Source organism: Pezoporus occidentalis, unplaced genomic scaffold, assembly GCF_034315485.1.
Source record: "Pezoporus occidentalis ecotype Australia unplaced genomic scaffold, CSIRO_AGI_Poc_V1 ctg117, whole genome shotgun sequence".
NCBI lineage: Eukaryota > Metazoa > Chordata > Aves > Psittaciformes > Psittacidae > Pezoporus > Pezoporus occidentalis.
In genome coordinates, this window is record NW_026912961.1 from 5,683,160 (window position 1) to 5,966,972 (window position 283,813).

The 283,813-nt window shown below is 40.5% G+C and overlaps 5 protein-coding genes across 19 annotated transcripts; 2 read left to right on the forward strand and 3 right to left on the reverse strand.

The window, feature by feature from the left end:
* Nucleotides 1-609: 609 nt before the first annotated feature.
* CEMIP2 (cell migration inducing hyaluronidase 2) lies at nt 610-58,326 on the reverse strand. Of its 4 annotated transcripts, none has more exons than XM_062641344.1 (24): nt 58,205-58,326; nt 38,992-39,328; nt 34,176-34,316; nt 33,082-33,643; nt 30,328-30,497; nt 29,384-29,572; nt 26,091-26,260; nt 22,825-23,034; nt 22,258-22,463; nt 21,646-21,715; nt 18,393-18,521; nt 16,641-16,729; nt 14,597-14,728; nt 14,114-14,149; nt 13,258-13,413; nt 9,091-9,268; nt 8,395-8,610; nt 7,457-7,665; nt 6,722-6,907; nt 5,355-5,574; nt 4,663-4,761; nt 3,273-3,421; nt 1,911-2,017; nt 610-1,174 (listed from the first exon to the last, which is right to left on the reverse strand). In XM_062641344.1, the coding sequence occupies exons 2-24, from the start codon at nt 39,314-39,316 to the stop codon at nt 978-980; spliced, it is 4,146 nt and encodes a 1,381-aa protein (XP_062497328.1). In that variant the 5' UTR covers nt 39,317-39,328; nt 58,205-58,326; the 3' UTR covers nt 610-977. The 4 variants fall into 4 exon arrangements, with proteins under 4 accessions (XP_062497328.1, XP_062497302.1, XP_062497308.1 ...); XM_062641318.1 differs by lacking the exon at nt 58,205-58,326 and adding an exon at nt 52,864-53,046; XM_062641324.1 differs by lacking the exon at nt 58,205-58,326 and adding an exon at nt 51,923-52,100.
* Nucleotides 23,067-180,405, forward strand: GDA (guanine deaminase). 6 transcript variants are annotated; one of them, XM_062641425.1, is made up of 14 exons: nt 150,516-150,874; nt 156,464-156,552; nt 158,168-158,339; nt 160,373-160,460; nt 162,705-162,810; nt 165,025-165,052; nt 166,231-166,338; nt 167,231-167,338; nt 169,616-169,713; nt 170,506-170,573; nt 171,024-171,170; nt 173,558-173,676; nt 175,343-175,370; nt 176,397-180,405. In XM_062641425.1, exons 1-14 carry the CDS (start codon nt 150,752-150,754, stop codon nt 176,465-176,467), a joined length of 1,353 nt encoding a protein of 450 aa, XP_062497409.1. In that variant the 5' UTR covers nt 150,516-150,751; the 3' UTR covers nt 176,468-180,405. The 6 variants fall into 6 exon arrangements, with proteins under 6 accessions (XP_062497447.1, XP_062497409.1, XP_062497437.1 ...); XM_062641416.1 differs by lacking the exon at nt 150,516-150,874 and adding an exon at nt 150,976-151,229; XM_062641463.1 differs by lacking the exons at nt 150,516-150,874; nt 156,464-156,552 and adding an exon at nt 23,067-23,070.
* On the reverse strand, nt 76,090-96,254 carry ABHD17B (abhydrolase domain containing 17B, depalmitoylase). Of its 7 annotated transcripts, none has more exons than XM_062641528.1 (5): nt 96,109-96,223; nt 94,250-94,332; nt 89,072-89,546; nt 78,502-78,681; nt 76,090-77,611 (listed from the first exon to the last, which is right to left on the reverse strand). In XM_062641528.1, exons 3-5 carry the CDS (start codon nt 89,536-89,538, stop codon nt 77,392-77,394), a joined length of 867 nt encoding a protein of 288 aa, XP_062497512.1. In that variant the 5' UTR covers nt 89,539-89,546; nt 94,250-94,332; nt 96,109-96,223; the 3' UTR covers nt 76,090-77,391. The 7 variants fall into 7 exon arrangements, with proteins under 7 accessions (XP_062497512.1, XP_062497504.1, XP_062497515.1 ...); XM_062641520.1 differs by lacking the exon at nt 96,109-96,223 and adding an exon at nt 95,882-96,097; XM_062641531.1 differs by lacking the exon at nt 96,109-96,223 and adding an exon at nt 95,804-95,822.
* CUNH9orf85 (chromosome unknown C9orf85 homolog) lies at nt 96,340-119,273 on the forward strand. Its single transcript, XM_062641565.1, has 4 exons — nt 96,340-96,496; nt 112,062-112,168; nt 116,019-116,132; nt 116,892-119,273. Exons 1-4 carry the CDS (start codon nt 96,395-96,397, stop codon nt 117,067-117,069), a joined length of 501 nt encoding a protein of 166 aa, XP_062497549.1. The 5' UTR covers nt 96,340-96,394; the 3' UTR covers nt 117,070-119,273.
* A 20,452-nt stretch (nt 180,406-200,857) lies between the features above and the next one.
* Nucleotides 200,858-212,813, reverse strand: ZFAND5 (zinc finger AN1-type containing 5). Its single transcript, XM_062641078.1, has 6 exons — nt 212,647-212,813; nt 210,684-210,841; nt 210,093-210,213; nt 209,575-209,672; nt 202,726-202,851; nt 200,858-202,501 (listed from the first exon to the last, which is right to left on the reverse strand). Exons 2-6 carry the CDS (start codon nt 210,832-210,834, stop codon nt 202,353-202,355), a joined length of 645 nt encoding a protein of 214 aa, XP_062497062.1. The 5' UTR covers nt 210,835-210,841; nt 212,647-212,813; the 3' UTR covers nt 200,858-202,352.
* Between the last annotated feature and the right edge of the window lie 71,000 nt (nt 212,814-283,813).

Here is a 283,813-nt window from a genome sequence, read left to right on the forward strand (position 1 = left end):
ATGCCTGAATGAACTGAAAGCACTTCTCATTCACTTATAAGGTAAAGCTGTGATAGCCTTTGGGGGGGGGGGGGGGGGGGTGGAGGTGAGGGAGGAAATATGACTGCAACAGTAGAAACCTAGTTTCATAGCAAATTGCCAACAACAGCATCTCAGCTTTGTCCTCCTGGCTAGAAGCTTTAACAGTGTGAGCTGCAGTCAAGCCGCACCCAAGGCTGCAGCCTTAACACCCGTACTGTTTAGTGAAGTGACTCTCACAGGCACCTGTATATTTAGAGATGAACAGTAAAAAGGTGGTAATTAACAATGGTAGTAATTTTCTGCTCTGTGTGCCATGATGGTACACACAGCCATGTTAAACTTTGTTGCATGGTACATAATCCTCACTCAGCCCTGGGCAGGGTATTTGAATACCCACTCTTCATCTTTCATACAGCAAAGCAAAAATCTTACTGCAGTTAAACCCCTCCAGTTAGCTGCATGCAGGGGGGAAATTGTTTTTAACACCTTGGAAAGCAGACCAAGAATGTAACTGAGCTGACTGCTAAACAAACCCTCAGGAAACTACCTAGAGCAGCTAAGTGAAAATGTGTAAGTTACAACAACCAATTCAAGCTGTTTATGGAAACTTTACTCTTTCAAGTAATCCAAGATGCACTCCAACTCCTGTTACTAAAAATTTAAGGCTTTTATAAACACCTTCTTACATATAAAAGGAGTATTAAACAGAAGAAACTGACAGTAAATACAAACATCTGAAAAATCTCTGAAACCTGTTTATACAAATACTAATAAATTCTTTAATATTTTGTACAACTAGAAGGTGCGCAGATTGGCATTCAAGCAGTCAATGCTGGCAAACATCTGTCAGATAATAACATGAATTACTTGGATAACAACACAGTTTAAAATGCCATAAATTAAAAAAAATAAGTTAGTTCACATTTTTCCCCCAGCTTTTATGTACATCTTAGTCTTTAATGAGATCGTGTAGCCTTCTTTAGAAGCTCAATGTCTTTCCGCCGGCTTCTGATTGATCTGGCACAGCCATACTCTTCCAGTTGCAAAGGGATATACTTTTCTATCTGAATGAGCCCATGCCCAGCAGGACCAGTAAACAGCTTAATCCAGGATGGCTTAAAGTTTCCTCTGAAGCCCAGAAAGGCCACGCTTCCTGTGACAAAACCAGCTCAGTGTTATTGAACCAGCCAAGACCAAAGCATACCACATGCTCCTCTGAAATCCTCCCCCCCCATTCAGGACACTGATCCACTCTCAGTGTCAAGTACACCCCACAAGGCAAGATATTTTCCAATATTTAGTATCACATACTCTGAAATCTTAACCTGGAAACATAGCTATCAGTAGTTACAAAACCTGCTTTCTCAAGTCGGGACTTGTGCCAGGGCCCTGAATGGACAAGAGCTACCCCATGTGGCCTATAAAGTCATCATCCCTCAAAATACCAACAGCTTCTCATCTCAATCTTCAAATTTTGTTAGAACAGGAAATACTAGCCTGGCACAGGACGTTGTTTATAAATAGATTCACTGGGTGAGGCACAAATACAGGCTTTGGGAAAAAAGCCTGGAGCTGTTTTCCTGTAATCCACAGGCACAAAGAACTGCTACTCACTTCCCTGCTTGCAACAGGCTTCACAAAATGCCCTTTGTGGCAATGGAAAGGTCTTCTGCCCCACCTGCTGAAGGGCTGCCCATTCTCTCCCTCCCAACCCCCCCACAACCCTCCCGCCCCAAACAAGGCTCAAATGCAGCAGCCCACACCAGTACGAACTGGCAGACACCCTTCACCAGCTGCATCCTTTTCACACACCCTTGGAGAAACCCACCACACCAACACAAACACACAGACCAAGGCAGGTCAAAGAAATATATGGAATTTCCACCAACCATTGCTCTGAAGATAAGGTGGTTTGGCTGTCCCCAGGGACATTAAGGCTTCTGGTAAATTACGAGGAATTGTTACATCACCTCTTGTGCTCAGTAGAACAACAGACCTGCAACAGAGACAGCATAGAGACAGCACCTGTTATAAACACAAAGCTTTGTTAATATTCTGCTACATGCTTTTACAGCTCGCTCCACTTGCTTAAGAGTACTCCTGCAATGTTATTTCATGACATGGAAACAGTCAACCCTCTCTGAAAGCAGTACCTAGAATACTTTTTTTTTTAGATTGACTTTCAAATTTAACTTCAAAATCATTGGAAAGTGTTACTAAAATATAGTTCAATATTCTGTATCAAAAATTAAAGTTTAAATACTGATCCAAACTTAGAGTGCTGATTTTTCCAACATTAGCTTTTCACATTTCTTCAATGATAAGCAATGCCCCCCCCAGATAGGGAGAGAACAGCATGATCTTTAGTAATGTACTTCTTGTCAGTGTCCTTAAGTGACCTTATTAAGCAAAGTTATTTGTTTTCAGCATAGAAGTGTTATTAATGTTATTATATCATGTTTAGCTAAAAAAAAAAATCTTTTTGAGATGAAAAACAGGAAACACTGGAAAAATGTAAGTGTTCAAAATTTGAGTTGCTTTATTTTCTCAAATAAGACTAAATTGTCTGTTAAAACACTTGTGTGTTTCTTCTTTCCCCTCAACTTGGATATGTTTTTCTCACTTTCAGGACTTCTGCAGAGATGTTATTATTTAAATCATAGAATCATAGAATGGTTTGGGTTGAAACGGACCTTAAAGATCATCCAGTTCCAACCCTCCTACAATGGGCAGGTACACCTTCCACTAGACCAGGTTGTTCAAAGCCCTGTCCAACCTGGCCTTGAACAGTATCAGGGATGGGGCAGCCACAACCTCTGGGCAACCTGTGCCAGTGCCTCACCACCCTCATAGTGAAGAACTTCCTAATATCTGATCTGGATCTACCCTCTGTCAGTTTAAAGCCACTCCCTGTTGTCCTATCATTACACATCCTTGTAAGAAGTCCCACCCCAGATTTCTTGTAGGCACCCTTTAGGCACTGGAAGGCTGCTCTAAGGTCTCCCTGGAGCCTTCTCTTCTGCAGGCTGAACAAGCCCAGCTCTCTCAGCCTATCTCCATAGGAAAGGTGATCCAGCTTACTGACGATACTTGTGGCCTTCTCTAGACTAGCTCAAGCAGGTCCAGCACTGCAGGTGGCATCCTACCCGACTGAGAAGAGGAGAAATAACCTCCCTCAACCTCCCTAGGTCACTAAACAGCAGAGCTACAGCTTACTGGATGTACAGGAAATAAATGGTTACTACACATACCTTTGTGGAATTCCAGATTTTAAATAATCATCTACACGCTTAATGTCTACTCCAGAAAATAATTTGTTTCCCAACACTGTTCCAGTGCAGGCATCGACTATAACAATAATTATACCATTATCCTTGAAGGAAAACATAGTGTCATTGACCTGAATGGGAGGAGAAAAAGAAAAAACAAATTTTTCTTCCTTTCTTAAAGTTAATGAATCCAACAGCAATTCTAAGGCATTCAGTGTTAATCTTCATTTAGTTTAGAGATTGTGGTATACTAATTTCCTTACAAGTATTTGCTTCTCCCTGGCATGTCTTCATTTTCCCCCTTGAGGGAAAACTTTCAGTAGGAATTCTGAAATTACACTGGAGTCTTCAGTCCCTAGCTTATACAGGGAGATCATACATTTCAGGTGGCTTACTACCTCCCTCAGACATTGCTCCTGCTTTGGATATCTAAATTTCAGATACTGAACCACCTGGACTTCTTGCCAATGGCACACTTAATCTGTCTCTGCAGCAGCTTAGTTCCAACCCAGTTTCTTCCTATGCAGCATTCTTACTGCTCTGGATATGGTATACACACTCCTGTAGAAATTTGCAGCTGCTACAGTTATGCTGCCTACAGGCTATTTGTCTGTCTAAACTCAAGAGTTTTACTATTTCTACCAAGCTAAATCACTGACACTGCAAAATGAAAGCCACATACAGACTTTGAGCTTTGTGGTGCAAAGATGTCTGTAAATGTTATTTCGGCATCACATGCAAGCCTTCTGCATCTGAATAGAAGAGATGAAACTCTTCTTTTTATAAAACTACTTTCTATAGGCTTATCGGGACTGCATCACAACAAATACAGAAATACCCATGGATTCTTTAGTAACTGCCACTTTGAAGGAGTTTTAGCAAAGCTTAATTGCTTGAATGATTCATCCCATTAACTCACCAATCTGTTAGCACAAACTCAATTTCAGTAACATGGATTTAACTAACAGGTTGTTTAGATTTTTGCTTGTGTTTTGTGTTTTTAGGGGTTTGTTTGTTTGCCTTTTTTTTCTTTTTTTTTTGCGTGTGTGTGTTTTGTTTGGGGTTTTCCCCCAAAGCAGCCATCAATAGATGTATATGCATCCAGATTGCAACATGAATCTGAAGATTTTAAACTCTCCCTTACTGCTACTATTTTCTCTCTAGCAGTAAAAGATTCAAATACAAACAGGATTCAGAGCCTCATTTTCTGAGGTTAAAACACTGGCTTTTTGACTGTTTGGATTTTAAACTATGAACCAACACTTTTCATTGAAGTGAAGAAAAGTGACATCAGCATTATGCAGAGCTGTACAACTGTTGTAATAGAAACTGCTAAAAAGAAAGACAGATGAAAACCATAACGAATACTTACAGAAATAAATGCTTGCTGACCTCTGCTTAACTCTTTTTTACCAGATGAATTAATCTGCACAAGGAGGTAGTTTTTGTGAGGATCACTGGTGAACACCATCTGAATATCGAACGAAACATGTTAAGTACATATATCCATGTGCCTACAACACTTTATCATGCCAGACAATTCAAAACAGATTGCCCACTGCTCCAAAGCAAATGCATCAATTTGCCAGTGGTATTATTTATAGTAATAGCGATGCTAACAAGTATCATGACACATTGTGTAACCTATTTTATTCCTTACTTTCAAAATTTTTGTCAGCTAAAACAGAAAATACAATTTCAAGTTCATGCTAATAAGCAAAGATCTGAAAAAGAAGAGATCTGCCCAATTCCATATAGATCTCTGCAGCAAAGCTGTCCTACATGGCATATAGACAATGCTGTAGTACAAGACATCCACGTACACTCCTTCCCTGTAGCACTCAGAGTGAGAATTGAAGCAGCACTTTTCAAAGAACAAAAAATGAAATCTTTGTGCTACAAGAGACTCCCTGCCTTCCCAGCATACAGGAGATAAACAATATGAGCATCACAAACTGGTACGGGCAGTGTTCTGTGCCAAAACACTGAATTTCCATCTTAGAGCAATCAGACAGCAACACCAACTACAATAAAAACACAAAGTTTTTACTTATTTTATTTTACCTGAGTTGTGCCGCATTTCATACATGGTACAGTAGTTTTTACTGGCATCTGTGTTATGACAGTTGGTCGTTGGTAGTACTTTGGGTAAGCTTTTGCCATGCAGTTACTGATCCCTTTTGCTGAATCTTTGGTCACAATCTTGATCCTTTCACATCCCTGAGATGAGCAATAACTGTGACCATCCCTATTATATTTGGCTTGAAGAAATAAAAACAGTAATCTACAAAAGGGGGGGAAAAAGATTCTAAGTCAACTGCTAAAAGAACACATATTTATGTTAAAACTAACAGCTATATTTCATTATTTTCAGAAGAAGAGAAATGACAGTTTTCACTTCTGCACCTTTGTTGAAGACACTTAAAACTATTTACAGTTTATTAGAGTTAGGAAGTCTCTACTGGTATATCTGCAATTCCTAACAAAGGAGACATCATTATGAATGCATAAGCTCTGAAAACAACAGCCATTCCTCAAACCAGTGGCTAGCAGGAAACAAAAAACAAACTGCAGAGCATATATGTTTTCTTTGATCACAAATCTCTGCAGATAGCCAGCAGTAACTCTTTGGATATTCAGCTTCACCCACCAGCACTGAACAATGTAACTGTACTGCTGCAAATGCTTGGAAATGCAGCTGGGGGCAGTGGTCATTAATGTTCACAGTACACTGAGACTGGTAATTCTTCTCTTACATATTTGATTTATTACTGTAGCTCTTAGAGAAAAGGAAACAAATGTGTTTTCAAAAGCTACATTCACCTGCACATTTACTACAAAGTAGCAGATAAAGGATCAAAATAAATAAATTATGAATGAAAAAAGAACATTCGCTAAACACGCAAGTGACGTATGTAGGACTTATTTAAGATACGGTCAGCTTTGAGTAAAACATCTGAGAAAGATCTCAGTGGCCTCTTTCAGAAGTATTTTTCAGAAAGTAGGACTTCCTAGCACTTTTGAGAAGGCTGTAAATGGATTAGGATTTTCAGAGATACATTCTTAAAATGTTCTTGGAACAGGAAACTTCTTGGAAATGTCTAGAATTTTCAGGTTAATAAGAAGGCACAATTTTTCCTTAGAAACTTTTAAGTTACTTCCTGAAAGGCACTCCTCTGCAGCATGCCAGATACACATTTTTACCAGGCATGGGGTAGGAAATATCTGTGGCAACTATGGTACTCTTGGAAAAATGACAACCACTGTAATTTGGAGATTCAAAGTCACATATTCTTTCAAACAAGCTTTGGGTTCCTTCACAACAGCTTCACTCTTATAAGGTATCTCAATCAGTTGCTTTTAATACTATTAAACTGGTCATTTTAAGGTTAAAGAACATCTTCCAACACCATCAAGTTACAAGGAGTTACCCAGTACTGCTGTCAAAGTAAAACTTCTTGTCTGATCGATTCTTTTCGAGCTCCACCATTGAAGATACAGGCATGTAGCGCTCTACCTTGCTTGACAGAGCAGATGACCGCCTTTGGAAGGTTTCTAATACTATAACAAAATCTGTATTTGGTTGATAACAAAGACCAACACGAATCCAGTCATTCCTAAAACAACAAAAAAAAAAACCCCAATCAAAAAAAAAACCATGATTTAACCTTAGGAACAGTTCAGACGACATGACACAGCAAACAAATCACTCAAAAAACAAGTAACAGGAACACAAAAAACTCCTAAATGCTCAACCAGAAGATTTTTCTTTCCCTTTCTATACAGTCTGATTAAAGGTTACAGTAATTCTGATACTCTCAGAATATACTTAATTTTATACTTTAGACATTTAATAAGTTTTTCTGACAACAAAATCAAGTATGCTAAACTATTCAACTCCAATCCTGCTCAACTTCACTATTTGCACACTTTGTTCTCCAAAGGATTTTCCTAAAAGACACTGTACCGGACAAAAATTTAACTTTAGGTGCAGGTCTACTGTTTCATCCCTTGCTTTTCATACTCTAGCATTTGTAATCACAAAAAAAAAAACAACCCAAGATCCAATCTTACTGATGGTGGCAAACTCTCACAGATGTTAATTCTGCAGAACATTACTTCAGTACTGCCTTACGGACCAATGACATTAAAGAACATAAACATACTTGTTGAAGTTAATGAGATAAAGATAGGTGACATTTGGAGCTTTTCCATTCCAATGTATTGTGTAGCCCTTTTGGAGCATCACTACTGGCTGGTACTGTTGAAAGACAGCTCTCTGATTAATACCTCGGAGAACCATGGGGCTGGCTGGGTACTCATCTCGTACAATAGTCATGGACAGATTCTGTCCATTCCATGTTTGGACATAAACCTATATGGTATTAAGAAGGATAAAAGGAAAGAGGAAAGATTAGGACACTGTGCAAAAAGAAATAGTGAATAATAATCAGTAATTATCCAAAAAGCTGCAATTTGATGTTCTGAGTCACGCAATACAAAAACCTCCTGAAGAAAAGGACTATTAAAAAAAAACAAAGTATTGTAGATTTTGCCCATTTTGCAGACAAAAAACAGAGGGAGGGAGAGAGGGAGGGAAAAAAAAACAACCCAAAAAAGTAGAATCAGCTATGGTACTTGGCCAAAGTTGTATAGAACAGGAACCAGAACGTGAATCAGATCTGCGTGAGATTTGTATTTAGAGGTGGTACTTAACATCTCCAAAAAAAAAAAAAAACATAATAAAAAAGCACCCCTTAAAGCCCCATGCTGTGAAAATAAGACAGACAGCTCCAGTGGGAGAAAACACCTCCAATGCAAAAATGTTCTTGTGGATAGGGCTACAACATAGAACTGCTGGCATGCATATACATTTGGTTTTACCTTGCAGCATATAACACTGTAGTCCCAGTTTGCGTGCTGAAGGGAAGATGATATACACAACTGACTGAAAAGTGTAATGTTCATAAAAGTATTTTTAAAACTTTGAGGAATTTCTAAATTCAAAGACAGCTGATTTTGCAGTTGTTAAGACCTCCCCTGCCCCTCACAAGTTGTTTGTATTGTAGATTTGCCCCAAACAGAAAGGTTCAGGAGTACTAGCCTGTGCATAGGTCCCACTGCAAACCACTCCACTCCATTCTGTAATATTAATGCATTTGGGGTGTTGAATCAAGTAGTTATCCATTCTGCCCACATAGGTATTCTTGTAGTCAGTCACTGAACCATCTAGATCATGGAATATTGAGTTCTTGTCACCATCCAGATCTCCTTCTTCAAACCAGGGACCAGGTTTTCCAAAGAAGGCTTTCAAAGAAACCTGGCAACAACAATTATAATATTTATTTTTCTCCCCAGACAAAGCACAGACTAACACACTTGCACACCTGCAGAATCATAGGAATTTAACAAAGTTGATTAAAAACCTTATCAAAAGGACAGAAAAATAGATACTTTGATTTTTAGTAACAAGCCCTGGCCAGGTCTTACTTCTGAAATGCTAATATTTGCAACTGAAAATTCTATTATTAAGGATATACCATACCTTACAAAATCTCCTTTCATCTTTACCATTAGCCATGAAAGAGATCATTATTGCAACATAGCCTACATCTCCGTTGGCATTACTTTTTTGTTCCGGAGACAAAGGATACACCCTGGTGACTTCTAACCAAGAAAGAAACTCTCTAGCAGGGATGTATGGAAAAGATGACCTAGGGGTGGCCCTTGGATGTTTTTTTTAACTACAGCAAGAATAAAGCCATTTACAAGAATAAAATAAAACTTGCAATAAACTTACATTTGGACCAAACTTCACAAGAGAAATGTTGTTTTTTGGTGTCATCTGCCATGGATTTTTCATTAAGAATCCAACTGCACTGGTAAATCTGTCTGGAGTTGGTACAAAGTTTTTGAATGTGCACTTGGTAAGGTGAATAGGTCCATCATAAATTTGAAATCCTCTGATTGGAAATGTCCTGTTAATGCAAGTAAATATTTATACCATCTTGTAACAAAACCCATGATAAGCCGGAATCTGTGTTGTAAGTACATTTCCTCTCAGAGGAATCAAGAGAGCAACATTTAGAGAATGACCTGGAGGTTAGATCTTAGTAAAGGAAAACTTTTCCTGTGCTTATCTAATGCATCTACCCTCCCACATACTCTGGTATTTCCTGATAGAAGTGCTATCACTTCGCAAATGTGCCCCTTCCCCAATACTGAAAATACAGCAGAATAATACCACCTGGTCTTTGACTAATCATGGCAACTGGGAGAAGTGCCTGCAGACTGGAGGAAAGCAAACATGACTTTTAAGTTGAAGAAAGAACACCCAAGGAACTGAAGGCTGGTGAGCTTCAGCTTGATCCCCAGGATGGTGATGGAGCAGCCAATCCTGAAAACCATTTCAAGGAACAGAAGGACAAGAACTCAGCAGGAATGGTTGAGACCCAGTCCCTTGGGAAACAGTACTGAGGGACAAAGGAGTGCAGGAAGCCTGGACACTCCTTAAGGTGTCACCAAAAGTCAGGAGAATAAAACTCCTTAATAACAATGTAGCATTAAGAAGCAACCATTACTTATTATGGTGCTGGATGCACAGGGGATAGCTCCTCCTAACACACATGCCAGTTCTTATAGGTTTCTTCCTTATAAGCATCCATCTCATACATATAGTCCCAGAAATCTTATACATATTATAATTTATTTCCAGAATTAATTAACATGAGTTAACTACTCACTAGAATATGCACAGTTTATTTTAAGTAAGGGTCCCAAGGGTCTCTGGGACCCCCAGTGATCGTATCTTTGTTACCTCCGGTTGAACTTTTCTCATCTTCCTTTTATGGCCTTAGGCTGGCCTCTCTTCTGACTTTGTGAAGAATGGTTCCCAGTTCATTGAGCTGGAGAGGCACTTTGGGAACAACAGTTCCTAGTTCAGGGAGCTGGATAGGTAAAGAATGTTCTTTACCCATTGTCTTGTTCCTCCTTGACATATGTATGGTATTGTTTGGTTAAAGTTCAACTTGGTGGTTTGCTTCAGCTAACAATCAGTAAAACAAGTCCTCTCCTATCAAAGGCATGGGAGCAGGCAGTCCCCATGTGCTGAAAGCCTAACCAGCGGAGAAGACCAGCCTGGTTGAACAGATACAGCTAGAACTCAGGTAAAAAAAAAAAAGAGAATCTATCACCAGTGGAAAAAGGGACTGTTACCCTAAGAGGAGTACAAAGATAATGCTAGGTTATGCAAGGAGAAAATTAGAAAGGTGAAGGAACAGCTGGAACTTAATCTGCCTGCTACTATAAAAGATAATAAAACGTATTTTTACAAATAAATTAGCAATAAAAAGGTGGGCCAAGGAGAACCTCCATCCTCTACTGGATACTGGGGGAAACCTAGTGACTGCGGATGAGGAAAAGGCTGAGGTACTTAATGCCACCTTTGCCTCAGTTTTTAATAGCCAGACCAGCCACCCTCAGGGTATTCAGTTCCCTGAGCTAGATGACAGAGATGAGGAGCTGACGGAAGGCCCCATAAATCAGGAGGAAATGGTTAGAGACCTCCTGCTTTACTTAATCATATACAAATCTATGAGGCCAGATGGGTTACACCTAAGAGTGCTGAATAAGCTGACAGAGGAGATGTATCAGTGATCTGGATGAGGGGATTGAGTACACCCTCAGTAAATTTATGGACATCAAGTTGGGTGGGAGTGTGATCTGCTGGAGGGTAGGAAGGCTCTGCAGAGGGATCTGGACAGGCTGATTGATAGGCCGTAGCCAATCATATGATGTTCAACAATGCAAAGTATACTGCATTTGGGTCACAACACCACCAAGCAACACTACAGGCCTGGGGAAGAGTGGCTGGAAAGCTGCTTGGTGGAAAAGGACCTGGGAGTGCTGCCTGATGTCTGAACACAAGCCAGTCTGTGCCCAGGAGGCCAGAAAGCCACCAGCACCCTGGCCTGTATCAGAAATAGTGTGGCCTGTAGGTAATGGCCTCAAAGCTGCACCAGGGGAGGTTTAGATTGGATATTAGGGAAAATTTCTTCGTCAAAAAGGTGATCAGGTACTGGCACAAGCTACCCAGAGAAGTGGTGGAGTCACCATGCCTGGAAGTATTCAAAAAACCATGTGTATGAGGCCCTTAGTGACACAGTTTAGTGGTGGACTTTGCAGTCCTGGGGTAACAGTTGGACTTGATGCTCTTAAAGGTCTTTTCCAACTTAGTTGATTCTACTATTCTGTGGTAATGATTAGAATGGATTCATCAAGGAGCAGTCATGCTAGACCAACTTGATAAACTTCTGTAATGAAATGACTGGCCTGGTAGCTGAGCGGACAGCAGTGGACACAGTCTACCTAAACTTCAGCAAGGCTTCTGACACTGTCTCTCAAGATTCTCACGAAGTATGGAATGGATGACAGGACAGTAAGGTGGGCTGAAAACCAGCTGAACAGCTGGGTGCAGAGGGTGGTGGCATGAAGTCTACCTGGAAGTATCTAGTGGTGCATCCCTGGGGCCACTATTCAATCTTGTTCAACATCTTCATTAGTGATCCGGATGACGGTGCTGAGCACAGCAAGTCTGCAGAGGGCAAAAATCTGCAAGGAGCAGCTAATACACCAGAGGATTGTGCTGCCATCAAGGCAGACCTCAACAGGCTGCAGAAATGGGCAAATGAGAACCTCATGAACTTCAACATGGGTAAGTGTAAAGCCCTGAACTAGGGAGGAACAATCCTACACACCACTGAAAAGGACTTATAGGTCCTGGTGGAAATCAAGCTGAGCATAGGCCAAAGAAGTGCCCTTGCTTCAAAGAGGTAAATGGCATCCCGGGCTGCACTGGGAGATGTGTCATCAACAGATTGAGGAAGGTCATCCTTCCCATCTGCTCAGCATTGGTGAAGCCACACCTAAAGTGCTTTTTCCCAGTATGAGACAGGTATGGAGCTGCTGGAGAGAATCCAAAGGCTACAAAGATAATTAAGTGGCTGGAGCATCTCCCACAAGAAGAAACATTGTGAGACCTCAGACCGTTAAGCCTGGAGCAGAGAAGGCTCAGATGGAAATCTCATCAATGTATAAGAATCTCTGAAGGGAGGGTGCAAAGAAGTTGCAGCCAGACTCTTTCCAGTGGTACCCAGTGACAGGATCACAGGCAATGGGCACAAGCTGAGAAACAGGAGATTCCTCCTGAACATAAGGAAACACTTTTTCCACTGTAAGGATGGAAAGCACTGTAAGGATGACTGAGCACTGGCACAGGTTACACAGAGAGGTTGTGCAATCTTCATCCTTGCAGATGTTCTAAAGCTGCTTGAACACGGCCCTGGAAAACCAGCTCTAGGTGGTCCTTCTTGAGCAGGGCAGCTGGACAAGATGACTCCCAGAGGTCCCTTTCAATCTCCATTGTTCCATGATTCTGCTCAACTACATCTCATTTACCACCATCACATTAACAACTTCTTGCTAAATGGCTAAGCAGCAAAAAAACAGGGTGGACTCTACCTACCTTATCTTTCTTGCCTATTTCGTGTCAGGGGCAGGATCTGGCACTATGTTAAACGAGTACCACAGCAAGCCAGAAAGAAAAGGATCATGATCACAGATTGGGATTTGTCATAGAAAGAATATAGCCTCTAGTCCTAAACTGACCCTTTGAAACCCTGTTACCTGAAAGCTTTTTCCTTCTCTCTTCCAGGCCCAAATGTTGTTTAAAACTAAGGTTTCAAGAAAGTAGAACAACTTTATCTATGGAAAACTGACCTGTAGTAGAACCAGATGAAAACTGGCTCAGCAAAAAGGTGAGAGTGACACTGCTGCACACAAAGTGTTAAAAATGAGTGACGCCTTCAACAGAGCCTTAGCCTCTCACAGCTCAAGCGAAAAGGGTGTTTATATCTGATAACAGAGAAAGTTTCTTGTATCATTTCTACCTCACCCGTAACATACTTACCGATTTCTAGGCAGAGTGCGTGCCTTGTTGTCTATCCCGCCAGTTCCCGCATATTTATTTTGGCCGCCTAAAAACCCGTAATTCTTGCTCTCACCAATGAACAGAGACTCAGATACCTCCTGACTGGCACCTTCATCATTTGGGAAGCTCCCATCACTGTCAAAGCAACATCAGAGATTAGCTTTTAGCCTCCCCAGTAGATGAAAACACCAAGGCATAGTCCTACTTTTACTTCTGTAACAGTCCTGCTAAAGCAGAGCAGTCTAGACTTCATGTACAATACAGAGAAAAATAAATTTAATTATTAACAGTATCACAGGCTGTTTGAAATGCCAGCAGACAGCTGAGTGTTAAATTTTTTATCTCCCTCTGTAGTGCAGCATTCTTTAACAGCCTACTTTTGCAGTCCTAGAACCAGTCTGCCATAACCTAAATGGCATCAATTTTGGCTTATTCCTTAATTTACTTGGTTCTGTTTTGTTAGAAAGAGACTCTGCCCCCTTCAAAATGCTCATCTTCTTTCTTTTCCATTACTTGCTTTCAATTGTTCAGGAGGAAAAATCAAAATGCCTAAGGAATCATACAATACCAAAAATATGTGGATAAATGTATCCCTTCTGGCAAAAAGGAAGGAAATTGTGGTGTAAACCAAGCACAGGTTGAAGTGAAGTGCAAGCTTTGGCAGCTGTGTCAGCTTACAGCCTTTATAACATCAGTGCACTACTCGAAATAGAACTAGGCCCAAAAATAAAACTATGACTTTATGAAAGTAAACCTATTAATTTTAATAGATGGATGTATATTTTCTAAGATTCTAGGCAAGAAAAAACAGAAGTGATTAACATAAAGTACTTACCTAGCAAATGTCAAACCTATTCCATTGTCTGCAAACCTAAAAGAAAGTTCAAAGCTTCAGTTATATTTTCGGGATTATCCTACAACAAGCTACTATAAGAGCACATCCTGCCATGCACAGAAAAAAGCCTTAATTTTTCTATTAATGGAATTTAGAACCAGCACACACTTAACATATATAAAAACGCTGCTGTTAAAAAAAAACCTGTTTTACCTCAGTATAAACTTACTGTCTCAACCAACTTGTAGAATTCTTTTTACTACATAGTTTCTTTTTGCCTTTTAAGGAAGGTTCTCATCTAACCACATATAAACTTGTTTCATTTAAAGTAGTGGAATGGTGTGAAAGCTGTTCAAGATACTGAGAAGTTCCTCGAGGTAAGCATTAGTCTTTCCTTACAATCCTGTTGTAATGCATTTTCATTAACAAAGCTTCGGGGGAAACTTCTTAACAACATGCAGCTGTTTGCTTCTGGATACCCACCCAGAGTTTTGAATGAGGATATCCCCTCCCCTGACCCACGCCCCATGATCATTGTTTTTGAAAGAGATTAATCTGTCAATCAGGGCAGCAACTCGGGGCTTTTCAGGGTCTGCATCTTGATGAGGTCGAAACCTGGGACAGATAAAAAAAACAAAAACTCAACATAAGAATACTGTTTGCTTTACACATGTGATACATGCTGGCCTGAGAAAGCCTGAAAGATAAAGACTCATGCTCATCTGATGGGCAAAATCCACTCTGCTTCCTGTTTGCAATTACAGAAGCCAAAAACCAGGTGCATCTCAAGCTCTCTATTTCGGGGAATGGTTTTTGGGGGTAAAAAGAAGCAGGAACATAAAACTTCTCTTTTTCAGTAACTCTCACAGACTTTTGCTCAATCTCCCCGAGTTCCTTTAGCTGTATCTCACCTGCTTTTATCCCCTTGCTTTTCATTTTTGCTCTCTCCAAAGTACTCTCTCCCAGCTTGCAGCATTAATGTCAAAGTTTGATGGAGGGAATTAAAGCTCCTTGGAAGGATACATAGGCCTGACATGCACTATACAAAAAAAAGGCTGGCAGCTTGTCTAAATGCTCTTTCAAATCTTTCAAACTCTTCTGATGTTGAGGAGTGCTCCTTCTTTGAGTACACTCAAGATACCTTTCTGTTCCAACCCAGACACTCCACATTGCTATCAAGATGGTCTCATACAGAAAGTTATGGCTGGAATCTGTTTTAGACAACAGGAAGAAACAACCTGATAAAAGGCTGGTGGAAGCTTTCACTTAACTATTCCTAACAAAACTATTTCCAAGCAAAAAGTAATCAATTAAGAAAAAGATTACAAAAATCCATTTTGAGGCACATAAAGAAATGTATGTGTCCTTTATCCCAATCACTTTGTACTCCAATTTCGCTCTGCCCTGCCTCCCCCCAAGGGAGGAAGGGAAGAATGGGTAATTTTTATTTTTCTTTTTGTTGAGAGTGTTGGGCTCCTCAATTAATGTTTAAATGCCTCTAGTTTGGGTCCATGTACAATAATTAGTGGCCTCATGTATTTAGAGAGTGCCCTATTACTTCTTTCGCTGCTGCAAAACCTGAAACCCATCTCTCATGCACTGACTTTCTCGCATCCTCTTCTGATGCCCTGTCAACACATTACAGGTTCTCACAGCTCATTTTGCCCCTCATACGTTCCTCTAGTCCAACTGTTTCGAACAAAGTAATCCACAAGGATTATATAAGTTTTCCATTAAAACATCAAACTAGTGAGTTCTTGTCCAAATCATGAACCAAGTATTGCCAAAACTGGGAACTATTCTCTCTGCACCTGCAACTATCATTTAACTTCCTCATTCTAAAAACAGGTCAATCAGAACTAAAGATACTCATATGAGCTATATTGTCAGCCTTAATGCTTAGTTGTTATAATAAAATGTTCAGATACAGTTGTTGTCATTATACTATTATCCCAGGCTATTTTATTTGAAGTTCAAGGTAAGAGTAAGCAGGCACAGGATAACATGGAATTTTTCTAATCTCTCCATAAACTATCTCACTTTGTAAACTAAAGAAAATGTGGTTGATTGCTCCATCTCTGCAAAAAGCCTTCAGTAAAACTACCACTGACTTATAATCTCCAAGTCCAAAAGGTATGGCAGGAAGCATTCAGTGGTAGGAAAGCCAAGCAGAGGTATTACTTGGCTCTATTAAGCCTTTTTCTAGTAATTACTTAAAACTGAGACATAAATCAGAAGAGCAGATTTTAAAGACAGTAAGCAGCAATTCCATAAAATACTTTAAGCACGACAGTGGAACATATTTGAAATGTCTCCTAAGAGGCTAAAAACTACCCTGAGCAAGGATTCAGAAGTTAACAGCTCCATGCTCTGATGTTCCCAAAACAGATAAACAAATGGAGGAAAAATGTATTAATTTATTGTTATTATTTATAAATAGTTTTAAAAATAGTTTTCCTGATGTGAATGTAAGAGCAATCTCAGAACTTTGTGATTCTTCACTCACTTGAAAGAAAATATCCTTTACCTTGCATTGTTATCCAAACAAAGATATTCTCTGGGATCATCAGCGCTAGCATTAGTTGTTTTAACACCTTTATCAATGAACAAACCAGCCTGAAACAAGCAAGGAAAGAAAATTCATGCAACCCAAAACTAAAATCTAGAGCAACCAATACATTGTTAAACTTTAAATTTTACATTGCATTCGATTCACATATTAGAAACTTCCAGATCTATTTGTCCTTAACTGACATATTGTCTAAAGGAAGAAAAACATGTTTCCACTAATCTGGGATTTAAAAAAAAAAAAAAGAGCAATGGAAAATCATTACAGTTCATTTCAGACTTCTTTCACAATGTCTGACTATTTGAGGTTTTGCACTTATTTCCAGATGCTGTTCTGGAAAATCAAGAATCCAATTTTGAGGTGAATTCAAAATATTCTCACTAATGGGGGAAAAAAAACCCAACAAACCACCAAAACAAAAACCCAAATCCCACACTGTGAAAAATGCTTTGTATTTAAAATTATAAATTACCTTCACCACTGAAATGGATTTTTGCCCAAGCAATCACCAATTTGAAACTCAATAATCCGCTATGAAATAATTGGAGAAAACAGAAGCAGAAAGAAGCACAAATATGTATTCATCCTGACTAACATACACAAATACCTGCAGATACTTCCACATCTAATCCAAATTATGATTACAATTGAAAGTTCCTACATGACTGGATCCTTAGACCTACCAGTGGAGTTTGCCCTTTTAATATGGAATTTTAGCACACAAATCGCTACTCTTGTTTGAAAATAGTATGACCCATACAGCTGAAAAACTTTTTCTTTACAATGCAGTTTTGTATTCAGTATGTTCTAATTCCAATCTGAACAAATGCCCTGCAGTCCCAAACACACCATTAACACAACTTCTGTGAAGCAGTGCATCATTTTTGGTATCCCCAACACCCAACTGTCAAGTAGAATCAGTTTCACTTGGTAAAAAACAAAATCCACTACTGATCCTGAAGTTTACTATGTAAACTTCGAACACAAATTAATATTTCGATGGCTTTGTAAATGTCATTAGATTTATACATACACATATGCACACACACAGACACAGAGCGGCGAGATTCCAAATGAAATAATTAAAGGACTTAGTTGCATGTGAAAAAATTACAGTAAAGCCACATACATGAAAGTATGTGTGATAAAACTATGATTCCATTCTAAAACAATACTGGATGCCTGTAGCTAGGCTGAGAACCCTCAAAAAAAAAAAAATGTTGCCAATGGCAGGGCTCCTGAAGGTAACCTAGAAGCATAATCTCTATTCAGAGACTGCCACCATGTGTAAACACCTAGGTTACTGTACATTAGAGACTTAGGAAGAAAGTCACAGCTGTTCCAGGAAGCTATTAGATGAATGACAGCTACAATAAACTTTGATGCTTCAAGGGTCAGCTTTCTCTGGAGTAGAAAACAATGCCATCAGTAAGAGAGTAGCATCTGAAATGCTACTTCTGAGAGAATTTATTTCATTTGAAGCATTCATTGATTTTAGTTGGGTTCTGCCTTAAGAGGATATTAAACAGTTAATACCTGAAATGTGGCAGGAAACTATACACATGATTATACACCTTTCTACAACACCTAGATATGATAATGTAGTTCAAACACAGCATGAATCCATCATGTAACCAGCTTAAAATGTAAAAAGACAATTCCCAATTTAGAATATTTACGTATTTTTTTTTTAATGAGATAATAAACTACCTTAAAATTAGAGTGAACCCTGTTGTTATAGAAGATTCCTAGGGGTGTAAGCTCTGACTTGGTTTCAGTGGCCACACTATGAGAATCACCTGTAGCAATCCTGTGGAACAAATACCATATTCCAGCATCCTGCAAGCAAGGAAAGAGTGAAGTTACTTATAAGTGAATCTGATACTACTATCAGTGCCGATCTATCGAATCACAAAGTAGGTGTATGCTAAGTGGAACTTGGATATTTTAAGTAAGGAAGTGAATAAGAACATAGCTCAAACCAACTGTGCACTATGGAATATATTTTTCAAAACAAAGTCTTCAAACACCTCTCCAGTGAATATGTGGAAGTTTGCAAATAAGGCTATATTCTAGCGAATAATGTGCACTATAAAGCGTTTTGCTTTTCAGTGAAGCCATTTAACACAACACATTTAAGATCCTCTAATATTTCAAGCCAGAAAAGTATCAGAATTAATGTAACTTTTGCATTTTAGTTGCATTTCATTACATACACTTGATTTTCCTTTGTTTACTAGTAAATCATACTGTTTACAGTAAAACACTGGAAAACCCTCCTCTCCTCTTTACTGCTGCAGTCTAACTAAGGTTTGTTCATCTCTGCTCACATCATAATTTAATGACACAGCCAAAAAACCCAAAAGAGCTTTCAGAGGAAGGGAAAAAAAAAACACATCAAGAAGTCTGGCCAGTTCAGAGCACTGTGCCAATAAAATGCAGTAATAATTTCAGCATCTGTTCATTTTCTCCACTTCTTCAACATCCCCCTGCTTTTAAAGAAGCTGGATTTATCTGCTAAATGAGACCAGTAAAAGTCCGCTTTTCAACCACAGATGAGTTCACAAGAGATAGCATCAGGACATCATCTCCAGAACAGACACACCTACAAACATGAAAAAATTTTGCCTGACTACATGGTCTGTGCCCTTATAAAATTAAAAATATCATTGCATAAGGCACATTAAAGGGTTAAACAGTAGTTACAGAAACACTGTATACTGAGTGCTCATTTTCTGAAAAAAATAGTCATCATCCTCTTGTTCAAGAAAGATGGATAAAGCCAATTCATTCTGGCTTCAAAGATTCGATGCGTTTCATTCAGAGTATACTCATTTTCCAAGCAGTCCTGGAAACTCTGCTTCTCAGTAACATATTCCCACCCGTAATGATGACACACTTTGACATTTCTAGTGATTAACAATTCCAAAGCAAATGTGGATGTTCCATTAATAAAAATACCAAAATCTTACTTCACATATAATTAAATACAGCTCTGTGCTTGGCAGGCTCAAGTAATTCTCATCCAAAACATATTCCGATGCTTGGAAAAAAGTTTAATAAACTTAAAAGCTCCTTAAGCACTTGCAAGCATTCCAAAAAATTAAAATTCCACCACCACCACCCTCCAGCTCAAACAAAAGAAACATCTATTGCTGATACACCCTTACAATAGGCTTCATTGTGTAACAAAGGAGATGGGAAGGCAATGGAATTATTTCATTTGCTTGTGAATTGTTATAGTTTAAACCAGCAAAAGCTCTACAGTGCAGAGTTTGTATCAACACAGTTGGAGTATTCTGTTTCTGAAACATAATAAGCTGTAGCCCCTTTGCAACGGAGGTATATTAGAGTGGCCAGACACACAAACACTTGCTCTGACCACGCACATTCTGGTAACAGAAGAAGTGACATTTACTGGGATACACTACAGAAGCAGAAAAAGACCTTGCAGGTTTTGAACAGTACATCAAGGAAGCTTTAATTTAACCTGCAATGCTAATACAAGGTAAAGCAATATTATACAAAGCAGAAAAAATTGGAAAACATTGCATTGAATCACAGTCTAGTTTGGGATGGAAGCAACCTTAAAGATCATCTGGTTCCAAACCTCCTGCCACACGCAGGGACACCTTCCACTAGACCAGGGTGCTGAAAACCCTATTCAACCTGGCCTAGGTTTGCTGTGCTTTGTTCTCAAACTTAGGTTTGCTTTCCTCCACTGTATGCACCTCGTTTGAGCCATGAAGAGCGAAGAGAGAAAAATGCTTTTGTAAACTTCTGAAGGGGTTTACTTGAAAACCATTACCAGTATATCTTTGCATCACAGCACAACTTTTCTCTTGGATCTGCCTTCCTCAAGCCCACCTCCAAACTATCTGTGACTTTGGAACTAGAAGCACCAGCTTTACAGAACAGCCGTGTTTATGATGAGGCTTACATTTGTCGTGGCATGCCTACTCTGCCTGCCAGAGTCCTAGTGCTGATTGGTTTGATAAGGGTGTCCAGATCCTTCCTAGTGGTAGACAGTCAACTAGAAAAGTTTGTCCAAAAGCAAAATAAACAACCCCCCAAAAAACCCTCCAAAAACCAAACCAAAATAATAAAAAAAAAAAATACTCCAGACCATACAAAACACAGAACAAAACTTTCTAAGGCAATTTTAATACTCTAGATATTTTAACTCATTTAAATATTTTGAATCCTGTTCTTTTAATAACAGTATTCTGTGCCTAAGAACACAATGACACACATTCATATTCTACTTCCAGCACTGGAGCCTTTGCAACAACAGCCATCTTGCCTGTTTTCCATTCCCACTGATCTCTTCAAAACAATCCACTCAAAACCATGCATGTAACAGCCTTTCATCCAGTGTAGAACATACACCAGCCCCCTCCTCCACAATGTACTGAGTAGTTCAGCTTTACTTTGCAAGCAGCTATGACAAATGATTTGCAGTAATATAAGGCACACAACAAGCAAAACCGTATCAGCAGTCAGATTGGAAAACAAATGACTAACAACTGACAATAAAAGTGCTTTAGCTGTTTCTTACACAATAAACATTTTTTGTAGTCATTTTTCATATCAATAAATACAGCTACGGATAAATCTTCCAAAGCAGTCACACGGTAAACTCATAACAAGCTACAGAAAATACAAAGGCCTTAATATGAAATGCACTAGTTCTTTGGAAATAAAAGGATATTTGTACATATACTTACTGACAGTATTGGCAGGTCTACTGACTACAAAGAGGAAGAGATCTCCTCTGTTCCAGCAACAGCAAAGACTTAAATGCACACCTAGGCAAAACTGTAATGCCAGTATGCTGCCAAACTTAAAAAGAACACATTCATATACAAAAATGTATTTAGTTTTGGCAGTGTAAATGTTACAGGTTTTACAAGTACCAGTGGCATTGAGTAGTTTATGTTAAATTACCTTTCATATGCCTCACCTGTGATCCTGCTGCTGCATTATTTATAAGATGATTGTTGGGATGAGAAATCCAGAATGTCGAAACTGCCCTGAAATATTATTCCAAAAGAAGTTATTATGGAAAAAAGGTGTAACTCCTACAAAAATATCTCACTTTTGCAGCAAACACATCAGAAAAAAACTAAACTGATGGCTGAAGTCATTACTTCATATATAAAAAAAAAAAAAAAAATCACACCCCACACACACATTTAGAAATCAAAAATAATTCATTCAATGCACAGTGTTTTATTTAATGCTGTTCAGATACTCTGTGCAATGATAAACTGCTTAATAAACTTCTACAAGAGATGAGTCTTATGCAGAAAAACTATTCATGACTTGAGAAAGTGCATGCCTTTACAAAGAAGTAAAGATGCAGCTTTAAAAGTCTGCTAAGCAAGTACTGTAAAACACAAGTCTTCCTACAAAACAACTTATTTTTTCTCCTTAATAAAAGACTAAACACTAACTTCATTTAAGGTGTCTGTACTCTTCAAATTATACATGTTCCCATCTGTACACTGTCAAGAGATCAGCAGCAGTTCAGCTGCTGCAGCTGGTTTGATTTTTTTCACCCTGAAATACTCACATGCAGTCTGTGGCTGGCACTGGGATATAACTGCCATAAACTTTATCCCTAATAATAGTACACATGCTGCTGTTTCTATCTGTAGGAAGAAGAGTGCCTGGTTTTGTGACTAGCCCAAGGTTGTGGAATAAAGTATTCCTCTGCTCAATGCCATCTTCTGTGAAGAAACAGTGACCTAGTGTGTCATAGCCAATGGTGTCCTTTATCTGCAGAAATACAAGTTCATTATGTCAGTGGCAATAGCAATTACTGTGATTTATTTGACAAGTACCCTCTAATTTTACTATCTTGGCACAGCTGCAGAGTGAAGCTTCTGTATTAGCAGCTCAGATAATTCAAGCATATAGTTTATTTATCCCTTACAAACATACTACTGTGTCTGGAGAGCTTAGCTGCCTGGAACAATTGGTGAGATTTGTTAAAAATAAGTTAGTTTCATTTTTTCATTTATTCATTGCAATAAAAAAAACATTTCTGAACTTGAAGAAGGAAGAGGACTATTTCTGCTCTAAAAGGTCTCTGTAACATTTATTTCAACGGAGTACGTTTTACTCTCCTTGCACCTACCAGCAAGCCATTAGTCGCATGAATAGTCACACATCTGGAAAAACAGTGGTGAATGGAAAGACCTTCCAGGTAAGTCTTAAAACTATAGCCTCCTTTTTCATCCACATCCCCACAAAGGTGAAAGTGAACAGGGTAACTTCCAATCTGCTGCTGGCCCATTTGCTTCAATTCCACATAGGAGAGATGAACAGATGTAAAATTCTTCAAAATCTAAAAATATCACAAGAAGTCCAGGATGAATAACCAGTATTCGCTTTTTAACCAATGGAAATTTAAGTTAATACATCATTTATACTGGATGTACAGAAGTCAGGTGTACAGTTACCACAGGCCAACACAATGAAATACAGAACAATCACTACTGTCTTGCTCAATATCCTGCCTCACAAAACAGTGTCCTTCATAAATAAGCATAAAAGCTAAATCTGTGTGGCTAAATCAGAGCAATTTAAATCAGATATACTGTCACACTTTATTCTTTGGTCTGTATGAGCTAGCATGTTAAATATTCTTTACATACTGTCCAAATATACAAAAGCCACCCGTATCAGGGTCTGTCTATACTGAAGCTGCACCAATGTAGCCCACAGAATAGCCTGGGACAGGCTTAGCTGATGTCACAGAATAATAGAGATTCAAAAGAACCTGCTGAGATAACTAGAATCAGAGAGTCAACTAGGTTGGAAAAAACGTTAATATTGTCAAGTCCAACCTTGGACTGCCACGTACACCACTAAGCCATGGAAGATAAGGCCCTCAGTGACATATTTTTCTGAACACTCCCAGGGATGGCGATTCCACCACTTCCCTGAGCAGCCTGTTCCAAAGCCTGACCACCCTCTTGGGGATCTCCAGTTTTTACCTAGCAAAGAATACACCTATCCATGGCCATGAGCAGCCAGTTCTCCAGGAGAACATTGCAGGAGAATATATTAAAGCAATGGCAGACTACCCAATGCAGCTTCTCACCTTGATGTGTCTACAGTCTTGGAAGCTTAACTTCCCTATGTTCTCCTCCAACTGGACCTTGAGCTTGTTTGTAGGCTCTGGCAGGGGAGAACAGCTACCATATACTCTTGACCCACAAACAGTACATCTTTGTCAAGGAAATTTGTCCACTATGATGGAGTGTGCAACTCTGGGAGGGATGCACATGGAGTAGTCAGGGAGGAAGGGGACACCTGCCCAGCCAGCCAGACCAGCTAAGTCAACCTTGGCTATAAATGGAGTGACTGTTGCAGCCAGACTGCCCTCACATCCAGGTTCATATCTGGTCCAATTACCAGCTCAGCACAGGGTCAACTTTAAGCCTTCTGCTCAGCACACTGCCCAAGGAATAGCTTCTGAGAGATGCTCATATGATGTTCACTGTTCTCTCCCTTTCATTTTTCTAGTATCTAACCAGAATTTGTCTTGTTGAAGGTTGGTCCCATTGCTTCTTGTCCTATCTGTGCATCTCCAAGAATTGCTCTTGCCTGTCTGAACCCTCCTCTGCTCCTGAAGACAGCAGGAACATCCATCTTCCCCAGACCAAACAAGGCTTGCTCTCTCAGCTCCTCCTCACTCGTCATCACCTGCTCCCAATACACCACCTTTACTGGACCCACCCTAGTGCATCTACATCATCTTTGCGAAACTGGACACGGCACTCCTGAGGAACTTCTTTATTAAGGGAGATAAGAAACTGCCTTCAATTTCACAGTAACACTACCTAGTACAAAGTAAAAACGTAATGGAGCTGTAGCTGTAACACAGGAAAGCAGAAGTATTTTCTTCCACCTAACCTGCTATGAACACAGAAACCAAGTGCAACAGCTAAACTGCAAGTAGCTAAAACTAAGAAAGAAAGCCTTGTTATTTTATTAACTTACTTGTACTGAGTATTTACTAAAACTAACCATTTTCATATGTACTTTGTCCTTGAGGGAAACTAGTAGCATGGAGTTCACCTCTTCCCTTGCACTCCTAAGGTTTGTATGCCTAAATACCAGAGGGATTGTCAGAAGCAGGCATCCCAGAAATTTCCTACTCTTAACATTTTAACAGCACTAATGCCGTCGTAAAACTACAAGTAAGCATCTCTCCTCATTGCCAGTAAGCCTCCTTTATCCCACTATCCCAGTGACCATCAGAAAATCCAGAATGATCAAAACCCCTGAGGCCATTAACATTTGCTAGTGCCTGCCCTCCTTCTGCTTAAGCACTGCAAGATTAACATAAACTGAAAATGCTTTTAGCTGAGGTCTAGGTTTGGCAGCAGACACCCAGCTACTCAGAACAGTCTCCTGGGAACAGTATGACAACTCTGATGACCCAAAATGTTTGTTTTCTGTTCTATCTGCCAGACATCTGAAGGGTCTGCTGTATTTGCGCTATTGTGGCAATGAAGGTCATGCTTTGCAAGATTCACAGCTTGTTATTATCTTCTTTCATTACATTATCTTAAACACAAAAGAGTGCCTTGAGCCCACCTACTTCTCTTCCACAAAACAAAAGCTGCCACACAGTAGGGAAAGGGCATATTTTCTTTCCCACCATTATGTTCACTGCTGAAAATTAAAATCTGCATGCAAACATATTAGAAAGAGAGCTTTAAACTGTGACTAGCACATAATGAGCACAAATGCATTTGCATATAAAATACAAGGGCTCAAACTTTTCCAGCATCAGTGAAGAGCTGACTGCTGCTCAATCCTTTCATCTAAAAATGTAAGTGAATACTAGTTTAGTTTCTTTAATACTACTTTTCCTCAGCTTTCTTCATGTTTATGGTAGTACAAGAAATTAGAAGCAGTTTCCTTTACATAACCTTAGTAATTAGTACTTTCCATAAAAAATAATAATTAAATAAAAAAACACCATGGTCCAGTTTCTTTCCTCTCCATGTGTCTCTAGTGCCCAATTTCAGATAAAGCACATCTCTAGGATTCAGTGCAGAAAGGCAGGGAAAGGAAGGGAGAAAAGGGAGATCAAATTTTACTTTACAATGTCACAGGATGCACATGCATGGACATCACTTTTAAGGTTTAATCCCTGCCTTACAACATTATGGAATGTGCTGACCATTTCATGCACTGATATCTCTTCTTCCAGTTCTGCAGATGAAGTCTTCATAAGGTAAATCTCATTTGGGGAAAGCTGAGAATAAAGTCATTTCTACACAAAGCAATATGAATCAATAATCTTTAGTTTTTCTAAGTTTAGTGCCTTTTTGTTCTCACTATACCTTTACATGACAGCAAGCTACTTTAAAATGCTTTTCATACCTTTATATGTCCACCAAATGTATCATAATTGAAGAACTGGCACTCCTTTTCACGATAGCAGGCATCTGCTGTCTCTCCCTTGATTAAGATGTTTCTTGTAAGAACTCCGACTTCTGCCCTCATGTCCACTCCATCAATAACTTCTCCTACGTGAGGAAACTGAGGATTTTCTGTCCAAAACCAGTTTGAAGCAGGGAGGAAAAACAGACAAACAAAAAAATTGTCATTAATTAAAAAAAAAAACAACCAAGAAAAACCTTACATTATAAACAAGTTAACTGTAGCAACAAAACCTGTGCATTCCAATACCTTAACATGCTATTGTCTCTTAGCTTTCTTATGCTAAGGCAGAAAAACCCCACATAATTGTTAAATAATAAACATTAACCCAGCTAACACCAAGTCCCAGACTGTGTTTGACTCTGATAGTTAAGCATCTTGCAGGATGATGAATCAAGTACACTACTCCATGTTTCCAAAACAATGCACTGCCTGCATATTTTTCATTTTAGTAAAACAATTAATCCTAAACAAATCCAAACATTTTATTTGCAAATGCATCTTAATTTCAGTCCAATAATTTGTGAACATACAAGGATAAAGAAAAAAGATCAAAATGAATCCAATGTATCTAGAAAATTTTTGATGAAATGTGGCTGCCCTAACCCTGGCAGTGTTCAAGGCCAGGCTGGATGGGGCTTTGAGCAACCTGATCTAGTGGAAGGTGCCCCTGACCATGGCAACGGGGTTGGAACTGGACGATCTTTAGGTTCCTTCCAATCCAAAAAATTCTTTGAAACATAGATGCAGATTTGTCTTAAAAGAAAAAAGATGCTGGCTGCTTTATCTGATTTGAAGAAAAATTGAGAATTGAAAACACCTCTAGAAAATACTTAATTCAGCCCCCTCTGAAAGAAAAAAGGATTTGACCTCATAACTAATTTTGCTTTTTCCTGGATAGCTATTCTGAAGACACAAACTAAAATTAGGAAAACAACATACTCTGGTTTTACACTGTTTTTCCAAAGAAACAGTTATTTAATTTGTCTATGCAAACTGAGAAAATTACCTGGTCCAATAAACCTAAAAAAAAAAAAAAATACTTTTCCCTCTCTTTTTGTTTGTTTGCTTTTTTCTGGTTTGGGTTGGAGGTTTTTTGGTGGTTGTTGTTGTTTTATTGGAGTTTGTGGGGAGGGTTTTTGTTTGTTTAAGTTTGGTGGGGTTTTTTTTTCATTTACTGGTTCCCTGAATAATGATTGTCTCTGTTCCTTCAGAGCTTACAAAAGGATACAAGCCTAAACTGGTCATCACCATAATATGAAGCAGAACCATGAGTGGTATTAATGCTATACCTGATGTTGAAGGTTTCAAAAGACAACAGATGTCTGTAAATGGGTCTACAATCCTTTCCTTGAAGTCTTATTCTATTGTTTCTCCCTATACTTGACCAGCATACATAGACACATAAAAAGCAAACAAAGAGCAACTAGGCCTCCTATGAAACATTGCATTTTAGTTGTCCTACTACCAAGGGGCCAAAATAGCTAAAAAACCTAGCAAAAAAATATACAAGAAATAATTTCGTAAGGTGGTAAGTTCTCTAGCACATCAAGTTTGGCATTCCATGGAAAAATCATTCTTTGTGGAATGAATATATAAGGTGGCTTGAGGATTTTTTTTCAACAGTATACATTACTGTGACAGAAGACACTTGATAGTGGGGTGAAAAAAAAACCCCAAGACAGGACAGTTCATCTCCTTTAACATCTTTTAAAGATCTGTACATAGTTCACACAGCATTTATTAAAAAAATAAAAAGGCGAAAATCTTTTATTTCATGCCATATTGTAAATCTTATTTAAAAAAAAAATCTATTTTTAAAATCCTTTAATAGTTGCTTTTTCAAAGCACATGATTTCTGAGACAAAACAGTTTCCACATACACCATTCAGTGGTGACAAAAACCTTAAACTTCATACTCCAATCTTCAAGTTAAGCTTGCTGTTTTAAATACTATACTAAATAACAAACACCTTTCAAGACACTTCAGAACAAAGCCCTGCAAGTGTCATGCTTGATGGCACTAGATAAGCTCTGTGGCTTCATGCACCCAGGCATTCTCTGATGCATAAGGTAAACTCAGATACACTTTTTCCACATCTGGGGCTTCACAATGCAGCAGAACATACGTCACCCATGCTAGTGAATGCTGTGGGATGAAATCACACTGCAAAGTGCACCAACAAACTGGCAGTCCCTTAAGACATGGAAGAACATGAAAGTTTGAGGGCCTTTACAGAAAACTTCCAAGAACGGAGGAAGAGGAGAATAGTTTGAAGAAGAGGAACATGGACCCAACAGAGGTGAATGGGACAAAAACCTGATCCTGAAGAGCACTGGTTAGCTGCTGCAAACTAACTGCAAAATACCGCTAATTAGTTTCTGCTGCAAAGTGATTCTGCTGCCCATCAGAAGGGAACACCAGCTTAAAACTTGAGGCTGGTGGGACATCAGGGTGGAGGGCGCTGGCGTGGAGGGTGGGCATGGAATGGCAGAAGGAAAACACAGATGCTAGCAGAGCTGGGGAGCCAGTCCCATGGGAGGCTCTTGTGAAGTCAAGCAAAATGACTCAGATAATAAAAAAGGAAACAGTCAACAACATACATGACCATTTTGCACATATCACGCCCAAAGGAAAAACAGACTGCAACTGCTCAGGGATATCCTGTGTGAGCAGAAGCCTAGAAGTGCCACTTATTTCATAATCATTCTGCTGATGGGGTGTGGAGAGGGAACTGCGGGAAGGGGGAGGGTGAAAAGAGACAGGTTCAAAGATTGCCAATTTCATTTTTCTTCCTTTTTTTTTTTTATCTTCTTTCTCCAGAAAAAAATTATAATGGTAACACTTGAAAAGATGGGAAGGGCACTAAAGGCAAAGGAAGTGGTAATGACCACAACACCCATTCAAGCACGTATAAAGAAACCTAGCGAAAAGACAGAAAGTAGCCAAGAAAGGAAAACAAGCATAATCCTCTGGGAAGAAAACTAAAGCACTCAATGAGCCTGGGAAGAAATGAGAAAGAAAAGTTAGTATGGTAAGCTGTGAGGCGGACCTGACATGATACAGAGCAATTTGTCAGCAAGAAGCACCCATTCCTGTATACAGCAAAAAAGACACACAGAAGCAGGCGAAAAGGCTGCTCTTCACTGCTCCCACTGAAAGGAACTGGCTAGAGTGTGCTACTGTGACTACTTCATTCACACAAATCTTCAAGTGGTGACTGCTCGCGTACCTTTGACTTTGACCTGATATCTGGTACACTCGGGGCAGGGAAGAAGGGTGAATTCCTCTGTCTGATACATTGAATAGTCTGTGCTTGCAACCACAATCCGCTCTCCAGGCCCCCAACCACTAACATCATCCAGAAGATTCAGAATCACTCCACCTACAGCTTCCACCTGGAAGCCTGAAATTGGGACACCTAAGTAAAAAAAAACAAAAACAAAAACAAACAAAAAAAAAAAACGAATAAGGCAAACACAATATAAGATTATATTCACCTTTATATGAAACCATTGCCAAGAAGGTACTAACAGAATATGCATGAGATTTCACCAGCTCCAAAGCCCTCTAAAGTACAGTTCTGCTCTGAAACATGCCCATGTGAGATACCATTACAGACTGTTTATTTGGCTGACCTTAAATAAAACAAAAGGAAAAGACGAAACTAACTATGAATTTAAAAAGAAAATAAAATAATGAATATCATATGGCAACAATCTGCAGGTCCAGCTACCAATTTGGTATGCAAAAAGTTGCCTGAATCTCAGCATCAAACAGCAACAGAATAAAACACTTTACCTAGCTTCTACCAAGTTTTCTTTTAAGGATCATAATCAACATATCAGAACCTTAGAGTTGAAATACATGACTGACAAATTGCTAAAAGAAAAATACCAAACTCTTTCAGCATTCTGTAAGATTCTTTATCTAAATATATTTTAAATGAAGATTCAATGTTATGCTGTTCACATCCTGCATACAAATAGATTGAGAAATAGGTTGTACTGAAAAAGAACTGTGTTCTTACACTTCATTCATAGCAAGGAAAACCAAAAATACATCTTACAGCAGGACTCAGAATATTAAACTGTAAGCAAAAGCCCTAGCAATAAAGTATATACAGTACTTTTTACTTCTTCCCCAACTGCAGGATTTCACAAAACACTTTCCTACCATCGTTCCATTCACTGTAAGCTCTCACAACAAACTTCTGACCATCCACTGTGAAAAATTCTTTCTGAGCAAGAGCTTTCCCACCGGTGCTGTGATTTTCATAGTTTCTCACTGATTCATTACAGGAAGAATTTCCACCACCTATGACACCAACAAAAGCCCAGGCTTGCCTGTGAAAAACAAAAATAAATATTTAAATACAGTGGTCTTCACAAATTCTTCACAAACAGGTAAAGGACAAAAGAAGGAGCACAGAAGTCATAAATAATTCTTAGTCTGCTCTTCCAAATTAATTTTTAAATGTAACTTCAAAATGCAGAAGAAAAATGGGCAGGCCTCATTGAAAAGAAATGTAACTGGATATCCTACATACAGATTGTCAAATACAAGAGCTCTTGATGGAGAAGACTTTAAGGTAGGTTTTTAGCACAACATTCAACAAGATTCACTTTTTCCAAAAGCAAATTGCAAGAGATGAGGACAGAAGTGATACAGGATCCTACTCCCACACAGCTTTACTGGGGCACAGAAGGACTAGGAGCTAATGCCAACGTTCCTGCTACATCCTGCAGCCTTGACGGCATGGTGGCCAGGGTCCCAGGAGACATACCATGTGGGCATTGGGTCTGGAGAGATGAACACCACCATCAGCAGCTGCCAGCAATCACTGTACTGGACAGGCAACAGCTTTTCAACCTTTCAAGATGCTCAGACCCAGGAAAGGAACCGCATACTGTTAAACAACCTTTGCATGAGGGATCATCCTCGCGATGTTTCTGAAGGCTGAGACCAAGGGGTTTTAGTTCCCCCACCTTGCTGGCACCAGCAGGGATGCTCTGCTCAATGCATCCAAGTTTTTGTAAAAGAAAAAATCCAAAATAACCACATGCCACTAAGTTCAGAAAACAAGACTATTTTGCTTTCCTTTACTGCTCTGTAATGCCGTAATTGTGTAGAGGAAACAGTTGAGGTCATCTATTAAAAAGCTGAACAATTTTGCATCATTTAAGTTGAATCACCCCATCTGAAAACAGTGTCTGCTAGCTGGACTGTAGTTTGTTGCTAATGATTGATTCAGAGGCAGATACTAAAACCACCTTCAATTCAGCTGCCTTTATTTCAGTCCCCTCATGATGTTCTGACGATTGGGATTTAAAAGGCCAAATGAAACTGTTTAGAGTTAACCTGTTCATAGGAACAGTACATACTGGGACAGCTTTTCAGTAGCAGCAGCAAACAAGCTGAACATTTCACATACCAGCATTTAAAATAAGCATCAAGATACTTAAATGCATGCACGAAGAGGCAGAAGACGAGAAGGATGAGAGAGTATTCACCTCCATGCCAAAATCCTCCTTCACTAGCTTTACAGGTTTAACAAAATGACCCTGCTTTTCCTCAGTAAGCACTTAAGAGAGCTTCTCCCTCATCTTCTGTGGCAGAACAAGACAATTTTATGTGCTTAAAGAGCTTCTACCAACTAATGCAAAGATACAACAATCAGTTCAGCAGAGAAGGAAGAAAGGCTGCTTCTCCCCAGCTGCAGGCTGCAGAAGTTCCTCATATCAGACAAGCTGGCATGGAGGTCATGAGCAGAGATGAACACCTGAAATCCACACCTCCAGGTCACGTCATGGTGGCTGAACAACCACCACACAGGCTTCATTGCTTTCAGAAGCTGGTACTTACCACAGGTCTCAGCACCTCTGCCCAAACTGCTTCAGAGGCAGTGCTGCAAGCACTTTCCATCCCATGACCACATACCTACATCAACCACTGAAAGAAACATGCTCCTGATGAGAAGAGAGGTCAGAGCATGTCATCCTGACTGACGCCACAATCCGCCTCCGCCAAAGCAGAGGGAGGAAACTGACTGGAACCCAGATGCTGAAGGACAGTGAGGGATAAGAACAGAACAGAAAAACTAAACAACTGATTTCCTGGAAATAGTGGAAAATAGAAACAGGTTATCCAACACCATCTTAACGAAAGCTGAAGAATGAACCAACACCTAGTTTGGAGAGTTGATGTCCCTTTCATTTGTATTCCAACCCTGTGCAACACAAAGCCAAGCTCAGAACATGCACCTCAAAACGTCATTTCCAACAACTGGATGAATGGCATGGCAGTTAAGTTTCCCGATTTAATAATTCCTATTACACTTCTTCTACTGTCCCACCATCCAAAACCTAACCAACTGAAGAGAAGGGTCAAAAGATGCAGAAACACCTTACAAGTGTAATTCAGTAGCAAAGTATTTTTACAGATCAGTTCCCCTGCAGAATCAGTGGAGGGGTTACACACTTTCATTTCAACAGCACATAAGTATAAATAAGATGCCATTTGATACACAGGATTAGCATCTCTCCCCTGTATTCAGTTGGCCTTTCATTTGCTGCTCCTCCAAACATAGTCATATGCATTAAAAGCTTCACCTAGCATTTTTTTTCTGTGTGTTTGAATGAGAAAAAATTCCTTGTTGCACATTTGAATTTCTGCTAAGAACAGTGAACAAGAGCAACTACAAGCAACTAATAAAATCTATCAGACACACACCTAAAAATATCAGTCTCTCTGCTATCAAACTACCGCACACTGAATACTACTACTCTACTGCTGCAGTACTACGTACAACACTGAGAATCCTGCAGAGACTTTAAGAACAGACATCACTGAAGTTTAATGAATGCCTGAAAGGTGGCAGAATCAATATCAGATCTAATCTTCACTTAAAAACGGAAATAAACTACTTACCTGTAACTCAATCCTCTGACAAACTTACTTCCCAGAAGATTTTGAATAGTCACTCTGGTTTCCTCCAGTAGATTTTTAGCAGCTGAATCTCCTACAGCAATAGCAACAATGCGACCAGGACTTCCATTTTTCAGCAAGTTCTGGAGCTTCAAGCTGTCTTCTGAAAACTCATGAGTGTCAAACTTCAGCACTTCTAAAACCTCTGCTGTGTCCTGATCAATCACTCTCACATTTAGTCCTCGGGAAAAATTCTTTTTAAATGAATAATGACCATAGGCCAGCCCTGAGAAATACATAGTCTTTGATAGAAGAGTCCATGATAACTTCTGGTGCCCGTGTAACTCCAGTGTTCCTTCAGGGCCCACACCAATAAATTTTTGGCCAAATTCTGGCACATCAGCACCTTCGTTTGACTTCCCATACAAAATAATAGTTGCTTTGGATTTATAGCGGCATTTCTCTGCTCCAACATGAAGCATTCCACCATCCTTTATCAGGATAAATCGAGTTCTCAAGGTAATATTTTTAGAACCTTCTTTATCATCACCAAATACAAGTAACCCTAAAGGAGAAAAAAAAAAAAAAAATTCTGTAGGTCAAACCAAAATTGCAACAGACTTAGAGAACCAGGTTCTGCAATAAGGAGAACAGAAAAACTACAGGTTTTTTTCCCACATTCATGAATTAAGCTGTTATACTCTTATACATGTTTAAGAATATCTGGGGAAGTAACTCCTACCTATTGTGATTATCTAAGAATTTGGCTGGTTTATTCCTATTTTTTTCTGACATTTTCGTAGAATTACTAACATACAATGACCATCAGAAGACAATCAGATGTACAAGAAAGGCTACTACACAAGTCTTGTTTTACTATGTCCTACAGAAAAGCATGTCAATGCTCCACTGAAAACACTCTACAGTGCTCATTCATCTTTCTAATGGTATTCCTGCTCTGGTAGCAGGCTAGAAAGCAAAAGCAGGGAACTGCTCAGTAAGCTGCAACATAAAATTCCAACACATTTTTCATGTAATCACAGAAGTAAAAACTATGCAGTAAACTGAAGCATGATGTTGGTCTAGCCATTTCATACCTCCATCCTGTATAACTATGGAGTGTACTGTAGCGTCTGAGTTCAGACGAAACAAATCCCCTTTTTTGATAAAAACTCTCTTTTCAGGATCTTTTCCAGGGCTCCAGTTTTTAAGACGAGGATTTTGATCAGGACAGTTCTCTGCAATACAATGTGAAATTCAGCTTTTAAAAACCATGCATCACCATATCAATCAAGGCAGCATTAACGATAAACACAAGCAAGGCAGAGTCAGTCACCCACAAAGGATTACAGCTCCTCTTGTTACAATACTGCAGCCACTGCTACTGTTTGTATCTGAGCAGCCAAAAAGATACCTAAAAGGTGGCTACACTCTCAAGGGTGGAAGGTGTTCTTACATTGAATTAAACTACTGGTAACCACAGACTGAACTGTCAATGTATACTGTTGACAATAAATACTTTCAAACCCCATCTGATTATTTCAAGATTTTCTATATCACCTGTAATAAAGGATGATGAGAGGTAAGTGGGAAGAAGTCAGATCCACAGAAGTCACACTGACCACTAGGTCTTCTAGACCAGCTACCTAGGCCAACTAACATGGTTGTGAAACATCTAAATGTATCACCTACCTCAAGACCTCCGCCTATGTGAGAAAGGCTGATCCTTTCTTGCTTTTACATATCCAAATCACTTCTTTCAACATAGGTTTGCAGGTAAGGGATAAAGAGGGACAAGACATCCTTAGTAAATTTAGTATAACACCTTACTGGTTAGAGCAGTTTCCTGGGAGATCAGACATTTGGGTCTAAACTCATAGTTTGTACTCCTTAGGACGGCAGCTTAAGTACCAGGATACAAACCACACGAGAGCAGTGACACTTGCAGTCCTTGCTGGAACCCTGCTGAAGGTCTGGCACTACTCAGGCAATAACATCATACTACGAGGCCAGAAAAGGAGAAGCAGCAGCAAGAAGTGACAGTGTTGCGTGATTTCAGATGAAGTTACAGTAATATAATATTCAGAACAGGAACATCTTTAGCATATTAAGCAGCTGAGTAATGCAGCAGCATAGACATACTACAAAAGCAGAAACAGGAAGCATATTCCTTGGATTTTCTTAACTGAAAGTCAGACTGAAAATATTTTTCTTAAGAAAAAAAACAAACAAAAAGATGCCAAAACAAACAGGTTAGCAGCCAGACTGAGAGTAACAGTCAAAATAGCCTTTTCACATCTTATCTTTTGGACAAAGACACCCACTCATGTGCTATGCAACTTTGGGGGCAAAAACCTATTAGCAATAGCCCATTCTTGCACAATCCAAAGAAAGCGAAACCTATCCACAAGTTTAACACAAGCCAGCTTTAGTTTTGCTGACAGAAATGCTTTTCCTTTGGTGTTACTCTCCACATTTCAAACCTTTTCCAACTCAGGAAACCCACATAAACCAAGATTTGACTACCAGTGGGAAAAATTTAGCAGAACTGCATAAAGTCAAAAGACATCCAAGTAGCAATATAAAAATAAAACCAAAGGCAAATCTTTTGGGGGGATCCCAAGAAGACAGCATTTGGAAAATTAAATTCAACACACAAGGGAAAGCCAAGAAGCACTACGATCAGCAAGACTGCTGAGCACTCACTGGAAAAATTCAAGTCTCTTGCCTGACTCATGCAGCCCCTTCCCCCAGACACCACACACGCGCACTGTGAAGAAAGTCATATTTCCTGGCTGGCAGCAAAGGGCAATGTGAGGAAACCATGAGTCAGCAACCTGATGATTTCTGCTTAGTGTGATTCACGGGAAAGAAGATCTAGTAACTGTAGATTTTCCTGCTGAGTCAGAAAGAAGAGGTATAGCACAACAGCTAAGAAAACTGTACCTAGTGTACATAACAATCCAGCAGGGAAGCCATCAGCATCAGAAGTAGGCACTCCTGTAATGCAAGCATGCTTCTGAAGCACGGTGGATCAGCTTTTTAGCAAGCAGATCAGATGTGCTCAGCAAATGTATTCTGCAATTCTCCATTAGCAGTTGCCGTGTGGTGCAGGGAAACATCAAGGATCTAGTACTTCACTGTATGTTACCTCTGAAATTACTGATTAGATTTTACAGACCACAGTCATTGCCCCTACAATTACAGTTAAATGAAAACAGAAGCACAGAGGAAATGTTAGGTAGTTATGGCCTTGCCAACATAACCACTCCTCCTGAAAATTTCAGAAGTCAAGCCCTTGCTTCAGAGAATTTTTGTATAACTGGGTAAGCTCTCCTTAATAAGGGAGAGTTTCTAGTAAGACTTGTGGGGTGGGCAGAGAAGGCAGTGAGATTTTTACTAATGGTGGAAGGAAAAAAAGAAACAAAAAAAACCCAAACCAAACAAACAAAAAAACCCACACCCTGAAAAATAATTTTAAAGTAATTCTAGAACCTTCCACATGCTGCAGCAAGGATATAAAATCTGACAAAAGAAAAGGGAAGAAACAGTTCTCAAGATGTAGTTAAACAGTTGTTTTCTACCTGCTTAGCCACCAAGTCTGGAGATTTTAAGGCCTCTGGGAAAAAGTTATCAGTGTTCCATTATGCTCAGCAGAAGTTTATCACTGTTTGGCAGCTGAATCTTCTGAGGATCCTGTTTACCCTGGTCAAGATCCAGCTGAGAGCTGCAAAGGCCAGGCAGAACTCTTTCCCCAAAACTTCCTCAGCTTGTCATCCTGACCCTGAAGTACAAGCCCCTGGAAATGGGGAAGGAAATTGCATTTCCAGTGCTCTCCCTGGATCTCTAGCGTTCAGGACTCCTTATTAAAAAAGATGCTGACAGGAAGATAAAAGCAAGGAGGAAAAAGCCCGGCTGACAGGCAGGAACAGAAATGCCGACAAGTATCATTTTCCCTTTGGGGAAGGTATGCCGGAGGTTTAGGATTTACATGCAGTTACTACCAAGTCTCACATTCCCTCCACTGTCTTTTAAAACAGCTATTAAGAGTACTGACAATATACGGATTTCCAATTAGCCCTTAAGAACACACCTGGCTGGAACTGGTGGCATTGGATGCAGTACTGCATGTGCCAAGTTGGAGCTGAGCATACTGACATTTCAATCTGTTGGGAAACTCTTGGGGGAGTTGCTGCAACAATACTGCAAGATGAAAATTTCAGCCAGAGTTTCCTCAGTGCCTGTAAGAGTTTCTCTTGTGTCAGTGTTTCCAAAGGATTCTATAGGTGCATGTTGGGGATTTTTTAAAGGAGAACACCAGGAAATTTCAGAAAGACAATGGCAAAATTAATGCTGAAAACTGGCCTGAATTCTCATCAAGAAGCAGTGGGAGACAGAAGAAAAGCAGCTAGTTAAGTGCTAAATCCTTAGCCCTTATGCAAGTCCTTACCATAGACAAAAAAAAAAACCATCCATTGTATGACAGCAACTTTTCCTGCAACATCCTCAGTATTCCTGCCCTCACCCCCCTTTCTGCTGTGATCCATCAACCACGTGCTGCACTCAGTGCAAAAAAAGCCACACAATTCAATGCCTCTGGAATGAGCTACTGCAGATGAAGCAAAACCATTCCCAAATCCACTTACACTAAAAAGCAAAAAGGCAAGCCAGCTCCTTCACATCTTTTTCACATCTTCACAGCTTTTAAAGCATAAAGGGACCATTATTTTACGTATCCCACAGCACAGGATAACACTCTACTACTTCCAAAACCCATCATTAAAATCTACAAATTTAGTTAATTAAAAGTTAAAGTCTTGGTAGCAAAACAGAAAGGTTTCCCCCAAAAAAGTACTTCCCAGAGTCAACTGGCTAAGACACCCTTCAGTCTCCTCTGGAACTTGGCTGTTAACTGAAGTACTTACTGTAGTAAGTGTCCCTGTTACCATGATCTGAAACAGAACATAGCAGTAACTTTCCATTTACTTCCCCCCTCACATTTTTTTGTTTTCCTTCATAATTATTAGAACTCAGTAACTTCACCCAAGAACAGATCTCCACAACCCATCCCCAAGAGTGCTGTGGTGGGATGTGTGCATTCATTTTATACTGTCATCTGAGATCTTCAATTGATTACCTGATTTGTTCAGGCTGTGTTGCATTGACTTTGGAAACAGAATCTTTTGAGTTCCTATGCCAAAAGCCACTGAGGAGTCTTAAGTATATTCTGTTGCAATAGCCAACAGTTTCAATTCAAAGCTCTGTTTAGTTTTTAGAAACCCAACTTCTGCCTTAAAAAAAACCCCAAACCAATCAACACAAAACTGCAACATGGTCCAAACTATACCATTAGCTACTGCACCTCACAGCAACTCCTAGCACTATTTGTCCAGATAGATGTACACTTACTGATCAGTGGTTAATCGTATCACCTGCTCATGCTTTATAACCACTGAAACATTTGGTAGGTTTTCCAAATTCCATGAAAATTGTCCAGTTTTCTAAGATAAGCTGAAAAAAAAATCAGGGCTAGTAGATCAAAAATTTCTGTATAAACAAAGCAAATACATACTGTTTGTATAAGTGTCAGAGATTTTTAAATGTTTTTACTTGAACACTCTTTTACTGCCTTCCATAGTTACTCCTTCAACAGACAGGATTTCATTTTGCCTGCAATTTGTGAACAGATCAGACAAATTCTTCTGCAGACAAAAACAATTACACCGATACAACATTTATGCTTCTTTCCCCTCACCAGTAGTCTTTGTTTACTGCTATGCTCTTCTCAGCCCTAAAACACTGCTTCCCTTCCTGTTAAACTGCAGCAAGAATCCTATTTTTGCAGTTCTAACACTCATCTTGATGTTTTATTATTCTAACTTCTAGGGTGATTTTGTTCAGAAAAAAACTTACCGTCTGGAGCATATTTTGAAGCTATTCCCAAAAAAATCCCCAGTGCAACAAAAAGTGAAAGGCTAGAAACGGCAAAGCAAATGAGAGTATTTTTATGCCTGTTGGCTTCTGCCTGGCGGCGGTGCTGATTGACTGGTAAGGGTGGGAGTCTTGCCCGGGCTTCTTGTCTTGCAGAGGTAAATTCAGCTGCAGCATGGCTCTGTGAGGGCGGTGGAGGACGGAGAGGAGCAATTCTCCCTGGGACGTACCCTGAAGACCTGTGACTGCTCCCGTTCTGAGGCCGGAGGAAAGCAGGGGAGCTCCCCCTGATATCAGTGCCTTGCATGTTACAAAGTCACTGGAACACACACATACAGGGGAAAAAATAAGAGACAGGTTTTCAGAATACAGAGCACAATATATACAGGAAAAAGAAACAAAACAAAAAAGACACTTTAAGCCACATGCCATCCTAAGAAGAACAGCCACTGAAACTGTGGCTAGTTACACAGTATCACTCATTTGCTAATGATCATTTGCCATGGTGTAACAGCTTGAAACAACAGTCTATCTATTTTCAACAAAATTAAACATAAAATCACCTGGTATGGGAACACAGTACACAGCACAGACCAATTCTTCATAGTTCCACTATGTATTTTTCACAGTGTTTCCACAATTAACTTGTATTATGCGACTAATAAACAAAGCGAACAATGAGAAAGCTAGCAACCCCTTGCTCCCCAGAGTTATGCAAAGAATGCCTAGATGTATTTTTTCTGCATGCAGAAGCTGAACAAACTCCTCATTGTTTTACTTTGTGGAAAAAAAACTGAAAGAGACAAGTCCTCCTTCCACACTGGAAGCAGTAAAAAAGCATTTATATTTAATACATAAAATATCAAACACAATTTTATTTATACTCACACTGATGACCCTTTGTCAACACTTCTGAGTAGCTGAGACATACAGAGCCTGCAAACTCTTCATTAACTCACAGTGAGATCTGATTGCTAGTAAAGGTGCATCAGGAACGGTCCTGTAAAAGTCATCTGCATCTTGTTCAATAAACCTTGTGGTTTTTCTCGTTGCAGAGATGCCTGGATCTGGACACAAAGGCTGGAAGCAACATGACTGCTCTAGATCTCTGTACCTATCACCAAGAAGTGTGTGCAACTTTTATTTCAGTTACTGGTATTGTTATGCTTTCCTTACTGGTTGCTTCAGAAAAAGACAAGCAAAAACATCACTGCCCAGGCAGTCCTTGCCAGCACTTCCAACCCACCACTTTTCTGGTTTAAGAGATGCAAAATTGGATCTGTTTTTTGTCTTTCTGGTCAACTGTGTTGTATTGTATGGAGTATTCACAAAGCTGGCATGGGATTTTTAGCTTTGGGTGAGTTGTTTTTTTTTTTTTGTTTGGGGTTTGTTTGGGTTTTTTTTTTTAACATTTTTAAGACATGGAATTTTTTTGAGAAGTCTGCTCAAGTTTCACCTAACTGAAACTCAACTTTCTAAACTAAATCCTGAATGGGATTTAGGCATTGGTCATGTGTATTAAATAGCAAAATGAACTGGGAAAATAAAACCTACCAGTAACAGAAAAAAATAAAGATCCCCTTTCTCTTCCATTAACAAAGGGAAGTCTGAGCTATACATTGAAGTGCCAGGCACGATGGTGAAAGAGAAACGTGACAACTGTAATCTTATTCTGAGAAGTAGCAAAGAAGCCTTTTGTCTCACATGCTGCAAAATTTGATAGTTCACTGTTTCAAGGCAAGAGTGGTTATTATAGAACAAGCCTGGATTACCCTTTTATGGCAGACAATGCACCTCCAGATGTATGCACCATGACAATAAAGGCACAGAAACATTAACTGGAGTAAGCCACGCCAGTGTGCAAAATTCATGCCAAGTCTTCCAGCAACGTTTCTTGCACCTGTTGTAGCAAATTGATTTTCACCATTCTCCTTTCTGTTATTTGAGAAACTATTCCCCAAACCTAATCTTCTGCTCTCAAACTTAACTGCCCAATGCATTATGAGCACTGTGGAACAGCTTGCTTTCAACACATGTAAAAGCTTTTACACTCAACCAGTCATCTTCCAGCAGTGAAAATTCAATAATTTCTATGTTTTAAAAGTGGTGTTAAAAGCCGAAGAGAGAATGAGCTTTTCGACTACTCCAAAAGACAGTTATTTATGTCAAACTGAAACAAATAGTTAAATATCTTTCTGATTCAAAATTTAAAGAACTCTGATCCAGCACTGAGATTATTTTTTCATGGTTTGCATCCTCAACTCCTTAAACTTGTTTAGAAAGTTTTCAGTTATGGCCTTTATCACACTGACAAAATAACTACAGAGTGTTCCTCATAACGTGCTACAACGAGTTAATGTGTTTTTTAATTGCTTAGCTATATCAAATAAATCCAGAATGCAAAATTTGACTTTTATAAAATGGTTTTACAATTTTTCTTACTGAGGCCTCTTACAGTACTGCTAGTCCTTTAAAGAAAAAAAATGATTCATTACAAGACATCGAAAACACTTGTGTCATATTTCAATAAACTTATGTTTCGTACAAAGCATTCCGCCTTCTTTGCAAGCCTCGTTCTGCAAACTGCGAAAGTTTTCCAACAATCCCACTCAAGTGCAAACACAGGTCAACCCAAGGCCGGGTGGAGAAGAGTCTGCAAAACCAGTGTCTTACCCACCACAAAATAAAAACAGTGAAACAAAGCCAGAAGGAGATACTTAGCACAATTAAAAGATTTGCTACAAAATTTTCAATTACAACTGGAGTAACCATTTCAACACTTTCTTCCCTCTTCCTGTGTTATCTGAAATTCTCGAGCCAAAAGAAGGATCTTTCTAACCCGTAAAGCAGCTACTGGCTTTTCTTTAAAGTTAAGACTTGTTGATAATCTGATTCAAATTACTGACTTCTTTTACTTTTTTTATTTCCAACTCTGTGGAACTCTTCAGATACTACCCCACAAATGTAAGTGTAGCAATAGGCTATATGGCCAGTTATGTCCAGGAGAGTACAGTTATTTGGTTACACAAATATAGTTAGAGAAAAATGGAGGAGACAAACAAATCAAAACCATTTAAACCATACAAATACCACATTTCTTTGCAAGTTCCCATGCCCCTGAATTTGTCCGTATGTTCCCATGCCCCTGAATTTGTCCATATAACACTTTTTCTTGCTGCATCCAATGTAAACACAAGGAAATGGAAACGTTGACATCAAAGACCCCAGGAGACCACTTGCAATTCAAAACACCAGAGAGGACTGCTCTTGTCCCCAGGATCTCCTAAACCCACAGAAGAAGGAGGTCTCCTAAAGGAGCATATAATCTGAGCATCTCCTCCTGATGGTGCAGTCCTACACAAGAACACCACTACTTCTACAAACATACTGTAAGTATGCAGAGGAATTGCAGTATTTTACTTTGCAGCTTGCTTCTGAGTGATTTCAGTAAAAGTCAAGCTCTTGCACAATACACAACTCATGAGAAGCCCACAGGAGAAGGGAAAGGGACAAGAAGTCAGTATTAAAAAGCTCCTAAGTAGCCACAACTACTAAATAGAACATGGTATAAAGCAAATTTCTAAACTATGACATGTACACGTTTACAAGCCTCCAAGCTGGTGAACTACAATGGAGGCACTAATTTCAGGACAGTGTTTCAAGTGCTTCAGAAGCCCTCAGTTCAAAATAGTTATACAGACACTAATCCGTATAAACCTGCTACTTATCATGCCATTCAGACAGCCTTCTATCTCAGTATTCCCAAACATCTTGCCCTTCAGCCTCCAACAGGGTATTGTGCAGTAATTACAAATCCATTATTCACCACAGCTTTTAGTCAGGAGCACATGTAAGTATGTGCTCCTAGTTTACCACTACCAGGGAAGCTCAGAGCACACAGATTTGGCTAGAGCATTTCAGATGCTTCAGCCCAGTATGTACTTGTTACCACCTGCCTGCTGGACAGCTACACTATTTGCATGTCCCTCTTTTGCAAGACTAGCACTACTCCACACAATGCAGATGTCTGCTTATGCACCCCTTCCCACAATATAAGCAAGCATGCAGTTCTCATACTGATCACATGAACCAATACAGTTTAAACCACCTTAAAAAAAAAAAAAAAAAAGAAAAACATTATTTGCACATCATCTAAGTAAAAACAGAGATTACCGTCCAATCTGGCTCTGACAACAGAGCATCTGATCTGCGTGGACAGCAAACCCTAGCAGGCAGACAGCACCAAGCCACTGAACAGGCTGCAACATCTCCATTCTCCTCATGTATTCCTTCACCGCTTTTAACTTGTGCCACTACTACACACTCATACAAGCCTCAAACTTACTTTAAGGATGCATAGTTCACAAGTCTTAAAAATAAAAGGAAAAACAGACAAAAAAACAAAAACCAAAACCAAAAGACCAACACTTATGTTGCTTTGGGCTTTCAAACACTACCAGTTGTAGTGCTGACCTATTACCATACTGCTTAATCTCAGAGTATATAATCGCCATTAAGGAAAAGGCTGAGAAAGGGTGGGGGAAAACCACACACATCAAGAAAACTATTTCCCCATGCAATACAGTGCCATAATGGTTACTGCTGGTTTCCTGGCACAGCCACTTGTCTGGTATGAGATCAAAGAGTCGTGAAAAGCCCAAGAAAAGGGAAAGGGACAAGAAGTCAGGATCAAATAGCTCCTAAGTAGCTACAAGTACTGAACAGAAAGTGACGTAAAGCAAACTCTTGAAGTATGACACGTACACCTTTACAAGCCTCCAAGCTGGTCAACTACAACGAAGATGCTAATTTCAGGACAATGTTTCAAGTGCCTCAGAAGCTCTCAGTTCAAAAAATCTTCATCTCATCGTGAAGAAAATTCATGGCTCCCAGCAGACGCCTGGAGTGCCCAGATGCTTTGCTATCCGATTCCACATTTTCTTCCATTGCCTTATCTTGAAATTACACCTATTCACTATGATAACAGACAGCATGTTTTTAGCTATCTACTCTTCCATCTGTGTGAGCAAAAGCTGGAAAGAATCTGTGCACAGTAAAACACACTAACACAGTTAAGTAACTGTTGGAAATCACAACAATGCTTGTAACAGCCTGAAAAATCCCAGCTGACTAAAAAAATTTTAAAAACTCTAGATGTCTTCCACCATGTTAGTTGTTTGCTGCATGCCACCACTGAGTTTCCTCCCTTGCCCAACAGTTTCCGGAGAAAATCAGAGAACAAAGTGCAACAGCCAGTGAGAAATACACATACAAACATGGTAAGAATTACAGAACTTTGTTTAAAATAAGATTTTGTACCAGATTTTCTGAGTTTCCTGTGCAGCAACTATTAATTTTCACAGAATTTTTTGGCACAGAGAAAACACACAAAATTACATGATACACAACCACTGCAAACTACTTGAGTGAGGACCTCATTTCCCGAAACAAGTCCTTCCAAAGTACCACAGATCAAGAGACACATGTGTAAGCATGCATAATATTTACAGTATAAGACAGAAGAAATCTTCATCAGCTGGTCTAATGAAATGTTTTGAGCACACAAGTCTCTCTCTGGGTCAAAACCAGATTTCAAACCTATATACAAGTGGGAAAGTTTAATTACATATGTTTAGGTGATACACAAAACAGTTTAGTTATTACCTATGGATTGCACTGGGACAGGGGCTAGAGGATGGTAAGAAGATTGCTTCCCAAGAGAAGGAGACAGGTAATTAGTAGCCTGTGGAGTATGAGTTTATCTTTGGGAACAAGTATGAAATTACAGCACTTCCAAGTAAAAACACTCTCAGGTTCATGGTTTATAGCATACAGGAGAGCCATGAATTTAGTTCCTAGTCTCTTCTAAAGATGTTTAGTAGACCTCCATTAAGGATGAGGCTGAATGATCAGAGGCAAAGTGGGGATTTGTACAAGAGATATGGTTTCCCTCTCAAATGACAACCAGGTTTTTGTCCTTCACCTTTTGTTTGTGTGAATGAGCTCAGCAAAAGTCATTTGACTTCACTTACGTAACTGTCAGGAAAGCATTTGATGCAGCAGATGAAATGTCTAACTCCTCAGAAAGTTCATGTGAAGAAATCTAGTGATTTCCATGGCTCTTCTACAGAGATGTGTCTTAACTGCAGAAACTGCAGTGACATGTTGGTCTTTTCTAGTTTTTGTACACCAAACATTATCCTGCAAGCATTCAAGTGTTCTTAGCTGACCTCAAGACAGCTATTTTCAGCCTGCTCCAGTATGTTTGTAACATCTTCAGATCTCTCCCACCGAAACAAAGCAATGTAAGTTAAAAGCCACAGCCTCAAACTGTGGTCTATCTAAAATGATGCCTGACACTTCCAGTGACTTCAATTTTTCCCCTGTTTCTTTATAACACAGTTATTCTTAGTAAACTGCTTACAAATTGGGGAACTTTATCCTGTGTTTCACTAACTGTTAAAACAATAGCATGTTCCAATGAAGGAAATTATTTAGAAAACATTTGTTTCTTTGCATTACAAGTGATTGACCAACGACTTGAATGCAGAGGATCCAAGAGAGTACACCAGGAAATATGGCACATGTACTGATAGGCAACGTGAATGTAATAACTTTTACTGTTTCTCTCACTTTCAGAAATGAAAGATTTAATAATTTGCATAAAACATAAAGAGTGGAAATTTGCATTTTAACCATGCATCTGCCATTAGCCTGCTGCGTGACTCACGGCTTATTTGGGTCCCAAGCCCATAACATGAGAAAAATAGCAGTCACTAGCCTCACAGGGACATTGTGATGGTTAGTTTACAGAACACTTTGGTCTCTCTCAGCTCAGGGAGTGAGCAGAAGCCCACTTTTAAGCACTCTCTCATCTGAGCACAAGCCCACTTTTAAGCAAATAAATAGCTCTGCTTAAGTCGACAACTTCCACTGTTTAAAAGTAATGGATTTGCAGCATTCACCTCAGAGAACCTGAAGATTGGTAGGGAGAAAAAAAAAGCTAAAAACAGGGAAAAAAAAGTTTTAAAACTACTTTTCATGTTGATGATAAGAAGTGGTATCACAGATATTTGCGGTCTCTGGAAGAACACAAATCGAATATAAACCTGCTGCAGCTTAGAACTTCATTGCAGAAATATTTTTATGCAATGGTAATACACCTCATAGAAGTGAAGTCCAGTTCTGACACTACCTTGAATCACTGGAAACAAAGCCTGCAATCCATTCGAGGAAGGCGATATTAGATATTAGGTGATATTAGGTATCTATTTTCTCATTAAATTGGAAAAGCTCTCCTAAATAGATAATAAGCATTTAGGACAGTACAGAATATAACAGGCAGTGGGGAAAAGCGTCAGTTCCCATAGTTAGCTTTGGCCAACAGACATAAGCATGACTACTCCCGAGAAACTAACTGTATTGATAAAGCTACTTAATGATCAGTGTGTTGGCATGTTTAATTATATGTAAAACACAAATCATTAGCATAGCATGCTGTTTGCCATATCAGTATGTGAATTTCTACTTCTTACTGGTTCTTTGTACTTGTCCTTGTTTTCTTCTCAGGTAAAGCTCTCAAGTTCTTGCAATTTCTTTCAGTCCAACCCAAATTTCAATACATGATACGCCACATCTTACTCTACTTACTTGAAGGATCGCCTCTGCAGTTTTTAATTGTGCATCAGCCACAAAGAAAACAATGCTGCTTGAGAAGCTGAACTGCTGTAGCTGCACACCCACATTATTTTAATGTCATCTTGCATTTGTATGAGCCAAGTTAAATGAGTTTGCATTAAAAGATAATTAATCTAAGAGCTCCAAATCACATCCACTGAGAAAACAGCTGTGACATCAGCACCTCTTAGCTGTCTGAACCCCCAGGGGATTCTTCACCCTGGAGAAGGATGACAAAGACAGAGGACATAGGACACAGGTCCATAGAGTCAGAAGCAACACTGAGAATGCCAATGACTGTTCACGTATCTTCACTAAATTAATAAAAATTAAAAAAAGAAAAAAGAAAAATGCAGACATAAAGAGGTTTCTGAACCTGACTCAGCACTGGATGGTATAGACGTTAAGAATTTATACAATTTATACAAGAGCAGCAAGGTCACAGAATAGAATAACCCTGCCTCAACCTTAGGAATTCCTTGAACCATAAGCTGTCAGAGGCTGGCAGCAGTAGTATCATTACCCTTACCAGACGTATTATTCATCACAGTCAGACATTGAGTAATGGACTGGACAGACACTCTGCGGCCATTCTTCTACTGTGCTGTAAGATCTCATTTAACTGTCATCTTCTGCCTCCACCTCTCCAAAATCATCTCCTCCTGCAAAGGCCAAACCCCCACCTCAGCTCGCCCACTGCAATTGTATGTTGATGTATGTTGACGATCAGCACAAAATACAGCTTTACCTGATGGCATAAATTACTGACATATGTTAGCTGAAACATAGGAACAGTTTTCATTTTGCTGTAGGAATGGTGGGCTCCAGCAGAAGGGCAAGGCACATACCACCTAAATCTGTGAAAGCACAAAGCCTTAAGGTAACAGCTTATGAAAAGAGTTTCTACAGCTAAACTAACACAGGATAACATGACAGTATTCTTGAATGCCAACATCCTCTATGGCCCTAAGGTAGTACAGGAGTTGCAGAACTATCAGAATTGAGAGCATGGTGAATAACATACAGTGATTTAATGTACACTGATAACACACAGTGGAATCACAGTGTATTTGTGGTATCTCAAAATAGCAGCAAGTTTTCAAAAAGCAAAACAAAGACTTCTAATCCACCATTAAGTATGCATTCTGCTGAGCTGGTGGCTACATTCATACTTGGGATTACTGTGGTAAATTCCTTTCTAGGAAGCTCCAAAAACTTTGCACCTAACAGCCAAGCCCTGCAATATTCTGCCAGGTACAGCGAGACATTTTGTATGACTACACTACTCTTTACTCTTTTCCTTCTTAATCCCATTCACTAAATAGATAGAAGAACTAATAGTATAATCCCTTTTGTTAACCTACTTCACAACAAAGGAATAAAATCGGTTACAAGTTTTCAAGTATGCATTTTTTAATATCTTCAGTATTTCCCCTCCATATTGGCAAATTCATCGGTTTTCTCCCTCACATCTTTCTTCAAGGTATAATTTTCTACTCCCTCATGATTTCCTTTCTCAGTATTACTATTCCAATAAAATATTTCTGTGGATTTCTACACCCACATCCACAATTCATTCCCATTTGCCTTGCCAGATACATCTCCATTAAGTCAGTAATGAAATCCTTTAAAGTAAAAATAAGCTGAGCAAGGATCAAGTCTAATCATGATTGATTCTAAACAATAAACTGTAATGTATAATAAGAGATTTTAATCACATTTTGATGTATACTTTGGATGATTTTCTAAAGCTGCCTTGCTAATGCAAAAATTAACTACTGATATATTTCAGACTATGCTCCTATCATACAATTTTTTAATATACAGAAAGTGAGATTTATTAGGTTATAATTTTCCCAGTAATTTCCGTCTGAATTTTTAAATCACTCATGCAAGCACGCAGAAGGTGAAGAACAGAGTCACTGTGAGTACTGTGGGATGAAGTTCCTTGCAGAGATGCATGATCATAGAATCACAGAATGATTGGAAGGAGCCTCAAAGATCACCCAGTTCTAACCCCCTGCTACAGCAGGGATACTTCCCACTAGACCAGGTTGCTCAAAGCCCCATCCAACCTGACTGAACACTTCCAGGGATGGGACAGCCACAGCTTCTCTGGGCAACCTGTGACAGTGCCTCACCACTCTCACAGTAAAGAATCTCTTCCTAATGTCTAATCTAAACCTACCTTCTTTTAGTTTAAAGCCATTAGCCCTTGTCCTGTCCCCACATGAACACGGAAGTATGGAAGGCTGCTCTAAGTATTGGAGCCTTCTCTTCTCCAAGCTGAACAAATCCAGCTCTCTCATCCTGTCTCCATAGGAGAGGTGCTCCAGCCCTCTGAACATCTTCATGGCACTTCTCTGGCATTGCTTCAGCAGGTCCACATCTCTCCTGCATTGGGGCCCCCGAGCTGAATGTAGTACTCTGGTTGGGGTCTCACTAGGGCAGATCAGAAGGGCAGGATCACCTCCCTCAACCTGCTCTCCACATTCCTTTTGATGCAGGCCAGCATACAGTTGGCTTTCTGGGCTGCAAGCACATGCTGCCGGCTCATGCTGAGCTTAAATGATGCAGATCATCAGCTGAGGAGCTCCTTTAGCTGCGGGGCAGGGGTAGCAGAGATGCACCTCTACAGCGGTGAAGTCTGTAGTATCAGCCCCCAGCAAACATCAAGGAACAGGTTCTCTCCCCCAACCAGCTCTCCCAGTTGCTGTGTAAAGCAGCATGTAGAAGTGGAGCTCTGATCCTAGCACAGTGGTGGTAAGTGCCTTCCCACACGTAAAGAAGCAAGGAGCTACCGCATACTCAAAAGGTAAAATATACATAGCTGAGTCACTGAATATATAATACCCATGTTTCTTTCCTCTTGTGAAGGAAAAGCAACAACCTGCAGAACGCTGCTCATTTTCTGCAAACAAGACTTCCACACCAACAAGCTGAACTGACTTACTTCAAAATGCACAAAACAACATGCTAAAACTTTTTTTAAAACAGCTTTTTCTGCAATGTGCTGGACATGTGATAAAGGAAGTTAATGATTGTGCTTGGTATTAAAAGCATATTAGTAAGTTATCTGTAATTAAACAACATTTCTAATCCAGATTGTCCAAGATATGTAGGCATCTATTTGTGTCTTTGGTGACAAGGATGCTGTTTTGGAGTATTTAAAACAGACTGAGAAGCACCTGTCCCACTTTTCCTTATCATTACTCAAGAAAGTAAAACCGTGTAACCTCCTTTCAAGTACAAGCTACTGGAACATGTATCAACTCAGATTAAAAAAAAAAAAAACAAACAAAACTTAAAAAAAACCAAGCAAAATAAAACCAAGCTCTAAAAGAGAAGTCCCACAGTTTGTTCTTCAAGCATCTAGGATTAGTAGATCTCCTTGTGTGGTACCTATATTTTTATATACTAGGATTAGTAGATCTCCTTGTGTGGTACCTATATTTTTCACCTCAAAGGGAAAAAAAACCTTTCTGTTCCCTTGCCCCATCCCCTGGTTTGCCAGCTTGGAAGAAATGTGAAGTGTGGCAGCAAATAATAAGTCTTTCAGTCGCAGGACCAGCTCCAGCTGGGAAATCTTTAGTGGATTTTACAGCACCTTCTGAAGACAACAGTTTTTCCACACAGGGGTCACCATCCTCTATTGCTTAGTGTCTCCAGCAATTAGCAACAAGTCTGATGAACAGGTTAAAAGCTCCCAGTCAGATCTCACCACCACCTCTCCCCAGAACAATACTTTGGGGTTAAAATAATGCTCATAATTTTAAAACCCTATAGTTCACCACTAAAAAACCACCTATCCACATCTCAAAACAGCATGCACCACAGCTAGGACCCAGACCAGATGCTGAAATTCAGAAGACATCTCTGCAATATCATTTTAGCAAGGACCTCATGGCCCTCCCCTAGTCATCACCCCCATCCCTAACCCTTAACCCTAACCCCTCCTCCCCCCCAATCACCCATTTTATTCCTTTTCTTCCTGAATTCCTCTGTAGCTGGGGCATTACTTGTGCTTTAAAGAAAACTGTTATTCTTCAAGAATAGCTTTGCCTACCTTGATCCCCTGGCACACACTTTGAAGGATGTATTAGTAGGGAAAGAGCAGGAGGAGCAGGCAACAAACCTGATCTGACAAAAGATTTCACATTCATGCAGGCAGTGCGCAGGATCCATGTAGACAAAGCACCCCTGAGAGCTACAGACTCCTAAGAACAAAGATGAACCTCCCCTCCTCCCTACTGCTACCCGTAGGCCATTTCATACCAGTAATGTAGATAAACTGCTGATGAATCACAGAAAAGGATTTGCAAAATTTGACTGATGCCAGCCAAAACTACGAAGCACTTTTTTATTTCCCTTATTGCATTGTCTTTGTAAAGCCGCAGGCACTATTTCGTTTTTCTAACTACTCAGGAATATACAACCTCTTCCCTTTTAAAGAACCCGTGCCACTAATTCACATGTAAAATACAAACAATGATAGTATCTTCAGCACACACCCGTCATCTAAGATGCGATGTAGCACAAATGTAGGGCACTCATCACCGCACGCCCTCTATTACTAGACGAGCTGAGATACGTAACTCCTACGCTCTTTCTTCCATGCCTCTGTGCAAGTAAAGTAGGCTGACGGTTATCGGGCACAGGAAAGGCAGTCCATAATAACACAGGCACTCCGGAATGCCTGCCACGAAAGGTCCTAGCGGAGGTACAGAGCCTGAGCCTCGCTCGTCTTGCTTCCTAGCGTGCTCTCGGGAGCGTCTCACCAGCAGCGCTCCCAGGAGCGACGAAATCTGCCAACGCGACCCCACCGCGCCACCTGCCATGGGACGGCGCAGAGCCCTCACCTGCCGCCGGGACACACTCCGCCGACTCCACGCCCAGAGCCCCGGACGCGCCTGCACGGCCCCGGTAGGAGCAGGCTGCTCCTCCGCACGGCGGCGGCTGCGCCCGCCGGCGGCCCTCCCCGCCCAGCGCCGGCTGCCGCCGCCACCCCGCTCCCTCCTCACCCCTCCTTCCTCCTCTCCCCTCCCGCCGGCCCCGGGAACAAAAGAGGCCGGTGCGGCAGCGGGCGGACGGCGGGGCAGCCGCGGCAGGCCGGCCCGGGCCCTGGAGCCTCTCCCACGCCGGCAGCGCCGTCCCGTCCTGCCCCGCCGCAGCGCCCCGGCACTCCCCGGCCCCACCGCTCAGCCCCGTTCCCTTTCCCGGCCGGGCGAGCTCTCACCTGGGCCCGGCGCGGCGCGGCGACACGCTCAGGGCGGCGGCATGGCACTTCCCGCCCCGGACACGGCGGGAGGCCGCCCGGCTGCTCGCCACCTCCCGCCGCTCCCCGCCCCGGCTGCCGCCCTTACGCAATTGGCAGCGGCCGCAACACCCGCGGGGCGACGATCCCCGGCCCCGAAAGGAGGCGGCTGCTCCCCGCCGCCGGGGCTCCGCCTCAGAGCTGGGGGAGGAGCCGCGCCGCGCCGCACCGCCCGCCCAGAGCCGAACAGGGACCGCCCGCCCCAGTGCGACCGGGGCCGCTGCGCTTCTCCTGGGGTCGGACTGACCGGCTTGTCCTTGAAGGTGCCCGGTCACCCCCTGCCCGGCGGGACTTAGGCAACCCTGTGCTGCCAACCCCCGGGAAGGGGCCGGGTGCTGCCTCCGGGGCGGGGGACAGGGGAAGGGGGGTGGGCAGCAGGAAGGCCAAGGGGGCAGTTCGCGCCGCTGGCCTGACCCGGGGTCTTCCCGGGCGGCTTGGAAAACAGTTAAATGGCCGCTGAAATACTAAATACGGGCTTAGGTGCCCATGTAGATAAAAGTCCACATGTAAAGCGCACAGGTGCTGCTAGGGGAGGCGTAGAGGGCCCGCGCAGTGAGAGAGCAGGCAAAGAAGCAGGGGCACAGCTAAGAAACACGGCGTGCCATCCCCGTACCGACAGCAGGGAGTAAGTCAGAGGCAACCCCAGCAGAAAGCAGTAAGGCGCGAGACGGTTGTCATACCTACGCTTGCTGGGCTGAAAGGAAAGAGATTACTGTTACTTGTAAGAGTCGTAGTGATACGCGTAGCCAGGACAGCCTCTGACCTGGGAAAAACAGCTGGCTGGAAAATCTGTTTCCGCTGTGATTTTTTTTTTTTATTTTTTTTTCCTCCCGAAGTCTGATTTGGAGTAAAATCAAACTAACCTCAAAAATGTTCTGAATTTGAAGGGACCAGTGGCTGCAGCTGTTCCACAGAAAAGAACATCAGTCTGGCTTAGAAACTCGGAGGGACGGTGGAGCTCCAGGACTTTACCTTTGCTGTGGACCCGTAGCTCCGGGGCACTTCAGCCTCCGAGCCTGTCAGCTTTGATGCAGATCTGACAACGGGCTTCTCTTAAGTTTGGGACCTCCCACCTTTTCCAGTGCGTCGAGGTTGGGCCAAACTCATTATAAATAAAAAAAGAGGAAAAAAAGTCTTCCCGATCAGACTTTTCAATGAAGTGCTTCGGGAAATACAGTCAGAGTTTTCCAAAATAATTATTTCCATGGGGAAATTCCAGACAGCTGGAAACGAACTGATAACATTTCTATTTCTGTAAACGGCGCCCCACGTAACTGGTTCTAGCGATTTCTTCATTGTTTACCAGTAAGCACAGCCTGCGTTTGCTTACAGCATATGGAGACATCTAGTGACTAAGTAATAAACTGCAAATTAGTTTCAGTCCGTCTCGAGTCCTGGGAGTCCTGCTCGCATTTTTCTCTTGCAGAATGTCTTTGGGACTGCGGCGTTCAGGGTGGCACAACTCTTAACACTGCGCCGCAGCTGCAGCAGGGACCGTGATGGAAGGAGCAGCCCTGGCTCGAGCGGGAGCTGAGGTTCGAGAGGAGTCAGCCCCACAACACAGCTCCAGCTTCAGGACATAGCTTTGGGGGCTGAAACTGTGGAGTAATGCTTTATTGGAACAGACCTGTCTATATATGCACAAAAGGGGTTGAGACTGTTCCTAACTTACCCTTCTCCTCAAACCGCGGTGAAGGAAGTCCTTAGGTGCATAAATAAAGCACTTTCATCTTCACTTTGATCATGTCTCCGTGTTTCTGTTCTTTCTTCTTTTTTTTTTCTTTTTTTAGTGCACCTGAGGACAATCCTTCTAACATGTGTGATTGTAAATCTTTGCCTCATTTAGACAAATGCACATTCAAACTCTGTACATTTTATATTTGCCAGTGACTTTGGCTGAAATAAAATCAAAGGTAGCTCACCTTTGTTCAATGTGAACTTCAAACATTTCCACTGAAAAAAAATGCCCAATTAAAAAAACAAAACAAAACACCAAAAAAGCCCAGTTTTCTGTTCTCACTAATTATAGAATTGAACACTTCAAAAGTATTACTCTCCAGAAGCTTTTGTTTTTCATTAACATGAAGTGCTGCTTATCCACTTGAAAGTTAGGAGCCCAGGACAGAAAGTATACGCTTCATATATTTGTATACAGAATGAAGAAACACAGACTGATCAGCATTTCCAGTCGTAAGCCTGCTAAGAGCTCATTTCAGTGATACCTGAGTAGCTGTTTGCTAAGACTACTGTATGGGGGCATAAAGTAGAACCACTTCTACATACCTTAAGTATGAAGTTAAATATATTGCATTATATATGTATGCGTGTGTCTGGTTGTGTATCTTAGGAAACACACACAATACGTACTTGTCAGTCTTAGGCAAAACAGAAATACCTGCCAGCTATAAGAACACTTGACCTCTTATAGAATGAAATTACCACATTACAGATGCAATTTTTAAGAGTTGTACTTTTGAATAGAACAATGCCTAAACTCTCTAAGTATGTGAAAGATTGGACTTCAAGGTTACCTGAGTATTAGAAATCCCTATATCAAATCCAAATGGCACACTAAAGCATTACATCTCCATCTGATATGACTTCTGTCATTACAATGCTTTGGGTTTAAGGAGACAAAACCTTGGCCAAGTGTATAACCTGAAGCTTAAAAGTAGCAAAAGATAGGCTTAAAAGAAGTCATTGATGCAGTCACTACTTCATTGAAGTCTGATGATTTCAAAATAAGCACAAAGAAAACCAACTTTTGTCCTTCTGAACAAAAAGAGGTACTAGGAGGTGGGGGAGCAGTGGTAAGTATACCCAGTAACTAGTTAAAATCACGTCATATTTTCTGAATTTCAATTCAGAAAACCTCACTGATGGTCTACTGAGATAAGAGAGGAAACATGCATATTTCTTTTCCTCATTTAAGCCTTTCTGGCATATGTCCCAGGTACTCTGTGGTAATACCTTTTCCATATAGTAGCTGTGTTTTAAATTATCACACTAAACACATGGATTTTTAATTACCTCTTTGGGAGTCTAACACATCAGGTGGAAAACCCAAGTTAAATTCCTGACATAATATGAAGGCTGTCTAGGCTGAGGGTAGGTTTGCTCTTAGAATCATAGAATCATAGAATCAGAATAGTTAGGGTTGGAAAGGACCTTAAGATCATCTAGTTCCAACCCTCCTGCCATGGGCAGGGATACCTCACACCAAACCATATCACCCAAGGCCTCGTCCAGCCTGGTCTTGAACACTGCCAGGAATGGAGCATTCACAACCTCCCTGGGCAACCCATTCCAGTGCCTCACCACCCTAACAGGAAAGAATTTCCTCCTTATATCCAATCTAATCTTCCCCTGTTTAAGTTTGAACCTGTTACCCCTTGTCCTGTCACTACAGTCCCTAATGAAGAGTCCCTCCACAGCATCCCTATAGGCCCCCTTCAGATACTGAAAGGCTGCTATGAGGTCTCCACGCAGCCTTTTCCAGGCTGAACAGCCCCAACTTTCTCAGCCTGTCTTCATACGGGAGGTGTTCCAGTCCCCTGATCATCCTCGTGGCCCTTCTCTGGACTTGTTCCAACAGTTCCATGTCCTTTTTACGTTGAGGACACCAGAACTGCACACAATACTCCAAGTGAGGTCTCACAAGAGCTCACTTCTACCCCTTGGTAAAAGCATGTTCCTACTTTAACATACTGTGCTTCAACCAAAGCTAACAGCAGTTAACAAAATACAACAACAGCTCAAGCCTTCAGAATGCATACTGGGGGGAATGTAGAAACAATTAGTAACCAGGTTTTAGTAAGGAACAGTTTCAGTGCACCATCTTCCCTGGCCCAGTGAAGGATCATGCCTTTTTTCTTTATGCATGTCGGAAGAAACCCATGTACAATTCCTTTGCTTTTTGCAGGTCTACAAAAAAAGTGCGGGGAAAGTTAGTAGAAAATTCATTTATTATTACTAAAATTAATAAGATTAAAAGCCAACAATAAAACCCTGTGTTATGCAGCAAACACATTCACCCAGGAGTTTGGAAGTCTGGATTTAGTCTTTCTGTGAAAAGTCTTTTAAATTGGTGACAATGACTTTCCCTCTCAGTAGTGATGCTGACCAGAGACACGGCCTCAAGAATGCATTATCTGCTCTGGGTGCTTCAAGAATTTCAGCAACTTCCCTAAAGCTTTCCCTAATGACCCATTACTGAGTTCTGCCTGAATCATACCTTTCATAGTCACCCCCTTCACTTTGGCGGTAACCAAAAATTTTACAATGGGGAAACGTCAGAATTTCAATATTCTGGGTCTTATAAAGATGAGAAATCATTGAAACCTGACAAGAAAACCTGATAAATTTTTAATGCCTTCTTAATTTTCTCCTCTGTAATAAGATACTGACAGTGAATCGGCAAAAGTATTTCAAAATTCCTATTAATGCAAGGAGTATAGGCTGCACTGAAAGCCAAGAAGAGGATTCGTAAGTTGGCTTTTAAAAAAAGTAGTTGAAAATAAATATAAAAAGAAATTTGAATGGGGTAAGTGTGATGAGGAACCAGATACATGTAAATGGAATACATGAAGGAGAGCAGGTAATTGAGACAAAAGGAAAAATTAAAAAAAAAATTAAAACTCCCCCACAACTCAAATAAGGAAGCTGTATTTTGCCTTTTTTACTTCTCCTAAAATGCAGTTTGATGAAAGACAATATACAAGATATTAATATTTCATTAATTTTTACTATAATCTGAATAAAAGTCACAATTCCCTACCAAGTCAATCCATTCATTCACACTAAGAAACGCAGACACTATTTCTCATTGTGCTTACATTTTTTGTTTAGTGTTAATAAAAATGTGATTGTCTTCTGTACTTAAACACTTCTTCCTTGGGAAGGCTGCTTTGAAGGGTGTCCACCTTCCAAGTCAGTTTAATATTTATTTTAATATGACATTTATGCAAATTTTGCTAGCAAACTGTAATAATCAATTTGGTTTGTATGTAAGGGAAATACTGATGGAAACTGATTGCTAAATAGGTTGCCAGAAGCATAACCGTAAGGACTATTGGTCCTATTCGCTTGTTTGGTCAAGAAACATAACATATAACCACATAAACTGTTGGACTAGTCAGTCCCATGAGAGCCGAGTTTGGAGTGCTATGCTCATAAGTCAAGAGCTGCAGTCTGGGGACCTTTACACATGTCAGAAATATTTTATATGCAACAGATTATGAGACATTTCATAGTCCATGAAACAGACTTAAAATTGTTATACACATAATTTCCTACAAATTGTTTGCCAGACTTTAGTTAAGACGATTTGATCTCTGATCATCTGTATTTGATCTTACCTGCTTGATATAATTGCTTTTAAAGTATGCACATAATATTTCTATGTAATACATTTCTGACCTGAATTTTTTGCTCTTTATTTTTATCTTAACAGAGATTGAAATTGGTTAAGACTCTGTGAAATTTACAAGAAAAAGATCAGAGCTTAAACTACAGATTTCAAATCTGCAGTCACATTAGCAGGTATATACAAGTAAGCCAGATACATGACAAAATTGCTGGATTTTAATCTTTGAGAAAGATGGAGAAAGTGGAGTCTGACTTCCACTGTAGAGAAATACATTTTAAGCACTTTGCCTTTATGGGCATTTATTACCTACCTAATTGAAGAGACAATATAAATATTTGTGCGAGTAGAAATGCTCAGGAATATGACATAATTAAAAAGCATTAATAAATACCTCTGGAAAAAAAAAACCCACCCCAAACCCAAGCTATATTGCTTCTAGATTGTTGGCCAAAACAGATGTGAAAATTTCTGAAAACCTGTAGCTGCTGGTAATGCTTCCTCCTAGAACGAACATATGCCAATAGAAATACTTTTTGTGTCTTTGAAAATGCAACACATAAATTGCAATGCTGGACTCCATAGTAACATTCATTTCTATAGCATTAAATCCAAGTTTGGAACAGAACTTTCCATCAAAAACTGCAAGACAGATTTCTTGCACAAGGTGATTTGCTACTGCAAATCTTTGTACAAAGCTTTGGGCTTGCAACTGTAATACGCATCCAGACCACAGTCCTCAAAATTACACTCTGATAAAAACTTCTCTAAAATTCTGTGAAAACACATTTGACACACTTTAAAGTAATATTGTAAAATAAGTCAGTTTTGTTGCTTACCTTGTTTTGTACCAAATCAGTCATATGCACACATAAAACTGAAGGGGTTTGTTTCCAGTAAGTTCTCGTTTTTCTGTCAATACAGTATGTCAGCAAATAGTTGACTGAACCTTTTTCCTTTTGGGAAAGAACAATACAAAGGCTAATCATTGTTACAGGAAAAGTTATCTGTTGGGTTCCCTGTGTAGGATATCATCCTGACCTTTTGTTTTTTACAGAAAACCGGAATTGAAGTGTCTCATATGAATGACAGCCAAATGTAAAAACAAGAAGTATTTGTTTGCCCATCAGAAGTGAATCCTTTGATTCTCAGAGGTGTATTTGCAGTGTTGCAGAACATGTATCACTTTGAACAACTGGAAGTTCAGGTTGCGATATTCAATAATCCTAAAAATCATGCCACTTTTAAAGTCAATTCCTAAAATGAGAGCTTGAGGTGACAGCACAATGACCATTACTGGCTTTGCAGATCTCTTTCTTGAAACAAAAATAAAGTGATCTGAAAACAGAGCTCCCTACACCAGAGCAGAGGTTCATCTAGCAAAGTAGCCTGTTTCCAACATCAGCTGATGCCAAGAGATGACAACAGTATGAAAAAAGTTAAGTAACATCCATCAACACTTGGCAGACTACTTCCCCATCTTCCAATGATTTGCAGCTTTGGGTCACCACTGATATACTTCTTTTTTAACAATTCCTTTTAAAATAATCTGTTGCATTCTGAACTCACATAAGTTCCTAGCATCCATGACATCCTGTGACAAGGAGTTCTGCAGTGTAACTGCTTCTTGTAGGAAGAAATACCTCTTTCTGTTAGCCACGGAGATTTTACTTACTTGTTTGATATGATACCCCATGGTTCTTATGTTAAAAGGAACAGCCATTCATTATTTACCTTCTGATGATCTTAAAGGTCTTCTACAACCTTGTTGATTCTATGATTCTACATGTAATTCCGTCACATTCTCCCATATTTATCTCTTCTCCAATCTAAATATAGTAACAAAATATGCCTCTTTGTCCCTTACATGGAAGCTGTTTTATATCTCACCATCCTTATTGCTCTTTTGCCAGTTTTGCTGTACCTTTTTTACAAGACAACTGAACCAGAACTGCAGTGGGCTACAGAATGTAGGCACCTTGGATTAAAAAAATCTGCTTTCTTGTTACTCTTGTCTCTCCCAAAATCATCCCTAAAGTTTTCTTGCTTTCTTGACCACCTCTGAACAATTGAGCTGTTCATGTAGTAGTATTCATTTAATGCCAAGACCTTATTTCTGAAGAGTTAACGCTTTAGAACCTGTAAATGTTCTCTTCAATCTTAAATAAATCTTAAATAAATCTTGAATAAACCTTTATTTAAATAAACTTAAAAGCTTAAATAAACTTTAAAAAAAAATCTTAAATAAACTTTATTTAAGATTTCCCAACAGCTTTTAAATACCATATGCTACCACAATCAGATCAATATGCTTCTAAGAAGGAGCTACCCTTCAGACTAATTGCATGTTCTTTTTGTGTGTCTGTTACAAAATAGGAACAATGCAAAAATGATAACCTTTGCAACACACCAGCCCTTTTACGAAAGCAGAACTTCAATTCCCTGTTGTCCCCTCAAACACTGTCATTTAATTTTAGATAAACAATGAGGGGAAAAAAAACAACCAAAACAACAGGAAAAATATCTAATAAAGTATGTAACATGCTCAAGACAAGATCAGTGCAAGCTTGACATTCTTTATACGCTTAAGGCTAGATACCACTAGATCAGGAAGGTTTTTTCTGCTGACCCCTTAATTTTCCTTCAAGTTCTCTTGCTGCCAACCTGTTGTTTCTCTCTTACTTTTTGGTCCCACTCCCTTCCCCTATTGCCTGTTCTATGGCAGCAGAAGTACATTTACTAAGGAAGCCAGATGTACATGTTGGACTGACACCAAAATTTTATAGCTAAGTCCTACCTCCACAGAATTCAATGAAGCAAGCTACATGGAGCAAGAGGACAAAAAAAACCCAAAAAATAAAAACCCCCAAAACCAAAAACACAAACAAAAAAAAAACACCCCCCCAAAACAAAACAATAAAACCCCACAATCAACCAACCAAACAAAAAAACCACCACCACCCCCCCCCCCCCCCCCCCAAAAAAAAAAAGGGAAAAAAACCAAAATTAAAACCAAAAACCTACAGCTGGGAAGATACCTCATATTTGTACATAATACATCCAAAACTCAGACAGCAAAGATTTTTTAGACAATGAATTCTCAGCTGAAACTTCAAGCTAAGCATACAGGTAGAATAATACCTGTCAAAGCAATTTTCTCTATTTCTGAATTAGAGCACACACTTTATGGGGGTGAAAAACTTACTGTAATTTAAGCTAAACCATGAGAAAAACAATGCTACAGTTGAGGGTGCACAAAAAAGCCCCACACAACCAAGCCTTTAGAGAATCAGAGGTAATGACTGCACAGGAACAGATATTGAACAGAAAAGGTCCTGCTGGTTTTATGTATCACACAGCCTGCCTACAAGAATTGTTTGGACAGTGTTTTTCACTAAGCATGCTGTTTTGCTACCATATATTTACACTGTTTACAAGCATAAGGAATGACCAATGGTGCTGAGCTAATGCAATGATTAAACCTTTCCATGGGTTCAGACAAGGCCTAAGCAATGCAGCAGCTTCTCACTGGCTTTTGCTGCAGGGATGAGCTTCATGGAAGTTTTAGGCTAAACCTCTACCTGTACATGAACCAGATTCATGCTGTAATCCTAACGAAATAAGAACAAAGGCGCCGTTGAATTTGGTAAATAAAAACTTAATGTGTATGATGAGAACCACTTATACTTTCAGAAAAGGAAGTGGTTTTCAGCAGGACTAGTCAGAAGATTTGTGTCCTCTCCTTGAAGCACTCAGCAATTGCAATATAAACCCTTAAGACATTCACAGTCCTGCTAATAAAAAGGCAAAGTTGGGGATACTGTTGTTTCCCAAAGCTATGGATACTTTCAGGTCAACTCTTTTCTATGCACAAGCGGTTATTACACAGTTATAGATATTAGCAGGATGTTTGTTATTATACTTCATTTCAGTTATCTAAAGTCTAACACTTTTGACGTTACTGTTTCAACTCATACACGTTTCAGGATATAAAAACCGAAGCCTACATGTGAATTACTGTACTGGTTTTGCATGGGAAGATTTTAGTAGTGGCGGGGCTGCAGGGGTGGTTTCTGTGAGAAGATGCCAGAACCATGTCTGATAGAGCCAATGCCAGCTGGCTCCAAGAAAGACCCACCTCTGGCGAAGGCCAAGCCCATCAGTGATGGTTTGTAGTGCCTCTGTGATTATTAAAGAAGGGGAAAAAACTGCTGCACAACAGCAGTCAGAAGAGAGGAGTGAGAATACGTGAGAGAATCAGCTCTGCAGACACGAGGCTCAGTGCAGGAGCGGGGAGGAGGTGCTCCATGAACAGGAGCAGAGACTCCCCTACAGCCAGCAGTGCAGACCATGGTGAGGCTGTCCCCCTGCAGCCCATGGAGGTCCATGGTGGAGCAGATTCCACCTGCAGCCCATGGATGACCCCATGCTGGAGCAGGCAGATGCCCAAAGGAGGCTGTGATGCCATGGGAAGACTGTACTGGAGCAGGTTTCTGGCAGGACAGACAGGTCTGTTCCTTAAGGACAGCACCCCATGGAAAGAACCCATACTGGAGCAGTCTGTGAAGAACTGCGGACCATGGGAAGGACCCACACTGGAAAAGTTCATGGAGGACTGTCTTCCATGGGAGGGATCCCATTCTGGAGCAGGGGAAAAGTGTGAGGAGGAAGAAATGGCAGAAAAAAACATGTGATGAACTGGCCACAGCTCCCATTTCCTATACCCCTGAAAGCTCAGGGGGAGCAGGCAGAAAATCCAGGAGTGAAGCTGAGCCTGGGAAGAAGGGAGGGGTGAAGGGAAGATTGTTTAAGAATTATTTTTTTTTTATTTCTCATTATCCTACTCTGATTGGCAATAAATGAAACTAATTTCTCCAAGTTGAGTCAGTTTTGCCCACGAGGGTAACTGGTGAACGATCTCTCCCTGTCCTTATCTTGACCCATGAGCCTTTCATTGTATTTTTTCTCCCTTGTCCTGTTAAGGAGGGGGTGTGGGAGAGTAGGTGGGTGGGTACCTGGTGGCCAGGCAAGGTCAATCCACCACAATTAAGTAGTAGCTTCATCTTTGTGGCATGTCGTTTTAATTGAAAGAATTTCAATTTAATTGAAAGACCTCTGCACTTGTTTTTATTGAATTCCAAAAGGTTCCTCTCTGCCCAACTCTCTTGCCTATCCAGATCTCACTGAATGGCAGCACAGCATCCTGGTGTAACAGTCACTCCACCCAGTTTTGTATCCTTCCCAAATCCTTCCCAAATCCATCCGGATCATGGATGAATTAATTGAGCAAGACTGCACTCAGTACTGACCCCTGGGGTACAACACTGGCTAGAGGCCTCCAACTAGACTCTACACCACTGATCACAGCCCTCTGAGCTCTGCCATCCAGCCAGTTCTCAATCCGCTTCGCTGTCCACTTTTCTAACGCACACTTCTTGAGCTTACCTGTGAGGATGTTACGGGAGACAGTGTCAAAAGCCTTGCTGAAGTCAAGTTACGTAACATCCACTGCTCTCCCCTCATCTACCCAGCCAGTCGTTTTGTTGCAAAAGACTATTAGATTCATTAAGCATGACTTTCCCTTGGTGAATCCATGGTGACTACTCTTGCTAATCTTTTTTTCCTCCACATATTTAGGGGTGACATCCAGGATGAGGTGTTCCATCACCTTTCAGGGATGGAGGTGAGGCTGGCCAGCTGGCAGCGTTCTGGGTCCTCCTTCTCGCCCTTTTGAAGGCTGGAGTGACATTGGCTTTCCTTAAGTCCTCAGACACCTCTCCTGTTGTCTATTATATTGAAAAATTATGGTGAGTTGATTAGCAGTAGCATCTGCCAGTTCCCTCAGCATGCATGGATGTATCCCAATGGGACCCATGGATCTGTGGGTGTCGAGTTTGAGTAAAGGATCTCTAACGCGATCAGAGAAGGTCTTCCTTTGTCCAGATTTCCCCTCTTGCCTCCAGGGATTCTTGAGCGCTGACCTTAGCAGTAAAAACTGAAGCAAAGAAGGCATTCTGTAACTTGACCTTCTCTGTATCTTTCTTCACCAGGGCATCTGTCTCATTCAGCAGCGTGTCCACAGTTTCCCTAGTCTTCTTTTTGCTACTGATGGACTTGAAGAAACCCTTCTTGTTGTACTTGACATCCCTATTCCATATGGAACTTAGCCTTCCTTGTTGCATCCCTACATACTCTGACACTGTTCCTATAATCTTCCCAAATGGCCTGTCCCTTTTACCATGTTCCATAAATGTCCTTCTCCTGTTCGAGTTTTGCCAGAAGCTCCTTGCTTATCCATGCAGATTTTCTGCCCCTTTTGCTTGATTTCTCACTCATAGGGATGCACTGACCTTGAGCTTGGAGGAAGAGATGCTTGCATGTTAATTGATTCTCTTGGACACCCTTGGCTTCCAGAGCCCTAAACTATGAGGTCATTAAAGCCGAATTCCTCACAACAGCACTAGCCATGAGGCCAGAACTTTATCTGCAATATGCACCTGTATCTGGCTGAACCCTTTCCTCTAGCTGGAAGAAAAGGTAACCTGTGCATCAGTATTTTTCACTCGCACCCCCAGGGCTTTATAATCTTCCTCTATTCTGGCCAAGTTCTGGCTTGTGTCATTTGTGCCCGTACAAAAGCATAGCAGTGGGTAGCCTGTGCTCTTGACAAGTTGTGGCAGTCTTGGCAACATCTCAGACATTAGCTCTGGAAGGCAGCATACCTCTTGTGACTCCCTGTCAGGCTGGAGGATGGGTGCCTCAGTGCCCCTTAACAGAGACTTACCCACTATGAGCACTTTTTTCTGTAAAACACCAAAAAGATCCTATTTTTTTTTTGTTGTATTTACAATTCAGTTTCTTAGGTTTCTTGCAAAATACCACATGAATATATTCTGGAAATGTTAATATCTGCCTTGGAAAGCCTGCAGCTCTACAATTAATTTTCAAAATAGGGACTGCATATCAACTCAATGACAGAGTCCACTGACTGGTACAACAAAATACATGAGATGTAAAATAGCTCTCATGTGTCTCATGGGTGCTAATGCTGAAGCTGAGTAATCAGATTTTAAAGTGAAATATTAGTAATTACTGTATTTCTGACTGGAAAAAAAAAGAAGTTACTATGGCTGATGACTCCCCATCACTGTTGGCTTTTGCCATATTCCAATCCAGATTTGGGGTGGAACAGATACTTGCTATCTGGCACTGCCTGCCTGGAGAATGAGGTTTCTCCCTCCTTTTAAAGAATTTCTATCCTAGTATACATGATGTCCCTTTCACTAGCCAAATCTTCAAACACTTTCTCAATGAGGAAAGCAGAGGAGCTACAAGCTTTCTCTTTCTTACTTAAGTCAGTAAAATGCTGACTTTTTCATATGCAGTTGACATCTTCACAGAAGGCTTGTCCTGTCTTTGGAAGAAAGAAATCAAGTTAGAGAAGTATTTAAGATCTGAATGGAACTGTCAGGTGAAGGCCATTTTTGTTTCCCATTTTTATTTCCCATTTTTATTTCCCTTGTACGTGAATATGGCCTAGGAATAAGAAAGCCCTTGAAAAAAATGATGATTTGTAAGCCTTGCGCAGGAACTGGAGGGAACAGAAGCTTAGGATGAAATTCCTCATAGCTTAAGGCTCTTCTAAATATTCAGATAATGGCAACGGAAAAACTGCATCTTTCTACGGACCGGGCAAATCTAAAGCATGCGACTGCCCCACTTGATATGTGGCTGACACTTAGCAACATATCTGATTTTCCAGTTACAGTGCTGAAATCTGTGGATTACAAATGGCTTAAACTCAGAGAAGTCATGGAGTTACAAAGCTATGATCTTCCCTGTCATATACCCAAAGGTGCCTATCAGTTGCGGCCTTGGGCACCTGTTCTTGGCCATTTGAGCCCCAGCATGTGGAATATCAGAATTGGTCCTGCAAGTAGCAGCGCATAAGGAAAAGTGCAAACTCAAGCACATTTGATGCTGACAGCTCCCATGCTGCTTTCATTAGCTTGAAGTTTAATGAAATATTTGTCTTACAGTCTCTAGACATTCTATTCTCTGTAGAATGCTACAGCTACATCACAATCTAAGATTTCATTTAAAAATGACGTATTTTTAGCACCTGTTTTGAAGCTAATGCTTGGCAATGTGAATTTTGAGTACTCTGCAGGTTCAAAACACAGGAGTTAAAGAAAAAAAAAAACAACAACCCAGGCTTGGGTTAGTTTGTCTTGAGGGATAAACTCACGACTTTCTGTGGTCCAGCATATGTTTTTAAGATACCGGATTGGGCTGGGCTTGAGTTCACTAGTTCTTCCTTGTTGAAAAGACTCATAAACATCCTCAGGGAAATAGATCTCTTATAAAACTTTGCAGAATGCATTCTGTTTGTAACTAAATTCCAGACACACTATCTACACACAGCTCTATAGGAAACTTTATTATCTCATTGATAATATCATTTCTATTTCACAATGCAGTATTGTCTTCCTATCATTCTGCCAGTATTGTTTCACAAACAGTACAGTCATTAAATACTACTTAAAGGGTAGCAGACAGCTGACAGGATACAGAACCTTTTATCTTTTGAGTCAACTTCAACCACTACGCCAGCAGATGAAAACCATGATGGATTTGTGTTTATAAAGTGAGTTAAAAACAAAGCACAGAGGAACTGTCTGATGCCACCATGGGGAAGAATACTGAAGACAAGCAATCTTCTCAATCCAATCTATGCAAACCAATGGTGGTTTTGTAACAATTATTGTCTTATTTGATATTCTGAGCAGAAAGGTCATGATCAGGAAGATTAAACACATCATGGATCTTTTGGGGATCTACCCACTCTGCTTCAGTCATCAACAAGGACAGTCAATACCATTGATGAACTCTTTCAAAGAAAACATGTAAAATTATAAGGAAGTCAGAAGGAAACACTAACCTGCAAGTGTGTATTTGAAATATAAATTAATTTAAAGAGTATAATATTTGCCACTGTTCATGCTGGCATAAATTCCTACATTCCTACAGCACTCAAACCTAGAGCCTTTCCACTGAACTGAAGACTTTATCAGCTAAACTGCTTGTAACACATTCTTCAGCTCAGCATGTTACATGTCTTAATGTCTGGTGATTCAGATTTATGTCAGCGAAGGGAAAAAAGCAAGTTATAAAGTTTTCAATTGTAATCTAACCTAAAAATACCTTTAAATAATCCATTGTTTTAGCATACTTCTGTTTCACCATCAATATTTGCCTTTTGTTGGCTGCTTGAAATTGCTGCTACTAGGCATAAGAACATGAATTTTATAAATATTAAATATAAATTGTGTTAAACAGAGATAGAAAAATATTCTTTAAATAGACACCTATGCTCATCTTACACCTGTTACCTTTTCATAACTTTTGCTGTATGAATTTCCACAAGAAAGCACATGGGAAGATTACAAAATGAAGGCAGGTATCTGCAGACTTACCCTTCTCAAGCAAGCCTGGTCTGATTTATTACTGAAGTTTTGACTGTCACATAAATGTGTTAAAATAAATATATTCAAAATTAAGAATAAACACAGAAAACTGTAACATTATCCCTGAAGCAGTTAATCTATTCTTATCTGTGCAACTGAAAGCACGATTGCAGGTCTAATTCAAAGGACTTACACAACTCCAATTTGCTGCTGCTGCTTCAAGAAGACTCTTGGAAAAGTACAGAAGACTTTAAATAGAAGAAAATTCTCAATGTCTTTAGCAAACACTTTTAGGTCTAATTTGGTTGCAGCAGGACTAGAAACTTCTAAAGTCATGGCCGCTGCCTTTGGTAAGACATGCGTGTTTTATAAAAACTGTTATTTTCATCCTTGCAGCTGGTAAAAGTAACATGAAAAGACCCTAGAGAATGTCAAGTGTGGTCAGACTGAATGATAATGTATTCTATTTTGACTGTGCTAACTATCTGTATCACGATTTGTTCCTGCACAATACTGGAAACAGATTCCACTGCCACAAAGAGACGAGACAGCTCTGCAGCTTGTGGTATCACCAAGGTATCAGAAATGTCAGCAATAGATTCAGAGAGAGCTCATCATAAAGCTTTAGACATCGCATTAGGGCCTAGCCCAGTGACCTGCAAAGTATGCGTGGGGGAATGAGTACATCCCAGGTTGTATGCAAGACAGTCCACTGGGGTGCAGGAATATGTTACCCTTAATAACTTTTTTTTTTTAATAGTGTTCGTTTCATCTTTATAACTTTTTAATTTCTATTTTTGTATATATTTTATAATGTATATGTTAGTACAATAGTACACATATATAATTTATACATAAATAAATATACATTTATCAGGGGTGCATGCTCAAAGATGTTTTACTGATAGAGGAGTGTGACCAAAAATGTTTGGAGACCACTGGTCTAGACCTAGTACAGTAATGGTATCAATGAATAAAAGTAAAGGATGTGCCATCATTACAGTTAAATTGTTTTATCAGAATAAACTGACTCCTCAAAGACATATGACAAAACACAGGAATTGGAAAAAAAGAAGTAAATTTGTCAGGTTTCCCCCCTCCTCTCCTTTCCGCTTCCTTTTATTTTCCCATTTTCTTCCCCTCTGCTTTTCATTATATTTGGCACTTTTCCATCTATTAATTCCTCCAATCCCATTTGGATTAGTTACATTTTTCTTTCAGAAATGTTTTCTTTTATAAAGCCAAAGGCTCTCAGCTCCTTTTATCTTTTTCTTCTCATTTTTTTCTCTAATTTTGTCTAATTCTGTCACAATTTCTCAGTATTTCCAGCATCTCTCCTTTTTCTGTTTCACTCTACTTTTTTTTTTTTCCTGCCCTCTAACTAACCACAAGCCCCTTTTATCTGATTTGCAGACCCATCTTTGGGCCTTCCCATTGCCTATTTCCTCTCCCTCCCCTGCTTAACCTTTTTTCTTTTTCCCTGGTGGGGCTTTATATTTTCCACGTCCTCTCTTTCCTGTTATTTTCTTTTCCCATAACAAAATGGAAGAGAAATACTTGGGAGTAGAGACATGCCTTTGTAGTGTTCTGTTTCCTCTAGCCTTCCTGCTACCTTTTCCCTTGGCAACAAATCTCCCCTTACGAAAGCAGGAATAGCTGACCATTTGCTGCAACAAGTTCCTTCCTGTCCAAGGTCCTCTGTGCTGCTGACATGCAGAATATGGCATGCAGCCAGTGAAGCCTCATCCACTTCTGGCAGCAGGTTGGAAGATTTCTGGGAGGATGTGCTGCCTTATAGGACTCTGAGTCTGGCATAGGAACAGCTAAACATAGTGTAAGGGTGAAAAAAGGGAGCAGGTAAGAATCTGCAGTGAAAAACAGGGGTTGTGTTCATCTGGAAGCTGTAGCTAAAGAATAAGGCAGTCTAAACTCGAGTAGAGACTTCCTGTATCTGCAGGTGCCAGTTACATGCCAAAGCATATTAATTAGAGTATTGTTACAGCAGCAATCATTGCAATAAGCAGTCTGGCAGCATGCGACTTAGTGGTCTAAAGCCTTTGAAGTCTAAGATTATTTATTAGTTGTTTCACTGCTGCTGCAATTTTCAAGAAGTCAGTATTGTAGGTATTTCAACACACACAATGACATGAAGAATTATCAGCTACAGTGAAGTGTAAGCCCAAAAATATTAATGTAGCTACTAAGGCAGTTGTTTTTCTTTAACTTAGAAAAATTCCCTGAGTTAAAAGAAAGCTTCACTACAGAAATTATCAATGTATATGCACACACTTGGTCGAAAATATCACATCAAAGTATTATAGTACGTTAGCAGGTAACTTTACTAACACATTAAAGATGAGTATTTAAATTAGTCTTCAAAATGATACATCGTTTTACTGCTTTAATTGTGTTAAAGAAAAATGTAAGTGCTTTGGAGAATTTTTTTTCCTTTTTTATCATGCTTCCTTTCAACATTTTTTCTGAGTGGTTCTATTGCAGAAACAGCATCAGCCCCCATATTACATAAATGTCATTCCTTTTCTACACTAATGGTTTCAAAAGTTAATAAAAATATGTCTATCAAAGTATTGACCCATAATGTATAACAAGTGCTAAACTCTATATTTATACACTTGTGTCTATCATAGGTGCACATATTTTCAGTAATGCCATTTCTTTCTGCACTCCACTTACTGGTTCTCAGAAAGGACATAGCAGAAGACAACTAAAATGACTAAAGAGGAGGAGCACTTGCTTTACAAAGAAAAATGGAGTGAAATCTGCTAGGGGTAAATTGTGTAAGATGATGGCAGAACTGTTCACCAAATCCTGCAAAGGCAAAATGGAGAACACTCATTTAGGAGTTAAATTGTTAAGTGATGGATTTAAAACAGATAAAAGAAAACATTTCCTTCAGAATGAGTAATGAAATTCTTGGATTTCTAACCATGGAACAACAGTATCAAGAAGTTCAAGACAGGGATAAACAAATTCACATACAAAAACTGTTCAAGTGGTTAGGTTTGGACATACCTTTAACATTTCTAGTTCTGCAGTTTAGGATGCCAGTGGAGTATGAGAAGATCTGACAACAGAGGGTACTCAGGTCTGCAAACTATTCCGAAATAGCATCTCCGACTATCACAGTTGCAGACAGAATACTGGGACAGATGGACAACTTACCTGCATGCTAGGGCAGTTTTAAAGAGAATTTAATTAAGGAAAGCATTTACTGTGCATTAATAGCTAATCTGTTTGCATTTTCTGACCCCTGTGTAAGTGTAATACAATAAAAGAAATCTTGTGTTTATTGTGGGTAAGGTCACAGTTATTACAGAAAAACTGACACGTAAGAAATTCATATGTTTGCTTAAGTAAAAACTCTTGTGTCCTCATATCTGTTGCTGTGCATGCAGCCTACTTAGTGCAAAAAGCTACAATAATATGAAATGTAGATGTAGAAACAGATGTCTGCACGTTTCATGGAAGCCTAACAGAGCAGATCAGCTCCCATCATCAAAACACATTGCTTCTTTAATTAGACCTACATAACAGGAAAAATGAAATCCTATGAACCGTAAAGGGAAACACAGAAAAACACAGTACTCAGTTAAATCATTCACTGTGAAGAAGAATCAAATCCTTGGCTATCATAAGCGATCGCACTAATAACTCCAATGAAACTATACAACAACTATACATCTAAAAGTCTTCTGTGCATTGACTGATGAATGGAAATATGTGTATTTTAAATTATTAATAAAATACACAAACACGTATCTATACCTTAGTTATTACTGGTTACTTACAAAATCCAGGTGTTCACTGAAGTCACTGATTACAATTCAGAACAAGTAACAAAGTTAAATAAAAGAACAACAAAATTACTATTAAACACATACATTCTCATGGGTGGCCAAGTCCTTGCATACCAGACCCAGAAAAAGAGAGACAGCTTGGCCCAGAAAAGAAAGCTGTTGAGCACTGATGAAGCAATAATCAGACATAAGTCATAATACTTTGTTCACACATTAACACTTGTTTCGTATACGATAATTTTTTTAGAGTAGGTATTCCCCAAACATCCATGTAAACAAATCTATTTATGCAAATTTTTGTAGAAAGCAAGCGTAAATGTCACAGATCAGAGAGCCATGGACAAATACAATGTGATTTTGTTATCCATGAACAATGCGTTGCATAAGCTGCACCTCCTTAATATCACTAAGTGAAAATCTATCATGACAGCTTGGAGTTAACATCCGCATTTTTCTGGATGTGCCTCCAGGACTGCATATTCGCATTTGCCAGTCCTTATAATGGTTTTATCACACCTTCTATCTCGTACCTCTGAAAGACTAGCTACTGACAAGTAAATCTCAACTTTTCCTTAAAACAGAACCTTCTAGCCTTTGTAACTACAGAAAAACACATGAAATACAGTGTATGTATTATCCTTAACTGAATGCCTCCAACTATTTTTGTTCAGGAATCCTGAACAGAATGACAGGTTATCTATCACACACTTGCTATGATAGGCGAACTGAGAGAATGCTGGATTCTCTGACTTTTTCAAGCCTATTCTTTGCCTGTCCACCTGTTCTGGCTCCAAGTATAATTCCTGTGTTACACTACTTGAACTGCCCCAAAACTTCTGACAGGTTGTGACTTTTATTCACGCTTGTTGCTAACTATAAACGATACTCAACACAAACAATTCTGTTAAGTAAATCATGCAATACGTTGCTGTCTATGCAGCACACTACAAAAGAGTTGGCTAAATACCAAATAAATAATTAAACTATATATTTAGTACCATTACATACCATCTCTGGCGGCAGAAAGGTCTGAAAACCACAATGCCTTTTGCCAGCTCTTATGTCTCCCAAATCTTTTGTGAATGTGTTTTTAACGAATTAAACCACCATCATTAACTTAACAAAATAGCACCATCCTGCGGGGCCATTTCAAACCAGTGACTAGCACAGTTCTGCTACCTTTCTGAATAGCGTGCAGCATCTACCAAATGGACCTAACAAACTTATTTTAACCAAGATTTGAGGCAAGATCACTGCACATCAGATGCGCCTCAAAATGAGCAATGCTCTGACAAAGCTGCTGGTGATTTTGAGTCCATGCTTGCCTTCGGATGGATTACAGCCCTTTCACATTTAAAGTATATTTAGGCTACAAGATCTTTAAAAGCAGATGACTTGCCCCACCAAGGACCTTTGCAATGCTTAGGATGCTTGAGAAAGACCTGCACTGCTGTTATTTAAGGTACTAGGTGAGTTACTCATCAAATACTGTTCTAGCTTAAGACTTATTTGGGTCTTTTGTATAATTCTGTTCTGGAAAAAAATAGTAAATCCACTATCTACCTGACTCCAGAAATTTTGGGGCAAAATATCTGTGGCTTTGTGGAAAAAAAAAAAGTCTCAATATGACAATATGAAAGCCTTTTTTCATTTATATATGTCCATACAAATGGCTCCATTTGTATGGATATACCTTAGGTTCTAGGAGACAGGGCACAGCTACACACTTGAGATGTGCATAGCTTCTAGCATAACAGCAAGGCAAATTGATTTTCTCATCTTCAATAATCTCTTTCATGTCTTCTCTTCAGTGCTGAAGGTTACAGAACTGTTTGCCCACTGTAAGCAAAAGAAACTGAAAATAAAACATTAAATTTACAACCATGTGTATGATACCTCATTTACCAACCACAAAACCTCTTCTAGGCAACAAAAACTCTTTTGAGGTTTTCTAATTATTTTGAAAAAATTAAAAAATTAAGACATCTTACTAATACCTCTAGGGAAAAGCTGATGCTGAGATTCTTCTTTAAGGTTGCCCCCTTCCTTGCTAACAAGAGTAATCATATTCTAAGGACTCTTTTACACTATTCTTTTTCTTAAACCATTTTCCTTGCCATTGTACAAGAAATATGCTATATTTTTACTTCCTTTCACAGAAAGAAAGAGAAAGCAGTCTTGCCTGAGAAACAAAAAGATTTATAAAAAAGGGAGAAGGAGTAGGTAGAATTCATTGTCATGAGAAAATGGAATTTCTTCACTGGGAAACATTATTTCTATGGTGTTTTACAATTAATATTTTCCCAATGTAAATTGGTTAAGAAGTTTCATATGTTAAAAGTTTTAAGGCTACTTCATGCTGAAATTTCAATCTAGTGATACTTAAGCTTAACTTTCAATGACTGGAAAAAGTCAAGTGTTGTCAGAAGTGCATCAAGCCTGACACACAGCAGCACATGAAAACCCTTTTTTTTTTTTTTTCCTCCAATGAGAATATAAAGAACTTCTTTTGTCTTACAAAGACTATTCAAGTAGAACAGCTTTTTAACTAACTTTATTGAAACAGCCTCAAACAACCTTGTATCTGTTCAGTCCCCTCTGCTGTTTGCCAAGCAGCCAGCATAACAGTACCCAGGATAACAGTAGTTGTGAATTACACATTCCCACCTTTGAGAATGTTTTAAGACCTTTTGTGCACTTTTGATTTTTTCAGGATAGCATGCCTATGCTTTACATCTAGCTTTTCAATCTTCGCTTTGTGGTAGGCTAACAATGTGATCTTCGATAGCACTGTAGTATCAATTTTGGTATTAGAGTCAATCTCAGCCACAGCATACCTAACAGTGATGGTCTCAGGATTTAGACAGAATGGGCTTTTTCCACAGCAGTCTTTTTATTGTTTTCTGTTGCTGAAAAAATGTCAAAAGTAGGCAGCACGAAGTGAAGATAATTCTTGTAACTAAGCAGTCTTCACTTGTGGCACACAAATGGGTGTAGCACCAACCATCAAAAGGATTTGCAGGCCGTACTTCACAAAACCACGGAATGGCTAAAGTTGGAAGGGAGCACTTGATATCATGTAGTGCAACTCCTATGTGGAGAGCAGGGTCAGCCAGAACAGGTTTCCCAGGGCTGGGCTCAGGTAGGTTCTGAGCATCTGTAAAGATGAGATCTCCACCACTGGTTCCAGTGTCTTGACCACCCTCCCAGAAAAAAAGAATCTCGTTTTCTGGTACTAAGATTGGATTTCCTGTTTTTTTCAGTGTGTGGTCATTACCCCTTGTCCTCTCTGTGGGAATACTGGGGAAACCAGAGCTCTCTCCCCTCCCTCAGATACTCACACACAATTATAGCCCTCACAAACCTTTTCTTCTCCAGGCTGAGATGCTAAGAGAGCTCCAGCTCTCTCTATGTCTCTTCCTATGACAGGATCCACAGTCTTTCAGTCATAGCTGTGACCCTGCAGTGGGTATGCTCCGGTACATCATATCCTCTTCAAACTGGGGAGGCACAGAACTTAGCCCACCACTCCATGTCTTCACCCACAGTGAGGAGCAAAGGATCACCTCCCTTAAACTGCTGGCAAGTGTCTGGCTAATGCATCCCAGGATGTTGTCGTCTTTGGTGTAAGGGTGCACTGCCGGCTCATGGTTGGCTTGGTGTTGCTCACCAGTCCCCAGCTATGGTGGGAATCAGCTTTTCTGCAAAGCTGACTTCAAGCAATCAGCTCCTACTTACATAGGATGCTTTTTCCTCAGGTTGTCAAACACAACTTTCCTTATTTTCAGCTTTAAGATATTAACAATGCCTACAATATAACAAGCAAAATGTGTATCTGTACAACTTAGAATATTCCATAGTGAAAGGTACCAAGTAGCTAGCTGTGAACAATGTCATTCAATTAAAGAGCCCAAAAGTAAATATTTGATTTCTTTTTCCCCCTCTAATAAATAATTAGTGCAGATAATATTATGAGCAGCTAACTGAATATTCACTGGAATTCTTTGCTGCCAGAAGCAGACTGTAAACAGGGGAGGTTTTTTTATTTTTTTTTTTTTTTTTATGTGTAGTTGGGAATGTGAGACAGCAAAACATGCCCAAAAATACCCCACCTTTAGAAGCTAATCTCATATTTTACAATAAATGAAGCTGGTTTTGAAGTTGTTTTGCCAAGCTTTCTAGAACTAACAAAGACAAGTTTACTGTCAAATATTTGTCTCCAAGAAAAAAAAAAAAAAGAAAAAAAGACTGTGGTTCACAAAAATACTCTTTTCTTTTTCCCTAAAATACAGACATTGTCTTGATAATGAATGCTGAATCAACTATTATTTATCTATTTATCGTGAGACAATTGCATTTATAACTTAAAACAACAGCCCACTGTCAATTCCAGCAAAACTATGGTTTAACAAGACAATCATGATGCCAAGTGTTTTCCTCCTAGCTGCAACAGCTCAGAATCACTTTATGTTGCTAACAAGTTTATTGCCATAATATGATTCTCAATACGAACTAGGCTATGCCTAAAAAAACCCAACTTTAATTCCTTCAATAAACAACTCAGATGAAAAAAAACTAGGTATAAAATAAAAATCAGATCAAACTGGCAAGAATTAACCAAGCAGAAGTGGGCCCAAAGAGACCTGAAGCTCTACCCAGCACCATAATCCAGAACAGCTGCATCACTGAATTAAAAAAAGTGTGAGTCAGGCCTTTTGTTCTGCTTCAACAAAACACAGAAACAAAAGCAGTAAAACTGCTATGCCATCTTTTCTCTCTTTTCAACTGCAGAGTGCCATAATATTTGCTAGCACAATGGAATAGTTCTTGTGATGACACTAGATCATTTGCCTACAATTTGCAGTACTATCAGCCAATCTGGATCACTTACCGTTGCAGTTCTCTGTATAAAGTATGATGTAATAAAGCCAAGTTACATATCTATTTAAGCACTCTAACTGTAAAATCTTGGATTAGGATGAAAATGTTGAAGTCTAATAACAGCCTGAATACTACTCTGAACTTCAGAACACACTGAAGCATACATGATCAGAAAAGACTAGCAAGAACGCAGTTGCTTTAGAACAAATTAAAATTTCTTTCTATTCAATTAACAAACCAAAGGACACAGGACAAAGTCACTGGTGAATTCAAATAAAGCTAAATTTGAATTCATTACAGAGGAACATTTATGAGTAGTTCTGCAGCAGAAAAACTGTATGCTGAAGAGCAGAAAATAGCATGAAGAGGCATGGGGATGGGAGGGTGATCACAATAGCAGCTGCTGATAAAGAAATGTGCCAACAGTTTGTAACAATGGGTTTCTGCTTTACTGTTCAGATTTCCTAGACTAAATGGGGAAGTTGCTTATTATTTTTGATACTGCAAGCAACTGTTGCTATTTCTTACACTCAAAAAAAAATTAAAGAGGAAAACAGCAAGTGTGTAATATTGTTTACTGTTAACCAACACATCTTATCCAAAATTTTCACAATACTTGAAGTTACATTTAAGTATACAATAGTTGCAATCACAAAAACCAAGCAGAACAATTAAACTACATAAGGCCTTGAAATCAGAAGCACAGTGTATTGTTGGAATATTATTTTGTTTACAAATCAGCTACATATAACTAAGTTTCTTTTTCATACTTTTATTCACATAAAATGCATTCAAGGGAAAGGCAACTTACAAAGTTAGTTGTTTATTTTACTATTAGTTAATAGAAAAAAGTCAACATTCTCTTCTTGCCCTCCACCCAGCCAATTAGTAAAAGTTTCCATACAACACTCAGAAAACAATAAGCTTTTACACTGAATATCCAAAAGTAAGCCTGATCAGACAACTGCATATTAGCAAATTGTTTATTACAAAGTTGGATAAGCATCCAGGTTCTTTATAATGAAATATTGCACCTCTACACAAACAATGTTTAAAACTACAAGGTCCACAAAGACTTCCAGGTTCTAAAAGTCTTACTGGTTTCAAAGTACTCAGTGACCTCAGTAGCCGTCATGTGAATGATATTTGCATTACAACAATGATAACTTGCAGCATTATTTTGGCAAGATTAGGACTGCTGAGAAGATGAGTAGGTAAATCTGTTTAATGTGAAAGGTAAGGGACAATACAAGAACAAAACAACTAAAGTATAACTAAGCACAAAAGATAAAAATATGGAAAGAGAGAGCTATTTTGACCACCTCCCCTATAACAGGGCATTGGTTATCCCCAGTGACTCTCTATTCTTATTACATACATAAGTATTTGCTTAAATTCCATGGTTATTACATTTTTATAGAACAACTGCTTAGAAGTCTGGTTTTTAATTTACACCTGTGCAACAGAGTAAAGTCACAGTACATTTTGAGATGTTTAAAAAATATTTTTAAACTTGGTTTTGATATGCTAAAGCATTTGGCAACACCTTTACAGCATCTGATTTCTATAATTAAAATTTCATACAGTACTCCTTGTGATTTTTTTTTTTTTGTACATCTAAGAAGACAAAACCTCACACAGTAACATGAACTGCCAAGCTTGACTCCATGATCATGTAATTCCAGTTTATAGTACTGGCATTAAAACCTTCATTAATTATGTTGACAAATCATTACCTGTACATTTAATGAAGGCAACCAAGATGATTTGAAAACACAACCTTCAGGTTTTATGTTATATATTTATTAAGGCATGCAGTTCTGCAATGAAATGAAAAAGCATGTAAATCTACAAAGAAAATTATAAGTTCACCAGTTCATGTGACACAAACTGTTTTAATCTTTCAAGGTACTGTCCATAGAGTTCCACGTCATTATGGCCCGCTCCTTCTACCCACAGTGGTTCTACAGGTCTCTGGCAACGCTCAAACAATGCTAGGCCATGTGAAAAGTCAATTACTTCATCTTCAGTCCCATGGATTATTAGCACAGGAGATGTTATTTTAGAAATTTTATCAATGCTGTAAGAAAAAGATTACATCTATGAACACAGTGAGCTTTATTAGATCTTTCTGAAAGACCAGATGGTTGACTTAACTTTTCAATTACACACTGTAGTTTTAACAATTTAATTCTGAAGTTGTTTAAATCATTAGAAAATTAGATCTTAACAACACCCTGGAAGCCACTACAGAAGCACATGTAAAGCCACACAGAAAGGAAAAACACTACTGGAAACTATTAGGATCGAATAACAGAGCAATCCATCTAGAAGGGATATTTGTTACCATGTTACATTAAAAACAAAAAAAGCCACAGGACTGATGAAAACATTAGTTCAGAGTCTTCCAGTAAAAAAGCGCTTGTCAGAAGTGAAAAAATTTTAGCACTTAAAGTTTGACCATTTATGGGGAAAAATGTCTTTGAAGTTAGATGCTTAAAAATACAAGTAGTTGTTTGAGTCAAGCACACAACTTTGTAATGACCAGTAGCGGCATTAGTTCTGAAACACATAACAGGAATTTTCTTCAGTTAAGGTCTAGATAGCTTTTGAGTCTTTGCTGCTTATAGAAACATGCAAAAGACTGTTCATAGTTACCAAGATTAATAATACACTTGACTAAAACTGCTTTGTTACATTGAATGGTATTAGGGGTTATATAGGAAACTAAACACTTCTTTAACAGATACCCACTGAAATTATTAGAGATGTGAAAAACCTAGATTACAAAGTTCTGTAAACTCCTTTAAATCAAATGTTCTTCATTGATGTTATTCACTCTTTCCTTCAATGGTTTTTTAAACCTCCGAAAAAAGTTTCAGAGAATTTGCCATATTACTAATTTCTTAGTCTAAAACTTCTATAATAAGGATGCATACAGATTAAAAAAAAAAAAATCCTAAAACTTACTTTGGGAATGCATCAAAGCAATAGGTCTTCTTCGTATCAGGAAAAGCTACTCGCATTCCTGAGGTCAATGGAGAATGAAGAATTACAGCAGCACTTTCATACCTAGCAGCAAGATCCACAGATGGTACTGTTCCTATACTCTGGCCATATATAATCACATTTTCAGGGCGGATTCCGTACCTAGAAATTTAAAAATGTTAACCAAAGTGTCATATAAATTGAAACAGACAAAACTGCAACTACACAATTATGCAAAATAAGCATTTCTGAAGATTAATATTTCCTGAAGGTGACAAACTATGAAACAGGAGCTGGTAGAAGAACAAGCAGGCATATTCAAGCACATTCCTGACTTAAAGACACAATTATTTACTCTGTAGTTCCAGTAACATTTTTACCTTATGCCTCAATGATACTGAAATATGGTTTGTTTTGTTGTTTGTTTTTTTTAAATGCGGATTTGTGAATGCAGTTGTGGCTTCCTCTTGAAAGCCTTTACTGCTAACCCTGGTGGACCTACAACAGAAAACTGATTAGAGCTTTGTTAACTCTATGGTTATTACCAAGCAGAGCGTAATCAAGTATACAAAAATTTGGTTGGCTTTACTCTTCTAATACCCAATAAAACCTGCAAGCTGCTAATACTGGTCAGCAATTTAGTGGGACTTAAATCATGCCCAGATAGTGCCCAGAGTAGTACACATTCTATGTAGTAGCATAGATGCTTCTTTCTTATCATAGTTGATTTGACATGTAACCTAGCACCTAACCCACAATTAACACAGCCCTATAAGCAGTACAAAATTAAAGCCTCCTAGTAAGATGAAAACACTATTTTTTTCTGTAATTAACCAAGATAAACAAAAGAGTCATGAAATATTTAGTTAACATTTATACAAGTCGTATCTAATATATTGTCCTGGTTTCAGCTGTAACAGTTGGTTTGTTGTTTTTTTTTTTTTTTTTACTTCCTAGTAGCTGCTGCAGTGCTGTGTTTCAGCTTCAATCTGAGAACAATGCTGGTAACACACCAATGCTTTAGTTGTTGCTCAGTAGCCCTTACCCTGATCAAGGACTTTTTCAGTCTCTCATGCTCTGCCAGGGAGGAGGAGAAGCTGGAAGGAAGCAGACAGGACACCTGATCCAAACTAGCCAAAGGGGTATTCCACATCGCAGCACATCATGCCTACTATACAAGGCGGGTGGGAGTCACCCTGAAGGGACCGATCGCTGGTTAGGTTGGGCTGGGTATCGGTCAGCAAGTCATGAGCATTGCGCACCGCTTGTGGTTTGTTTTTTGTTTTGTTTTGTTTTTTTCCCCTTTTTAGTGTTATACTTTCTACCCCTGTTATTTCCCTTGTAGTAGTAGTTACCAGACTGTTCTTATCTCAGCCTGTGGAGTTTATGTTTTGATTCTCCTTCCCATCCTGCTGCGTGGGGCGGTGAAAAAAGGGGAGAGTGAGTGAGCGTCTGCATGGTTTTGAGTTACTGGATGGGCTTAAACCGGGACAGTCCTTTGTGTTGCCCAACATGAGGCACAAAAGGTTGAGATAACGACAGATCTGACCAGAGTGTCTCTAAACATATCTGTGATAAGCATTCATTGTTTCAGAGTAACAGTCACTCATCACAATGTTGATTCATTTGCTCTCAGAGTTGTTGTGCTTGGTCTCACAGTTTTGTTATGTCACACCTTACTTGAAGCCAGTATTTGCTTTTTTGGTGTTTTTTGCTTTGGGGCCTAGGCTAAAGTTCTTGTTTTGTTTACTTTACGATAATCACTTGTCATACAATAGAATTAGTGATCATGAAACTGATCTGGTATGTGTTCTCAGCACTGCCATCATCTCTATACTTTGAGAAGCACATAATGGGAATTATTAAGAATTACAGCTCTTTCTTCCCCACTCGGAGGGACATCCTATGGAGGAGACATCCTCCTGTGCCTTCCACTCCCCCACCAGGCTGATTACAATGGCATTTGAGAATTTTAAAGATTTTCAATATTCTTTGAATACCCTTGAAACCAGCCTGCTTCTTTTGCTGGGAGCCATCACTTTGTTGAATAAGGTTCAGGTCTTAAGATAGTTGTTTAATCTTAAATAAGAATACCACCTGGAGATCCTTCCCAAGGCTGGACAATCATGAGTGGCAGGGTGTGGGGGACAGTATAGGCAAGTACTTAGGCCAGTGTGGGCCTTTCCAGTGCTTTGGAACTTCACCACTGAACAAACGTGAAATCCAGAAAAGCTGGTGAAACACATAGGCAAGGTATGCTGTTGTCCTGGCAATACCAGACCGGGACAAATAACCACAACGTACTGGGGGGCTCGGCCTACACCTACAGAGCCCTGCTCAACTCTATCCAGTACCGTCAAAGGGAAAGCATCTCTGGACCTGATGGCAAAGCAACAGACAACAGGGCTATTTCATCCCCAGCAACAAGCTCAGCAGCCCCCCAACCCCAGTAGCAGGCACTGCAGCTGATCCTAAGTACCAATCTATGACAATATCAATTGCCACTATAAGCAAGAAGAGATGCAACTCATGTAGCGAAGGAAGATGAAGAAGGCTCAATGCCAGAACCAGAGGGGGCAACAACTGAACAAGAGGAATTAGTACAAGAAACAGAGGAAGATGAAGAGGTAAGTTCTCACTCCCTGTCCTTGACAGAGCTGTGGAATATAAAAGATTTCAGCTGTCCTATAGGTGAGCACACCATCACCTGGATATCCTGATGCTGGGACAATGGGGCCAACAGTCACTAAAGGGTAAGGAAGCCAAGCAGCTGGGATCACTCACTAGAGAAGGGGGAATTGACATAGCAATTGCAAAAGGGAAATGAATCCTCAAACACTGGAGGTGGCTCTTGTCAGCTGTGAAGGAAAGGTTTCCCTACAGGAAGTATACGTCACTGAGGCAAGTGGACCACTTTATTACATGTGCTTTTCATGATGGAGATCATGAAATATTGTTCAGTATCTTACAAATATAGCTAATTATATGCTGTGTAGGTCACCAAACACTAAAAGTCAGTGAAGTCTAAAAGTCTTGAAATCAGGAGCATTAGGAAAAAACCATGTTTCACATGTATCAAGACATTCAAATTACCAGCCAACAAAACCCAAAAATTCACAGGTATTTTCCAGTAAGCCAGAAAATATATCCGGCATGTTACATCAATATGTAACAAACATTAAACATCTAGGAAGGTTTCAAGAAGAACAATCACATTTAAGTATTACTAAAATATAAATATCACTAGCAGAACTCACTGAGCACCCCAATAAGCTTCCTAAATTTGCGCTAAAATCCACTGTTCACAGCTAACATTGTCTACTTAAATATTTATTTAAATTGTGCTCTGCTAGAGTGAAACATAGAAGCTGTAGAAGTATTAGCACAGATACAGATACATTCTATAAATGTATTAGGACTATATAATTACTATCAGTGCGTAATGTGTGGGGTTTGTCCATCAAGAAGTTTGGGGGGAGGGAGGCTCTCTGTGGCTGTCGTTATGTGAAACAATACTCCTTTTGACTCTGTAACTGCTGTACTCTGTAGGTAATGGGGGGAGGTCAGTTGTATTGTTGCGCGGGATTGTGAGAGAGAAAAGGAGGCTGGGTGGCTCGAAGTGGTGTCTTGTTGCAACGCTTGAGGGGAGGGGGCTGCGACGGTGAGGAGGCTGCCAGTGGACGCTGCTCGAAGCCTCTGGGAGCTTCTCCAAAGTTCCCGAAACTTCTCGGTAATGAGACCCCCTGCAACAAAGGGAACCAATGGGGAAGAGCCATGTCAACATCCGAGTGAGGAGGGGCGACAGGATTGGCCGGGGCCTTGAACCGGAGAAGATAAAGGACCGCCTCCCAGGGACCGCATGTGCGCGTCTTGGGCGGAGCAGAGGACTACCCGGCGCGCCCAGCGCTGTTTTATCTGCTATCGCTTACTCAGTTTAATAAAATTTATACTTTAAACCAAAATTGGCTAGAATATTGATAACAGGTGTTTTGTAGAAAGTTTCTAGGATCATAATCAAGAGATGTAAAACACTAAAACTCAGTCAGCAGCCTGGAACTACAGGCAAGCCCTCTACCTCACAACAGTTCTCAGAGAATAAAACATTCTGATTTACAAATATTTTCTTCACAACTCCAACACACAAAAATACAATAAATTAAAACTTTGATGTAAGGTCTTCGCTATTTCTGTAACTCTTCTGAAACACCCAAGAACAGCCTAGCATCTATCCTTTAATCTCCCAACTGAAAATAATTCAAATCACATTTATCCATTCTGAAAGTACAGTATGGCTTCCTATCCCTTTTATAGGATCTGAACAAAACTCATTAGTACCTGAGAATTTGCATCATTAGTATAACATGGAAATTGCTTAGCATGTTATAGTTTTCAAAAAACCTTGGAAATTATCACTCTGACATTTCCTTGTGTATTGAGTTTTACAAGATGCAGGCCATTGCACAGGAATTTAAACCAAAACTTAAAGTATATTTTGCAGCATGTATTCTCTTCTTTAAGAGCCATATGCTGTTAGTAGCTGCTCTGATACCAAAAGCTCAAAGATATGCTATAAAAACCGATGACATCTTTGATAGCTCATTATGTCGATCATAGAGGTAACATAAACACTACTGTCTACTCTAATCTTAGATAACTTGCGTCAGAAGAGACATAAGTTCAGTTTGTTGTTTGTAATAGTGGGGACTTGCATGCTGTGGCTTTTTTATGTTTTTTTTTTTTTTGGGGGGGGGGGGGGGGGTGGTTTTTTGTGGTTTTTTTTTTTTTTTTAAAGCCATAATCACCAGAAGGGACCTTGGTACAAAGATCTTAAAAGCACCTGTGCAAGTATGTACCTTCTCAGAGAAGGCGCTCTTCCTCGGGGACAAGCTATTCTGGACTGAATCTGGCATAAAATTCACGTAGGTATTTTCTGCAGCTTAAAGGCTGCCCACAACATTTTTCTCCACAGCAACTGAGGTTTCAATTCTTCTAAATTCTTTTCAGATCTTTTTTGACCAAGACCTCATTTATCCTTTATGTTCATGCACCTACAGGCTACCTGCCTGCAAAGCATATGGAATTTGAAAAGCAGATTTTTAATATAACTAGATGTACCTCCATTGACATAAACTTGCCAACCTCCACACAGAATGTTTGAACACTCAAACTTCTGCCCTGTCATCATGCTAAAGGAAAAGGTTAGTATTCCTAGGAAACTAAGCTATTGCCAGACAGAAGGGAAACACTTTCCTGTTTGCATCCTCAGTCACATGCTGCCATTGGGCTTCACCAGCTCTTTTAGGAAACCAAATTAATCTCTTTTGGGAGTATAGGAGCAACTATTTTTCTGCTCCTTTGTGCTGGCTGTGTTAAGGGCCAAGCAAGAAATGACATGCTATTGGTGGGTGAAAGGAATGAGCAAGCCAGTAGATAGTTGTAACTATAGCATCAGAGCACTCCGTATAGTCAAGGCCAAAGTGAACATAGGGTGAATAGTGAAGGCAGTATCCTCTTCTGCAAGCCTACATGTGCTGATCAGACCTAGATGGTCTCTTGTAAAATAGGAAATCCTAAACACACTAAACTGATCTTTTCTGCTTCTCCAGGAAAACACCAATGAAATAAATTTCTTTTTCTCCTTTGTGACAGACTTCACAACATTCTGCAGCAGAAACTCTTTCACCATTTCCTTTATATTTCTTTCTAACAAGACCTTTTCTGCACTTTAATTGCATTAGTGGCTGTCCCACCCTTCTCAACCCCTCCCTCCTCTTTTGTTTTCACAGAATCATAGAACAGTTTGGGTTGGAAGATGATCTAGTCCAATGAGGTTGCTCAAAGTGCCGTCCGACCTTACCTTGAACGCTTTAATTGGATATTCATCACACATCACTTACACTGGATATTCACCATATTATATACTTTCATTGGATATACATCACGTTATTAGTTTACAATATGCAAACTTCAAAAATGAATGTCTGGTTGTAACAAGTGGTTTTTTGTTTTGGTCTTTTTTAAACTTAAGTTACATTCAACAGCCAAATGCCAGCTGAAATTACCATACTACGCTTACAGGCTCTTAAAGAGTACCTGCTGTTTTGCCCTTGATATATTTAAGGGAGACAGAAAGCAATTAATCTTTTTACTTCTGAACTGCTGTTAATTTAGAAGACTTGCTCACTTTACAATAATAAAGCATCTGTAAAAATCAATGACAGAAGGGTACATTTTCAATAGTTCAGATTCACGCTAATGAAGAGCTATAGATGCCCCAGAGAGGCTACTGTTTGTGAAGCGAGTGCAACACACATTTAGCCAACTGACAGCAGTGCTTGAGGCTCTTGGAACAAGGGGGAACATCCTCAGGGAATTTTCAACTCGCATTTCAGGACCTTTTGTCATCATGCACATAACACACAAAATTGCATCTACAAATTGCAGAACACGAAGGGCATGAACAAGCTCCACACCTTTAACTGTCAACATTCCAGGCCATAATAAGATTTGGGAACATACAGCTCTTCCTCAACTCAGATGCAGATTCCTCTTTTATGTATGTAAGACAAAACAATGCTAGCAGAAACAGGAACTATGCCTTATGAGAGGCAAGCCCATTGATCACTTGGGTAGAATAAAGAAACTGCACTTCCTCTGCCTCTCTCATGATGGTTTGCCCTTTTCTGAACCTTACTATGCTGCTGGTACATTTGTCTTAATGGCAAGATTTCACTACAAATTGAGCTACTTTATCAATGTAAATAAAAGCTCAATTTAAACAAAAGCTTGATTTCTCTCCAATTATTCAAAATTAAGGTAACTTATTTTCTAGCAAAAACTCCCACCCTACTTTTGAATTTAAAAAAAAAAAAAACAAACCAAAACAAAAACCGAAAAAGACTCACAACAGAATTTGTGAATTCCCTTCAACAGCGCAATCTGTTGTTCCTGGACAGAACAGGTCATTTTTACCTCACTTCTGGAGGTATATATTTTTCACACTTCTAGCTAACATCCAGATTTAGTTTTTTATTCCAGTATTTAACTGTTCAAACTGCAGACATTCTGTCTACTTTGACACACCAGTCTGATGGTGAGATTTACCTTTCAATTTTTCAACTATTCTATTGTTCATGCTAAACAACCACAAAAAAAGGATTATTTAGATTCTTAAAGGTAAATCTGATCACGAAGTAACTCCAACAAGTCTTCAAGTTCCTGAAGGAGTGCCACCTGCCCTGCATTTGCCTGGGGCTGGTTAAACTTTTCCACCCTTCCCAGGGTGTCATCAAAGGCCTTCAGAGACTAGGACAGCAGGAAATAGGCGTACACCAAAATGACTCCTGGCATTTCAACACTTCGTACCTATGACAGTCAGAAAAAGAATGTCCTCACTTGCAGCTTCTATATAGTCCGATGCACATGAACATGCAATGATGCACAACTTTCCCAAACATGATGGCAGTGAATCACCTTGCCTTCTTGCAGTCAGCATCCTCAGGGATAGCTACTGCTTCCTATTAAAATACTCAAAACAAGTGAAGAATAGGGCTACAATTCAGAATCTGCATCTGCCGTTTACTTCTTACAATTCAGAATCTTCTCATCTGCTGCCAAGTTATCTTTCCATATTAATTTATATGAACTATAATATTCACATGCCCTTACAGCAAAGTGGCGTTGGACAAATTTCCCTAACACCCTCAATACTAGTATTCCAGACTATTTCACCCTAGGTGCCTAGTCTCCACTGGACAGCTGTACCCATTTACAGATGGCCATCTGGACTTTCCTTCAAGATACAAAATTTAACACACTAACGTATGTCCAACAAAAGCACATATGTTGACTATACAATGAAGTCCTCATCAGCATTTTAGTTACCCAGAAACGCCTTTTAAGACTGGGATCTATGATCCCATTTTGCAGAACAGGGAATGCAGGGAACTGTGGGTGGCTGTGATCAACCTTCGTTCCACAAAGGTAATTTCTCCATTCTGTTCTTCATCCCATCACAATCTGTGAGGTACACTTTAAAAGTCTATGATCCCTTTCTTCTTTCATCCCATCAACATGAATTTCAAAGGAGTTACAGGTATACCTATATATGTCCTGCAAACAATCCACTGAATAAATTTGTTTTTGCAGAACACTTGCATTATAAAACACTAAAGATGGTGCCAGGGTAACACTGACAGAACAGGCTATACTAGAAAGGTGAATCAATGCTGCATCAAATGCTCAAAAGATGCATTCTGGTCTAGATACTCAGCAAGTATTTAAACACAGCTGAACACTGTCTCAGGGCTTGAGAGAGTAGCATAGACTGGTAACCAAACTCTGTAAGCCAGCATATCCAGAGTCATGTAGCAGGGAGAACTTCAGTACCTTCAGCGTTCAGATGGAAGGACAAGACTAGGTCTGCCAATTCGGAAGTTGCTGAAAGCGCCATAGTAGAAACTAGTAACACCAACCACTTTTTAAGCATGGGAAAAAAAACATCAGTTAATCTTTGCAAAATCCAGAAGTTGGGTAGATCAATCCAAGCTCTATACACTCTATAGAATTATATATTTCTGAAGGAGGTTTTGACACATTTTTATGAAAGCAGCAAATAGAAGTGAGGTGAGGTCACTCCTGAATGAAGAGGAACAAGCGGACAGATGTAGAAGGTATTTAGTCATCCCCCCACAACAATGTCTGTTCAGCAAAGGGGGATGTTCAGACAGGGTATTATAATGAACAACCTTATTTAATTAGCAGAGGTACACTATGTACAGTTCAAGAATGGAGGCAAGAATTCAAGTTGCAATCACATTTTCTATTAAGTTTTCAATCAGAAATTTGTTAAGGAGAGGAAGAGACAATAATTACAAATTAGTTCATAAAAAGAGCCTGTAAACTGACAAACAAGTAATTAAGTCTCACCATCTAGTTCTCTTCAATTTTCTGGTACATTTAAGCAATTCAGAACATCATCCACATTGCTCAAAATGGTATTATGGTTTTGGTCAGTGTTACTGGGTATTTCAAGAAGTGGCTATCTTTCAGATCACCTATCAACTACAAACCATGGTCACTCATGCACCTGCTGCAGCTCTTGGTTTACAGACTGGATCTAGTTATATCTCAGCTTTCCACCGCATTCAAACAAATGCCTAAACCTAATCTAACAATACAGTACATGTTTTTGAATATGAGGCTGAACACCAGTCCCCTGTGGTTGTATGAAGTTTATGATAATAAGTATTCTTCCTAGTTTAATATGTGAATAAAAGATACTTCAAAGAGGTATCACACATTTGTCATAATGCAAAAAAAAAAAAAAATTGCAAGACAACATGTGTGTTTAAAACACTGAAAAGTGATAATCCACTCCAAAGCAATAGGAAAATAGCTAATATTACATTGATCAAGCTCTAAATTCACTGCAACAACTACCAAGCTGCAGAATTTAAAGTCTTTATGCATGCCCTTACACTACATCACATCGCTGGTATTATATTATTAAACAAAATGCTGATGTTATAATGATCAAACCATAACATCCTGCTCTACACTAAATTCAGATTTTCACAGCTTTTTGGTGCTAAATACACACTATGATGGGACTTTTTTGATGAACATCTATTCTTATTATTGCATAGTATTTTAAATAAATCTTTGTAATTTGTAACACAAGAAGAATATTGCTCTAAATGGAAAAAAACATACTGAAAAATGCTCTCAAACTTCAGAACTGGGTACTTCATAGTGTATTTATGTGGTGCCTATGATTCTTACCCATATGAGAGAATGCCTCCAGAGTGTTACATATTACTATTTTATCTCCCTAAAACCATAGGTTTAGAATCCAGAAATTGATGAAATAATATCCTTCCAATTTACGCCTTCTTCTTTGTCCAGTTTTAACCTATTTCAGCTTACACCACCAATTAAAATACCTGGATTTTATTCCCACTATAATGTATTTACATGGATCAATTATGACCTCTCCCATGCAGTATTTTGCCAAGATAAAAAACTTTTTTTTTTTAAATATAGAAACCTATCTTTAGAAATGCTGTGTGAATTCTGGAACAAAGGTGGTATGAACACTATACAGTAATCCAGAGCTTCACCAAGTTCTCTCATAACAGCTTTTCCACAGTCCTTCTCTACAAAAAACAGTAGGTGATGGAATTGTCTGAAAAAACAACACGCATTCTCCCTCTCCCACATCACACCAGTGGTTTAGTTAGTGTGGAACTGATTATTATAGTTATTTTTCATCTTTTGATATTTACAGCTGCGAAGATGCCAAATTGTGACACATAATCTTCTAGTCAATCAAGACTGAAACATACCTTAATAAATTTCATTCAGTTTTAATTTTTCTAGTATTCCAATACTATATACTAATCCTTCACAGTACTAACAACAACTTCAGCATAAGGCACTCCAATCAGCTTTAATCCTAAAATACAGCATTTCTGTTTAAACTACAAATGCAGATTAAGTACAACCATTTGAAGAGCATGCTGTAAAAGAAAAATAGCAACTAATGTCTTACCTTGTCCTGAGGGCCACCCAAGCAGCATCAATGTCAGCATACAGATTCTTCTCTGTTGGCTTCCCAGAACTTGCACCATATCCAGAATAATCGTATGAGAATATGTTGCAATTAATTCGTGAACCCAGTCCTATGTAAAAGCTGCTCATCTGACCCAGGTCAACAGCATTCCCATGTGAGAAGAGCAAGGTATACTTGGCGTTAGGTGAGCAACGCACAAACATACAGGCAATCCTGTTACCTTTACTTGTTCTAGTCATGAAGCACTCAATGGCATCTTTTTCTCTAGAAGAATATTGCCAGTCTGCTCGCTCTGAGAGATGTAAAGTCCAGCGACTACCACTCTCATCACACATCAGTGTGTACGTAGGATCAGGAGGTAAGAATGCCAGTTTGGAGGCAATTTTCCCGGGGCATGGTGGACAACAGAACAGGCAACACAGTTCACTAAACGAAAGATTATTCATCTTCTTGGCTGAAACAGGAAGAGAGAATGGTATCAGTTTCTAGTTACAATTCTATATATAAAAAAAAAAGAAAACTCATGCAGAATGTGAACATAACCCCTCCAGAATACATAATTTTAGTGGAAATATTTAACAAAACACAGATTTAAATATATACATATAAATTTCTACACAATAGCTTATTTTTATATCATCAGCTACTTTAGAATGAGCATATTATTAAAGAAGGGTGATAACTCTAAAAGCTGTCAGATATTAAAACTAAAATATGATTATCCAGGAGAGAACAAGCTTAAATTTCAGAGTTTCTTTGGAGGAAATGAAGTTCCTGATCTTAAAGCCGTAAAGAGAAATGTGCGTCCCTTGACAAATATGTATCTTATAAAGAACAATAAAAATATTTTGGAGTGTTTGCAGCATACTACGGCTATACAGGTTTCTGCAGCCAAAAATCACTACAGCATTTCCTAAATACAGAGAATGTAGTGCAATCATGACTTATGAGCTCCTGTAAGCAGTATCATAAATATGAAAGTCAAAACTCAGAAGACAAGTTGCTTCTACTGGCTTAGCAAACACTATAGACCCTCACTACACTAAAATCCACCCACAACCTCCTCCTTGCTGCACATACTGGCTGACATAAATGTTTCCAAACCCTTCAAAGAAATTATTAGCTAAGGTTTCCCATATTGCACTTAGGAATTCAGATTATATTAATAACATGACTATTTTTATTCCATGCTTTAACAATACCATCCCAAACCAAATGCTCTATTACAGGTATTTGTCAAAGCATTACAACCTATACTGCCAGTTCAAAGCATTGGCTAACAGAGGGAGAGGAGAAAAAAAAACATAAACACACATATACCTAAAACAAGCTAGATATACAAGATACACTTGCCCCAAAAAGCAGACATTGTGTCCTCTTAATTTACAGCAGGAAGAAGAGGGGAGGGAAGGAGGAAGGAAATTCTTTGTTGAGACAGTACTTTTTCTCAGGGGTAGGAAGAGTGATAAAATCTGCCAAGAGCCATGCTGGAAACCAGCACACCTAAGACAGGTATTTACACTACTTTTCTAGTGTTAAGGCATCTGGCACTTCATCTCAATTTTAACTTTTCCATTCCAGGTCTATCCACAGGTCTCAAGCTCAGTTTTTGCCAGGTCACTGCAAACAGAAACAGTTTCATGTATACGCTTTGAATGCTAGATACAAGTTTACAAATGGGAACTACATAAGCTGATTTCTTATGTCCACAGTCCCATGTTTTTTTCAGGTATACTTTGGTAATCCAATAACAAAATCTTACTGCTAAGTATAATGCTTGATGGTATTATATCATATTTCAGTTTGTCCTCCAACTTGCACATTTTTCATGCCTGTACAAATTTCTTCATAGAAAAGCCTCAAGAACACTGCTGTAAGAATTGCTGAATATAGATTACAGATCAACTCTGTATTTTGGACATGTGAATGATCTCTTCCTTTTGGTAGAGTCTGAATGCATACTGCATACAGAGCTACACAGAGTATACTTGTAAAGTAGTAAACAAGACAATCTGATAAACAGCATAAGCATTCTTGGAATACTACTCCTTTTTGTAGGGCACAAACCCCTGTTTTTTTTGCAAAGGCTACTATAGCCAAGTGCTTTCACCCAAAGTCTCCAGTTTTCTTCAAAACAGAGGGAAAAATCACAGACCCTTAGATACGGGTCACCAACACTACCAATTTAGAGATGGCAGGAAGGGTGTACTGATCACCACCTCCCATAAAAAGATGATCTCTTAAATTAAGACCTAAATGACCATATTTCTGCCAGCTAAAGAAACAAAAACCTCATCTATTTATGTAATCATCACAAGTAGTTATTCAAATTTGAAATAGCTCATCTGATCCCTTTCAGGCGAGATTCAAGTTTAATTTTAATGTACAAGTCAGGACAAGTGGAAGAGGTCTAAGGATTGACAAAAAGCTTGGTCTACCTTATGCACAGGAAACACTCAATCTATTTTTCCTTCTTTATTTCTCTTACAGCTGTGGGCACCAAAGGAGACACTTCTTTCACCTCTACTAAGAAAGTTCACATTCACATAAAAACTGCTTTGATGCCTCAACAGGCTTTTTCTGCAAGACCTACTATTCAACCACACTTCTATTTCTATCAGAAACGATTAAACCCATCTGTTCCAAGTAAATTTCCCACCTTTCAGAAAAGCTGAAGGCTAAAGCTAGATACTACAATTTATTCTAGGGGAACAGGGGTAATATTATTTTATGCAAACAATTTAGAAAAATATGTACCTTCAGAAGTGAGGTATAAATAGCCTGTTCTGCCCAGGAACAACAGATTGCGTTCTATTCCAGCATATAACAATAGCTGCAGGATTTCTTACTTGCTTCCCGATCCACTTGTCAGAAAAAACTAAAACAGGAGTTTGCATTATTTATAACTAGAAACAACCCAGCAACACTACAAACATTATCTCACTGAGAAATTGTTTGCTATTTGTCAAAGTAATTTCAGAAGATTGGAAACTGGCCTGTGGAATTCACACACAGGGCAGTACTGCAGTAACCACAGTTAATCAGCTGAGGTGGTACTGTGCCCCCAGGATAGCTTAAATGTGCTAAAAATGGGCTGTTGCCACATGTGGCAAATGACTTATGCTGAAGACCATGACTGAAGTATTATTTCTTCCCTATGCTACACAGTAATGCAGACTTCACATAATGTCCATTTAATTCAGTGGAAACTGTCTACTGAAACTACAGATCCTGATTCCAGAGTCATTCTCCATCTAAATCACAGCTAGCAACATCCCGTTTCTTTAAAACAAATACTTGCTACTTTCTTCTCTCAGAAGACCCAAGAAAAACAGCAGATCTCTAGTATCGTTAATTGAACAAGTCTGACACAGAACACCTATTGAACTTCCTCAGGAGAATATCTTCAACTAAACGCAAACAACGTTTCCATTATGCTGGAGCTGGTTTGTCATTCACTGAATTCACACGAGTGCGTTCTTAACCTCCAGATCGGTAATGGAACCAGGATGCGAGTCCCCAAAGTGTGTACAGTAATTCAGGTATCACTGTTTAAAAGCTCAACTGAATCAGCATTTCAGTGTAGTAGTTATCCACCAGATGTCATAATTTCACTTCAACTAAACAGGCATAATCTTTCCTCAAAAAGTATACTGTTCAATGAGGGATTAAAATGAATGTTACCCCCAAAAGTGTCGGTTTTTTTTTAATGTTCTTAATGTTAGAAAAAAACATACCATGATTTGCTAACGATTCATCCTGCCAAAAATTATTCCAGTAAAAAGTCACAAAACCCTCTTCATTTAGCATCACCTAATCTTGGTAAAAGTTCTGGCGATCAACAGTCTTAAGAGATTGATTATTTTATTTAGTCTAAAATAACTTATGGAAAGTGAGCAAGGTATCATAAAGTGAATTGCATTAAAAAGCACTCTAATAACAAATGGGCTTAATTTAGCAGGACTCCGACTGAAGCCTGGCAAAAACAATACTGACCACAAATTACCTTAATGATACAGTTCCACAAGTACCGATGAGTAACTTTAAATTTGCCTAAGATATCTTGTGAATACTTAAGTTATAGTCTTAACACCTTCTGAGCATGTATGATGTAAATCTCTGTGCTCATTACAGTAGCATCACAGAGATCAACACATCCCAACAACATAACTATTTCACCTTCTATTTATCATTTCAGTACTAATAAAGAAGCCAGCGCTGTTTTGCATTGCAAACACAGTTCCTAATGCTGGCAAAATTGCTAACAAAAAAACAAATAAACAAACAAAACAACCCCAAAAATGAAAAACACCAAAACACACATACACACACAAAAATAATATATAATATATATATATCTATCCTTTAATTTCTATGGAAAATGTACTTAAATTTTAAATGGGAAAATTCTCTGGAAGAAACTGTGGAAAAGTGGAACTTCTACTATTACACCAAGAAAAGCTAAAAAATAAAACAGAACGCAAGCGTTATCACCCACCCACTCTGGGATAGCTTTTAAAAGGAAGGCCAGATTACTTTATCAAATTTATCTCTAACTCTCTTGTGAATAAAAAAGTAACATAGAAAATGATAAATGCATCCACAGGCAGTAATTTCAATTCATTCTTCAGCAATTAACCTTTTCATTAAGGCTGACAGAAGAGGGGGGAAGTCTATATAACCTGAATGAACGCCTCAAATATTTATTTTGTGATTCCTAGGATAACACAAATGTAGCTCTTTCATGTAAGCAATTATTCCTGTCTTCCTCCTTCTGCAAATCATAACAAGAAAGTGGCTCCCATTATTCACATCTTCAAGTACTTCACTATGTATTAGCCTCAAAAGCCAGCCCTTGAAAACATTTATCTAGAAATCTTGTATTTACATTAAATATAAATGATTCTAATTGTAAATCGAAATTAAATTACTTATTTCATAGGAACTATTCAAAAGAGCAAAGTCAGACTTGTAAATATAGCTCCTGGTTTGTAAATTTTAGTGGTGCTCTAACTGTAACAAAAGCACAGTATTCAAATTGTTGGGGTTTTTCGTTTGGTTTTGTTCTTTTTTTGTTGGTTTTGTTTTGGGTTTTAATCATAATGTTTCATTATATACTGCTGAATTAAGAAACGCTAAAGAATAAAAGACACTCACCCTTTCGCTGAACACAAAGCAATGAAAACTTGAGTTCAAGCCGTTACTGAAGTACCCATATTTATTTCAACACCTGCATTACACTAAAAATGGAACAGAAGGGTATGAATATCCTCCAACTACTTCAACAGCAAAAGTAACAGAATATTTAGTGGGGGGAAACAAAGATAAAAATCGGTGTCTGATTAAGTATTACATAAAAGGATTAAAGTAATTATTAAGAACGAATACACAGGACGTCTGGAAAAGAACACAAAGGACATCTATTCAATAACGAAAAAGCCATACCAAGAAATATGGTGAAGCAACTTTTTGAGGCAGTTTTCAAAGAGCAAAGTGACCTACATAAAACCAGAGAAGCCTGATAGGTTCAAACCTTCATTTTGGCTAGTCTGCTTTTAAACAAATAAACTGCTTTACTATGCTTATAAATTCTAGCAATATTATAAAGTTTAACTTGCATATAGAGAGACCTCCTGCTTACTTTGTATACCCAAAACCTAATGGCAAAGTTGAGAAGTGAAAGGGAATACAGCAAACACATGAAAAATCTAGCCATTCCTTCTCACTTAAAGAACAAGCCAACCCTCTAAAGAGCCCAGCCAGACAGCTGTGTGATTAAGTCAGATTACATAATGTTCTGCATCCTCCAAGCAAGACTCTGCACCATGGAACTTCTCTGCTAAAGCCATCTGTAGCCTGACAGGCGTTGAAGCCCCCTCTTGTATTTCAAACACATCAATCTGGTGCTTCACTGCACCAGCCGGTCAATCACTAAGAAGCAGCTATGCTTTTAAAGCCTCTGTTCATATGCTACTATTTTGGTTTCTCCAGTCGTGTATTCTTCTAGTTACCTTCTGGCCAAATACTTTAAACTTTTAAAATAGTAATACCACAGAGCAATTTTAAGGCCAGCGCCACTCCCACCTCAAACAGCAGAAGCTGAAGAAATACATTAAACCGGGCTCGTAAAAACTAAATGAACTCTTCAGGTGTCTGTGTCTAAGAACTCTGCAGAAGTCAACATCGCTTACGAGGAGGCACTATTTAAACCCGCTAAACGCCAGTATTTAACAAGCGTTTAAGAAGTCAGCGCGCCTGTTTCCCCAACAAAGGCGGCCACGGCAATACCACGGAGCCGGGAGCCCCGGGTCAGGCCGCTCACCCCGGGCCCTCTGAGCAGGCGACACCCCCTCGCTGGGAGCACCGAGGCCGGCAGGGCAGAGGCCCCCGAGCCTGCCCCGAAGCCCAACCCCCACGTCCGGTTCGGGCCCGAGACCCGTACCGCCGCCTGCCTCCCTCCCTGAGGAGAAGCCGTTGACTACCGCGGCCCTTCCTCCTGCCCCATGCCACAGCTCCTCAGGGGAGCCGCCGCACGCCTGCCTCAGACAGCGGCGAAGTACTGCGATCAGGAGAGGAGAGGAGAGCAGAGAAGCGGCCGGACCTGCCGAGGGGCCGGCTCGCCGCCACACCTCGGGAGCGGATCCTCGAACCGCAACACCACCACCAGCGCCGAGCTGGGCCCCCGCTGGTTGTTCCCCACCACCCCTTTACGGCAAGGTGCCAATCCCCGCAGACCCCGGTCCTGGTGCCGCTGCTGCCGGAGGTGGGAGGAGGGGGCACAGCCCGTACCTGCACCTGGCGCTCCTGTGGGAGGCGGCGGCCCCACGCTTCCCCAACCGCCGCCGCTCAAGCCCCGGCCAGCGGGGGGATGGGTGCCGGTTGTGCTGAGTAACGGCAGGCAGCTATCAGCTCCCCGACCGGCTCCCGCAGCTCTGCAGCCGCGCTCCGCGGTAGTGAACACGCGTCCCCCGGGAAGCTCCTCTCCACGCGGCCTACAAGCCCTGCGCCCGCCTCACCTCTCCGAGAGACTGCATCGGACCGAGCGGCTACCTAAGCGGCCAAGGGGGCGACGGGCGGGAGCCGGTCGCAGTGCACCAATGGGAGCGCAGCCCGCAGCGCCGTGCCTGCCGCTGAGGCTCCGCCTAGGGGCGGGTGGGAGGGAAGCAGCCGGGAGGCAGCGAACAGTGGTGGGTGGAGGGGTTAGAGAGACGAGGCTGCGCGCCAATGGGGAGGCGGAAGGGCCGGGGGAGGTGCGGAGCGGTTCCGGGGCAGGAGGTGCGGGCAGTGGCGGTTGCTAGGAGAATGAGCTCGGAAAGGGGGAACGTGTCGCGCACGCGGCCCCAGCGGTACCAGAACACGCACGCCTTCAGGAACGACAAGTACGACACCAGCGCCCGGCGCAAGGTAGGCGCGGGCGGACCGTCACGGGGCGGTCCGCGCTCCGCTCTGAACCCCTCGCTGCAGGGCGCCGGCCGGGTCGCGTAGCTCGCTGCCCGCAGGCACGGGAGCGGCGCGAGCAGCGTGACTCCGCCGAGCGACAGCAGGGCGGAGCGACCCCGCGGAGCAGCTGCGGGGCGGAGCGGCGGAAGGGGTTTGATGTCGAAAGCGTAGGTAGGAGCCTGTGCGGCCTGCTGGGTGCAGGGTGCCCTTGAGTCGATGGCGTGCTCCGGTGCGGCCTTCGGCCAGAAGATGTTGAGGAGCCTCAGGACCACAAACAAAGCTATGCAGCAGTGCAAGGCGAGGAGCATCTTCATTTTGACAGTGGAGAAACCTCTCATCACGGTCTGCCCAAAAGGTTCACTGCAGCGTCAAGGGCGTAATACGTAACAAGCCATTTAAGCTAGCTGTCACCTGACCCCGGTCTGAGGCAGCTGTGTAAACAAATGCATTTTGTGTGATACTTGACCCATATTCATGACATGACAGGCCCTTGTTAAGCCAAAGAATTATTAAGAGAAGGACTGAAATGAAGTATTTACTTTAGTGCAGTAAGTAAATGTTCCCTGCAGTGTTGTCATCCATGCGACTTCTTGGAAGGTATTTGGTGGTCTCAGAGCTTGCGACTATGTGGTTTTATTTCAAACACCTGGTTTTGAGAATTTATTTTGAACAGTTCCGCCGTGTCATAGTTTGAGCAGGACATCCCATCATCCACATAAATACCAGGTTGCACTTCTCATTCTTTTGAGACAACTTCAAAAAAAGGTTCATGTTGGCTTTAAGGCTTTAAAAAGTCTTACTGGGCTTTTCCGAGTAGTTACATAGAAAAGCGTCTTTAGATGTTTTATCAGTGCTTTTGCTACATACAGCATCATGGTTTGATATGGTCACACTTGTTTAAAAAGACCATTGCTGTTGTTTCTAAGCATGGAAAAGGAAATGTTTTACAATATATTCTTGGGACATTTTCTGTGCTTGTAGTTGTGGTAACAAAATAGCAGTGCTGGAGAGGATGAAGGCCAAGTGGCGTGCCTGACCAGTAACAACAGGAAAGTGGGATGTTTTATCTTACAGGCTTAAATGGAAAGGGATGAGTAAAACAAAACACAAGATGAGCATCCTAGAAGAAACTTATCTCTTGCTATTGCTGTTATGTCAGTATCCCTTTAACTGAACCTGACTGGGTTGTCAGAAATAACTGAGACGAGAGGACTGGTAGAAAATAGGACTGGTTCTGCAAGTTGAACAGGCTGCTTAAATGGGACTCTAAGCAGCACCAGTGCTATTTGTTGAGTGAGTCACTGCATGATCCCCAATAGAATAGTATTTTCCTGTCTGGCCTAAACACAGACAAAAATATCCTAGAGAGTTGATCTGTCAGAAAAGTCTTCAAAGAGAAACTGAATTCTGACATCATTTCTGTAACTAAATCAGTCACTTTAATACCCAGATGGCTGTTTTCATTCTCTTTTTAAATATTTTGCATCATGTAGAACCAACTACACAGTACCATGCACAAAAATAATTTTTTTTTAAACCTGTTGAATGTAGCCAAGGTTCACTGCAGGCATTGCCTGTGATATGGGACTGTGTCTATTTCCTTTCTGATTTCTTTTCTGTCTGTACCTGCCAGTTCATATGGAGATTGCTGAACACAGGGAAGAAGCTTGTTGAAGAAGGTGCTTCCTGTTATGGAGGTTAGATAGTGTGTGATAAAGTAATTTTTCTTTTGGCATATTGTCATGTACAGATTCTAGTGCTAAGGGGAACAGAGGAGTCTTTATATTGATGACTAGACCTGATTCTGCTATTTGAGAAATTTAGTTAGGCTAACAAAGATTAGGTGATTAATATAGTTTAGTTACAGACTATGCTGAATTATCACAGTTTTGCATCGCTGCCTTGTCTACCCCGGAATGATCAGATGCACCAGTTCAAGGTGTGATGAGGGAAAGGATGTAATAGTAGCAGTTTGATCACAGGGAGTGGTAGAGTAATGGGTCATTCTTTCTTTCCCCTCTTCACTAGCTCAGTAGGTCAGAACACTCAGAGCTGCTGAGCTGCTGAAAGAAGGTCGGTTTCCTGTAAATCACGGCTAAACTTTTTTTCTTTTTTAATTTTAGGGATTTGGCTTATCTTTGACTACTGTTCTATGCTGTCCTATGTAATACTACCTTGAAAGGCTGCAGAATGCTTTATAGCTCAAAAATTTTATCCTGCTGCATTTGTGCGCTGCGCTAGCAATGTTGAATATTGACTACAGTAGCTTCAGGTTGCACTGCAGGTGGAGTTCAGTTGTTGTTTGCAGTGTTATTGCTGCTTCTCTCAGTGAAGCAGTATCTGCAAAGGAAATGGATGTAGTGGTCTACTGGCAGTTGTTATCCAGTTCTTCCAGGGTTTTTCTTTTTGAAGAGTTTTGAGTCTGACGCTGAACTTGGCGTCCATTTTCTAATCTTAAAGACTATATATTTGATTGCTTGCAAAACGTGATGAAAGTTCCATCTATCTTTCCTCTAACGATCAGTCTTTACTACAGCATTACTCTAGGGTAGGCTAGTTGAGGTGGAACACTCTTGCAACAAAGTACACTGCCTCTCTACTTGTTTTGGACAACTGCCTACAACAGTGCTGGGAGAGCCTCCATTTAGGATGAACTGAAGAAGGAAAAAGCCAGGACAGGGTAAACCGTGATACATTGTGTTGTTAGTTACTGAATCTTGGAATTTGTTTATGAGTGTTTGGTTTACATAGTATATTCCAGGAGAGCTGTTTGTGGTACTCAGCTGAGGAATATACAGTATATTTTATGAATATACATTTTATGTAAAGTATATTACATAAGTCAGCATGAAAGCTGGAGAAGTTCTAGAGATGAAAGCAGATAGCATTCAATGAGAACATTTAGAACTCTATTGTAATCAGATGGTAAACCACAAAGTGATTCATATTTACACCCAAATGACTGATCTGTTTCTCCATTTCTTTCCTCTCATTAAGTACGCCCTAGATGATAATCCACATTTCCCTAAATTTCAGAGGTTATTAACTCTGAACCTTAGCTTTATCATAGTGTTTATGTCAGCTACTTGTTCAGCTGGCTGTATGGATAATTTGTTTTGTTGGTCAAGACTGCAAGATGGCACTAGGAACAGAACAAGTGAATATAGATTACAGAATTACAGAATCATAGAATGGTTTGGGTTGGAAGGGATCTTAAAGATCATCTAGTTCCAAAGCCCCTCCATTGGCAGGGACACCTTCCTCTAGACCAGGTTGCTCAGGGACTCAGATCTTAAATGCTCAGTCATAGTAAGTTGAAGCTCAGAGAGGAGCTATAGATAAACCAGTGTGGTGGGTTGACCTTTGTTGGTTGCCAGATGCCTACAAAAGCTGCTCTATCACTCCCACTCCCTAACTAGACAGGGGAGACAAAATATAACAAAAGCCTTGTGGATCGAGATAAAGACGGTTATTCACCAATAACCTTCACTGGCAAAACAGACTTAACTTGGTGTCGTGGTTTAAATAAGTTTATTACCAGTCAAATCAGAGTAGGTTAATGAGAAATAAAACCAGATTTTAAAAACACCTTCTCTCCCACCACTCCTTTCTTCTTGGGCTTAACTTTACTTCTGAATTTTCTACCTCCTCCCCACCGACAGCACAGAAGTACAGGGGAATGGGGGTTGCAGTCAGTTCATCACATGCTGTCTCTGCCACTCCTTCATCCTCATGGGAGGACTCCTCACACTTTCCCTCTGCTGCAGCATGGGGGTCCTCCCATGGAAGACAGTCTTCCATTAACTCTCAAGCGTGAATCCTTCTCATGGGCTGCAGTTCTTCACAAACTGCTGCAGTGTGGACTCCTCTCTCCATGGGGTCACAGGTCCTGCAGGAGCCTACTCCAGTACAAGCTTTCCCTGCTCCAGCATGGGCTTCTCCATGGGCTGCAGGTGGAATCTACTCCACCATGGACCTCCATGGGCTGCAGGAGGACAGCCTGCCTCACCAGGGGCTTCACTGTGGGCTGCAGGGGAATCTCCACTCCAGTGCCTGGAGCACCTCCTCCCCTCCTTCTGCATTCATGTTGGTGCCTGCAGAGCTGATTCTGTCATATTCTCACTCCTTTGGCTGAATTTTCTCCTGTGCAGTAACTTTTTCTCCTTAAGTGTGTTATCCCAGAGGCACAAACACCATCACTATGGGTTTGGCCTTGGCCAGCAGCGGGTTCGTCTTGGAGCTGGCTGGCAATGGCTCTATTTGGACATGGTGGAAGCTTCTAGTAGCTTCTCACAGAGGCCATGCGCTGTATCCCTTCTGCTACCAAAACCTTGTCATGCAAACCCAGCACAAGCAGTAGCCAGCTGGAATTATCAGATTAACGGTATCGGAGTTTGGTTACTTCCTGTTCCTGATGTGACATAGCGTAGCTTAGTAGGCTAAAGTCTGCTTTCTAGCCACCCATTATTATGGATTTAGAATTACATTCAGGCCTGGGTTATAGCCTTTCATGTATGGAGAAGAGGAGCAAGCATAACATCTGGGGCCCCCTACATGGACCTCTTTGATTGAGCCCAGAAAAGGGCCATGAAGATGGTCAGAGGGCTGGAGCACCTCCCTAATGAAGATGGGCAGAGAGAGTTGGCCTTGTTCAACCTGGGTTGAACAATCCAGGGGGATCTTAAAGCAGCCTCCTAGTATCTAAAGGGGGACCTGTGAGAAAGCTGAGGAGGGACTTTTTACCAACTAGTGGAGGACAAGGGGGAATGGCTTTAAGACGAAAGAGGGGAGATTTAGATTAGACACAAGGAACAAGCTTTTTACTGTGAGCATGGTGAGACATCAGAAGAGTTTGCCCAGAGAAGCTGTCTGCCCCATCACTGGAAGTGTTCAAGGCCGGATTGGATGGGGCTTTGAGCAAGCTAGTTTAGTAGAAGGTGTCCCTGCCTGTGGCAGGGGGTTGGAACCAGATGATCTTTAAGGTCTCTTCCAACCCAGACTGTTCTAGGATTCTGTGATCTATTCTGAACTCTAACCTAACTCATGGTGAGGGTGAGACCATGCATGTGTTGAGTTCTTTGTGGGGAAGAGGATGGGAGTTGGCTGTCGCTTCTTCAAGTGTGTATATTCTCTTGCTAGTTGCATGCATGTTTTCAGAATCATGGGCACAGATCTGAAAAAAAGCCAAACATCTTGATCTCCAAGATGGCCATTTGGAATTGGGCTTAGAGAAAGCTTTTTATTTCATGTGTTTTAAAGTCCATAGCAGTAAAGCACAAAAGGACCTTAAATGCTAGCTAACTGTACATAACCATTACTGATACAAAGAAGACTTTAGGTCTTTGATTAAAATGTTAGATATCCTTCTCTTAAGAAAAAAAGATTAAAAAATACCTGTGTAGAAAATGGAATTTAAAGTAATACTGATACAACATGTAAGTAAGTGAAGCTCTTTGGATAACTTACTTGTGAAATGTGTAGTAGAACCCTGAAGATCTGATGTCTTGTTCATTGTTTCACGCTTGTTAGTCTGTGCTGATCTACTCTGCTATGTAGTCATTCACAGGAGATCCTGTGGAATTTTGTTTTTGAGAAGTGTAGTTATTAAGCCTTTTTGATTGAAGCAGTATCACCTGTGCTTTTTATCACCTGTGCTTTTGACAAGGAAGTTAATGAATGGCATTGACATTGCATTCCTTTACAGAAGAGTAGAACACTGGTGTGTTCACAGTAGTAGGAGTCTGCTTTCAGTAGAGTAACTCAAAATACCCATAGGTTCTCACATAATTAGAAACTTCCAAACAGACAGTGAGGCTTTTTTGAAACCCCATCATTACATCTTGCTTGTGAATGCTTTAATGCTAGCTTAAGCTAGGGATTATTTTGAGTATCAAGTTAGTAGGCGTAGGTGCGTGTGTTTACTTTAATGCATTCTGAACTGCTTTTGGCGGGTTGTTACATGATGTAATATTGGGTTACGTGAGCATACAGAGGTTGCTGTTTTGTTAGTGTTTGTCTGTTTGTTCCTGACAGTGTGTATATAATATGCACATGGAATAATTAATGACTGTATGCTTTAAGACTGTTTATCATGTCTGTATTGCAGAACTATAATTTATTCAGAGAATATATAGACATACTGTAAGCACTGGATGAGTTGCACTTGTCCTTGGAGGGAAGTACAGCAAGAAAACCTCCCAACTAACCAACCAAAAACAATCAAAAGGAGGGAAGACCTATTGACTAAAACAGGGAAATGAGCATTAAAAAAAAAAACACAACCCAACAAAAGAAAAAAGTAAATAAATAGTCTGCTGTGACAGAAACAGAATCTGAACTGTCAGAGTAGTTCTCACATCAAGAAGTCCATTTCAGACCGTAAGCAGTACCACCTCTTTGTGTATGAGAGCTAACAACCTGTGTAAAAGCTAGCTAGAAAATTTAGAAAGGAATAATGAAGTTCCTAAGCTTTGTTGAGGCCTTTGTGTGAGTTGTTGGGATTTTTGTAAAGAAAGCAAGCTATTAAATGGGCAAAAGGAAGAAAATATGAATATATGAAAGTTTAAACAATGTACAAAACATATATTGAAAAATGAGTTTTAATAGGAAAAGTAATCAGCAAAGGGATTTCTTTGATTTAACAAATAACTTCCCTATTCTTTCTGAGAACTGAGATACCAGGAAAGTTTCTCTTCCAGTTTGTTAGAGTAATTTACTCTCACATGTTCTTTGATGATTTCAAAAACATGAAAAAATAGTTTATCCAGATCTTTAATTCGGGATATCTTTCTTCACCTCTTCAAGTAGGCATAGCTTTTTAAAGTGATATGGTACTTTTTTTTTTTTTTAATCAAATGAAGTGTTGCATTTAGTATAGAAAATAACAGTAAACTATCAACTTGTTTTAGTAATAGTATCATTTAAACATCAGGAATTTTTTTTCTGACCAGAATAAAATTAGAGGGCAAGCACAAGCCAAAGTTAAAGTCTGTAAGCTTGCTCGCTTGACATAAATCCATCATTCTTTATTGACTTTCTAAATCATCGGCCTGGTAGAAGGATTGTAGAGTCATAGTCTCTCTCCTATTCAGATGTACTGAGCCAGTGATTAACTACACCACCCCTTACTTGAAGTGCCAACATTGAGTAAAAAATGCAGGAAATTGCTGAAGGGGAGGAAGAGGTTGTGCTGTATGTACCTCTTAGAAGGAGGAAATTAGAACTTAAAAGTTGTCTATCTTCCAGTTGTTGCTTTCTGAGCAGATATACCATGTGATTTTTTTGAGCTGCTGTGTAAGATTTGCAGTCTTACAGGTGACTAGGTTGAAAAGTCCAGTCATCTTTATTCGTGGATCAGGATCTTAAATGTGATCTTCATACCTACAGTCTAATTAAAAATCTAATTTGCTGTCAAAAGGACTCCTAGGCAGCATTTCCATCAATGTTCTTAATCTTTGCACTGGATATTTGAAGTGTTGCTGATCATATCAATAAAACAGAACAGTTCAAATGTGACTGTGTAGAAGTAATCTAAATAGACAGACAATCTCAGAGATTCATTGACTATGGATAATGTGATTATTGCTGTGCAGTTCAATACATTAACTTTATTTTACTTTACTTTAGAGCTTCTTGTATTGTCTTCTGAAGACCTTTTTCAGTTGTGAAGCAATGTGTTAATACAGAGGTAGAACTAATCATCAGATGAGTTGTAGGGATTTGTTGTTGGAACAAGGGTGAAGAGGTCCCAATAATATAGTCTTTATATGCTGCATGACTAGTCTCTAGGTCTACTACTACTATGAGGTAGTGTTTTCATGCAAAGATCTACAGAATGAGTAAAATTAAAAGGCATCTTTGGAATTTGGGATGGCCTGCATTCTAGTTTGTCTGGTAAAAAAACAAAAATAAAAAACAAATTCACCGCCATATGGTTGTTGTGTATTCTGGAGGCAGATGATACGCATATTGGAAGGGGGAAGAGCTTTATAAAGCTCCATTAATAATAACTATGCATATTTGCTTGTTCCATAGCAAATATTTAGCAGAATTTGTAATAGGCAGCCTATATGACAAACTTTAGATGAGAGGTGAAAGTAGTTCCTAGTATGTTGTTCTGCACTGTTTATACCACATGCAGTCCTAAGCATGGTCTCTTGCATTCCAAGTGTGTTACGCATTGCTGAGCCTGTCCCTGCATCACTTAGTAACAGGGCTTCCATTCAACAGTTGTGATGTCAGGATGTATTATGGGAAGCAAGGTGGTTTTCAGCAAGGAAGCTAACTCCCTCTGGAAGAGCAACAAGCTGTCTTCAACTTAAACTATTGCAGTCTTTATTGGATTCTACCTTAGCTATACTAAAGATAGTTGATCATGATAAAGAACACCTGGAAATAAAAATTACAGTGTTTGTGTCTTTCTCCCCTCATGCATTACTAATTAATGCAAATCAGGAGTGTGAAAGAACTGGGAAGTTCAGGCTAATTTGCAGGTTATTAGAAGCTTATTCAGGCTACATTACTTGGAGCCTTACTTTGTGCTGAAAAGAAGGCTTATCTTCAAATTGCATGAATTTTGAAAGAATGAACACAGTCAGTGTTGACAGCAGTTTGAATTGCCAGCCCTTAACAGATATCTGCTGGGAATTTGCAATGATTTTATTCTCTCATAAAGTTTCCTTATTAGCTGCCAGGATCCATCAGTAAACAAAGCCTAACACCTTTCATCTTCAGCTAACTCATTATATGGTGGTGCCTCTTGGGTATGAGCCACCTCCACAGGCAATGTTCCAAAACCTCTGCCTTGTGGGCAGTCCATGATATCTTCCAGGATTCCTGGGCAGTTGAGCTTATTGCGTGATTGATGCTACCTGCTTACTCTGTGTAGTCCTGGTTGTGTGAGGGGATGTTTCTTTTGAACATCCAATATAGCACAGGCAGTTGAAGTGCTGAGAGGAGATAAGCTTCTGTACCAACAACCTCTGAAGCAGCGTGAACCCCCTCTTATGCTGCTAGTATCTTTTTTCCAGTTGGGGCGTAGTGGGCTTCTGATCCTCACCCAGGGCTCCAAAAACCTAGCGGTCAATCTCAGTTTTCTCCTGATGTTTTCTGCCACAGGCTCCAGGTGAGACTGTGTTCGCCAGCTGCAGTGTAGAGTATATTTTGCATGTTCAGCCAGGCCCAAGAGCTACCACACAAGCTGTTTCCTGTTTGATATGCTCAAAGTCCTGTTGTTGCTCAAAGCCCCATTCAAAACAGTTCTTCTTTTGGGTTACTTAAGAGGGCTCACAAGCTGACTGTAACATGAAATATGCTTTCTCTAGAACCCCACAAAGGGGTTCCCTGCAAGGAAAACTGGTGTTTCCTTCTTGTTAGCTGGTGGAGACATAATTGCTATCTTGTTGACAACATCCATAGGCACATAGCATCCATTCTGCCATATTATTCCCAAGAACTAAATCTCCTGCGCCAGATCCCTTGACCTTACTTTTCTTTATGGTGAAACCAGCTTTCAGAAGAATCTGAATTACTCTGTGAGGAGGATAAGAGACTTCTTACGTGTCGCTGCCCCACACAATGCTGTCATCACTGTTTTTTAGCTCTTCAAGTGGTAGGACTGTGCTTCTACCCCTGGGGCTGTTGATTCCAGGTGTACTGTACACCCCTCCAGCATGAAAGCAAGCTGTCGCCTGCACTCTGCTGCCAAAGACATTGAGAAAAATGCATCAGCAGTGTCAGTTGTAGCATACTAGCTGGCTGCTGTTGACTCCAGTTCATATTGAAGCTTTAACATGTCTGGTACAGCAGTACTCACTGCATCACTTCTTTCAGGCCACAGCAATCTACTGTTAACCTCCGCCCTTCATCAGACTTTTGCATTGGCCATATGAAACTATTAAAAGGTGTGCGAGTCTTGCTTATGACTCCTTGGCTCTCCAGCTGATGAATCAGCTCATGGATAGGAGCCAGGGAGTCTCAGTTTGTGGAATATATGCCACTGCTGCTTGTCCTGGTAGCAGTTGGCACCTGCTGTTCTTCAACTGAGAGCAGTTCCACAGCAAAGGACCTTCCAAGAAGCTGAACAGGGTAGATAGCTGTTTGATCTGTGTGTTCACAGTGGCTACACCAAAAGCCCACCAGTTCCCCTTTGGGTGCATGAAGTACTTTCTCCTGAGGTATTCCATGCCAACGATGCAAGAGACCGCTAGGCTAGTCACAGTGGGGTGCTTTTGACACTTAGAATCATAGGGTTGGAAAGGACCTTCAGATCATCTAGTTCCAACCCCCCTGCCATGGGCAGGGACACCTCACCTTGAGCAACAGGTTGCTTAAGGCTCTGTCCTTGAACACTGCCGGGGATGGAGCATTCACCACTTCCTTGGGCAGCTTGTTCCAGTGCCTCTCACAGTAAAGAATTTCTTCCTTATAGCCAACCTAGATCTCTAAGTTTAAAGCCATTACCCCTTGTCCTATCACTACAATCCCTGATGAAGAGTCGCTCTTCAGCATCCTTGTAGGTCCCCTTCAGTTACTGGAAGGCTGCTATGAGGTCTCAATGCAACCTTCTCTTCTCCAGGCTGAACAGCCCCAGCTTTCTCAGCCTGTCTTCATACAGGAGGTGCTCCAGCCCCCTGATCATCCTTGTGGCTCTCCTCTGGATTTCATCCAACAGTTCCATGCCCTTCTTATGTTGAGGACACTAGAACTGCACACAGTACTCCAAGTGGGGTCTCACGAGAGCAGAGTAGAGGGGCAGGATCACCTCCTTTGACCTCCTGGTCACGCTCCTTTTGATGCAGCCCAGGATACGGTTGGCTTTCTGGGCTGCGAGCGCACACTGAAGCCGGCTCGTGTTCAGTTTTTCATTGACCAACACCTCCAGGTCCTGCTCTGAATCTCTTCTCTGCCCAACCTGTAGCTGTGCCTGGGATTGCCCCAGACCAGGTGTAGGACCTTGCACTTGGCATGGTTAAACTTCATAAGGTTGGCATGAGCCCACCTCACAAGCGTGTCAAGGTCCCTCTGGATGGCATTCCTTCCCTCCAGCGTATCAACTGAACCACACAGCTTGGTGTCATCCTCAAACTTGCTGAAGGCACACTCAACCCCACTGTCCATGTTGCTGACAAAGGTGTTAAACAAGATCAGTCCCAGCGCTGACCCTGAGGGACACTACTTGTTACCGGTCTCCACTTGGACATTGAGTTGTTGGCTGCAATTCTGCATGCAGCCAGCCAGCCAGTTCTTTATCCATTGGGTGGTCCATCCATCAAATTTATCTCTCTCCAGTATAGAGACAAGGATGACAGTGTCAAACACTTTGCACAAGTGCAGGTAGATGACATCAACTGCTCTACCCCTGTCAGTCAGTTCTGTAGCCCCATCAAAGAAGGCCACCAAATTGGCCAGTCAGGATTTCCTCTTAGTGAAGCCATGTTGGCTGTCACCAGCCACCTTGTTGTTTTTCATATGCCTTAGCATGGTTTCTGGGAGAATCTTCTCCATGGTTCTGCCAGGCATAGAGGTGAGACTGAGTGGTCTGCAGTTTCCCAGGTTTTCCCTTTCCCCCTTTTTAAAAATGGGCCGTTTATTTCCCTTTTTCCAGTGTTGTGAATTTTGCCTGACTGCTGTGATTTTTCAAATATGATGGACAGTGGCTTATCAAATTCTTCCACCAGTTCCCTCAGGACCCATGGATGAATCTTATCAGGTCCTATGGACTTGTGTGTGTTCCTTAGGTGATTCCACTTGTCCCCTGTTAAGCTCACCTCAGCTTCTGATGCAGACAATTCTCAGCACCCCAGTGTCACTGCAGAGATCTAGGTGGCTTGTGTGCCCCTATACCTTGAGGGCACCAGTGTACGCTGTGCACCAGTGTCTACTAGAACCTTCTACTTCTGTGGGTCTGATATGCCAGGCCATCAAATCTATACAGTCCAGTATACATGGTCATCCCTTTCCTCTTCCTTGGCAAGGAACAATATTCTTTTTCCTCATCAGAGTGTTCACTGTTTGACCCTTGCAGTGTTAGACCAGAAGTACCCCTTACCAGGATCAAGGGAGGTGAGTTCAGTTCTATATCTGGGAGACCGCTGATTGCCTTCTTGTGTCTCTACAGCAGCTATGCTGACAGCCTTCTTGGGTGACCCCTTCTTGACAGCAGTCTTCCCTCTCAATTCATGTACATGGGCTTCCAGCTTAAAGGTGAGTGCACCGTCCCACTTCCTCATGTCGTCCCTCTGGCCTTACAAGAAGAACCTGAGAACCAGAGTGCACCACATGGCGTGCTCCTGGGGCTTACTTTCCCTCTGACCAGTGCAGGAGACGACTGATATCTTGGGATGCCCCTAATAGCCAAGGTACTAGCCCATAGGGTTGAGGAGGTACAGAAGTTTTCTTGCAAGTTTTTGAGCAAAAAAGAGGCTTTCCACTTGGTGTATCCATATCTGAGCAGTAATTTGTTGCCAAGCTGTTAAAGTGTGATGCTTGAGCGCTTTGAATCACCTTCTTCCACATGGCCCAAGTGCACATGACGTCTTTGGGATCTTTGGAGTCATCATCATCCTCTAAATCACTGTAGATGAGTTCTAGCACCGCTAGTTCTCTCTGTTACTCGATGTCATCGTTTGCAGTAGTCTGTTTTCCTGAGGACTTCACAAGAGCTTCCTTGAATGGGTACATTTACCTCATACTTGAGAGGAGCTGTCTCCAAAGACAACAAATTGCTGCCTCTTTTCCAATTCCTCCTTAAATTCCCTGGTTTCTATTATGGTATCCCAGTTGTTGGACTTCCTTACCTTCCAGTTGTTGACTGTCATCCCCATTACCCCAGCATCAGAGCAGCCAGGCAGCAGTCTGCTCACCTGGCTGGTGACTGTAAGCTATCTGTGTGTCTTGAAGTTCTGATGAGGTCAGGGACCAGGTATGTCCACTTCCTGTCTAAATTTTCCCACTCCTTCCTGCAATTTCTTTGTCAAAGGACTGACTTTCTTCTTCTCCTCCCTTACTAATTGGTGATATGGGCCCATTGTTGTTACCCACTGTTTCTTTTTCACTACTGGGGCAGATACTATAGTTGTTTGGGTCCCTATCTCAACCGTGATGTCTTGAAATGCAATTTGAGAGTAACTTGTTACTCTTTTCCCAAGGAACAAGTGATAGGACAAGAGGAAATGTCCTCAAGCTGCACCAGGGGAGGTTAAGATTGGATATTAGCAACAATTTCTTCACTGAAATGGTGGTCAGGCATTGGAATAGTTGTGGAATGACATTCCCTGGAAGTGTTCAAAAAATTTATAGATGATGAGGCCCTTAGGTATATGGTTTAGTGGTGGATTTGGCAGTCCTGTGATACAGGTTGGACTGGATAATCTTAAAGGTCTTTTCCAACCTAGTTGATTTTATGACTCTATGATTCTGTGAACTTTCTCTGAGAGTACCAAACGGGCACAGGCCAGGCCCCAGTACAATGCTAGAAGCTGCTGGTTTTCACTGGGGTAGGCAAGGCACCCTCCTATCAGGTGGTGCATCAGTTTCCCAGGGTTGCTTGCCTGATCAGGTGTGAAGTCCCAGGTTATGGGAGTTGATAAACACCCTAGGAACCTGCCCAAATCTTTCCACACACTGTGTCACCCAGGGACTAGCCACCTCAGGTCCTGTTTCAGTAACAGGTGATGTCCAGCCACAACACAGAGATGTAGTGTTTGCTCTAGAAGGCAAATGTAAAAGTAATGACTGTCATCCCCCTCCTCCTAAGTCTTAGATTTTATTGCTGGGCAGATATAATATGATATGGAATATCCCTCTGGTCAGTTTGGGTCAGCTCTCTTGGCTGTGTCCTATCCCAGATCTTGCCCACCCCAGCCTGCTGGTGAGGGCAAATGTTGGAGAGACGACCTTGATGCTGTGTGAACACTGCTCAGCAGTAGCCAAAACACTGATGTGTTATCAACGTCTTCCTAGCGGCTAATACACAGCACAGCCCTATGAGGACTGCTCTGGGGAAACTCCATCTCAGCCAGACCGAATACACATAAAAATTTAATTCATAATGCATGACTGACATCAGAACCACAGCTTTCGGTATTTGATATTCAAACATTCTTCAAAACCTTGTGTTACTTTCTTTCTTAACATGCCAAGTATTTGAGAATTTGAAAAGAAGTTTACTGTCTTTTAACTGAATCAGCCAAAAAGTGCCACAACTTCAGTTAACCACACTGTGGGAAAACTCTTACCAAATGGTTGAAGTTTATTGCAAATGAAAACAGTAGAAAACAAGCTCCATAGTATAATCCCACTTATAAACAGCATACATATGTTTTTTGAAACAGAGTAAGATACTCTATTTTTAAAGCTATGCTTGTTCCTTTGTCTGGTATGTTAAAGTAGAACTTTGTGGGGTAGTAAGAAGTTCTTATGTGTCATAAACCCAAAAAATTACTTCAGAATGACATGAACTCTAATGCCAATTAATGCAGTATCTGTTCCAGCAAACTTTTAGGTATTCTAAGAAATAGATGTGTTTTAGTGTTAATAATCTAATATCAACAATCTTAACGTCAACAATCTAACTTTGGTGCAGTAGACATTTTAAAGCTGTTTCAGGAAAGGCACAATAGATTATTTTTTTAATATATATGTACTTTATAGTGGCAAAATTTCTATTTTTAGAGGTCTGAATGGACACACACACCCATATGATAGATAGTTACTGCTGGCATTTTTAGGTGGAGAAGAAGTAAAAGTAGGTTGAATGTGTAAGTATGTGTTGCTTGTTATTTATAATAACAGTGTGGTTTGGTACTGCTTCCCATCTCAGAATAACCTTTCTTGTGCAAATATACTGGCCAGTTGACATTTTGTATACCTGAGAAAACTTAATACAAAATGTTCAAGAAAATGTTGTTCACATTGTCTTGCAAATATATCATAGTTTAAATGACCATTTTGCGGATTTTATCTTAGATACTTGAGTGCAAAAATGGGTTGCTTTTTCATAAATGAAGTTTATGATGAGAGAGACATTAAATGATTTGACTGCAAATAATGTGTATTTTACTCCATTGTGTTCTGAGAAAAAAATCCTGACACTTTTTACTTAAAGTAGGTGGCATAATAGTAGCTTGAGCAATATAAATTAAATGTTAAGTTTTGCAAGTTTATTTCTTCGGGTGAAACCTGTGTATTTCAGGGCTCATTTCTATAAAATCTCTAGAACTGAAAAAATAATAATAAAATCTCTATAATTATCTATTACCAACAATATAATTACATAAATAGGTACTAAAATTATGATAAAAATAATGAAGGCTGCTTTAAGGTAAAAGGTTATCTCAGTACTCTTTCCACTGAAGAAAATTACTAACAGTAACAGAATATGAAATACTTATGTTAATATGAAACAAATGTCTTTCTAAATGCCATTTTAATCGCATGATGGGTGGAAATGCTTTCTAAGGAAGATTATATTCATGAAAGTAGGAATTTTAAAAATAATTCTCATTTTTATATCTTTTTATTTATTCAGAAAATAAATGCTAAGCTTCATGACGGAGTGTGTCAGCATTGCAAAGGTATCTTGGAGTGGCGGGTAAAATTCAACAAGTACAAACCGCTAACAAAGCCTAAGAAATGGTAAGTTAAGATACTTTGTGTTAATCACTGATATTGCTGTTGTTGGACTTTTTTGGAAAAATATTCTAGTTTTGGAAACTCACAAGTAGTAGCTGCTACTGCATGACATTCTTCAAATTAGGAGTCTGCAATGACAGTATGTATTTTCTAATATATAATTTTCTAATTTGCTAGTCTTTTATCTTAAACATTTGAAAAGAAAATATGGAGAAGCAACTGCTTCCCTCTTTGCTGTTAAAATGCTTGAACTGTGAACCTGTTTACGTTTCCAAAAGAGTCAGTGTGTCCTCTTGAATAAAAGTCAAATTCAAACCAGTTGTAACACAATATTCTAAGGCCTCCTTGCAAGTCAGTACTAGAGGTATCTAAACATCTCTTAACTTTTGTAATTCACAAAGACTCTGTAGAAGTGAGGAGAGGAAAGCTTTAGTTCTGTGTCATATCGAAACTCATCATCAACATTGTTCTCAGCATTAGAGGCCTCAAGTCCTACAAAATTTTTGCAATGCATGCATTTCATTACCTCCTGCTATGTTCTTTCTTTTTGTACATGAAACTATAATCCTAAATATTAAACATTTAGCATTATTTGCATAAAGTTCTGTATTACGTGGTTTTGGATAAGTACATAAACAGTTGGAAGGGATCTTAAAGACTATCTAGTTCCAACCTCCCTGCCATAGGCAGGGACACTTTCCACTAGACCGGGTTGCTCAAAGCCCCATCCAACCTGGCCTTGAGCACTGCCGAGGATGGGACAGCCACAGCTCCCCTGGGCAACCTGTGCCAGTGTCTCACCATCCTCACAGTGAAAAGCTTCTTCCTCATATCTAATGTAAATCTCCCCTCTGGCAGGTTAAAGCCATTCCCCCTTGTCCTGTCACTCCATGCCCTTGTAAAAAGTCCCTCTCCAGATTTCTTTTAGGCCCCCTTCAGGTACTGGAAGGTTGCTCTAAGGTCTCCCCAGAGTCTTCTCTTCTCCAGGCTGAACAAGCCCAACTCTCTTAAAATACAAGCCCAAGTATCTTAAAATAATGTCTAGGTTTATGATAAATTAATTTTCTGAAGTTGATACTCTCTGCTTTCTTCTTGCTCAGTTGCAGAGGTTCTTACCTCTGTGGCAGCAGGCACAGCCAGTGTTTCAACAATGAAACACTTAAAGGAGATGCAGCTGGGCTGTTGTGCATGACAGTTTTGTCACAGTAGTTTGTGTTTGTGGGTTTGAATTATGTACTTCTAAAATACTTATGACTGCTTGAAGGGGTTCTGTAGATGTATGCGTGAAGTTCCATGAATGATAGTGTATTTTATTTTGATTTTCAGTAGGTTAAATGGGAAGGAATGTTTGTTCATACTATATCCCCCACTTGTGAGAAGCTTTACTTTTTAATATGAAACCACATGGAGCAAGTATTTTGGTTTTAGTAAGCAATTTCATGCTTTCATGTAAAGCAAATAGATTAGGGAGAAGTCTCACTGGTTCTGAAAGTAAACATTCTGGGTTCTGTTCACCATGGATGAAGTTGGTATTTCTCTTCTTTAACTCTTTCTTGAATGGCTGTGTGTGTCCCATTTAAAAGTAACGAGCTGTAGCAAATCCTGTGGTGGTGGATCTGGTTCTTTTGCTTCTTCTTTGCCTACTGTCGAAGGAAAAAGAGGCAAAAAAGTATGTAAATCAGCATTGGAAATAGAAGAAGTGACATTGTGGGACAGCTGCTTATGGCAGAATATGTGATGTTTTCCAACATGTTTTTGAACAAGTAAATTGGGCTGCAAATGATTTTAGCTCTACAGGTGATGGTTTCTAGCCCAGCCTACAGCAGTACAATGGGCCACTGTTCTGAAAGGACAAAACTATTAAGATTTTCAATGTGTGAAGCTTCTAGGGGAAGTAAACACATTGTAGACCTTAAAAACATGATTATTATCAAGAAAAATGAATTCTTCACATCACAGACAATGGTAATGGAGGACTTTTCTGTACCTTGCCACAAGTTATCCCTAGTTTACTTGTATTTCAAGTGTTTAATTATTACAATTAAACTCTTTTAGAAAAAAGTCTGCCCACCTTGCATTGATAGTGCTACTGGTGTGGTGTTTGGTGTGACATACCTATAGACATTATTTTTAATACTAATGCAACTGATCATAGAAGAAAGACAAAAAAAAGCCCGAAACTAAATCAGACTACGTTGCTATTTCCAGTGACATCTAACTGTAGGTTTTCTGTGGGGGAAAGGGAAGACCAGAAACGCTAGGCAGTTCAGACATTGTTTTTGTTAAATGTGTCTACAGCAATTCTTGTGATTTTACAGCTTCTCAAGGAGTTGGATATGTACCTCTTAGTAGTGAAATACCATCAGAATCTAGATGAAGACAGTGTAGAGGGAAAGTGATAGTACATAAGATGGGGATTTGAGAAAGAATGTAAAAATTTCTGTTTAACTACGTGCTAGTTAGGGCATCTGTCCTTATAAGGCATGCAAAAAAACTTGATTTTTTTCTTCAGTCTGTTTTAACCAAGTCTGCAAATCCACTGTTCAGAGCTGTATCCTAAAACTTTCCTGACAGCCTTTTGAGTGCCTGAGGAACCAAAAGAGAGTGACTTCAAGGCAGCTGCATTACATGGGATATATAGTTACGTTCTCCAAAAATACAAGGCTTTCTAAATATCAGCTGAATGTTAAGGCCTAGCATTTTAAAAGTGACGTAATCTACAGAGTTTTATCAGATCTTTAAAAAGAATAGCAAAAATACTTTACATAATTGTGTTGTGAAGAATACAATTCTGTGCAGGCTTGTATTCATAAACAAAGTCCAACAGTGGCTCTCTTAATACTCTGAGATAAGGTAAAGGATGACACTGTGGTGTTTGAATCAAAAGCTTTGTACTTGAAAAATGCATGCACCTTTTTATACCATATTCTTGTTTCATTCTGTCGCTGAACCAAAAAAAGTTATGTAGCTTTTAAAGTAAAACTACTGTCCTGGGTTCAGCAGTAGCAGTCATTTTTCCCCTTCTTGGTAGCTGGTGCAGTGCAGTGTTTTGACTTTCAGCTCGGGATCAGAGCTGATAACAAGGATGTTTTGGTTTGGCCAAGGACTTTGTGAGCCTCATGCTCTGCCAGGGAGGAGGGGAAGCCAGGAGGAAGCAGAGACAGGACACCTGACCCAAACTGACCAAAGAGGTATTCCATACCACAGCACGTCATGCCCAGGATGTAACTGGGAGTTAGCCGGGAGGGCTGGGAGACTGCAGGGTTGGAGGAGGTATCGGTCGGAGCTTGGTCGGGCTTGGGGGGCGAGTGATCGGTCAGCTGGTGCTGAGGTGTTGTATTCTCTTCCCTTGTTGTTTCCTTTATCATTGTTATTATTGGTGGTAGCAGTAGTGATTTGTGTTATACCTTAGTTACTAAACTGTTCTTATCTCAACCCGTGGGAGTTGCATTCTTTTCGATTCTCCTCTCCGTCCCTCCGAGAGCAGGGGGAGGGCAACAAAGGGGGGGAAGTGAGCGAACGAGTTACCTGACTGGGTTTAAACCACGACAACTACCTACTGAAATTAATTGCAAGGTTTCTTTTGTTACTTTAAATATAAAAATTAGTGATTTTATGATTCTACTTCATTTCTTGTTTTAATAATTCTTCCTGAAAAAGTTAAAAGAAGAGGTAAGATAGGCAGTTATTTTGATAGTGCTGTTTGTTGAAACACCAAATGTTTCATATGAAACAGGCCTATAAAATGTTGTTACTCTTTTGAAGAGTATACCTGTATTGTCTTTGAATACATAATGTTCAACAAGTGTCTACAAATATTTTTTTAATCATGTTTTCTTTCTCTCACACACAGTGTGAAGTGCTTCCAGAAGACTGTAAAAGATCCATACCATAGTATTTGTCGACCATGTGCTAGTAAGCTAGAGATCTGTGCTAAATGTGGAAAAAAAGAAGAAATAATAATTCCGTAAGTAGTCCATAGGTTACATAGTTCCAGTACTGAACTGCTTCTTCCCCTTTTAATAAAGCTTGTTGGGAAACTGCCAAGAAGCTGTTGTACTTCATGCCATATTCTGAATAATCCTGACAGGAATAAGTAGGAGTCATTACCATCGCTTTCTTCTGCTGAAACTGGGGGTGCAATGCCTATTGATGTTAGTGGGGCTGGGAAAAACAAAAAACAAAACCAAACCCAAAGTCTTTCTTGGTTAAGGCACTTTAATACCAATTGAATATCTTCCTTAGGAACAAAGCACTTCAAAATGGATTTCGGTCTAAAGCACCATAAAATATGCATAAGCCAATTTACTGTTTGCATTTTGTCTGTCATTTGATGATTCAGTTACTAGTGAACAGAAAAACTAAACAAGGGCTAATACTGAGTAGAATTACCTCACATATTTAGCATGCTTTTGGCTTTTTTGATCTCTCTTTTTTGAGCATCCTATATTAATTCACTAGTTTGTGACAACTGGACAGCTGTTGCTTATTTGGTCAAACTGTTCACATGTATTTTTTGTTGCTTCACAGACCCTTTTTCCTTTATTGTCTTTTATGTCTTTCCTTTTCAACGTGAAAGTAACTTTAGGTTACTATCCTTCTCCTCCTTTCCACTTCCCGCCCCCTTCCATCACTGGTAGAATATTCTACCCTCCATCTCATTCTTGTGTTAAAGAAAAATAAATTCCAGAAGTGGGTGGTGACAACATCCTCTTTCTTTCTGCAGGATTGATAAAGGACAAGACAGAGCTGAGATTGTGACTGCTAAAAATGGCCAAGAGAGCAGGGAGTTGGAGGATGAGCTGGATTTTGATGCAAACTTATGTAGTAAGGACAGTGATGAAGATACTGATGTGCTTGAAGAACAATTTAAAAGTATGAATTTTGAAAGGACAGAGATCTAAAAGGCTGAGTTTATATGGGAGACTGTATGCTGTCAGAAGTGTTAAATCAATGTTTGCCTTAAACTGCACTGAAATCTGATTTTGTATCTTTGGTCCTTGCATATAGATGTTGGCACTGTGTATTATGATGCTTGTTGAAGATTTTGTATAAATGTTGGGGTTTTTGTGCATAAAGAGCAGAATTTCTTGTGAAAAAGATTCAGAAATTGAATTTTTAAGGATAGTATTTCATGCATATATGTAACAACTTCCTGTTTTTCTAAATTAAGCCTTTGTGTAATTGTTCTGAATTCAGTATTATGCTACTTTGTATTGCCACTTGGAAAGCTACGTGAAAGTCTAGAATAAATACATAGTCTTGTCATAAAAAGGAAGAGCTAAACCAGTGTATTTTGCTGAAGGAAAATCTTGCAACTTCTGTCCATGAGTTTCCAAATAGGGTGAAAATACCAGGTGGCTATTACCGTTATGCTTGTTGTTTCTCTTCTATGCAAAAAAGAGGGTGTAAATGCCATCACCAGTACAGTTCATGAGCACTTTATGCTTATTTACCATCTATAAGTATGCACTATGAATTTGTGACCTTGTTACTACTAATGTTTTGAAAAGAAAAAAAAAAGATTTTTTAGAATTGCTCATAACAGATCCCACACTTTCATTTCCTTTGTCTGCAGATCTAATATAGTTTGCTCTGATATGAAAACACTTGTATAGTGTAGTGGTGCTTATATAGTTCCTGATTTTCAGTTCCTTTTAGGGATTATTTCAATGTAGGTTAAGCTCTAGGAAGAACTTAACTGAATTTGTAGTAACTATCTTTTGTGGGATTCAGAACAGTTTGATTTCTTCTTTATTGTCTTCTATTTCTAGACATAAAATTGAAGAAGTACTTTTTAGTAATTAAATAGTTTAAGCTGTGACAATATAGTGTGCCATTTTTACTAACTGTGTAGCAGGTATACATCTGCTTGGGTGTTCTGCCTGATGTACAGTAGTGTAGCAGGCATGGAAAAATTTGATTACCAAACTACCTTCTTCGAATGAATTGTGAGGAACTTCAGCTCTGGGATTGTTCTCCCCACCTACAGTGGGGAAAATACTGAAACTTTATCCTTTGGGTAAAGATAGCTACCCTGTGGTGCTATAGTTGACCTTAATTTAAAAGAAAATGTGGTTACCAGGCTGTAGACTACTAAGACATTCAGCAGTCAATAGCCTAAAAGCATATTATTTAAAGGACAACTTTATTATTTAGTATTGACAATAACAGACAACAGCAAAATCCTTGTAATCAGTCATGGAACAATGAACTTTTACTATTTTTTCTTAAATGTGTAGCTGCTTGTCACTACACATATGGCCTTAAGAGTAAGCTTTTTCTTCTACTACATGTATTTTGATTTGTATTCTGCTTTAATATTATACATTAAAACAGTGTTTTACCTTTTCTAAACTGTTTGTAAGTTTGTATCTTAATACCTGAAACATGCTTTTGTATGTTTTTTTGATGATCTCTAAGGACTGCTTGGTTTCTTCTTTTTTGTTTTCTTTTTCCCATTCCTTTTCTGTGCTGCCCTTCTGCAGCTGAAGAATGTGATCTGTCCCATCTATATTTTTTGCATAGGTAGATTTTTGCTAAGTGTTTGAACTATTGAAAAACATTCTACTGGTCTTCTCTGTTCCAGTGATGTGTCCAGACTTCTGAGGCTTGTCACTGGGGCAGCCTAAAGTTTACTAAGTGTTTGGGTAGTGTTCTTTTTCCTTCTGGGGTTGCTTATTACATAGTTGTTTGTAGTCGTGAAGAACTGGGACTAATGACCCAAACAACCCTTCTTCTTTTTCCACCCATTCTACAAACACGTTTATAAGCTAAACCACTAGTTTTGTGATTAAACATACCATTTTTTTCACTTAACTGCTACTAATAAAATCCAAGAAGGTTGGAAGTTCAAAATTTGTAGAAGAGCAATGGTTTCTCTAGGAAGAGTCAGTAAAGCAGCAAACCACCAGGAGGTGCTTAGTGGCAGAAAAAGAGGTTGGTATGTTTAGAAGTGACTGGAAATTGGTGTGAAGGTCATGTTGCATTGACAGATAAATCCTCCCAGCAGGACAGCAGTGACGTGTGAGTCAGTGTGACATCGCCTGTTGTCCTACCAGTTGACGTTGATAAAGACAGAGTAAACAAAGAATAAAGACAGAGTAAACAGAATATCCACACAGACTGCAGATGACCAGGCAGGGAGGGAGAGGGAGAGCTAATAAGTGATCTGAAATTAACTTCAAAAAGGGTCTCTCTGAAGAGGAAACCATGAGTGTCATCAAAAGTGAACAGGCTTTTGAAAGGGACATACGTACAGGAAATGTTCTTCCATTTGGAAAAATTAGGTAATGACCTAACCCTTTGACCGAAGGTGAGGGGAAATCCTGAAAAGATAAGAAAGCATGTCATGGAACTGGCAGGATGACAAAATGAGGGGAAGGATGCTCTTCTCAAAGTGGTGACACAGCCTGTCAGTACTGAGGAAGAGCAGTACCACACAGGTGAGCAACAAGTAGCCACAAAACACAGACGTTAGGGAAAGTCCCCTGAACTTAGTTAGCTCTATTTGGCCTTTAGGTGGGCATTTGGTGCCACAGCTGATGAAACTTTGCTGTGAGAGAGCACAGCTGCAGCGGTGGCTGGCTGCGTAGTCCAACCTTTCTCTCTGAAGGCAGCTTTTGATTCTGGCAAGTGTTCTGCCTTTAGCCGTAACTGTGGTTAGAAGATACACTGCTGGAAGTGATTGCTGCAGCTGACGCCATGTATGATGGTGGTTGTGAGTCAGCTTGAAAGATTGCTAACTTGGACTTTGGATCCTTACTGAATACAATGCTGAAGAAGAGAATGATAGGTGTTAATATTAGTCATCTGAAGAATAAACGTGAGTCATCTGAAGAATAAACGTGATGCTGCTGACACAGTTGAATTCCTGTTAACTGATTGTCCTAAGGAGTGTTACCAATTCTCATTTAGTGTGACTCAATGCTGACAATAATTAATTGGATAATGGACTGTCGGCATGTGTAAGGCAGACATGCAAGATGATTCTTACTTCACAGGGGAAATGCTTATCATAGGCTCGAGCTGTCAGAACTTGGCGTTGTTGATTGTACAGGCTTCCGGAAAACCAAATTCCCACATACAAGGATTTCTCAGGACAATCTGGATTCGTTGCAGTATAAGGAGAGTCGGGTAGGGACACAGTGCTGCCTCCTGGCATAATTCCTGAACAGTCTTCTCTGTCAAAGTTCACAGTCCTCTCTGAGACATCCTATCATCAAATGTTTTGAAGTATCAGGTGATACAAAAAAACATTGCCTAATGATTTACTTCCAGTTTTGCATGGGCTGGGCTGTTCTTGTTTTGGCTACTGATGAATCTGTATGCCTCTACAGTACTAAAATAATACCAGCCTCTGAAGGTTCATAGGACTACTGGTTAATTAGGAAAAGGATGGCTTGTTTTCTCCCTGTAATGGGCATGTATGTGGATGCTGCGATGCAAATCATGGCATTAGCAAGGAAAATAGAGAAAAACATAGCAGGTAATCAAATATGAGCCACCTTGTAAACCTCTGGCACTGCAATTACGTGTGTTTTCTTTGTTTAGGAGTTCTCACAAGTAAACGGATGCTGGTAGAAAATGCAGAACTACCTCTGCTTACAGGAACCATCAGGATGACTTGCTGTCTTAATGAAGAAAGGTTTGTAAGTATCATAAGGACATTCTTGATAATCAGATGTTCAGGAAGCTGGTCATGTATGCTGCCAGCATCTGTTTTGCTTCATTCTTCTGCCTACTTTTTATCTAAAAGCTATTAAAGGACAAAACTGTATATGAAAAAGAAAGTATGTGCCCTGCATACATGCTCTTGTCACGTACGGTAAGTGTGTGAAGTAGGGTTCATAAATCTCAAAACAGTTGAAAATACTAGTGTGTGAAGTGAAGTCTGTCTAGGGACTGATAACATGTTCTCAGACAAATTACCAGTAAGAGATTAGAAATTAAATACTTGGCATATTTCAGGTAGCAGGTTTTCCTGTTGGAGCCTCTGAGATAGTTAAGATTAAATCAGATGGAGTTATCTTTTTTTCTAAGAAAACAACTATTTTTAGAAATAGGGATACACTCCTAATACAGTCATCAGTAAGAAGTTTGAGTATCTAAAAACAAGGGCTGAAGATCACATCCAATGCATTAAGATTTGACCTGAATTTTGGATATGTATAGCATCTGTACATGTATTTGCCTTTGATACAGCTTTAGAAACCCAAATTAAAAAGGTCTGTTGTAGCCTGATAACTAAAAGTGCTTTGAAAGCAGTACCAAATATTGTAATGCTTTTTGCTTTAAACTGTAATGTGGAAGACTGGTTTTGTGCAAAAATCATATGGATTATGCATGCTTCTGAATGGCAGCACTCACTTGAAACCTCTCTTTAGGACAGCTTTTCTTTCTGAGTCTCCAGTTTGTCACAGGTATGCTCCTTGCACTTGGCTCGCTCTTTCCTAAATCATATGTGAGCAAGCGTGACATAATGTGTAAAAAGAGTCTATAAAGGGTACCCATAGTTAACATATTAGTATGTGTAGCAGCAGTGGAATTTGTAGCTTTTTTTTTGTATCAGTAATTGCAAGCTACATGTGTAACAGTTTAATTGTTTTTTTCTTTTTTCCCTCATAAACCTCACTCTGTCTCCTGACTGTTTTGTTACTTTTAGGGTTACTTTCTGTCTTTGTCCCACAGCATGGTTCTGCACTGTAGAAGTTGCTAGCTTGAATGAGACCTGATGGAGCCTCTGACTGACAGCAGCAATAGTTTACTCTGGGTTATTCCCAGTAGCAGCAACAGGGTTGATGCCAGAACCATAAAACACTTTGAAGTGGTGATGTTTGTGAGATTATGTGAAGTGAAATGAAACCACAGGTCTTGGGGAAAAGGATAAAAGGGCCCTACTAGGTTTTTTAGTATAGTGGAGAAATGCAGAATAACCCCAAGCCTTCCATTTCCAAGGAAAAATAAACCCCATAAAATCAGACCATATCTATTATCTTGGCAACAGCAGATTCACTATTGTGTGACAAAGATTTTAGAAGTCTCTGGGAATGGCTAATATGTTCAAAGTATAATAGCTCTTTATTCAGTTGTGGTTCAATCTTTCTTATAATGTTAGTGATGGAATCTCTCAGAATGCAACAACCTGTACTTGATTATTGGGGAAAAGATGTAATACAGTCTTTATGTTGTAAAACTGTAATCCTATGCTCTGCAAAGATCATAAGGATTTGGCATAAATGTCTAGAAACCTGATGCTGTTACGCAAAAGTCTTTCTATTTTATTGAAGTGTTACACGAAAGATTAAACCATCTGAAAGCTGTGCATTGACTGGAACTTCAGAGCTATTGTATTTACTGCTTTTCTGCAGAAAGTTCTTTCTTGTCCAGCTCTTTCCAGTTTTTGTATTAACCTGGGTTGCATTTGGGTATAAGTATTACTGACATTGTGATTTCTCTGCACCGAGTAAGAATTACGCCTTGGATCATCACATTCAACTAGTTGTTCCTTTCTCATCCTCATGACTGAACTTCTCTCCGAAGTCTTTGGAGTACAAACAAAGTTGATGGCTGGTTGTGTTACTTCAAAAAGTCACATTATCAGCTGGGTGGCTGTGGCAAACAAATACAGGAGCACTCATCCAGTGCACTGCAGAAATTCACACCATTGGGCATTCTGGGTCCCTGCCACTCCTAGCATGTAGCAGTGCAGACCTCTCCGCTATAGAGGCTAGAAGTAAAAGTGTGCATTGTATGCCCACTGAGCAGAGAGATTTTGTCATTAATGAGACCACAGTGTGTGGCTTACCAGGAAGGGTAATGTATATGTCTGTAGTCTTTAAATGGAGAGAAGGGTCTCTGCCAAATATTTGAGGGTGTCAGGCAGGATGCCCAAGCCAGGTCTATCCAAAATGCCATGAATGGGGAGACGGGTGGGAATAAAAAGCTTCTAACTGAAATAAACACAGCACTGAGCTTGTGAGTGTGGTAGTACAAAGGTTCACACAGCCTGCAACTGCCTCTCTTCATCTTTGCAGTCTACAGCTGTCACTGCAGTGTGCATGGAAATTATCCAAATAATAAACCTACAACTTCACCATAATTAGCCTGACAAGAAGTTAGTGTTTATTGCCCCCTAGCATGTTAAATGAGATTTGCAAGTGGGCTGCAAACAATGAAATAGTTTGTTGCGGTTTGCGTTCTCTAAATCTGAGGTGAAAATGAAAGCAACTTAAATAAAACTTTGTAATGAACAGTAACTATTCTGTAATGTACGTGTTCTCCTGAGGCCTAAATGGAAATTACTGAAAAAAAAGACTAATTTAGATTAAGAATCCTGTTCCTGAAACTGAAGCTAGACTTTCAGAGTGACAAAATATGGAGTTATCACTTTACCTCTGTAATTTAATGGGTTTTAGAATCATTTTCCCCTTTGTATTAAAGCTATGTTTACCATTAGTTACACTATTGAGCATAGCTCTATTCTGCACAAAGCTATACCTTTAACCACAAGACCACTCAGTCATGTTGTTCTGCAATTAGGAATGCTGTGCTCCTTCCTAAAGATAAGTAGTGTTACAAGGGAGCTTGATTTACTGAACAAACTATGTTGGTGGCTAAATACATCTTCCCTAACTGATTTAACATCAAGATAGTCCACTGGGCTTCATGATTCACTTGATTTGTCTGAGGATTGGGGGTTTTGTGTGTGTGTGCTTTTATTTACATGAGTGGTTTGCTACTCCATTGTAGGCAAAGCCCCCAAATCTGTGTGGCAGTTGCTGTTCCAGAGTATACTGCATAAATCAGTTAGGGTAGATGCATGAGGTCATAGGAGCTACCAGATCAGCAGGAGACTTGCAACAGAACCTGTAACTCTCCAGTGCCTTAGCTATTTGATTTTGCTGTCCACCGTGTGACTCTGACCCACAACAGACAAATGAGGGGTGTGACCTTGTATAGAGTGAGAATCTTAAAACAAAAAAAGAAAAAAAACCAACTTTTTTTTTAGTTAATAAATGTGGAACAAAGAAAACCGTGCTAAAAAATATATATATAAAGCCTTGTGTTTAAAATCGGTACATTTTCTTGCCAGTGAGATGGGGAATGGCTGAGCGAAAGGTAGGAGTGTTTCTGGCGCTGCTTTTACGGTCGTCTTCACGTTTCTCTCTCGAAAAAGCTCCGTTGCAACACCAGGTGTCAGTGTAACAAAGAGGAAAAGTTGGCTGTGAAGTTGGCTTCACAGCGCGCGGTGGTAGCGGCTTTAAAACCCACCAGCGCTCCCAGATCTCCAGGCTGGCTATGTCGAAGGTGCTTTGCTTTCATACCCGGGGGCTGGCTGGCCAGCTTTTGTCTCTCAGGGATGCAACAATCCCTGACCTGTGCACAGAGGGAGAGTGACCTACACTTCTGACAAGCTGCCCAGGAGAGGAAGGCTGGGCCAAGGGCAGACACCTGAGCTGAGAATTCTGCTTTTAATCTGGAGTCTGCTTTTAGGGAAAGCCTTAAATGGATGTGCTTCCCAGCCTGGCCTCCACACCTGCCCTGCACTGCCACAAGTAGGCAAATACTGAGTTTTCAGAAATCACTGATAATGTGCTCATCCAGTATTCTGACAGCCTGTCATGTGAATGAAAAACCCCTCAACGCTCCACATATCACATATTAATCACACTGGACAGGATTACACTTCAGTATATTAAACTCAGCTCATGAATTTCCTCAGAAGTCTTGGAAAACTGGCATGGAGTGGCTGAGAGAGAAAGAAGCCTGAAAACGAAGAAATGTTACCACAAAATGACATTTCACCCAGAACACCTTTTTTTATCATCAGCTTCTCAGGAGCACATCTGAGCTTCTACTTAACAAGGCCTCAGAGTACCTGTGTATGGGGGCCAACAAAACATTAACTCTTATCTTCAGTTAGCTGACAGCAAGAACACATGAAAAATGAGTTAGTTTGTGCTCCTGTGTTGAATTCCACCTCAATAAGGATCCCACTTATTTACTGTGGAACAGCCTTGGTTAACAGCCAAGAGCCCACATGGCCACTTGCTCAACTCCCCTCTCCTGCAGCATGGGACAGAGTAGAAGGAAAGTCAAGGAAACTTTTGGATCAAGATTATGACAGTTTAATAGAGACAGCAAAAGCTACACATGCAAGCAAAGCAAAAAGAATTAATTCACCGCTTTCCGTGGGCAGGCAGATGTTTAGCTGCTTCCTGGAGAGAAGGACTTCACCATGGATAACAGTTACTAGAGAAGACAAACAGCATCAAACATCCCCTTTTTCTTCTTCTTTCCTTCAGCTTCTATTGCTGAGCATGATGCCATGTGGTATGGGGTTTCCCTCTGGCCAGTTTGGGTTGGCTGTCCCAGCTGTGACACCTCTCAGCTTCCTGCCCACCCCTGCCCTGCTTCTTGCTGCATGGAAGAATGTGGAAGAGAAACCGCACTGTCCAGCAATAGCCAAAACACAGATGCGCTGTCGACATCGTTCTGGTCACAAATGCAAAGCTTGACACCGAGACTGCTGTGGAGAAAGTCAACCCCCATCCCAGCCAGACCCAGTACATTATGTACTGAGTTTGCTTTCTGAATTGTCTGTGTTACAGCAATCTCAGGTCTGAGTGCCAAAAATAGAAATTATTGTTAAATTTTCAATACGGAGCTTTCTAGGCACAGGCTGAACAAATCTGAGAAAATCTATGAGCATACTCATGGTGATCCATGCACATCAATCTGATGAAATGTTTGCCTCTCACTAAAAGTTAGGTGCTATATTCACCATGGGGTAAAATGCATGCTAAGCAACATTTCTCTTGCAAAAGAGATCTGAGCTATATTAAAAAACAAAAATTAAAAAAAAAAAAAATCTATGTCTTCTTTCTTAGGTATTTGAAGACTGAGAAAAACCCAAACAAAACCCACTTATAAGGTGCTGAACATTTAGGATTTGGATATTTGGAATGAAAGAATGACATTTGAGTTTGTGGTGAGCAGGCACTTTGTCTTTTCCTCTTTTGGAGGTTCCTGAATCACTTCACAGATGTGTGTGTTCTGGAGGAGTTCAAGTACAAGAATAATTATGAGAAAGACAAGTTACTATCATAAGTGCTTGGGAGTGGAAATCTGGAAACTACTTATTGGCCACTCCTGAAAAGAGAGCTCCTTTATTTGTTCCTTTCACAATTCATTTCATACTCTGACTGGTGATCTCTGGCAATTAGCCATGTGCATAAGAGCATTCAGATCCACACCAGCATGGTTTTTTTTTAGTTAGTATTAAAAGTCTGTATAGCAATTCACAGAGCAGCATTGCATAAAATTTTTGTTCTGGAAGTACTGAAAGGTTTTCTGAGAATTATGGAATTGTTCATTTATCTTGGGTCAAATCCAGGCTGTTTAAAAAGTTCACTACTACATCTAATGGTCTCTGGAACTGACATTTTTAAATTTGTACTGTGCTAAGGGTGATTTGACTATGAAACCTTACGCAGTTGTAAACACCTAGAATAAATGCCCTCATGGGCGTATGGAGTCTCAGAATAATGGTCTGATTCACAAGTGTATTTGCTAGAAAATGGTAACAACCTTGCTTGTCCAAACTGGTGACGAAGTTACTTTGAAAAGCTATTATATCAGTATATATTTCTGATGTGAGTTTTCTTGGAAGAAAGGCCAACAAAAGGGACTCTCACCTCTCAAACAAGGTAGATTTTGTGGTAAAACTCTTTCCACCCCAACTGATGTTAACTACTGCTCATCTCTGTCCCCCATTCTCTGACCCAGATCTTGGGAAAGGTGAACTGAAGGATCCATCTTCCAGTGGTGTAAGACTTGTGTGCAGAGGGGAGTTGGATAAGACAGCTGCCAGCCATGCTTCTGTTTTTGTAGACTTTTCTTGGGGAATGGCAGCAGTAAAGATTTCCCTCATGTTGCTGACCAGACTTCCCCAGATCCGCAGATGCTATCCAACAGCTATTATCTGCACAACTTCACACTGTCGTGGCAATCCCTAGGTCCCTTGTTAGGACACTCTCAATGAACAGAGGCTTGAGTGGGTATTTCCAGTCTGAGGGTGTTTGTCCACTGAAAGTGAAATAGATTAACGACATCAGTTAAATTTTCCCTGCGTTCTCCAATAACATCTTGTTGTGATCTTAAATGATTTCTATGGTAACAGCAGAAGAGTATTTCTATATTTGTAACATCACACTGGGGGTGTGCATCAGTGCTGTTGTCTGAAGGATATTTGCAATTGAGCTATTGTAGGCAAAGTCTAAGACTTGCTTCTTAAAACAAAAAAATACATGTTGTATTGTTTGACTTTGCAGGGGAGATGTAGCAGGAAAAAAGTTAATTTTTATTTACAGTTTAACTTATCCACCATTTTCCTTTACTGCACTGACTGTGATGACTGGATTAGCTACCACATTAGCAATGTTCAGGTGTCAAAAATGCTTCCTTTACATAATGGAAATCATTAAAGTGTCAAAATCAAATGTCTGGTCACAATCATAACTGATACTTCATCATGTTTGTACCATGAATGCAAACATTTATAATTAGAGACCAAATCGAAAACATGAAATGCCAATGCACATGAAAGCTACGGTTTCCACAAGAAAGCATTTATGATTTGGTGCTAATATCAAATATGCAAATAAAATTATTAATATCAAAATAGTGTAAAAAAATATTTGTTATCACAGACTAAATCTAATGGTGTCTTATCAGGTATTCTTTGTAGGCATATCCCTACTGCTTTTTAAAATAACCAGTGGTAAGCTTTTTAAAATTAAGCAGGGTAAGGCAGTGCCTAGGTCTCTGTTAAATGTTGAAAGCATATTTTTTGCAATTGAATTTGATCTACTGTGCTTCTTGTGTTGCAAATGGCACTGTGGTAAAAGGCACAGGCCATCACATAAGTAAACAGTATATGGAACAAAATATTGCTACCTTAAGTGCATGAAGATAGAGAAAGTTGTGTTTTTTAAAGAAATACAACTTTTTAGGAATTGGATGTAACATGGGAAAATCATTTGTCTCTGTACGCTTTTGCTGGTTTACACAAAATAACAGGAGGACTTCAGCCGATCAAATGGCAGGCATCTGCACTGGTCATTTGCTGAATGTGCATTATCTAGTAAAAAATAATATCTCTCTACAGACCTGGACTTACACTTTTAGCCTTGCATCATTTTGTGCAGCCAGACCCTTCCTATTACACATGTGGTCTAGCGTTAAATCACTTGTCTTAACACAGCTAATCAGGTAGGAAATAGTAAAAGAAACCTGTGTTCTCCTCTCTAGATGTTTTTTAGTTAAGTAAGAAAATACATAGCAAGGTGACAACATTGTTTAGTAATAAGTGTCACATTTATAATGGCAAGGTACACAAACGGCATGTATACAGGCTAGTGGTGCAACTACAACATGGAGTTACTGCTGCTTGCATGAGTTGGTTGAAACTTTCAGTGAAGATTTAATTTTAAGGTGTGTATTTCCCAGTTAAATAAGCAGCTATTGAAGAACTGGAGTTAAAGAATTCCCTAAGTTCAAGCAGAATAAATGTGGAAAAAAATCCTCTCCCAGAACTATCAGAAGAAAAATCCTTCCCAATGAGGATTGAGTTGATGAGAAGCAGACAAGAAGAGACAAAGCAGGTCCTTTAGCCCAACTAGTCCTTTTGGCATTGTGCAGACAATCAGCTGGAGTCTAACTTCACCTTCTATAAAAATTAAAATTCATTTCTGTGCCACCTTAAAAAAAAGCCACCAAAAAGGAAGCCGTGATGTGGTCAGTTCATTTGCTTTTGTTCCTGCTAACAGTTTCTCCCTTTTTCAATTGCTCGTTGCAGAGTGCAGGGACACTGATTCATGCCTGTGGTGTTTTGCATCTAACAGAGCCCCATTCCTGTGGACAGTTGTACTGAAATGGGGCCAACCTGGAATGCAACACAGATTTAGTAGGGCAGTCCATTTTCAAGAAAATGTTCCCTCCCTGTTTCAGGGAAAATGTTCCCTCCCTGTTTCTGGTTTATGAGTAAGTAACCATGGTGACTGCAAAAACTCAACTTCTGCACATACTCTGAGGTTATCATCCTCACAGTTTTATTCCCTGCTTAACCCCCCAAAAATAGTTACCTTGACAAAATAACTCCACTGTTCCATAATGTAATGCTAATAGCATAGCTTCTTATAGTTCATCCTTACTTCAAACTGCAGTCAGCGCATCATGCAGCAGATCTCATGTCTGCATATCATATCTCACATCTTGCTAATCTCATATCTACATGGCAATTCTAATGGCAAACTGGAAAAAAAGCTGACCAAACAAGTCCAAAGGATGTTCTCCACATGCAAGATAAGACTTTCAAAACACTCATATGACTAGGAAGCCCAGGGTGTGCTGGCTCCCGAACGCATTTGGCTCATTGTTGAACCTGTTAAAGCTGTCCAGCTCATTTCTGAAGCATGGAGTTGGTCAGTGATGACCAGGTTTGTTCCCTGGTCTCCAGTGTGCCTCCAACATTGCCACTGTGCTGGGAAGTCCAGTTTGAGAAGGCTAGGAGAGAGCTGATGCCCACAGTGAAGCAGTGCAGGGGCAGTCAGCATCAGAAGCCAGTAAAGCCATAGCTCTGCCACCACCACCAACCACCCCCCAACAGCCTCTACTCGATATGGGCACCATCTCACTTCATTTGGAGATGCATACCGGGTTTCCTTGTCCAGTGAGGAATCATGCCTAATGCTGACAATCCCCCAAAAGTTGTTTTTCTGTATTTCTGATGCTTACAGTATGTATCTCAGTGTGGACTATGCGTGTTCACTCCAAGAAACATCATGGACTGATGTCCACATCTTTTGTCCTATTATAAATGTATAAGGAGTGGTATATGTCATCTGTACATGACCTTTCTTACCTTTAATATACCTTTAATGGTTACCTTAATTATCTAAATAATAAAGGGTTGTTTGTTATTGAAATGCTGCTCTCTTTACTGGAAGTGCACTCAGATAAATCACTTTGCATGGCTCTGCAGACAAAACTGGAGCAACTGTTCTACCTCATTAGCTGGTCTAGGACCACTATGATGACTGAGGTCAGCTGGTAGGAAAGTACTTCCCTTTTCTTTTATTTGCTTCTATGAATTGCATACCTCTTGGAAGTGTAAAGAAAGACTTTTGAGTAAATTTGCTTTTATACTCAACACCAGCTGCAATTAGTTAACCTGAGAACCTCTCTTAACTTAAAAAGCGTTGTTGGAAAGAAGAAACTGAATTATCAAGATAACCATTACACCATTTTCCAAAATCATTTTGCAAAGAAGCCTCCAGGTCTTTAGCAACCTTTGTAATGCAATTATTTTTATCCTGAAAGAAACGTTCAGAAAACAATACATTATCCTTCCTTCATTGTTGGCCAATGTGAACTGAATTTTGTAGCAGTGGAAGAAAGGTTGGTGGGGAAGTCAATGTGGCTTTTGAGATCCAGTCAGGATGAATAAAGAGAAGACTTCTCACTTCCCCCTGTGTGTTGAGAGCACAGTGCTGGTTTTGGGGGCATGCTGGTGGGCAGGCAGCAGAATTGGGTCAGGTTAGGTGACCACCTCCCTTTGCCTGTGCCCAAAACTGGCCTGGAGTAAAGCTGTAGATGGCAGAGCTGGGATAAAAATAAGGGATATAAAGCAAGCTCTCACTCATTGTTTTGGGACTGTGCCAAACCCAGCAGCTCCAAGCTGATGATAATGTCTCCAAATACTTGCTGACTGACAATTCCCTTCTTGACTTTGTCTAAGCTTTGCCCTGAGCACTGGTCACTGAGCTTTAAGAGAATTTAAGTTACCGGGTGAGAAGTGTCATCTGTTTGAAAAGTCATTATTTTGTAATACAAGCTGCTTTGGAGATTACAATGTTCTTTCCTTCCAACATAGAAATGCAATGTAACAAATGACATGCATTTCTGTTGTATGCTGTCAAAAGACATCTAAAGCAATTTCTGTTATTTAAAAAAGCATAAAAGTACTTTACATTTTAAATCCTCTAGCCGATAGGTGTTCCAGTACTTTAGTGCAGAAACCAAATATGTGTTTGACATAAGTCTTCATTTTAACAAAGCTGAAGTAATAGTTGTGAAGTGTAATATTGTCTTTTTCCAAGAAGCAGAAACTTTGCTTTTTCACCACAGTCCCTAAGCTACAAAGCAGAAAATTGATATTTTAAAATAAATAAATAAATTAATTACACCAGTCTTTGAATTAACATGCATTGCTGGTTATTGAAAAGAGACTTAAAGGGATGAGTCAGAGTAGAAGGATGTGAACACTGAAAACGTGCTGGATTCTGAGCGCACTCTTCATGTTTCTGCTCTACTTAATGTTTCACTAGGCTCTTCTGAATTTAGGCTGTGGGAGATTTTGGGGGGGAGGTGTTTAGTGGGAGAGAGTGTTTTTAATTCTTTCTTTTTCTGTGGAATCTCTTGACCACCAAATAAGCTCCAAGTTAAAAAGCCGTATTTTTTCTTCGGTTGCAGCAGGACTCACTTGAAATTCTTTTAAGTCATAGGCTTATTGCAACTGAAAGCTATGCATAATTTAGCCTTCTTTGTTAATGAAATTAAAACACTACCCTCTGTATATCAGCAAGACCTACTAGTGACTTTGTTCTGTTTGCTGTGCAGCCACTCTTATGAAAAGTCTGACTGATGCAGGGCAAGAAGTTACAGCTTTTGTAAGGTTTGTTTATTTGGTACAGTTGCATAAAAAAAAGTAGGACTAAGGCGATGACATCCAGTGTACAACTAGTAGAAGGAATTAGATAATGGCCACCTATCAGGTAACACCCCTCCGGCAAACCAGTAACATGTCTGGAAGAGCTGAAATGGACTGGTTTTAATCTACAAAAGGAGGAAATAATTCTTAGGGACAAACCAAAGAGATCTTGAGCCTGGCCATCGTGGACTCAGAGACCCAAAGCCAGCCAAGACTGTGAACATCAGAGCCAGAAAAGGAGCACCAGCTATGTGGTGTGGTATGTTAGCCCAACTAACATATTTGATTGATGATTGATTTTTAGATGCTAACAGATTGCCTAGTCTTTGAACATAAATAAAAGCATGTTGGAAGCTTTGAAATTTGCCTGCTCGCGTCACATCAGTACACAGACACCTAATAATAACAGTTGCAGTACCACCAAAATACAAATTACACACCAGGTAGTTAACCGCTATATCAGCCCATTGTTTATGTCTACACAATGGTCTTTATGCTTTAACACGCCAGGGACCCAAGATAAACATCACTGCAGGGAATATCTGAGGAACAAACCTTCCTCCCACAAATAATGTCTTTTACAGCTTGTTTTAGCTGCCCTTACATATTTATTTTTCAGTGCTATGCATGATAATATTCAAGCCCTTCGTAGGACTAACAGAATATAAACACTATAATGATTACCATGGTTACACTGTTATTAAAGTTTAACCTTGCAGATGGCTTTCAAAACTGCTAGTATCAGAAGTGCTGGTAATCAGTCCAATTGTTCTAACTGTAGCTTTTTTTCTGACTAATAAGACTGCACCTGTAACTCAGCCTTGCACAGCAAACCTTGTGATTTATTAGGACTAACTTTTCCTGATTGTGCTTCCAAAAACTGAAAGGGTCAGAAGCTACCTTATGACTGGCTGGAGGCCGCTGATGCAGGCTCATCACTGGCCCCTATCGGGGGCGGACCCCATCGCTACCGTCACAGAGCAGCTGCACCCCTGCTGCAACCAGCACCGTGTCTCTCTGAGATGTTTCTATTCTCTGAGCCACGGGAGCTGGTGCAGCATGATGCTCAAAGTCTTGTTTATGGGAAAGATGAATCATGCCTTGTATACAAGTAAAGCCAGAAATTTCTTGTTAGGATGATGGAAATTTTAAAGGTCTAATTCAAGTATCTGTAGTCATCTAGATCTAATTATTAGAAAATGAAAGAACAATTTTGCAGTTGAATTACTTCTGCATGGAAAAGTATCAATAATAATAAAATTAAAACTGAAACACACACATTCTGTAGTTTCTATCCCCTTTTTTACTGATGTTATGTTTACCTTTCTACTGCTCCTTTGCATCTTAAGGTCAATAGCTTTGGACTCCTAGAGAGGGCAATACCAGAAGTTGTCAGTGCCCTGGGTCCTTTGGGAGGAAAATTAGGTTGATGTTGTTAGTTTCTTCCTTCTCTCCCCAGGATCCACTTGAGGCAGATCAACTGATCAACAGAGTTGTTTATAGCTGCAGGGTCTCTCTCCAGTGCCAAGCCTGTGCCCCATCTCATATCACCCCATGCCTATAATCTGAGCCATATCATGTGTGTCTGCTATTGCATCAGACTTGGGTTTCTCTGTACTATGTCATTGTGTCAGAGGTGTAAATATCCCATTCTGCATAGAATAACTGCTTGTATCCACTCTCTGTATAAAAATAGGATTGCTCTACACACAAAACAGAGTGATCGCGAGCACCTTGGTCATTGAGAGAAATTGCCTTGACAGCTAGGCCAACTAAAAGAATGTGCGGGCCAGAATCAGTTTAGTCAGCACAATTCTGACAAGCCTCAGCTCTGAGGCCTTGCAAGTTCAGTGCACAGCATAAGGCCTGCAACTAGCAATGGCAATACTGTGCTGGAGAGTTACATGCTGTGACAACTCTGCAACCCAGTTAGCTGCCCTGAGCAATTGTGGGAAGATCCAGTTTCTGCCACCTCTACCCTTAACAAGCTACATGCCAATTGCTCTAAGAGCATTCTTATTCCTAAAACTCTGGACAGGGAAAGGATAACACTTCTCTAAGGTATGTGCTGGAACTGGGAAAAAAAAAAAGTGACCTTTTGATTAGTCTCCTAGAAGCAGGAGTACTATATAGGTGTCTGGACATGCCAGGTCTGGATCAAGGAAGAGAAACAGAAGCTGAGATGATGGGATGGGATGGGATGGGATGGGATGGGATGGGATGGGATGGGGTGGGGTGGGATGGATGGATGGATGGATGGATGGATGGATGGATGGATGGATGGATGGATGGAAGGAAGGAAGGAAGGAACTCTGGCATGTATAGCTCATGATTACAAATACAAAATCTGCATTGCAGATAGCCATACAGCACTGTCCCTTTAAAAAAAAACCACAAAACAAACCAAACACAGTCAAACCAAACAAAAAGAACTAATCTCCAAAATGTATATTATCTGATTTCTCAGCTTTGTCCTGTGCAAAATTTTCAGCGTGATTCCAAATTAAGTTTATATAAAGCTCATGAGGTAAGAGCATTTGCCTGCTTTACGTTAAGTCAAGCTCAGTAAAGAAATGTTCTAGGAAAATACCCCTCTCCAGGTGACTGTTTTTTCAACACCTAGAAGTCTAGTGAGCTCCGTATGATGGGGCAAATTGTGTTATGTACATGTAAATGAACAAATACAAATGCCAAGTGGCTTAATGATAATGTTTTATGTTCATATATCAATAATAAAGTAGAAAATGCAACTCTCTTTTGTGTTAAAATAAAATGAGGGAGAATAATGTGAGAAATGTAAGCTGATGAATTATGCATATTCAATGCATCTTATTCAGTTCTGGGAAATTAATATTATCTAACAGACTGCTATATCAGTTCAAACCCTGAAGAAAGTGTGAAGCACAGATTTATTTCCTAGACAAACTTATTTGTGATAAAAATAGAATGTTAGTTGACTATTTCACAGAAAGTTCTCGGTGGAGGAAAAAATCCATGTACGTATGTTTTCTAGTTTGAGTTTAGGTGGTGATTATGTTTAATGATCTGCATAGCTGTTCCCCTTTCTCATGCTTTTCATTGGAAATTGGATTGATTGTATAGGAAAAATGAACAAACAAAAAGTAATCCTCTAGAAACAGGGTGTGTTCTTCTTTCCTTTGAGGAACAGAAAATATTACAGCTATGTGTTTTGAAGATGGCATGCTTTTGGAGTTACAATTGCTGGTCCAGCCTTTGAAAAGGAATCAAACGTGTGTCTAAAATGAAAAGCACAATTTTTTCATGTGAGGGTAAGGTGATCATCAGAGCACAGAAAACTTTGCCTTACTCAGAGGACTTGTAAGTGAGATCTCATAAGGGGCAGCTCTGAAGGGCAAAGGACAGCAGCAAAGCTGGCTGGCCTTTAAGGACAGCATTTTCCAAGTGGTCTGCCCTCAGGAAAACAAGGAGACCTACCAGGAGGCCAGCTTGGCAGAGCAAGTAAGTCATGGCACAGCTTCAACATGAAAAGGCACATGGGTGGAGAACAAGGACAAAGGAGGAAACAAGAAACACTTCCCAGGCATGTAGAGGCAGCATCAAGGAGGCAAAAATTCAGCTGGATCTGAGATCTGCAAGGAATGTAAAGGGCAGCAAGAGCTTCTACTGCTACATTAGTCACAAAAGGCTCATCAAGGAAAATGTGGACACATTGCAGGATGGGGTGGGTGATTTAGTGGGAGCAGACACAGATAAGGTAGGTCCTCACCACCTTCTTTGGTATCACTGGCAAGTTTTCTAGGCCTCTGCTCTTACTGACAGGTCTCAAGGAGGAGAGGAGCTACCAGCTGGGGACAGTGGTCCAGTTGATGTTCATTCAAGAGCACTTGACCCACACACACCCCTGGGACCTGTCAGGCTGCATCCCGAGGTACTGAGGGGGGTGACTGACATCCTTGTGCAGGTGCTCTCCATCAGCTCTCAAAGGCCATGGAGATCAGGGAGGTCCCAACAAGTGGAGAAAGGCAAATGTCACCCCTGCCTTCAGAACAGGGTAGTGGCAGCCTGGGAAGTGAGTCCTGGAGCCCACGCCTGGGCACATGAGGGAGCAGGCAGCGATGGGAGGAGCCTGCCATTTCATTTATAAAGGCAATTTCAACTCCATTCTGTCCATTATTTCTTTCCACAGCCCTTTTTACACTTATCCTCGTTCAAGCATGCAGTTATTGTGAAGTATAAATAGGAATAAACTGTAAAAGCGTTTGTTATGGACTGGTAACACCTGCTACCTAGTAACAGAAGGGCATTGTGCCTTGAACCTGACAGTTGTAAACTGCAAACCCAAAGCCCTGAGCAGCTTTTCAGACCTTCATAACCTGTGTTCAAACTGCCTGAATTTGTACATATGCAGAAAATGAAAATCTTTTGGGAGCATTGGTAACTTTTTCTTAGGGGATTATTTAGTTATGTCCTTGTGAGAGCTATTTATTTAAATCTAACTAGTTAATCTAAGCTTTTATTCAGTCATCATTGTCATGGAGACACTTACCCTGGTCAAAAAAAACTTTTATGTCCGCTCTCCTTCTACATTTGTTTACTGTGATAGCAGTTGTAACTATTTGTCCTTCTGGCTGTTAAGCAAATAAAAGGAGAACCTGTTTATATGCCTTCAGCCCCTGAACAAAGCAGAAGGTTGAAACAGATGGAAAGCCCATTGCACATCTGAAGCCACAGCACTGTTTCTGAGGGCAGCAGCATGTAACAGAATTAGCGCAGTCTTTGAATACACTATCTGAAAGTATGCCCTTTTCATGCTTTTCAAGCTTTGTGTGTTTTCATCTAGCTTCTTAGTGCTCCAGTAAATAATAAACACAGAAAACAATAATCAAATATTTTTATTTCAGCACCCCAAAGTAAGTTATTTAATAAAATTTTAAGAAAATACGTATTAACTATGGACAAAAGCTAAGATGAATAAATATACCCTGCACACAGGCAGTGCTGAGCTGCCACTGTTATATTACAATTCACAGACCTATTTCTTGACCACAGGACCAGCAGCAAGAAAATCTCCCCTACTCTGCCCTTTACTGTAGACTCTTAAGTGTTGACAATATATGGCATCCATAATCATGGAGACTGAGGCAAAAAATCCCCTTCCCACCCTATACCGTGCCTCCTTCAGGGAGTAATACATGATGTTAAGAGCCTAGAATTACAGCCTAGCCTATCTGTATCCTGATGCCATGTTCTGGAAGCATTCATCTCCCTTTTACTGTTCCCTTCATAAAAATTAAAGCAAATAATAAATTTATGAGCTTTGATATAAATGTTTAAATTTGGAAGCCTGTAGAAAGCAAGTAGTAATAATACCTGGAACAGCTAACTACAGTTTTAGTGTTGCATTAGCAGAAAGCAAAAAAAAATAAAGATATCTAATTTATGATTGATCAGTAAGAGGAATCAATTTGTTTTCAGTCTTATTGGTGTATGGAAAGAATGGGTCTATATCTGTCATTTACTTAATCCACAAACTAAGAGACTTTGGTAATCTACCCTTCTACTCTGCTCTTATGAGACCTCACCTGGAGTATTGTGTGCAGTTCTGGTGTCTTCAACATAGAAAGGACATGGAACTGTTGAAACAAGTCCAGAGAAGGGCCACGAGGATGATCAGGGGACTGGAGCACCTCCCGTATGAAGACAGGCTGAGAAAGTTGGGGCTACTCAGCCTGGAGAAGAGAAGGCTGCGTGGAGACCTCATAGCAGCCTTCCAGTATCTGAAGGGGGCCTATAGGGATGCTGGGGAGGGACTCTTCATTAGAGACTGTAGTGATAAGACAAGGGGTAATGGGTTAAAACTTAAACAGGGGAAGTTTAGATTGGATATAAGGAAGAAGTTCTTTACTGTGAGGGTGGTGAGGCACTGGAATAGATTCCCCAGGGAGGTTGTGAGTGCTTCATCCCTGGCAGTGTTCAAGGCCAGGTTGGACAGAGCCTTGGGTGACATGGTCTTGACGTCCTTGTGCAGTGGGAGGTGTCCCTGCCCATGGCAGGGGATTGGAACTAGATGATCTTAAGGTCCTTTCCAACCCTAAGTATTCTATGACTCTATGATTCCAGGATCTGATCTGTGAGATGTGCATGAATACATTTAGGCTAGAAATAAGAAGAGGAGTCCTTTAAATTAGAGAAAAGAGGATCTGTAATGGCTGCTGCCTCACGATAGTCAGGACAGAAAAACCCTAGCTCCTCTAGGATGGAAATTGATATTGCATGGATTTGTGAGACTTTATGAGGTAATATCAGATGTCTGATCTTAGCTGAGGAGGTACTTCCTGCTGCTATATTACCATAAATATAATAAGTCTATAAATGATTATAGAATTCAATTTGGGATGAAATTAACAGTAGATATATTAGGAAGAAGCTTACTGTTTCTAGTTTAAAATAAGTACAAAGCTATCCTAGGATGTAGCAGAAAATGGGAAGTATCTGTCTTTAAACACTTAACTGAGATATTTCATTTCTGTGCAGTATGTCAAGGTTCCTAGCTTTATGACGTAAAACCTCTGTCTTAGTAACGACACAAATTGTGTTACTTCAAACAAAGTGCAATAATTGAAATCCGCCTTGGTGGGAACAGTGATTGAAAGGGTCATAACGTTCACATATAAAGTCCTGCTGGCTTAAACAGTTGCCTTAGTCAGCCCTGCAAACATACAGCAGAGTCAGCCCTGCTTTCGAAAGTAATTCAGCAGGTGAATATCTCAAAAACAGTAGTGTCAAACAGGTTGGTTCTTAAAGGCTCTGATGTAAAAAGGGAAACTCTCCATCTGGTGAAATATCAGTGTTCAACCGTTTTGTGCCTTCTTTGCAGCAAGGCTCCTGGAGCTATTCTGCCTACAAGACTCAGTACAGCTGACACTAATGACAGGAGCAGGTTCTGGAGCTGTCTTTCTTGAAATCATGTTTTTTGACTGAAGAAAGCAATACTATTAAAAATGGGAAGGAGAGAAGAGTAAGCCATTGTTACTATCTAGTCATGTCTCCATTGAAATACCCACTGAGCACCAGTAAATACTGCACTGAGCTGTTTTCATGCCTGCACAAAAATCCTTTATCACCTTACAGTGTCTCTCTTGGGTTGCACTTGTTGCTTCAGGGGAAAGATTCTCAGTAAAACTCTTAATCCAAGGAATTTACGTTGTGCAGAAATGAAGCAGTCTATGGAAGTAAACACAAATTGAGCTACCTAATGTTTACTTCTGCTGTGAAATGCTTACTCTCCTATCAGTGGTTGGACGGTTGGAAAGTACAAGCCAATGCCAACTTCTTGTAACTGTCAAGAGTAGATAGAAAATCACCTGACCATTTTTTTTATTCACAAAATGATTATTTTATTTTTGCTGCTTTTTATTGTTTTGTATGCAGGCTGTGCCACGTGGGCTGCTGAAATACTTGCATAATGTATAAATGCTTAGAATTCATATCACACAGAATGTCACTTTTGCTACCTTCTACTGAGTTTCCCTGGGTATAATGAATGGTCATGCTATAGCATAACCAATATGTATGATCCTAGCAGCAGCACTAGCCATTCTCATTTCCCTATAGCTACAGAAAGTAAAATGAAAGTGCTTTCCCACTGTTTCTTTTTATATTAAGCAACAGCTGAAAAGTCATGATTCAATAAAACCATTGGTTTGTTAAGAAAGACAGAAATCCAGAAGGAAAAAAAATGTAATGATATTTTAGATTCTTGAATATACATGCATCCTTTAGGATTCATTGGGTCTTCAGGATGATGACTGGAAACATATGACCTTGTTTTCAGCTAATGGGAGTTGACTCATCTCCATTAAGCGCCAGTTTATGAGGAAAGGGGGTCTGTACGTGTCAGTCTGTGTATATGCAACACTGAGGGTCTTTAGAAGGTAAATTTAGTATAGCCGTGAAAATTATCTTTTTATGAGTTGATATAAGACATAAGAGAAGGACTAACCTTCCCTATTACTAATAAATGAAATTCAAATTTAATCATATATACAAAACAGCTAGCTTAGTAATAACAGCAATAATAATAACAAAGAAACAACAACAAAAAAAAAAAACAAAAAAACCCACACTGAAAACTATGTTACTGTGAAGTAGAAGAGTGGTATGGAAAAACATATGACATACTCAGTAATAAAAGTGAGATTCCCTAATGCAGGAAACAACCCCTGATCTTTCAAGCACTCTCAAATATAAAATCAGCCAGCTGCTCGAATATCTACCTATGCATCTATAGAAGTGAGATGGGGAATAATGGAGGAGCAGATTTATCCAGCATCCCAAGAAGGAAAAAAGGGAATGATAGAAATGAAACTTCCCTTCCACTTCTTCAAAGACACGGGCTGATTTTTCCAGAAAAATCCAGACAGCTTGTTTATTTGGCCTTTCTTCATTCTGCTATTCATTGTGCTAGTCAAGAATCTTACAACTGCAGTCTTAATCAAACAACTTTTACTATTATGGCTGCAGAAATACATAATTTGAATGTCTAGCAGGTGAGGACTGCATTACAGCTTTTGCTTATTGAATTTCTAGTGGAAAACCAGGCACTCAGTTTGCCTGTGAAAGAGGTGAATAGCTTTTTCTCTTCTCTCTTTCCTCCTGGTCCTTAAATTACTGAAAACCCAGATGCTTAATCTAAACTTCATCCAATCACAGATTGCTGTAATTACAGTCTTGAAATGGCTAGGGAAGAGGCACGTGCGTATGGCATGTATGATCTGAAGCTAGATCTTTAACAAAATACTTCAGTGTTAGGAGCCACAGGGCTAGTATAGTAAGCTGCTTCACATCCTCCACACCCTCCACACTGAAACCACCTCTCTGACTTTTTATACTTCAGCTGGCTGGTAGTTAAAAGAAAACTATTAAAACTCTTTCTTGTTTTGGAGGTGGAAGCAAGCGCCCAGTGGAGATTGGACAGGGACATCAAAAAGAGTCGCTGTTAACTGAAACATAAAATTTCAGAAGATCAGAAAATAGGGAAAAACAAAAAACAGGCCACAAAACACTAATTAGATTTGCACGTGCAAGTTTAGATACACCCCCTGTGAAATTAGGTATTCTATTAGCAGACATACTGTCACTGTGGAAGTATATAATACAATATCACTTTTAAAAACCTTAAGACTGAATTTAATCTGGTGCATCTGAGCATGGTTTAAAGGAATAAGTTAGGAACAGAGTGGGTGGCTGCATGTGGGAAGTGAATAAAAGTATTTGGCGGTGAGGAGTTAACGAACACTGGTGGGTGTTTCTATTTTTGTTTCAGGCACGTGAACTGAGATTGCTGTTAGTCTTAATCCAATCTTCAACTAACAGTCTTAATTTTTAACCATTACAGGTTATTAGAAAAGCTGTCTGCTCAATCTCAAAGTTAATGCAATTATGTTGCATGGAAAGTGAAGTACAAATTGGCTCCTTCACTGTACAAAGACATTTCACAATATAAACATTCCTTGTGAATCTTCTACCTGGAGAAATAAACAGGCTCCTTTCAATAAGAAAAGAAAGGTTCTAATACACACAAACCCTTTTATTTCTATTCTATATTTCTGCCAAAAGCACAGACAAATGTAACCTTCAGTTTTATTTTGTGATGAAAAACATTCTCAGCTGACCACTTCTTTCGTAGTTTGTGAGAATGTAGCCTGTTTTTTTTCAATTCAAACTTGACTGTTCAGCTGTGCAGCAAATAATGCAAATTAGTCACCTTGTGCAGGTCAGCCTTTGCTATAAGTTGATACTTATGCATTTGCATAGTTAAGGTAAAATCAGAAGGTCTAACAATAATAATTTCAAAATCGTTATCCATTATTTCAGTTCCGTCAGCTCCAGCATGCTTCAAGATTCCCAAATATACATAGGACCCAATTTCTGCAAAAACAGAGTATACTTTAAGGTCATACCCTGGGGAGGATCACCACTTTTATTGGGGGATCAATAGGGGTAGTTGAGAGGTTCATAAAACTCTCCAGTCATAAAACTTGCTTGGATATTTTACATCTTTTCATGACTCTTCTGGTGTGACACACCAGATCTGGCATCCCAGAAACATGGTAATTCCTGTGCTCTAGGGTTTGCTAGCCCATGGCTCTAGAATAGCCCAGACACATCTAACTTCTTTAGTATCTTAGTGTCCTCTGGCTAGGCTTTGCAAACTCCTCTGAAACATACTATGTGTTGGCTAGAAACTCAGAATTTGCTACACATCTCTTGATCCCAGACCATGAACTGGTCAATCAGTAGGTACTTGGGATTCTTCCTGGATATATGGCAATCAATTTCTGCATGGTGAAGATGGCCCTTCTTCTCATGAACCTCTGCTGCAATACTGGAGTACAGTTACATTACGATTTCAAAATCTCTCTGACTTCAACCTGGAATCCACCTACCCAGAGCCTCCACTGAAGAACGATACACATATATGGCTCCTGATCTACCAGCCCTGGGAGGCTCCTTGGGATGCATATATTTGCTGTAAGAACAGCTTTTTAGCAGGCAATGTTTTACCTAAATCTCTTGGAAAAAAAAACAAAACCAAAACCAAAACCCAAACCCAACCAACCAAACCCACCAGTTAAACAGCAAAAAGTAGAGTGAAACATTTTCTCTAACATCCATTTTGAGAACAAAACTAGAAATTAGTGTTAAGAAGGTGGGAGCTGCAGAACTTCTCCTGGGAATGTATGGGAGTTTCTTTTCTTCTCCCTTAGCCCAGCAGATCTTTCTGTCATCTGCCTTGGGAGCTTAGGGTAGGGATAAATCAAAGCTAGTGTGTCTGTAGAGTCAAACAGTAGAAGTCCTCTCTTCCCAATGACGCAGCCAGAGCAGAAACAGTACTTCTGGCTAGTACTTTCCTGTTATTCCAAACATCCATTTCTCTGCACTGACAAGGCAGTAGGATAAAACTGTTTTTCCCCCCGATGATGAAGCACTCACTTAGGATCTGTTGTAGATGCCTTGACTGTTTTTCTGCAGCTCTGACTGTGTAGAGCACTGAGAAACAGGATACTATTTGGTTTGCATAGCTAGCTGCCTTTTATAAAGGCTTAGACTTTTTTTTTTCCTCTCTGATGCATATAATTCAAAAAACTACAAAAATACAGCAGTTTAACACTTAAAGTGTGTGAATGAGTGTGACTTACCAGGGACCAAGATTCTCAAAGGAGACAAACCACTTTGCCTGCTCTTTCTGTCACAGCTTACTATTTAAAGCCACATACTCGCATATCAAAAGGGCCTGTGAGTCACGACAGTACTTCTGAATCACAAAAAATGATCTTGCTTGTGCTATGGATGAGAAAAATGGCTTAGCTGTGCACACCAGCAAGCGGCAGATAATTAGATGCATGTGTGTATGAGTAATGTCTGAAACTGAACTTTTGTACCCTGAACAGAAGCCTGCTATGTGATAGTGGGAACTGGTATGGGGAACAATTGTAAATGTTGGTAACATCTTGTCTAAACACAGGTGTCACATACTGAGTCCTTTCACTTATGAAGGGACATGAAACACCACTTGAGAAGCAGATGATATTTCTGCACACAATGTTGGGAAAGCTGGGGCCTGGTGAAGAGCAGTGGAAGATCCTGGCTGAGAGAAACATCCTGGAAGTTGGGGGAGATCCTGAAGATCAAAGCTGAGTGGAGGTGAGTGCCCTAGCCATGGACACCCAAGAGAGGCAACTGCCAGCAGGGACACGGCAGGAGCATAAGTGATTTTCTGCCTGGCTGTACTGGATCAGCAGTGACCTCCCTGCTGCGGACAGGGTCAAGAGTCTGGGAGCCTGATGCTGGGGAAGCAAGGGAGTGAGTGCATGGAGAAGTCTTAATCCCATCAGTTCTTAAACAAATCCCAGTATCCAGATCCTTGATGGGTTGTCATTCAATCTGCCTGGTCTTTGACAGCTTGACAGATTGCTTCATACATTTTTTAACTGACTCTTAAAGCATTTCAGAGCTGACGTTTACTAATGTGTGCCAGCTGAGGCATGCCAATGCTTTGGAGTGGAGATCCCACTGCTCTTTTCAACAAGCATTGAAAGAAGTGATGAAAAAAAAAAGCAATGTTTTTGATTGCTTTTTTATTTTTAAGTAAGAATTTTCTGCTGTAGTGAAGTGATAAAAAAAAACCCAAATGAATTATGTTTTCAAAATATTAAAAATTCAGAAAAAAAATCCCACTGAATATTTAGCAAATCTATTTTACCAGATAAAACACAAGATGGGGTACCACACATGGTCTGCTGTTGACCACTCCACCAACTCATATGAGATGGAAGACAGATCTCTAGGCATGCTATAAATGTGTAAGTATGTAATAGTGTGTCTTTACTGGAATTCTGCAGATAACCGCAGCTTGGCTCTACACAATTATTACTAGCCATTTGGAATAAAATATAAAATAGTCATTGGTAAAATTTGTAAAAGACATGTAGATATAGAAGGCAGTTAATAGTATGGAGCCCAGTTCTGTGATCTCAAGAACTTAACTGCCTTGTCTCAAAACAGATAGTATGTATTTCAACAAAAATGAATGCAAGATGTATGCTTAGGAACAAAGACTGTAGGGTATATTTATTTGGCAGCTGAGACTGACTATGACTGATAAACATACATGACTTCTTGGTGCAGCAGCATGATGGCAAATATGCTGGTTTCAGCTATATAAATAGGGACATTACATAACTTCTGCATTTGGCATTAGCATGATTGCTTCTGGCATATCACATTCAGCTCTCAATGTCCGTGAAAGACACCAAAATTAGCATCCAGAAAAGAGACATAAGGAACATTTAAGGCTGAAAAACCAATCTATACCTTGAAAGACAAAAGGCACAATCTGTTTATCTTGTTGAAGAGTGTGAAGGGATCTGCTTGACCTTTATGAAAGCACAGCTTTCATAATGAGATTTTCTACTTAATAAATTGTGTGTCTGGAAATCCAAAGTAAAAAAAAAGAAACAAGTTATAAATAATGTGGCTTTCTTCCTTTTTGCCAGGAAAGATAATTATCAATTAAAAAAATTAGCATAATGTATTATAAGCCCTAATGAATTCTCCATTACTGCCAAATTATGTAACAAGGTCTTCCTAGAGATATACCTAAATATGTACAACCTAAGGCATTGCCAGTGGTGCATATTAGATAGATCATCTACAGGATCACAATTGCCCCTTTTCTTTATATAAATTTTGCTGCATGAGTGGGTGAAGGGAACAGCCATGGAACATGTAGCAGTTTAACCTCGAGTATAGTGGTTTAGATTAAAATCTGAAAAAAAAAAAAAAGAAGGAAATCTCTTGATACAACTGATGTGAAAAATTGAAAAGCACTTTTTTTAAAAAAAAGGGGAGGGGGTAATTTTACTTGAATTTTTGAGAAAGTCTGAAAAAAACATTGTACAAACCATAGCAGTCCTTGAATGCTGCAAGACAACACACACATCTGGAAACAAACCTGAATGTGATAGCATTCACAGGAGAAAGCCTGCAGCATAAACAGGAGCGACATAAGAACAGAACTGAAAAAAGAACTGTTAGTTCTGACGTTAGTGAAAAAATTAAGATGAAGAAATAAAGAATTACAAGTATGATGAAACTGTGTTCTTGGAGAGCACTTGGCTAGATAGGAGACCTGATCCAATGCTTTGTAACAGCATGTCTCCGTATCTCAGTGTTCTGCCTTGTGGCAGTATGATGCCTGTATATGTATTCATAGTGCTACAGTCTCTATAGTTTCCTCACAGCTTTTGCAGGTGCATTTCCAAAAGGACAACTTTGCCCTGGCACTGGTTCTGGGAGAAGCCCCATGTGCTTTTGAGAACTCTATCAGGATTCCCTTCTGACATGCATACGTAATGGTTATCATTGATAAGTTGTTCTTTCCTTTGTCTCCTCCTTCCTTCCCTCCCTTTCCTCTCCCTCTTCTTCTCTAAAAGGAACTACTGGGAAGTTGGAAATGTTGTGCAGCTCAAATAAGACACTGCTGGTTTTAGACACCTTAAAAACACTGTTCTGAATGGAAATAAGAAACCTTCTGTCAACAACTCATAGAAATAAATTCCTTTTCAGTTTCGGAGCTGGTAATCCATGAAACTACTTAGCTCTGTATAAACAAGTTAACTCAATTTACACACATCTCTATTGCCACTGGAACTCAACAAGTGTTTGATTTTTTTTTTAATTCTCTGTCAGGGGTTCAGCAGTAGCAGTCATTTTTCTCCTTCTTAGTAGCTGGTGCTGTGTTGTGCTTTTGACTTTCAGCCTGGGAACAGCGCTGATAACACCAATGCCTTTAGTTTCTGCTAAGTCATGTTTACTCTGACCAAGGACTTTCTGAGTCTCATGCTCTCTCAGGGAGGAGGGAAAGCTGGGAGGAAGCAGAGACAGGACAACTAGCTCAAACTAACCAAAGAGGTATTCCATACCACAGCACGTCATGCCCACTATATAAACTGGGGGCAGTTACTTGGAAGGGCTAGATCGCTGCTTGGGTCAGGCTAGGTATCAGTCAGTGGGTGATGGGCAGTTGTATTCTCTTCCCTTGTTATTTCCCTTATCATTATTATGATTGGTGGATAATATTATTATGATTGGTGGATAATATTATTATTGCCCCACGCTGGGCGCCAAAAAGAACTGTTGTGGTTTAAGCCCAACTGGTAACTCAGAACCATGCAGCCGCTTGCTCACTCCGCCCGTTCTCCTCCTTCCCCCATTCCTGGAGGGATGGGGAGGAGAATTGAAAGAATGTAACTCCCACGGGATGAGATAAGAGCAGTCCAGTAACTAAGGTATAACACAAACCCACTACCGCTACCACCGATAATAATAACAATAAGGGAAATAACAAGGGAATAGACTACAACCACTCACCACCTGCCAAGCGTTACCCAGCCTGACCAGAGCAGTGATCTAACCCTTCCAGGTAACTGCCCCCAGTTTATATAGTGGGCATGACGTGCTGTGGTATGGAATACCCTTTTGGCTAATTTGGGTCAGGTATCCTGTCTCTGCTTCCTCCTGGCTTCTTGTGTCCTTCCTCACTGGCAGAGCACGAGAGTGAAAAGTCCTTGAGCGGAGTAAATATTACTTAGCAGAAACTAAAAACATTGGTGTTATCAGCACTGTTCCCAGACTAAAGTTAAAAACACAGCACAGCTCCTAAGAAGGACAAAAAATGACTGCTATTGCTGAACCCAGGACAAGATTGAACGTCCATGTTAGTAAATGAAATGGAGCTTGTTTTTATGGTTATTGTTTCTTACTCTTTGAGTGTAATGGATCAACCCTAGCACCCAACTTAATTTCATACTTGAGAGTATATATTTATAGTGCGTCAGTTTCTTTTTCTGTGTAAAGCCAAGTATTTTCTGCATAATCAGCTCACTCTTTTACAGACAAGCATCACTCAAGAGCAGATAAATCAATTATATTTTTTCTCTCCATTGACTTAGTTGCTATGTTACAAATTATAGGCAAGGTACATGTTGATGATAGAATGCAGTAAGAACATTCACTTCTAAATCAGAACAATAATTATTGTACCCTTACACTCAGGCTCCACAGGCACTTACCCCAGCAAGATCCTGACAATGGAAGCTTCTATTTGGTGGCATGTAACCCATCAACTATTTTTTTAAAGTGGGGAGAGAAACAAGTTTCTATCTCTTATATTTCTCAGATGTTGCAGGATTGGCTTCGGTGCTCTGAAACTTTGAAACAAGCTGTTGAATTTGTGCTCTGTATAGAGTACGAAGTGAAAAAGAAGATCAGGAAGTGAAAGTGCTAATGAGAATGAATGATGCTAAAATCTGTCCCTGTGCTCCCAGAAGTACATTGACTGATTCTTCAGTTGTTAGGCTTCAGGACTCAGCCTAAAGACTCATTTCCACAATTGACTTGATGACAATGATTTAGAAGACAAAAAGAGACTGAAAAACTACTGACTGCTGAGACAGACGTTTTTTTTAACAGGAGTAGATTAAAGTATGGTGATTATGTACTTAAACATAACTCTGATTTCAAGAAGTTTTTAAAGCTAAGATTAATGTGTAAGTGCTATTGAAACAAAACATTGTGTAATCTGTTAAGAAGCTAAACCTCTCTCTGAACTCTCAAATGTTTTGCAGAAAAAAAAAAAAGAGCAAGTGACTTCATTCACTCTTTAATTAGTATGTAGCAGTCACAACAGGGCATTACCTTTCTAGCCAAGGAGGTAAAGTGCCTAGCCCAACATATCCCAGCAAAACTAAACATGCATCAGTGTAATCCTCTTATAATAACATTGAAGAATGACTCAGTTTTTCAGAGCTGGCCAAGGTCTCATCTTAAGCCATGTCTAGATTGGGTCATCTTGAGCCAATCTAAGGGCATGCATGTGTAGCTGCTGTAAACTAACAACCAAAAAAAGTCTGGGAAGAGGGAAGGATGTTAAGCATTTGTCCACCATCCCTCTTCAGGGTCTCCATGCGCTCCCTCATGACAGCTGGAAAAAGTAGAAGATGCCTCTACTTCTTTTAACAGCAAAATTACAAGACTTTAGTGTTTGGAACCCATTTATGGCAATAAATTTATCATTAACAGTGTTTGCTATTGATATTTCTCACTAAAAGCACTAAAGGAAGAAACTGTCAGTGGTTTTTGTTTTCTTCTCATGCGTAAATACTGGCTGGATTAAATTTCACTGCAAAGTTGCATTAGCAGTAGCTCTTGCTGAGGAAAGTCATTTTCACTCCTCTGTTCACAGAAGAGCAAGTGAACTTACCTTTTCAGGGCTTTGTCTCTGTTCACCCCATTTCTCAGCTCTATTCCTTCTACCTTTTGTTATTCAGTGGCAAAAACCAGCTTATCTCTCACTCCTTATCCTTCATAAAGACAATTTTCCTCATCTGGCATGGCAGCTTGGATTATAGATCATTTCAGCTGCAGCCTTAAAAAATGCATAAATATCACCCTGAGAAACACCTTTCTAAGAGGGCTTTTGCAAGTACTAATTTAAAAGACTTTTGGTGCTATTTCTTTAAAATAAGTATTACTCTGCTTATTCAAGGAAGCAGGAAGCATTGTGTTGTAAGCACATTGCATTAAAGATTTTCATGCCAGTTTCTTTTCCAAACCTGCAAGATTAATTAGTGATTTGTTTCCTAACTTCTCAGGTCAAAGAGATTAGAAATACAATAAAAAAACACCATGTGCCTTAAAAAAATCCATTTTATCTCACTGGGAGTCTTTTTAAACTAAAAGACCTCTCACAAGAAATTACCAATATCAGCAAGTAAGGTCACTTTAACATGTCCATTTTATTTTGGACACTTTATGGCCTGACTAAGCTGATAGCAGAGTCCAAGTAAGATCATTCAGTTGTCATCAGTAAGTACACTATTTATTAAACTTCCTCCACAGAACCTAAAGAAAAGATGTCAAGACATAGGCTGTTGACTTGCCCACAGCAGACCAAAATTAAATTCGTTCTGTGCTTTTCCACTATTTTTCTTTCCTCCCATAACTGACCTGGAGAACTTGTAGCAAAGATAATCTGCTATGCATTTGTATGGTGTCAGCACAGTGGGAAGTGCAAAGGTCTTTTAATAATAAACAATGTAATGACAAACTTTGCAATTGAGCTTTGAGAATGATTGTGCCAGTGCCCTGGGTGCCAAGTTCAGTCACCATTTCACAGCCTGACAAAAAAGGTGTCTTCAAAGGGGAATTCAGGTGTTACCCTGAATGGGGTATGTAATTCTGGTCCCGTGAAGTCTTATTTCAGTATTCCCAGAGGCAGACCTCTTCTCATGTGTTCTTGACAGGTTCTTGGAGCAGAATATGGTTCTAGTTTCTCCAGATTAACAAAACTCATTTTTCTCTTGCCGTTTCTTTTCCCGAGGCTGTTTTCTCTTTTTCTGTAGACCATCTCCTCCACTGAATAAGGCATTTGACTGCCCACATTCTGGTACCTCAGCTGGCATCTATTGTCTACTCCCATACCGTAACAAAGTGCAGTACATGGGCTGAGGACTGAGTCAGTCTGAGAGATTAATCTTGGATCATGGAGTATGACAGAACAGGTGAAACAAAGCAGTAACTGCCACCTCAAAACACATGCTTATAGTATATTAAAATTAGGTCTATTCTTCTGAAAACGTCCGATAAATTTCCTAGTGCTCCAGGCACGGAGAGACAAGCTACCCACTGCTGGCAGCCTGCGGCACAGCACGGTTACAAAGTCAACTTTTTGTACATGAAACTCTGGAAAGTGGCTGCAGCCTTCAGCTCGGTTGCGGAAGTTGGCTGCCAGGCACTCCAGTGCTGCCAGTGTTGCGAAACACCTACTTACACTTCTCAACGTTTCCCTGTAAGTCACTGGGACTCCAAACCCCACCAGGCATTGCTCCAGCCTTTTGCGCCTATTGTAAGCGGCGGGGGCCCTATCCCTTCTGCGGGTCGGGTAGTGGGGGTCGGCTTGGGGTGGGGAGCACCCAGCACTCCTCTCGGCCGCATCCCGGCCGTCCGCGGGCACCTCCCGCCCGGCAGCAGCGGGGCAAAGGGATAGAGGCTACCCGGCCGCCCGCCCTCCCTCCGCTGAAACCAGTCCCCGAAGAGAAAGTCACCAGGGGGTGGGGAAATTGTGACAACTCCTGGAAACCGCCGCCGGCAGCGGGAGACACGGACGGGCTGCAGCCCGGTGGCTGGCAGCTCCCCACCGCCTCCGCCGCGGCGCAGCGCAGAGAGCCCCGCCGGGTGCCGCTAGCCTGCTGGCGGCCACAGCAGCCATGGACTCCCCGCACCGTCCGGCGCTCGCACACGTCTTCAGGGGCACCTTCGTGCATTCCAACGCCTCGGCGCCCATGGAGGTCCTCCACGGACACCTGCTGGGGGTGGACGAGAGCGGGACGGTGAGAGCAGGGGCGAGAGAAGGCACGTTGCGGGGGGGCGCGGGGGTTCCCGAGCCGCCGTTCCGCTCCGCTCCACCGGGGTCGGAGTGCTCAGGTGCCCGCTCCTCTTCGGCGGCCCCCTGGGTTGGGGTGAAAACGACCCTTTATGGTCCCAACCAGCGGACCGGGGCAGACCGATCGGCGAACCGGAGGGGTAGGGCCGCCTCCGCCGCGCTCTAGGGAGAAAGTGGCAAAATTCCACACTCCCAAGTACTCGGTGTCCGACGGCTTAGAAAAGCTGCGGAGAAGCGGTTTCTTGTTCGTAGGAGCTGGAGATAACTGGGATGGCGCGTTATCTCCTTGGACGAGTCTTCAGGTAGCTTAAATTTGGTTTTGAAGTGTGCGAAATATTAGTAAAACAGCAGCGTGCCTGCTCAGGGCTTGCTTTCACATTCTCTCGGTTTTCTTTCAGTTTCACAAGGGTGTTTTTCATTCTCTTGAGCATCAAAATAATGACTCTGCATAATTACAGTGTCTCCCCCCCTTACTAGTGCCCAGTCGTCTGACTAAGGCTTTATATTTGTTGGGGGTTTTCTGTTGTCACAAGATAAAGCATGACATATACCTACAAGGAGTTAGGAAGGTGATGACGTGGGGCATGTTAGTGGCACAGGCCGAGTTGTTTTTGTTTTTTTTTTTCATAGAAATAACATATATAGGTACCTTATATAGATAATAAAAAGAAGTCATTTTCTTTCTTATGGCTAACTAACAGGCTTCATTGTGTCAGTACCATTTGAAATCTCAGCAAAGCACACTTTCAGCCCTCACAGTATTTTTTTCCTCTGTTCATACAGGTCCATGAGGGCCTGCTTAAAGACAGCCATCTTACAGCTCTTGAGGAGTGTGGCGCAAGGCATAGCAAAGTCTCAGAGAACCTGTATTTTCACGTATGGGAGGGGAGTGAAAGCGTACATAATTCAGTATTGGCTGCTGCAACTAAAACAATAGAGCTATGAATGAAAAAAGGGTTTGGTTTATGTAATGTGGGCACAGGGGGCAGAGACTCATGCCTCTGTTGCTGTCTATAAAGGCAATTTCCGGAAAAGGGTTTCTACTCAGCATCCATAGGAAATCAAGACTTTTAAGTGATTTTTCTTGAAAAGCAGGTACCTTAGTAAGCTATATTTAAAGATTTGTGCAATCAGTCACTCTCTTCCCCTGTTCTAGTGCACAAGAATATTGTTTTCCTTGCATAAATTGGAATATTCCCATGCAGTTACGTTTTTTAAAAGAAATGTTTTCCAGTAGAACACCACTGTTGTCCAAAGTTAAATTCCCAACAGACTACAGTCACAAGGACTTTCATTTTCTTCTCTTTATAATACAAATTCTTGGCATTTTGCTATTCCAGGACCTGATAACAGTGAGGTTTGGCACCTTTTATTCTATTACTTTTAATTTAACCTCAGGCAGAACTTCCACTGGAATCACTGAAGAACTGGCTCTTCAAGGAGGACATGGTGGTTAGAAAATTGCTTACCTTTATTGTCCAGATTTTCAACCAAAACTATTTCAGTACTACTCCCAGAGAAGTAATCTTAACTAAATAGATATCATTCTTCTGATTCATGTTGCTGAGTCCATCATAGAAAAATCTCACACTGACTCTGAGAGGGTTAACAGATCATCATTTGTGAACAGCCAGGTCTTGTTCTCCAGTATGAGCATGTCTTCCAAGGGACAGGCGCATACAACCAGTGCCACAGAAAGAATGCTTAGACCCCCACTGCAAGTGGGGATGCTTGGCTGATAAAGGCTACAAGTGAAATGTCAGCTCTCTCTGTTTTGCCTGTAGGTTTAAAGGGAACTTTAGCAAGGAAAACGCTGCTTTCAGTTATGAAGACCCAAGTTATTGTTAAGTTGGCAGAATCAGGACTGTGTCTAAATGAGCAGTTTGGAGAACAGTGTGGTGCCGCTCTTGAGGAATGCAAATAGAAAGATGACTGTTACTCAGAGTAAAAGAAACAGACACAGGGGAAGCATGTGAGTTATCATTGAAATAGTGGTGTAATTACCTGAATAGAATATTAAGTAAATAGAACTAGTATTAAGCTAAAACCTCCTCTTGAAGAGAGAAGTGTTGTGAAGAGAGCAAGTGTTGTGGAACAAGAGTTAATACTGTTACGTACTGCCAAACATAAGTGTTTAATTTAAGCCAGCTGGGATAGCATGTGACGTGTGTTAGCTGTATAAGGAGGAAGGTATCAAGACACAAACATCCGTCTGGAGTTTGTTGCTTAGCCTTTCTCAGGAGGTTGGGCTGTTCCTTCAGGAGCTGGGTCCTGCCTCTCAGCTGGCATCACATTCCAGTTTTGGGAACTAGCCAAGCAATAGGCATCGGGTCTAATTGCAAAAGTCAACTCATCACTGTGGGAACGAGAAAGGAAGAGAAGCATGTGAGAGGGGAAACAAGGATGGACCCCTTACATATATGTTCATTTATGAATGTCATAGCCAGAAAGTTAATACAAGCACAGCTGGATAAAAAAAAAAAACACCAAAATTTCTGTGTTTCTCCAGCCAGTAACATTCATTTTCCATTCTTCTGGTAGCGAAGTTATTTGCACTGTGGTGCTTGAAGGCATTCAGACTTTATTGCATCAGGGCTGATGTGTAGTTGAGTGGACCAACCATGCGTTGGTGGAGGAGCTTTGGCTGGTAAATTTGCAGACAACACCAAGTTGGCTGGAAGTGTTGATCTGCTGGAGGATAGGAAGGTTCTGCAGAGGGATCTGGAGAGGCCGGATTGATGGGCTGTGGCCAGTTGTATGAGGTTCAACAAGTCAAAGTGCTGGGTCCTGCACAGGGGTCACAACAACCCCATGCAACTCTACAGGCCTGGGGAAGAGTGGCTGGAAAGCTGCTCAAAGGAAAAAGGCGTGGGGATGCTGATGGATAGCTGAACGTGAGCCAGGTTGTGGAGTCATCGTCCCTGGAAGCATTCAGATACTGTGTAGATGAGGCCCTTAGTGACACAGTTTAGTGGTGGACTTGGCAGTCCTGGGGTAACCATTGGACTTGATCTTAAAGGTCTTTTCCAGCCTAGTTGATTCTATGATTCTGTCAGGGAATAAAAGAGGCCTGAGCTAGGCACCAGGGTCGGGAGGTCTCTGCTCCTTATCTTTGGATCCTTTAGCACCATCACACAGGTAACACATCAGAACTGAATGAACTATTTGTGCACTAGTGTTAGCAGTCATTGATAACTGCTTATGTGATACAACTTTGCCAAAGCACTGGTTGTTCTCCTTTACTTCCTTCTGTACAAGCTGAAGTCTTGCCTGTACACTTCTTGTGACTCTAGTGACTCTGCCATAGAGGTTTTTTCTTGCTTTAACAGTGTTAAGGCCCAGAACTAATTTAAAGGACCAATGCACCACATTGATTACCTTGAATGTGCAAGCAAATACTCACGCATGTCTGACCTTAAAGACCTTTAAGCACTCAGTGTTGGAAAGGTGGCCATAACAAAAACATGCTAAAGCAATGGGGAGCATCTCTTAGGTAACCAAGGAGTACTGTTGGGAAGTTTGTTTGCAATGAGTGTAGATGTCTTACTGATTCATCCATTGCTGCATTTGACAGTAATGGACCAGGTGTCAAGTTTAAGGTTGATTCCCTGTGTTCATCTCCCTTGAAACATATTTTCTTCATACTTACATGATTTCAGTGTTTTATTTATCTGCACCATAAGAGCATATAATAGCCACTTCTTTTCCATGGCAACACTTGTTTCCAGAATTTGCCATCTGGTGTTTCATGTTTTTCTCTCTCTCTCCTTTTTTTTTTTTTTTCCCCACTTTTCTTTTTCCCATTTTTTTCTTTTTTTTTTTTTTTTTTTCCCTGCAGCTCTAGCAATACTCATTCTGCATCCATTTTGATTTCAGCATCAGAATGACATTTTCTTTATTGCTCATCAGAAATTTCTGTAGGTCTGTAGTCTAAGCCCTTTTCATATATATATCTAATTAAGCTGGATATATTCCTCTTTAGAAGGAGAGATGCTGCTTTATGAGAAGTATTAATGGACTACAATATTCTTGCAATTTTTGCTAGTGTTGTATTTATTTATAAGGTATAATTTAAATTTTTTTTTAGTGACTAAAAATTTTAAACATCTACTCTTTAGACAATGTAAATCATATAAGCCATATGTACATTTACAAGATAAGCAGCCAAAACCTTCTTGTATACAGCTTAGCTGTCTTTGCTTATTTTTCTCTGTAGAAAAAGGTAGAAAATGCAAAAGGTTATGTCATACACATAAAAAAGGGCATGCAAGTAACTGATAAAACAGTGCTCTTCTGGTCCTCTTGATCTTCCTCCGAAGTTCCTTCCTACTGCCTTTTTACAACTATTTGATGTTTCCTTTACATGATCTTTTAATTGCTGCCTCATAATATAACTGCTGTCTTGAAGGTGATACAGGCCCTCAGTGTGGGAATCTTCACAGGAGCAGAAGGATACCAGTAGCAGCAAGAGTACTCCCTTGAACTTAGAGGAACTAGCTTTTACACCAAGGGAGTTAGAAGTCCATGAGTTATCTTCTGGCAGAAACTGTGGTTAGGCAAGAATTCCTGAAACCCCAGGACAGACAGTCTTTCACAGGGGTAGGCGTCAGGGTCCTCTATCTGCTCTGTGAAGTGTTGTGGGTGTCCAGATCCCACCTGGAGCCTGTGGTGGGCATTGCAGTTCCTAGACTCCCCAGTCTTTCTTGGAGAGGTGTGCCTGTTATTGCCAGACCAGAGAATTAAACAGTTGAGGATTCATCTGCCAAGCATCATGTTGCAGATTAAAATACCATGCAATTTAAAAATAAAGTGTGCTAAAATCCTGACTTGGCAACAGAAACTCAGCAGCAGTAGCGTCAGTGTCCTCCAAGAGTCAAATGGGGCTGAGTTAGGCTCCAGATTGTAGTTTTTTGTTTTTTTTTTTTTAAATAAATGAAGATCTCAGGCATGCTTGAAATCTGTCCTGGAAAATGAACAGACTCACTTTTTTCCCCTCACTCTTCTCTTCCCAGGCACTTCAGAAATAAAATTAAAAAAAAAACAAAACAGAAAGCAAACCCAAGCAAACAAAAAAACAACATTAATGACATGAGCAGAAAATTAGAAAATAGTTAGCTCAGTGCTAGTCAGTCCTAGGTAAAACAATTAATTTGACCCTTCTGGTGATGAATGCTGTAATTGCATTGCGGTAAGGCTGCCACACACCTCTACAACGAATGACCACACTGCTAGCATAGTGCTATGTTACAGGAACACCAGTGGACACTGAAGTCCTTACTTGGGAATTATTGCTTCAGTCTCATCACTTGAAAATGAATGAATTGTTTCCTTACAAGTTACGAAGTGGGTGCAGTTATTCACTGTATTGTGAGTAAGCCTTTCAAAATCATAGTTAGGCAGAACAATTATGTCAGTGCAAAACTATAACCTTTGTGAGTGTGCAAAATCTGGTTTAAGATGTGATTCACTTTGCCTTCATGTAAAGCTGAGGAGGGATACAGGTTTAAAGTATCTAACTATGTTTTCTTTCTTCTAGATTGTGTTTTTGGAGCAAACTGATCAGCAACAGCAACTGGCTAGGAAGTGGGGGTTCAAAATGTCTGACATAAGAGAACTGAGTAACCAGTATGTATTTTGTTTTGATTAATTTCAGCTAATGGAGTTTAGTCTGAGTGAAGTAATGCAAGTCTCTGTGAATACATTTTAGCAGAGAGCACATTATGTCCAATCTCATGGGCAAAACTCCCTTTCAGCTCTGTGATAACTCTTAACCCAAGAGCTGCCTCCATCCTGGATGGGACTTGGAGGGTGGATGGTCCGTGGGTTGGTTGTGTTCCTTGGTTTGTCACTGCAGCCATGGCTGAATTGTACTGGCTGATTTACACTGCGTGGGACAAAATGTCGTATGTAGCTGTCATACACACCTCTTCTGTGCTTACACAAGTAAATGATGTTCTTTCTTGAAATTACATTTTATATCCATTTTGTTAGCAACATGCTGTGCCTAACTAGCTCAAAATTCTAGACTTGGCAAATACAGGTGCCACTGACACTACAGATGTAAGGCACTTGCTTGGGCTTTGACACAGTTGCTTATAAATTCTAATAAAACTAGAATATTTAAACTTTCTGAACACAGAGACTTGGATTTCAAACTGTATTGCAGCTTGAATGTTTCTTTTTTCCTCAGCCAGTGTAATCCCCCCGAAATAGTTTTGGATTGTACCTGCAATGCTTTGCATGTAGCAGCTGTAAACGATACAAGTGTAAACCACTTGTGGCTTAGAGTTTAGAACTGCAGCACTGTTTTAGTGTTCAGTTGTTAAAAAACCTGTATGCTTTGTTGGAAGGCCAATCATACAGTATATGTGAGTCATCAGATGTTTTCTTCACTTGAAATAGCCTGAGGAAAATGGATGGTGCTGGGAATATGGATCAGTTGTGAAATGTCTTTCAGCATTTCTAGCACGCAGGAAAACAGGAAGAAGGGAAAGTACAAAGAGGCTAAATCACTGTTCATTCAGTAGCCAGGGAGAAGGGCAGAAGAATGTGAAAAATTTTATACTGTATGAAATTCCATCAGATGTTGATATATTCATCCCTGTTACTGCATGAACACTACATGACAATAAACAATATTACAGTTCCATTGTAAAGATGCCTTTCCTGTCCAGGTATTCAGTAGAGATCTTTTTCATGGGTATCTGTGTCTGCATTTGTAGACACAGTCCTGTTCTTCCATTAAGCTTTGAAATTCCAAGATTGAATATACACAGAGAGACATATTTAGAGGAAAACTGAGATATAGAAAGTTACCATTCTGTAAATATAATGTTCTTGCAGCTAAAGGTATTCCAACTATAGCCATACTAGCAAGAAAGACTGTGCCCAAATCCTCTCTTTATCAGGTGGATTCTAAGCTTGAATCATTTTAGTTATTATGAAGTCAGTTTGGTTTTATTTGTTGGTATTTACTGTTATTAAAGACAATTGGATTCATCATGGTCTTACATTGTTTTCCCTGTTAGCTGTAGTAGGTCTGTATAAAAGTTGTTCTTCAGCTGCTTTATACCGTAAAAGGAGTATGGATAGAGGTGCAGTAGTGATTGATAGGCTGATGCTGAAAGTGAAAGGCTGATCTGTACTTGCCACTCACTCTGGTGGATTTTCCTCAAGCACTGTTTAAAGCAAAACTACTTTCTGTGGAAAATTTATTAACATTTTTGTTTTCTTTCCCTAGTGAATTCTTCATGCCAGGAATGGTTGATACACACATTCATGCTCCCCAGTATTCATTTGCTGGTACAAGAGTAGATCTACCTCTTTTGCAATGGTTGACTACCTACACATTCCCAACAGAAGCCAAATACAAAGACAGTGACTTTGCAGAAGAAGTGTACACCAGAGTTGTTGTAAGTACTGCAAATATAATTTACTGACTTGATGATATTCATATTTGTGAAATACATGTAAGTTTTCAGAAGGTCACTTGAAGTAGTAGAGCATGTTTTAATGTCATGAAGACTAGATAAAACCAACGGTACAGCTACTGTTCTAATGCCAGCCAAGATTGTCTCCTACTAGCTCTAGTCTTGTTCCGTTGTTGCTGGTAAAACAGTTCATTTAATCCCATGGTTGACAATAAATTTATATATCAACTTTTCTGATATCTGAATGCAATGACCAACATTTAAGAATAATCTATAGCCAGCAGGTGTAGAAATAACAAAGCATATTAAAAAAAAAAAAACTAAATTTGGAGGATATTTCCTTTTCTGCAAAGGCCACATGAAAGAGAAGATGCTTCTCACAGCCAACAAATCTAGGGTGCTTTGAAGTAATTAAGGAAGATGTTTCTACATTTGAGGCCCTTGTAGCAGGATTGTCACTGCAGAGGCTTTAGATGAAGTCTGTCAATGGTATTGTGGCACAAAGAGAGAGACTGTGTTTGAACTAGGCTGGTTTTGAGCAATATAAAGGCTTTAAGGTCAAATTCCACTTGATGAACAATAAGCAGGTATACTGATTCTGCAGCATACTGATTCTGTGCTTAAAGGAAATGTATCCTTTAATATGTGGATGAAATATCTTCAACAGATTAAATGATTTGGCCAGCATAATTTCCCTTGCATTTGTCTAAAACTCTTAGAAATAGGACTAAACCTGCAAAGAGCAGATATTGTTTCATATATATCTTTGTACTTTTGGAGTTGTAATAAAAAAATAGTGATTTTTTCAAATCAAAATTCTGTTTTCAATAAAGACTTTCTATAATTTGTCAAAGAAACAAAGTAGGTGACATTTATCATATTATACCTGGAACCTCCTGTGGTCCACTTTGAGGTAAGGAAATTCTTCAAGCTGATGACTTGGAAACAGCATGTTTTTAGGTTTAATTTAACAATGATATTAGGAATCCAGAAGTAGAGAATCATGGGGTTGAAAAACTAAGAAAGACCAAAGTAGTTTGCCTCATTAATGACATTGTTATTTTTGAGACTCATTTTAGAAGCCCTTAAAAACATATTTTTAACTATTTGCTTTAATTCGAATATTGTAGAAAAAAGAGAGCTTGCCTTCATGTTTGTAAAAAAATTAGCTCTAACCATTCTCAAAAGTTGTGTTGAATGTCCCACCTTCTATCTCATTTAAAAATTTTAAAGATTTCTCAAATTACGTTGTAGCCAGAATCCAAAAATTTGTTTAAACCTGTAAGACAGATGGGTAATCAATAGAGTATGCATTAGTCTTAAGTCTAGGCAAGTGATGCTATAGATTTCATCATGACTTAATGTACCTTTATATGGCTCTTCATTTACTGTTTACGTGCTTCCAAAGTAGTATGAGCAGGTGTCAACCAGCCTCTCCTTTCAAATGATATAATTCAGTAATTGAATTACACTCTGAGCATTTATTCTCAGTTTACTTTTACCTTGAAGTTTATTCCTTTGTATTCAGGCATAACAAAGGGGTGTTATACATGAAAGTATGGATATTTTTACCAGCCACATCAGGTGACCAAATGAAAACCACTTCTTTTTCCCCAGAAGCCTTGCTTTGCTAGCATTAGGTAAACAGTGCTTCACTGTGAAAATTGGAAAGCCTTTCAAAACCAGAAAAAACATAAAAGACTGGTTGTATTTCTAAATATAAGTCAGAATTTATTTCCAGTTTGACTGAAGGAAATATAGCATGGTTTTTATGGGTTTAGCCATTGTGGAAGTCCTGTATAAATTTAGAAGAGGAGTTTTTGTATTTATGAACACTCAGACTTAAAAAAAGCTATTATGAAATTAAAAATCTATATTTTACTTTCTCAGTTCACTGCACAATTTCAAAATAACTTAATGTTCTTGCAATTTGAAATCAGGCTGCCTGTTCTGCATTTTGGCAGCTTGACTATCTTTATTTCCAGACAGTTGAAACAGTTGATTTCTTTTTATAGAGACGAACTCTAAAGAATGGCACGACTACAGCTTGCTACTTTGCGACAATTTATACAGATACTTCTCTTCTTCTTGCTGAAATTATTGGTAAGGCTAACAGTGAGTTTTGAAGGGTATTATTCAGACTGTATTAGTTGAAGGAAACAGAGCTTAGGAGTTTTATACTTGCTAGCAATCTCTCATTCTACTAATGATGCTTTTTTTGTTTTTGTTCATTTTATCTGTCATAGAATCATAGACTCATTGAACGGTTAGGGTTGGAAAGGACCTTAAGATCATCTAGTTCCAAACCCCAATCCATGGGCAGGGACAGCACACACTAAGTGATGTTGCCCAAGTTTCTGTTCAACTTGGCCTTGAACACTGCCAGGGATGGAGCATTTACCACTTCTTTGGGTAACCTGTTCCACTGCATCACCACCCTGACAGTAAAGAACTTCTTCCCTATATCCAACCTGAACTTACCCTGCTTCAGTTTAAACCCATTACCCCTTGTCCTATTGCTACAGTCCCTAACAAAGAGTCCCTCCCCAGCATCCCTATAGGCTCCCTTCAGATACTGGAAGGCTCCTCTGAGGTCTCCACACAGCCTTCTCTTCTCCAGGCTGAACAGCCCCAACTGGAGGTGCTCCAGTCCCCTGATCATCCTCGTGGCCCTCCTCTGGACTTGATCCAGCAGCTCCATGTCCTTTTCATGTTAAGAGCACCAGAACTGCACACAAAACTGCAAGTGAGGTCTTACAAGAGCAGAGTAGAGGGGCAGGATCACCTCCTTTGACCGGCTGGTGACGCTCCTTTTGATGCAGCCCAGGATATGGTTGGCTTTCTGAGCTGCGAGAGCACACACTGAAGCTGGCTCGTGTTCAGTTTCTCATTGACCAACACCCCCAACTCCTCCGCAGGGCTGCTCTGAATCCCTTCTCTGCCCAACCTGTAGCTGTGCCTGGGATTGCTCCCACCCAGGTGTAGGACCTTGCACTTGGCATGGTTAAATTTCATGAGGTTGGCATCAGCCCACCTCACAAGTGTGTCAAGGTCCCTCTGGACGGCATTCCTTCCCTCCAGCATATCAACCAAACCACACAGCTTGGTGTCATCAGCAAACTTGCTGAGGGCGCACTCAGTCCCACTGTCCATGTCAACGATAAAGGTGTAACAAAATCAGTCTCAACACCGACCCCTGAGGGAGACCACTCATTACTGGTCTCCAGCTGGACACTGAGCCTTTGACTACAACTCTTTGTGTGCAGCCATCCATCCAGTTCTTTATCCATTGGGTGGTCCATCCATCGAATTTGTGCCTCTTGTGTCTCTTCACTTCCAAATCAGCTGCTGGCAGAGCTTAAGTTTGCTGGAGTTGCTCTTCAGCTCATTTTCTGCTTTTTTTAGCCTTTTGCTATTTGAGGATTAAAGGACTGAATGACAAGAGGTGCAGACAGTGCGTTTATTTCCTGATAATCTGAAGTTTCCAAGCACCCTCAGAAACCATAACAATGGGAGTTGCATCAGGATCTTACCCCTCCCTTCTTGTTCACCAGTGCAATTACCTTCTGTTTGAGAGTGTTGTGATTCTTGCAGGATTTCTCAAGGCTCAGCCAACTCCCATAGCAGAGCAATTTAATGAATATTTCAGTGTCCACCAAAGATTCCCTTTCTGATTTTGTATGAAAACCTGAAACTTTAAAGCTGTTGTATTCAACAACTCAGACAGTAAAAGTGGGCAAAAGAGATCTAGTTTACAAGTACATTTAAAAGCTTAGATTTGAACATTATATGCATTCCTTTTAAGTCTTACGCATAAATTCCTGGTCTTAGTATGGATAAATCTCAAGAAAGGATGCTAGAAGTAGTGGTGGTAATTTTCTCCATCCAACTGCATGTAGGAGGCATGTTAGGAACCTCATTCCTTTCTCTGAAGAAGAAATGGTTTCCTGAGGTCTTTGTGCCTTCTGTCAGCTCAGGGTAACGTTCTACTACAGCTACTGTACTTCGGTGTTTGTGTTTCTCATCCTCTACTTCTGAGTTGTCTTTATGTACAACCATTAGGAATTCTGGTTGTGGTTAAACTACAGTAATCTTATCCTCAATTAGAACATTTAAAAAATTGAGTACTAGTGTGGAAGAAGAATATTTTTTTTCCCCTCTCTTTCCTTTTTAGCCTTAAGAGTCACAGGGATGGTCCCAACTTAAAGATAAGAAAAGATCAATTCTGTTCATCTAAAATGAAACTTGCTGGGGTGGCATTTGCTATTTTGATTTCAGTACAGGCTTTGACAGCAGTTTTTCAGAACAAATGAATCTGAATTTTTTTTCTTTTATGGATCTCACCAGATAAATTTGGTCAACGAGCATTTGTTGGAAAAGTCTGCATGGATATGAATGACAGTGTGCCACAATACAAAGAGACTACTGAAGACTCTGTCCAAGAGACAGAAAGGTGAGGTGATTAAATTGATGGATTTAGAAATAAGACTTTTCTTATCCATCTGAAAGTGAATGTGAATCTGACTGAAGAACTTACAGGTGTGAATTTATTAGGAACATTTCTTTTTCCTTCTGATGGCATTGCTTCCTACAGTTCTGGCAATTTCTGCGGTTGCCACGCAGCCCAAGCAGTTTCTCTGTAGCTCTTCCAAAGAAAGGGAAAAGCTGCAGCTCTGGGGTTTGCAAAAAATATGTGTAGGTGGTTGTCTGTTTTCTGCCTTCTTTTTTCCCTTCACAGCTCTGTGTGTGGAGGTGATGTGACCTGATATGCGATGGTGGGGTGGCAATCAGTTCCTTCACTCCCATTAACTTCTGAGCTACTTCCTTCCCCCATTTAGGATAAGTTTTATTCAGATTGTAGGAGCCAGCTTTCATGTACCCCATTTCAAACATGCTGTGGCTCTTATCTTCTACAGCATAGCATCAGTGAAATTACTCTAACTTGCAGCCGAGAGAACGAAAGATAATGAAATCAATGCAATGTACATGGCGGAGGGGATCCAAGACTGGAGAATGGCAGCCTGCTATCTTAGATTACCCTTATGTTTCACATCCATGCTCAGAAAATGCTTAAGCAGGCATACAGCATTTCTCATGGGACTATTTCTTAACTTGTATAAGTGTTTCAAGTATCATGTTGAAAGAGAATGATATTTGAAACAGTAATAACAGTAATATAAAGGTCTTGCTACACTTGTGTGAAGTTGCTACCTTACTTTTGCAAATCATGCTAGAAGAATGCAAGTAAAAGTTAGAAATGGTAATGGATTTCTAGCAGTGTTTATGTTTAAAGACATTTTAAAACATGTAGTATTAATAATTTGCACTCTACTATATGCATTATATGTTGGTAATAGTTGTAGTCATCTGGAAAGAAGATGACCTATGTTCAAATCTGTTCTACTGCTACAGAAGACAGTGGTTTGAATCTGAGCTTCTTTCCTTATAATGAAGTATATAAGCCAAAAAAGCATAGGGTATTTTAAGAAAGGTATTTCAGTTTTGAAACAATGCTGACACTTTTCAGAGAATGTAGAGAAGAATGAAAACAGCCGTCTGTTTCAGGAGATTTTGGATTATCGTCTGAGAGTTGTACTTTGTGTTACAGTTTCTGCTCCAGTCAATCTTTTAGTATTGTATCAGGTGAATCAATGAGAGGAGAGACAGACAGATGATATCTAATACACATTATGTTTTGGCTCTGACAGTCAGATGGTGGGCTCAAATTTTTTCAGTCACTGTGGAGGTTGAGCTTAGGTTTCTCACTTCTAGCTGCTGATCTAGCACCACATTCAGGGTTGTGAATCTAGCCTCCAGCATTTTCTTTTTCATCAGAAGATATCTGACAAATTTGATTCAGCATTTATTGTGAACAAAATTACAGGTTTTTCTAAATATAACTATGCCATAAGAATTCACAGAGATCCTCTCAACAAACCATCTCAAACAGGCTTCTGGAAATTATTTGCATACACTGTGCCTATGGATTTTCAAAGAATTTCTTCCCTGCAAAGTCAGAGGAAGTTTTATTTGCTCATCTGCATTATCTGTATTGACTGCTTGGGGTTTTTACATGGAGGTCCCTGAGGAAGCTTCTTTTATTTAACAAAGTAAGTAAATCTATACTGTATTTTCTATAAGGTAGATACCTATATGCTAACATTGTTATAAGCATTTCCAGAAAAGCAAGGGTCCTGTAAGTGAATGAGGACACACGCAACTGCTGTAAGTGAGCATAAGATATTGCAGCATCTTTTAGAAATAGGATTTTAAATAATAGATTATGCTTAATGCTGTAATTTAGGTTCATGGACATTTTATTTTTTTTTCCTCTAATGTTGCATCTGTAGCTTATAATTATGTTTTCAGTGAATTTAATGTAACATGTATCTGGTTTTCAGTGACAACTCAGAGCAATTACCACATGTCTAATGCTAATTACGGCAAATGAAAAAGATTCTGAATATTTAGGGTCAAATTCACAACTAGCATAATTTGGTGTAACTATTGTGACTTCACTGTATTGCTTCTTTTTATTTCATCTGAGAATTTGGCCCAACTTTCTGTAAAAAATGTCTGAAATACTTAAGGTATCTAAGTAGATATTGTCACAATTTATAGCACAGGTAATAGGTTTCTAACAGATTTTTTTTCTGCCTTTTTCCAGGTTTGTTAAAGAACTCCTGGAAAAGAAAGTAAGTAGAGTTCTCTATTCACTTTGGTATTCAGGAAATTCCATGTAAATATATGAAATAGTTAATCCCTTTGACAAACACTGCTGACTTAGTGACAAGTCAATAAATATACATCTTTTTGTGTAGTAGGGAGATGTCATCAGTCTGAAAAATGTTCTGCTTGCCATGTTGTTGAGAAATGGACTTGTAGCCGTGTAAATTTGGTAGTGAGAGCACAGCAATGTTCTGTGCTTCAACTTTAAAATATATTCGGCTTCCTAGAAAGGAAAATTTTCTGGTGAAAGCCACAGTCTCTCACTCTGTGGTATATAAATAGACTAGTGAAAAGAAGTTCTCACCAGCAGAAATCAGTGTGTTTACAGTACAGTTGCTAACCCATTACCAAATTAGTATCTTGGGTCAGCACATGTCTTCCAATGTGTTTCTAAAGAAACTCAGGTTTACACTCCTTGGGTGTAAATACAGAATTGACACTCCATACATATTACAATCAGGGATACCTTTCGTATCAGCCTTTCTTTTTTCAATGGCTTAATTTCTTGATTTTTTTGTCTCAAAATATTCAAGAGCATAGAGTTTCATGTCTAAATCATATGTTGGCTAAATTGGCTAATCTGGAGAAGTCCTGAGCTCCTTATATCAGGAAGATGGTGTAAGAAACCGCAAACCAAGTTATCATGTACTGTCTTTTAATGGTGCCACATGCACAACTATTTCCTGTGACTGAAGGCAGACTTGTAATGCTGTTGTCTGTTTTTTATGAAAATTTTAATCCATAAGTGCAAGGTGTAAGGTAAACATCTGTAGCTCTAGTCTTGGTGTCGTCTTCTCTACTGCATAACATATCTGTTGCTAGCACTAATCTTCCTGTGTAGGAAGTGTAGGGGCAGTTTGTTGCTATAATGATTGGAGAAGATCAAGCAAGAACTCTTCAGTTTTAAATCACTGGGTCTTTGATACTCACAGAAGTGGGACTCAGAAAAACGTGGTCATTCATTGCTTTGATTCTCTATTTCAATGGTGAAATTTCTAATAAAAATAAGTAAATGACTTTACAGTGTGAATTGGCAAGGATGCAGCAAGCAATAAGAGATGGAGCAAAATATAGTTGCTGTGTAAATGCTTGTATACTCATATATAGAGGTAGAATGCCTAATATGTCTTTTTAATATTTTCAGTATCCAAGGGTACAGCCTGTAATAACTCCCCGCTTTGGCCCTTCCTGCACAGAGGATTTGCTTTGTGCGCTTGGCGATTTAGCACAGGCTCGTGACCTCCATGTGCAGGTAACCTGCAAGAGCTCTGTATCCAATTTAAATAGTTTAGATAGATAGCATATGGATCAAGGAGTTTTCATAATGCCAGGAAAATACTTAAATCATATTCGTACCTTGGGGTCTGTCTTTTACATTCCTCTGAATTTATTAATGGTACTCTGCAAGAACACTGTGACCTGCACAGGAAATGAGAAAGCTCAGTAGATAAAAGAATTACTCATCTTCATATCTTATTTAACATTGTTAACATTGCTGTAGGATTTTCTGTATGATGAAGTTCCTCTGTCTAATAAAGACAAATTCAGAGGTGTTCAGGTCTGTTGAAACTTCGAGATGTTTCTTTTTTGATTACACAGTTCTAAGCATATACTGTTTTAAACCTATCCTACATTAGGATTTTTGTCATTACAAAGTGGGAATTTTGAAAATATATGCTCCAGTGGGAGTACAGAAGGATCAGATTTTTATTTCATCAGACCAGGAATTAATCAGCCTATCTGAAGATCCATGGAGCAGCTACCTATATGTTGCCTTGATAGGAGGGTGCACTGTGTGATAGGCTGGTTTTCTCTTTTACCTCATAGTTATCTGTATTATTTTATTTATTATGTTGAAATTTGCCAAATACAAGTGGGCCATCGTGTCACCAAACTTCTGTGACGGACAATCAAGGCATACCATCTCATTTCACTTTTAAAGAAACAAATGGAGGTTCTCCTCTGGGTCCCAAAGACGTCTCCGATAAAAAAAAACAAAAAAACCAAGGACTAGATCTAACTGTAGGCTTTACAAATACTACTTTCTCTTGTTATATGTTTAGCACAGTAGGTGGCTCAGAAGGTTGTAATGCCAGGTTTAATGCTATTTGAAGCACTCATTCCTATCTATTTTCTTATTGCAGAGTCACATAAGTGAAAATGAAGAAGAACTCAAACTTGTGGAGAACATGTTTCCTGCCTACCAGAATTACACTGAATTATATGATAAAAACAAGCTGCTTACCAGCAAGGTAGCTGCATAAAAACTTCCACAGCATAGCTTAGATTTATGTAGACAATATGATGGTTAACTGAAAAGGTTAATAGGTACCTGAAAAGTTTCTGTTGTTTTTTCAAGGTCAGTAACGTCTGGTCTTGTGGAAGGTGTCCCTGACATGGCAGAGGGATTGGAACTAAATGAGTGTCAAGGTCCATTTCAACCCAAACTATTCTGTGATTCTATTGTCTAGGTTAAAGTAAATCAGTTTTTATGTTCTTTGTTGCACAGATGTTGTTGCAAAGTTATTGGAACTTTAGACAAGCTCACACTTTTCCTAATCATTTTAGGGTAGATGAACAATAAAGGTACTTTATGCTTCCTGATCCATTTTCCAAGGATTCCAAATAAATTGGGACAGTGGGGTTAGAAGAAAACTAGGTAAAGTTGGTATTGTAGGAGCTGCAATTCTCGGGCAGTACCCAGTTGTCCTTATATTACAATATTCTTGCACACTGGAATATTTGTTCTATGGTGTAATGGTAGGACCACCTTAATTTTTTGGCAGCTCTTTGTGTTCTGTGTGTGAACCTCACACACAGACAGGTACACTTTACTGTTCTGACTTCGGAAGTGCTCTTATTGGCTGATTTTACCAAGTGTTGAGAGGCACAGTGGCCTGGAGAGTTGAAACTCATTAAATCTTTATGTTGGTGAAATAAATGAAAACAGATCTGATACCAGCCCCCACTTAAGTACAGGTTGGATTGCCAGGCATTTATTGGTGCCAGGCATTTATCAGACGGTGGACAGCCCATGCAAGAGTGAGTATGAACAGCTTAACTATAGCCAGAGTGCCGAAACATCAGTCAAATTGATTTAAAATTTTAGGAAAGAATTTTCAGAGGCACAAAGTGCAGCTTGGAACTCCTTGACAATTAGCTATTGAACTCTCATTTCTTTCTTTGAAATTGTACGCTAGTAAGTTACTTATTTACAGTCCTTTTCATCTGAGAATTCAGTATGGACTACTTTAATGTGTATACAGTATTAGCTTTTGATCTCTCATGCAGTCCTATGCTTGCTGATTTGTTGCATCAGTATCCTAAAGAGAATATTAGCTCTGCAAAACCAGGCCATAATTCTGTCAGACTTTTATATGCGTGACCCTGAAAAGTCACTGAAAATTAGGGTTACCAGTTCTTTCAGGCATTCGATTAACACAAGCATAATAACAAAACTGCAGATGTTTCCTCCTCCCCAACCACCAAAACTAAGGCAACAATATTTTTTTGTTGTTGTTGTTGTTTTGAAAGTATGATTTTCAGAGCTGTGGTGAAGTATTTCCTTCTTTTTGAAAAAGAGTACAGATCAGCAGAGATACAGGTCAGCAGCTAATATGTATGTCCTTAAGATGTGGCTATTCTCATCGCATTTTCAATTACACTTGAGCTTGATAAGTAGGGAGATAGGTAAGTAGGGAGATAGCTAGAGTGCTATTAGGAGATGCTCAGTGGAAAGAGGCCCTGTACTGTTCTCATTGCTATTGGCAGATTGCAAGGCCTAACAGAGCTCTTTCTTTTCGAGTAGGCATTTGGCATATGAGGTAATTCCAATTAGATTTGTCTAGAAATAATTGGTTTGTGTCCTATTAAATGATACTATCCTATACTTCCATCTTTTGTATATACTGCTTGTGATCTTATTTTTAAAGTGAGTTATGCAGGCCAAGAAAGAAAAGCCATTAACCAGTTGCATAAAAAAATAGATTCTTTTAATTAAAGAATATTCCATGTATATATATATGTGTATATGTATGTGTGTGTGTGTGTGTGTATATATATTCCATTAATATTCCATGTATATGTATGCCCGGTGCAAACCTTTGGAGAGACAACGGGAAACATGTAAGAGTACGTACATCTTCCATTCTCTCTGATATGTTCCTAGCCCCAGTACTTAAAATCTGTGTTAGCTACAAAATATAAATTGTTAGATTACTGCAGCATTAGGCCAACTGGGGAATTCTTGCTTTAGTTCCTGGAAGCTTTTAGGTCAAAGCAGTCACTGCAAGAGTCAGCACCCTATCTTCTTAGGTTAATAAATGAAAAAAAAGCTGAGAGAGTGAATATGTCAGGCATACTGAAGTTAATAAGAGCTTCTCCCCTTTCAAGAGCTTTATTCGAGCAGTGCATTAATTTCCCTTGGTGGTAACAGGTGTCCTTTTGGCTATTAAAGGCGATGCAGCAAAAATCACAGGCTCTGAAATAAATGCAATATTGAGTAAATTGGTGATTCTGTTTTTCTTTAGACAGTGATGGCTCATGCCTGTTATCTTTCTGAAGAAGAGCTGAAACTTTTTAGTCTTCGTGGAGCTGCAATTTCACATTGTCCCAATTCTAATTTTTCGTAAGTTAAAAGACTTGTACAATTAAATCAAGCTGTTGATCACATAGTACCCTGAGTTCAGCCTACTATTATACAGCTACTACATATTCTCTCTCTCTATATATATATATCTCTATACTATTTTGTTCCACCCGAAGTGACATATTGGATTGAGCATGACCATTCATGCTCCACTTCTGCATGGACCTGGACTGACTTGCGATCTTTCAACATAGTCATATACATATCTATCTCTCTCTATATAAATAAATATTCATTTCTTTAACCTTCATTTCTTCTGACTGTTCTGTCAATTGAAAATTCAGGCCATCTCCCTTCCAAAGTATGCATAGGTTTTGGGGAAATGGGAATGTGCTATATAGTCTTTTTTCTATTAAGCAGAAATGAGATAGTGTGTGGTATCCAGTCAGGATACTGTACTAAATGTTAACAGTAATTTTGCTTTTAACATAATATCTTGTTTGTGTTGACTTACTGAAGCTCATGACATGTCTTCCCATCTCCTGGAATATATTTTACACCATATTTGGGCTTTTTCACAGGTATACTGAAAGTTTGTTTTCAGCAAGTAACTATAAAACTGGGAGATTTTAACTGAGAAAAACTGCCTTTGTTTTAAATGTTTAAACCCCATCTTTCAGGTGTATGAATGCAAATGTTCCGGCCCAGTTTAATAAACGAAATCTATTGCACACATTCTGGTATCCTGTGTCATGAACAGCTCTGCAGCCCTACTCTTCCTGAACTTTCTCTGCATGTTTCATGCAGAACACATTTCTTCTTCCAATCCAGGTTGCGCAGCGGTGTCTTAAATGTGCAAAAGGTCCTGAAAAACAATGTGAAACTTGGCCTTGGCACAGGTTAGTAGTTTACTGTAAAAATGGCTTCTTTTGGAAAACACTGGGGGATGCAAAAATGTGCCTACTTGTCGGTATTTAAAAGACGGCATGTCTCCAGCTTATGGACCTGCTTTTGTTTTTTTCACTGCTTCTAGAGTAGTGAAGTCTAGAGCTAGTTCTAAAGTGTTTAAAAAGAAAACCAATAATGAATAAAGAAAGTTCTCTTTCTGTTGTGAGAATAAACAGGGCTTGAACAACAACTTTTCAGGTTTCTGATATTGTGTGTTGTGTTCTATTTACCTGACATCTGTGAGAGCTCATTTATTAGGAATTACACATTCAGAAACAGCGCTTTGCAGTAAAACTTTCTGTGTTTAACACATCTGTTTGTAACATTTAATTAAAGATCATAGAAGTTGAACCCAGAGAATTATTCCCAAAGCTTGTTTCTAAGAGTCTGATCTCTTCTAGATGTTGCTGGTGGATATTCAGCTTCTATGCTTGATGCCATCAGGAAAACAATGATGGCATCCAATAGCCTTCAGATCAATAAAGTGAATGAAACAGGACTAACTCTTGAAGAAGCTTTTCAACTTGCCACTCTGGGAGGAAGCCAAGGTAAGAAGAAATTTCTTTAGAATTTCTTTAGAGAACTACAGTTCCTCTTGATGTTAAGTATACCTCTCTTTAAAAGGTGGCTGAATTCACAGAATTTCTGGTGCCAGAGTGATGGCATCTAAAATGGCATCTGGGGAGAGAGGTCCTTCAGTCTCTCATACCCATGCTAGGCTCATCGCAGAGGAGTATTCATATTGATGTTGAGAGTTTAACAATAGAATCTTAATGATTTTTCAGGGCTGTACATTTTCTTTGCAAAGATCCTCATACTTCTTAATCGCTAGTGCTAGTGTGTTTATCACACCAACTGGAAATTTGTTTTTTCAGCCACCAGCACTTAGAGGAGAAGATGTGCAATTACTGTACAATCATGAATCCTGTTTCTCATTGGTTTCTAATTTTGTTTCTGTTTTTGTAGCTCTCAGTGAGGCAGTTCATCACTATCTTTTCAGCAAATCAAAACATCATGCAAATCACTCCTCAGTCAGAGAAAAGCACAAAGTTTAAGCAGGATATGCAAAAATATTTTTTAAGGTAGAACTACATCTGCAGAATATAGTCATATAGTGTACATCATATAGTATATCAGTTATTTTGGTTCACTGGTATGTTTTGCCATGGTCATATGCAGATACAGATTTATACACTTAGCAAAGTTTTAGCAGAACTTTTATGATTTACGAGAGAGCAAATCCACACATAAGTAAAAATTTAATACCATTTCAGATAGCAGAAATGAGCTAACTGCTAAAGAACTGGTCCTAAGTCTTCCTGTAGTTGTTGGAAAACACCGTTATGAACTATTAAGTCTGAAAGAGGTAATGAAAATATCATCAAACAGGTCTTCTCAGGACTGCATTTGAATTTCTAGAGGGTGTAATGGGGAAAGAGAGAAGACAGAAAACGGACAGGGGACGAAAAAGGAGAGGATTTGGGTTTTTATCACAGTATATACTGTTCTCATGAAAGGTGGGAATAAATTGGCTGAGATATGGAAAGGAATATTTGTTAAAATCCCAAGCTCGCACATGGTTTCCCTTCCCAGCTACTCTTGCTCTTGTTTTATCTGGGTTCTTCGGTTTACTTAGTAGTCTGATTATTTTTTTTATACTGATTTTGAGCTGGTTTTTACTTAACGAATCACTTTCGAGGACAGAATAAAAACTATTCATACAGCCTTCCAGTAGCCTGGACAGGTACGGTTTGCAGAGGTTTAAATGAGCGATTATACGTGTTGCGGGTCTTTGTTTTGCCGAGACTTCTAAGCACTTATCACCCCCTTGTGTTTAATCTAAAACTTGCAGTCTGCTCGCAAGCCTTACTTTCTGTAATATACGAGATCATTTTCGTTGAAACTCGTAGGTAGTCAAAATATTTCACCATTGCAGGAATTTCACCATTTTTAAAGTACTGTGAAGTTCCTGCCACACACAGACTTCACTGGAGGCTGAAGTTCTTTTGTTGGAGAGGAGCAATCTGAAAACAAGTGAACAAATTATTTGCAGATATTATCCCCTTTGATAACTTAGTTTAACTCAGGAGTATTGGAGAAGCTGAGTTAGTACACATATACTTTGTCCAATTTATAACTCTCTTAAGTAATTTCCAAGGAGACACAGAGGCCTCTTTTTATGTATTCCAAGCACTTGCAAGTTCCTAGCTGCTGAAGGTGAAGTTATAGATTTTCAGTGCTTATGGACCTGAGAACCAGAGGTTGTAATAAAGCTTTGAAATAACAAGCCTTACAGGTGGGTATGAGACTTCAGATCTGGCTATGATTATTTTCCACACCGTATTGTTCTTTATTCCTGGCAATTACCTTAAATTGTTCTCTCTGCACACCTCTGTTATTATCATATTGTTATATGTAACTATTATAATAGGTATATACAAACTGTCAAAGCTACTTAAGCTGTTTAAACAACTAAATCTAATACTGTCTTAGCAAGGTCAGTAGTATTATATACTTTAATCTTTCTGTGACTTCATTTTATTACCCCTGTTGGAGCTTTAATGTTTTTGCAATGCAAACAATTATTGTTACCCTTTAAACTGATAGTGGTCTATACATCACATCTGCAATGACACAAAATCAATGGAGTACATTCAAAGAACAAAAAAGAGGGGTTCAAACTGTTTTTCAGATTTCTTTTACCCTTAAAAGATGCCCTTCAGAGAGTCACCAAAATACACTTCTTTTTTTTACTGAGAGATTACTTAAGAACTCGGATGCTAACATACTTAATGTTGAATTTGCTTTCCTGTTTTTCATTGTATTAATCCAAATTCTTGTAATTTTTCTTATGAACACCTCAAGTAAATTTCCAGGTGCTTCCAGATGGTGGAAAGAGGTTTATGTTGAAGATCTCTTCTATTTTCATCCTCAGTTCTAGGACTAGATGACGTGATTGGCAACTTTGAGGTTGGCAAAGAATTTGATGCACTGCTAATCAACACGAAGGCTTCAGACAGCCCTTTTGACTTGTTCTCTGCTGATAATTTTGAGGTAATCAGAACAGGATTAATGATCAAAAAATTACCAGTAAGGATGTGGGGAAGGTCTGTGATACAGCCAGAATAAATCTCTTGGGAGTTATTCCAATAACAGGAATCAGATGTAATATGCCACTGCTGTCTGTATTCAGCAAAGAAAGCCAGTGGTTATTTCTTTGTTTGTTTTTTGATTTGAGGTTTTTTTACAACCTTGCTGTCCTCAGTGACTGTCCCATATCCCCATCAGCAAAAATGCATGTAACACTTTAAAATGCATGCTTATTTAGCCCAAGCTGATAATTAATCCATTTGCAGTGACAGATGGCAGCCAAGAAAAAGCAATTTAGTTTTAGTTAATGCTTTGAGTTCAAAGTCAAAAATGGCCACCTTTTACTAGATAAAGACTAGCTTACCTTGACTGCACTGCTGTTGTAAACTTAAGAAAGAACTCAAGACAGCTAATTTGAGTTGAAAGCACAGTTTTTATGCAAACATCTAAGAAGTATTGACATTATGCAATAGGCACATTTCATGCAAAATCCCTTATGATTTGAAAAGGTAATGATCAACTTGAATTTAGTGATGTGTCCAGCCTTCTGGTTGCTGTCTCTTATTTTAAATGTCACTGTTTACTTAGATATGTCGAAGGAGGTGATCCTGCCCCTCTACTCTGCTCTCGTGAGACCTCACTTGAAGCACTGTGTGCAGTTTTGGTGTCCTCAACATAAAAAGGACATGAAACTGTTGGAACAAGTCCAGAGGAGGGCCACGAGGATGATCAGGGGGCTGGAGCACCTCCTCTATGAAGAAGGGCTGAGAAAGTTGGGGCTGTTCAGCCTGGAGAAGAGACCTCATAGCAGCCTTCCAGTATCTGAAGGGGGCCTATAGGGATGCTGGGGAAGGACTCTTTTAGAGTCCTACATTAGAGACTGTAGTGATAGGACAAGGGGTAATGGGTTAAAACTTAAATAGGGGAAGTTTAGATTGGATATAAGGAGGAAATTCTTTCCTGTAAGGGTGGTGAGGCACTGGAATGGGTTGCCCAAGGAAGTTGTGAATGCCCCATCCCTGGCAGTATTTAAGGCCAGGTTGGACAGAGCCTTGGGTGAGATGGTTTAGTGTGAGGTGTCCCTGCCCATGGCAGGGGGGTTGGAACTAGATGGTCTTAAGGTCCCTTCCAACCCAAATCATTCTATGATTCTATGTGAGCATAAGTGGTAAGGTGGCTGTTTCTTAGTCTGTTTAAACCACAATAATATGGATTAGATTAAATTCTTTAAACTTACTTCCTAATTCAAATAATTCTGGAAAAAATATTTTCGAGTTTAAGTCTAAACATCTTTAGATAACAATTCTTGGGACTTTAAGAATGAATAAAATTTTTTCTTATTTTTCAATAAGCAAATGAATTTGAGAACTCTAAGAAATAGGAAGGGGAGGTACTGTGTTTTAGGCATGTATTTGTTTATACTGTCAAACTTGTGCAGTGTTTTCTTCCCAAGACATACAGCCTCTTTACTGAAGGTTGCTTATGAGAAAACATGCAAATTAAGTTTTGGTTTACTGCTAATAGGAATATTATGGGAAACTATTTATATCAGTTCTTTCAAGCTTCAAGTAATTATGATATGGGATAGCAGATACGCTTTTGAATTTGGTTTTCTCACACTTTTTTTTAGGACACTCTCCAGAAGTTCCTGTATCTAGGTATGTTCTGAATCTCTGCCCACATAAAATTGTCTTCTTGTTTCCTACATAAAAAATTGCTAAAATTAATGTTAAGGTTATTAATGAACTTATTTATACATAATTAAATATACATTTGTTTACAGTAATTAAATATAGTTATTTACAATGTATATAAACATTAATGTCACTACTGGTATTTATTTGCATAAAATATACAATTACTTCTATTTATTATAAATACTATCTATTATAAATACTGAGTAAGAATTGAGTGGTTTAACTTTTGTTCTTTGGGACATAGTTTAGCATGATCAGATGCACTTTGTAATATTGATTACCACACCTATATTTATATGCAGTATGAGCTAAATCGTGTTTCACAGTAAATTTACACTGACATGCTAATCACCAGTTCAGAACCAGTTAAGCTCAGAAGGACTTCTGCAGACCAGCTACCACTGTGGATTTTTTTTACTCCCCCCCCCCCCCCCCCCAAAAGGCCTTTAAAACACAGAAAACGCAACCCAAACAATTCTACCCTGCTAAGAGAACAGATACTCTTTGTAGGGCATCATATGGAACAAGAGCTACACTGCCTGTTACGTTCTTCCAAAGAGATAACTGGTGGTAGTTCTGGCCATGTTTGTGTCATTCTCCAATTCAGCTTTTGCCTTTTCGAGAAAATAGCTGAGGCAATCCAGCTTTACTGCTGCCTGGTACCTAAGTTAGTTCAGATGCAACAACATGAATTCTGTACAGATAAATAATGTTTTCAGGGTTTGAATCTATTAAATATATGAAAAGCCCATGTCACACATTAGCAGCTGAATGCTGTGTTTCTTAAAAGAAGCGCGGGTAGTTTAAACATCCATTGATCTTTGTGGTAGCCCTGACTATTTTTCTCCAAATAAACTTTCACATTCCTAGGAAACAGTCACTGCAAATGGTGTATTCCAAAACTCATTTATGGATTGCATAATTTTCATTAATTAAATCATTGCATAGATTTAAGTGCAAATCTCTGTTTTGACCATGTTATTTCAGGTGACGATCGGAATATTTCTGAAGTGTATGTGGCTGGAAGACAAGTGGTTCCTTTTTCAAGTTCAGTATAAATCCATTTCCCTTTTCCAAAATACTCTGCTGATAACTCTGCATCTGATTTGGAACAGACTGATTAAACACAGTGCCTGACTATCAGGAACGACACCTCATTTTTGTTTAATGTTTTAAAACTTGCAAACACTAAAATTTTGTTAGACATTTCAAGAATTACTTTACCGAAATTGTCATAGTTCTAGAGGAAAAGAATATTTAAATTTCTGTGTAAAACAGCATGTGTGCATAGATAAGGGATTTGATAAATATCTTAATTAAAGAGGACACCTGCTATTCCTAGTGTAGGAAGCATTATGAAGAGCAGTGAGACCACCATTGTCTATAATGCATCTCAATTAAAAAAAAAAAGAAATAATAAATAAAGAGAAGCCAGTGCTAGTAAATTGATTTTTCAGGTAATGAATATAATGGAAGAATTCAATTTCTGTAATATTATATTATTTCCAAGTATGGTAAAATCAGTGGCATTTGGGGGCATTTAGAACATTTCCCAGTTTTCTTTAGGAGCTTATTTTTTAAGGTAAATTGGATGAGAAGTATGTATTCATAAAAAAATAAGGGTCCTTGTTATTAAAAGAGCTCCAATTTGTCATCTGTAGTCAGAAGAGAATTAGTGGAAGAACAAAGAAATGGGGCATTAGTTGTAGAGACATGGCCTGTGAGAGTGGGAGGGCTGCATTGTTCTGTGATACCATAAGCTGAAAATGCATTTCCACAGAATTTGTTCCTATGTCTAGAACTGGTCAGCCAGACCTTCTACCTACTCTGTTGCAATCATTTCAGCTGAGTGACAGCTGAATGAAACCTGTGTAAATTTAGAAGCAGGCATTAAGATACTTGAGCAGCTATTCAATGGCAAACAAATTATGATGTTTTTCTGGACTAAAGAGAGCGCTTCATCTAATTCAGCTTCCTGCAGAACCTGCTAAAGGTCATTTGCTCCTGACTGTTCAGATAGAAGGAGCCCCTTCTTTCTGCAAGGAAAGTGAGTGAGTTTTTAAAAAGTCCAAGAGAAATGCTATTTCTGGCCATTGCCATCTTTGACTTGAGGTGGAAATTGTTACTGGACAACACAGCTGAGCTTTAATGTGCTCTTTGGTTTCTTTCAATATGGCAGCCATAATTCCAGCCCTGTACAATTCCAGGTAAAAAGTGTGCCCTTCTTATTTTGGGAATCTGTGTGATTTCCTTTTGTTTAAAAAAGCATATTTCACTATTTTTTATCAGAGACTTCTTTTCTTTTTTTTTCCTGAAACTAGTTTGAGAGGGGATTGCTTCTTGTTTATTATGTTTTTGCAAGACAAAAGATGTAAGCTTTAATTTCAGTGTCAGTAGAGACAATATTGTGTTGAGTTACTACAGATATGTGTGGAATATTGTTTTATGGCGTGCTTCAAACTCCTTTAATTTCACTAAGCTTTGTTTCATGCTATTATCTCACTGTATGGGGATATAAAGGCACAGGACTTCCCTGTGTTCACTGAACAAGGGAGGTTACTGCACCAAAGTCTCATTTCATGTCTACTTCTGAGAGAGTACTTGACCCAACATCACTGATAACCTTCCGATATTAAAAGCATATTCAGAGTTTATGTACCATTATGGTTACGTCTACATGAGCCAGTATGGCATCAAGTGGAAGTGTAAGAGCTGCCTTGGGCACTTAAAGCAGCACAGTTTTTTCAGTGTGTTTTGTTTTTTTTTTTTGCCATAGCCAATTAGCCCTACTGTCCAGCAGGGGATACTGGCTTTTAGGCACCACTGAGGTGTAGCTGCGCGGCTTGCTCCTGGAGAGTTGGCTTGGTATCTTCCCAGGGCTCTATGCTCTGTGTGTGCTTGTGGAGGTGCAGCCTTCATATCCATTATGATCAATGATTCCTAAGGCTTTAGGAGTCAAAATCTGGGGATTAAGATTTCCACATTCCATCAGGGTGTTTTCCTAACCACTTTGTTTTTCATGTGTCCCAGTCACCTACACAGTAGCACACATGCTTGGCAAATACAATTGTCAGCTCTTTAAGTTGGTTTCCTGATTCAGGGGGCATTTTTCCTCATGAATTTTGACATGACTTTAATTGACCAGATTTCACATTCCAAAACCAAAGATCTGTGAGACATATATTTTAATCCTCCCAGCTACTGTTTAAAACTATTTTTAGGGAGTTGCATGGTTTTCAGCTTTGGCTTTCCTTCAAGAATGTTTTCTGGTGCAGAGAAAGATTACACACCTTTGTGTACAATGTGTATTTGTGCCCTACTTCTTTACCTCCAGAACTATAAATTAAATCAGTGCTTTTAATTTAGTGGTAGCCTTAACTGTCTCTGACTGCACTGTTTCTCGCTATTTTGTAGTGTTGTTAAGAATGGGATTCAGCATTTCTTCTGAAAAAAAAAATTGTGGGGGAGGAGGAGTTGCTTATTTGCAAACTGTGAATACAGAAAAACTTACAAGTTCAACACTATACTGCTGGCCCAGTTACAAAGGGATGCTTTGGTAGCCCTAGGATAACTGCTGCCAATGAACTTTGTATCTGATTGTTGGCTGTGTCATGAGCAGTTTAATTCTTGTTAAATTCAGGCACAAAGTAGGAACTCTGCCTTTTGATTATAGCTTTACTAGTGTCTAGTACCCAGACACTACCCAGTCTCAGAAATGGAGACTCAACTTTTGAAGAATCTTAGATGGAGGAGGAACTTCATTTGCAGATAGTGCCATGGGCCCCTGCAGTGCCAAAAACCAGGAGTGAGGAGCAAGATCTATATAGCATTGCACTAATTGCTGAAGTGCTTAGGGGTGAAGGAAAGAAGCCTTAATTTTATGTGAAAGGAAGCCAGTGGAGGAATTAATACAACAAATAAACCGGGAGGTACTTTAACCTCAGCATCTGAAATAGAATTCAATGGAAGAAGGCTGTAGTGTTGGAAAAAAAGGTGAGGTTGGGTTCTCTGGGATAGTCCTGAAAGCTTGTTCAGTGCAATATGGCTTACACACAGTTTAGGAGATACAGAGGATGTAGTTGCTGAACTTCTCTGACGCAATTTTGGTAAAGTTCCTGAGGATCTTACTGTGAAGTTTCAGTCCTTGTGACTCTCTGGCTATGTGTAGATTTCTGAAATACTTGTTCTGGTAGGGGAGGATAAGCAGATGAAAGCAGTTACTGCTGGGACTTGTAAATCTACACTGTATGCAACGTAAGACTTCATATAGTCTGTTTCCTTGGATAAATGTCCCACTGCATATGCAGTTTGAAGCAGGCCAAACGATTGGTTCAGACTCTACGTGTCTCTTTTAGAGGCTAGAGTGTATTTGGCATGCAGCTGGGCCTCCAGTGTAGTTTTCTTCAAAATAAACTCAATTCTTGCATACCAAAACCACCCTGCAAACTGAACTAAGGTTCTGTAAGAGAGGATGATTGGAAGTTCACTTCAGAACAGCATTACTGTCTCAAATCAAAATGCTAATGGAGATGGAGATGAGGACTTGGACTATTTTCCTTCCGTCCTTATTGTCACAGAACTTAGTACCTGAAGGCAAATAAAAGCCTCCTCCTTCTCTTCCTTCCTCTTCTTAACAGGAAAAAAAAAATGAATAAAAAAAGGTAAAAATAAAGCAACCAAACACTGAGGGGAGATGAGTAAGTGGAAGAAAAGAAAGGGATAATTTTCAGTCAGTATAAATTGACAAAGTGCTACTGACTGAAAATAAAGCTTCTGGAAAAATGTACACACAGCTGTTTCCAAATGTCACTCCCTATTAATTCTCTTACCAGCTTGTGGATTGATCTTTGTTTCTTAATGTGTCTGTTGTGTTCAAAGTTATCACACCATTCAGACAAAGAAAAGGGTAGTTTATGGAAAGCTTGCTTGTTGGGACAATATGCTTACTGTGTTCTATGTTCAAATGAGCACTTACTATAAAATGAATGTATTTAAATTACTGTTAGAGGTTGATCTCATTGTGTCACATTAGGTTTTGATTATTAATGAAATGCTAGTAAGTATTGCCTATGCATTATGCAGCATTGTTTTAATAATTCATGTGTGGCAAGTGGAGTTCTGCACTTTAAAATGTTGCCTTGACCTAAAGCAACATTTGGGTTATATTCATTCTGCGGGGTCTGTGCAACCGGAAAGCTTTGTAGGGGAAAAAAATATATGTTTGCCCACTGGACTAAAAATTTTTCGTTATTGTATTGTTGTCCTGGGTTCAGCAGTAGCAGTCATGTTTCTCCTTCGTGGTAGCTGGTGCAGTGCTGTGTTTTGACTTCCAGCCTGGGAACAGTGTTGGTGAAACCGATGTTTTCGGTTGTTGCTAAGTGATGTTTACCCTGACCAAGGACTTTGTGAGGCTCATGCTCTGCCAGGGAGGAGGGGAAGCCGGGAGGAAGCAGAGACGGGGTGCCTGATCCGGGCTAGCCAGGGAGGTATTCCATACCACAGCACGTCATGCCCGGGGTGGGGGGTGACTGGGAGTTACCCGGAAGGACACGGGCTTCCAGGTGGGACTCGTTTCTTGGCCGGTGGTATCGTATTCTCTTCCCTTGTTATTTTCTCTTATCATTGTTGTAGTTGGTGGTAGCGGTGGTGATTTGTGTTGTACATTGGTTGCTGGACTGTTCTTGTCTCAACCCGTAGGAGTTGCACTCTCGATCCTCCTCCCCGTTCCTCCGGGAGTGGGGAAGGGGAGAGACCCGGGGGGGGGGGGGGGCCTCGATTGTTGTCAGCTCGGCACCGCTCACTGGGAGTGAGTGAACAAGTCGCCTGACTGGGTTTAAACCACGACAATTGTAAGTGGATTTACTGTTAAAAAAAAGAAATGTTAAAATGACCCTATATAAAAATCTGTGCATTGATTATACACTCATGAATGAAAAAATTATAATGGCTTAATGAAAGCTCACACAAACAGTGTTTTAATTTTAAAATATTTAGAGAGAAGTAGATTCTTTTGTATTTTAATTGTGATTATGCAATGCAGATTAGCAAAAAGGTAATAATCCTTGCTAAATATCTACTGTTCTACTGACAAAGGAGAATGTCAGTATTCTGATCATACATTCAAAACCAGTTCACAAGTCTTGAAATGAAGACTTGTGTATTGTCTTTCAAAGAATATCCCAGTTTTAAAATGAAAATATATTAACAACACTACTCAAACAGGCTGTTTAAAAATATTGGTTTGAGCTTTTCCAGGAACAATCCATAACAGAGGATATGGTGAACAGCTTTTAAAATACTGGATTTCTGTGAATAAACGGTGCTGCCTTATCTGCAGCCTGTGTGTAGCAGCGGTCAACTCATCTCTAAAATGATAGTGTACAAGTAGTAGGTATTTAAAAACAAAAAACAACCAAAGGATTTTGAAAATTTGAGAAAGGACCACAAAAAGGAAAAGAAAAAAGAAGAAATTTTAAAAGGGTGGTATCAGAATGCACAATAATGCAAAGCAGAAAGAAGCTGTATCAGAGGTATTCAAAAACAAGATAGCAGTGAAGTTTTAGGTGGGAAATTCTCAGAAAAGAAGATAGATTTTCAGGCAATTTTCTATAAAATCACAGACCTCATTCCTTCTGAAAGCCATTGAGGACCAATGACTGAGCACATTTCCCAAGTAGTTACTTACATACTTGATAATACAAGCCCAAATAATTGTAGCTAATCCTAGCACAATTACGTAAGACTTTTCAACCTCTCAACCTCTACTTCAAAACTGTAAAAACTCCAGAAGAAACCTCATGCAAGGACAGGCTACGCTTTGTCTCCAAATGTCCTATGAAGCATTTGGGATTGCCCAGCTTGTAGACTAAAATGGCCTGGTCCTGAGGAACAGTCTGTGCTCCTGCATGCTCCAGACATCATCCTCTGTCATGTGCCTCATGGAGCAGTGATGACTGAGTTGGACACTGGAAGACAAGCACGTGGTGTGGCTAGAGTAACTGAAAATAAGCTAGCTGTCTTAAAAAATCAGACTGTTTTGAACTTAATGCACTGCAGAGAGCACAGGGTTTTAAATTACATGAACACATAGTTGATAGTGAATTTCTAGGTACTAGGTACTTTGGCTTAAAGTTGGAGCTTTTTTAAGCCCTGGTACTGTATGTGCAACAACTCATGCTTCTCTCAGGAGTGAAGCCAGCAAATGACATTGGCACTCTATACAAAAACCAGTAACAACATCAACAAAAACAATTCTTGGGAAATGAAAAGGACATCAGCAACATCAACAGCAATCTGTTGTGCAAAGTTAATAGCGCTATGAGGTTTTTTGTTTTTTTTTTTTTTTTTTTGTTTGTTTGTTTGTTTTTTTTTCCAAAAAGCTGAGCAATGTTTTTGGAGTGCAGTCTCCTGGAAATTTTGGTGGAAATTTTTTCTTGGAAAAGGCCCCGAATCAGAGTGTACTCCAACCCAAGGGGTCCCCTGTGGCTTCTCTAGAGGCAGTCACTTCTGTAGAAGTGAATACAACAGTCAGGCCTAGACTCACACTTCCTCCCCTGGTCAGGACTCACTTTTATTCTGGCTTTAGACCATGGTTTCTCATCTTCCTGGTTTTAGTTTGAAAGTAACTGCTGAATGAGTGGAGTTGGGAGAAAGATAGGGCTAAAAGGCAATCTTACACCTGCCTGCCTAAAACAACTCAAAATCCTTGTCCCAGCAAGTAGACTATGTTTGCACAGCTCTTGCACTCAGTGATTTGGCTTAATGACTTAAGTCAGCTTTTAACAATTAAATCCAGCCAAAACCAGGACATAAAAGACCAAGAGGTAAACTGTGAGCAGCTAACAAAAACATAATGATGTTTTAGCTTGATTTGCACTTAAGTCACCAAAGGCTTTGCATAGCCAACTGCTCCTAGGCACATTTAGGTACAAAAGCTTCCTAGTTATAAGCTTTCAGGAGAATGGACCAATCTTAGTGACAAGAGAAGGCTTTGATCTCTGTGTGCTATCTGGCTTTGTGGCTTCAGAGCAGGGCTGTATCTTCCTTAAAAAGCTTTTACTGATGAAGCTTTTAAAACGTCAGTGCACATACTCCTTAGCTGAGGAAGTTTTCAGCCCTTGCTTCAAGCAGACCTTCTTTCCCCCAAGGAATGTTGACATCTCAGTGGAGTAGGCTTTTCTGATTCTGGTCCTTGGTTTTGTCTGCTTGTTGCCTGTTGTGTGCAGGCTCTGGTTCTTTTGTTTGTGAAAAGTGCCTAACCGGAGTTAATGTTGAATTTATCCTTCTTGTTGTTCTCATGTAGTTTCAAAGAAGAACAATGTATTAGATAAAGATGGCTTATGCAATTTCTGCTGTTCTGCTTGGTTTTGATCATGCTAAATGGGAAGTCATGTACTGTGGAAACAAAATAAAGAGGCCTTGTATTTACACCAGCCCTCATCTCTTTATATGTTTGACTTTGGAGGAGAGAAAAAGGTGTCAAGCTGACAAATGAAGATTTAAGGTGAAAATCATAACACATAGCGAAGTGTTGGAGATGCACAGAACTCACCTTTTCCCTGGGAAACTCAGGCACACCCATCATAGCTGTTTGCAAACTCTGCTTAACATGCACAGTGGTATTTAGGGGATCTTTTTCAGATTCAACCCTCTAACAGCTTTTGGTGTATCTCTATTACCAGATTTGTTGGCTTGATAAGTCAAAGCCAGTGCTTCAGTAAGCTCTTTATTATTTTGTGTCTAAGTAGACTATCCTGAAATGCTTGCTTCTTGTGCTTGACAGCAAGCGTACAGGGTCATGTCTCCTGTAATGCGTTTTTCTTCACTTTCTTACTTTGCAGAGCTTAGGCGTAAAAATGTCCCCAGTCTAAGCAGCTCTGAAACTCACCAGAAGTGGGTTTTCTTAGGACAAAAACTACCACAGGAGAATCACTAATTACACACTGAAGAACTGTATGCTGAGGTTTTGAGAATTATATGCAAGTTGTTACCAACTTTTGCAAAATTATGTCCACAAGAAATAAAGCTGCTCTGTATTTTCATCAACCAACTTATCAGCAGAAGTCATTCAAACCACAGAGAAAAGACAAGAAAAAGAAAACTTCTGTATACACAACTTTTCTGAATAGAAAGGGCCACTTAGGTTTTTAACATAGGAATGCTGTTACTTAACATTTTATTTCGGAAAATAGCAGTAAGAAATGTTATGTGCAACATTTTGCTAGAATACTATATTGAGATTTTCTATTTAAAGCATTATAAATCCCAAATGTGACTGTAGTTGTTACAGTATACGGGATCTGTGAGCCAGTTTGAAAATTTGAGAGCCTTTGAGTATGTTGTCAGTAAATCTCAGGCTATAATTACCTTTTTCACTACAATGAGTTGATGCAGGCACATTGTACACAAGCAAACACTGAATTTGAAGGCTTAAAAAAGCCATTGAATAGTCAAGAGCACATCATTACCAGTTTGATTTTGTCAGTTTCCCATGGCTATCAGAAAGAAAACAAAGACTCCTCTTGATTTTGGATCAGATACTGGATCATTTATAACTGAACTTAATAGGTTTATAGCTCATGAGTTTTGTGTGTAGTTAAAATACAAGATGAAGGTTACTTGCCCTACGCTTGTACTCCATAATCAGCTGTCTTCTTTCCAAAATAATGAGTTTATGACTGCACTCTTGTGTTAATTTTGATTAAAACTGTCCGTTAGGAATTAACCTACAAATATGGTCAGAAATGCCATGAAATCTGGATTAAATATCACAGTATGACAGTATGCTAGAGATTGGAAGGGACCTCGAAAGATCATCTAGTCCAATCCCCCTGCCGGAGCAGGAACACCTAGATAATGTTACACAGGAATGTGTCCAGGCGGGTTTTGAATGTCTCCAGGGAAGGAGACTCCACAACCTCCCTGGGCAGCCTGTTCCGGTGTTCCGTCACCCTCACTGAGAAGAAGTTTCTTCTCAAGTTTAAGTGGAACCTCTTGTGTTCCAGTTTGTACCCATTACCCCTTGTCCTATCATTGTTTGCCACTGAGTAGAGCCTGGCTCCATCCTCGTGACACTCCCCCTTTATATATTTATATACACGAATAAGGTCACCCCTCAGTCTTCTCTTCTCCAAACTACAGAGACCCAGCTCCCTCAGTTTTTCCTCATAAGGGAGATGCTCCACTCCCTTAATCATCTTAGTTGCCCTGCGCTGGACTCTCCAGCAGCTCCCTGTCCTTCCTGAACTGAGGGGCCCAGAACTGGACACAATATTCCAGATGGGATCTCACCAGGGCAGAGTAGAGGGGAAGGAGGACCTCTCTCGACCTACTAACCACCGCCCTTCTAATACACCCCAGGATGCCATTGGCCTTCTTAGCCACAAGGGCACAGTGTTGGCTCATGGTCATCCTGTCGTCCACTAGGACCCCCAGGTCCCTCTCCCCTACACTGCTCTCTAACAGGTCGTTTCCCAACCTATAGTGGAACCTGGGGTTGTTCCTGCCCAGATGCAGGACTCTACACTTTCCCTTGTTATATTTCATCAAGTTATTCCCTGCCCAACTCTCCAGCCTGTCCAGGTCTCGCTGGATGGCAGCACAGCCTTCTGGCGTGTCAGCCACTCCTCCCAGCTTAGTGTCATCAGCAAACTTGCTGATAGTACACTCAATTCCCTCATCTAAATCGTTGATGAATATATTAAATAATACCGGTCCCAGTACTGACCCTTGAGGCACTCCACTAGTTACAGGGCTCCAACTAGACTCCGCCCCATAGACTACAACTCTCTGGCTTCTCTCCTTCAGCCAGTTCGCAGTCCACCTCACTACCTGGTCATCCAGTCCACACTTCCTCAATTTAGCTGTGAGGATGCTGTGGGAGACTGTGTCAAAGGCTTTGCTGAAGTCAAGGTAGACCACATCCACCGCTCTGCCATCATCCATCCACCGTGTTATTTCCTCATAAAAGGCTATGAGATTGGTCAAACATGATTTCCCCCTGGTGAAGCCATGTTGACTGCCCCTCATAACCCTCTTATCCTTGATATGCCTTAAGATGGCACCAAGGCTAAGGTGTTCCATCACTTTCCCAGGGATGGAGGTGAGGCTGACCGGTCTATAGTTACCCGGGTCCTCCTTCTTGCCCTTTTTGAAGACTGGAGTGACATTTGCCTTCCTCCAGTCCTCAGGCACCTCTCCCATTTCCCAAGACTTGGTAAAGATGATGGAGAGTGGTCTAGCAATGACTTCCGCCAGTTCCCTCAGCACCCGCGGGTGCATCCCATCTGGACCCATGGATTTATGGATGTCCAGATTGCTCAACTGATCTCTAACCCATTCCTCATCGACTAAGGCAAACCGCTCCGTTGACCTGACTTCATCTAAGGTCTCAGGGGTACAGGGCTCTTCAGGACTGCCTGCAGCAGAGTAGACAGAGACAAAGAAGGCATTCAGTAACTCTGCCATCTCTGTATCTTCTGTCACCAGGGCACCCATCCCATTCATCAGTGGGCCTACATTGCCTCTGGTGTTAGTTTTATCGGCCATGTATTTGAAAAAGCTCTTTTTGCTGTCCTTGACCCTTCTTGCCAGGTTTAATTCTAAGGATGCCTTAGTCCTCCTAGCTGCCTTCCTACATCCTCTAGCAGCAGCCTTATATTCCTCCCAAGTGGCCAGCCCCTCCTTCCATGACCTGTAAACTCTCCTCTTCCACTTGAGCATACCCAGCAATTCCCTATTTAGCCACGCAGGTCTCTTGGCCCTCTTCCTTGGCTTCCTATGTGTCGGGATGCTCTGGTCTTGAGCACGGAAAAAGCAGTCCTTTATGAGCAGTGCCACTCCCTTTCATATGTTGTCCTACAGGTACTATCTCACAATATAAAAGATATTTTGCTTCTTAAAACCTAGAAGTATTAAAACGGTAGCTAAAGTTTAAACTCAGCTCGCACTTAAACAAGTCTCATCCCTCCAGCACCCTAGTGAAGGTTCATAGCTGTAAGAAGCATGCACAGAGCGGGTGGGCTAGTGTTGTTCCAGGCACAGTAGACAAGAGCAGCATCACACTACGCACATGCTAAATGCTCATCATCTTGGCTTATTATGGGGGCTTGGTCCCTCAAGCACGGTGCTAGAACTCTGTGCTAACAGTCTGGGATGTAGCTTGGACACCTCATCACTCAGCCAGCCTATATGAGCAGCCCAAATTCTGGTCAGAGAGCAGAGAGCACAGTTTCCTGCACTCTTTGGCTGGTGCCCCTATCACTAGGGCACCCTTACCTCAACACCATCTCAAACTGTCAAGAGTAAAGCTAAATTCAAACTGCTGTACTTGCACATCTTCTAGTATAGTTCATGTGCATAGACAGCTCTGTTTTGGGACTAAGATATGGTGAAGCAGTGTGTCATGGGAAACTGTGTGGAAGAAAAAGGGTGCAAGTGCTTGCAAAAAATCAGCCTGATCTTAGGAAATACTCAACACTTAAAATGGAAATGAACTGATCAGATTGGCACTTTTGGAAAATTTCCCCTAAGTGACCTTATTATCCCCTAAGTGACCTTATTATGGCCTTTCAGTTCTTACAAGGGGCATATAAGAAACATGAGGAGAGACGTTTTAGCAGGGCCTGTTGCAATAGGACAACAGGTGATGGTTTTAAATTAAAAGAGAAATTCAGACTGGATGTGTGCAAGAAATTATTTACAATGAGGGTGGTAGAATACTGGCACTGGTAGAATAGTGGATAGAATACTCTGGTTGCCCAGAGAGGTGTTGGACGTGCCACCTCTGGAGATATTCAAGGCCAGGCTGCATGTGGTTCTGGGCAGTATGGTCTAGTTGAAGATGTCTGTGCTCATTGCAGAAGGGTTGGGCTATTTGACCTTTGAAAGTCCCTTCCAGTCCAAACTATTTTATGATTCTATGAGCAACCTTCATAAACACCTACAATTCAGGTTCTTATTCTCTTTAAAAAGAACAGTGGTTGGTAATACTATTACTGCTTTGTAAAACCCTTTGAGAAGTTGCAGGGCAAATGGAAAGAGAAGAAAGATAAAGTGAAACAGAAAGAATGGATTACAATGGAATTTATTTATATATACTCCTAAAAAAGGAGCATTTTTAATTCCCATTTGAGTAAAGAGCATCTGTAATTAATGCTGGCAGGGGTGGCTTTTGTTTCTAGCAGGGATGCTAAACTGTAATGGGAGATACAAGCATTCAGGCACAACCGCCTGTGCAGAAAGAGCAAGGTACACTTGGTACAGTAAACCCCAAAACTGTAATACAGGCAAGTGAATGTCATTACTTCATTGTCACATCACCTCATTAAACTGATGGGTGATTTCAGGTGTGGAGGCCATGAAGGCAGCATCTAAACCACTAGGACAATAGGGTACAGAGCGCCCTTCCTGCTCCTTGCCTGGGCACAGGCTGGGTTTGGGATCACCTGAAATGATGGTGGGGATTTACAGAGAAGGCGCTTTCCAGGGGCATGGCACTGGAGAAATTGATCAGTTCCCCACCAATCCTTGGGTACCTTAAATATACACAGCAAAGACACAAAATGATTCTTCTCACAGCAACATCATCTTGGCTTTTCCCTGCAAGAAAAGCCAAGTGATTGCCCTGACTGAAACATTCAGCATACAGCTGCTTGTAAATTGTGAAATGCTTTCTGGTGGAAAAATGTTGTTCAATTAAAGTATTGTTCCCAATGTTTCATCAATGCCACTGGAATTTAACCATCATTTAGATAAAATGTCTTCAGTAGGAATTTTCCCGAATGGCAAGCTATATCCAGCTTATAGGTAAAATAGCTTATATCTCTGAGGTAAGCGCTCAGTTGGGAGATCATGGTTTTCTGTATCCCTGTGTCAACCTGGAATCATTTTTCTGGGATACTGCAAACAGCTGCTCCTATAATTAGTTCATGAAGTGCCACTTCTAAGGTATCCACTAAATCCAGCTTAGGCTGTCAGCAGCAGAAAGTTACTCAAGCTAATAGTTGTTCAGTGCCTTCTGCTAATAGAAATGCAACTGAATGAAAATTAAAAATACAGAAACAAAAAGCAGAAAGTAAAATTTCACACACTGCAAATAGTATTGACTTTTTCCTGACAGATGTTATCTGTAAATCCTTCTGGGCATATTAGGCTGTTACGGGACTAACTAGGTATCAAGGTGGCTTGAACAACTCTTGCTTTTACTAAATACCTCTTCTGTGAATCCACAGAGGGCTTCAGCTGTCACCAATGACCCTGGCCCTTCCATCTTCAGACCAAAACACCCCACCCCTTTCTCATTAATTCGAAATAATGAATTTGATAAAAACAACAGGGAAAGGGAGTGGGTTCAGGAGCCCTGGAGCTGTTGACTTATGTTCTTCATATGGAGAGCAGGTATTTGCTCAGTGGCACACCAAACACAACTCATCACATCCATCCTCCTTGATTTGGAGAAAACTCCTGGAACAAACTTGCCAACAAAGTTTTCAAGTTGATAAGCAGGTATAATTTAATGAGGCACCAGGACACATGGGGGATAGTTCCTCCTAACGTGTATCACCATATTGCTACACAGGCCATCCTTATATAGTCACTGGGCATTCATACATATTCATGAGGCTACACATGAATTACATCATTTTCCATAAAGTTTCCCGCATGCATACAAAAATGTGGTGCTGGTCTTTGAGGGTCTTTTACTTCTTCCAACAATCTTCAACACTTCTGACAGTCTTTGAAGCATCAACTTAATTAACATTACAGATGTAGCAATAATCCTGTCCTACTTATCAGTTGGTTTAACTGCTTCCATCCTGGACATCTGCTAGTCCCTGATGCTTCCCCAGTAGATGTTTACACCATCTTAATGGGTCCATTAACACCACAAACACAGCAATCATCCTGTCCTTCTACCTATCAGTTAGTTTAACTGCGTCCATCCGGCGTATCTGCTAGTCCCAGATACTCCCCATCCCCAGGTCCTGTTTTTCTATTCTGTTTTTCTTACACTAGAACTAAGGAACCAAACCTATGTCAACTACCTTCAAGCACCTCAGTTATTTTCCATTACAAAGCCATCAAACTTAATGTTACTTAGCACTGATTGCATTTTGTGCTTTTCTGTCTCCTTGTGTCATCCTGAAAGGATAACTGTACTTTCCTGCGGAGAAGGACTTGGGGGTGTTGGTTGATGAGAAAATGAACATGAGCAGGCAGTGTGCGCAGCCCAGAAAGCCAACCGTATCCTGGGCTACATCAAAAGGAGCGTGACCAGCAGGTCGAAGGAGGTGATCCTGCCCCTCTACTCTGCTCTCGTGAGACCTCACCTGCAGTATTGTGTGCAGTTCTGGTGTCCTCAACATAAAAAGGACATGGAACTGTTGGAACAAGTCCAGAGGAGGGCCACGAGGATGAGCACTGGCTGGAGCACCTCCCGTATGAAGACAGGCTGAGAAAGTTGGGGCTGTTCATCCTGGAGGAGAGAAGGCTGCATGGAGACCTCATAGCAGCCTTCCAGTATCTGAAGGGGGCCTATAGGGATGCTGGGAAGGGACTCTTCATTAGGGACTGTAGTGACAGGACAAGGGGTAATGGGTTAAAACTTAAACAGGGGAAGTTTAGATTGGATATAAGGAGGAAATTCTTTCCTGTTAGGGTGGTGAGGCACTGGAATGGGTTGCCCAGGGAGGTTGTGAATGCTCCATCCCTGGCAGTGTTCAAGACTAGGTTGGAGGAAGCATTGGGTGAGATGGTTTAGTGTGAGGTGTCCCTGCCCATGGCAGGGGGGTTGGAACTTGATCTTAAGGTCCTTTCCAACCCTAACTATTCTGTGATTCTATGATTCTCTTCCTCATGGAGGGTTGTAAAGGGAGTGAACCAAAGGACTGAATTTGTCTAATCCCTTTCTGAAACATTTACATTTTTGCTCTCTGTAACATCACACTTGCTCATTAGGTATTGTGTGGCACAATCATGTCTTCTGTTTGGCTGCCTAAACACACTCCTGATTCCCAGACTGCAAGCTATAGTGAATAAATATGGTGTCACCTCTTCCATTAACATCACTGTCCTTAAAATCGGTTTCAAGGAAATGTAGGAGTGTTTTGTGCTTATTATCATTTTGGCTCGGCTTTATCAAAAGGGTGTTTTCGTGTATTTATTTCACAATTTGCTTTGACAGAGAAAGCTTAGGGCTGGACAGCAAATTACACATGAAGTAGACTGGTTTCACAGAAAGCATGGAGTAACAGCCAGTCCTACCTAGCCTCCAAACAAACCAGACCTGGAAGCAGCAGAACATTTTGTACACGTTGTGCAAGGTCCAAACAGCTTGAGATTCATCTGCCGCCATGGAAACGTCTGATCTCTCTGTGCCAAGGCTGATAGAAACATGGAGATAGGCATTGCTGAAGGACAGTGTCAGATTCAGGGTTGGCCAGACTTGTGAAAAAATATTGTGCAGCCAATGTCCTTATCTGGAGCCAAAACTGATTTACAGTATCAAATGTCCACAGTGTCTTCCTCCCTGTACAAATGTGGTGTGTGGGATGAGAGCCGCTAGGAAGAAGAGAGCAGTAAGTGGATGCCAGGGCATAGAAAAATGGGAGAAGCAAGGCTCTTACTTACGTAAAACCTAATTCTTAAAAGAGGTCCTTTCTGACAGTACAATTAGAGCATGTTTATTTTACCTTCCTAGTAAGGGCACAAGACGAACAGGCATGATAGCTGCAGTGTGTCACCCTTCACAACTTCTTCCAGGGATGTTTTGCAAGTTCCCGCTGATGTGCCGTCTGCAAGCGCTACCAAAACTTTATGTTTTGGGACAAGGCTAAACTACAGACATATCAAGCTCCAACCCCAGCAAATTCGATGTTGAAATAGCTTGACTGCAAATAAGTGCACAAAGTGCAAAGTACCTCTTTGGATCATTATTCATACTCATTTCTGTAACTCGCAGAGCACCCAGGACAATTGCATTCCTTTTTAAATTGTCCTCCAAGTACAGTTAGTGACAAATGTTTGATGGATGGATGAACTGCTTGTTACTGGTATATAGCAATGATATGCACTTGTAACTTGTTTTCTAAACCCAAGTTTACTGTGCAACCCCAACATTCTTTCAGGTGCAAAGACCATGAAAATGTCAGCTGGTCTTTTCTTGTGAAAGAAGTTTATAAAACCTAAGGTCCTAGACATCATTACTAAGAATTACTTTGTAATAACCACAACAGTCCTTTAATAAGACTTACTCATCCTTTTACACTACAGGGCAAGAAAATCAGCATGGCCCCATTGCTTTTCCTGTCCTTGGCAGAGCCGAGGAAAGACCAGCAGGAGGCTGCTGCTTCTCTGCCAAGACAGGAGATAGATATAATGATGTGCATCTCCCTTGGTTTCAAGGATTCACCTGCCAGCTCTGCTCCTCTCTGGAGAAAAAAAAAGCCATTACTGACTGTCTGCAAAGGTCTAAGTAACCCACTCTGATAGTGAAAAATAGAATCATATTGTTCCCCTCTGTAATGTCCATGCTGCTCTGGGACAGTTAAACCTTTCTTTAGGCATAATTTTAACAACTACTTCCAGCCTCAACAGCATGGGAAAATGCTTATAAAGGGGACTCCTGCCTGTTCAGCAAAGAACGCTGAAACCTAGGTACTAATATTGCCTCAATAGTTGTTTTGGGTGGTTTTCTTATTTAGCCTGGCTGCTGAAGTGTTAATTACATATGTGATATTAATGCTAAATGCACCGAACTGTCTTTTGCATTTGCTGTGATTGTGACTCACTGAGTTCGCTAAATCTCTGCATGTTTAAGTCCAAAATATGGGGGCTGAGATAATGGATTTCCAAGAGGTGTTTAATAAGCAGACTCCTCCACTGCCCACTAAAATGCATACTAATACTCAGACAAAATTAAGGAAGCACATGATTTGTGTAGTGTCTCTCAGTGGCATAAACAGCTAGCTCCTACACTCCTCTCTGCATTTCCCTTGGTCTGTTTACTGTGCAGAAGGTGATCATCTTTAGGGAACTGTGGACTCTTCAATACTAAAATAACAGTTGACCATGACACCAGAGGTTAAAATATTTGCACAGTGGACTTTGAGACTCCTCTTTTAATATTTTATTGTCTCATCATAAAAACAGAACAAGTGCTGTCATTTATTGCTGCTTGCATGTCAGATCATGACATAAAATTCCTAGTTGCAAACCTTCATAAAATCATAAAGCAGACAGGAAAAACAAGCACTCCCCCTCATCCCCTTCCAAGAAATAATTTCCTTTACATTTTGTAGTGCTCCCCTTGAAGTTTGCAAGGACAGCCAGGAAACCTTCACTGTAAAGAATTTCACAAGTCAGGTCGGATACTGGTAAAATTCACGCAGAGGCCCTATGAAGGTGTCCTGGGTTCAGCAGTAGCAGTCATGTTTCTCCTTCTTGGTAGCTGGTGCAGTGCTGTGTTTTGACTTTCAGCCTGGGAACAGAGCTGATAACAATGATGTTTTGGTTTGGCCAAGGACTTTGTGAGCCTCATGCTCTGCCAGAGAGGAGGGGAAGCCGGGAGGAAGCAGAGACAGGACACCTGACCCAAACTGACCAAAGAGGTATTCCATACCACAGCACGTCATGCCCAGGAGGTAACTGGGAGTTAGCCGGAAGGGCTGGGGGACTGCAGGGTTGGAGGAGGTATCGGTCAGAGCTTGGTCGGGCTGGGGGGGTGAGTTATCGGTTGGCTGGTGGTGAGGTGTTGTATTCTCTTCCCTTGTTATTTCCTTTATCATTATTATCATTGGTGGTAGCAGTAGTGATCTGTGTTATACCTTAGTTACTAAACTGTTCTTATCTCAACCTGTGGGAGTTGCATTCTTTTTGATTCTCCTCTCCGTCCCTCCAGGAGTAGGGGGAGGGAAAGAAGGGGGGAAGTGAGTGAACGAGTTACCTGACTGAGTTTAAACCATGACAGAAGGACAATGTAGAAATTCTATGTATCTTCATCACTTCTAAAGGAAAAACATCACTCTGAAAATCCAGAAGGGGACCTGAGACACAACCCTCCCTTGCTGGAGAGATCCACATGGCAGCTTGCTTTGTGCAGGCTGTGGTGACACATTTGTGTCTTGCCTCTGAGCACAGGTAAAACCAAGGTCAGCATCCCTTGGGGAAATTCAATCTTCCCTGGCACTTGCAGTGAGTGTGGTGGTGTGAAACTGCTTGTACTGGAGCACTGCTGGAGGATGGGATGCTGTTCTGTCCTGTGCAGGCTCAGCTCTGCCTGGCTGACTTCAGGCATTTTGTCCACCTTTCAGTCAGTTGCCCCAGCAGCATGGGAACCAACAGAATCAGTGCAATGGGTGGAAATGCTCCCCCCTCTGTGGTGCACCGGGGGGCTGGGTTGGTCTTCTGACTGCACCTGCGCACTGCCAAAACTCTGCATCCACCATCAACCACAGTGGTGCAGTGGCCACCGATGGGGCACTGTGTTTAGCCTTCTGGGCTACTTGAAATATCTCTGAGCTCTGGTGCTCAGCAGGATACTGTCAAAGCAGTCCAATTTCATGGTGCTGGAGCTTGGCACTGTCAGCACAGATAAAATAAGCACGCCTGCCCAAAATATTCATTTGGCTTTGAAACTTCCTTGTAGGACTAGCTGATGTGCCTGATAATTTCTTTAGCTAAACAAATGGGGTAGCTTTGTCCTTAGTTTGTAATCCTGGAAAGGGGAACCTTAAGATGGCGGTTAGGTTTGTTGGGGTGTTTTTTTGGTGTTTTTTTTTTCCCCTGTTTTGTGTATTTTTTTTGTTATAACTTCCTTCTAAATTCAATTTCCTTATAATGAAGTTCCTTGTAAACACGCAAGAAAAGACTGTCATTCAGATGCTGAGTAACTAGGGGGAGAGTCTTGCCGTTGCTGGAGGAGGCTTTGCCAGGATGGGATTGGAAGGGCTGGGCCTGTCAGTGCATGGGTACTGCTGGACTCCCACAGCCCTGTCAGCCTGGGCTGGGGCAAGGGCAGCCCACCCAGGGCTGTTGGGGTACTGCTGGCATGGGGTTGGCAGTGTCAGGGATCAACCCTGCCAGGCTGTCCTGGTCACCCTTCCCTTCCAGCAGAGTTTGTGCCGTGCAAGGTCATTCTGGCAATCACTTGTGGATGTGACAGCAGGAAGCGGAGGCACAAAGAAGACAGTGGTTATCCACAGCTTATTTTGACCCTAATCGGACTCCTGAGCTGATAGCTGTGGTAGCTTTTGCTTTGAAGTGGGAAACAAAAGAGCTATACATTTTGCTCATGGCTGCAACCCTGCAAACACAAAACCTTTTAAAAAAGCAAGCATGCACCTGATCTCTGAAAAGCACAAGGCTTCGCTTCTCTACACACAGGACTCAGAGAAGTGAGGTGGGAGAGCAAAGGGCAGGGATTTTAAGATCCATCTCTCATCTAGAACAGAGTTGTGCACCAGCCAGGTGTGTTTGAACAATGGACTATTTTAGAATACAATGACCAGGTTTGGGAAAACAAAAGGATTTCATTCAATCCCTTTGGTTGTACTACACATAACTAAATTGTACGTGGTTAAAACAAAAATAAAAAGAAGTCAGTAACTGATGCTGGTCAAACATGGCCTAAAAAAGGGCATAGTTAGCACAAAAAGAAGTGGAAGTTACCATGACGGCTTAAGACTTGCAGTCAATAGTGACATTCTTGTGTTAGCTTTTTCAAAAACTGCCCTCTATTCGTAGCCCAAACCAAAGTACTACTCAGAAGCAGGGTGTGCATGTATTAACTTCATTTCTCCAGTACTAATAAGCTATGTAAAGCCATGTTCTTGGCAAAACCTCTTACTGCAGTTGGTTAAAAAATACCCTTCCCCAGCAGCTTTTCAAATTATTTGAAATACTTTAAGAAAATCACAGCCAGATTTGCTTCAAACTGTTAAAGTGCTACCAGAAGGAGAGAGGATGAAAGAGGAAAGCAAAGGCCAGCCAAAGCTGCTGCAGGAGTTACAGAATAAGGATGGTTCCAAGGTTTGGGAACAGAAGTGCAATGGGGTAAGGCTATTCTAGCCTATTTGCTGCTTTTATTATTTGGTGTGGGTGTGACACAGTAGTTTCCTGAGCTGAAATGCCAGCAATTGAAGATTTAATAGCCTTATCGAGGACAAAGTGTGGTGGTGGGTGGATTTTAGCTTCCATAGAAACATATTGCAGTACACAGATAATTTGAGGCTGTAGGATTTGCTGTAAGGTACAAACAGGAAGTTACCTCTAGATAGAGGTGCAGCTTGTGCAGTGCCTGCTCAGGCCCCAGTCAAAGGGCTGCTGCACCATTCCTGGCTGTCACTGACCTCAGGATGGAGCAGAAGCTGTTTCTACCACAGCGCTTGGGGGAAGCAGGAATGTGGCAGAGATGTCCTTGAAGAAACAAGGAGAGCTGGGTCTGGAACCAGGCATTGTAACTGCTGTTCTATGCAGCCAGGGGTAGTTTAGGACATGGACTGTGTGCTCTTCTCACCGAGAGACGGGCTTGGCCTGCACTTGTGGCAACCACAGGTTGTTGTACCACTGCTCCTGGCAGCTTAACTCACCCACCCGCTCTGTGGTCTGCGGTATTGCTCTGTTAAACGTGGCTTTTAGACTTAGAGCACTTGGACAAAAACCTCCCTACTCCACTGGCGTGGACAGGGGTTGAAAACTCACTCTGTAGGAGAGTCAAGCAGCTGCTGGCAAGTAGCCTGCTAATACGGCTCAGCTCACAGGAGCCAGGACCACAGGGCTGCCTCCCTGCTGACCTCTTCTGTGTTTCGTCCTCACCTCTGTGCACTGGGGACGGCAATCCTCACCCACTGTTGTGAAGGGCTCTAGGAAACAAAAGAGTAAGAGGACTGTAAAAGTCCTAATGTTATTATTCACTGATACAAACTTTGGTCTCCAGCAGCTATTTGCAGAGAAGTGTTAAATGCATCTATTTACTGAAGGCTGGGTCTCCACTGAGAAATGACTGTCCTGACCTGTGATTCAGCCTCGCCAACTGACAAACTGTCAAACACAACCACCTCTGCTCATGTGAAATGCTGAGTAAATGAACTTTTACCTCAAGGCCATTTCCTAACATAATATGATTTCCAAAGTCTGGCTTAGAACATCTTGCTGGGGAGCCAGTGAACTATTTCCACTGTTGGTCCTTTATAGTCAGATGTTTGCATGTAAGAGACTAAATTACTAATATCAGCAAAATACCACTTTAAATCAAATGTAAACCCATTTCTGCAACATGCACGTTCAGGGCTTGGACTCAGCTAGCAAACCATGAAGCACAACTCCTGTCTCTCACTGCCTCCTCCTTGCACTAAATCCAGTATTTGGTGAACTTTTTATCAGCTGTTGTGATGACTGAACAGGAAGCAAAACACCCATGTCTTTGGTCCTACAAGGTCAGTTAGAAGGTGCGCTAGTAGAAATAGACAAATCTCTATGGATATTGCACATCAGGTGAGTCCACTATAGCAATCAAAGGAACCAACTTGGTCTCACTCTGAAGAGTGTAGTCAGACTGAAAGGGATCAAGATTTTTCCCAGGCCAAAATCCCATGCTCCTTAAAATACAACTAAGGAAAATCTACTTAGCCTAATCCTGCATAAACCTAGTCTGACCTGGTCTCCCAGAAGCATTATCAAAGTCAAATGATCCAGCGCACAAATTGTTTCACAGACTCCCTTGGGAACACAGGGCATATTCACCATATACCCAACTTCTTCCTCACCTACTAAAGTAAACTTCAAATCTACTGTAAAAATGCTGTTTTCTTCAGGAAAATCCTATCAGCAAATGAAGCATGTTGGGTGGGTTTTAAACAATATAAATGTATGCTGTGGTAAAGAGTAGATAAACATGAATGCAGAACAGTGAATTAAATTACTTTTCATCAGATCCTACAATGCTATAGTCTTGTGGTATTACAAGTGAAGTTTCACAGTGGGACTTGATCCTTTCTCACTATATTGCAAAATCACTAATCATGCAAAACTATTAGAAAGGGGAGCTGCCTCTGAAGATGAAAGGTCTAAGCCATAGGGCGCATTTCTCTACCCAAGTATTTGCCATGCGGTTCAACAAGCACTTTCTGCTTCTAACACCTTTCTTACAAAAGAGTATTACCAGCAAGTGAATAAACATCACTATACTTTCAGAAAACAAAATATACTACATGTAAAGATTACTGTCAATGAAATCTGAACCTGAAATCAACCAAAAAGAAGTCCAAAGATACATCTCTAAATATGAACAGCTAATGTTTAGTGATGCATTTCAGACACCGGAGAGAGAGGCTGAGATATCCATAGTTGCAGTGAGAAAATGAAGCTGAAAGCTTCATTCTGGGAGCAGCCATACTGAATCATGGCTTCACTTTATCCTTTAGGTCATGTTGCCTCCATTTATATTGATTTCATTATTGTACCACCAGAAGAAGGCATAAGAGGAACCTGGAAATACATGAACCCAGAAGAGCAGGCTGAAAGTGACTTACCATCAACAGTGTTCACAGTCCTATCAAAATCACCTCAGGAACCCAACAAAACTGCAAACCAAACCATTTTCAAACTTGATTTTTCCCCTAAAAGTGAGGCATACTGGCAAGGGGTAGGGAGAAAAATAAGACCAATTCAGATGCAACCGCATTTTGACGTAGCGTAGCAAGTGAGGCAGCAGGCAGCCAAGGTGTCTCATTAGGTGTCTAGTTAACTAGAATTGGCTATTATGCAATTAGTCAATGACACTAACTCTTTCCTTGGATTTAAACATTTTTCATGAACACTGCAGCCTCGGTGATTCATTTAGCAAACACAGTCCTAGTCTATCATGGAGAAGCCTGTAGAACATAGTGTTGCATGGCCATTAACAGTAAATAGGCAAGTATTTCAGAGAGTGAAGATTACTAAACAGGTTTTAGTTTAGTTTAGCTGCTTTCATTTACTCATTTGTTTGTATGTTCCATTTTGTTCCTTAACTATATAAAGCCCTCATCATCTGACAAACTTGTTTGGGACAGAGGAACTCTTCCCAGAATAGCGTGCTTATGTATAAGCTAAAAACATCTGTGTCTTAACAGTCAAACGGTGAACGAGGATCGGTGTTACGGGATCATGTTTCTTTCTTGGAAGATGTACCATAGTGTTTGCTTGAAAGATTAAATACCCCCTCCTGTATCCACTTTGTCATTACCTACTGTTAAACAGCCTTCCCCTCCTCAAAGTGGTTAGTGAGCCACAGAAGAATTAATCCTGAATGATTATAGACACTACAATAAATTATTAATACAACAAAGCTCAGTAGAGAGCTTGCAGACCTACTTTTCATTACAGACTCACATGCCATTTATGGGCAATTTACATATGATAAAGTTTATGATTTTACAGGACAATGAGGGATTTTATTTCATACCTTCCCCCACAATTATTTCAGATTTCTTAATTTTTTTTTCCAAAAATGAGATCAACTATTTCAACACGTCTTCTAAAGTACAGCCTTTGTTCAGATGAAAAGCAGTGAGATTGAGGCCATCATAATGATTAAGTACCAGTACTATACTACCTGTCCTAAAACACCAGCCACAACAGTATCAAAAAAACAGACACGTTCTCCTTAAATAACCTTTTCAGATTCCAAAGGAAAAAAAGGGGGAGTGAGGCATTTTAAGCTGCAATGGAAAAGCTGATTTAATACAAAAGGCAGAAAAACTGCCGTTTTAGTGCTTTAACGCAGTTTCATGACCAAGTCATAAAATTCACCCTGGAAAATGAAGTTTCCAAGCATTCCCATGTTCCCTTATTGGAGGCATATACAGTGGCTACAGTAGTAATTTATCATGCAAATATCAGCCAACTGGTGGGATGCGCATTATCGATTTCAGATACAAGCAATTTTTATGCATTATCCAGCAGTCCAAGATGTCTTCCTCCAAAGCAACATATACAGTGTCCTCTGTCCTTCTCTCCCACTGATAAATCTGGCATATTTAATGTCCACAAGGATAAATGCGACATGTTTAACATCTGTTGGATGCTGACCCTCACAGTAACCGACTAGGTCTGCTGGTGAAGCTGTGGACAGAATGGCATAGTCAGTATACTGGCTCTACTACAACAGATCCATTTAAAATAAGCTTTATAGGCAAAAGAAACCTTTGACGTTCATTGCCAATCCACTCCTTTGCCCCCTTTAAGCACTGTGTTGTGTTGCTGGCATTTTTGTCAGGCCATCAGGTACTTATCAGTGTTCCAGCTGCTCATGCAAGTTATCTTAAGAGGAACTGGCATATCCAAATAAGGATATTAAGATAACATTAAGATATCTGTAACAACTAGTACTAACTTTGCACCTCAACATCTACAAGGTCACCTTGTGATTACAGCAATAATTAAAACCAATGCACTATCACAAAAGGAAGTTATTTCCTTCTGTACATGATTTTTATTATTTACATAATACAATACAGCATAAATGCTGGGTAGCATAATTATGTGCAATACATAAATATGAACTATCTGTACATGTTTGCATATCTAATAACCCAGAAGAACAAAGTTAGAAGCAAAAACCTGGTAATTTAATAGTAAAGTAAAAACTAAGATTGAACACTGTAATAAAAATCGGAAGTTCAGGAATAGGGCCTTGTGTACATATGTAACTATTTACAGATGAGAACAGGCATTATCACAACACTAGTCTAAACTGTACTTGTTTATATAAAAAAATCACAAGTTTCATACATCACAAAAAACCCTTCCATTATAACACAGAAGTGATATTACCAGACAAGCATCAGTGAAGTATACTGCCTTTTCTAGAGTTGTTATTGTACAATGCTGTAGGTAATGCAGCCCATGCAATACACCCAAGAACACTACAGTCCTATACCCAAGTACAATTAAAAGTGATAAAGCAGCCCTCCAAGAGTGGTTCCAGCTACCACTTAAGTCTACAGCAGTCATGTTGGGTATGGTTTTCCATGCAGAATGGTTCCAACTGCTACATCTAAAACTAGAAAAAATTAACTCCTAACATTCTTTCAAACTCTGAAAACGCAGAATGTAAGTAGTATATGAATAATAAACTGCTCCAATACATCAGCAACTTACTCTTCAGACACATTGCTTGATAGAGCTGCTATGGTATTTCTAAAAACATATGTAACCTTTTTTTTGTATACCAATTTTGCAATACTGTGGCACACATTTTTGTCTATGCACAGAAAAGCAGACTGTCTGCAAGCCAGTTTGTAAGTTCCTAGCAGGACATTTCCTTTGAGAACTTGTTTTCACATTTCTGAAGTTAATGTAATCTTTTCCAAAAGAGTTTTCTTCTCATACTTATCTGATTTTTCCCATTTTTTTCAGTGCAACTGATGACTTTCTTAAATATGACACCAACACTCATCTTACTGGAATGGTGGGCGCCTATATGTAGCTTACATTCTGCTGGAAAACAATGGAGTGTGGAAGCTAAATTCAGGATGAGATTTTAAATTATAGAAGTAGACTGCCAATCATTTTGATACATCCTTCTCCAAAGCAGGTACATAACACCAGCCAAAAATTGTACACCTCAAACACATCTTGAAAGGCAGATCTGCTACAAATATGCAGATAGCATACATCTGTTGGCACAGCTGAACTAGAGTCTGTCCTCTGTGCATGTGTATTCCTGTGCAGGTTTCTGATCATCCAGTTATATTCTGGGGAGGGCATATGTATTTTCAAGGGCTGTATCTATCCAATTCTGCCTGTAACAAACACCCAAACATTCTGAAATATTGTTAAGACAGACAAGACTAAAAGTCAAACTTTGAAGAACAGAAAAACAGCCATGCACTTGTTCTTTCACGTTTTCCTAGGATGTACTGAAAACAAAACAGAAAGTCAGTCTTTTCACAAGCAGTTAATTTATATTCTTTGTATTTTTTCAGCCACCACAACTGGATTCTCTTTCCTGATTTTTGCTGCAGCTTCTGCTTTGTAATCGTATGGGCAGTTATGCTTGTCAGAATAACGGTGAAGTCCACAAAATAAATTTCCACATCTGCAGTCAAATCCTGTACACAGAAAAAGAATCAACATCACTAGGAAGCTTCACACTTAATTAAGTTGTAAATTAACAGCTTAGTCACTACAAAGGGGTTGTGTTCAACTACTGTTGACATACAGAGTAAGAAAAATGAGGAGGGCAATAACAATACAGCTATTTAATTAAGTTCAATCTAACAAGAGGCAACTAAACATACAGATCTGTTCAAAACTGATGAAATATTTCTCATACCTGTAAGGCCAACCTTCTTTCTGCACATGAAACATCTGTTCTTCTTTGGTTTGGGCAGTTCAGAAGCCCTCTCTTCATGCTGTGAAGTACTAGGCTGAGAAACTGATGGGCTTGGTTGAGTAACAACTGTTAAAGCAAGCAAACAAAATAAAGGTTAAATGTCTTTTTCTTAACTTCAGTAGCTATTCAGTAGCATGCATGTATTATTTCTTAAGGATTGATTCCCCCTACTAAGACCCTGCTGTTTGTTGTCTAAAATACGACACAGACAGTCTACAAAAATGTAAATCAGGAATACGGATTTTTAGGTACTCTGTTCTTTCCTTTTGGCTCTACACATGACAATCTCACTTTCCCCACAGTTCCACCCGCTAGAAAATGTAAGGCCCTTCTTTAGTACACCTGTACAGGTTTTTAAGGCCAGAAGTTCCACACACACATTTAATATTTAAAAAAAAAAATCATACGTTTAATTAACATTCAATCTAAAACAATAATACTGTCCCAACTAAAGCTGTTGAATAGAAGGGACAGCTGTAGAGAATATAACTAATGGGAACATATTTTAGAAAAAAAAAAATGGAATTCAGTAATGTGTTACTATAGTAGTACTAGGTTACTCTGCCATTACACTTGAGAAGTCAGATGCCCGAAACAATTCACCAAGACAGCAGCTAACAAGCCATTGATTTTGTGACAGACGCAGCTACAAACCACACAGTTCAAAAAAGCCCTCACATTTTTGACTTTCAGTAATTTAAAGAACTGGCAATTTACACTGAACATCTGTATTTTTGCACTGTATACAGAGTTAGTGTTCAACTATGCTACTGTTCAAAATTAAGTCATTTTTCAATTGCCTTTGTAATGAACACCTTCGGACAAACTTGAGTCATGTTTATTTAAGTCCCTGAAGGTTAAAAATTTGTCCTTTTGTGAACTTTTGTGAACCTGTTCATTTTGAAAAAATGAAACAAACAAAAGTTTTTTTTCCAATTAAGCACACTTTTTTTTTAAATATCTTTTCTATATCCAACCTGGAACAGAGGAAAGCTGAGAGGTGCATTTGTACAATCCTTGTATGGTTTTCCTGAACATTCCCATCTCTTTAATAACATCTGTTGTTCTAAACCAGAACAAATTGTAAAACACGTTCCAGAATAAATAGCGTATATAACCTTTAGGGACTTTTTTTGTAATCAACTTTACTCACACATAGATTTGTTAGCTGAGATTCTTTTGGATCAACAAATGGTGTATTTGTGAAAAACAGTTTTTTTCCAAACATGAAGAAACAGTTATGTTGCCTTTTTTATATCTTTACTCCTCATAACTTGCTTTTTAAAACTGCATTTGAATTACCACATTCACAGGTTTTCTAAAAGCCAACTATTATCGCAAATACCTAGAAAGCCCACAATTCACTATACAAGCTCCCTGTTAAGACTTCATAGTTTAAACAAGATTTAAAAGTGGCAAGCTCTCAGAAGTAACAAGGAACCTTCACTGCTCATTGCCAAAAACTTTCATGCAATGTAACAATTGTTGCTAATGTATTCTTATACTTTAGTTGTAGAGCCCTAATGAACAAGACTGTTTACTACCTTTATTTTTTGTCACCTTGCATAGATGTTTTTCTAAAGTTTGTGAAATTCAGAGTCATTGCTGGTTTGCCAAGTCTGAGGGATAAATAAACTACTACACTACAGTCACTAATACCACTGGCACTTTTTGGAGTAGTTTCTTCTTCTGCTTTTGTGGGGTTTTTCTTGTGCTTTTTTTTCTTATTTTTTGAGAAAAAACACCTTTGTCCTGATGATTAACATTCTCCAGATGAATAGTTACATTTCTCTGAACACGTTTTTAAATCTGACAGAAAGCAGAGCTTGGTATTTCAATCTGATTGAGAGTGTGACCGAAAATCAGGCTGAAACCCAGCAGTATCACTATCAGTGTAAACCTGTTGGACACCATGCAACCTGCCTGCCATCAGCTATGGCCTTAAAAAAAAAAAAAAGAAAGTAAATAACCAAACATCTCCAGAACCAACCTACCGATATGAGCCCATGCTGTTTCAATGACATGCAAAGAAAAAGGCAGAAGGGGCAAATCAACCGAGACCTAAATAAAGCCACGCACAAGGTGGACTAAAAGAAAACTGGAAGAGGAGCAACTGTTACCACTGCGTAACACAGCAACAAGGAAGCAGAAGTGCAAACAGCAACTTCACAGGAATCACCAAGGCAAACAGCCTAGTAGATCGTTCTACCATAAAACAGACACTGAGAATAAATTCACCTAAGGGAAAATGTTAATCAACTACTTCCAAGTATACTTCCCCCTTACCATGAAGAAACCGTGGCAACCGGCAGCCCAGGAACTAGACAGTGACCCTAAGAAACTGGTGGCACGTTTCCTGCAAGGGCTGCTGAGCAGGATCCGCCTCCCACCACCACATGTTCCAAGAAGGAAAAGCAGTGCACAACATGCAATAATGGGTACTAAAAAGTACCAAGGCAAGATGGGATATAGTCCCTTAAATACCAATTAAAAGGTTCAATTTGTTGCTCTCCATGACCAAAGGATTCTCCTATTATTTCACCCCAGACTCAAGTCTGAGTATGCATTTTTACTATGTTAAACCTTCAGAAATGTGCTTCTGAGTAATGTCTAGGGCACAGGCAAAGCTGCCTACCCTGCCCTTACTTAAACTTCAGGACAAAATCCATCTTCATCAACTTGTGGCTCAGATGAAAAATAATGTGAACTGTACATTTGTGATGACATCAGGAGCCACTTTAAATTCATCAGATACTATCCTGGTAACTGCTTGTCACAAAAGGCTTATTTTCGCACAGATCCAAGCCCAACTGGGCAAGTTAATTCCAGTCCTCAATATATTAATTTAAAAAAATCATACAGTGTTAATATTCAGACAAAGTGCTCTAGCTGATTGCTCTATGATCAACATGGAATGAATTAACTGAAAAAACGTTGGAAGTTAGAATATAAGGGTTACTGCTAACTGGTAGACTTGCTTCCTCAGTAGCAGTGCTCAGATGAAACAAACCTGTCACCATTAAACCAGGTTTAACACAGTTGCTGTTGGCATGTACCCCTTTCCATCACCATGGTCACTTCATTCCCATTACTAGAATTACAGCTACTCAGCCTGTATGCAGAAAGGTCCTACACCAAGTGGAGAACAAACTTTTTCTCAAACCCCAAACTATTAAGCCACAGTGACTACGTGTGGCTGCCACTCAAAATTAAAAACTACTAAGAATAGAATTTTACAGTAGCTTTCCTTATATAAACCAGTATGGCTGCTGCAAAAGAGCATGCCTACTGTAGGAATTTCCCCACTGAGATTTCACACTGGAATGAATCCAATGCTTCAGTTGAACAAAACATGATGAAAGTAAAGAAATGGCACTTTTTAACCCTCCCCATATCAGAAGTGACCAGAAAAGGCTACCAGAGTAATGCTGGTAAGTTTTTAAAACCTTCTCTCATAAACAAAAATGAACCCAAATAAGATCCCAACAGCTTAAACTGCATGACTTTCACATAACATACTGGCGAGGCAAAGCCTTGAAAGCATACTTATGGCTTCACAATATGATACCTAATCCTACTGCTCCCTAAACCAGAGCTATTACTTAGTTTAAAAACAACAAAACACCAAACAATAACCAAAACAAAAGCCCCAAGCCTCTGGTACACATGCCAATACTAACTACATCTTGAAACACAGACCTGGCTCATCATTCAAGAAGGTAATGGTCTACAAAAGTATAAGAAAACGCTAAAAATACACTGTAACTGGGAACAATATAATTGTTTAAACATACAGGTTTTCAAACAGTTTATTTTTAGTGGTTTCTAGGTAACTTAATTCTCTTTCTTGTACAAACTTTTATTTCCACTTGAATACCTGCTAAAAAAAAACAAACCAAAACACCAAACCCCATGTTTCTTTAAGGAAGGGCTCCACAATGCCTCGACAACTTGGTATACATTGCTCCGACAGTGTAGCATGAGTAGTTCATTAGGTTTTACATTTAATTCCAGTAACTCAGAGGGAAAAAAAAAAAAACACCAGCTATGAACTATATTTCTATAATGCTTTAGGTGTAGTCTGACTTCAGGGAAGTGTGTATTAAAATTCAATCCTTAAGAAGTGTAAAAGCTTACCAAAACGCTATAAAAAGTATTTTGCAAATATTTCCTGCTTAGGAATTTGAGTTTGGACATAAAAACCTTTAGGTATCTCTAACTTTTGAATCATTTAAACACAAAACTACACTATTTAACTATGAAGTCAAAATATAGCACATTACACATGTGAATTACAACCAACTAGGTCATTTACATCCATCCTGCCTTTCTCTTTCAAATGTCAAGATACAATTGCCTTAACATGAGATTTATTTTGAATGTGAATCCAGGTGGCAACCTCAACCTGTTTGAAAAGAAAGAAAAACACACACACACACAAAAAAAAAAAAAACCACCAAGAAAAGTAAGCTTGTTAAGCTTCATTGTTTCATTGTTCTCAACTTCACCTTCTCAAGTCAGTTCCAACAGCAGGTTAGTATAACTTTATTCTAAAGCCTGCTAAAAAATACTAAATAAATAAATCAGTTGACCAAAATTTTTTTTTAATACTTCCTACCTGTAAGGAAAATAGCCAAAATGTCACTTGCTAATGAAAATCTGTCAGAAAAGACTGTGACTTCATACTGTTGAAGTATAAGGAGAACAAGCTACTTTGCTTAAAGGCTACATTGTCTGTTCATGATCTGTTATTATCTGACAGATGGTTATGAAATTCAGTTGCCAGAGTCAGACACTGCTTACAACTAGACTGGTTTCATTAGCAGCTCCATGACTGTAGCATTATCTTAAGAGAATCTTAGGTGTACCTCACGAAGTTTTATTTGTTAGTATGAGGCAATGTGACTTATTTACCATTGTTTGAGTTTCTCCTTGAGAGGAGAGACCAACACACATTGGATGCTGCTTGAAAAACCAAGAGAATTAAACCACAACTAGTCCAGACACAACAGGGATCTTTACAATAAGTCTAGGCAAGCATCTATTGCCTGCAAGTCAGAGATCAATGTAACACTGAATACAGCCAAGACTTTGCATATTTTAGATGTCCAACAAACGCTAAGAATAGTACATAAAGACTCTATTTTATGCCATCTGCAACCTACGCCAAACCATAACACTCAAAAAGGAACTGGAGTTTTATGGCAGCTGAGGCCATCTCATGAATTTACAGGTATATACTCAGGAAGGCAGTTTTTTTTTCCAGACTCGTGTACATTCTCTGGTAGTTTTTCCAGTGATCTTTACACACAGCTTTCACCTCGTAGTACTGTTTGCAACAATACCATCAGCAAGTGTCTTGTACTGCTTTTGGATTTTTTCCCCTAATCTAATAGAGTCCTTTGTGACAGTACCTACCATACTGTTGACCCACAGTACCATAAAATGGGTAACAGATGAATAATAGCTGAAGATTGTCCTTTACACTTGGAAAAATGACAGATTCTTGCTGGCAGTTCTAATAACAGTAACGTCACCTATTAGTTTGCCGCTACCATTTTATGTATTCCTTTTTCCTGCTTGCTGCATTTCATGGAGGAATTTGTAGCAGGGCAAAATGTGCTTATGAATTTTGTAGCAAAGTCTGTTTCTCAGTTACACACGAAAGCCTCTTCAGATGACACCAGTTAATGTCGTGCTGGTAATACTTGCAAAAATCTCCTCTCAGTCTATACATAATGAAAACCCCATATTGTATAACTACTTTAGCTCATGTCACAGAATCTTGACTTAGCATGACTTACTGCAAATGGTAAAATACTCTGTACAAGTATTGAGCAATAAATTGTCAGGTGTCAGAGCGGTCTTTGCCAGCAAAAATATATCTGGGTAAAAAAAAAAGGTAAAAATATCACTTATACAGTTCTGAGTAGCGTCTGCTGCAATTTTTATCTGACTTAAAAACTGGAAAAATGAATTTTATCTTCATCTTGAGTGAACAGACTTCCTACTAAACATCACTGTTTCAGCTCTGTCAAATAAAAAAAAAGTGTGGGTATGTTTCAGTATGGAATAAGTGGTTTAAGATATCCATTTGAACAAATTGATCTTACTAGTTCCAGGTAAGAAAGCAACCCCTTCTGCCTCCCTCCAAGAAATACTCGACACTGTAATTACTACAGCTACAACCTTCCAGTACAAGAATAAAATTTTTAAATTGACAATTCACACCTAGCAATTAATGCTGCAAGTATCCTACATCCACAGAACAATACTTTGATAATACTTACTGATTACTGAATTAGTTCAAGAACCCTAAACAGTTTTTGTTAGTATTTTTAAACTACATACTCCTTTCACCCACAGCCTCACTCCTGTGTAAAACGGAATATTAGTAACTCTATTCTCCAAATGCAACAAGTAATTTTGACTGCCATGAGTCAGCAGAAATTGTACTCGTAGGAAATACACAGAAATCTCAACACTTCAAAACTGAACACCTTGCCCAAATCAAATTTTTATATTTTTTAAAAACAAAGGTTTGGGAGTCAAAACCCTCACAGGTGTTGATTTTTTTTTTACTAACATTGAAAATGCATCTCAAAACCCTATTGTGGCACTAGTCCTTCTTCTTGCTTCTGCCAGGGGAGCGCTCAAGATGCACCTTTCATCATCTTAACGGTTCCTTAAGATCGGCCACCACAACAGGAGATACCTACTTAGAATGTTACCAACTTGTCAGCTCCCACTATGTCACCAGTTGTACACAGTGCTACTCTGCAAACATACCTGGCTCAGTCTCTGTTTTCGGAGTTACTTTTTCCTCTCTTGAAATGCTCATTTCTGTCATTTGCTGAGTTACAGGCAAGGCAGCAACAGGCACATTTCTGTTTAAGTGCAGTGAAACACACAATTTCTGTTAGCTTTGAATTCGTAACAAAAGCTTAAGCTGTCCATACCCATTAATAAAGTACCTCTTCAATTCCTACTGATACATGTTTGACCTCTGCCTCTACTATCTTCAAACTGCATTTTTTACTACTCTGTTTTAGCTTTCAGTTTAGAAGAAGACAGGCAAACCTGCAGCAATTACTCCCCCAGGTAAATCAAAACCATCCTTTTAAATGTAGCAGTCCAACCCCAAATATTTTAATCAGCTCTTATTTACACAGATTCCTGGAACACTGGAAGGTAGACTGTCCCTTTTTCCTCCCCAGATCACTGCAAGAGGGCAGGATTGCCACAGGCCTTCAACTTGCAGCGCACTCACACCTCATTCAAACCTCAAAATGGTATTTTCATCTTACCTTGATTTTTCAGACGTGCTGCCAGCAGCACCTTCACAGTTGTTTAAGCTAGTGTCTGCACTCTGTACAGATGGAGAGTCTGGAGAGTCTGAGGTAGGACTGTTGGAACCATTGGCTGTTCCTATATAAGAATTTGGTAAGTTAGTTATAAACAGATTGTAAAGCATGTTAGGCAACCAGTTTCATAAACAGCTATGAACTGTCTGGATACAATCTTCACTGCTACTGCATATTACTCGTACTTTAAGACAGGCTACACTGTTAACAACCAAAATACAAAGACTGTGTAAGAGGAGGCTTAAGTGGGAAAGCAAATTACAGCTGAATGCCAAGCAGACCAGAACACATTACACAGAAATATATTTTTATTTTTAGCATGATTTAAAGTAGTATTCTCTTTGATATTCGTTGTTTTAGTACACAGGTTTCATAAGTTCTCCTGAAAAATGTTCTGGGATTCCTTGCCATCTTCTGTATGTTTTATTTTAAAACGAAAAATAAAATTAAAAGAAATGAACCCAAAACAAACACCATCCCCCCCCACCCCCCAACCAAACCAAAACACCCCCACCACAAAACACACACCCTTACCCATTGGGCTGATTCTACCACTATTCTGCTGTCTCTGAAGATGCTCTTTGTAGCAAACAGAACACATTCCATTTGTCCTAGGATTTCCATAAAATCCACATCCTGTACTACACAGCATGGGCCCTGGGGTCTGGTTTGTCTCCTGAGTCATCTTGATGCTGTAAATAAAACCAGAGCTGCATTAGAGGCTGGCATGTCACCAAAATCAATTATAGGGTTATAGAATTAAAGCATGTCTGCTCACCCTGCCCCACCAAAATGATATCAGCATTCTTAAAGAGGGTTATATGAATGTTAATATACCATTCAATACTGCAACTGTATTGCCAAGTAACATCGTTAAGAAACTTTCTAAGGGAAGAAAAAGTGTCAGCATACTAATACTGAGAAATAATGTACTTGTTAGGCACCAAGCTGCACAACAGCATTTGACAGACAAAAAGCCCTTTATTACCAGCCTCTTAGTACTAAGAGGGACATGCTTAATAAGCAGAACCAAGTTCATATCTACTAAACAATTCTGGCAAATAACATAGTTTATTTTTATCCCAAATTCCAGCAGAAAAGCCCCACTTTTTCAGTAATGTTTTAAATTATTTTGATGCTAATTCCAGTATTATTAATTCCTATTTTCACAATACATTTGTCAAACAGAACAATAAAAATCCCTGAAGTATTGGCAGCAGCCAATACAGCAGTCTGTATCCCTATCTTTAGGAGGAGTTTCCAAAACAAGGCTCATGTGCACTGCTTAAATTGCACCTAAAATCTGATACTGAGTACTAACTGGCAACAACATGTGTACAACAGGCATTTCAACCAAGAATCTAAAGACCATTTCTGAAATAAGTTTAGACTGGGTCTAAACTCTTACTCTTCCAAGAGAAATAAAGATAACAACTTTAAACTGTTGAATATGTTCTATTCCACAGCCTACACATAAACAAATGAACACCTGGCAATTAAATCCTTTGTGCTAATAAAGTAAGACTTGGTGAACTCCCAAAGACTCACAGATGCTAACTCTGCCATGAACTGCTTAGGTTACGAATAAAAATACTTAACCTTCATTGCCAGTTAAACTCTGCAAAGCAAGGTTAGCAGAAAAAAATTAACAGCAACCAAATCTTTGATTCCCAAGGGCAGTAAAACTGGAACAGAGTAATCAAGCAATTACTACAAACTGAGGACATGTAAGAATATTGCCCTGCCCTCCCAAAATTTAAATTTAGTAGAAGCACTGTATATGACACCTGAAGACATTTTAGTATAACCTCTAGATTGCTGTCTTCTTATTCCAGGAAGAGTTACAGTAAGAAATATCTGTCTGTTGATTCTTGTGAGAAATCAAAAATGCCAAAAGCTAATTCACTACAACTTACAGAGAAATACTTTTTAATTAAGAAGTCCCACACTACAAGTAGTATTCCAGCAGTATGATAACTGCAACCAGCAGCTGCCTTTGTCTAAACTAAATTTCTGTGATCAAAGTAAAACAAGAGCAGGAGAAAGTAAAATAAGCAAAATTCATCAGCTTGCCTGCTGGTGGTCACAGGACCTCATTTTTCAAGTATAAATAGTAGTAGTATAAATACGTTATTTATACTACATTATTAATGCCTTTGTAACACCTTCCAGGTACAGTTTCCTTTCAGGACTACAAAACAGCTTCACACTTATTTTTAAACAGTTTTACGGCCATGAACACACCAGCCAAAGGAGTCAAAAGAAACCACAGCCCACCTAGAGAAACGTAAAAATCTTGTCATCTACATTCTAGACCCATATCAATGTAAGTAACGACTGTCCTTCGGCCCTTTTATCAAGCAGGTAAACTGGAACAGCTATCAAACACACTCCCACCGCCACCCTCAGCTGATTTGCTTCGCCCTCAAAGAAGCGTGCTGCGAGCACGTTTCACCACCACCTAAATCTAGCTCTAAGTGCTAACGCTGGTGTTAACCTGCTACAAGCCGGAGTCTCCGCAACTCCCCTGCCAGCAGCACACACTTCTCCTGCTTGAGGCGCACGCCCCTGACCGAGCCGCAGCTCCCGCCGCCCCAAGACGACCGGCTGTCACCCGCGCTGCTGCTGACGAGGCGCCCGCCGCCGCCACCTCTCCAGCTGCCGCGCGCTCACCCCGCCCGACCCCAAGCCTCAGCCCTCCGGTACCGGCCTCCCCGCGTCACATGGGGGAGCGCCGGCGCTTCCGTCTGTCAGGCGTGACGTGCCAGGGAGCGGGGCCCCGCCGCCCCGCTGAAATCAGCTCCTATTTATAGCCCCGGCGGGAGGCGGCGGAATCCCGTTACTGCCCTTCCCTCCCGGGGCAGCGGACAGAACGGGTGCTGAAAGCCAACCCAGAAAACGCAGCATCACCCTCCCGTCACCTCCACCACACACCTCAACCCCGCGCGGAGGGCAGTCGGGGGCCGCCACCAGGGCCCTGCGGGTGGCCACAGCCGGGGCCGGGCGGTTGAACCCGGCCACTCCTCCCAAAGGGAGGACGCAACGACAGTAACATGGGAAAGGTCTCGTTCCACTAGCAAGTTCTCGCCTCAGGGCCGCTCCCACTCCCTCCCAGTATGGCAGTCCCCTGCTCGAGGGGTTCGCTCCAACAGCGACTCGCGGCACTCGTCCTCACCGTTACCAGCTAAACTCCGAGGGCAGCGGGTTTTGTGTAAAACCTCGCTTCCCGAGGCGAGGGTGGGCCGCCCTGGCGGCGGCGGGAAAAGACCCCGGCCCTCTCCCAACAGGCGGTCCCGCCTTTCAGTGCGAGACCTCGACTTCGTGCATCAAAAGCAACCACAAAACCCGGGAGCCGCGGCACCGAGGGGCTTGCTGACCTACATACTTATTTCCCTCCACATCGTTCTCTCGAAGAGGGGCCACGATTAAACAAAAGAAACAGAAACAAAACAAAAGGCGGCATGTGTGTGCCACCGAGGCTGCTCGGGGCGCTCGCCGTAGCCGGCCGCGCTCCGGGGAAGCGTGATGGAGGAGTCTATACAGTGCAGGCAGACCACAACACCGGGCGCTTCCCGAGGAGAGTGAAGCCCGGCTGGGCGAGTCAGACAAAAGCGGAGCCGCTGCCAAGCGCCCGCAGCGCGGTACGTCTTAATTGCCACCCAACTCCCCCGCCTCCTCCGCTGAGGACACCGGAACACAAAAGACTCGAAGGATGCTGGACAGAGAAGCAGCCACGGCGGGTGAGGGTGCCCAGCCGGGGTGACGGGGCCGGGCCGCTCTTCGTAAACCCCTGAGTCACGCCCGGCCCCTACGGCACCGGGCCCCGCGCCGCTGCCGGCCCCCACGACCACGCCGTCGCCGGCCACGGAAACGTTACTGCCTCGCCGCCGGCGCTGCCCGCACCATTCCGAGTCCTCCCCGCAAAGGGGGCCGAGCGAGACAAGGCCGCCAGGAGACTCAGAGGCGGCGGAGCCGCCCGAGGGGAGGCCCGTGTACCCCTCGCTGCCGTGAGAGCCCTGGGCATCCCAGCCCAGCCACCCACCCCCAGCTCACCTATTCCCGGCGGGGGGCCAGAAACCCCGCTGCGGGTATCGGAAAAGGCGAAGCGGGCGTCTCCCGGCGGCGGGCAGCAGGGCAGCGGGTCGCGGAGCTGGCGGCACCGCCGCCGCCGCCACTTCCCTCCTTTGTTCCCGAAGCAGCAGCGGCGGCCGCGTCGGCAGCGGCGACGGCGCGAGGTGAGACGCGCCGCACGCCGAGGGCGGTCGGCGAGAAGGCGCGGGACGGAGGCGGGACACTGGGGTAGGAGGAGCTGGAGGGAACCTTATCTGCCCGCCGGCCCCGCCTCCCGGGCCCCCTAGCCTCCACCGGCCGGCGGGGCATGCGCACTGCCGCCCAGGGCCGGTGACGAGCCGCGGGGGGCGGGGAGAATACGCACGCGAGGCAAAGCGGGAGTGCGCGCGCCGCTCGGCGTGGTGGCCCGGCTCCCGCGGGACCGGGCTGGTGACGTCACAGTCCTACTGCTGTCCCGGGTGGGAGGGAGCGAGCCAGACGTGTACAGAGCGGGGCGGGGCTGCGTGACGCGGTCGGGACGGTGTGGGAGGTTGCCGGCTGGCGCTGGGTGCGGGGAGGGCTGGGTCGGGCTTACTTCCCATGCTGTTAGGTGCCCAGTCCCGTCCCCGGGAGGCACTTGGGGTGTCTGAGCGTCGGCACGCTCTGGTGTTTCGGAGGATAGGGATGCTTACTTCGGCTTCTGAACGCGGTCTTTAGGAGCGCCCTGGCTGCATCCCGGTGCTCTTGTCTGCTCGCCGTTTTTATGTGTCAAGCGTAAAGTGTACGGCAGGTAAGTTTTGGGCAGTTTTTTAGGGGCGGTCAGACCCCGCGAGTGGGCTGTGGTGGCAGAGCAGCCACGGGTCAGTCCCCGTTGTGGGTGGTTTACTTCTGCTAGGTGACGGTGTAGAGGCGTTATTCCTGCATATTGTGAGCTGTGTTGATCTCCAATTCTTAATTTTGGAGTACTTGCAAAATGCAGTCTGCTAAAAGTGAAATAATATCTGTGGTGTGTAAAGATGTCGGCTAATTCCGTGTATTAGGCATCCATGTTAGGCTGTGACCCATAACCAGTCCCATAACAGATACATTCTTTTTCATGCCCAGGCCTGCCTGAGGGTTTCCCGTGATTCCTAGAGGCCAACGTATATTCCAGCTGAACACTCACATTTTGAGGGATTGAGCTATTGGCTGTTGCCACGTAAAAGAACAAGGACTTAAAGGCCAGACCTTGGCTGGTGCTGAGGTTTGCGCATTTGTAGTTCACTGAACCTCAAGATTAAATACTTCTGTATTTCTGCATGCCCAGACTGTGGCTCAGAAGTGTTATGGGTACTTCATGTAGTCATCAGTAGACTTCATAGAATCATAGAATAGTTAGGGTTGGAAAGGACCTTAAGATCATCCGGTTCCAACCCCCCTGCCATGGGCAATGACACCTCACACTAAACCATCTCACCCAAGCCTTCGTCCAGCCTGGACTTGAACACCTCCAGGGATGGAGCATTCACAACCCTGCTGGGCAACCCATTCCAGTGCCTCACCACCCTTACAGTAAAGAGCTTTCCCTGTTTAAGTTTGAACCTGTTACCCCTTGTCCTGTCACTACAGTCCCTAATGAAGAGTCCCTCCCCAGCATCCTTATAGACCTCCTTCAGATACTCGAAGGCTGCTCTGAGGTCTCCATGCAGCCTTCTCTTCTCCAGGCTGAACAGCCCCAACTTTCTCAGCCTATCTTCATACGGGAGGTTCTCCAGCCCCCTGATCATCCTTGTGGCCCTCCTCTGGACTTGTTCCAACAGTTCCGTGTCCTTTTTATGTTGCAGACACCAGAACTGTACACAATACTCCAAGTGAGGTCTCAGAAGAGCAGAGTAGAGGGGCAGGATCACCTCCTTCGACCTGCTGGTCACGTTCCTTTTGATGTAGCCCAGGATACGGTTGGCTTTCTGGGCTGCAAGCGCACACTGAATCTGGCTCATGTTAAGTTTCTCATTGACCAACACCCCCAAGTCCTTCTCCACAGGGCTGCTCTGAATCTCTTCTCTGCCCAGCCTGTAGCTGTGCCTGGGATTGTTCCAACCCAGGTGGAGGCTATTCTGTTTGAGGCTGTGGCATTGACCCAGGTGGGTAAGAGAGGAGGAAAGGTTGCATTGCTGTGGGGAGAAGGAATTGGAAGGTCTTGGAAGTCTGGGTAGTGTGGAAAAAGGAAAGAGGGTACCTGATGACTTCAAAACACTGTTAATGGGTATATTACTTGCTTTGTTCCTGGGAAGTGGAAAATACATGGATTCCTACAAGCATGATGTTTTTCTTAAGGATGGAACATCTTCAGCTGTAAAATTCAAAGTTGCTTTAGGTAAGTGTTCTGAATAATACAGCTTTTCTGAACCACTTTTCACCATGTTCTAGGCATAGTCAAAGGAACAGTATATTGGGGCATACATTTATGGGCCTTCAAGTTACTTAATCTGAAGAAAACAGCTAGAGTTGTATGCATGGATATTTGGGGAATAAACCACAGAAATTGTTTTTAAGTTTTTTTTGCCTAATGTGTCTTCCAGAGCTCATCTTTTTTCTGTGTCAGATGTCTTCCGAGACCCAAAAGCTTCAGGTAAATGGCATTGCATAGTTCTGCAGTATAGCACACTCTACAGAAGTACAGGGCATTCTACTTGCTGCAGAAGACTGCTGTTGTGCCATGGAACAGCAGCTGCTCAGTAAAAAGTTTGGACTAATACCCCTGTGATCTGTAGTGTTTGGGCTAGTAGTTACTACTTGATAGTATGAAATAGTTTCAACTATTATAAAAAAAAACATTTAAGCACAGCTTCCTGATGTATGATGTAGAAGTCCTCTGAGATAATTACTCTCAAGATTCTGAGAGCTGGATATTTTTATCACTTTGAGGGGAAAACTATGAAAAAGAATTGAGATGTGTAGTATTTTCCTCTTGCAGAGATTTTATGACCAGAACCAAAACTGAGGATGACAGTAAACTTGCTGTAAAAGTTCAAGTTGGTCTTCTAGCAGCCCTGGAGAGTAATTTTGACCTCTCTTAACAATGGCAGGGTAGAGGGCAGAAACAGAATAGTTTCAACTGAAAGCCATTTACTTCTCTGCCTTTTTCCAAGGTAAAGGAGCAGAGTAAGTGTTGAAGAGGTATGGCAACAGACAAAATTTCCCTCATGAAGAGTCCCTTCCCCAGCATCCTTATAGGTCCCCTTCAGATACTGAAAGGCTGCTATGAGGTCTCCACGCAGCCTTCTCTTCTCCAGGCTAAACAGCCCCAACTTTCTCAGCCTATCTTCATACGGGAGGTGCTCCAGTCCCTGATCATCCTCGTGGCCCTCCTCTGGACTTGTTCCAACAGTTCCATGTCCTTTTTATGTTGAGGACACCAGAACCGCACACAATACTGCAAGTACGGTCTCACAAGAGCAGAGGAGAGGGGCAAGATCACCTCCTTCGACCTGCTGGTCATGCTCCTTTTAATGAAGCCCAGGATACAGTTGGCTTTCTGGGCTGCAAGTGCACACTGCTGGCCCATGTTCATTTTCTCATTGACCAACAGCCCCAAGTCCTTCTGCGCAGGGCTGCTCTGAATCTCTTCTCTGCCCAACCTGTAGCTGTGCCTGGGATTGCTTTGACCCAGGTGCAGGACCTTGCACTTGTCATGGTTAAACTTCATAAGGTTGGCATCAGCCCACCTCACAAGCGTGTCAAGGTCCCTCTGGATGGCATTCCTTCCCTCCAGCGTATCAACCGAACCACACAGCTTGGTGTCATCGGCAAACTTGCTGAGGGCGCACTCAATCCCACTGTCCATGTCAGTGACAAAGATGTTGAACAAGACCGGTCCCAACACCCATCCCTGAGGGACACACTCCCACTACACAGTACCTTAGAGAAAATAGCTGGCCTTTAAAATAGAATTTTCTAGGGAATTTTTTTTTATTTGACCTAAATTTACCTAGAAGATCTAGGTATCTTGTGAGATCAAAAGCAAAAATGCAGCAGCAGCATTGCCCCGAAACAGAACTATATTTAAATTGCTGATTATGAATTTCATTACCAGTTGCTGATCATAGTCTCTTTCTCCTTTAGAGAAATGATTAAAAAAACCCCCAAACCCGAACAAAAATCCCAGAAGGAATAAAGAAGTAGCTACACATTTTACTTAATTCACAGCTTCAGAAGAAGGAGGCTGTTTTGGACCTCACGTTGATCTGCTCAGTGGAATCACAGGTGTGCTGCACTCCTGAAGAAGCAGGAGACTTTGTTTAGAGAGAGAGGACTTTAAACAAGTCTTCTCAGGTGAACATCCTCATTGTAAGTCAATATGTAGAGCAGAAACACACACATTACACTGTCTTAGAGCTATTGCTGTGCTGGTTGTATTTCATTAATTGTTCAATGGTGTAGGCACCTGGACCTTAGCAGGTGAAGGACGCAGGAAATACAAGATTTGGGAATCTGAGGGTGGCAACGTATAGAGCAGAGTTCAGAGCACTCCTCTGAAAGCGCAAGCTTACCTCCTGATGAAGGGCAGCTGCCCTCTGAAGAGCCCCAGGGTGAAATGTGTCATCTCTGAAATGTTTTGATGGAGATTATTTTTTCAGATTTAGATGGTGATCAGTCTGGCACAGAGGAACAAGTGCCCATCTTTCCCACAACTTTTCTCTAAAATGCATCAGTCTGCCTCATAGTACATAATTGTAAGCTTTTGCTGAAGAAGGGTAGTAAAAAGCTGCCAGTACTTTCTCCCCTCTTCTTTGTTTTGTAATGCTGACATCTTGAGTAATGACACTCTGATGGTCTCATCTTCATTGTTGGCAGTAGAAGAAATGTAGAGAATGACTATAGGCTTTTTGGTCAGTATCTATTTTTCTGTATTTGTGTACTGCTTGACATACTGTGATCCTAATAGAGCTCCTGTTCCTAGGTTACAAAGGGATGATAATGGTGATAGTTGTCATAGTGAATGAATCATTATTTGCATTATTACAGAATAGGAAGGTCTGCTGACAAATCTTTATGTGACCTGTTTTCAAGGGTACATTTGTGAATACCAATTCTAATGGACTTAATTTTATTTAGGAGAAGTTCTGCTCTAATTGTACTTAATACAGGTTTCCTGAAATGAAATTTATGCACATACTTGAAATTAATGCACTGAGTATCTCAACCTCTTCTGTATCTGCTATGGGTAAGTGATCCACTCCATTCAGCAGCGGTTATGTGTTTTTTTCTGTTCAGTCTTTTACTACTGTTGTAATAGTGGAACCTCTTATTCCCCTTGATGTGCCTTAAATCTCGAATACAGCTGAGCTGTGGCTTCCCTCATGCAGTCCCTGCGTGCCCGGGCAGTATTTTTTGATTCTCACTTTGTAGGCTGCCTCTGCTTCCATTTTCTGTATGCTGCCTTTTTCGTACTGGAGTTCTGTCATGGGTTTCCTGGTTTTCCAGGTTGGCTTCCTGGTAAATCTACTTAGTTTCCTGAGTGTAGAGGTGAACTGTTTTTGTGCTTGAGTATGCTCTTCTCAAAGGCCAACCACCTTTCCTGGGATCCTTCTTCCTTCAGAGCTGAGTCCCATGGTATCCCACCTACCAGTTTCTTGAATGACCCCAAGTCTGTTGTCCTGAAGCCTGGGGTCTGTGCTCTGCTACTTGCTTTTCTCCCTCACCCCCCTCTAACTTGACTCTACTATTTCATGGTCATACAGCATCACCCACTGTCCATCAGCCCTGCTTGGCCCATCCAGTATCTGTGTAACAGGTTGTTATCCTTGTCATCCTCCAGCAATCTTCTGGATGGCATCCCATGTGTTAAATTTCCCAGTGAGGATGAGGGTCTGTGGCACAGAGCCTTCCTCAGATTGTTTAAAGAAAGCTTCACCTTCCTCCTTACTCTGGTCTGTAACGCATCCCACCACAGTCTCATGCTTATCAACCTCTCCTCCAAAAATGACCCACAAGCGGTTACCCAGACCTGAACCGCACACATCTAAGTGCTCCTTCACATGGAGGGGAGCCCCTTTCCTCCTCTTGTCTGCCCTTCCCTTCTGAAAGGCTTGTCTTTTTCTTTTGCATTACTCATTTGTGTAAGCTGTTCCACTACAATGCTTGCATTGGAGATGTCTTCTTGTATGCATTTTCTTTGAATATCTAGGTCTGTTGTCTTCCTTAAATGCTGATCAGTGGAAATGCTACATGGCAATAACCATTATCTCCTAGGCAGTCAGGTCTTAAGTAATCTTGGGGCTTTATCAGTTGAACATGTTCAGTTCTATTTGCTGCTTGTAAGACGCAGGTCTGAGATGTAGAACAGTGGTCATGGGCTTGGCAGAAAAATCTGTACATTTTGTATTAAACTGAAGTCCCAGTTAATTCCAACGTGGACAGTGTTACAGTAATCAACAAGGAAAATACATAATTAGGTGTAGCAAGGTCTTTATGGGACTGAAATGTCCGTATTCTGAAGCAGATGAAAGTAATGTACATTACCGAACAGCCCAGAGTGGGCTTTGATTTAAGGCATGTTGAGTTATGAACCACTATGACCACAGTGAACAAATGCCTCACCTAGGCTGGTTGTGTTGATCCTAGCCGGTGCTTCTCAATTTACTTTCCTCGTTGTGCTAATGGCACCTCAGTCTTGCCCAGACTCATTTTAACCTTCGGGGGTTAGTGTACTCCCAAACCCATGTCAGTTCATGGGCTTTTCTGCATAGGGTGCTTGCTCTTCATGCAGGTCCTCATATCCTGCTCTGATACATCTCATTTTCAGTCTTAAGAGCTCTTTTCAACATTTTAATACATTTGTCCCTTGTTTTCTGATGATAGTTCTGTATCAGTGGAGTACTTGGTGGCTGCCTGTTCCAGAGTTTGAGGATTCCGGGTGAGAGAAATGAGACGCAAATAGAGAACTCCCAACCAGTTTATTAATATAGGAAAATATAGAGATACTAACAGATTCATTAAAGGATACTTCTGATGTTTGGTTATCTTACCAACCTCAAAGACCATGTAATGGTGATCAGGAAATCAGCTCCGAGAAACATCATCACAGTGCGAGATGGCAGGCTCAACCTTGGTGGGTGTCCCTGTGGAGGAAATGTTGACCTGGGTGGTATGAGGTTCTACCTCTCTGCATTGCATGAGGCTCAGGCTTTCATACTAACAAAAATGCACACTCATTCTGACACAGGGGGCCAGCCTATGTTGGAAGAAGGGGCCAGCAATATCTAGAAAGGTCTCCAAGGATCGAGACTTTTCCGGGGAGTTCTAAAGCTGAACTTTCTGGGGAGGAACCAAAGCGGAACTTTACAGGGAGCAGCCAAAGCCGAACTTTCCAAGGAGGAACCAAATCAGGACTTTCCGGGGAGGAGCCAAAGCGAACAAATAGTATGTTTTCACTCCGGGTCATTAGCTGTTGTCCCTGACACACTGCATCAGCTACTGGCTTAGTTTCTCTAATTGCTCCATTATTTTAGAACCAAAATTGATATTTAGGATATAATCCATAGTTTGACAACCTATACTTGTGACTGGCAAACTGTATCAGACCATAAGGACTACAGATTTCTGCATCCAACTGTTTTCTGCAAGGAAGAAGCCCAGGTGTTTTGCATTCAAAGCACTTAAGTTACTTAGATCATCTAAATTAGTGGTCTCCAAAGTGACATGTGCAAGATGATCCCCTGGGGAAGAAGATGTTCAGTAATGAATGTAATGCGTAAGTATTCTGTGTGTCTGTGCTCAAAAGTGTTTTAGTAGTAGGGGGGCATAATCAAAAAATTTGGAGGCCAGTGATCTAAATGTCAGTCAACTGCATCCACTAAACCTGGTTGCTGCAAGAAAAAATATGTCACAGCAGCCACAGAATTAACACTGTGTTGTACACCAAGAAGCACCTTAGATCTTGAAAAAATATATTGATTCTTTCATAAAGTAATTACTAAAGCTTTTTAACAGTAACTCAAATATATTGCAAACATTGATCATGTTGTATTAAGCATTGGTAGTTCAGCTTTAAGAACTTCAAATGGGAGACTTTTTTCTACCTCCTGATTCTTCTTCTGGAATCTTCTGCTTCCACTGTATTATGGAGAGGTGTCCTGGGTTCAGCTGTAACAGTTATTTTTCTCCTTCCTAGTAGGTAATGCATTGCTGTGTTTTGGCTTTAGTCTGAGAATACTAATAACACATGGATGTTTTAGTTGTTGCTAAGTAGTGTTTACCCAGGTCAAGGACTTTTCAGTCTCTCATGCTCTGCCAGTGAGGAGGCGAACAAGAAGCTGGGAGGAAGCAGGAGGCACTGAAAGAGGAGTATACAGTATGAGTTGGAGATATGCTGTTTGTATCTCAGTTTGTCTAAAATCTGTTGCATAGGTTAAGTCTTGGCTTTATGAACATAGTTATGTTTTACATGTGTAAAGTATACAATTTGTAGAATGTAGTATGAATAGAGATAGATGAGCGTTTTCATTAAAAATAGTACTTTCCAAAGTTCATCAGAAGCTATTGCCTGACAAAAAATGTTTACATAATTGTTATTATGTAATCAGCATAATCAGCCATATGGCCTGAAATGGATATGTGCATTGTTCATTTACTGAAATCTTTGTTGGTGGTAAGTGAGTTTTGTAGCATTTTTGATAATGGATATAAATAATAAATAGAATTAATTTTAAATCTTGTAAGCACATTTGTTTTCATGATCTTTGAAAATTTTTCTACTGATCTATGTAATGCCCTTGAGGTCCCTCCTTAGGTTTCCCTAGCTGCTTTGTATTTTGCATCATGTTCTTTCATGTTCTGTGTTTCAGTCTTGGCTGTCTATACCTTAATACAGTTCTTTTGTCTGATATCAATCTAAACTGATCCTTTTTGACCAATACTGGGACATATCTGGTGTGAAAGATAATTTGTCCAGGGCACAACAGTTACTCAGATTTCTGTGTGACAAAAAGATGCTGGCAATGAGGGAGGGACTTTATTTAAAGCAGGTCACCTTTCTGTCTTTTCAGAGTGGGATTGGATATGTGGTTTATAATTTGCTTACCAGAGAGATGTAAATATTTGGCAGGACACCTCTGGCTAGTGGTCTATGAATGTCGTCATTCAGTTTGAGGAAGGAAAAAAGAGCAAAACCTGCAAACAACACTACTTTAACTCTCTCCTCACAGGACTTTTCAGGACGATACTGTTTTTGTTTTCCCTGATGATGGGAAGAGCACAGGCGTAATTCATCAATTTGCTCAGAAAATACCTTCTAATCTCCATTCACTATACCCCAACACCCTCATATGCTGTTCTGTGGGAACCCCATGAGTACCGTAGTATTGAGTCAAAACCAGCCTATAGCACATTTCCTCAGAGAATGAAAATTGTGAATGTGAATTGGTGGAACCATGAAAGAAATTTACCCTTTTAATCTACTTAGATCCTTCACACAAAAGAGCCCTAGGAATTCTTATGCCTTGGAGCTAAGACTGGATCAATGAAATAGAAAGAAAAATGCTTTGCATCTGCTGCAGTGTGGCGACTCATGCAATACTAGCAAAGTCGTAATGAGCAGGTTTCCAGCATGTTGTGTGTATAGAAGCCAGATTTGTTTTATGACTAATATGGAGCATTTAAAAGGCATAGTTGAAACTTGTGTATCAGGATAAAAATGTTCCCCACTAACTGGAATGAGTTCTGCTAACTTCAGGAAACTATATAGTTATGTGAAGCATTACTCAGTTAGTGGTCTTTGAAAATATTCTTCCTTCTTAAGTTTTCAACAGTGCTTAACTGAGGTATAGGGTTTATGCTACCTTTGCACTGAGAGTGAAAGGTATCTTTTGTGGGATAAGATATTGATAGCCCCCAATTATAAGAGTTCTTTATATTATCCTATTCTTTTATAGCATTACTTGTATTATGTGTTATTTATAGTTTTATTTGGATCTTAGAGCTAGATATGGGTACCTAACATTCCATGTAATTTGTAGACCTAAGAAAATAGTAATTGTTGTAAAAACTATTAAATACAATTTGACTTCACAGGAAAATAAATAGTTTAAAACCAATATTTGTGTGTTTTGAAATAAGTGCAATAAACATGAAAAATGTTCAGACACTTTAGATAGACATAAATTTACGTACAATACATCTTTTAAGAGAAGTAACGGGGGGGGGCTGATACATCCTTTCTCCTGTTTCTCCTTCCTCTTGCACTGAGGGGACACTACTTCAGTATTTGGAACTTAAAAGGAGTTTGAGCTTTGGTTCAGTTCTCAAGAGTCTGAAAATGATGTCCACAAATCCATACATGAATACAAAACTGAATGAAAAATGATCAGTACACGGGTAATTTCTCTCTGCAAATAGATTTTTACTGAAAAATAAGGACCAACTGAAATTATGGTCTCTATTGTGTAAAGCCTATCACCTTCAGAAAGCGCTGGTATAAAGTTGCTTGGTGAAACAGAAAGCACCCCTCTGAAATAAAATGGTAACGCTGTTCTGAGATCCTGCTTATTATTCTGGATTTATAAAATGTTCTGAGGCATGTTGAAGATGCAGTTACAGTACTTTGATGTGCTGTGGTGTATGCATGTATAGGAAATGGCGTGGAAGCACCTTCTGGAGTTCTAAGGTGACTTAAATAGGCAGTTCTCTGTAACTACATAGTTACTTATAAGTAGAGTTTCATTAGCTGATAACACCAAATTTATAGGCAACACTAGATTTGCAAGCACTCAGAAAACTCAAATGTCTCCATTGTATCCCTGATATTTATGCAGTAACTCACACAGAGACTTTCTCTAAAGAAGCTAGCAGTCTGGTGCATACCCAGACTGAGATAGCCTTTAAAGATGATTTGGCAAAGTTCCTATAAGCCAAACCTTGAACATGAGCCTAATACGACCTTCAGGGTATCCAACATATGACATCTAGAGATTCATCTAGCCAAAATTCCTAAAGCTTTTGAAAATCTTAAGTGACTTTTCAGAGGTATATAGCAACTCAAGAAAGTCAAGATGTGGTTTAGTCTAATTTCCACAGCCTGGTTTCATGCAGTGACCAGTTTGGGCTTCTGCAAATGAATTGTTTGTGTGCCAGTTGCCCTGGGTTCAGCAGTAGCAGTCATTTTTCTCTTCTTAGTAGCTGGAGCAGTGCTGTGTTTTTGACTCTCAGCCTGAGGACAGCGTTGATAACACCGATGTTTTTAGTTGCTGCTCAGTAATGTTTACTCTGACCAAGGACTTTGTGAGTCTCATGCTCTGCCAGGGAGGAGGGGAAGCCGGGAGGAAGCAGAGACAGGACACCTGACCCAAACTAGCCAAAGAGGTATTCCATACCACAGCACGTCATGGCCAGTATATAAAGTGGGGGCAGTTACCCTGAAGGGTTAGATCACTGCTTGGTCAGGCTGGGTATCGATCGGCGGGTGGTGAGCGGTTGTATTCTATTCCCGTGTTATTTCCCTTATCATTATTATTATTGGTGGTAGCAGCAGTGGTTTGTGTTATACCTTAGTTACTGGACTCAACCCGTGGGAATTACATTCTTTCGATTCTCCCCATCCCTCTGGGAGTGGGGGGGAAGAATGGGCGGAGTGAGAGAGCGGCTGCGTGGCTGACTGGGCTTAAACCATGACACCAGTCCAGTGTTCTTACTGTGGAGCCACAGACGATGTTTAGTAAGTTGTGAATTTAGAAACATTCATGAAGATATTTCACCCACAAACCATTGTTTCAGACTCCTTTTGCAAGTGTGTGTCTGCTTGTTTTGGCAAGTCTTTATGTAACTTAGTCTACTTTAAAAGCCTTGTAAGTTTAAACAAATATAGATCATTTTCATTAAGATGTCAGTTTGTCATTCATATTTCATTTCCAAAAGTAACATTCCTGGAAAAAAAGAATGCAACCACTGCTGAAAGTCCAGTTTGAAACATAATGAATATGCAAAATTATCAAATCTGAGAAAGCATTTTCTTCATTGCATTCCAAAGGCACCACAAGCCTAGAGGAAACTTAATGTTTCTACCTCTTCATTTCTCAGTGCTAGGAGGTTTCTTTGTCTGTGTTCCTGACCCATTCCAGGAATGATGCCATATCTGATGGCATCAGTTTCTAACTTCTCTTCCCTTTGGTAGAATTACTAGAAATAAAATAATAAAGAAAAATTGTTTATAAAGATAGGTGTTTACCTGGACTTGAATATAAGACAATGATGATACAGAAGGGGATGCAGATGGCAGCAAGAGAGTACTGTCTACCCAGGTTCACTTGCCAGACTGTCTTGCCATTCTGGGTAATGCTGCATGCTCCTTGCATTTTAATCTGAATAATAATAATAAAAAAATCCAAACCCTAATGCATAGCCATTTTCCTGTTGATCATCTCATTACACTTACTATTTCTTTCAGAAAGCTCCAGCTGCTGGGGAGAAGATGCATTTCTCTCCTGGGCTGGAGAGGACCTCCTGTACTGGGACAAAGTGGGAATTACACTGAACGCTTCTAGAAAGCAGGTCAATGCCTAAATATGGATTTATGTACCTAACTTTAGTCAAACGTGTTGACCTAACAGTCTGGAACAAAGACAGATGTTGTGACAGCAGGAGAAGCCAAGAAGGACCCCAGGAACCTTGGTGCCCTGCCATTTGTTTAATCCCTATGAGACTGTTTCAGTACTTACAGTACTCCTCCTTTATCAAGATTAGCCCAGACCACCCATGCTAGTTCACGCAAACTCAGTTAAATCTGTACCTAAACATTATACAATCCTGAGAAGCAAATTTACTGATATGAATTAGTTTATTCACAGCATTGAATCACTGTTGTAATTGTGTGGGTTGGCAGACACCGGACAGTTTAGTTACTCTGCCACTTGATAAATTCGATTGCTTGATAATCTGGAGTCTGAAAGCTGTAGAGGCAGGGAGAATCTCCTTTGAAAGCTGTAATTCAGTCTCTAAGTAATAAGGTAGATTTCCAGGCCCATCCTGAGCAATGCCACTGGTACCTCCCCAGGCACTTTGTGTGCATTTACCATGGTCCATCAGTTGTCTTGCATACTCTGTCACCATTGGCCTGAAAATGCCAATTGACTTCTTCTAAAACAAGTATTTCAACACTAATTAAAAAAAAAAAAAACAAACAGAAAAAAAGCCAACAGACTATGCCATGAACATTTTTCTGTATGGGAAAATATATAATTTACCAGAACTTCAAGGAATTACTTCTTTGGACTATAATTGTCTTTTCTTGCTTCTTTTTGCAGTATGTCTAAGTATCCTATTTATCTTTTCATCCTGTTAGGTTTTCAGTACCTGAGCTAATTTACTTGATTTATATGCGTTTGAATTCTTAGCATTGTTCCTCCTGTTAGGCTTCCACTTTTGATAACCTTCCTATTATCCCCTGGTTTTAGCAGGACATTTTATTTTTGTAAGTCTCACACACAGTTTATGACTAAGGCAGGTTTTAAAGCTAGATAGCCACTGAGGAGGTTACTGAAAATTTCTCAGATTGCACGGAACTCTTGGGGCTTTGGATTCATAGTCCTGTGGAAATTGAGGTCCTTGAGTTCTGTGTGTACAAGGTGTTGTGGTTTAAACCCTAGCCAGACAACTTGTTCACTCACTCCCAGTGAGTGGTGCCGGGCTGAGAGCAGTCAAAGCCTTCCCCCAACCCCCCCACCCCCCCCAGGGCTCTTCCCTTCCCCACGCCTGGAGGAACGGGGAGGAGGATCGAAAGGGTGCAACTCCCATGGATTGAGACAAGAACAGTCCAGCAACCAATGTACAACACAAATCACCACCGCTACCACCAACGACAACAATGATAAGGGAAAATAACAAGGGGAGAGAATACGATACCACCGGCCAAGAAACGAGTGTGACCCAGAAGCCCGTGTCCTTCCGGGTAACTCCCAGTTACCCCCCACCCCGGGCATGACGTGCTGTGGTATGGAATACCTCTTTGGCTCGCCTGGGTCAGGCACCCTGTCTCTGCTTCCTCCCGGCTTCCCCTGCTCGCTGACAGAGCATGAGCCTCACAAAGTCCTTGGCCAGGGTAAACATTACTTAGCAACAACCGAAAATATTGGTATTATCAGCACTGTTCCCAGGCTGGAAGTCAAAACACAGCACTGCACCAGCTACCATGAAGGAGAAAAATGACTGCTACTACTGAACCCAGGACACAAGGTCAGTAATGGCATTTCCAGAACATTCACAGTGCTTTTTCAGAAGACCTCTCTACCATCAGTATCTCATCAGAAAGAAGCTGTGCAAGGTACTTATGTACACACTGGAGGAAACCTTCTTTTCAGTGTGTTCCAACTAGGCACACGTAAGAAAAACCAGTTTTTCCTGGCAGGAGATCCTGTGGTCTTTCTGAAGTGGTAATTGAATGTCATAATGTTAGCCTGTTCTCTTTATCTCCTACTAGTCATTTGTTGAAGGAGGTGGATTATCTTACTGACACTTCCACTTCATTTGATTCATCACTTCAACATTTGAAAAGCACAGTAGAGCATAATTATACCCAAGAGCATAGTTTAATATTAAAAACATTTCTTTCCTTTACTTTGCTACAAAGGAACCAGCTTTCGCAAGACAGAGGCAATATACCCATGAACAATGTTTTGAAGAAAATTATTACTACAGCTCATAAAATATGAAACAAAGATGAATACAGTGTGTGGAAGAGCTCCATGAAGTCTGATTTCCCTACCAAAAAAAAAAAAAAAGTTACATCTAAAATATAGCTAATAATTTAAAAATTATATTTGCATCCTCTTTCTTTTTTCAAACTCATAGCTTTCTACTTGGGAATCTTTTACTCCAGTCCACAGAAAGTGATAAAAACAGCTGGTGGATATTTAAGTAGATATCCTATTGATAATTCCTCCAAGTACAACTGCTAATGATGTTGAGATTATTTTTCAGATGCCTTTTAGCCAAATTGAGGATTAGATAACTGCGGAGCAGCATTATGCTGCAGGATTGTGCTGCAGGTGTCTTGGTGGTGTTATCTCTGACTCTGTGCTACAGATTGTTCTGGTGCCAGCACTTTTATAATGATAAAACTCTGTTTTCATCTCTGTGGCTTCTTTGATTTGTAAGAGGAGGAGGGAAGAGGTTTTAATATACTAGTACCAGTGATCCATTGCTGGAACAGGAATGATCCGTCAGTATAATATAGCAGACTTTGTGTAGAGGGAAACTTTTTGCTGGCAAAGGACAGTTGTCTGCATTGTAACCTGTTTGCAGCCTTAACATTAACACTGGCATCTTGTAGTTTGTTTTGATTGCCTTTGCAATCTTAATCTTCTTCCCGTGTCCTTTGAAGATTAAGAAACCATTTGAGATAAACATTGCTTTCCTAATGTCAGTGGAAAAGCACAATATTTGATAAAAATACAGTTAAGATTGGAAGTGCTGCCATGCAGGATGGAATCACCAGGGAGAAGGGAGATTGGATGGGGAACCTGGGCACCCCGGTGGGGTGTGTACATGCAGTGTGATGCATACAGGCAGACTGGGAGTCTGACAGTAAATCCACCAGCTAATGGGTCCTATCTGCTACTTTCTTTTCCTCCCTAGATAGAAACTGGGATGATACTGAGATCCAGTTCAAGAGGGCCCACTTCACTTGAGGCAAAAAGCATATAGCCCAGTTAGCTGACCTGCAAACTCATCAGTATTAGAGCCATAATGAGGAAAGTGGAATTGAAACCAGGTATTGATAGAGCCAGGTGGGGGGAAGGAAGGTAAGGGGTACTTAGGAAATTGGCTGAGGCATTCAAAGAACCAAAAGAAACACAAATGTGGTTGTCATCAGTCTCAAAATGATGATGCCAAGTAGTTAAAATGATGTAACTGCAATTAAGAAATAAGTATAAAAGACAGGTGCCAAAGGAGGGGTATAATTAGGGCTGGTGTATTATCATATATGTAACTTGTATTCTTTTGTAATTGATGGTGAAACTCTCACTGACTGTAGTGGAGCAAAACATAAACAATACTCAGTATTGCATGCTTGCCATTAGGACAACAGAAGAGGGACAGAGACATTAATGCAGCATCTACTGAGCCTAACCAGAACCCTGTGGAAATACCTGTGGGCAGAAGATACCAAATACCAGTTGTTCTCTTTCTGATTTTATGGCTAACAGATAATGAAGATAAGTACTTCTAAAGGAAGGTACCAAAGATGCAAAGAAGTCAAAACATATAAAATGACATTAACAGTCTCAGGGTATCAGGGCATCCAAACCATGAAGATATTATAATCTTTGTTCCTGTGTGCTATACCCTGGAAAAAAATATACCAATGTTTTTTTTTTTTATTAAAGGAAACTGTGTTTACCTTCTACACTTGAGGCTGTCTATCCCAGAACATTTTGAAGATTTGCACTTAAAGTGCAGCAAACATTAAGGTCATTACTGGTAAGATTATAAAAGAATGTAAAATAATGACATGTATTAATGAAAACATAAAATGCATAGAAATCCTACCTACAGATTTTCTTAGGGTAGCTTGTGTTTTTAGTCTCTCAGAGCAATTCCCATGGAAAACAATGCTGACATCATTTTTTTTGGTCATAATATCCCACCTTCTTCAAAAAGACACTATAGTGTTTTAGTGGCTGAGTACTGGGCATCAATCACTTCCTTTTGCCCAATAAAATTAACCCAAGTGCTGTGTGGAATTATGTTGGTTTCTTTTATAACAAATTCAGTTTCTAGGACTGCAAAAAGGCAGGAGAGGGCAGCCAGACCTTTCTTTGGATGCAGGTAAGCACTGCTGCCAGCCAGGGCACAAACAGGGGATTGCCCATGACTGGTGAGCTGTGAGTGAATAGGTTCAAGGCAGCCTTTTGGTGACTGGTTGCTGGAGATCTGGTTTATACTGCTGGCAAGATGGTCTTATGGAGCATCAGGGAAGGTCTTGCCTTAGCAGCTATTCCTCTGTGATTGCTCAATAGCATGATGGAAAATCCTCATGGTGTTTGCTTATCCACTGCCTAACCAGCTTAGCTGCCTTTATTTCAGTTTAGTCTCTAGCAGTCTCTCAAAAGTGCTAAGCGGTATTGACTGAGCTATGCTGAGTGGAAAATAAATCCTTTTTTGGGTTTCTAGCCTGGGCTTACATTTGATGAGTCTAGTACATGGGAAATAGGGATGGAGTAAGAAGGGAAAGGTTTCAAATATGATACCAGTGATATTTCTGTGGAGATGCTGACAATGGCCCAAGTTACTCAGGGCCTCTCTATTTGGCAGTGTATCAGAAGCTTTTAATTTATGCTGTATATGGAGAACTTCTAAGATGTCTCTCCAATAAACACTTACTGAAAGTAGTTCCATGGAAAGGCAGTGGCAAGATAGAGCATGGTTTTGTCATCTGCTTTCTCATGTTGGCTGTGGTCTGCCAGGATTCCTGCCCCACTTGCACTTGGTGGCCAGAGCATTACTTCTTCATCTACTTCTCTTTTCATCTTTGTAAAGTGATGCAATCCTCCCTAGTAGAGGGTCACAATGAATCTATGTTCTCTCCTGTGATACAGAAATCACAACAACCCTACCATTTAACCTGCACATTCAATGTATTTGCTTTCATTCATACTACTATGAAGGCAGCCCTGCAGGTATTAGCAGAAATACTGAAAAATTAAAATCCAGCCACACCAAATGAAAATGTCGTAGCTTAAGACATAGAATCTGAGCTTGGCACATACATTGCTTAGTTGATTTATTTTATCTCTCTTTACAAAGAGAGAGACAGTGTGATTCAAGCCCGCCATTGTTTTTAATTTTTTCTCTGATGGCCTTTGTGCTGCTATTAAACAGCCAGGAATTAGTGAGCAGTTCTGGCCTGCCCCCTGGCTGAGCAGATGAATGTGAATGCATCGAGTCCCTTTCCATCTTGCAGCTGTTTTGTAGCAGGGCTGGTGTGTGCTCTAGGAACAAAAGCAGACAAAGGGTTGGCTTGTCTGCACACTGCTGCCTTTTCTTGTGTCCAGATTTGGGCAGGGTGGTGGTGGAAGGCTTTTCACACTTCTGGCTCCCGTTTCCCCTTTGTGTGATGACTCTGCTCATTTCAGCTGTAAAATTAGTCATGCTTGTAAGTGCTTGTGCCAAGCTAGCGGGTTCTTGTCTTCAGGGAGGTTATAGTCATGAACCATGGCTTTTGTTAGAGGAAGTCAATGGTCTGTTGGCAGGTTACAGGATTGAAACTGCAAAGAAGAGGTATGCGGAGCCCAGTGGGCTGTGTTTGCCTTTGGGTGGCATTTTACCCATGCCAGTGTCTGGACACTCTGCTTTCTCCTAATCAAAATTTCAAATAAATTCTCACAGTGTAGGCAGTGGATTTTGTATGGCATGTTGCTTGACTTCTCCTCCTTACCTTTTACCTGCTGTTGTATTTTGGAGAGTAGGTACAGGTCCTGATTACTTTCACATCTGAAGTGTCTTTTGGGAAGATGTGTCACGCTCCCTTCTTTTCCTGCTTTTATCCTTGGGTGTCATGCTCAATGCCCATGATACTGTATTATACCTAAACATTACTTCTTTTAATTGCATGGTATAAAAGTGCATCTTTCTTTGCCTTTTTATGGTCAGAATAGTGTTAAATTAGATTACACCAAGAGGGTATGAAGTGTGTAGGTGGAGCACAGGGGAAGCCAACCTATTGCAAGGTAGTTCAAGGACAACAAAAGGGTTATGTAGGGCCCTGGTCACACCCTGTCAGTTCAAGGAGTTATCTGTCAGGTCACAGGGGCTGGTGGTAGAAATAACTGTGGACTGTCTTAATATCACAAAGCAAATAATGGCTGTGGTTGGAAGGGACTTCATTTGCTCCAACTGCCCGTCCCAGAGAAGGCTGTCCATGAGCGTGTCCAGACTGCTTTTGACTATCTCCAGTGCTGGAGACTCTGCAAACTCTCTTGGGCATCCTACTTTAATGCTCAGTCACAGTGAAAGTAGTAGAGCCTTGCTCCATCTTCTTTACACCCTCCCTTCAGATATTTATATACATCAGTAAATTTTCCCCCTGAGCCTTCTCTAGGCTCAATATTCCCAGTTCTCACCAGCACTTCCTTATATGTGAGGTGCTCCAGCCCCTTAATGATTTTTTTGTCTGTTTGCTGGGCTCTCCAGTAAATCCCTTCCTCTCTTGTACTGAAGACCCCGGAGCAGGACACAGTGCTCCAAATGCGTCCTTGCCAGTGCTGAGCCGAGGGGAAGCTCCCCCTCTCTTGACCTGCTGGCAATGCTTTGTGTAATGCAGCCCAGGATACTGTTCACCTTCTCTGCAGCAAGCACACGTTGCTGGCTCATGTTCAACTTGGTGTCTGCAAGGATCCCCAGGTCCTTTTTTGCCAAGCTGCTTTCCAGCTGTGTGACCCCAGCATATATTGATGCATGGGATTGTTCTTTCCCTGGTGAAGGACTGCGCTTACTGAACTTCATGAGGTTCCTGTCAGCACATTTGTCCAGCCTGCATAGGTGCATACATGAAAAGTACTAATTCTCATTTACATCTTTTCCTTAGATGCAGAAAGCAAACATTGGCTTTATTCTCATACTTAGAGAAAGCTATGGAACTAATGAATGAGAACTGCCATGCATTTATCCAACTGAAAAATAGAAAAATATAAACAGTAACATGTAACACAACAGAACATCTGCTGCCCCCTTGGCAGTAGGGGCACAGTCGCCCCAAAGCTATTCAAATCTGAGTAATATAGAACATAAACTGAAGTGCATACAGTTGATCAGAATACACCTATTTGTTTTTTAGATAACAAGCCCAACAGAGGAATCTTGGCTTCACAAACTGATTTGTGATATTTACTAATGCATGAACAAGTTTTTTACTGCAGAAAGCCTTATTCAGAACCGTATTATGACACCAAGACAGAGCTCTGCTCTCATTGGCAAGCCTCACAGGGGAGTTTCTTGAACACTTTGCGATTACTACACAAAACTCTCATAGCACTGGTGTTAGCTCTCCTACAGCATTTTTTTTAATTTAGAGTTACAGAGTGAATATACTAAGATAAACGGGGTAGTACATGACATGGTTTGTTCTGCTGTTATCCACAAAACACAGTTCAGGAATTCATAATCTTTGAGACAAAATACAATAATCACTGGAGTTTAGCTTACAAGTAAAGCTAGATTTCACTTCTGAAACAGTGATTTTCAAGTACAAACAAGCAAAAAATAATCAGTGGCTTGGCAACTTTGCCACATGTCTGTGCATGGTGCCAGACTCCCCCGCTAATGTTTGTATTTCCAGGAAGGTATGAAGAAAGATCAGTAGTGTAAAGCAGTAGCAAGGACCTTCTCTGTATTGTAATTTGAGAGGCTAGAAGTGAAGCAGCAACCAAAGAGGGTTGTTACACAATGACTAGTCATAGAAATGGAATTTGCATATTATTTCAGTTTATAGCTAATTCTTGCTAACAAACATTACTCACCACCTTGCAGGTTTCTTGAAAGACAGCAAACGTTAGTTACTGTCCAAGCAAGTTCTTATCTGCTTTTTGAAGAGTTACGACTATGTTTTGATGCAATCTGACAGTAAACAGTGTGTTCAATAAACACTCCCAAGTTGTACTTCTAAATTGGTGCTGAGCTTCTCGCTTTCTAGAAACCACAGTATTATTGAAATATGCATTTAACATGTCCCCAGAGGGTCAAAGGATAAAAATAAATGAGCTGCAAAGGTTTATGTTCATATTGGGTTGATATGCAGCCTATTTGCAGATAGTCTCTATCTCTGTCTACATGTCTGTAATTACTGTAAGTCAGTGTATATCATAGAATCATAGAACAGTCAGGGTTGGAAAGGACCTTAAGATCATCTAGTTCCAACCCCCCTGCCTTGGGCAGGGACACCTCACGCTAAACCATCTCACCCAAGGCTTCGTCCAATCTAGTCTTGAACACCACCAGGGATGGACCATTCACAACCTCCCTGGGCAGCCCATTCGAGTGCCTTACCACCCTAACAGGAAAGAATTTCCTCCTTATATCCAATCTAAACTTCCCCTGTTTAAGTTTGAACCCGTTACCCCTTGTCCTATCACTACAGTCCCTAACAAAGAGTCCTTCCCCAGCACACCTACAGGCTCCCTTCAGATACTGGAAGGCTGCTGTGAGGTCTCCACGCAGCCTTCCCTTCTCCAGGCTGAACAGCCCCAACTTTCTCAGCCTGTCTTCATACGGGAGGTGCTCCAGTCCCCTGATCATCCTCGTGGCCCTCCTCTGGACTTGTTCCAACAGTTCCATGTCGTTTTTATGTTGAGGACATCAGAACTGCACACAATACTGCAAGTGAGGTCTCAGAAGAGCAGAGTAGAGGGGCAGGATCACCTCCTTCGACCTGCTGGGCACGCTCCTTTTGATGCAGCCCAGGATACGGTTGGCTTTCTGGGCTGCAAGCGCACACTGACGCCGGCTCATGTTCATTTTCTCATCAACCAACACCCCCAAGTCCTTCTGTGCAGGGCTGCTCTGAATCTCTTCTCTGCCCAGCCTGTAGCTATGCCTGGGGTTGCTTCCACCCAGGTGTAGGACCTTGCACTTGGCATGGTTAAACTTCATGACGTTGGCATCAGCCCACCTCACAAGTGTGTCAAGGTCCCTCTGGATGGAATTCCTTCCCTCCAGTGTATCAACTGAACCATTCAGCTTGGTGTCATCGGCAAACTTGCTGAGGGCACGCTCAATCCCACTGTCCATGTCAGTGACGAAGATGTTGAACAAGACCGGTCCCAACACCGATCCCTGAGGGACACCACTCGTTACTGTTCTCCAGCCGGACATTGAGCCATTGACCACAGCTCTTTGCATGCAGCCATCCAGCCAGTTCTTTATCCACCGAGTGGTCCATTCATCAAATTGATGTCTCTCCAATTTAGGGACGAGGATGTCGTGTGGGACAGTGTCGAACGCTTTGCACAAGTCCAGGTAGATGACATCAACTGCTCTACCCCTGTCCATCAGTTCTGTAGCCCCATCATAGAAGGCCACCAAATTGGTCAGGCAGGATTTCCCCTAAGTGAAGCCATGCTGGCTGTCACCAAGCACCTTGTTATTTCTCATGTGCCTTAGCGTGCCTTCCAGGAGAATCTGCTCCAAGATTTTGCCAGGCACAGAGTTGAGACTGACTGGTCTGTAGTTCCCCAGGTCATCCATTTTCCCCTTCTTGAAAATGGGGGTTATATTTCCCTTTTCCCAGTCATCAGGAACTTCGCCTGACTGCCATGATTTCTCAAAAATGTTGGCCAGTGGCTTAGCAACTTCATTTGCCAGCTCCTTCAGGACCCATGGATGGATTTCATCAGGTCCCATGGACTTGTGCATGTTCAGGTTCTTAAGATGGTCTTGAACCAGATCCTCTCCTACAGTGGGCCCAAGGTCTTCATTCTCACAGTCCCTGCGTCTGCCTTCCAAGACTTGGGTGGTGTGGTCAGAGCCTTTGCCAGTGAAGACCGAGGCAAAGAAGTCATTCAGAACCTCAGCCTTCTCCAAATCCTGTGTAGCCAGTTCTCCCGATAGCTTCCTGACGGGGCCTGCCTTCTCCCTAGTCTGTTTTTTATTTGCTATGTACTTGTAGAATCCCTTCCTGTTATCTTTAATACCTCTAGCCAAGTTTAATTCTAACTGGGCCTTAGCTTTCCTAACCTGGTCGCTAGCTTCCCGAACAACATCCCTGTACTCTTCCCATGCCTCATGTCCTTGCTTCCACTTGTTATAAGCCTCTTTTTTCATTTGAATTTTCCTCAGCAGCTCCTTATCCATCCAAGGAGGTCTCCTGGCCCTCCTGCTGCACTTCCTTCTAGTTGGGATGCAACACTCCTGAGATTGTAGCAGGTGATCCTTGAATATCAACCAGGAGTCTTGGCCCCCCCTGCCTTCTAGGGCTGTATCCCATGGAACTTTACTAAGCAGGTTCCTGAAGAGGCCAAAGTCTGCTCTTTTGAAGTCCAGGGCAGTGAGCTTGCTGCACGCTCTTCTCACTGTTCTGTGGATCTCAAATTCGACATCTCATGATAGCTGCATCCAAGGCTGCCCTGGAGCATCACATTTCCAACCAGCTCTTCCCTGTTGGTGAGCACGAGGTCAATCATGGCACCTCTCCTTGTCGGCTCCTCTATTACTTGCAGAAGGAAGTTGTCTTCCACACAATCGAGGAACCTCCTGGATTGCTTGTGCCGGGCCGTACCATCCCTCCAACAGATATCAGGGTGGTTGAAGTCACCCATGAAAACAAGGGCCTGTGATATGCAATGCATATTACTTGGCCAGATTAAATTCTGGACTGTCTAACCTTGCATATTTTAATGTGTGTTTTCACCTACATCTCCAATGATGACTGGTTTTGGTTTTGTTGTTTTTTTTTATTTATTTAATATTCATGATTTTCAGTATATGTTTCTGCTTGTCTTACTGAAACGAAAAACTTTGGTGAAGCCTTACAGCATATTCTAACTTTGGGGATCATGACACCATTAATCCATACATTGATGGATGTCTGATACGAGGTGAACTCTTGCTGGCTGGGGGAATGGGCAGGAGCTGTATGTTAGTGTTTACCACCCACTGAAGAATCTCAGCATCTGCTAGTAACAATATTGATTTTTCTGAAACTTACCTGTGCACCATCTTCATCAGTTTTCTTTGGCTCAGGATCTCCAGTGTTTCGCTAAAGATTTTTTTGTCGTCTGCTTTTTCAAAGGTTGCATGGATACTCCCTAATTTTCGTGCATTTTCAGTTTCCAGTGACCCTGAGATGAATGTTTTCTAACTGGGAAACTTGATTTGAGGTTATATTTGAAAGCAAAGTAGATAAGTCTTGCAGTTAAGTTTTGGAATTTTGCTATCATTAAACCAACACAGAATTCAGTATTCTGCTTCCTAGAACTTTTGAGGAAATTAGAGAAGCTTGAGGTTTGATCTAACTGTTGAAAGTCTGCTTTTCTGTTTTATTTTAAGATACTTTATGCTGTAAGGAGTCAAGCTCATGAGATTAAAAGGTTATCCTGAAGAAGTCACACTATGTGTCTGAAGTCACCCAGCTGTTACAACAAGCCTTTCCAAAGCAGTGACAAATGACAAAATACTGTAGCAACACTCAGGCATGCTGACCTTGTCATCTTTGGTCTTGCACTTGTTTTAGAAGTTTTCAAAGTATTTCAGGATGATCTGTTTTTTTAAGATCCATTAGTGGTGGCAATGTCTGGTTTGTGAGTCTTAATGCCATCAGCTGGTTCTCTCTTTTCACTATCTTTGTGGGAAATAATATGCCTCTTAATGTTAGTAGTATCTCTCCATGTTGGAGTTTCACCTACAACCAAGCTAGCAGATCCCACAGATGGAAACAAGGATTGTTAAGATAACTCCCTGAATTTGGGAGTAGTAGGAGCCAAACAGCTGGAGGTATGCCTGTGAATCTGTGTTAGATGTACGTCACAGAGAATCACTCATCTTTAGTTCAGCAGACTCTTTTTGCTGAACTGCTGAGCCTGGTGCATACTCATGTCAGCAGAAAGGACAGAAGATGCTGGTACATTTGTGAGGAGCAATAGTGGCTTCATTCATCAGCTCAGCAGAATTTAACTAAATTAGGTAAAAGCTTACAGGAGAAGTTCTCCTATTGGAAATGCTGTGACTCCCAAGCACCAACAACCAGACTAGGTTTGCAGTGTAAGAGCTGGGAGTTAAGACCTAGGTTTTCTAGGAAGAAGGTTTGTGGTTATTTTATGAATTCAAAAGTGAGTGCTAACCAGTTCCCCTTTTCATCATCACTGTAACTGTGGCATTTTGAAGTCCATACAGCCACAAGCAAAGCTGACAGAAACCTCTAGTATTTAAAAGTTGGGGTTGCTGAGGCAGCCTCATTTCACGCCCCTTAAGGTTATGCATTATGCTACCAGCTTTAATTATGTTGTTGCATACATTTTTTCCACTCAGAATTTTTCTTACCATTATTCTAACATTTATGAGCCTTTCAGTGTTTGAATTTGCATTGCTAACTTTTCTCTCACATCAGACTTTTCTTAGGGTGTGGAGTTAGCTGGAAATGTACAGATTTCCTGTCATTTTTAAAAAGGAAGTCACCCTTTAAGCTGAAGAAGTCAACTTCTTGAGCCCTCCTGACCACCTTTCATATGGATCCTTACCAGAGATAAGAAATCCTACTGCTTTTCTCATATATTTTAACTAAAGGAATGACTGGTAGTGGTAGAAACCCAAGAGGCTTAAGTTTCCTAAAATGCTAAACAGCAAAGCCAGAGATGTGTAAGGCAGCCTGGCCTACCAGCCTCTCTTTGTGGATGACATAAAACACTCTCCTTTTTCCTTTCCTTTTCCAGTCTGGGAGGCTGAATATAAATGTGAAGATGCTCCAAGAAGAATCAAAGTTCCAGGCCCATAACACTGGAATAGTTTCAGTTCTTTCTGCCAGCAGATGCAGCCTTTGTTCTCATGGCAGCTATCCATCTGCTTTTCAGTTGGATGGGAATTGCATTCAGTCTTTTCCCAGTTCCCTTGTGGTGCTCCCTGAGGGATACCGTCTTGAGCCTCCTCTATGAGGAGCTAAGCACTCACACTTTTCAGGAGCTGCTGAACTTCTTAGAAGACCCAGACCATGTAGTAATGACAAAGTATTCTTCTAATGAAAGAATATGTTGGAGGAGAAAATAAATTAGTATTTAAGCAAAGCTCTTGCAACAGCCTAGACACTGTTCTTAAAGAGCATCAGACATTTGAAAAGACACTGAGGAACAATAAGAACATACTTTTTAAATCAAAAACTTATGGAAAAAGATTGTTGGTGTTGAGAGGACGGAATACAGATTTCAGCTCTACCAGCTGTAATTAAAACCGTAAGCTTCTGTTGGGATCCTGTTAAAAAGAAATCTAAGAGTCCTTATGAATATCATTATTTGACCGTCTGATGCACCACTGAAAGAGAGAAGAAAACTCCAGTGTCACAAGTTGCTTCATGTGGGCAAACTCCTTTACTCACCACAAACTCCACTGATTTTCCTAATAATTAGGTTAATGCTTTGAAGGGAGGTAACTGGCAGCTTTGTGAAGCCTTAGTGCTTGGCTTGGTCTCTGCTTTATAGTTTTACCAGTATAGACTTACGTTGGTCGGGGATGTTTTATGATGATGGTGACAGCACTAGAGTGGGTCTGGCAAGCCAAGCAAATAGGCTGTGCTGTATCTCTGCTTGTTGCCTGCACTGTGCTGCTGTAGCACATGGGATTAATGCGTGACTTCATATGCTGTGCAACAGGACTTGCCTGTGCTCAGAGGTGAGGATTGCTGGCTTCACTCCCCAGACCTGCGCTCCAGCAGGGCAGGGTCCTGCACCTGCATCAGCCCATCCACAGTCCCAACCGGGGGTGTACGCACTCATCCCGCTGCAACGACTTGGAGCATGTAGACCTCATAGTGTGCAAGGAGACATGGTGTCAATGTGCAGCTGCCTGCAGAGATCCTCCAGCACTTACAAGTGGTTGCCTGCTTATAATTGATAAGGGTTGTTCCAGCTCTTTGAATGTTGAAACTGTATAGGTAAGAGATGTGCTATGAAAAGGGTGTCCTCTTTGACCATTGTAACTTTAATAATTTCTTTATCCCTCTCTTTTTCTGAAAGTGAGTAGGCAGCCGTTGTCTCAGGAAAAGAGAGAAACCAAGAGCAAAAGATGTCCAGTGAAAGGGGTTTTATTTTCTTCTCTTTCTTGCCATGAAAGAGTTCATTGTTCCACCTCCACAGTTTATTGCTGGCTGTGGAGAAAGGAGCAAATTAGTGAGTGCAGGCAGAGGAGAAGAATGGTATTGAGCTAGGATGAACAGGGGTTTTCATCATGACAAGAACTGGCCAGATGATAAGAAATCAGTTGATTTCGTGTCAAATGGCTGATGTTATGTTTTAATATTTCGGTAGTGACCGTGCTACCTCTGATGCCTTTTGGAACTCTTTGTACTTTCATTTAACCTGGAATTAGAGCTTTCAAACACAATCAGTAAGCCCCTAAAGGGAGCAGTTACTTGTCAGCTGTGATTACATTTAATTAGTGCAAACGGGAAATTTGCCATTTTCCCTCTTAATCATAGTTCACTGAGCTCTACTGAGTCTTTTTTGGGGGTCGGTATTGCCTTTTGATTCTCTGAGTGCTGAGTTACATTAAACTACCATATTCTTAAGGTTTCATAGCAATTACTGTCAACACAGAAAAATATATCAGACAAGGTAGAAAATTCTCCCTTCTGCAGGACATAGAGAATGAATTTATTTTCCTTTTTCTATGTACAAAAATAGCAGTGAAGAAATATGGCTGAACAAATTAAGGTGAATTGGTATTGTTTCTTCTAGTAATTTTGACAGCACTTTCTAGATGGGAATTTTTACCAGTAGAACTGTACTGATGTAATTATACTGCTATAGTTATGCTGGAATAAATTCCCGTGTGAGCAGTCTTAGTCAGGAAGGAGAGTGTTCATGTAAGGATTTATACTGATATAGCTCTACTGAGGTTATAATACCAGCATTGTTTGACCTTCAGATTTCTCCATGTAGATGAATGCTTAGCAAAAATGCGTAGCTTGGAGACTTGCACCCGGTATACAAGATGACTTGGAGTTATCTGCAGTGGGGTGCTGGAGGTTGGCTCAACTACCTACCCTCTTGTTCCACGTATTTGTTGGTTCCTCTTCTGAGCATTAACCATTAAAGCTTTTCATCATCATCTGAAAAAGTTCTTTGTCAGTGAAACAATACAGATGTTTTATGATGTTATCCAATACACTGTATTTTTTCTTCACAATATATGGCATTCACTGAGCAAAAACAACTTGAGAGACATCTGTAGCTAATTTTATTCTGGAGGAGTGGAACTTTCAGGGTTTTCTGTAGGCCAGGGACCTTAACAATGACATAAGCAATGTGTATTTGATGTATATTGGTTAAAAATTTGTAGGTGGTGCTGCTGTAGGCTGGATAGTTACTATGACAGTATGTGTAAATAGTGCGATTTATGTGCAAAGTCATGATTAATTTAAATTATATATTTAGGTCTGCATTTACATTTGGCTTCCTTTTCTAGTTCAAAAGAAAAAGTTTGTAATATAATTTGGTCTTCATTTAACTCTTGATAAATACTTTCAGTTGATTTCAGTGTTGTATAACCATGTTCTAGCAGCATGGACAGCACAGGAAGGAAAATTAATTTTTTTGGTCAGTATTGATTGTACATAGGGACCTTTGTGCATGTTGAATTTACGCAGTAGTAACTCAAGCTTCATTGATTTCAAAAAAATCTGCATATAGGCAGTATATTCCCCTAGTTTAACATAAGTGCCAGTTGCTATACTGGTGTTTTTTGTGTTTGGCTTTGCTATCATAAAAGCTGAATGATGAGCAGCAGAAAATTTACATTCAAAGCGTTTCAGAGGTTTCCCAGAACACTGCTGCTAAACAGTGCACAACATCTGCAAACTGATGTTTGGTCACCTACGTGAGCATGACAGAATGAAGGAGAGAGGTTTGGGTTTGGAAGGCTTAGGTATAGTCAAAAAGGCAGCAGGATAAGGAGGCAAAACCAAAGAATTGCTGAAAGAGGAAAATTACTATAATCAGGGAACTGGAAAGGCATTGCAGAAGCACATCTTATTGGGTAAATGAACTAACAAAGCATGCTTTCTTGTTCCTCTAGTGTCTGACTGCCTTTACATTGACCTGAAATCCCCCCAGCAGCAGACTCTGAAAACCCTGTGCATGAGGAACAGCTGCTCGTAAGAATATGTGCCTCAGAAACTCCAATAATAGCTGGGAAAAAGAAGAGGCATTGTCAAGCAAAGCAACAGGTTTATTTCATCTGTATTAATAATACATTACATGTGATAGCTTTAGGCAGCTGATACTGCTCGAGAACATACAAGCTCAGTGGTAAGTGTATCAGATGTCCCACTTAGATGCAGAGGCTACAAAGCAGACAGTCTGGGTGTAAGGAGTGCCATTCTCAGCTGTGGACACTACACAGGAGGCAGTGTAATGGAGGTTATGTTTACTCTGCAGAACAGAACAAGTGTCCTCCGGGGTCTATCTCTCAGGTCCTGATCCTATGATCACCTCACTCAGTGGAGCTCTTGCATAGCGTGATTTCATTCTGGCCTCTGTGCTTGGGTTTCCCTTGTATGGAAACCAGGATACAGGGGATGCTGTGGGGACTGTATTGCATCCTGATGCAGCATTGCTATGTGGCTGCGTGTTCACCCAGGCTCCTGCGAAGGACCCAGGCCCCCACAATCTCGTAATGGCACACACTAGCCCTGCTCTGCACTGCCACATCTAGGCCTGGCTGATAAATTATAGACAAAGAGTACTGAAGCAGTGAAGAAATAGCCAGTTGCTAAATATAAATTAGGTTTGCATTTGCATTTGCTGTAATTAGACATATTTATCTTGTACATTGACACTGTTCCACTTAATAAACCTCCCTCTCTGTATCATGAAAGTGAGATAGTAGAGGCAATGAGAGCAGAGAAAACCAAAGTGAACCAGTGTGGTGAATCAGTGAACCAAAGTGAAGCTGTGAGGTGTCCTGCTTCAAATGAAATATCAGATCAGAGTTGTCAGTTTTCATAGGCCTGGACACTTCATAGACCTGGCAAGCTTAGGGGCTGGCAAGATATTTCCTGCTGCTCTGCAAAGGATCAGTACACAGGCTGGTGCTGCTGGTCAGGGAATTGGGTGAACATTTCCATTTGGACAGGCATGAATGACTTTGCTTCCTGCAAGGAATGTATCTTGAAGTGTCATAACCCTTCAGCTAGTGATTCCTACTGTAGTGGAAACAGTGGCTGTCGTGGTTTAAACCCTAGCCAGGCAGCTTGTTCACTCACTCCCAGTGAGTGGTGCCGGGCTGGAAGGAATCGAGACCCACCCCCCAAGGGCTCTCCCCTTCCCCGCTCCCAGAGGAAGGGGGAGGAGGATCGAAAGGGTGCAACTCCTACGCATTGAGACAAGAACAGTCCAGCAACCAATGTACAACACAAATCACCACCGCTACCACCACCACCACCAATGATAAGGGAAAATAACAAGGGGAGAGAATACGATACCACCGGCCAAGAAACAAGTCCCACGCAGAAGCCCGTGTCCTTCCGGGTAACTCCCAGTTACCCCCCACCCCGGGCATGACGTGCTGTGGTATGGAATACCTCTTTGGCTAGCCTGGGTCAGGCACCCTGTCTCTGCTTCCTCCCGGCTTCCCCTGCTCGCTGACAGAGCATGAGCCTCACAAAGTCCTTGGTCAGGGTAAACATCACTTAGCAACAACCGAAAACATCGGTTTCACCAACATTGTTCCCAGGCTGGAAGTCAAAACACAGCACTGCACCAGCTACCACGAAGGAGAAAAATGACTGCTACTGCTGAACCCAGGACACTCTCATACCGCTGTACCCTCAATAAGGCACACTGCGGGTGCAGCAAAAGCGTGGGCCCAAGAAACCATGGGCCTTGGCTAGTGGTGTCACACCACATGGCCTAGGACAAATGACCCAGTATGTTAGTCAAAAAGCCTCTTTGCCAAATAAATGTGTGAGGATCTATGTGAGACATCCCTAATACCATATCCCTAGCAATTTTCCCATAGGAGGTGGCATCTCCTAGTTCACTCAGACTGCCTGGAAAATCAGTGTCTTTTTCTCTCTGCAATGTGTCCTATACAGCTCCAGACAATATTGCAGTCAACACATAAGAACTGGGTTCTGAGGTTGATATTGAACGCTAGGGATCATTGTTATAAAAAGCATGCTCTGCTGTTACCTTGCAGCTGCTTTGGTGACTGCTAGAGAGTTCCTCGTATAAGCACATCTTCATCAGCTGTGCTATCTGGAAGAAAGCAGGAAGACTCAAGACAGGAAAACATACAGTAATGTCTGTACATCCAAACAGGTAGTAACAATCAAGGACTGCTGAGGGCAATACAGTGGCAATATCTGTAATTCAACGGGTGTACCCACCTTCTTCACAGCAGCTCTGCTTCTTGGGGTTCCAGCACTGTATTGGTTAGCCCCTGAAGGCCGCAGCAGAGCAACACCAACTTCAAGATGCCCTAGGTGCTTGCAGGAGGTCACCTGTGTGTATGTTACTTATGTGAAGTGCACAGACGTCCTCTGATGCCCTAACAATGCCTCTTTATTGCTTCTAGAATAACAGTGTGCTAAATGAAACTATTCTGTGGTTATTCTTCTCACTGAAGCAGCTATGCAGGCTTCTTTCTCTTTCCTTAGCCTCATGCTTATTCTCTTTCCTAGGCAGCTGCAGGTGAGACAGAGGAACCTGTGATCATGGCCACTGAAACTACTGTCACAGCTGTTGACTAGCACAGTACTTGGCTTGTGGCCAAGTGATCAGTGATCAGTGATCACGTGTCACGTCAAATCAGTGTCATGTCAAATGTACATGTGCCATGTGTGTAGTGTGTCTGCCTGACTGTCAGACTGAAGTGTGAGTCACCTTTACAGTGGCTGTGGCTGTTCACTGACTCTGGCTGTTCTGAAGAGTCAGATGATAAGATAGTAGAACTTCCCAGAATTTTTCTTGTGTGATCATGAGATGGGGTGCTGCAGTTTTTAGTTGCTTCATGGCTGACATCCAATTGGTAGAAAAATGCTGCCTTGAATGGAGATCAGCACTGTTATAAGCAAGTGAATCCATCAGAGGAAATCTTCATTTTCTGAAAGCATTAGCTCACTGTAAAATGAAATCTGTTGGGATGCTGTGCCTGCTCAGATGGTATGCTCAAAATGAAGTACATCATCTTGATGTAACCTGAAGAAAGCAGACAAGCTCTAAATCTTCTCTGTGTTGGGTTGTCTTGGGTTGATGTCACTGAAATAAATAGACTTGCACAAGTGAGCTGTATTTATTCATTCCAACTGCCCTAGACTGCTTTTTAGAGAGGTGTTGACTTGTTTGATGTGATCCCAAACCTAGATGCTGTCCATGATGCTAGAATTTAGATTCTTTTCAGCAAACAAAATTCAGCAGTCTGGGAGTACTCCTGCATTTTTGTACCAAGGCCCCAGCTTTAAGCTGGTGATGAAGTCTAGCAACAGGACTCTGTTACCACAATATCTGGAACAAAAAAAAACAAAACCAAACCTAAAATTAGCTACCAATCCCAGACTAGTTGCGCTAAATGGAGTTTTGTTGTCTTCCCTTTTCTGTTCCGAGTTATGGCCTATCTACAGAATGGTAAGATTTGTGTATTGCCATAAAATGCCATAGACCAGAATTATGACTGGGTCAGAGAATGGAGGCTGAGCTGCCAGGCCCACTGAACAGCATCGCAGCACTCAAGAGATGCTGCTGGGCGAGGAGACTTCAAATCCCTTAATACTAATTCAGAAAGCCTGCCAGAATGCAGGCCATTTATCTCACTGCTTCAATATTGCTACACAAATGCCACAATTATTTTTCCTCAGCAGCTCTGTGAGAAAAGCAATGACTTGAGTGCATGAAAATAAAACCAGGCTGCCACTCTGGACACTGGTAGAGCCAATGGTGAGAGAAGAGTAACAACTGGAAGCAAACTCCTATCTTCTGTTCACAATTTTCTTGTCTTCATTTCAGTGTCCAGCTTTCTCTGTAATGAAAAGCAAAATTTAATAAAGAGAAGCTACATTTGCTGAGTTTGACTGTTGTGAGATAGCATTTTTATCTTACTCAGCTGTTCCTTACTTATTCACTATACATTATGTAAGGCCACAGTTTCAGTCTTCTCCCAAACTGCATGAAAGAAGACACGTGTGTGTGCATGTGTGTGTGTTCAAGCCGTCTTTTCTCCGTGTGTGGTAAGAGCATGCCAAGGACACTGTCATCATTACCAAAATGCAAATGAATAAAAATAACACAATATGGAATAATCTGTTTTACATGTGCACAGGGTGTGCACGCAGATTGTATTGGTGCAGTTTAGCAGCCCAAGCTTTAAAGCCTTGTTCTACAGTGTCTTTACGCAAAGCTTTCCGTAAGCTATGTTGTACGCTAATGTCTTGTTATTTGATTTTGCGAAACGTAAAGGCACCACCTATCTTCCCCATGTGTCTGCCTGGGTAAAAGGGAGAAGGTGTAACAATTAGGATCTTGCAATCCTGACTGGCTACACTGGAGGAGTGGAGAGAAATACAGTGATTAGAAACTTGCAGTATCTGGATAGTATTCAACGTTAGTGCTAATGCAAAAAAAAATACTTGACCATTTATTTAAACCTGAACACATTTTCAAAGTTCAGGGCCCTTTAGTGTCCTTCCTTGTACTGACAACATGAGAAATCAAAACTCTGGGCAGTTTTCCTTTAAGGCTACTGGGGCCTCTTTCTGTTCGCTCAGGATCGTGTGATTTCCTCGGACAATTTTAAAGGTATAATATCGTAAGTATAAACAATTAAAGGTGGAGCCTAACCTACCACATCAGCAATCTACTGAAGCTGAACTCTTCTTATGGCTGACATTGAAGTTCTTCTGTGAACCCTAGGAGTTGTCACAGTCTCTGGGGGAATGGTTATCAAAACCTGGGAGTTGCTTAATACTTGTAACTATGATAAGTCTTTGTGGAACTATAAAATTACAGGCAGTTTTGCACAAGTGTCTTTTAAATGACAGCAGAGCACCCCTCTTTCCTCCATTCAGAACTGATTAGAAAACTCCCTCCCACACTTTTCCCTGCTTTTAAACTAGAACACGTGTTTTTCTCTCTCAAATAAAATTTATTTTAAGGAGTTGTGTGTAACAGGTTTATGCATATGATGAATTGGAAAATATTTATACTTACATTAAGAACGTGTTGGAGTTCACTCAAGGGTGTACACTGTATGTACTTTGGTATACATGAAATTAACAAAATAGGAATGTTTTTACCATATATCTGGACTTGCAAAACAAAAATAAAATGTATAAGGTAAATTTCTGAGAAGCTTTCTGTTAGAAAATGGACAGTAGAAGTGTGTAAATATACAAATTCTGAAGAAGTCAGGCCTGTTCTGCTGCTGGATCTACTCTCAAAAAAGTAAACAGGAAAATGTTTGAACCATATGAAGATTTCCCAATCAATATTTAGGCTGCAAATCTACAGTGTTTAATAAATAACTTTTCATTTCAAGTATTAAGTATGTGTACAGCATACCTTACAATATATATATAATGCAACATAGCGGTTGAAAAAATGACATTAACAAAGGATAATTTTAAGATGTTCTGACTTTTCCAGCACTTCCCTTTTCTCCTCAGGTCCTGAAATTTCCTCCCTGAAGAACTCTGAAATTTTGTGTTGCTGGCCCTACAGAGGGATAACAAGTGAAAATCTTTCATAAAACTTAATTCCTGGCATGGCTTATTACTAGTGATGACTGCAGTATTGACAGAGCTTTGGTGGTCATATTAGATTGGATATAACACTTCAAAGAAAGTGGAAGAAACTGATTTGAGACAGCCACAATCTAGAAAATACGTTTTAGGGAGCAAGCTTGCACAAGACTAGATGAACTATCTTGTTCATCTTGTAGGCTTTCCTATCTTGTACTTTTCTGATTCTGTAACCATGTTTTGTGTTCTGTTAACCCATTAAAATAAGCTTTGCATGCTCACCATTGATTTCCAGCCTTGCAGTCAGTAAAATGAGGTGTATTACTCATGCTCAACTGGCTGCCTGGCACTAGTGGGTGTGCTGTGATCTGACACTGTCAGAACATTCTAAACCACCATTCTGAGCCTTTCTCCAAGGTCACCAAGTAATTTAGGAGATAATTAGCAGTGGAGTAAGATTTTCTCACCCTCTGGTATGCCAGCTAGGGCAACATTTTCCATAATCAAAGAGGATGGATGCAGCTGAAGATTTCTCTTAAATCAAATGCTGAATCACCTGTGAATGATAACTCACGCAAATACTTCTAATTTCTGTAGTATTACCACCTTTGTAGTATTAGGAAAGGAGCTGCAGGGGGAAGGTAATGAATACAAGTATGCTCTCTAGATGCTGGTCTTTTAAACTGGGCTTTTGGCATACTGAGCACCTGGCTTGTTGTGAAGTGGGATATCTATTGCAGAACCTGCAACCTCAGTCTGAAGAATAGATAGAAAATACATTATATAGAAAGGCTGCTTCAGGAAAGATACATTATATAGAAAGGCTGCTTCTGGCTAGCACATACAATTACATGTGAATAAACGTGGCATTTTAAGAATGCAGAAGGCATTCTTAAAAATGGAAAAACTGAGATGTCTTTCAGTTTCCATTACAGAAAGATCTAAACAGCAAGAGGAAACTTCAGATTTTGCCTTGCAGTATTTTCTTTGTAGATTCTAGTTTTGTAAACAGACTGCGTGAGATGTAGAAACATACAGGAAAGCCTGTTGTTCCTCAGTAAAGGTTCAGTCATGCCTCTACTAGCTGAAGTCTCTTACCATACCTTTGTGTAATTCTGCCTTTTTTAACAGCTGCTTACCATCTACACCAGCAGCCATGCTGTTCTGTGTAGAGCTGCTTTGAAAATTTGAGAATTAAGCTTGAGAAAGCTAAAAACTGTCACTGCTGCCTGGCTGGCTAAATTCTGAGCCCAGTACCAATAGCTTGCTTCTCAGTCTATTAACATGAGATGCTAGCCAGACAGGTAGCATCACATCTTTTGAGATGAAAGCACGAAAAGACAAAAGTGTGTTATAATAATTTATTGTGCCCTGTGTGATGCCCAGAAATTCTGGCCTGTTAATATGCAGGCAATGTGCATGTTTGAGCAGTGTTTACTTTCTTGGCAGGTCCAAGGTTCCTCTATTGCCAAATAATCTTGTAATGACAGGGTATTTAAATGGATTAATGCAGCCAAGGAAGTAAGCAAAGCCATGTCTGTCACTAAGGTGGACGTGAACTCTGTCCTAATCTTCCATCAAGCTGCCACCCTTTCAAGTTTTGAAATAAATTTGTTTACCAACTCTTCTGTAAGCTCCAGTGTCCATGGATTATCTCTTCTGTTTGTTTTGGAAGCAGATACGTGTGTCAAAATTTTCCAATTTCCTATGTATACTGCTTCCAGAGTGAACTGGTGTGGATGTTAGGTGTACCTTCTAGTCATTTAAAGTTATAATCTTGACATTAAATTCATCTGGAGGAAGGCAGTAAGAGGAAATAATCACATGAAGAAGCTTTATGCACAGGGGATAAAACATCTCATTAAATTACTAGCTAAGATCTCTGCTAACATTACTTCCTTTTTGGCAAGGAAGTGTATTTTTTCATCCCCTTCTATCCTGTGAAAGGCTGTCCTTCTGCATGTTGCAGTGCTGAATATACTTTATACATAAGCAGAGTGGAAGGCTAAATCTTTAAACCTCACTCTCCTTGTGGAACATAGAAGGCACATTGAGGTTGATTATTCACTAATAATTTATTTCTCCCTCAATAACTATTTTTAGCACAAGTTCTGCAAATGCTCAAGAATATAGATCAACCTAGAAAATAAGTTGTCCTATTGAAGCTGGTGGGATAACTTGCATGGATAAAGTAGTCTCATGATACTGTCTACAGACAGTTCTCTGTGGTATGGGTTTTGCAGATGTGCAGTTTTAAGGCCTGCTCTGAAGAGGTTCTGGTTAGGAGGAAGTAAAAGCCAGTTTGATCCTGATAAAATTATAGCTGCATTCCTTTGAGATTTGAAAATAGGACCGAGGGTTTTTTTATTTTTTTTTTTACTTATTTTTTCCTGACCTTTACTGGTCCCTCACACAACAGGGTGTGGAAAAGCAAAACGTCAGATCAATGACCATGTTTTCCAGCATTTTGCCTAAATTGAAAAGGGTTATTGTCCTGGGTTCAGCAGTAGCAGTCATTTTTCTCCTTCTTGGTAGCTGGTGCAGTGCAGTGTTTTGACTTTCGGCCTGGGAACAGAGCTGATAACAATGATGTTTTGGTTTGGCCAAGGACTTTGTGAGCCTCATGCTCTGTCAGGGAAGAGGGGAAGCCGGGAGGAAGCAGAGACAGGACACCTGACCCAAACTGACCAAAGAGGTATTCCATACCACAGCACGTCATGTCCAGGATGTAACTGAGAGTTGCGCAGAAGGGCTGGCCGACTACAGGGTCGGAGGAGGTATTGGTCGGTGCTTGGTTGGGCTGGGGAGGGGCGAGTTATCGGTTGGCTGGTGCTGAGGTGTTGTATTCTCCTCCCTTCTTATTTCCTTTATCATTACTATTATTGGTGGTAGCAGTAGTGGTTTGTGTTATACTTTAGTTACTAAACTGTTCTTATCTCAATCCGTGGGAGTTGCATTCTTTTTGATTCTTCTTCCCATCCCTCCAGGAGTAGGAGGAGGCCAAAAAAAAGGGGGGGAGTGAGAGAGCGACTGCTTGATTTGTGGCTTTGTTTAAACCACGACAGTTATAAAATTTTCAAGAAAACTTCTTCCCTCAGCTCTCTAAACTTGGAGCACTTATTTTGGAATACATCCAAAAGCTCTTAGGTTTTCAGAGTCATTTTCAGGTGTAAGTGGTCCTTAGTTTCCTAAATATTTTGGAAGACTGTTCAAATCAAAAGCTTTTATATTGAAAGCAAAAGCAAGGTTGTACCCCTTTAAATAACCCTTACAAACCATCAGCAGAGCCCGCTGCTTGGTAGGAACTGTTTCCCATCTTCAGCTAGACTAGCAGTTTTCCTATTTAAATAGAAATAGCATAAGGGATGATCTAGACTGTAGGTTGGCCATGTGTGCATGTGGTCCCAGGGCTGGGGACCCAAAGGCACTGGATAGCTGTTTCCTGGGATGCTGCTCTGGAGTCAGGGCACCTCAGCTTCTTCTGTGGCTTGCCTCACCTAAATGCAAGGCATCAGCAGGAGGAAGGAAAATGCTTTTCCCGAGGCCTGATTCTGGCAACCCTGGGGGCTTTGAAACTCTCTGGAAGAAGTGGAAGCCCTGGGAGTGGTGTCTTTGGCTGAGCCCTCAGACTCTTGGTTTGTGAGTAAACCTTGAGGCTCTCAAAACTTTTAGACTGTTAATTCACCCATGGCTACCAGTTTTTCACTCCTATAAAGCTGCCAGGAAGAAGACAGGCAGGAGGCTGTGGCACCCGGGGCTGTGAGGATCCTTAGGATTGCTGCCTCTTGTGCAGAATCCCTCTGAGCAAAATGTTCCAGTTGTTTTGAAACTGTTACAAAAGTGTGGCTCTTTTCCCTGCGGCAGGAAATACAAAAACAGCCTACTAACCTGTTGGCGGCTCCTCACACTTGGTGGAAGTTGGGCAGACCTCATCTTTGAAAGTTTAAGTGTAGTGGGCTTTATGGAGTCATAGCTCCTGACTGATAGTGGTGCTAGGCAAGGAGTTAGGTCTGGCCCATCGTCAGGACTGGGGGGAAGAGGGTGGTGCTGCATGTGGGGCACAGGTTTAGCTTAGTAACTGCAGAAGAACAGCTACACAGAAAGGGTGAGTGCAGCCACATAATATCACTTGACCTTTGTGGAAAAGTACAAATGGAGGAGCTATGGTGGGCTCAGAGAGCTCTCAAGGCCATTTATTCTGCGAGTTTTGCACAGAAAGCGGTAGGGTAGGAGCTCAGGACCGCTGCAATGTAATGACGGGCTAATAGTAGCTAGTAATTGTGGACATGTTTTTCCAGCTCATGCCCTGGTCTCTTAAGATGATGAAGCTACTGTAATATGAGGGAGCAGAAGATGATCAAAAACCAGAATTCATTTACCGAGCTGTAATGTTTGAATCACCAGTGCCCTCTGTGACAGTATTCTCCACTTAATCCATTAGGGTGCGCTGACTAAATTGGTACATATGCTTAACAGCAAGGACTGTCAGTCTGTCTGCAAGCAGAGGTGAGTAATTGGTATTGCAGATATGACACATTCATAATACTGTGTAAGAATAATATCTCTATCCAACGCATGCACACACACACTACGTCATGTCAACTTAGTTAATAATTAGTCAAAACTTGTTTATGCCTTTTCATGTTCTTTCTGGAGCAGTCCATTGAATTAGACTGCATTATAGACATTAACCTGTTGTTTCTCTAGTACACATATTATCCCTTGACATAACAATAACAAAGTTCCAGTCTTCTGACAAATGTTAATTTGATGTTGTAGAAGAACCATTTCACTGACCAAAACAGCTACATTTTTCATAGTTGGTTCTATTGCTTTGGCTGTACTGAAAGTCCTGCAAGTTGCTATTTGGATGTACTCAAATGTGGTTTCATGGCAAAATAGTGGGTCAAACATAATTATGTAATTTTGTAATTTCTTCTAGAAAAATCAAGTGTTAATATTTTTCTTTGGAGAAAATGACATTTTCATTGAATTTGTATACTTAATCTGTGAGGTTTTCAGCAGGAAATTTGGGCCAGTTGTAAAAAATGATGGAATTATTATTTTTCTACTTCCCTTCCAGTAAGGAATGGGCACCAGAGACCATTTATTTCCTTCCAGTAATATACATAACCATGAAGATAAAGGAAAGAAGGCACCAGTGTAGTGATGGGAGTGTTTGTGTGAAAAGGTTATTTTGCATTGACCTTGCTGTGCACTGAACTCAAAATTGTTCTCACTTCAGCTGGCAATTAGGTACAGCCTTCATCCTCTTCCTATTAAAATTTGGGTCATGATTTTGCCTGCATGAATAAACATTTCCACTCTAACAGTGAAGCAGTAATGTCTTGAGATGTGCTGGCCTCAGGAACAAGAGATCTATCTCAGGTATCTGCAACCAAATTAATTCACCTTTTAACTTGAATTAGCTTCTGAGTTCAGCTGTGAAGTAGGCCTGATACCAGCTGACTGATTTTAGATGAGATGTGCGGCAGCAGGAGCAGACCACGAGGTGGACTTAGAGCATTACAGGAGTTTTAAGTGATTTGACAAGTTCATTACAGCTCACCTTTAACACTGGGATGTGAGAGGTTTATTAATGCTGTGAAATAGTGTTCTGTTTGGGCCCACTTCTACAGTGTGGGCCACCTCCTTAAAATTCATAATGAAGACATATTAAAAGAGGGATAATATCTCTAGAGGAATGAAACTCATTGATGAGATGTTTGACTGACAAAAACCTTCTAAAATTAATTAGATCCTACTGTTTTAGAAACTGTTTAAAGCATCAATCCTTACATTTATGCAGGACACTTTCACTGGGCACAGTGCTAATTTTTCCACATTTCCAGCAACAAAGATATCAGTGACAAGGTGAAAAAGTGACATGGGCAGAGAAGGAAAAGAAAGGAGGGAGGGGAGGTGGTGAGAGAGATAAACACCTTTCTAATTCTCCTTGTTACTTTCCCCTTCAGTAACTGTGAATTTGCAGAAAATAAGTAAACAAATAAGGAATCCCAAACCAGGCTGTCCCACCTTCCTTTCCTTGTTTTACCTCTGGGCTGTACAGAATGTCTGGTGCATAAACATGCACAACGCTGTTCTCCAGGACATTCCCACTTGCCACCTGTTTGTTTCCCAGGGTCTAAGGGAAAGGTCTCTTTGCTTGGCATCCCTGTGCCAGCCTCAGTTGGAAAAGTGATGTTGTTGGAAAGGAGCATGTTGTTTTTTTTGTGGTGGTAACCAGGGAGTAACCTTCACTGCTTGCATGCACCTCTAGCTCCTAAACATTTGACCAGTAGAAACCTGTACAGGGTTTGCAGGGTTTAAATAAACAAGGTTCAGCTCGTGCACTAAACGTTAGTCAGCTGTCTTGGGGGAAGTTATTAGTTCTGTCTACCTCTTGGCCTCTCTAGCTTTCTGCTCCCTTTTCCCCAAAAGTCTTGATTGATTTCCAAGGTATGACTAATGTATTTCTGTAAAGGTGTTGGGCTTCACACCCCAGTTCTTTTACTCTGATGCTTTGTTTCATCATACTTCTGTTTACTAGTTTTTCAGTCAACAAGAGTTGTTTGCTTGCTGGGGGCAATGCAGGAGTAACAATGGCTGAAATTATTCCTAATTAAGTTCCAGCTCCTACCTGATGGGATGAGAGATTTGTTATTGTTAATGTAATTCTTCTGAGACATTAGATACTTTGGTGATAGTTACCAAGATAAGAACTCAACTACATAAACAGTGAATGAGATTAAAGAATGGTGATATTAAGGTTTCAAATGAAAGACCATGCCTTCTGCCAGTGAATGTAAATCATTCATTAGAACAGTGCAAACATTTTCTGTTGTTTCTTTTAGACTTGTCTAGACCAGTATTTATCAAGAGATCTACCACTTTCACAATTTCATTACAGTGAGACTCAAGCCTTATAGTGTAGGAGAAATTATGTCATTTATTCAGTCCTAGACCTGGTTTAAATACCATTGAAATCTGTCTGGTAAACTGGGCAGTGGGCAGTGCAGGAAAGCTACACAGAACTGGCACAGGAAGAGAAGCTGCAAGCACTGGAAAACGTTCAGCTGTGTGTCTCCTATTTGCATCAAACAGAAAGGAGTGGTTAGGATCTGGCAGAGTTAGTAGCTGGTAGGAAGCATCTGGGGAACTGCAAAGGAGCCTTTGGCCTACCTCTAATCCTTGGAGAGGTTCTATGGATATGGTATGGGTGATGGGTATAATTACTGGTGTGATCTAAGCTGAAGTTCAGGATCAGAGATTGGAAAGGTCGCTGGGACACTTCATATTCTTCTTCCTCTACACTTTTGTACTTGGCTGAAGTGAGATGTTTTCTCCATCCAGCATGTGCATGAATATCTATATTCTTTCTGTGCTTTGTTACCCCAAAAGACATTGAGACCTTTCTGAGTTGTTCACAGAGGCCCAATCATTAATATGATTTAATGGAGGTTGACAATGTCTTGATCAAGGTATTGTGCTGACAATATGGAGAAACTAAAAACTTGTGGAAAAATTGATTTCAATGCAAATGAATAATATTGGAAGTCATCTATCCAGCTGAAAAAGCAGGTGGGCATAGTCTAATAACAGGACTTTTTTTCTTGCTTCTGTTTAATCTCACAGTACAGCGAGAGATGCAATACTCCAGGGAGGATCTGATGAACATGGGAAAGAAGGCAACTGAGTCTGGACCCTCAGCTGGGAGGAAAGGAGAAGGAGAAGATGGAGTAAGACTCTCATAGCCTCGTGCATGCAGGCTAATGATGACAACATGGGTGGTTATATAGGAATCGTAGAATCATAGAATAGTTAGGGTTGGAAAGGACCTTAAGATCATGTAGTTCCAACACGCCTGCCATGGGCATGGACACCACACGCTACAAGATGTCACCCAAGACTCTGTCCAACCTGGCCTTGAACACTGCCAGGGATGGAGCATTTACCACCTTTTTGGGCAACCTATTCCAATGCCACACCACCCTCACAGTAAAGAATTTCTTTGTTATATCCAGTCTAAACTTCCCCTCTTTAAGTTTGAACCCATTACCGCTTGTCCTATCACTACAGTCCCTAATGAATAGTCCCTTCCCAGCATCCCTATAGGCCCTCTTCAGATACTGGAAGGCTGCTATGAGGTCTCCATGCAGCCTTCTCTTCTCCAGGTTGAACAACCCCAACTTTCTCAGCCCTTCTTCATATGGGAGGTGCTCCAGTCCCCTGATCATCCTCGTGGCATCCTCTGGACTTGTTCCAACAGTTCCATGTGCTTTTTATGTTGAGAACACCAGAACTGCACACAATACTGCAGGTGAGGTCTCACGAGAGCAGAGGGGCAGGATCGCCACCTTCAATTTGCTGGTCATGCTCCTTTTGATGAAGATCCAAAGTCTTTGCTGGATTTTCGGGTACACAAATTTTTTTGTTTTGTTTTGTTTTGTTTTGGTTTTGTGCAAGAGGTGCTCTTGCACAGTTTCCTAGATTGTAACCTGTTTTTAAGACTACAGTAATCCATGTAATTAACAAAAAGCACAGTTTTGCTCCTGATGGGGTACAAAAAAATCAGAAAAGAATTACATCAAGTGTGTTTACTATTCTACCTTCTTTGTTGCAGATGCTGTTTTATCAGTTGTCATTCCCAGATACCAGCAGGTAAAATCCATCTGATTTTTACAGTTCAATTGACAAACCCTAATCAGCTAAACTTTCAGCTGTGGCTTTGCACACATCATAGATTTGATAAAGAAGAGAACAAGCAAGCGAAGCTTCAGCTGCTTTCTCAAAAAAAACATATTGAAAGTCAAACAGTATTCACAAAAAAGAAACTATAGTGAAGTCTTTGCCACATGTAACCTGGTTTGCACCTCAGATAATGATAGCACTGTTACATCACTGAAAAAAAAAGGACTAACTGAATACTTTGCTTGATATTAATTAAGTGACATTTTATATTTGAAAGCCAACCCCAGATGTTTTCAAGCCTGTCTACTTAACAGCAAAGGAAGTACATATTCTGCGTGTAATATGCCCAAGTAAAGGTACTACATGCTGCTGCTGAAGGCCTGTATGGTACTCAAATAAAAAACAAATTGTTCAGGAAGATTTTGCCTTTTCTATTGCCAAGCAATATTTAAAAAAAAAAAAGAAAAAAGGACCTCAAAAACTTAATCAGTCACAGTGACATTTTAGGTTTGTGGCAAGGATAAGATATAACTGCACTGGACTCAATGTGCTAATCAGTTAGTGTCTGTATCTTTATCCAGCACATTCTTCCTCCAATTAACACACATTTGCACATGGAAGGATGACAAATTCTTCCTGCAAATAGTTCCCAAATCCCATCAAATATGAATATGGACAAGTTAGAGTCATCTGTGAGTAACCTTTTACTGAACTCCTGAGTGAATCTTCAGCCGTATGTGTCTGAGGAGTGAGTGAAATCATTGTTCTACAGTTGACTAGCAGGATGAAGGAGTATTTCTGAGATAAAGTATTTTGTGCAGCCAGAAGGGAGAATAAGAGTTATCATAACTGTAATCTCTTTATACAGGAAAGGAGATTGAGAAGTGGGACAAAAGCAAATTGGAAAGGGAAGAGAAGGTGGGGGCTGCAGGTACTTGAGCATCACACAGAAGAGCTGGAAAGTTTCAGACAAATGTAACACCAAGATAAAAGGCCAGGGCAGCAATTTTGCAGTAATGAAGGACAACCCAGGCATAGGAGAGTCTTGAAACAATTTATGATTCAGACGTGACTAGAGTAAAGTCAACAGTATAGTAGTCTGCCTTCCTCCTATAGCTCGAGACAATAGCCCAAGATGTAGAAAAGGGAGTCTGAGTAGGACTAACAGCCATGGGAGTTCAGCAGAGAGATGAAAATCATGTCATCTAGTGAGAAGCACTGACTGAAAAAGGAAACTGGAAACCCTTTGCTGCCTCACTGAGAGTGACAGAGGGAAAAGGAGGAGGACTTACTGAAGAACCATTACAGTGACTTCACTGAATCTTTCCATGATGGACCTAATTCCACTTATTTCAAAAGTACTGCAGAAAGGGATGCCTGGATTAAGTGATCGCATCTATGACTGCCTCATGGTTTTTTTTGTTTGTTTGTTTTTTTTTCATAAATTCTGCTAAAATATTAAGATATTCTTATAAATATCTGCTGAATTGAGTAGTTCTTTGGAACAAATAATTATGAAGTTGTTAGGGGACGATGAGAGAGAATGAGGGGAGTAAAAAAATTAAAAAGCGTAGTTCTAACTAATTGAACTCTAGTAAGAATCTTACACTTGCGTGAAGATATTTAGTAGTGGTTTTGTGCACCCATTGTGTCACTAAGGTGTATATTCTAATGGTCAACTCTGTTGCTTCTGGACAAGAAATGATCACCAGATTAGCCATTTATTGACTGTGGTTAGTAGGATACACATATTTTGAGCTGTGTAAAGAACAGCAGTGCATGACAATTGCTAATTAGAGAATAAATGAACTTAGACTACAGTCTCCTCAAGGCAGAGATTTTGTGGCTTATGCTGTGACTTCCTAAAGAAGCCTTTGTAGAGTAGCACATTTACCTGTGGTGCTACTGAAATGCTTAAATACAATCATCTCTTTGTAGCTTAGTTAATCTTTTTTTTTTTTTTCATCAAAGACTACTGGATATTAAAGGACAGAGGTACCTTATAAATATACCCTACTCTGGGGAGGACTTTTTCTTCTCTGTAGTGAATTCAGTTTTCAGGATTCACAACCTTGAAGACTCTGTTTTATGTCCCACAGACTAATGGATAATGGAAAATAATAACTGCTAACCTTACCTTCTTGTATTTTTACATTGTTGTATTTTATGGTAATACTATGACCAGCTTTGAGTTGACAGTGAGTGACTCTCTGGAGATGCCTGCTGTGTAATGTCCTTTTGATTTCAAGATGATTGTTCAAGGACTTGGATAATCTATAATGATCTTAAAGAAATGGATTTATATTATCAGAGAGGCTTTTTTTTCTGTCAGTGCTTTCTCTTGACATTTGTGGTAGGTAGAGTACTTTGACCGTAACCTACTGGGGTGATGGTCATTTAAGTGAGGACTGACTACTTTTGAATGTTTCTCTGCTAGATGAAGAGATTATTGTTACCAGCTTTTTGCTACCATCTGCCAGGCAAAGGTTACTCTCCAAAGGCTTGTTCCAGTGGAAGGGATCCTGTGAACTGTGAGTTATCCACATCAGAAAAATTCAGGTAGGTCAACTCAAACTACCTGGCAGGATAAACCAACTGTTAAATGGACAAGTACTCCTGGATTCCCTTTTGCAGCATTGGTTATGGCTGGCAGAGGATGGTAACAGTCATCAACCAGAGTACCCATTTGCCAGTTAAGCAAATTTGTCTAACCCCCATAAACTTTAGTTTATCTGAGTTTTTTGTTTCCCTGAGGGATCTGTGGGTAGCAATGCCAATCAAGAGACTTCTGTGTATGAACTATCCCCATATGACTTTTTTCTCCAGTCTTCAAGGTAGCTTATTCACATTTAATTGCATTTGCCCTATTTAGCCAAGCTGAGAATAAGCCATGAGACAAAATGCTTAAATAGCTCATAATGGATTTGGTTCCTTGCACAATGCTTGCATAAACTAGGTGCAGACTAATAATATGTGCTTTTTAAATCTTAGAATAATGATTGAATGAGTGATATAAGAGCTGAAGCCTACATGAAGCCAAACTTATTTTTATCAAGCAGCCATTTTCCAAAAGATAGTCATGCTCAAGGCTGGGTTTGCAGAGTGTCTGGGCAGGGCAGTGAATAGCAGAAGCGGTAGGTTCAGAATTCACCCAAACCAACAATTCTGAATTTGACCTTAGGACCTTTTCTCTTACCACTGCTCTTTTTTGTCAATGTTAATAAAACAGATGCATTTCCCAATAGTTGTGGTAAATAGGCTATCACCAGAAAGAGCTGGCATTAAAAGTATGAGTAAAGACAAGGAAGATCAAGATGACTCATCTTGAATAGGCAAGGAATGTGGCTGGTGAATGCCATCACAGCACTTCCACTATACAGCATAATGTCCTGGGCAAAGCATGGTCTTTTGTTAACAATACTAGCCTGTTTCATTCTGCATAGGTCCATTTTTTTTTTCTTTGCTGAGCATTTTTGTTATGACTTTGAAATATTTCTTAAAACATTGGGGAAAAAAAGTCACATAATCACAAGTGTTGCTATCCAGTACCCCTCAAAGACGTTACTTCATGGAGGAGAAAGAAGGGATAGTCATTACATCTCTCTTTGTTTCATGGTAACCTTCTTCAGAAGTTTTTATCTCAGAAGTCAGTGCCATAAGGGAGGTTTCTTGTTTAAAGAGCTTCTTTATTTGATGGTATCTGAGGAAAAAATAGGTATAAGGCACAAGGACATTCTTAACTGAGGTAGATGACACCACTGTATGCCAAACAAACCAGCTTATGGACATTGTTACATTTTGTGGGTTACCAGCTGTAAGAAGAGCCTGTTTTGTCTCCAATATGATATTAGGTTCAGTTTCTGAACAGTAGATAGACAATAATTGAGGTCAAACCCTCAATTTGTAGTCACAGTTTGTGTGGCTTTTTTCCCTCCTCATTATGCTGCCCTCTGCTTTATTGCTTTCTTACTGTGATATTCATCTTTTTTTTTTAACAGTTCTCTTTCCTGCAGAGTAAATAAATAACAGATCATCTGAAGACTGTTTTCCCTCCCTATGTGTAATATTTAGAAGAAGTTTAAATACCTTAATAATGTCACATTTTTTTTTCAAATTAAAAGCAGTTTAGGTTTTCTGAGAGTCATATCCTTAAGAGCCTTGAGGATCTTCAGTTTGCCACTTTGGAAAAGATGTAGACATTTTCAGAAGATATGCAGAGTAATTTTGATGATTGGAACTGATTATAAGTGCAGTTGTTTTATGATATGTAATCATATGCATTTCAAGTTTTTTACTGATTTTTTTATATCACCTGTCACAGACGCCAAGTAAACAATAAAAAAGAAAATAATGTATTTCTTTAGCCAGTTGATCTTGACTACATTTGTACAACAAAAACTTTTCATAAATTATCCTTGGAAATGAAAGAAAAAATATCATCTAGTGGAAGGTAATTTTCATAAATAAATTCAAACTGTGACTTAACGAGCATTTCTTTTAGAAATTATGCTCTAGTTCAAGGCTCTGTCCCTTGCATTTTTTATTCTTATTCTGGTATACTTGAATAACTTATACTCTGCCCTTTGTTGTCACAAGTGAAATGAGTATCTGACCCAAACTTGGCTTTATGAATGTGTTTAGTTCAGTATAGTTACAATACACTTTCAATTGTAAAGATGCAAACTGCTTGCAAGGCCATACGGTGGACTGAATACAAGAGTTCATCAGCAACAAAAACTTGAAGAAAGACAAAACCAAAATATTTCACAGGCAAACCAGCTCCATGAGCTGTAATTGCTGAACAGCTGAAGCAAGGATGCTTCAAAATAAATTATTATTTGTTTTTAAGGTTTTTCATCAGGTTAATTTCCCCGTAGCTTAAATTTGTCTTGATACTTTAGTTAGGGGATTTAAGTGCATTGCCAACCCATTTCATGTCATTGGTGGGATAATACTTGCATCACTGGTGGACTGTGGTAAGAGTATCTAATCAGATGCTGCCTGGAAGTTCAACATCCTTCTGTTGAAATAGTAATTGGCAATGTTTTGGTATACATGGTCATGCAATTACTTTGCTGGCTTTTTGCGTATCTGCCCAGTGAAGGCAGTAGAACTCACACACTTCACAAGATTTCATCAGACCATTCTGGTGTGAGCAGGAGTGAATGGGACCTTCTCCATGTCCCAGTGTGTCCCATTGCCTCCATGCTTTGGAAGGCAGCTGTCCTTCACAGAGTCCTGAGTACTTCCATGTCACGACAATGAGGCAGAGAGAATACAGAGTCTTACCTCCACAGGAATCCCATAAACACTTTCTCCTCTTTCAGGTTTCCTTGTGATTTGTATTCTCCTGAAGCTGATATAGACCAATAAAAATGTTGTTACTCCTTGATGCCACAAGCATAGGTAAATAGGGTGCCAGACCAGCATGATGGAAACAAAGGATATTATACTAATAGATAGCAATTATTGTAATTATATATAACAATATACTGATTTTGTTAATGTGGGTTTTGATACTTGTGTGGAAGGTACTTGTAACATACTAAAAGAATGATTAACACAGTTGAGTAGTTCTGTCTGTCTCTGACTTTTTTTCCCCATTCCATGACTTAATGCCTCATTCTAATATAATTCTGAAGAATGCCTCATTCTAATATAATTCTGCCAAGAATTCTTTTCATCCATGATTAATAAGACTATTTTGTCAGGCATATAATGTCATGTAGCACTGCATTTAGACTGAATTTACTCAGATTTGATTGTGATATCATTGCACATCACAGACACAGTGTACAACTCCTTCAGAAAGTTTTTTTGCTCATTTTACTACATGCTGAGAGAGACACAGAAATCTTTTCTCAGTTTTTAATAACAGAGATTGCTAAGTGATTCCAACCATTATAACCAGAAATCATTCTGAGGTCCAGGGAAAGTTCTGAGAGGGCCTACTAACAGAAGTCGCCACAAACTACCACCTAAGAGTCATACCCCATTATCAGATGATGAAGCCTCCAAACACAAAAGTAACTAAGGATTTCCTGAGTAAGACCTCCTAGATCCAAATGAAAAGCTTCTCGCTCTGCTTTATACCTCCCTGTTCTCTACCCACCATGACAACATGGCTTTGGACATCAGTTAGAATATCTGCAGCCATTCAGTGCTGGTTTTGAAGAATTAATGGAGTTCTGTATCTCATTAATTTTCACACTGATTACTGTACAGACATTACAGGGAGGAGGATGCAGGCTTGAGCTCCTGAAGCAGTTTGTAGTTCTGCTTTGGCTTTAATTGGCATTAACAGGGTCCAGAAGGTTGTGTTCCTGCAAATGGAGAGCAATATCTCCTTTCTGAGCAAGCACTTCAGTGAATGGTGCCCATTTCTTCCCTCAGGTTGAAAATCAAGAATATGGAGTTTCTGTTAGCTTAAACAGAGATACATGGTACATAACTGCAACAGTATGCAAAATTAGCCAAGACATATTTCAACCTGGATTGCAAAGGCTTTCTTCTGTCCCTGGCTTGACTACTCCAGATTTTGGTCAAGATTCATAAAGTGTGGAAACTGGCCATACTAAGATCTCCAGAGTGATGTCCAGGAGTGGGAAAGGAGGGGAGGGAACTGCAAATGTTTTTGAGGAGAGGATTTCGTTTTTTTGTTTGAGTTTTTTTTTTTTGGTAGTTGATATCCAGTCAATATTTGATATTCAGAAGTTGCAACTTTATAATAGTTCACTTGCTCCTGTGGTTTTCTTTCTATGACCTGTTAAGACAGTATTTATCAAATATTTCTACTTCAGATTAATTTTACTTCACCTCTCATCAGACATGTCTGTTTGATGAAAAGAAAACCAACCAGAAATGTGAAGTCGGGTGTTTCCAAACAAAACTGAGGGAACCTTTTGTAAGATTGGAGTTTGTAAGCATCCAGCAGTACATGGGGTACAAGTAGGCTGAATCACAGTCTGTCTCCTTCTGTGTGAACTGTGAGCAGATTCTTACCCTCACAACCATATAGCAACTCTAAAGCCTGTGGAGTAATTGAAAACTAGTGCAGAGACTGCGTTGATCTTGTTCTTTTAACAAAAAGTATTATTTCTGGAAGTCCACACTGCTCAGCTGCTCTCAGCTGTGGTGGCACCAGTCCTCCCCTGGGCTGTCCTAGGCTCGGGGGCCCTGCAGTTCCTGGTCTATTGCTGCCATCCCCAACTCTGCTGCAGAATGGACCCACTCCAGACCTGATCACCTCAGCCTTGGGATGAATACTTTCCTCAGGAGGCTGATGTGAGTGAAAGGAAAGCAGAACCCAGACTCTCTTTACAAGTGGAAGATGCTTATTAATTTGAAGCTGCTAAGGAGTATCACAGTATCACAGTATGCTAGAGATTGGAAGGGACCTCAAAAGATCATCTAGTCCAATCCCCCTGCCGGAGCAGGAACACCTAGATAATGTTACACAGGAATGTGTCCAGGCGGGTTTTGAATGTCTCCAGGGAAGGAGACTCCACAACCTCCCTGGGCAGCCTGTTCCAGTGTTCCATCACCCTCACTGAGAAGAAGTTTCTTCTCAAGTTTAAGTGGAACCTCTTGTGTTCCAGTTTGTACCCATTACCCCTTGTCCTATCATTGTTTGCCACTGAGTAGAGCCTGGCTCCATCCCCGTGACACTCCCCCTTTATATATTTATATACACTTATAAGGTCACCCCTCAGTCTCCTCTTCTCCAAACTATAGAGACCCAGCTCCCTCAGTCTTTCCTCATAAGGGAGATGCTCCACTCCCTTAATCATCTTAGTTGCCCTGCGCTGGACTCTCTCCAGCAGCTCCCTGTCCTTCTTGAACTGAGGGGCCCAGAACTGGACACAATATTCCAGATGGGGTCGTATAGCTTGATAATTTCTATATTTCCTTGTTTTAATCTAAAGGGAAGGAGGAGGACAGAGTGAGGTGAAAGTCTTAATATCCTTTCTTCCAGGCTCAGGAATGCCAATCACTGTTGTCACTGTCAGCTGTTTCCACACAACTGGAAACTGTGCAAAGGACAAGGTGGCATCTACATAGGCCCCTATGACACAGGCCGTCATGCCTGTCCATGAGCACCGCATGCCATTCAATTTATATCCTATCCTATTCTGTCACAACAATACCTCAGAAATATGGTAAAAGTCTCAGCTTCCATCCCCCTTTATCCCTTTAGTGTGCGTCTAGGGTGTAGGTAAGGATTTCTGATAATGTAACAAGACAGTGTAAAACCCAAGCACTTGGTCTTCTGACTAAGAATTAAGGGCTTTACCTCAGTGAAAGCAGAAAGTATTTTAAGAATGCTTCAGGCAGAGTTTTAACTGAACTTTTCTGTACCCTAACATTGGGTACATTACTAACTACTATCCCTCCTTTGATTTAGTAGAGAGGGTGCCTAAATCAGATAGCTGAAGTTCTACTCATGAAAACTAGAAGCATGTGACCTCTTCAGGCTTTTAAAAAATCTTGAATTAAATGACATCAGGCCTCAAAATCAAAATTGCTAGTCTGAAAAGATCACACCGAAATGGATATAGGAACCAAATGATGCATCTGGTGACCACGGATATATTAACCGTGTTCAGCATGAATACTTCAAAAGGAGGGAGCTGAAACTGAGCTTTTCTCAGTGTAGACCCTAGGTATTTGACACTTAGAGCTAGTGCCTGAGTCCTGGTTGCTTGTGGCATGCTGTCCTGGCTTAGTGGAATGAGTGTCATAAAACTATATGCACAACATCTTCAGCTCTTGCAAAATGATGTAGTTTTGCTGAATTCAGGTGGATTTGGTTTTCAGCTCATCTAAATGACCCAAGATTATTGACTTCAGCAGAACCGTCTTCATGTCCATATTCTATAGCGCAACATCTTAGCCTTACCCCTTATGTTAGCTACTGATAAATGATGTGTTTTGGAAGGACCTTTGTATTCATCCTTCAGCTTTCCTTCCTGCTCACCCCCCGAAACAAAGTGGGGAGACCCAGCTGCTGTCTTTGCCTTACCCTGTCTGGCAGCACTGCCTCCTTTCAATGCCCCTGGAGTGCCTGCTGCCAGTGTGACATGGTGTAGATGGGGAGGGAGGGATGACAGCAGGAACTATGCTTTCCTCCAGTTAACACAGAGCTCAGCTTTTGTAACTTGGAGCATGAGAAGATGTATTTTGCTGGCAAAGACTTAATAGATAACAAAGGGCTGCAAATGTCTCCCATTTTTAATGTGCTGTTCATCCAAATTACAGAGCTGGTTTTCTTGTTGTAACAAAGGATCCTCACATTGCTTTGCTTGAAATCAGCAGAACTACAAGAACATCAAGTAAAGGAAAGAAGAATAAGGCCCACTCTTTAAAAAGGGATATACTGCCTTGGTGAGGAGCGCTGGCACATTGCTTTTGCAGTCATTTGTAAATAGGAACACTTTAGCTGTTAGGCAATACGTTTAAGTCAGAGTAGCAGACGGAAAGAAGAGCTCTTGAGTGCCCCTGCCATGTTTACTTAATATGAAGACTAATTGGGAGCATCTTTTGCTATCCGCTGTGGGGAAGATCTTTCCCTTGTTTGAAAGTAGGTCAGGAGGAAACCTGACATTTCCTTGACTACTTGATGGCTGTGTTTAACAGTCTAGGCAACCTTACTCAGAAAGTCTTCTGCAAATGAGAAATCTAAAAAGTGTGAAAGGGTCTGTGAGTTCTTACTCTGCTAAATTCATTTACCAGTTTCAGCTTTCTGCTCAATTTTTCCCCAAGAACAAATGACTCTCAGACTTTGCAGCCACAGTGTTGTAAGTGTCTGATTAATTTCTTGGGTAATCCAGAGCAGAGAGGGAAGCCCTGGTCAGAGAGGATTGTTTCTTACTGGCTGGGGAGATACTGTAAGGTCTGTCTATGATGACAGCTTCAGAATGACTCAGCAGGTGCTGCTATTGTCACTGGGCTGAAAAAGTTGTGCAAAACCAGGTGGTGCTTCTCTTTCTGTTTTTGTTCACTTTATCCAGCTGCACTAGTGAAAAACCCTGTAATAAAAATAGTGAGTGATTTCTTACATTGATTAATATTTGTTTTGAAACTCTGACACAGATCTGAGCACTGGGCTACTCCTTCCATGATGACTTGGTTTGAAAAACAAATGCAGAATTGTTGAACATTTTGTTTAAGGAGTTTAAACATGCAAAAGCTCTGATCAAACTAACACGCTTCTGTGTATTTGAGAGTAGGGACGGTTACTCAAGGATTTTTTTTGTGTGGTGCAGCATACACTGGGGTTATGCTCTATCTGGAGTCTCAAAAATAAGAGGTTTGTGTCCTCTAGGCACACAGAGCTACAGCATCCATGCATGCAGATATGCAGGTAACTTGGTTTTGTACACTGACACTGAGTTTCAGCCAGGGATACCTCCCAAGGTCCAGAGAGAGGGAAAGGAGCTATGTGGGGAGGACATGTGTGGGACTGCAGACAGAAGCTCTGGTAGCAGGAGTTTTCCCAGTGTGCACGCTCCATCTTGGGGCGTTAGGAGGGAGCTGTGAAAAATCACATTGCTAGCGCACATGAATGTCACAGTGTGAAGCAGATTGCTTTAGTCATTTTTTTGGCATGTAAAAAGCCAAACTCCTCCTCACCCCTTGTAGAAGAAAAGAACGTTGTTCATTAGGCTCAGTAGGTGTGGGTTTTTCTTATCTTTTTAGTAATCACTGAAAGAAAAAAGGCAGCAAGAATGAATAAATAACCAACAAACCAAACAAGAGCCAGCCTCTTAATTCCCAGTGGCAATGTGTGGCTTCTGTTCTGGGAATTGTGTTTGCCTCCACACAGATATCTCAAGGGTCCAAATCAGCCCTGCTCCACTTTTTAGTTGGCTAAATCATGGTGACTTATCCTAATGTGTCCCCACAGGATCTTGCCATTACTGCCTCAGGAAAAACTAGCAGTAGCTCGCTCCTCCTCATATCATGCCTCTGTGTTGGTGGTATAAGTCCCATCAAAGGTCTGGATTCAGAATATTTCTTCTAGTGATAGGAAATAATTTTGTTGATTCACTGCCCAGCACATAAAATTAGCTTAAATTGAATCTTCCAAAAATAAAGTGCTTGAAATTCTTTCACATCTATGTTGATGTCTATTATGTAGCTCTTCCCAGCTCCACATACAAATTAAATAAGCCACTTGGAAAATAAAAGACTTTTGGAAAGCTAATGTTTGCAAAGAGGGCAGAAAACCACCCTGCCATGCTTATGTTGCCACTGAGCTCCACAGCAGCTTGATTCCAAACCTTGCCAGTGCACAGCATGGAAAGTGCCAGGACGTGGCAGAAGCCGGCCCCCTCTGAGATACTAGGCCAGTGTGGCTTGTCCTCAAGGATCTGCCAAATCATTAATGCAGTGCACCAGGCATTTGTGGCCTTTTCCAGTATGAATGCTGTGGGGAACCAAAGTGGGGCTGGATTTGGCAGGAGCAGAAGCTCTGTTTCATCAGGCTGATAGAGGTCAGGGTGTGGAAAAGCACCAAAATAATGCATGGGCTGAGGAACAAATTCATGGAAGAGAGGTCCCCTGAGGACTCGTTAATGCACAAGGAACAGGTCAGGCTCAGAAGGTCTGTGAACTCAGGAGGGTTAGAGGCTGTGAGGGGGGCACTAGAGGGAAGAGTCAGAGATGCCCTTGTTGCTGTGCTTTCATAGTTTGTGCTTATGGTCACTGTTACAGACAGGATGGACCTTTGGTCTGGTCCAGAAAACCTATTTTATATATATATATATATATAGGTGTGTGTGTGTGTGTGTGTGTGTGTGTGAAAGTACACAACCTATTCTGAAATAACAAGCCACTAAAAGAGTGGAGAGTTTGAAAAATCCCCTGGGAATATTTCTGAAGATGACAAAAATGACAGAGGATACCGATGACAGACCGATACCCAGTCTGACCTGATCTGGCCTTCCGGGTAACTCCCCTTGGTTTATATACTGGGCGTGATGTGCTGTGGTATGGAATACCCCTTTAGCTAGTTTGGGTCAGGTGTCCTGTCTGTGCTCCCTCCTGGCTTCTTGTGCCCCTCCTCGCTGGCCGAGCATGGGACTGAAGAGTCCTTGATTAGGGTAAGCGCTGGGCAGCAAGTAAAACATCACTGTGCTATCAGTGCTGTTCTCAGACTAAAACTGAAACACAGCACTGCACCAGCTACGAGGGCAAAAAATAACTGTTACAGCTGAACCCAGGACATCTTGCTTACTCATCTAAAATGTTTCTAAAATAGTCATATGTGGATGAGGAATAATCACATTACCGGAGGGTGTCTGTCATGAATAGGGATTGGCCTTTGCCCTGGGGAAATATTTTAACCCAGAATTTTTGTATAGGCTTTTTGCTAAGTCGTAAGTGTATAGTCATACATTTTTTTTAGGAACTCCATGAGTTAAGAAGGAAATTGCAATAAAAAATGTAGGAGGAATAGTGTCCAGAGGCAGGCTCTGCCTTTGCAACAAGTGTTCCCACGTGCATTTTAGTGCCTGTGACTCACCATGGAGGCTGATACCAATTGTTAGTGCCACTGATTTTGTGAAAGCCCAGTGACTGAGCGTGGCTCTGTGTTTGGGTGTTCAAACAAAGGTGACTTTGGGAACTGCCTCTTGCTGACTAAGTCCCTCTAGCTTCAGTGGCTGTTAAGTGCCCAGCTACATAAATATGTTTTGAGAATCTCTCTGGCTGTTCATCTGCATTTTAGTCAATATTTTTCTTTATGCTCTATGTTCTATCCTAGGGAGGAACAAAGGTGTCTAAAGGACTATTTGCCCTCACACGTGCCCCTGTTATGGAAACTGTCCTTAGAAGATCCCTTAAACCTTAACTCACAAAAAAGTTGGTTTAGCTGGAGTCTTTGTGAGGGCATTGGTAGTCCAGCACAAACGACGTTTTCTTAGCTCATGAGGCAATGAGTAACCTAGTTAGACTTGGCATCGTCTGCAAGAATGGCACAACTCTCACATGACAGATCAGTGTGGTTAAAAACAGGAAGGATGACTCCCATTTTTAAATCATAGGGCACTGTATAAAAAAAAACACGTGATCTTTTTAGGGCTAGCACTGATTGGTGTGACTGCCATAATGTCAGAAGCTGGTAATTAGCCTGAAACATGTTTTGCCATGGTTGTGCTCTTTATATTGACTTCCAATAAATTAGCACAAATAATGAGACAGCCATCACACAAAATTCATGTTTTTGGTTGTGACAGGACAAAACTCATGTGCTAGACTGTTGTACGTGACTGGAGACAGAGCACAAATGATAACTCCAGGTTACAATTTTGCTCTGGCACTTTCTGCCAGTTAGGAAGACTGCTTTTTCTTGAGCATGCTTTCTATAAAGGCAACTGAGAGTTGGTATAATGTATTCACTGGCAATATTAAACCATCTATGCTCTTGCACTGGTTTGATTGACTTACTGACAGTAGTGATTTAATTACTCTGAGAGGCACAGAATCCAGGTGCATACCCTTGCAAATGGTGTGTGTGTATGAATAAGTTATTTTTCCATGGTTATTGTAAACCAAACTTATAGTAAAGCAATCACCAATAGCTATACTAAATCTGACCAATTCAGAGCACACCCATTAGGTTTCTGCTTATGGAGGACCATATTTGTTCTGTCTCCTTCAGAAAGAATCTAGGAAGGTAAACCACTCATATTAGTTCATGAATATAAATACCGAAATTTGGATGAACTATATACTCATAGCATACAGTGTCATCACAAAAATGGGATTTTATATGTTTTTCTTCTCTTCTGTATTTTACAAGGAGTTCAATGAAATTTTGACTTTAAAAATTAAATCAAATCAAAAGAAGCATATTAGTACAAAAAGTAGGTTTTGTATTAGCCTCTTTCAGTTTAAAATTCTAGCTGTGAAAATCATATGATATACTGATATTCTTTTTTGATTATTTGTCTATGCCTGTCCTGACTGAGCAAATGCAGTAGGCTTTATACATAAAACACAGGACTAAAAATTTGCAAGATTTCCTTGGTGCATTTTATGATTGAACAGGCTCCACTGGCCATGTTCTTAAAATTTTTCAATAATGAAATCTATTCTTATTTAATTTTATAAAAAAACAGTCTTTTTGGTTAAAAATATATCATGTCTGTAGTATTTTTAGTAAATTATAAGGGCAAAAAAAAGGAATGAAAAGCATCAAAGGAGAGATCACTCTTAGAGTAATCTGAAGAGAAGGTAAAATAGAAATGTATATTAAGTTCATCATTAATTGTAACTGAGTAAAATGTTAAGGAGAACGTAATTCCCACAAAATATTTGAGATTTTGTCACTGCTGAATTACACCACTTTTGTAGGTTCAAAACTGTTTTCATGTCCAAAACCAGAATAATGAAATAGTGAATTGCAGCAGTGCCCTGCCATCTGTGGGAAGATTCCCACAGACCTTCACAGTCTGATTTGGGCATGGTTTGAAGCATGTGGTTGGGCTGATCCCTAGTCACTGACCTTGAATGGTCTGTTCTTCATGAAGGGTTTGCCACTGCTTTTGTTGAGAATCAAGTACCTCATGCTTATACCATTTGGTAAGCAGGAACAAGATTAGTCACTTAAACATCTAATGGCTAATTTTCTTCCTTGATGAGACTGCTCATATGCTTTAGGATAAGCATGTGATTTGATTTTCACCTGAACCAGGATCTCCACTCATTGTCTGGGCAATTTGCATTGCAGTCTGCTGGCTCTGGTTGACAAATGTTTCCAGTGTAGTAATGTGATTGTTTGCTACTAGTTAAAAAGTAGGGATGGAGGAAAGAAAATGAATAAAATGCAAAATAATTTGTGTCTCTGCCAAAATTGAATCAAACATATATATGTTTTGAGTTTCAAATTATATAACTGCTGTTTAGTTTTATTTAGATTCCTCTTTTTGCCTGATCAGGACAAAGAAATGCTAATACAGTGGTCAAACTTGGGGGTAGACATGGATGTTTTCATTTAAAGCCAACCCTCTGTGCGCATGCCAGTGACAGGCCAGCCTCTGTCTGCTCTGGAGCAAAATCCTTTCCAGGCAGGTATGTGAAAGAGGTTGCCTCCATGGTTTTAAGTCCAGGGAGGCAGAGCCTCTTGGTTATCTCCCTTCAGTCTGCAGTTCTGCAGAAACAGCAAGCAAAGCCTGCATCTTTATAAATTTTCAAAACAACTTTTAAAGGAATTGGCCATTATCTGTTAGAAACAGAAATGTGCTGAAATCACACAATGAACTGGTACTTTGTGATGTACAAGGAGAATATCCTTAAATAGTGATCACTGAGTTGTAAGTGACTACAGCTAACCAAGGCTGTTGCTAACATGGCTGTGTAAAAAGGTCTGTTTAGCAGACTGACTTGAATCAGCTGCATTTTGTGGTTACTGGTTGTGTTAGTGTCTATATTAAAGGTTCTGTGAAAACAGCATGTGGGTTAAATGTGCTATCATTTACAGTTCTGAAATTGAATATTGCTTTGTATACAGGTGATATTGCAGACAGCAGATCATGACCCATAAATATACATGCATATCTGTAAGGCAGACTGAAATAAAACCCCCGAATTTGAACATACTAATAATTTTAGTGAGGCTCTGAATAGGTAATTCATGTTCTTCCTTCTTATGATGAAGTCTCATCTCATTTGCACAGTTTATAACAGTATGTTCTTTATGGTGCATAGGGATTACACCAGCAAAAATGAAGTTGTTCTCTAGATCTAATACCTTGAATCTCTGAAAGATTTCAACTCTGTTTCAAACCCAGACTCAATTAAATGACTTATAAAAATCATAGAATGGGTCAGGTGGCAGGCAACCTAAAAGTTCTTTTAGCTCAAATACTTCCTACCACAGGCAGGGACACCTTCCATTAAACCAGGTTGCTCGAAGCCCCATCCAGCCTGGCCTGGAACATTTCGAGGGATGGGGAGCTGCAGCTTCTATGGGCAACCTGTGCCAGTGCCTCAGCACATTGACAGTAAAGAATTTCTTCCGAACACCTACTCTAAATCTACAGTTTTGCAGTTTGAAGCCATTCCCCCTTGTCCTATCCATACATGCTCTTGTAAAAAGTCCCCCTTCAGCTTTCTTGTAGGCCCCTCTTAGGTACTGGAAACTGTTCCAAGGTTTTCCCTGAGCCTTCTTCAGGCTGAACAAACCCAGCTCTCTGAGCCTGTCTTCATAGCAGAGGTGCTCCAGACCTCTGAGCATCTTCATGGCTCTCCTCTGGACTTGCTCGAGCAGGCCCATGACCTTCCTATGCTGGGGTCCAGAGGGGGAAGCAGTACTCCATGTGGGGTCTCATGAGAACAGAGTAGAGGGGCTGAATCACCTTCCTTGGCCTTCTGGTCATGCTTTGAATATAGCCCAGGATACGGTTGGTTTTCCAGGCTGCTGGGTTGTGTTGGTCTTGCCAGCAAACGCTCCCAAGTCCTTCTGCTCAGAACTGCTCTCCAATCTCTGCCCAGCCTGTAGCTGTGCTTGTGATTGCTCTAACCCCAGTGCAGGACCCTGCACTTGGCCTTGTTGAGCTTCATGACGTTGGCATTGGCCCATCTCTCTGTCTGGGTCCCTATAGATGGCATCCCTTCCCTCCAGTGTGTCAACCAAACCACACAGTTTGCTGTCACTGGAAAATTTGCTGAGAGTGCACTCAATCTCACTGTCCATGTCACTGACAAATACACTGAACAGTGCTGGTGCCAATACCGACCCCTGAGGAACAGCAGTCATTACTGATGTCCACTTTGATATCAAGCCATTTACGACAACTCTTTGAATGCAACTATCCAACCAATTCCTTATCCACTGAGTAGTCGATCCATCAGGTCTGTGTCTCTTCAGCTTAGAGACAAGGATGTTGTGTGGGACAGTGGCTAATGCTTTGCACAAGTCCAGGTAGATGACGTCAGTTACTATTCCTTTATTCACCAATGCCGTGGCCCCATCATAGAAGGCCACCAAATTGGTCAGGCACAATTTGCCCTTAGTGAAGCCATGCTGGCTGTCACCAATCACCTCCTCATTTTTCTATGTGCCTTAGCATAGTTTCCAGGAGGATCTGCTCTATTATCTTGTTGGACACTGAGGTGAGACTGACCTGTAGTTGCTTGGGTCTTCTTTTTTTGTCTTCTTAAAATTGGGGGTTTACGTTTCCTCTTTTCAAGTCAGTGGGAACTTCACTGGACTGCCACAACTTCTCAAATGTTTGATAATGCCTTAGCTACTTTATCTGCCAGTTCTGTCAGAGCCCACAGATTCATCTTTTCAAGTCCCATGGACCTGTTTTTGGACCTGATCTTCTCAAACAGCAGGTGGTTCTTCATTCTTCTCATCACCTTCTATAACTTGGGTGGTGTGGCTGGAGTACTTGCTGGTGAAAACCAAGGCAAAAATGTCATTGAGAACCTCAGCCTTCTCTATATTAAAGGTAATAAGGTCTCCCATTTCCTTCCAGAGGAGGCCCACATTTTCCCTAATCCTTCTTTTATTGTTGATGTACCTATAAAAGCTTTTCTTGTTGCCCTTAACTTCACTGACCAGATTTAATTCTATCAGGGCTTTAGCTTTCCTAACCTGATCCCTGGGTGCTTGGAAAATTTCTGTGTATTTATCCCAGGCTACCTGCCCTTGCTTCTACTTGCAGGGTTATTTTTGTGTCTGAGATTGTCCAGGAGCAACTTGTTCATCCACACAAGCTCCCTGGCATTTTTGCCTGACTTACTCGTTGTTGGGATACATCACCCCTGAGTTTAGAGGAGGTGATCCTTGACTAGTAACCAGCTTTCTTGGACCCCTCTTCCCTTCAGTGCTTTAACCCATGGCACCCTACCAAGTACATCCCTGAAGAGGCCAAAGTCTTCTCTTTTGAAGTCCAAGTTAGTGAGCTTGCTGTGCGCCTTCCTTGCTTCTCTAAGGATCTTGAACTCCCCCATTTCATGGTCACTGCAGCCAAGGCTGCCCTCCAGCTTCATTTTCTCCATCAGGCCCTCCCTGTTGGTGAGGACAAGGTCCAGCATAGGCATTCTCCTTGTTGACTTCTCTATCAATTCCTCTGGCTTATTCCTTATATATGTTTATATACTTGAATAGAAATGTTCAAATGTGTTGTTGAGGAGAGTAATAGATTTGGAAGGATGATACAGGTAAATAAATTAATACACTGATTATTAGAGGAAAACAGGACTTAGGAAGAGGGAACAGATAAAAGACAAGGTATTTTTGAAAATACCTATTTATACGTGTCCACCTGGCTGTCTCTGTATTTATTTCCTTCTTAAATCAGATTGCTCATACTTGCAGTTTCTGTAAGGATAGGTCCACAAAATTATTTGTAGACGTTTAAGTCTTACAGCCTCATTTAAGTTTTTGATTGATATGCCTTCTGACTACATGAAGATATAATTATGTTTAGGACAAGGGGTGTTGGCTTTAAACCAAAAAGAGGGTAGATTTAGATTAGATGTGAGGAAGAAGTTCTTTACTGTGAGCATGGCAAGGCACTGCACAGGTTGCCCAGAGAAGTTGTGAATGTCCCATCCCTGGCAGTGATCAAGGCCAGGTTGGACAGGGCTTGGAGCAACCTGGTCTAGTGGAAGATGTCCCTGCCTATGGCAGGGGGGTTGGAACTAGGTGGACTTTAAGGTCCCCTCTGATTCCTAGCCATTCTCTGATTCTAAAACCACCTTTTCTCCCAGATGGAAGAAGGAATGGTATAAAGCATACATATCTTCCTGCTTTTCTTTCTGTTTTGCTTTTTCAAGTGGTGCATTTTGTACATGTCAGCTTTCATCTACAGTTAGAAACAACAGGCAAAGAAATAAGGTGTGTGTGTCACACCAAAAGTGGACTGCCTTCAAAGCCTTTATCTCCTGTAGTTAGATGCAATCCAGGTATCATTCTGAGGTTGTTCCACTTAAGCCATAAAAACATACTAAAATAGAACAGAATATTGTTTATGCCTCTGGCAGATTAATGAAAAACAGTATTTTATCTCTGCCATCCAAGTGTTTGGTCATTTTGAATCTACCATGCCATGGAAAGTAGCAACATAACTGACATGATACAAGATTAATGTGGTTTAATTTCGTGCTCTTTCTTTTGTTGCTTCTAATCAAAACCTCTGTTGGGTGGTTCTCTGTTTTCCTAAGTAACATCATGAATTTTCTTTGACTGCAAGGTTTACTGTGAATGGAGCTCTTGCATTAAGGTGCGACTGATTCACATGCATTGCCATCTGCTGTTAGTAGCTAAAAATGCAGCTTCTTGGGACATGTCTCCATGGCCTGGAGTTTTCTCACAGCAAATTGTGACCCAGCAGTTTAACAAAACCTCTATCTGCCTATCCATCTATCTACATCTATCTATCTATAAGCCAGGGATATGACGTATTCATCGACATTGCCTGTATTTCTCGCTTTGCATATTTTTACAAACTAGGTGATATGTTTTGTGTTAAGGCTGTTTCCTGACACTTTTTGTTATTGTGATAGTCAAAGAATGGCAGAAATCATTAATAATCTTTCTCTACTTCTGCAGAAATGAGAAGTATTAATTAAGTTAATTCGTATAATTTGACAGATATGCATGTGTGCATGTGGAGAGCTGAAATTAATGGGTGAGTGTTGCAACACATAATAAAAACAGGTATATGCTAATAAAACTAACACATTCTTTCCCAGAATTTGGCCTGGTGGCCTTGGCAAGGGCTGTGTGACATGACATGTTAGGCACAGGAAATGGATGCTGCAACCTCTAAGGCATAAGAAAAGTTAGGAGGAAGAGAAACAAAACCTCATGCTCCTTGCCTTGCCTTGTCTTGGAAGGCTAACCCAGAGTTTGCAGTACCAGGAATGTCACTGGTATTAAACCCTTGATTGTGGCATCTGATCATGACAATGCTGGAGACGTCTCTGATCAGGAATATGAGGCTGTGTTTTTCCCAAGGATCTTCCTTCAATAAATGATAACACAATTCTGCTATGTTCAGGAAAAAGGACAAGGGTATTCCGAGAAAAGTCTTTTAAAATTGCCTTTGTCTTTCAGTAGCTACCAAAGCTTACGATAAAAAAAAACCCTCTCTTGCAGGTCATAATGGTGTAGTTTTCTGTATTATTTTTTTTAGTAGCTGACAATCCGTGTTTTTCCCAAAGCTTAGTGATTTTTAGTCTCTGCAACATTTAGTGATATTTTTTTCAAAGGACCTTTGATGTTGCAAATCATTCTTTCAAGAGTGCTTAACTTTATATCTTTGATTTTAATGAGAATGTGATTTTATGATTTCAAGTGTACATTGGAAGTCCCAGCTGTCTGGGGTTGGAGCATACTAGTATTTTTCCTGTGATTGTTGGCCTGTCCATTTGTGTGTATATTTTGCAGACCTTCATATTTTGTTTTCAAAACATTTTATCTTATTTTGTCCTTGGTTTATCTTATTTTCACTTGATACAAGAATGTTTGTTTCCCTCATCAGTCAAATTGCTGGGTTTGTGTCTCAAGAGATCATTAGTAGTGTAGGACAACCTTAGCTTGCAGCTAACTTGTTAAAACTACAACCTATTGTATAAGTTTGCCCAGGGTTGCCAAATAGCAAAACTTATCTGTGTTCAAAAAGGTCAGTAGTCAATGAATTAATAGTTTCAACATTTTTTCTCAAGAAGGGGTGTTCTTGTATCAAAGACTGATAAAATCACTGACATTGATGGACATCCATTCTGGCACATCAGCTCACAAAACTAATGTTGAATGTGTATGGAAGTTAAAAAATAACTTTTCACTCGCATATTCTTATTCTTGTAACAGCCCTGAGGTAAATGAATTTTATGGGAAGTTTGCTATGAGCAGTTGAAAAGACTGTAAGTAATATGTGTTGGGTTGATTTTTCCACTTTCATGAGAAAAAAATCATTCTGTTCTTCTAGAACTAGGCTTTTCCCACTACTACAATTAAGACTGCTGGTGTGCTTAGCTTGTTTGACCTTGTTCTCTCAGGGTACTTATTAGCTCCTAGGAACAGGCACTGATTGAGTGCTCTGGAGGCTTATTGTCAGTGTTATTAATAATTTTTTATTCAGTGGCTGAAAAATCTGATATTGATTTGACTACTTGTTGCTTTGTTCCTCCCTAGACTCCTGCCATTCATTGAATATAATACAGTACTCACTTGATTTTACAGGAAATGTGAAACAGAGTTATGAATAGACTGGTTATTCTAGTTAAAGACACCATGCCCTAGGTCATTCTGCAGAATTTGCTTTTAGCTCAGGGTTTTGCTATTTTGCTGAAGCTTCACATTCAAGATTTCAATTTCTAACTCCTGACCATGGTGGAACATGATTCTGCTGCTCTTTGCTCTGCGATTTCCCTGAAAAAAAAGGGGGTTTCGTTATTGGGTTTAATGCATTTGCACTTAACAGCAGAGGAACCAGAGTGGGGTACAGATGCTAGCTAGGTGATATGTGGATGGCATTATGATCCTAGTGAATTCATGAGACACAGACAGGTCTGTTCCAAGAACATGCAGTGGTCAGCGTCCAAAGAGAGGAGACCCTGACAATGACTACAACCTTCCCACTTCCTCTGGCATGTGCAGTGGTGAGGAGAGTTTGGAGCTGTGTCACCTGTGCCTGCTAAGTCCTTTGCAAACAGGCTACTTGAAAAATGCAATTAAACCTTGGAAGGGAAAGTAGTCACTGTTGTGTGTTATGTTCTCTGAGTCATAGTGGCTTGTGCAAGTGTTGTCTGGTATAGTGGAGTACATTAAAGTGGACACAGTCTTCAGGGGGACCTGATCTGTGATTTACATGCAGTATGGGTGGCTGAGGAGTCATAAAGTCTCAGGATTTTAGTGTTCCCTAATACATCCTGCCTCAGCAAGTCTGTGCAGGCTAAAGCTACTGTTCACTCCTTTATGGCTGTTCCAGCTGCAGTTACTATAAAAATAAGTACTTCAAGACATGCCACAAGTAGTGTTTTTTAAAAATCTCATTTCAGAACAAATAAGCAATGAAGGGTTCACTGAGAAAAAATCTGGAGTCCCTCCATTGAGTGCAGCCACAACTAGGCAACAGATGCATTTGTCTGGGTAGTGTTCCCATATGTCAGCATAGCAGCTGCTGTGAGCAGTCAGACATAGCTGGCAGCATATGACATCTGATGCTATTAAAGAAAGCAGCTGTATTAATGACAACTCAGCCATTCATTTTGGCTAGGGTAAAGACAAGAATACTACTCTAAATAAAATTACCTAATTCTAAACAGCATTATTACAGGAAATATATATGTACATATCTTCAGATGAAGTTCCCAAATGCTTCCGGCTACAGATTTTCAGAAGTAGTCTAAAGAGCAGACCATATAGAGGTAGAAACTATTTCCCTTTCTAATAAAAGAATAATTTGGCAGAATTTTAATGAATGTCTAGGAATTTAAAGCTGATTTTGAGCATTTAAGAAAACATTCAGAGGGACATTGACAGGCTGAGAGGTGGGCGAGTGCAAACCTCAAGATGTTCAACAAGGCCAAGTACAAGGTCCTGCACCTGGGTCCAGACAATCCCAACTGACAGAGGGGAGGTTTAGATTACATGCAAGGAAGAAGCTCTCCACTGTGAGGGTGGTGAGGCACTGGCACAGGTTGCCCAGAGAAGCTGTGGCTGCCCCACCCCTGGAAGTGTTCAAGGCCAGGTTGATGGGGCTTTGTGCAACTTGATCTAGTGGAAGGTGTCCCTGTCTGTGGCAGGGGACTTGGGACCAGATGATCTTAAGGCCTCTTCCAAGCTAAACCATTCTGTGATTCTATATTTCTGATTAACAGAGCAGGATAGATTTAGTGATCAAGAGCGATCTGGATCAATTCCTCTAAATCATATGCATCACCGTGATTTATTATGATCCACATTAAATAGACTAGATTTTTTTTTTTTTTAAATTACTTCTTCATGAGATGTCTGATGTTTTTTTCTCTGAAGCTGGTGATCATGGCTACCAGGAGAGCATAAAACACATCCCACTGTATTTTTAACTTAACCTCAAGTTTTTCAGAGAAAATTGAAATACTGTTCTTCAGAAATGTCTCAAAAATTACAAATGCCTTCACAAACAATCATTACAGAAATATGTTGGAATTTTGTGTAGTTTTTTTGACTTAGATTTCCTGTTCCTGAGATACCTAGAGACCTCTACCCAAACAGGGCTTTGTGCAAATAGATTTAAGCTGTAGCTGTTTTCTCTGTGAATACTAGTGTAGCATCAGAACAGGGTTACTTGTATTTCTGTTACATGGCATTCCCTAATCAGTGTTTAAGAGCTGAGCACTGATTAGGGAATATTTGGAAAAGATGCAAGTCAGCTTTTAAAAGTTTCTAGTATTAAATTAATCAATCAGTCATCTGACTGTGCATTCCCACTCCTGCTCCGAAGCGCTACTATCATCACCCAGATCTGCTTGCACTGCTGCAGGATGGTGCCCCTCAGGGAGATTTTGACCCCTGTCTACCATTGGCCCCTCCTGGTGCAGTTTCCTGCTGCTCCCAGACATGACTGGCTGCAGAAAGGTGTGGGATAAATGAGGGTGGTAGGCAAAGATTTACAAGTTGATGCTGCTCATCTGATTCATTTGAATACAGCAGGTTAGGGAAAGATCCACCTAAAAATTACAATATATAGAAAAAGGCATTCTCATTGGCACAGGCACACACATGGCTTCAACATGTTTTTGTATCTGCTTGCAGAAATACCTGATTTGATCATGTCCTTCAACTGGGCAGAATATACATTTTGTGCGCTGCAAACCAAACTAGCATTTTAAAATCCCATCTTGAAAAGACTCACCTTTTGCAACAAAGTCTGACAGAAAACCATTTATTGCCCTAAGTTTTGCATTATGCTTAGAAACTGGTGGAAAACATTCAAACACGAAAAAATCAACATTCAAGGCATGTCATTGTGGTAGAGAGGGTTTACAGCTCGTGTGTAGAAGTGGCAGGAAAGAAATTATAATGCTTGGTACTTATTTCTCTGTGAATAGGTTGTGGCTCTGTAACTTAAATGCTGATTACAAGCAAAATTGATGCTTGCAAATTTACTGAGGCACTAATGTTTGTGTCAAACGTAGTTACATCATTGTTCTTTGGTGTCATCTTTGCTTCCCTTGGATGTATTTATCTGGTTGGCAGATAGCTATCAAGTGGGTAGTCAGTTTAGTGGTATAAGAAAGGGTATATGGATCAGTACTTCCACTTCTCCTTCATTACAGGCCTTCCTATGACTTTCAGCTGTGGTAAAGAGACAGTTGTGTATTTCTATCTTCAGCTTTTGTGTACCATGCATGCTTCAGCAGTTTGAATATACAATAAGCGTCTCTGACAAGGAGATATAGATGTGAACAAATCAATAAATGTGGTATGTTTCCTAACAACATAAATTTTGGCTCATTTCAACTCATTTAGGAATAAGCCCAGTTCTCTGAACCTTTCTGCACTTGGGCCATTTTCATAATCTATTATATATTAAAAGCACTCTGTGTCATTCTGATTTGATTGTTATTTAATAGAATGAAATTAAATGAAAGGCTTTTTTTTTTTTTTTTTTTTGCAAGACTGGTGTGCTGAGAACCTTGTGTAAATTAAAACTGTACATGTTCTCTGTGCAGTCGTTTGTACTGGAGAGGCAGTAGGATGCTATGAGATTAAATTGGTACAGTTTGCCCTCAATCTCTGCTTACTATTTGGTCTCCAAAGCTAAATAGAAATACACGATGTAGCTGTGTGCTATGTTATGTCCAGTGGCAAGTCTGTCTTCAAAGATCTGCAGCTTCTTTCTGCCTCTTGACCATGACTGCCCTTTCCCACATCATGTCACAATTTCACTCTGCCCCTTACCACATCATGTCACAATTTCACTCCCCCATCTGTGCTAATGCAATTGTTTCTGGTACTGTGCTGTGGATGGGATCTATCTTTTTGAATACTGCCTTTGCATCTTTGATGTTCATCTAATGCCATTTTTTTGGGGTAAGATTAATAAATCAGTCCTCAGTGTATGTCCACTTCCTTTTTGTACATACAGTCAAATTTTTTCCAATGTGGCTAATAAATAAAAGTGAGGTATTATTAACTGAAATTTCTGCTGAAAACTTACACAGGTCCATTAAGGCTGTGGTCCCAGTTTGACTTCAGCTGCCAAACATCCTGTTACAATTCTTTCACTGCTTTTTTTCAAATACTTCAAGAATCATTAACTTGAGGGCCATGCTCATAATTCCTCCCGATATGTTCTTCTGTCTGGTACTAAAGAAGTACAGAAGTCTACCAACTTTTAGAACATGATTATTTTCCTGAGTTCTTAAAACCGTGGCTTATTAGACGTGGCCTATCGATTTAAATGTTTGCTTGTATTTCTTTTTTGCATTAGAAGCTTTTTGCAGGGTATATAAAAGCACAGGAGCTAGGATATAATGTGTAGCATGAAAATGTGGTAAAGGAAATAATAGTAGTTCAGAAAAAATATTTTATAGAGAAAGGCGTAAGGCCTCTTATAATTGTATATGTAGAATCAGTCTCTTTGGGAATATTTGAAACATAAGATGTTAATGTTCTAGCAGAAACAGGATTAAATACCTGTATGTTTTTTGTTTGCAAACTGAATTTTAAGCCAGTCCAAATAACACACACAAACATTTTCAGCATTTAAAAAAAATCCCCAATGCTAAAATTTAAAATTGAAAGATAAGGTAGCTGGCATCACTGGATAAATTTCCAGATAAGCTTCCTTCAGACATCTGAATGACAGCTACAGAGGAAACCAAATGGCTTTCATAGCCATGTGGGTGAGAGGATCTAGAAACCTTTCAGGAGCATCTGAGAAAGTGGGGTACTGTGCAGATTTCTACCCCCTTTTTCAGGCTGGATCATACTGAAAGAATTCCAGATGAGGAATGCTGTGTAAGCTATGAAAGAATTATCTAGTTAAATACAGTTTAAGAATTGCATTTCATTCAGGAGCATGTGTGGGAAAGTGGGGTACTCTGCAGATGCCTACCCCCTTTTTCATGCTGGATCATACTGAAAGAATTCCACATGAGGAATGCTGTGGAAACTATGAAAGAATTATCTAGTTAAATACAGTTTGAAAATTGCATTTCATGTTGTTTTATTTTTAATAAGTTGTCTCAAATCTTTTACTTCCAAGCCTGACCTGTCTTGTTAATTACATTTTTGCTTTGTTTCACCGTCAAGCCTGTCTAGTGTTGTAGATGCAAGGTGAATCAGAGCAAACTGTTAAACTTAGGATGTAATATCTACATAAAGGCAGAAGTAAGGGATCTTAATGAAACTGCAAGAAGATGTAAACATAAACCTTCAGATCTATCAGCATCTGGCTCCTTTTCATAAGATTTTTTTTTTTTTTATCAGTTGCAGGCTGCTAAGCTATGCAATTTAAATATGTCTGAGGTAAAAGCTGTCTTTTGTGAGAAATAATTCTATTTAACATCC

Bases quoted from the DNA above. Each gene is read 5' to 3' on its own strand.
- CEMIP2 (XM_062641344.1), bottom strand. From the start codon at position 39,316: ATGCAAGGCACTGATATCAGGGGGAGCTCCCCTGCTTTCCTCCGGCCT. The intron at 16,730-18,392 runs GTAGTTTATTAT...TGCTTGTTTCAG, and splicing joins GGGTTCACTCTAATTTTAAG to GCTGGTTTGTTCATTGATAA. The intron at 14,729-16,640 runs GTAAAGGATATT...TATCTGTCCCAG, and splicing joins TGTTTGGATAACAATGCAAG to GTTTCGACCTCATCAAGATG.
- ZFAND5 (XM_062641078.1), bottom strand. From the start codon at position 210,834: ATGACTCAGGAGACAAACCAGACCCCAGGGCCCATGCTGTGTAGTACA. The intron at 209,673-210,092 runs GTAAGATGAAAA...GCACTTAAACAG, and splicing joins AGCACGTCTGAAAAATCAAG to AAATGTGCCTGTTGCTGCCT. The intron at 202,852-209,574 runs GTATGTTTGCAG...TTGCTTTAACAG, and splicing joins GAAAACAGAGACTGAGCCAG to TTGTTACTCAACCAAGCCCA.
- GDA (XM_062641416.1), top strand. From the start codon at position 151,020: ATGGTCCCAACCAGCGGACCGGGGCAGACCGATCGGCGAACCGGAGGG. The intron at 165,053-166,230 runs GTAAGTAGAGTT...TAATATTTTCAG, and splicing joins AAGAACTCCTGGAAAAGAAA to TATCCAAGGGTACAGCCTGT. The intron at 167,339-169,615 runs GTAGCTGCATAA...GTTTTTCTTTAG, and splicing joins ACAAGCTGCTTACCAGCAAG to ACAGTGATGGCTCATGCCTG.
- ABHD17B (XM_062641513.1), bottom strand. From the start codon at position 89,538: ATGAATAATCTTTCGTTTAGTGAACTGTGTTGCCTGTTCTGTTGTCCA. The intron at 78,682-89,071 runs GTAAGACATTAG...TTAAATTTCTAG, and splicing joins TGGGTGGCCCTCAGGACAAG to GTACGGAATCCGCCCTGAAA. The intron at 77,612-78,501 runs GTAAGTTTTAGG...TTTTTCTTACAG, and splicing joins TGCTTTGATGCATTCCCAAA to CATTGATAAAATTTCTAAAA.
- CUNH9orf85 (XM_062641565.1), top strand. From the start codon at position 96,395: ATGAGCTCGGAAAGGGGGAACGTGTCGCGCACGCGGCCCCAGCGGTAC. The intron at 112,169-116,018 runs GTAAGTTAAGAT...TCTCACACACAG, and splicing joins CTAACAAAGCCTAAGAAATG to TGTGAAGTGCTTCCAGAAGA. The intron at 116,133-116,891 runs GTAAGTAGTCCA...TTCTTTCTGCAG, and splicing joins AAAGAAGAAATAATAATTCC to GATTGATAAAGGACAAGACA.